This window comes from Amblyomma americanum, chromosome 4 (assembly GCF_052857255.1).
Source record: "Amblyomma americanum isolate KBUSLIRL-KWMA chromosome 4, ASM5285725v1, whole genome shotgun sequence".
In the NCBI taxonomy this organism is placed as follows: domain Eukaryota; kingdom Metazoa; phylum Arthropoda; class Arachnida; order Ixodida; family Ixodidae; genus Amblyomma; species Amblyomma americanum.
In genome coordinates, this window is record NC_135500.1 from 109,918,184 (window position 1) to 110,174,700 (window position 256,517).

General features: G+C 46.5%; 2 protein-coding genes and 1 pseudogene across 2 annotated transcripts; 1 reads left to right on the top strand and 2 right to left on the bottom strand.

The window, feature by feature from the left end:
* Positions 1 to 5,580: 5,580 nt before the first annotated feature.
* On the bottom strand, positions 5,581 to 10,474 carry LOC144129754 (uncharacterized). The gene is made up of 2 exons (XM_077663833.1): positions 10,283 to 10,474; positions 5,581 to 6,043 (listed from the first exon to the last, which is right to left on the bottom strand). Exons 1-2 carry the CDS (start codon positions 10,472 to 10,474, stop codon positions 5,630 to 5,632), a joined length of 606 nt encoding a protein of 201 aa, XP_077519959.1. The 3' UTR covers positions 5,581 to 5,629.
* A 12,828-nt stretch (positions 10,475 to 23,302) lies between these two features.
* On the bottom strand, positions 23,303 to 181,607 carry LOC144130299 (neprilysin-1-like). The gene is made up of 15 exons (XM_077664246.1): positions 181,542 to 181,607; positions 162,293 to 162,346; positions 161,940 to 161,993; positions 160,683 to 160,736; positions 152,856 to 153,044; positions 144,844 to 144,999; positions 131,913 to 132,050; positions 124,031 to 124,210; positions 98,253 to 98,400; positions 94,757 to 94,852; positions 53,396 to 53,680; positions 52,950 to 53,147; positions 48,143 to 48,372; positions 30,509 to 30,652; positions 23,303 to 23,772 (listed from the first exon to the last, which is right to left on the bottom strand). The coding sequence occupies exons 1-15, from the start codon at positions 181,605 to 181,607 to the stop codon at positions 23,425 to 23,427; spliced, it is 2,340 nt and encodes a 779-aa protein (XP_077520372.1). The 3' UTR covers positions 23,303 to 23,424.
* Positions 181,608 to 202,234: 20,627 nt separating this feature from the next.
* On the top strand, positions 202,235 to 202,297 carry LOC144130762 (U6 spliceosomal RNA; annotated as a pseudogene).
* Positions 202,298 to 256,517: the final 54,220 nt, after the last annotated feature.

Sequence of the window (256,517 nt, forward strand, 5' to 3'; positions counted from 1 at the left end):
TAGTGAACAGCGTCCTCTCCGAACGACTCCTCGTAATTGCTCAAGCAGGGCGACGAGCTTCGCCACTAACTTGTGTGCGCGTGCTTCGCCCGCACGTGAAGAAAACTAGATTTGCGCGCGCGCGCTCGCTCGCGCTCGTTCTTTCTGGCTCGCGCTTCGGCGCCGTTGTGAGAAAAGTCTGCTTCGCTATGCTCTCTTCGCTCCTGCATGGACGCCGTTGTGAGCGAAGAGCACGCCCGCTCGAAGGTTCTCCTCGCGCTTTGACGCTGTTGCGAAAATATTACGCGCGCTGTCGTGCTTTAGAGAGGGAGCAGCTCGTGCGCACGGCGTCCAGAAAACAGCCCGAAGGAGCGCTGTTTTCATCACGCCTACTTTTGTGGCCAGAGTGCACAACCAGGTGCAAACCAGAGTGCAAAACTGAAATTAAGGTCTACCTTCGAATGAAACTGCGGCACAAATGTGTTTCGCGTTTTTTTTTTCTTCGTCAGCTCGATCTGCTTGCTTGCGCCGTGCGTGCAGGTAACACGTTTCTGCTACCTTTTTCTTTTCCCTTTCCGCGGTGTTTCAATGGATTTGGCGCTAGGCGGCTCACGCCAGTGTCACAGGTCGAATCGAGCCGGGTTTAGATTTGTGCGATATACTAAAGCGCATTTCGCGATGTCGGTGCACATTAATGAATCCCATTCTGTTGAGGTCTGAGGGTTTCAGCATGGGCGTGCGGCTGATACGACCAGTATGGCAACGCATTGCCGTTCCTACCGGTGTCGCGCTTGCCTAGCCGCTGCTGCCCTATGGTCGTATTTACAGAAGATGGCGTATTTACCATACATATCTAAAAATGCTATGTGTTAAACCGGAGGCCTTCAAAAACAGTTTTGCGCATAATCAACGTACAGCATTGGGATGTTAAACTCACAAGCCACTGGCACGACTCAGTTCTGATGCGCATCGACGCGGCATGTTACTCTGTTGCACGACCTCGTGAGGTCTACAGTCCATGGTTTGTGATGTGCAGAGCCACACTGCTACCGCTTGTGTACGACTGAGACACAAGGTTAGTTCACATGTGGAATCGTGTCTGCCATCTTCGCCTTCGCAGTTGTATGCGCTGCCACTTTACATGGTGTCGGCCGAGGAAGTGGGTATATATTAAGGGCCCGCGAGCGCTCTCTCCTTTTGCCGCAGGTGATGGATTATTAGTACTATTTTTTAATCAATACTGCAGAGCCGGATACTCCACCGGTACTTCGCATTGAAAGATTCCTGCCACCTCCGTAATTTCTATTGACAGCACACTCGGCAGTAAGCAAATGGGTCATTTCAGGGACGGCAACCACGGTGTCATGTGCCACTTCGATCACAACGTAAAAACTGCCCACCGATGGACATAATCGGAGCACTGTGCAGTCGTCAGGCTATGCTCGTATCCGCCGCGCCCGCGAAGAGACGGGCGAGAGTAACGCGCGAACACGACCAGTCAGGACGCCGCGGCGCCGTCGCGCCCGATCGACGCTTCAGAATTCCGCCGCCACGGGAGGAGCCCGGCGCTGTCGTCGCACAGAAAACTTTAGGTTGGGGTCCCTATTGTCTCGGTACCGGCACACACTGGGAGCCACGGGAACGAGACGGCACGCATGAATCGTCATGATGTTAATTAAACATGATTGATTGATTGATTGATTGATTGATTGATTGATTGATTGAATGCTCGAGGTTTCGTCAGCCGAGCAGGTGAGCCGGACGTTCAGGGAAGGTCTACGAGAGATGGGCTGGTGTCCTTTCACGACAATACTAACCGTTACAAACTAGAGCGAATATTTTACGCGCTCCCGGACAAGAAATTGGTAAAGGCGCAGGAATGCGTCTGGCGAAGATTATAGACGAGATCGTTCTTCAACCCATACGTGTTAAGCAAAATCTACCCAGACATTCAGCCGGAATGCAGATGGTGTCAGGAGCTGGCAACCTATGACCACATATTATAGATCTGTAGCATAGTGCCGCCACCGGCGGATATTATACGTGACCTTTCTATAAAGCAATGGGTGGCCGTGTTGGCCAGCTCAGACCTGGTTGACCAGACCAGGTCCATGGAGTGGGCAACCCAGGTCCCCATCAACCAAGGGTTGATTGCCATCTAACGCGGAATCGTCCGCACATGCGTTCTGATGAAAATTATGTTTTTCCATCCATCCATCCATCCATCCATCCATCCATCCATCCATCCATCCATCCATCCATCCATCCATCCATCCATCCATCCATCCATCCATCCATCCATCCATCCATCCATCCATCCATCCATCTGTCCGTCCGTCCGTCCGTCCGTTTGTCCATGCATCCATCCATCTATCCCTCCCTCCCTCCCTTCCCAGCGCTACTTGCGCTTTTCTTCCTTCTACTCACACCCCCAAGTATTCCCTCTGTGGGGCTCTGAGTGCCATATTCGACCATATTATGTTCATCTGCCGACAACTGCAACTACCGGCCCAATGGGCTCTCGCGGACTCGGAGGGGTGGGAGGTCATGGTGTCTAGCGGCGACCCGGCCTCGCAAGTGAGGCTAGTGCAGTGGGCGGAGAAGGTCGCCGTCAGACACGGGCTGCCGGCCAACACCCACGACGAGGAGCCAGCCCACCGCTGAAATTATGAACTATAAGGGCTCCGCCAATTATAAAGTTTTTCACCACCACCACCAGGAGAGTTAAGAAATGTGAGAGAAAAGACTTAAGGACAAGACGCGCGTTGCAACAACCGCGTCATCCGAAACGATGACGACGGTTTAGCATCAGATACACCCAGTTATTGATTAAATAGTAAAATTTCTGAATAAATAAAATAATAAATAAATTACATTCATTTCCGTCACCAAAATGATTAAATAATTGGTTTACCGGAATAGTAGTTAGCTCAATTAGTGATTTAGTTTACATATTCATTGGTAATTTAAAAGATTTTTTAATTACCTATTTACTGAATTAGTGAATCATTACTTTGGCGTGCTTACTAGACGCTCTAGAAACGGTACCGAAGTCTTCGGGTGTGGTAGAACCGAAGTTACAGCGAAAAGACGGCTTAGAAACGGCAAAGGCATAAAAAAAAAACGAACACGCAACAAAATAACCCGCAGCAGTAAGAGAAATGCTTTCATATTACTGCACCTAAGAAGACTGAAGTGAACACCTGGAATTTTTCTACTTAGTGCCGCAATCCTGTCAGGAACTATAGTCCTTGAGGTGCGACTGCTCTGAAGTCTTTTGCAATCAGGATGGCAACTAAGGCGGCAGACTTAAAAAAAAAATATGATGATGTTAAAGCTTTATCGCAGCGCAAGTCACAGGGGCAAAGCAGGCCTTTAGAATTATTCAGTGATAAGAAGCACTGCTACCAATACAATGCCTGGCAGTGACGGCTAGAGTCATTATATTTAATTCTCAGGCGTTAGATAATTGGGTTTACTGAGACTGATAATTACCATGCGCAGGTGATGCAGCCACCTTATGGAAACGACCCCGGCAGCGATTGCAGACAAGCGGGCAGTTTCACTGGTGAACCCGCATTTAATCCGAGTACCGAAAGCTTGCTCAATCATAAATTACTGCTGTTTTGAGCAGGCGCAGCTCCGACATAGTGAACTAATGATAAGAAGGAAATTATTATTTGAATGCGTGAAAACATCGAATTTTCGTGGCTTGTTTCCTTCTCTGCAATGATGCTGAAGGCACTACTATGCAAGCATCACCACGTGGTAATCGCCTACAATCGCTAAATGCTTTTATAATCCGATTTTTTTTTCTCAGGCCGTTTCGGTTTCGATTTCAACAACCGATTGATGCCTGCCGTCAACGTTTTCTAATAGGTGACGTGAGGCATGAAAAAACCGCAGAATAATCGGTGCTTCTACATTAGTAGTCATTACCTCTCTTGAGTCGAGCTGGCTTTAGCACTGTAGTGAATTAAAACGAGGAAGCAGAGAATACATTGCAGTTTTTATGCCTCGTGACCTGTATGCACATGTTGACGTCACAGTCGATCCGGTGTTGAAACCGAAATCGAAACAGCAAGAGAAAAATTCAATTAAAATTATAAATTAATTACAAAGAAGAAAATACGCACCCAAAAGTCAGGTATCTAAACACTTTTCTTGCTAGACGAGAAAAAACAATACATAATTCGCTATTAGGTTCGACATGCGAACCTCAAGAATCGCGCGCGGACCTGGTTCCAAAAGCGTACTTTATCAAGAACAGTACAAGCGTCAATCACATGCCGAAAACTGAGCGCGAGCTGTAGAACATCGCCATACATAACACGGCTTCCCTTCTAGCCCATGGGGATAAGGTAAGGTAAGCAAACTTTATTGGATCATTTAAGGAATTCCCAGCTGCAGGACTCGCGTCGTCCTCGTCTCAGGCTGTCCCGGGTCCTGTCCTCGCAAGGTCGGGCCCCTATTCCAGGGCTCCGCTGAGCCGCGCTGCCTCACAAGCGTGCTGCACCAGGGTCCTTTGGACTGTGAGCTCGCTGCTGACGAGCCGGCTCTCCCATTGCTCCGCACTCGGGTGTTCGTGTTGGTGAAATGTTCTGTTTCGCTCACACTCCCACGTGATGTGTTAGAGTGTCGGCACCGCCCCGCACCAAGGGCATGTGGCTCCTCTGTACTGTGTTGGAAACATCTTGTTCAGTAGGTGTAGGTTGGGAAAAACACCCGTCTGCAGCCTGCGCCACCCGGTCGCCTCCTCCTTTGTTAGGGCCCTGTGTGGCGGTGGGTACCTATATCTCATGCCCCTGTATAGGCCCAGGTGCTCCGCGTACCCCCCCCCCCCTCCACCCCCCCCCCCCCCCCCCCCCCTCGCAGGCCTGGGTGTAGAAGTCGTCCGGTTGCCCCGCTCGGAAACTCAACTCGCGAGCGAGGCCGTCCGCCTTCTCATTCCCCTTAATGCCTGCGTGCCCGGGTATCCATATCAGGCTGTGTATGTGTTTTCTATCCAAGCATTTTAACTTTCTGAGTATGTTTAGGGCCACGCTACCTATTCTCCCTCTAGTGTAGTTTCTGCATGCCTCCTTCGAGTCAGTAGGTATATTTAGGGATTTGTTTTCCCTGGACCCATTAGCTACCGCCAAAAAAACTCGCGCTGCGAAAACAGCCTGCTTGTGCTCCCGGTGAGAGCACAGCAAAAGCACCGCTTTCCATTCACTGCACTTGCCGACAAGCGCTCCTAATCGCTTCCGAATCAAGCATTGCTTGTATGTTTATAAGACCTTTAGGGATGCGTCCGTACCTTTCCTGAACAAGCATTTATGTTTTGATGAAAGCTGGCAAGATTATTCATTATTAGCGATTGTGCAACTGCTTATATAGAATTACGGCGCCGATGATCACAGTTAAAGAGCTGTTAAAATTGGGGATGTGGATGCCCGCTGTATTGCCACTTATCAGGGGTTATGGCGTGCCTTGAAATTCCGAATCCCAGGGTATCAGGGGTTGCAAGTGGGTCTCCGATTACGTTCGCCACTGACACTGAGAAACAAAAAAAAAGTTCCTCACGGTACGTGACACAGTTCATCGCGATTAGTGCTCTGTGCATTGTCTCGGCCACCTTCCATTCGCACTGGGCGCTAATTATTCGCGGCTAGTGAAGGCCGTGCTCACCGTTCAGGCTCATTATGATGTCGTAGCTCTCCGGCTTTACGTCATCCGGCAGCTCGCCCACATGTGTGTCCCGACCGACGCGCTGCATGATGGGCTCCTCGAAGCAAGTGTACACTATGCCCTCCTCGAACGGAAAAACCGCGACTGGGGTAGTCGGCACGCTTCCGTCCGTTCCCGAATCGGTTCCAGCGCCTCCTGGAGATATAGTAGCCACCATGATGACAAAACTTCCCAAAAATAAAATAAGTATGATGATGAGCAGAAGGAGCAAGGCAGTTCGATGGCTCAGAGGCCTCTTGCGACGAGCTGCCTTCTTGGGCAGTGGTGGGGGCGATTTTGCGGGCGGCGACTGGCTCAGCTTCCGCACCACCTGTATTTTAGTCACCTTGGGAGCCTGCAGAGAGAGACGGTATAAATGCTTGTTATGCCTGAAAATTAAACAGGGCATTTCAAGCAGAGACAAGCACTAAAAATCCACCTTTTACACACGCAGTGAGTCGCGTTTGGCAGGCGGTTTTAGAAAAAAAAATTCATCGTCAGTTTTTTGCATGCCTCCTTTAACAGATGCATGCAGCCTATTAGTGATTGCGGATCTCACACAATGTGTTAATAAATCAGAAGCAATGCGCTTTAAGTATGAAAAAAATAAAATTTTTGGACAGTGTCTTCTGCCGTCAACTTTTGACGGTGGGCCCAGATTCAGCAGCCTATTTATGGAACGATATACGCGGTGTCCTGTACGCACAGCCCCGACGAGATTTGGGGCCACAATTGAGCGCAATTAATTAAAACGATAGCGTTAATGGCTCACTTCAGCGGTTTGAGGGCTCATGGTATCACTTCTCAGGCCAGTATACTGTCGGAGAACACATACCACAAAAAGCCTGCCTTTCACCAGCTCGAAAGACCGTGCCTCGATGTCCTAGGTGTTGTGTCTAACCTTGGATCCAAAGGGCATGGGCTCGATCCCATCTCATCGTAATTTTCTTTTCGCTGAAATTAATTTACTTCTCATTTCTACATTTCACTGAATTTATATTTTTAATTGTCATAATCGCATTTGAGTCATGTTGCGACGTTCGTTCGCAATTAAGCGATGTTGTAGTAACTGTTCAAATGCGCCGCTGCACTTGTCAACGTTGCTACATTTTCGATCAATCCGCATTTTTCTCATGCTGCCGACATCAGCGACTTCGCTGTACGGAGACAATCGATTTCTTATCAGGAAAATAAACGCGCCTTAACTGTCACTGTTCGGTGGACACTTCAAGCGCGCCATGAAGAAAGGTGGTAAGTGGTAGGGACTGATAAGGATCATTAGCAGTAACAACGGTATAAGCCGCTGGTGCATTAGATCTGATGATCGGTGGCTTATTAAAATCCGAGCAGCGGGAACCACATTTCGATGGAGGCGGAATACAACCTTTGTGCGTAAAGTTTCGAGACTGATTTATTTTCTTCTCTAGAAATTATTCCCAAAACAAATGTTGGTGCGTATGTGTAGCGCCATCTTTTCTGGAAAACCTGAGCTATTCATGTTAAAAGCTGTGGCAGCCGCTAGATGGCACTACATGTCAAAATATACGTTGTCACTAGTCGTCTGCGTATTCTAATGTGAGTGAATGTGGAGCAATGAACGTCCGTCTCGAACAGCGTGTAAGCATAAAATTCTGTGTGAAGCTTGGCAAGACAGACGCACAGACGTATGAGCTCCTTTGCGATGCTTACGGCAGCGAGACATTATCGCGGGCGTGAGTTTTCGAGTGGCAGAAGAGGTTCGTTTCGGGAAGAACGTCGGTGGAAGACGACACAAGGCAGGGCCGCCTATCAACACGTGCTCGGATCACGGAAATCGTATTACATGACCACACCATTACAGTCCGCATGTTATCAGATGCTCTCGACATTAGTAAGTCAACATGCCACCAAATTTTGCGTGAGAACTTGGGGAAACGAGAGCTGAACGCCATACTTGTGCCGCACTCCCTCACACAGGACCAGAAAGACACGCGGGAATCAGTGGGCGCTGATTTGCTCTCCGAGGCAGAGAAGGATGCTGCATTCGTCGACAGCATTATTGCTGAAGACGAAACATGGTGTTTTCAATACGATCCTCAAAGAAAGAGGCAGAGCGCCGAATGGCGGTCCACAAGCTCTCCGGCGTCGAGAACGGTGCGGCGACAGAAGACCAAAAGAAAGACGATGCTGATAGTTTTTTTTTTGATGCCAGAGGTGTCATACAACACGAGTTTTTCCCTGAAGGGCAGACGGTGAATCGGAAGTTTTACATCCGCGTGTTCCAACACATGCGTGATGCACTGCGACGCCGTCGCCCTGACTTTTGGGCATCTGGGCAATGGAGCCTTCTCCACAAAAATGCAAGGCCGCACACTGCTCTCGGCGTGACAAAATTGCTTGCCAAGAACAGCATTACTGTACTTCTCCATCCGCCATACTCGCCTGACCTCTCCCCATGCGATTTTTTCTGTTTCCTTGTGTGAAGAGAGCCCTAAAAGGTCACGGGATGGAGAGCGTAGAGGCCATTCAGGACGCCACGACAAAGGAGCTGACAGCCCTGCCAAAAGAAGCGTGTTCCACCTGTTTCCAAGACCTCAAGAAGCGTGGGAAGCTGTGTATAGAATGCAAGGGAGACTATTTCGAGGGGGTGCTGCACAAACGATTTCAATGTTAAATGCATTTTGTTTAGTGGACTCAGTCTTGGAACATTACGGACAAAGGTTGACGAAAGGCGCTCCTGTTCTGTGGGCTGTCAGCATACGTTTGCAGAACCCGATGCGGTCGAAATTAAACCGAAGCCTTCCACTACGTCGCCCTTCATAACCAACGTATCGCTTTGGAACGTTAGACGCTTCATACTACATGCCTGACATTTTTGCAAGGCCACTGCTGACAAGACTTTAAGGCTTCAAGTCTCACACTGACGCGCGGCACTGCAAAATTTGCTTTGCTTGTCCATGCAGAGAAAATGATTGTAATTTAGAGAAGTTACAATATTTTCGCTGACTGCCTTGCATGTTGTCCGCAGGTGAGCAAGAAAATTGTCGGCTAAGCTCAGCTTGGTATGCATAGCTTGGTTCAGACAGAACAGGTGCCCAACCGGCCAGTCCCCTGTGAGACAAAATAACAGGAAGTCGCCTGTGAGACGGTCTAGTGTCCTGTAAGACGTAACTACTGACTCGACCGCTGATACGCTCAGCCCAACCGCAGAGAGTTGCAGCTGCTGAGGACGAAGGAAGAAAGTGCACCGGCCTGTCGCGAGGGGGGGGGGGGGATGTCGCCGACTGGTCCGCTATCACCGCCGCATGCAGACATAAGCCAGTTGGTAGAAACATATGCGAAAGAAAAGATTCACAGAAAAAAACACGCCTGGCAGCAACCGCGTCCGCCAAACCCACGACACCGGCTACTTAAGCAGCAGATACAACTGCAGAATTATTCATAGCCGAATCTGAGTCTGCTCAGCAAAATTGATCCGACAACATATCAGAGCTAATGCCCACTATGCGGGGAACACCTAAAGCTTTACGACGTTACAAGGACGCGTTAAAAGTACAGGCAGCGTCAATAAATAACGTACCAACGTCAAAGCAGTGGGTGACTCCGCTGTCCTGCTTGAAGCCTAAAGAACCGCTCCAGCTGATCGACAAAGCTCGCAGGACTGCAAAGGCCATTGGGGCCCTGGACTGGGGGCCCGACCTTCACCGGCACAGTTCCTTTTCGCTCAATAACTCACCGTACAACACGAGACTACTTTACCCTCCCATATCACTCGAAAGAACGCTGAAAGGCGCAGTAGTCTAGCGCAAGTCGCTCTTAAATATTAAACCCATTTCGAGAGAACAGCGGCAAAATTGTTTCTCGTACGGTAACTTTGCAATCAGGAGGGGATCTTCATTTGGCTTTTTATGAGTAAGGAACCGAAAGGAAAAACACCAGGCTGCGCGCTCAGGCCACCGGCGCTGGATGTGTAGCGTGACGGTCGGGTGAAGCCCTCAAGCCAAAGTTCATCACCCAGTCCCTCAAGTGAGCGTCGAATACAAGCGTAACGACTCTGGCTGCAATATTCCAGGTTACGATCGCCTCTACAGAGGCCGCGATTATGATCCGAAGTGTGCTACGTGACCGATAGAAAGCCATAAAACCAACTGACGTCTCAATAAACATGTGGTTAAGGTTCCGTTGGTACTCTTCCAGGCGCAGCGATATCTAACTGTGGCGAACAGGCGGCCTTAAGGCTGCTGAGCATGGAGGCGCGATTTTCTAACCGGACATTGATGCACCTCTCCGGCGGCGGGGGAATGCCAAAACTCTTGCGCGCTGAAGAGTTAAGCACGCGTCGGTGGCGGCTACTAAGTTAGCGTCACTGCAGAGCTCTAATCCTCGGCATGGGAAACTGCCCACTGCTGTGGGTACCTAGCTCGGAACTCGAAAACAAGGTAATTCTGTCCTGTCTATCAAGCAGCAGACAAAAAGAAGAGCCAAAGCACCTGGTCGAAGAATTCAACCCAACCGTTAACTTGCCCACACTCTGAGCCTAACTGAAAGCCGTATCATGCCTACACCGAGGATTAAAGGGCCTCGGACTAAACTAATCGTTCCGTACAGTACTCACCGGTATCATCGGGTTCACCGGGTTCGCCAGGCTCACCGGTTTCTTCGGGTTGAGCGGTTTCTCCGGGTTCACCGGTTTCTTCAGGTTGAGCGGTTTCTCCGGGTTCACCGGTTTCTCCGGGTTCACCGGTTTCTTCGGGTTCATTGGGTTCACCGAGAGCGCCGGTCTCGGCGGATTCTGCCGTGCGTGCATGACGGTCTTCTTAAAAGACGCTTACTTGCAAAGGATCACCCGGAGGAGGCTCGCAGACGGCTGTTCTTGGCTGTTGCTCTTCACGAGGGCGCGAGACGGAGGAATTCCATCTGCTTCTTCTTCCTCTTAAAACACGGAACATACCTGAATGGGGGATTGGCAAAGGTGTAGCGGGATAAACAAGAAAATTTCCACAGGAGATTACGACAAAAATTTAGCACCAAGTGTGAGTTTTGAAAAATGTATCAATAAAAACGACAGAAGAATAAGGCGCCAATACAAGAAGGAAGAAAGAGAGCAGATAAAGCTTTTGTGCCGCTTCTGTGTCTTGCGGCTTGTTCAAGATAATCCAAGGACACTATAAATGAGAGGGAGGGCAGAAGTTATATGAGGTATACGATTTAAAAGCAAAATTGGAAAGAAAACTAATTCAAGAAAAAGAGTAAGAAAGTTTCCTGGTCGCGTGTAGGGTACGCTGGAACTAAAAGTACTTTCAGGCGTCCCATTTTTACGTTTCCGATAAAATAGGCCTCCAGGCTAGTGTGTCCTTGATGGCATTTCCTTGCTAACTGGCACAATGTTGCAAGTGCTGTTACTCCCAGCAATTGTGTAGACCACAGCGTGAAAAATAACCGCCATTTTGGGGAGCAGAGTGATGACAGTCAGTCTTAATTTGTAGGAATCTGCAGCTCTCCCCCTGCTTTTTCTGCCAGTACACTCCGGGCTGTGGCCCCAGGGGTGGGGAATGAAAAACGCAGAACAAAGCGGACTCGTTCCTAAAAAATAAAAAGTTCATAACCGGTACACTACAAAGTGCTTAAAGCAGCAACCTCTCTCTGGTGGCAAACAGTGCGACTTAAGGGGGTAGTGTGAGCAGGCTGAACGGAACTGCGATATGAATATAAGTTTCTGTTGTGCGGCTTCACAAATACGACAGGCCTGAAGCGAGCCTAATGCGTCCAAGGTCACAAACTTTCTATGGGAAGAAAGAAACTCAGCAGCAAATATTTGCAGCCCATATTATGCACACAAATTCGACATTAACATTCGCTTACGAAAAACCGCTTCGTATTGATGCTTTTCAGAATTAGTGTAATGCGCCGTGTATAGCAGTGGAAGGCAGAAAGCGCACATCGAAGCGGCATCAAAAGCTTCTAACAGGCCGGCGCTAGGCAAGATAAGAACATTTGGCGTCACTTAAAATTTACACCAGCTGGGTGATCAGATTTCTGACCGCGCAGAACACAAATTTTGAATTTTGCTTTGTTTATTAAAATATCTCCCTGGGTTACAGCCTGCTACTTGTTGCCAAGTTGAGTAAATGGCACATAAAAGCGGCTGAAATATGAGTCACAACTGTGGCTTCTACTGGCCTGCAGGTCCGTACATAACAGTCAAATAAAGCACCAAGAAAACGGTGGAGTCTTCAGAAGTAATGCTTTCATACCTTTACAGTACCTAATTTAAAAAAAGCTACTTAGCTTTCGCTACTAAACGCCTCGTGAGATGGTGGTTAATCCAGGCAAGTACGCGTTCGAAAGCAAGTTAACGCTAAGTATTGCAAAAAAATAGGAGACATGGGGCCAGCCGTCTGACCTTTTCTACTCTTCGCAGCCAACTAGCTGGATCCCGTGGGCGTTCGAGCTAGCTTGAGGCAAAGCGGAACTTCAATTTCTAACACTGTAATCTGGAAACCGGATGGAGAACAGAAGTACACAAAGAGAAAAATTAATATACGCACCGCGAAAAATAAGTTTTGTTCATTAAGTTTTGTAAAAAGGAAGGCTTAATTATGGCATGAAACTCTTCGCGCGGAATGCGGTCGTGGATGGCTATTGCTCTCGGTCTCCGCTGCGTCCGAACGTCAATAATGGCTCTACCCGCCATACTAGATCATTTAGGGTTTTCTTTTTCTTGTTCGTTGGTATTACACGTGCGCTCAGCTCGAAGTACTTAAAGATGTGAGTGATCGCTTTATCTTTTGGTTGTCAGTTCCACGTTCCTCGCGTCTCCGGAACATCTGTGCGCTGCATCGTGCCAGCTGTATTATTTATATATCTCGTTTGTTGTTGCTTTTTATTTGGCTTGGCTTTTGATTTGTAAAGTTATGCAAGATGACTGGAAATAATAAGTGATGCCGGCAGTATTGCGGAGAAACCTTTCCGCCAGTTTGAAAACTACTTTACATATTAATTCATTTTTTAAGCGCTACGAATTTCTTTAAAACTTCTTTCATCGTCATTTACATCCTTCGCGAATGATAATTTTTTTACTGTCTAGCAATGAAAGAGAACAAGTCATAGTCAATGCATTGAATACTATTCAATTTTAAGGATATTAAATCTTCCACTGTGAGAGGGGTGCAAGCCGCCGTCTCCATCCACTTCGTAATAGTCGTTCCGTTCATTCTGCGCTTCCAAATGCTCGATGCTAATGCTGCCGCCGTGTGGCTTTCCAGTTGAGTCGGTTGAGTCAAGTGATGGGAGGGGTCACCTATTATACTAACGGCAGCTGTGTGTTGCCACACACTATGGTGAGAGCCCAGCAAAGTCGCCGGAATGCGACACTAAGGCAAAATACGAGCACTGTTGCGCTAAAGTGCGTAAAAGAGCGAAAGCCACGAGGGTCGCTGGGCGCGCTTCCCAGCATAAAAATAAGACGCCGCTGAGCGCTACGAAGCATGAAGCTCCCAAAGTGTACTCCAACAGTACGAAGTAGTGTTGTGGCTTTGTGGCTGGCATCGCTGCCGGCCACAGAGCAATGCCAGTCATATATACTGGGTGTTTCATCTAAGACTTTACACAATTTTTAAAAATAGGATTTTTGAGTTAGAATGGCGCTTTTAAGTATACACACCTAAATTTTGGGTGCGTGTTTTCTGGTTTATAACGATGCTTAAGGCATTATTATACATAGATTGCCACTTGGCATTCCCCTACGATCGCTAAATAACTTATAGTGGCATTTCTTTCTCGTGCAGTTTCGGTTCCGGTTTCAACAGCCGAATGGGCACTGTGACGTCAACGTGTACCCACAGGTCATGTGAGATATGAAAAAAAAACGTCATATGATCGCTGTTTCCACATACTTTGCCATTCTGGTTCTTGAGGAAGGCTGGCTTCAGCACTGCAGTAAACTAGTACGACGAAGCAGCGATTATATGGACGTTTTTCCATGCCTCACGTGACACAAAAGCACTGTTTGACGTCACAGCCATCGTTCGGCTGTTGAAGCGGAAACCAAAAAAGCACGACATGAAAAATGCGATTATAAATTATTTAGCGATTGCACGCGAATTCAAAATGGTGGTTCATGCGTATTAGTGTCTTCTGCATCACTGTAGAGAAGAAAACGTGCCACCAAAATTAGGCGTCTATACTCCTTTAAGATTGGCTGCGCTAACATAAATAACCTTCAGGAAGTGCTCAATGATAATCGCACTGTTCATTATGGAGACTTTGAGAACTGGTGCCATCTGCAAACACTCCACACAGACGCTGTAGAGCGTGCGCATTCTTGGCAATTTAGGCTTTTCAGCTCGCGCTGCGGGATGCCAGTCTGCAAAAGCTAGCTTGAAACTTTTTTTGCTTTCGCTTCGATGAATATTTGCCCATCATCGTAAAAAGTTTCGGGCGAGATGTTTTAATTTTTTTTATACATGTACAGTTTTAGTAATTCGTCCACAACACCTGTGCATACGCAAGTAGAGAACGGGGATTATAGGATGCACGTGCACTAATTAACCTAAGGAAGACTGCCTCCCTTACGTAGGTATAAGCTATCCCGAACATTTTGAGGTGGCTTCTTTGAGTGCTGCATGTGGCATGCATGCTCGCGTTGATAGAGGATAGCGTAGACTTCAGTAGAGAAATCTTTGTTGCTCGCTTCGGACTACATAAAATGTAGTCATAATAATAATAATAGTAATAATTGGTTTTTTGGGGAAAGGAAATAGCGCAGTATCTGTCTCATATACCTTTGGATACCTGAACCGCGCCGTAAGGGAAGGGATAAAGGAGGGAGTGAAAGAAGAAAGGAAGAATAGGTGCCGTAGTGGAGGGCTCCGGAATAATTTCGACCACCTGGGGATCTTTAACGTGCACTGACATCGCACAGCACACGGGCGCCTTAGCGTTCACTGCATTCTTCGGTTTTGTGCCTTGATCTAAATGGTTGCTATCCCCTTCATTCTGCGCCTTCTCAGCCATATACCAAGATACATGAAACTGGTCAGCCCTAAATATACTGAGTTTCATAACTTCTTTAGTGTCACTGCATAAAGTTTACGCTGACGTAGCCATGATGCTGGGTGATCTGGTTCTCTAGCCTTCTGCAGAATTTCACAATTTTCCTAATTTTTGTTTTGTTTTCGTTAAAAAAAGAGCGAAGTCATGCACTTGCGGCTCTGCAAAATTATTGCGCAAAGTGTTTTCAGTTAATGGTTGAAGCTTTTTGAATTGTGGTTACAAGACTTAGCACAGAAATGTCATGCTTTTCGGGCGGTGCTCTTGCCCCTGCCACCGGAAGCTGTCATCGAAAAAGACGTGCGCCAGTGCGTGGTAACGTGCGCCGTTGTTTACGATGCCCTAAATATCTACTCTTTCATGAAGCTTTATTCGCAGCAAAATCAAAAAGTAAGCTAAGAGTTCTAAAAGAAACTTCTGTTTGAGTTTCCTTCGCCAGGCGATATAGCTCCTTTCTCCTGACTCCATAGCTTTATAGCAAAAGTTCCACGCCCTCTTCAGTACACTGAGACACAGACCCCCCTACGTGCAAGTTCGGCGCTAGCCAGGTCAGCGGATTAAAGCGAGAGCCCAAGAAAGGCCCCAGAGTTGAAAGACTGCGTCCTGGCAGGGCATGCCGGGCGACACAGCGCATTTTCTGGCTGGTTGTAGTCTTTGGAGTAGGCTTGAGCGCATGGTGTGGTACACTTTCGAATGAACACATGTGCAGCCCTTCGAAAGGCTGGGAGTTGCACGATCCACGATGCTTAAGACTGGGCTCACCTTTCATTTCACAGGACTGTCGTCTCTCCGCCAGCGACATTCGTACGTAATTCTTCGTCAATTGGGGTGGTGTGCCAAATGATTTGACCGATGCCTTAGTATTTTGGCGTGAATTATTCGGTGTGCGCTGCAGCAATTTTTTTTAACCTATGCCAGCCTTGAGAGCCTTTGACACTAAGGCATCATTCTTCTTGTAGCCAAGAAAACGTTTTCACGTCTCGTCTCGTGGTAAACTCGCTGCTCAAATTACAGCTTCGACCCAGACTGCTCCCACCAGCAGTGACATGCTGGAAGTATTGAGATACCGATAACAGAGTTGTGAGATTCTGGTACACGTAAGAATTTTATATCGTACCATGGGGCAACTAAACTCGTGAATTGCCTTTTTCCTCAATCACTTTCCTTTATTTTGTGTATTGCATTTGAGTGGCCAGAGAGGACCAAGTGAACGTGGCCTGTGTCAATTAAAGGGCTAATTTAATTAAATAGAATATAAGAAACTTTCACTGAAAGTGGAGGATTTGTGATCTAGAAAAACGTCTAAAACTGAAATATGGAACTTGAATCACTTGCACATTTTAGCATTCGAATTTTATTGACTTCACAAAAGATTTATAAACGGATCCCTGAGACTATAGGCTACACGCCACTAACTACCACGGAATCATTGTTGGTGTTCACGCCACTAATATGAACCTAGTGCTGTGAATAAATGTGCCAGCTCAAATCCAGTTTATTATAATACGGGTGCCTTTTCCTCCCACCCGAGCACAAGCTGTGCGGACAAAGGCGTCTTTTAGCAAATCAAACTTCATGCTCTTACGCGCGCTCTTTTCCCGCCTCTGTTAAAGATTAAATACGGTCAAAATATTATAGGTTCATTCCAACCATATTTGGGACAATTCTTTTCTGGGACGGAATTTTCTTGAGCTCTGAGAATGCCGCAGTTATTCCTTGCAGTCTGCAATAAAAAGGGATGAATAAGAAATCAACAATACCTTGAATATTTATTTTTATTAATTGTTTTGCAGCATTCGTGCAGCTGTAGGCACATCAGAATTAGTAATGGCAGGCGTGTACCTAGGCATAAACCACGGACCGGAAGTTGAAAAAGCTTCCTCAACTTAAACCTTTATATTCCACAGCCGTGGCAAGTGATAAAGATTGTCGAAACTGACATTTTAAGACAGTTATTGATCACATGAAGAGCCACGAAAAAACGCAGGACGATATCTGACCTTTTCATAAGAATTGTTATGGTGGCACAAACGTTGCAAATAGGAATTGATGTGGGGTGGAAATGCGATCAAAAATTACAAATCATGATTTTTTGAAGCAATTCATTTTCTCTCTATCAAAACACATATACACGAAATACTTTGCGAAATAACCTTTTGCAAAGAACCACAAGAACCCAATGCCCAATTTTTTGCTTCTTGTTTTGGGTGGACGTCATCACCGCATACTGCTCACTGTTTGTAGAACCTTCGCTCTCACCATGCGTTATCTCCTCCTGCAGCATCTAGTCATCGTCCCAATCCGCCCCATCCAAGCTCTCATCCTCACTTTCACTCGGGTAATCGAAAAGAATTGCTTGGATTCCTTTGTGGGTCGGGCGCTGCCTGCTATAAAAAAAGTTCGAAATCAACTCAGCTCACTGCTAGACAATGCCTATGAAGGTTAACTTCAAAAAAATTTAGGTGCTGCATTCTCTGCAAGATGATGTATTTCTCTGCAAGGATGGATGCCATATTCCTGGCTGCCACAAACGTGCATGTAAGCTGAACGAAGTGAAATGCTCTACGAGGAGCAGTCATAAAAGCCTTAAACTGCGCAAGTAGTATATTCGCTAGACTTCCGCAAAACAGCTAACAATGTGTTGAACAACAAATTGGTGGTGTACATGTCACCGAAGCAGCAAAACAACGCGCACTTACTGCCTTGGCCGGCTGCACGTGGAGTCTATGTTTTCGATTCTCAAAATGCTGCTCTACTGTACCCGCCACGGTATGTATTGAGCGCGAGGGCGAACACCAGCTGTCACATTTGTGGCAGCTAGGGATAAGGGGTTCCGAGAGCAGTGGGTTAACAAGGCGCATATAGGCGGGTAGAGGGGTCAGTTTTCTCCGGTGTCATGTACCAAGTGGCAAAATAATATGTTGTTTAAACTAGGTGCGGTCGTGGGTGAATATGTCCTGTGATTACAAACCACATCAGCAAGAAGAGGACGTTCAAGCAAAGTTAAACCCTCCTAAAGTGTATCGGTAAAAAAATGTCCTGAAAAAAAAACGATCAAACACCGCCAAGGCTAGATTTCTAGATTCTTTTTGATCGAAATAAAGAACTCCTGCGTTTTTCCCCGGCTAGGCTTCGTCCCTCGTTTTAACACGTGCACAGGGTTGTCATCTGTGACCACTACCTTGGAGGCTACTCCTGCTTGCGAGATTTCTCTCTGCACGGGATCCCCTCGATAGGCGAACGGCGAGGACAGTGATACAATTGACATATTTCGGTGCTGCGATGGGGTTGCTTTTGTCCCGTTCGAGTAGCAGTCTTGCTGCTGGCGAGTCCAACAGCCACATTTGGACACAGCCACAGCCACACAGTTACAACCACATGACCGTGGAAGCGACCCATAAACTCTATCTCTGCGAGCAATCCAGATTTTCCAAACTCCGGTGCCTGTTTCCTTGCGGTGTTCAAAATCAGAAACTACAGTAAACGCGGAATGAACAAAGTTCAAAAGACAAAAATAATGAAGTTCAAGCGTTAGGTGCACGACGTTATAAAAGTATTTTATTTTATTGTGGATAGTATGCATGCTACACATGCTCTAGCTTTTTGATTGCGTTGCTATTGACGGTTGTCAAGTGGTATTTACCCTTGTGTGCGCGGGGTTATTGTCTGCGCTCGGCGGTTTTGTCTGCACGGCAGGTCCAAATGCTACACATCGCCATGGCTTCCGCTTTGCACGCGCCCTCATTGGCGACAGCCGGGTGAAATTCCTGAACCAGAGAAGATTGTACGTACCGTCAAACGTGCATATGTAAAAACGGATGCTTGGGCGAGTTGGTAAGTCAGTTTAAACAGAACAGCGCGCAGTTTAACCGGGACAACGAGAGAGACACGACACAGACGAGCAGTGCTCGTTTGTTTCGTGTCTCCCTCGTTGTCCCTGTAAAACTTCGCGCTGTTTTGTTTAAAGTGCATATGTACATTCAGCTACGGTGGCGCCGACGCACGGCGCCTCCTATATATAATCAGGAGGATGCCCTTGAAGCCGTCAGATTTCGTAGGAATTTACGTCGGCGGCAACGACCTCTTCACTGAGTGGTCGCCGGAAGACATAGCCGATGACATAAAGGTATGTGATCGTGAGGGGCTGCGACTCTTGCGTGGGGCGGCTATGTGTGCGAAATGAGGGTTTCGCTGCAGGGTGCATGTGCTTTGTGCAAAACAAACTGCGCGTCAGATGTCACGATTATGTAGCTCTTTTTCCTTGCTTTTTTTTCATGTGTTGATATTAGAAAAGCCACTACCACAAAAAGTGTCCGCCATTGGCGTGCGAAGCCACGGTTGGCAGGAGACAAAGTGGACAAAGAAAACTTGCCCCTCCACTTTCAGGGGAGGAGAGAGAAATGAAGAGAAAGAAAGGGTAAGTGACAGGTGGCGAAAGGAACACCGCGTTCGCCAAGCAGAATCGAGGGCTGCATGTGACATTTCCTCAACGTGCAGATACAAAGTGTGCCAAATTACATGTAAGCTACAAGACTTCTTGTTTCATCGTCCAATACGGGCAGAGATGTTCGATGGATATAATGCTCTCATGTCCACGGCAGTCGCGTGCTTTGCCACTTTCCTCTCACATTTCAGTTTTTACGCCTCATGAATTAATGCTGCCTGTTTCTTCCAAGCAGGAGCTGGTGCAGCAGGCAGCCTCCGTGGCCAGGAAGGTATTTCTGTTTCGAGCACCACCAAGGCTTTCGGAGACACAGGCACAGAAGAACAGGAAGAGAATGCTCGGCGCAGTTATCAAAAACCTCGCAGCCTCGCCAGAGACACTCGTTCACTCTGTGATGCTCTGTGCCCGCATCCTCGCATCGCATCGTATGGCTCGCCAGCCATAGAGACGACCGCTTTTCCACTTCAGAAATCAATAATTCTTTGTTCAGCAATGCTCCATCTCCGCTAAACTACACTGGCGAACAACATGCCGAATGAGTGGGCAGGTTGCCAGAACACTGTACTTGGTCTCGCACTGGAACTCGGACGATCAGTCGGAAATCGTGTCACTGTCAAGTCGCACACACTGCAGTTATCTACGTAGCAGAAACAATGTCGTGTGCTTGCCTCGGTCGCGATCACTGCAACCATCGCAACCACTGCAACGGACGCAACCAGCTCCAAAGCATCAAGTTCATTTCAGCATTAAAAATACATGGCGTTCTTTGTGAGTTTTTTGCAGTGAACATAACGCGTATTTGATTTGACAAGCACTCGCACCGACCACAATCGCTTTACTACGCGGACACTTCAGGCTATTTTGTGAAACTTGTGCACGCACAGGAACATAACTCGCCGCTATCCATGATGATCATAGCAGGAATTAGAAACGCTTGCAAAAACCACAAAAAGCTTCAAACATGCACTTCGTGACGCTGCGACTGCACAGGTCTTGCGTCCATTTGAAGATGGGCTGTGTGAACTCCATAACCGTAGCTTACCTCGGCACCATGTGAGGTGGCTCAATAACACTCACACTCACAGCTACCCGCGCTCACATCACTCACACTCGCAGTCATGGCCACTCACTCGCCGCCGCGGTGGCTCAGTGGTTATGGCAGTCGGATGCTGACCCGAAAGGCGGGTTCGATCCCGGCCGCAGCAGTCGAATTTCGGTGGAGGCGAAATTATAGAGGCCCGTGTGCTGTGCGATGCCAGTGCACGTTAAAGAAACCCAGATGGTCGAACTTTCCGGAGTAAATTTCCTTCACAACGGCGTCTCTCATAGGCTGAGTCGTTTTGGGACGTTAAACTCCCATAAACCATAAACCGTGATGTCCACTCGCACTCACACTCACTCACTCTCACACATGGCCACTCATTCGCACTCATAGCCGCTCGCACACATGGCCACTCCCACTGATGGCCACTCGCACTCATAGCCACTTGCACTCACAACCTTCTCTCTCGCACACATGGCTACTCGCACTCAGAACCATTCTCTCACATTCGCACTCATGGCCACTCGCGCTCACAACCACTCACTCACACTCGCACTAACATCTACTCACTCAAATCTAAGCACTCACACTCGCACTCATGTCCACTCATACTTGCAACCACTCACTCACACATGAGCCTCACTCGCACTCAAAACCACTCACTCGCACTCTCGCTCAAACTCACGAGTCACAAGCATTCACTCGTGCCCATGTCCACTTACCCACATACACTCACTGTTTGCTTGTTTGTTGACAACGGAGGGGACGAGACCTTTACTGGCGCGGCAGACATCACTTGTGGGTTCCCTGGCAAAGCCTTCGCCGCACCCAAGAGGTGGGGAGCTGCAAGGTGCTCTGTTGGGCTCTTTAGCCAATTTTCATAGTTCTGATGCTGTAAGTGGTAACCTATCACGCATCTTTCATGTCCCGAACAAATGTTACGCACGTATGCTTGATGCTGAGACGATTAGCTCCTTTTAGCTTCAGCCAAGATGCTTAGACACGTTTTTCAACGGTCTGTATTGAAGTTAAAATAGTGGTTTGGCAAAGGACAGTGTATGATTATTGCAACCCATGCGTGTTTGTTGCTGTAATGGCTTGTTGCGTACCTGACACTTGTTATGCGTGTCGTGATGATTTTCCTACAGTCACAGATTTCAATACATGTTGCGAGTACCATACATGTTAACATGTCGATAAATCTTCAGCAATAAGAGAACCTGTATTTAAGAAAACACATGAGGCCAAAAAAGCTCTGCGGTGCCTGGCGTGCCACTTCTGTGCATACAAAAGCTCCGGAGAGAAAACCGTGACTCTGCCTGGACCCTGGAAGAAACAGCTTGTCCACATGGGTGATAATCCGACACTGCTAACTACCGAAATTGCCGAAAAGATATTAACTCATATACGTGGAAACGCCAGAAATTTGAAGAGAATGAAATATGTTTTTTAATTTGACATGTTTATTTAACTACAGAATTCAGAGTCATCCTTTTATTTGTAGAATATTTTTCTTAAGGCCGACTTTTGGGCTCTCCTGCAATGAAGGATACTAGTCACATATGCTACCTCTTACGTGTAATAAAGCTTCGAACATTTAAAATCAACTTTAAAATCCCATTTGTCATCGTGCGCCGTGGTTTTCTTGTTAACCTACTAATACCGAGTAGACAGCGGAAGCATGTGCTTATCCACGTTGGTGCATGGTTTTGCTTTGCTGGGTTGTCAGCACGTCTGGCGACAATTTTAGTTTGGTAGTGTCACAGGTATTAGTTGAAGACGAGATGTGCAAAGCACAGCACAGGGGTGTGTAGTAGTTTAGCACGTGGCGTGATATGCCGCGGTGATAGCATACTTGCAATAAAGAAAAAAAAAGCGGTGATAGCATACTTCTCTCGTACAGTGGCCAGCGAAGTTGAGTAGTTCGCGCCGCCTCGGCTACGGAACCCACTCGCGGCAGTATTAATTTTATTTGTGCATGGGCTGTTGTATACTAAGGTCGACCGCCATCCTCAAGGTCAAGCATCAAACAGAGCCAGTTAGACCTCGCGAAGTAGTGCTTTCGCAGTAAAATTATTTGTTTTTCTAGCAGAATTGCAGATCTAGCCGATTGTGTCGCCACTGAAAATGGCCCCCAGAGAAAATTGGCTTATCTTTCTGGACGAACACAACACATAAAAGCAAATGCACGTACCACAACCATTGCACAGTGAAAGTTTACAGCCACTTGAACTAACGCCAGCGGGTGCAAGCTTCCGCATGATGTAGTTTAACTGTGCGAATAAGTCCTACAAGTGGGACGCTATAGTTACCCTAGAAGGATGATTGTTCCGGCTAGTGGTTAATGCGCATGAGGTTTCATGGCGCAAAAAGCAGGGACAAGGAATAACAAAAACGCGTGTGTTCTGTCTTGTCCCTGCTTTTGTCGCTATGGAAGCTTTAGCGCCCTCCTTTAGTTTAGCGATCTCCGCAATGTAGCATTGACGCATTACTACCACTTGTTGAGTGATTTCAGCACTTATGTGCTCGGAACAACTGGTGAGCTATATTTTTGGGTAACTGAAACATTGATATTTCCACAAACAATCGCTTACAAACTTCTAGATGTTTTGCCCTTCTATGTTCACGAAAGCATGAAAAACCTATCCACTCGTATAGGCAAATTTTCAGACACATCATTCGATATTTGTTTCACAAACGTCAGCCCAGATGCAACTGCATCAAGTTTATAATAGTAATTAAAAGATCTTTTTGGCGAGTTGGTGCATATCAGGTGGTCTCCAATGAGCAACGTATGGGGCAAGTTGGTCACCTAGGTGACATGACCTGGCGGCGTCCTCGCGACCTGCCCACCGGAGAGTGAGAAAACTGCCCACAGTGGTAGGTGGCAGTTAAAATAAAAAAATATTGTCGGGCAGGAATAGCAAGCTGGGCCCTACATGACCCACCACTGGGAGCGTCTGCCATCACAGGGCCATAGCTTAATCGCTGCACCACTGGACCCGGAGCTGTATGAGGACTCCCAAGTATCTTTGAATGTAAAGTCGAGAATCATAATTTACGCAAATATGGGCGTTAACCCTCTAAAGCGTCTCCGTCAATGTTTTTAATGCTGCCTGTAAAGAGGAAAACAATAATTTATTTGTGTGGCTCTGCAACGCGCAAATAAGTTCAGAGCAGATCTAAGACCTGAAGCGGGCCCCACATGAAGCCGAAGAGGTCACCAGTATGAACATTTCTGAGGTGGGTTCATGAAGGCAGTGTCCCCACACCCGAATGCCTTCGCGAACCGGGGGTTGTTCATGAGAGGCACCATGCAGCGGCCCGGACCGATCGCGTACCGCCCAGTTTGAGCCTTGTTCTGGATGTCGCAGAGCGAAGCACAGAAGGACACAAAGAACGCCTGCTCAGGACTGAGCATGGCGTTATCATTCGAGACGCCCATGTTCCGTTCGGCTGGAGGTAGTGCGTCGAAGGCGTCATTCGCTATGATCACTCCGACCAGGTCTGCCATGTTCTCAGAGTCCAAGAAGTCGTCCAGAACGGCTTGTCGCCTTGGCGGGTCTATCTGCGGAAGCCACAGACACCATGGTGCTTTATTAGAACAAGCATCTTCGGCGAGCGTCGGCGTGAATAAACAGGATTGCGAGCCTTACAAAGCGTATATCGCATAACAATCGTTTTAGGGTGCTCGAGAAGTACACCGGACGAGTTCTTCAACAGCATCGCGCGACCATTAGCCCGCGTGCTTGGCAGCGCCTTATCAGGACGCGGAGCTGCGAAGCAAGCGCGAACAGCTCATCTAAAAGACAAGCGCTTATTTCCGCTTGATTCGCCGCTCTGCGCTATGGCAAGTAGGGGAATTGATGGCCGCGCGATACTGTTAAAGAATTGTCCTGGTGTACATTACGTAGTGGAGAGCTACGGATAGGTCATAAAAAGCTATAGGACCGGATTAGGTGTACTTGCACTATATATTTGCTGGCCGTGGGAAAACGACCAATGGGAATTAATATTGCCCAAATGTTTAGGGGAACCCCCAAGGTTGGAATGAATATTCAGCTATAACGCCCTGGAAAAACATAGCAGGTGAAGTGTACATGGCTACTGGTTTTAAGGCTTTGTGCGAATGAGGACTAAGAAAAGCTCAAGGTAAAACACCCTAGGGAAAGTTCATGGCGCACTAAACGCGTCGTTTCAGAACATAGCGAAACGTAAAACTTCTACAACCAGTTCCGGTTGATCATATTGAATTTCTGCACATGATAAGTTGTTAAGGGTACAATAAAAATCCACTTTACGCAGTGCACACTATCTCAATTTTCTCCTTCACAATAAAAGCCGGTACAACTAATCCAGGGCAAAATAGTGAATAGTGTGGCATTTTGGCCGGTTTGTACAAAATTTGAGGGAAAAGAATGGCACGGAAAACCCGAACAAACACACGCGCTCATATATGCGTCTTTCCGGTCCTTTTTAATCGGGCAATTTCTTTTGACTAATTAGGCCACGGAAAAATGCCCATTCTGTGAAATTAGTTTCACAGTACTGCGAAATTAGTCTGTCACAAAGCGGACGTTCTTGTGACGAAACGGAATGACAGGAGTCGAGGGATGCGAGTTCTCCCGCCTTACGAACCGGCATAATGAACTACTCAGCTTGCTAAGCTGACAATCCGCACTTCCATGGCATATTTCTTCTCTTAAAGGCTGTAGTAACGCATCTAAAGCAAGTTTAATACAGGGCTGAATGCGACTTGCGAAAAAATGACCGCGGACATATGAGAAATTTCTATGCGAGTAATGCGAAAGTATATCAATGTTAATGGCATACAGACAGTGGAAACTCGAAAAAAGCTTTTGCGACTAAAATTTCTCTTTTTGTTGAAAAATAAGTTAGCAATGAGCCCGGACCCTTACTTAAAACTACTAGTGACCCGATTAACGAGACATCATCACGCCCAGTCCTTAACACCTTATCGTTCCAAAACTAACTTGTATAAAAATACTTATTTCCCAGAACAACAACGGAGTGAAACCAGTTGCCTTTGAGTACACCATTAAGCACTGAGAGCACTGCCAATTTTTTATAAAGACTTTTTAATGTTGTATGTACAGTTCTGGCAAAAATTGTGTTTAATTTACCTATTTTTTGTTCCAATCATGCATGTGCTATCATTGGTTTGTTTATATTTTAATTTGTGGGCTAAATGCTACCATGCGTTGTATCTCATTGTATTGTCCCTAATGTCCGGGCCTACCAAGGCTGGAAGTATTCAATAAATGAAATAAATGAAATTAAATTAAATTCTATAATAATTCTATTCAAATTCTATTCTAATTCAATTCTAATTCTATTATGACTCTATTATTCATTCCTGTGTAGTTGGCAAAATCATTAGTAGTACTGATTATAATTGACTAATATGTTCTATCTTCCCGCCTTTTATGATCTCACGCCATTTCGAACAATTGAGTATTGTAACGTCACCTCTTTTTGTGTGAAGCCTGGATTTCGTTTGAATGAGCAATCGATTATTTTCGCTTTAATAACAACACTGCCGGCAAGAAAGGTTGCGGAGTGGCGCTCGTGCTAACTAGGCCGAGATTTCATGCTTCTGCTTTCTTCAAGTTGGGACAGGTCTGCTGCTCCTTCTCTGTCCCATGTGGCACAGAAACCGCCCGCCGGTGCTTCAGGTTGTATCCGACAGTTTCCTGGCTTTATCATTCGCGGAGCGTCCCTGGCTACTCTCGGGGTGTCCGTACGCACCGCCCTCAAGCGAGACGACCGCGCTGATTTCTAGACCCTGCTTCAGAGAGATTATGTGCAGCGCAGACAACGTACACCACGGCTCGTATGTCCGCACATCGGTCACGCATACCTGCTCTGGCTAGACCAAGCCAGCCCTGATCTATAAGCAGGGCTTAAAGCAGGACCAACCCTACTCAAGGCCTAGAGTCTATTGTAAAGGATTTGAAAATGGCCACTTGGGACCTCTTTTCCGCAAGTCAGATATGTACCAGGGCACATTGAAGTCGTTTCCCTTTTCGTGAGGAAATCCCTCGATCTTTTCAAAAATACTCTCATTTTCTCACACCGCGAAGTGTTTATATTCGCTACTTGCCTCGAACGTCTTCATGCAGACTCACGGACACGTTATCGTCAAGGCAAAACAACACTGGTACTTAGACGCGGTCCAAGACCATTGTCAAAGAAAACTCATCATTGTTACTCAGACACCGTCGAAGGCGTGCGCACAGGGGAGGAAGGGGTGCGGGCGGTCCCCCTGCCAGCGAGTGAGTGGTTGTGAGAGTAAGTGTTCATGAGTGCGCATTCAGTGAGTGGCTTTGAGCGCGAGTAGATATAAGTGGTAGTATGTCAATGTATGTGTGGTTGTGAGTGCAAGTGGTCATGAGTGCGAGTGTGTGTGAGTTGTGAGCGCGAGTGGTCATCAGTGTGTATTCAGTGTGTCTACTTTCGCCGACATTTACTTTCATTTTAAAGAATTGTGTCGGCACTTATTTAAGAGGAAGTACTGCTGCAAACACTTTTAATGTTTATTTGTTCATACTGACACTGTTAATACTGTTCATACGTGCAGCCTCCGCGCTTACAGGGAACGACGAGGCGGGCCGTTGGCTCGTGGGGAGTGGTGGGGCTAGATCTGGCTCGGTGACTAAAAAACCGACCTCATTCTCATGGCACTGGTGGAGGTGCGATCAATGCTGCCTTCTCCTGTGGTCGAGTCGACGCGCCCGCCTCCCGTGGCCGCTTGTGTTCTTCGTGCAAGCAGGAGGCTCCGAGGCGTGTCCACCGAGAACACGGACGGAGTGCCCCTGGATTCCACTGCACTCATGGCAACGACACCGGTCACCCCGACTGTAACTCTAATTTCCGCAGCTTCATCCTACGTCGCCCTTTTGACCCCTCGGACACTAGAAATTTCGCAGTGATCAGTCCGAGGATGCCCAGGACTGACTGGCTCTCTTAGAACGAGTGGCGTCGTGCAACAGCTAGGACCACGCTGCGAAAATGCGGAACATGTACTTCATCGTTGAAGACGCTGCCTCGACGTGGTTTGAGAATCGCGAGGCCACACTGTCTACGTGGCTGGCCTTCCGACGTCAGTGTTTCAGTACGTACGCCAACAGTGACAGCCGAGAGAGAGAGAGAGCGGAGCGCTCCCTGACATCTCGCATCCAACTTCCGAACGAGGGTGTCGCAATAGATATTGAGAATGTGACGCAATGAATATTGAGGTTGTGACGCGTCTTTGCCGTCGCGTAGACCCGCCCATGATTGAAGACAACAAGCTGCGGCACCTGATTCGCGTAAAAGATTAGTTCTTTTCTGGCCTCGTTGGTAATTCGCCGAACACCACCGCGCAGTTTCGATTCGGCGCTGTGATTATGTAGAAAATGCTGTAGCGGCGGTCCTGAACATAAACATGGCAACGACATCCCGTGATCAAGGTGTCCTTGATGGAGCCTGTTGACTGCGACACACGACCAAATTCGAGCTCCTTTCGTGAACTCATCCACTCTGTGGTCCAAAAGGAGCTGCAGAAACTTCACGAAACATTTGCCCCTGGCGCCGATTCTCTGACTGACGAGCCGGCGCGGTGGCTGAGTGGTTATGGCACTCGGCTGCTGGCCCGAAAGACGCGGGTTCGATCCCGGCCGCGGCGGTAGAATTTCGGTGGAGGCGAAATTCTAGAGGCCCGTGTGCTGTGCGATGTCAGTGCACGTTAAAGAATACGAGGTGGTCGAAATTTCCGGAGCCCTTCACTACGCGTCTCTCATAACCTGAGTCGCTTTGGGACGTTAAACCCCTATAAACCGATTCTCTGACTAACGTAATCCGCAAGATGTCCAGTACACCCTAAAAGCGGGCCACTGCTGTAGTCTCAGTGCCGCACCTGGCCCCTATCCACCCAGCCCATCCAGATGTATTATGTATGAGGATGTCGTGCGACGCCCAGACCAGTAACCTGGCCCCCCGATTTACGCTCTTGCGGTGGTCGCCGTGCACGCTGTCCGACCGCTTTCTTACTATAGGGATCAACGCCAGGCACCGCCGAAGACTGATCTCTAGCGCACTCCAGTTCAACGACCGCTCTGCTACCCCTATGGCGAGGCCGGTCATCTCTACCGGTGGTCCCGTTGCCGCCAACTGGGACTGCGATGATTTTCCCCCGACAGCCTTCGTCCACGATCTGGTGAGCGGCCTCGGGATATAGCAGAGTAGGCCACCCGCCAGCGTAGTTCTGCGGGCCGTCAGTCGCAATCGCCTTCGCCACGCCGCGCTTCGCCTTCAAGGTCCCGTTATGCCGCAGTACAACGTGGTTACTCCAGCTCTCGTCGGGAAAACTAGATCCGGCGACGTTCGGAGGCTAGGCCGCCGAGCGCAGATACGCCGAAAAGCTTCCACTGCCACATAAATGGAGTGGCCCCGACGACGAACGCCGAATCGCTCAACAGTCTTCAGCGACACGCCGTTTGAATCGCCTTGGCACCGAACCCTGAATCGCCGACTAGCTAGAATGGCGCCTAGAATGGCGCCATTCGACAATATTCAATGGCGCTAACACGCGGCTTTATCACTTCGTGAGATGCGACCATACTTATATCGAATGGTCGCAGCCACGTGGAAGCGATCCTATGTTGGCGGAATCGATTATACGTTCTTAGTATCTGTTATGGTTACTTCTTCCGAAAGACTGGACAAGCTATTGCTTTTTGAACACTGCGCTTCAATGTCATGCAAATCTTGCGTACCGCAGTTAATTCACTGGGTGACCTCCCGGTATAAATGTCGTTCTGTCGGTCGTCAGCCTCGTTAAGGCGCTTCCTGCCACAACATGTTATATAGGTGGCGCTTGTTTTCAATTTGTACTTTTTTGGAGTAGAGGGAGGGAGTGTGACTTTTTATCTCAAATTTGAAGTTAAATCGGCATATTGAGCAGAACATTTTACAGCGAGTTTTTTTCGCGCTTTTATGGCGCAAAAAGCAATTAGCAATCAGCGCCTTTTTTTCGGCAGAAAAATATGTCTTTTTACTCATTAATTTCACAAGCACAAGAAAGTGCAACGGACACTGAAGAAAGTCCAACTACCATCTCAGATTTTATTCTCTCTTCTTATAGCCACGTATATTACAGGACTCCCGGTTATCTGAAGGCCTGCCTGCCTTTGTTTTTAAACTGTGGAAAACATTCGTTCAACACTGTGGCGAGACATAAACAAAAATAGCCTAGGATCAGGATTTTGTTAGCGTGTGTAGTGTTTGATAGAGTGACGCCAATAAGACGTCTGCTCTGTAGCCGTATTGTGACCTGTCACTCCTAAAATGCACTGTTATAAGTCATCTTCTAGCGTGATTAACCGCAATTCCTAAAAAGAATTTTGCAATCATCAGTCAAGCAAAAAACCTCCCTTGAAGTCATCACATGATAAAGGCTAATTCTTTTTGTGTCTTCAGCAATGTGCGCTAAGAACAAGATTCTAGGGAAGGCACACTTCTGAGCGAAATTGAGTTTCTCTCGGTTATTTAGAAATCTGTTCGAGGTGCTAAAATTCGATCACACTGTGCCTTAACGAAACCCAAACAGCCTTTATTATTAAATAGTGATCCCTTCATTGCAACCGTCACGTAACTGTTTGTGTTTCATTACCGGCTCTAAAAAGCCTGCTGCATTTCTGAATGCACAATGCGCCTACACTTGCACAAATTTCACTTGCCAGAGTGGCTCGGAGGGACTTCAGAGTGCAATGTACCGTAATAAAATCGTGGCCGTGTTCGTCCACTTTCCATGCAGGCAACTTGTGAAAACACTCCTTTTTCGTGGAGTCTTACTGAACGTTAAAAACACCCCTATAGTCAGAAGTATTCAGGCACCTCCCACTAAGGCTATACAGTTTCAACCCTGGCATTTATCCCTCCTTAACAATGCCGTGCAGGCATGTAGTGTGATGAATAGTTACTGTGAGATGTATTTTCACATAACCCACCTCACTTCTACGTCATCCCTACCCGTAGAAAAGGTCTGAAGCACTTTTACGTGCATGCCTTGACACCGAGCGCCACGACGGTTTCGCTCAAGTTTCTGAACCATCAACATAGGGCTTTACAAGCACTCGTGCATCATTAAGTACGTAGAAGGTAAAAACATATGGCACTGAGAATTTCCAGTGAGCCCTTGTAAATATCCTGGCAACATGAGGATTCCGAGAATTGGGTGCGAAGCCGTAGAACATAGTTGAACACCCTTATACCATCGGCAGTCAACAACTAAATGCACTAACCTGGTAGTGTTGCTTCCGCACGCACAGTGCTTTCTGGAGGAAAACCTCGTCCGTGGAGTTAGGACCCCAGGTCTCAACACGGCCTTCGTCGTCCACGTTGAATCCTCTGACATCAAAGGCGTGTGTGATTTCGTGACCAATTGTCTGCGCGCGAGAAAAAGCACTGTGAATCAATGCAAAGGTCTATCCTTAAGTTCAATTACATTAAATTGTTTAATTTTCTAACAAAAAATTTTTTTCAGGCGTTAAAATCCAGTGCTCTATTGAAACTCTTATTTAGGCTTGTTTTATTGTCTGATGTGATACAGTGCTCTGTTTTTCTTTTCTCTTTGCAACAAAAAAAATGTGACTGTCTACTGCCCCACTCTGCTGCTGTATACACTATAAGGAGGCGGAAAATTTTTCAAGCCGCAAATGTACGGCTTTTCCCTCCACCTCCTTCCACTACATTGTGGAGAATAAAACTTGTATGTAGTATGTATGCATGCATGCATGTATGTATGTATGTATGTATGTATGTATGTATGTATGTATGTATGTATGTATGTATGTATGTATGTATGTATGTATGTATGTATGTATGTATGTATGTATGTATGTATGTATGTATGTATGTATGTATGTATGTATGTATGTATGTATGTATGTATGTATGTATGTATGTATGTATGTATGTATGTATGTATGTATGTATGTATGTATGTATGTATGTATGTATGTATGTATGTATGTATGTATGTATGTATGTATGTATGTATGTATGTATGTATGTATGATTGTATGTATGTATGTATGTATGTATGTATGTATGTATGTATGTATGTATGTATGTATGTATGTATGTATGTATTAGTCAGATGCGCAGATTTCTCATTTTAATGTGAAAGGTAAAGAACAGCTTCTGGGATTTGTTCAATGCTAAGCCCAACCTCATGCCAAAAATGCATTGCGCTACAAGTGTGGCTTGATTCCTGCATTGCAGGAAGTCATGAGCTCTGGATAAATAGCGAGTGAAATGCATGCACCTGCCTTGCTGGTCACACGAGACACTCAGCAGTCAGTCAAAACTAGAAAGGTTCCTGTAGAACTATAACAATCCTTTCTCACTACTTCTGCCTAAAACATGGAGAACGGGGAAGCATAGTAAGTTTCTATGGTAGGTCTCCACTTCATATGTTTCTTCTGAAACCACCCAAGAACGACTAGGTACCTTGGAGTTTAAGTGCGTTAACAATTATCTATAGCGATGTTTCACGCAACCTGACTTTTTCAGCGGTTAGTGATTTTTGTTAACTCTCTTCATAATGACAATGCCTGTGAGAAATATATTTCTTGAAACAGAATTAGGTCCGTCGCGTTTGTCGCAGGAGTGAACAAAGCACACTGTCAACCTCATTATTAGCCTAATCACGTTGACAACAAATGCCTATCTCATATCCTTCCAATTAAACTAGTCCTATAGGAGCTCCAGCCATCTTATCCCCGGAAACATTTTAATTTTATCCACCCAACGGATTGTCTGCCGCCCTCTACTACACTGCATTTGTCTTGAAACCACTCCGTTACCTTTAAAGGGACACTGAGGACAATTAAATGTTGGCATGTATCGCTGGGTACCGCGTTCCAATCACAAACATCCCTAATCGAAAACACAGTTTTTGGAAACTAGAAGTCCCCTAAAACCGAAATACAAGTGTCGCCACCACCCACCGACTTGGAAAGAGAAATGCGCGCGTCGAACGTTTTTTGGCGGATCCAAGAGGCTGCACTACTATGCGATTCACTTCAATGTGCTAGCAGCCCGTTTTTTTCGCTACGGATGTCCAGAGTTTGAATTCACGGGCGGGACGTCTTTTAAAACTAAAATTCTTGTCTATAACTGCATTTTTTCATCGTGTTCGAGAAACGTCAACTTAGCCAGATAGAGGCAAAGAATCAAAAAGAACAATTTTATGGAGTTTTTCTCAATGTCCCTTTTTCGGCGATCGGCGAACATCTGTCAGCATTAATAGCACTTTCCATGCGAATCTCAATTTTATTACGACTACGATGTCATTACTCGGGTTTGTTCATTGTGCCACTCTGTCGTCTTCTTGTCTCTTCGCGCTACAGCTATCATTTTCCTTTCCATATCTCCTGCATTGTCCTCAATTCCAGTTTAACCCTTTTTGTTAGGCTCCATGTTTAAGCTCCATAGGTAAGTACCGAATGTATATAATAGTTACATAGATTCCTCTTGAGAGATACTGGTAAACTGGGATTAACCAGCTCAAAGCGCCTGTCACATGCATATCAGCATCTTTATATTCGCCTAGTTATTTCAGTTTCGTGGTCAGAACCTGCGCCGACTACCTGCCCTAAGTAGCTGTCTTCTCTTACCACTTCCGACACCTCGCTCTCGATGGTAAAAACAGTTGTTCCCGTCTAACACTGCTGACAATTATTTCAATTTCTGCACATAGATTTTTGGACCTGGCTTTGTCCTTTGCCCTCACGATTTGCCACCCGTATCTTGAGTTATAGAGCAGGGCGATATAACCAGCCAAGAGTACGTTACTAAGGCGTAATTCTCAAATAAATTCGGAGCGCAGCTCTTAGGCGCTGGTTCCTCCATTCCCCGTCGTCGCCGTCGGCGTTGTCGGAGATAGGTCACCATCTCACCTTACAGGTTCCAGGTAGTAAAAGCTGGAAATTCCATCTGCCAGAGCGGAGGAATAGACAACCGGAAGGTGACTGCAACGGGAAGATCCCGGTGGGTAGATAGCAGCGTAACGCGCCTTCTTCCAGCTGTGGTGTGAAAAACTTCAACAGCTGCGCTCAAATTTCGCACTAGCGGCTATCACAGTCATCAATTTTTTTTCCTTTGTTCTTTCCAATGCAGTTTTAAAAATACCTGTTGGAAACGCGAGATGAGCAGTAACCGAGAGGTATTGTCTCCTTGTCGGACAGGCTTCTTAAATGGTATTTTATAACTTTCGTTGTGCAGGATTATGATCGCTGTGCAAACACTGTACACAATTTCCAGAACCCTTATGAACAGTTCTTCTACACCGTGGTTACGCAGTGGCTCCAAGGCTGCTGTAGTTTTCATCGTGTCAGCTGCTGTCTCGCAATCTATGAGGGCTACATACAGAGGGAGGTTTTATGCCCCGGTCTTTGCTATCACCTGCTTGATATTGGATATACAGTCCACTGTCGAGAAGCTCTTCCTGGCCATTTGTGTCTCCCATATCGAATGTTGATCTATTTTTCTTAGCGATTACCTTGTTAATACGTTCGGAGAGTCAGCTCATCGGTCTGTAACTTTTGAAATACTCGATGTCGCCTTTATTATGGATTCAGAGGATAACATTCTTTCAAGATTTCGTTACACTCGAGTTCATACGATATGCGTGAGCAGTGTGGCAAGCATTTGCAGCCCAAAGTCTCGACCGTTCTTCACCAGATCTGCTGCATGATTCTCACCAGCCGCGCTTGCCCTTTGTATTCAATGTGAGGCTTTTCTTAATTCCTCTTTCGCTACGGACGGGACCCCCAATCATCACACGCCGCTGGCTTCACTTCAGCACCCTGATTTTTAGGCTTCTGTAAATATCTGTTTAGCATCCTTTTGCTAGTTGAACTTTCTTCTCTATATGGCTACTGAAATCTCTGTTTTTTTTCCTAAAAGATCTCATTTTCACAATAACTAATTTCTCCACCATTTTGGGCTCCTTTTCTTCTTTAGAGCCTGCCCGATACCCTCCATTTTGTGCTACCTAAAGTGGCGATGCAGCCAGGCCACTGTTGTGAAAGGAATGTGACGACGTAAAGGCGTGAAGCTCGCTCGAAGCCCGAACGACTGGCTTGAACCCTTCTTACGCTTCCCAAAGCGACGTTGTTTCAGCTCGGCCGGAGCCCCTTCTTACAATCGGTACCGTTATACCTGTGTCTCTCTCTCATCCGGGAGGTGCGTAGCCCCACCTTAGCTTCAACGTCCGTTGTGCCCGAAAGCCACAAGACAGACGGCCCACATCCCTTCTCCTACCATTCTCTGTTCCGTTCCCACGGGCTCTGGCAGCGCTAGCCCAGAGTCTTCAACGGCGCCGACGACCACGGTGTCGACGACTGGTTGCCGTTGTTCGAGCGAGTCAGCGCCTTCAAGTGGGACGATGCTACCAAGCTCGGTAACGTTTAGTTATATCTGATCGACTTGGCTCACTTGTGGTTCCGAAATGGTTTATGGTTTATGGGGCTTAACGTCCCAAAGCGACTCAGGTTCCGAAATGATCAGGCCAACTTGGCGACCTATTTTTTCTTGAAGACCAGCTTCTTGGAGGTATTTGGCCGGCCGCCCAGGTGTACGCAAACTGCATGCCAAACAACGTTTCCGCACTTGTCCTCAGCAACCGAACTAAATTTTCACGAGTTATACCGGAAATGTTTCGACCTGTGCAAGCGCATGAACCCGTCGATGCCTGAGGCTGATAGAATTAACATTCCAAAGGATTTCTCTGACGACGGCTTCCAGATATTGCTCGGCAAGAATCCGCACACGGTCATCGATGCTATCCAACTCTGCCAAAGCTATGAAGTTCTGAGGAAGCAGAGAGGGTTCTACTCGCCGTTTCACCTGCACGGCGCGTCATTTTCTGCGCCGATGGATTATAGTCTCGCTTCTGACCCGACCTCATTGCTTCCTGACATCGAGGCTTGTATACGGAGAAGAGGTGGCCCGCAGAGTATCATTACTGCTGGTGTGTGGAGAACCTGCGCCATCTCTTGATCTCACGCTTCGACGTGCCATCTAGGAGCAGGCCGCCGACGTTTTGCCCTCCATCCCCCGGCTTCCGCCTGTGACTCCACCACTCACTTACGCTGCTGTTGCCGCCAGGCCACGGTGCCAGGACGCCTATGTCGCCCACCCATCCGTCGCCCCGCTGCCATCAACGCTGGCACCTACCTGTCGTTACGCGCCGCATCGCCGCACCGCCATGAACTCATGCCGCACCCAGGACAACCGCCCGACCTTTTATGCCGATTGCTTTCCGGGCCACGTTGTACAGCTTTGACGCAAACACCCGGCCAGTTTCTGGGACGTACGGTGCACTTCGGCCCCGCTAAGGCCCTGCGCCTCCTTCTCGACCCATTTCCTCCAGCCCATCTTCGGAATCCTTCCATGCTGGTTGTTCCTCCTACTCTTCCCGCCGGGCGCGTTCTCCCCGTCGCCGATCTCCACCTTCCATGCGCCGGCGCTCTCTTTCGCGACAGTAGAAAAACTAAAAGCCGAAGACACACAGACAAGAACTGCGCTTCTCTTGAAGAGTCCAGTCCTCTATGTTCCCTCGCTAATGTTGTCGAGGTGTTTTTCGATGGCATCACCGTTCTCGCTCTTGTGGAACACGGGCGCTGCTTTCGCTGCTATTAGCAGCTGAACACTTTTAGAAGACTACGTAAAGTGTCGACACCTGTGTCGAACTTTTGCCTCCGCATTGCAAGCCCTTTACAGAACCACTACGTAAAGTGACGACACCTGTGTCGAACTTTTGCCTCCGCAATGCAAGCGCGGATCGCTCTGAACCTCTGGCGGCGCGCAGGGCTTGCCTTGTTATCGTGGACGTTTTGTATACCGCCGAGTTTTTGTGCTGTCCCGCGGTTCTAAAGATATCATTCTGTGCTGTGACTTTTCACCCTTTATCATGCGGTCCTCGACTGAGCCAGCATTGAACTCTCTCCATTTTGGTCCGCCCTGCCGTTCGACACCTTTCCCTATGCCGATAAAATGCTAGCCGCCGAAGATACGGGCATCCCTGCGTTCTCAAGGTCCCTGATGGCCCTCTGATGCGCCTATTTTCCTGATTAGACTGTTCTATTCAATCCGACTGACACTACTGCCCGTTTCTAGTGTTTCCTCCTTCCTTTCGCTCTCTTGACTATCTGGGGTGGCCACAGCGCGATCACCGTCACAAACGCTTTTCCTTTCCGGGTTCGAACCCGTCCACGGCGGCTGCGTTTTTATGGAGGAAAAACGCCAAGGCGCCCCTGTGCTGTGCGATGTCAGTGCCCGTTAATGATCCCCAGGTGGTCGAAATTATTCCGGAGCCCTCCACTACGGCACTTCTTTTTTCCTTTCTTCTTTCACTCCCTCCTTTATTCCTTCCCTTAAGGCGCAGTTCAGGTGTCTAACGATATATGAGACATATAATACTACATTTCCTTTCCCGAAAAAACCAATTATTATTATTTTTATTATTTTCCTTGCCCGTCGACGCTTCTCCGTGCCGAATGCCTGGGGAAATGTCGAACTACTTTATGACGTTCTCGCATACTCCGTCTCAGACGATCCTGCACCTTTTCCGACAGAAGGCGTCGATTCCACTGCTTTTGCGCCAAACCAATTCTCCGTTCCTGTTTTGTGTTCTGTTGATATATGGCCGCGCATTCTCTTTCCTTACCGATCACCATGTCTTCCACTGGCTGTCCTCCCTCATAAATGCCTCTTGCCGTCGTGTTTCTTTGTAGCTACTTTTACAAGAATACGATATTAGATGTTATTAGCATACCAGAGAAGTAAGAACGGAGACGTATATCGCGGTTTATCTAACCACTCCGACGCACGCGCCGTAGTATTGTTGCGTCAGCTGGGGCCACTGCGCGTGCGCAGCTGCCGTCCGGTAAGCCGGAATACGTCTACTTTAATCCGTCTAAGACGCCTATCGAAATAGATCATCTATCGATCTGCCTGTGAGCAGTCTGATTCCGAAACACACTATCCAGCTGACCTTACCTGTGACTTCGAATCATTATGTGTCGCCATCAGTGATTCCTCTTCCCTTGACATTGCCGGCGTATCAATTGAACAACGCCAGGACCCCTGGACCGCTTCCCTCCTCACTCACCTGTCTACACCATAATAAACTTTACACGCCTCCAACCAAACACTTTAATTTCAAACCCGATGTTTCGGAGCCCACTCGGCTCCTTCTTCAGGGGTGAGGGGGGGGGGGGGGCACTAGCTTGCGTCTTAATGTATCCATAGAAAGGAGTAGGAGGTCAAAAGAACGAAAGTTGTGATGCGAAAAGCGCGGCGAAGGGAGATGGGGGGGTTAAGGCTATGAGCCACGCTGTCGGTCTGTGGGCAGGCGGTCAATGGCGACTTTTCTTCTTTGAGCAGCAGGGCGTACTCCCTGTGTATATATTGCAGGTATATCTGCGGTTGATGTTGTTCAGGGTAGTTTGAAAGTGCCAAAATTCGATTAAGAGCCATTTTTGGTAATTTGTTTCGGTTCCGAGATTGCTGGTTTCGTCGAAGTTGATTCTGTGGTCTGAGTGTTCGGAATGTTAGGCTGCAGGATTGCGCTCTCTTGCGAAGTTGCGGACGTCGTTTTTATGTTACCGAATTCTGTTTTATATTTTTGGTTTCGCCAATGTAGCGTGCGTCGTTATCGGCGCAAGGAATGTTGTAGATAATGCCTTAGGCTCTCTCTCTCCATGGCCGGTCTTCGGGAACCGGTAAAGAAAGCGCAACAGCGTTTGTTTGCTTGCCTACAAGCTTGGTTTTTTTTGTCTACACCATCTGCGCGTCGTGAGGCCCGGGCTCTCCGCGGTCAAACCCGGCACTTAGCAATACGGAACGGCCTGTTTTACCGCCGCAACTACCTTGCTGACGGGCGCAAATCGCTCCTTGCCCTTTCTCGTTTCGTCCGTTCCGATATATGCACCTGTTTCCACGCCGACCCCCAGTGTGCGCATGCCGGTGTGGTGAACACTTATATCCGCCTTCGACTCCGCTTCTACAGGATGGGGATATACAGTGTTATCCTCCAGTACGTTCGCAGATAGCCGGGATTCCAACGTCACAAAATCCCTTCTATCCGTTCCACCGCTCCGATGCAGTCATTGCCTTGCCCCGCATGAGGAAATAAGTCCTTCATTAATGCCACATTCTTCGCCGCTCTACAACGGCTTACTACCCCGACAAATGGCATGACTGAACGCCTCAACCAGATGATGCGCGACATGCTGGTCCTGCATGTTGCACCTGACCACAAAATTTTGGACCGCATTCTCTGATTTGTACATACGCTTACAACATTGCCACACGAAGCACACTGGCTTCTCTCCCTTCTTAATTCTCTACGGCCGCGAGCACACCTGCACCATGGGTACTGGGCTCTACTGTCGCCATCTTGTGTCCGAGTCCCTGACCTTTTGTCAATCATTGATGTATGCTGATGAATGCCGCCAGTTTGCCCGCTCTCTTGCAACGCAGGACCTCGTATACAACAATTCTGGAGAAAAGCATTTTTGAACGAGGATTTTTATGAACCCATTTTTTATATATATCATACGATTTCACTACAACAATCAATATAACCGTGGATCCCTCGATGGCAGGTTTCCACTCATTTGCTAATAATATTTTTCCTTTCCTCAAAAGCGTTCCCCATTGCTTTTCTATGGCACTCCTAACTGATCAACACGAGCGATGGAAACACTATAAAAGAAAGGTTTTGCTGCATACCAGAAGAAGAAATCATTAAATTCAATATTTTATACCAGTACTTTACAATTAGAATATTCGAAATTTTTGTACAACCATGTTGGACATGAAAATACCAGAGGCACCTTCGCGCTCCTACCAGTGCTCTTCCATCCTAGCCCAGACTAACTCGTGTCGTTTTGGGTTCCGTCCACCGGTTCTGGTCTCTCTACTAAACTCCTTTAAAAGTACCAAAGCCTATACCGTGTTATCTGTTAGACCTCTCCGGTGAACCATATTACAGAACCTCTTTCTCCGCCCTCAGATGCACGCCATCGCGGCCGTGAAACGGTGCACGTCGACAGCCTCATGTTATGCTGTGGTCCGCCTAACGTACGTATTCCCTAGGTCGGCAGAATTCCTTCTTTATCGCCGGAAGGTAATTGTAGCGTCGCATGCAGGCCCACGAAACGAGGACCAACCCAGTGGTGTGAAGCTCGCTCACAGCATGAAGGCTTAGAATGAACCCTTGTTGGGCATCGTAAAGCGAACTAGTTTCAGCTGAGCCCCAACCCCCTTGTTACTCTCGTCTTGACGGTCCACTAAACAACGATAGCGTTGGAGGTGCGGCGAGTATAAAACCAACCCAGACCGTGTTAAGTTTCGAACTGATATTAGGTGCCTCGGTGCAGAGTTTTACAGCGATAGCTACATTACGCTAGCATTTAGAGTCTTCAGCGTGGCCATCCCGTGACCATCTTGTGGCTACCGTGGCGGCGCGTGTGGCTGGTAACGTGGTTGGTCACGTGGTGCGGAGCAGTTGCCGGAGGCGCGGCGCGCCGGCGAAAACGAGTGTGGGGGAGTGAAGAGGGGGAGAGGGGGAGAATGAATCCACGTCCAGGGACGATGTTGAAGAAGGAACGCCCAGCGAGACGGAGCGACGAAAGACTGACTTTGAAATTCGACTGAGCGAGTTCCACTCGATACGTTGTAGCAATCGCGTCACTCCCGGTTTAGCCAGAGCTTAACCACAGCAATTTTTTTAGTAAGATGCTGACAGCTCTGCCATTTGTTAGCCCGGGCTCATTCGGCCGCACCAAAATCTTTTGGGGAAATCTGAGTTTTCACGTCTTTGACACATTAGAGCGTCGAGTACTGCTTGCAGACATAGAAGTTTCGTTCCAGACTCAGTTTAGGAGGTTTTTCTTTATTGCAAGGTAAAGCGCAATCCTTGAGATTAATAAAGCGCCCCATGGTGACACCATGAAAAGGAACAGAGCATCGAGGTGGTTAAACTGGCGTGGTCTACCGCGCCGTAGACGGGCATCGTCCTCAGAGCGGCGCGAAGGGCTCTGCATGGCTCGTCCCATAGAGCGAGAGCCGCACGAGCAGTGGCGGCTGCACTTGGATTGTACGGGCACAAAGCCCCCAAAAGATGTCGAGAAGTGAAATGTCAGTGATTGCGGGAGGCTTGCGATGACGCAGTCAAACATCCGTTTTTTTACCAAGGCTTAAATCTGGAGGAAGAGTTGGGGTCGTGAGCCAGTAGGCAATTGAGCCCGCAGCCCGTGCAGGCGCAGACTTAAGTCATGCTCGGATGAGGAGACATGTTTCGCTATCAGGAGTATCGACCACGGTTTCCAAATAACAGGTTGATGGAAGAGCAACGGTGCTTTATCACATGTTGGGATGTTCCCTGGTGCATCGGCGACGCTAGCACGTCGAATGGTGGTACATGAGGAAGTGTACGCACTTAAAGAACATTAAGTGAAGGTGTAGAGGTGGCGCGGCTCTGAGTTCTCGAAGCGTAACATGAGGACAAATCAAAGCCAGCTAATGCGAGACTTGGGACTGTGATTATGAATGAGGTCACTGGGGTTTCGGCTCAGCCGGTGAGGCAGGCTGCCTAGCGAGTCTCCGGCATGGGGCATTGCTTAATAGTAGACAGCTGCAATAGCATCCGGACAACATGACCTTGCGGTCAGCTTGCTGGAGGTCGCAATGGCACGGGACAACTTTGTTATACTTGTGAAGCCTTGCCCTGATGAAGTAGTGGACAGTTGCAGGCTTCATCCGGCGAGGTTGCTTGCTGCGAAGCAAACTTGGAGTTTCACTGTTTTGCCAAGAAAGGTGCTTCCGAGAAGAAAGCCTGCGCTGCCACTGGTGAGGGCAAGCAGGGCGGAGGAGCGGGAATCGCTAAGGGGGCGGGAGGGGGCTCTATATGAAGCAGCTAGGAGATAGGTCTCGGTGTCAGCCTCAGTATTGAAAAGGGGATTGTACATGGCCATGTAGTGGCTAAGTAGTGCTGGGGTTCTAATTGTAGTGCCGCTAAATTCTTCACCGGAGTACTATAAAAATCTCCGCCAGTCAATATAATTGCATAATCGGGCCTCGGTGCAGCCTGATCTTGGTGACCGGAACAGACTTGAACAACATCGCCAGAAGCGGATTTGTCCACCCTGGTGTAGTATTTGGCCACAACCTTCTATATGAATAAGCCAACCCACCCTCGGCCCTCATTCCGCAGTCGCAGCGAAGCAACTGACCAAGGCGGCGGTCACACCCGTGAGACAGCGGAGGATACTAATATTCCTTGGCTCGGGACAGGCTGCATTTGGAAACTCAACCTGGCTAAGTTTAAGGCTACAACCGTGTGTAGTGAGGCTAGTCTAGCAGTGCTGTTGGAGGGACTGGAAGATAATAAATAGGATTCAATAGGGCTTAGTGTGGTTAGGACAGACGAGTAGGGCGGTCGCTTAAAATGAACTGTGTTCTCCAGCCGCGGGGAATCTGGACCTCACAAAGGTTGAAAGAATAAAACATGCAAATATATTTAAACCTAGGGAGCCTAGCACTTCAGAGCTCATTAGGAATGGTGTCAGGCCCGAGTGGTTTTCAGCACCTAGTTTGAGAAGCAGTTTTAGCATGCATAGTTTGGTGACGACAATGTACTGTAACGGAAGGTGCTATAAAGATCTCACGGCTCTTGTTCACAACAGCTCGCTACCTTCGAGGGTCTGGTTTATTTGGCGTTGGACTCGTAGCGAGCAGCCAGACGATAGGCGGACGATAACACACGGATGAAGAGAGAAATAGGGCTTTTATAAAACTTCAAAAACAGTACAGAAAGAAACACACACAGAAGAGAAAGGAGTTTTGCACTCAGCTACCAAAGCCGACACAAAAGTTGCACTTGAGCTCAACGCTCGCTACTCACGACTTTCCGAAAGCCGGGGCCTGTTTACATCGCTACGAGAAGACTGACCAAGAAGCCCGTAACAACATGCAACACGCTCTTTAAATAATCAACTCCGAAACTTTTAGCAGCGCGCAGCGGCGCTTAGATAAGGAGGAGGCGCAGCAGCAGGCGTTAAGATGCGTCTCCCTCTCCCTGCCTTCTCGAGAGGTCTCGAACTCTCTGGAACATCTGTCCACGCGCGCCACACTTCGGCAACGTCACGTGGAGTGGGCTTCGGGGCTCTGCGCTGGGACACGCCTAGAGGTATGCGCACCTTCGAGAGCAATCGAGAAAGTTATTCGGCGCCCGCCGCAACCGCCAATAACCAGCAGTAGCGGCCTTACAGGTACGATGCATAGATGTTTGATAGAATCTATTGTCATTTGTGGACACTGGCTTAAACAAAAATTAAAAGTACTTGCAATTTGATTACTATCTTCAAATTTATTTAATTATTTATTTATTTATTTATTTATTTATTTATTTTTTTATTTATTTATTTATCACATTACCCACAGCGCCTGTTTGGCATTACAGTGCGGCGGGGGAGAGAGAGATGTTACAAAATAATCATACGACATAGTGGCAGGAAACGTAGAAAAATATATGCGCAGAAGATATAAAATACATTGCAGCATAATTTGGTACAAACGAAAACCTGCATAAAATTGCAGCAACGCGGCAAACGATTCATTAAATTTTGTTGAAACGGCATTCTGGGGCAACTTATTTCATTGTTTTTTTTTGTTTTGGGGAAAAAATTCCATTTTAGCAAATGAGCTTTGCATTTAATTTTTTACTTTGAAAGTGTGGTCATTCTTTCAGACATATAGTCTGGCGGAAATAAATAATTGGTCATGGAAAACACCTGTTTTATAATGGTATATAATATGGAGAATTATATCCCAAGAACGTATTTGCGGCTCTGCAGTGAAACCCATAATAACGACTTCTGCGCTGCGGACGCGCTGAAATTTCCTCTGTAAGTATTTAAAACAAAACGAACAGCTAGGTTCTGGACCTTTTCTAATTTAACAGTATCATTTTTACTTTTAGGGTTCTATACTGTGCACGCATACTCCAGTATAGGTCTTACGTTAGTTTTTTATAGCAATTCTTTAGTTTGTAAAGGGAAACGCTTGGCATTCCTGCGTAAGAAACTCAAAATTTGACCGGCTTTTGTAGTTATGTAATTAATGTGTAATTAGTGTAACACAAATATTTGTATTCGATGGCGTACAAAAAATTCACAGAGTCCATACTGTAAAGAAAATTACAAGGTGAGCTTTCCTTAGTAAAACATATATGGGCACTTTTCGGGAGATTGATAGTCCTGCCCATTTTTCTCACCATTTAGAAATTCTGTGAAGGTCCGATATTTCACCACTAACCAGCACTCTTAGTTTCCCTAAATGAGCGTATCTGTTGATGCGTGTTATTTCATTACTGTTAATATTATACAATGATACTTTTTTATAGTAATAAAGTGTAGGGTACAACGTCAAGCGCTTTAATCAAGTCGAGAAACAACCAGTGAATTGAAACTTCTTTATCTAAACAATTAGCTATATCATGGACGAGTTCAGTCATGAGTTCAGTCTGATTGCTTGCCGTCTTGTTTCACACTGCATTACATGTTGCTTTGTGATGCTTTTTGCATTTCTTGTGTATGACTGGCCGTCATCTTGCTGTCATGCCAACTTGCAAGGGGTCGGGACCTCGTCAAGCTGTCCGAGCTTTTAGTCCCGTACACCTCCTTTTCTAAGGAAATAAAATGATTGATTGATTGAACTAGCCATGACACGTGGAAATCTTCTACGAAACCCATGATGGTTAATGTTTTTGAGGCGAAACTTATTAGGATGGCGTACAATATTCGTCAAAAATACAATCAACGAAACCTTGCAAACTCAAACACTCAGACAGTTTCCTTTATCGAGATTATCACTTACTTCAGCACTATCAGTTTGAAGCAGTGAGATAGACAGATCATACTTTTTGTTTATCATTTTGTTTATAAAACTGCTAAAACTTTTTCAGGCATTTTTGACTGCGCGAGTGGAAAAACCTAAAAAGTACACCCTTTGCGTCATTGACCACCGTACTCAGATTTTTCGTCAACTGCACAAGCTTATCTTTATGCATGTGTGATGAATTCTTTTTGAAAACTGCATAAGCTTGTTTTATTTTATTGGCAGCGACACGCACCTTTCTCCTGCACTAGGGTTTACTTCTGCAGCGGCATAGCAAATGCCACTGTTTTGAAACAGTTGGTTCCTTCGAATAATGGGTGTAATCAGCCTACAGATCTCGGGGGATGATGGTGTGAAGTTTGGTAGATTTTCACGATACTTTCTTGCTGCTTCTCAGCAGCTACTTGAGCCCTTACCTTAGATAAAACTTTTTTTTTCTAGTTGCGCAGGCGTATCTTTAGCAGCTCGTTTTCAGTGCGAAAAAAGTAGTTCACTAGCAATCCTGGAAAAGCCGATGTCTCTCTGGAGCCTCTCAGATACCTGCAGAAATACAAAGAAAATTACCGCTACTGGGTTTCGAACCCACGGTGGGGCGAAGAAATCGGCTTTGCTGGACACTGAACGAGAGCACTGTGCCTTTGCCGCAACCGACCACGCCTGATGCTAAACTGCAACACTCTCACACTGTGCATTGCACGTCGCCTTCATCAAATTATACCTGTGCGCAGAGGACACTAAACGAAAGCACACGTACATAACCGATAAAATGGTTTAGCGGGAACCTCACCCGCACTTTGAGCTGCGTGGCGGTAGTGACAGAGGGATGTGGGCTGCTTGCGTTTGCTTTGAAAGCGCTTGGGCAGAAACTCTGAACTGAACCCGAGCGCGGGAGCCGCGTTTCGATGGAGGCGAAACGCAAAAGACACCCGTGTGCTGTGCGAACTCAGGGCACGTTAAGAGGTTCCCAAGTGGTTGAAATTACTCCGGAGGCCTTCACTGCGGCAAATATTTTTCTGTTTCTTCTTTCAAGCCCACCTTTACCCTTACCTAAAGGCGCGGTCCGGTACTCCATCCAGATGTGAGATCCTCAAAAACCAATTTTAAAAATTTTCCAATAGGCCGCCTGCGTTCACTGGGTTCACTGGCTTTGAAGTTGACAACGCTGCAGACTCCGTTCATTTTGAGGAAAGCAAAAGCGCATAACTGGCTCCTGAGTCAGTCTACATTTAATCGCGCTTTCATGTACGTGAAAAGCTGCTTTCGCACATTATTCCATGCTTAGGAATGATAAAACGATAGCAATTTTTGTGTGAACATTTCAGTTGCGGTTTGAGTTGCAGAGTCCGTTTAGAAATCCAAGAGCTCCGAATTTTGACCATTACCACTCGAGGAAAAAAACGGTAATCAGTGCAGTGGTTTGTGAGTGAGTTCCTATCGAAAATGAATATCCTCAGTGCTGCTAGAAACGAATCGAAGTCAAAAGAGACAATATCCAATATCGAAAAATCGTCTGCTGGTCAGAAGCTCGACGCAGATATTTTCTTCGACTGCACATGTAGCCGACACCGAAAATTATCAAAATACAGTTTGAATTTCATGGAGAACTTTGGAGTTGCTGTGTGTTGCCATTTATCGATTTAAAAAAAAAATAATCTAGAACAGGTCTTAAATTAACCACAATCTGGCTATGTTTTCAGTAACCTTAAGTAGATTACATTCAAAAGCTATATATAATATTATTTCTCCAGACCTATCTCCTCGCACATTTAGCTCAAAAGAATGCTAATCTAGACGTCATAAAGAAAACCTGCAGCCAGAATAATCTGATGGCCAGACTCCACTTGATGAACCAAGTAAATTTTGATGGCGTCAAAGACTTCACAGGAAGAAGTAGATGGCTGAATAATGGTTCCTATTAGACACCCAATGATATCATGACAAACGTTACAAAATATACCCTCGACATCAGGTACCTCAGGCATGCTTATCATTGCTAGGGAAGGTTTGAAAGCGACACTCACACCAGCGTCTTTGCTACCACTACATTTTATGGATAGGGTAGCCATCTGCATATCTTGAAATGTGTGGCTTAACTATTTCTCTATTAGTTTAGCAATATTCGGGTTAGAGGCTGCGCAAGATTCCTTCAGATTTTGTGCGTTTTTTAACTACTCTCCTGCAGTTCATATTCAGACTCTTATGTATGTGTGTGTCGAGCACATCTCGCAAACCACCGATCTTGTTTATTTCGCATGCCCTTTTTGTTCGCTTGCCTTTAACAGCCACAATCCTCACTGATCTTGTCATAAAATAGCTTTACTTTTTATTTTCCTTCTCTTTTTGAGAGCTCTGCCAGAGTCTTTAGCTTTTTTTCGCGATACCTAAACAAGAAATCTTAAGCTGACACATTAGAGCTTTTGTTCAGCAGCAAAAAAGGACACCTATTCGCCGTGATCAGGAAATTTAAGATTGACGGGTGAGCTTCTGTCTTCGTTTTTTTTCTTCCTTTTTTCACCCAAGCTTATTATACCTTTCATTCTTTGCTGCTCTTATTTTTAGCGTAGGTTAAAAAAATCGTATTTGCTATTTTCAGGTGTTTTGGGGACATTCACATTGTCTTTTACCCCAGTAAATTCATAATTATTTTCGCGACAAAACTTTTCTACCCCTTTTTGCCTGCCAGGGAGACTAGTGCGGATATAATGCAATTTATATTTTCTTCCTTGTATGAGCTGACTAGTTACCAGGCTAAATGTATTAAAACGGCGCTTCACAATATAGTCACTTTCGGCTAGGGAGGATTTTGTATTTACGATGTCTGTCTAAGTGGCTTGCACCATCCTCACATTCCGCTTTCATTTCGTTCTGACCAGCGAGCATCAGTTCCAGCTTTGTGTTTTAAAAACGCCTGGATTATATTCTATCCACCCACAAGATAGTAGATCAATAGGAGCGAAACGAACACATATGCCAGGTATTTCACGCAGAGTGGGCAAGGCTGCAGTAACCATCATCTGCTGCGATAACATTTTGCGGGTAAAGATTCAATGGCCCGGACCACCCAGGAAAGAGAGTTGCACAGTATGCCGCCAGTGCAGCCACTGCCGTCCAGCCCACTGATTCGAAGCGGTATCAGCGGGTCTGTTCTACTCTTCGGTGAGGTGACGTAAGCTGTCGTCACTTTAGGTTGGTCGCAGTGCGGCGAAGCAGTGACTAGCTCTTCATTCACTGTCTAGACTTGGCTGTCTATTAATGTTGCAGCAGTTGCCGGGAAATGAATAAGACACACCGGGCGGGCTAGCCTGCTCGACGCAGATTGCCGCTGGGTAGCAGATACATGCAGGACAATTCCCATATCAGAACAGACCCGACCTGGATCATCAAGCAAAAAAGGTTGCGGAGCATGTTGCCATTCCTGCCCCTGCAATGTCTATTGGTTCGAACGGCATCACTGCGTCTACTATACTGTTTGGTGACGGGACGTAACGTAACGTCAATTCAGATTAGTTCGGAGCGCCGAAATGGTGATCAAAGTTGGCGGTTTATTGATGATGCAGGGAAATGACGATGACGCTTACAGCGGGCTTAGCTGCGCAGTGCAGATTGCCGCTTGAGAGCAGCCAAATGTAGAAGACGATTCCAGAGATCAGCCCCGACCTCGATCATGAAGCAAAAAGGGTTGCTCAGCATGTTGTAACTGTGCCAATTCGATCACGCTCTACCGGTCTATCACAAAAGAACACTATAACAAATAAAGCCGAGATTCTTCGCCATTATTTGCGTTTAGTACGGTTTATTCCTCAGTATATGGCCTGCGAAGTTAGTCACTAGACTGGGCACTCAGTGTTTATGGTGTGCAGTGCCGTCTCAACTTCGTGTTTTCCCTTGGTTGAGCTGAGCTGAGCTACCGGCGTTTCACGATGAAAGCCTCCGGTAGACTTTCCCTCTACGAGCGCACTTACCGCACCAAGCGAACCGTAGTTGACAGACGCCGGGCCCCGCGGGAAGTACAGCGTACGTTGCAGGGTAGCGGAGGGGATGACCACCACATTCTTGAAAGTCAGGTAGTAGGCGTTCACTTCGGCCAAGGCCGTGATCAAGCTCTGCTGGTCGCGCACCAGGCGCCTGATCTCCGCTCTCTGTACCTGCAACCAGCTCGCGAAGAATCTCCCTTCGGTGTCGCCCACGTCGGCTGCGACGTGAACAGATGCAGTGCATGGTGTGACATGAAAATGGACCGCAGAGTGCACGACATACATACTATGCATACGTGGCATGCATACTATGTGAAAAGCAAAATGCAGATATGCCAGTCATCATCAGCGTGAATACACCCAGTGCAGGGCAAAATCCTCTCCCATGTCTCTATAATTAACCCTGCCCTTTTCCAGCTGGGCCGCCCTACGTCTGCAAACTTCTTAAACTCATCTGCCCACCTAACCTTCTTCCGTCCCCTGCTACGCTTGCCTTCTCTTGGAATCCATCCGTTACACTTAAGGAGCAGGGGTTATCTTGCCTTCGCACTACATACCCTGCCCAAGCCCATTTCTTCCTCTTGATTTCATTAACCCGCGTTTGTTCCCTCACCCACTCTGCCCGCTTCCGGTCTCTTAACGTTACACCTATCATTTTCATTTCCATGGCTCGTTGGGTTGTCGTTAACTTAAGCTGAACCCTTTTCGTTAGCCTCCACGTTTCTGCCTTGTAGGTGACTACCGGTAAGATACAGATGTTGTGTACTTTCTTGAGGGAGATTGGTAACCTGCCATACGTGCTCCACCCCAATCTTATCTTTCTAGTTATTTCCCTCTCATGCTCCGCATCCGCTGTCACTACCTGCCCAAAGTAGACGTATTCCTTTTCCACTGACAGGACTTCGGCACCAATTGTGAACTGGTGTTCCCTTCATAGACTGTTGAACATTATTTTGGTTTTCTGCATGATAATTTTACGACCTACCGTTCAGCTCCGCCTGTCTAACTCATTTAATATGTTTTGAAGCTCATCTCCTGAGTGACTTAACAAGGCAATGTTATCAGCGAATCGCATATTATTTAGGTATTCCCCATTAGCACTTGTCAACTGTTCCCAATCCAGGCCCCGGTACACCTCCTTTAAAGAGGCGGTGAATAGCATTGGCGAGATCATGCTTCGCTGCCCTGACGCCCTTCCTTATTGGAATTTTATTGCTGACTCTTGGAGAACTATGGTAGCTGTGGAGTTGCTATATATACCTTCCAGTATTTTGACATAAGGTTCCTCTACACCCTGATTCAGCACTTCCTGTATGACTGCTCAGGTTGACACTGAGTCATATGCTTTCTCGTAATCAATGCAGGCTGTATATAGGGGTTTGTTATATTCTGCGCAGTTTTATATCACGTTATTTATAGTGCGAATATCATCTACTGTGGGATAGCCTTTACGAAAGCCGACCTGATCATTTGGTTGATTAAAGTCTAATATTGCCCGGACTGTATTAGCGATTACCTTACTAAATACATGGTAGGAAACAGACAGCAAGCTGATCGGCCTGTAATTTTTCAAGTCCTTGGCGTCTCCTAGATTAAGAAAATATTTGCATTCTTCCAAGCTTCTGGTACAGTCGAGGCCACAAGGAATTGCGTAGAGAGGGTCGCTACTTTTTCTTGCACGATCTCCCCTCCGTCCTTCAATTGATCTGCTGTTACCTGATCCTCACCAGCTGCTTTTCCCCTTTGCATTGATCCTAAAGCTTTCTTTACTTTCTCTTTCGTTACTGGCGGGATAACGCACTAGTCTGCCCAACTGCCTGTCTCATAAACGTTCTGATTACATTGGCTACTGTACAGGTCTGTGTAGAACTATTCGGCTACTTTCACTATCTTATCCATATTGCTAACGACATTGCCCTCCTTGTCTCTTAACGCATATATCTGGTTTTTGCCGATGCCCAGTTTCCTCTTCACCGCTTCTAGGCAATCTCTGTTCTTTAGACCATGCTCTATTCTCTCCATATTAAACTTCCTTAAGTCGGCTACCCCCCCCCCCCCCCCCCCTTACGCTTATTTATTAATTCCGATAACTCTGCTAGTTCTATTCTGCGTGTAGGGTTGGACGCCCTCATGCTTGGCGTTTCTTAATCAGATCTTTCGTCTCCTGATATAGCTTGACGGTATCCTGTCGACCCATCCTACCGCCTACTTCTACTGCGGACTCCGTAATGATGGCCGTCAGACTATCGTTCATGGTATGAACATTAAGATCGTCTTCCTCACTTAAACCTGAATATCTGTTCTGCAGAGATATCCTGAACTCCTCTATATTGAATAGGACAAGTTGTGGGGCTAGTTGGTTTTGATCCAGTCTTTTGTTTACAGCGCTAGATGTCGTCATCCATGTCTTCTGTCCTTCTTTTTTAAGCGCTGTGCAAAAAAGAATTCCTCTATTTTTCCTCTTACCGCTAACTCATTAACAGACTTCCTCTTCGCTATCTTCTTCCGCTCCATCTACAAGTGTAAGCTAATTCGAGACCTTACCATTGTGCGGTCGATACAACTCACCTTTCCGACGATCTCCACATCCTGCACAATGCCAGGGTAAGCGCGTAGTATGAAGTCCGTTTCATTTTTAGTCTCACCATTGGAGCTCTTCCAGGTCTAATTCCTGTTCTCTCGTTTGCGGAAGAAGGTATTCATGATTCGTAAATTATTTCTATCTGCAAACTCTACTAATAACTCTCCTTTGCTATTCCTAGAACCTATCCCATAGTCGCCTATAGCCTGGCCGCCAGCCTGCTTCTTCCCCACCTTCCCACTGAAGTCGCCCATCAGTACAGTTTACTCTGATTTTACTTTGTTCATTGCCCATTCAACGTCTTCATAAATAATTTACCCTTAGCGCCAGCAAAGAGAGAACGTAGAAAAAACAAATTGTATTGCCGACAGGTGCAGCTCCTGCGCGGTTGCCCCTCTATCGGGAAGTATCGAGTGGGTCTGCGGACTGCCATGTGCGCCTCTGCACGCGCTCTGTGGCTACAATGTCATCCGGGCAGTGCCATCCGAAGCACGCAAAGATACGCAGATATCAAGCCTCGTAAATGGAAGGATCAGCACGGCTAGTGCACCGCTTCTGCCTGTCTATGCCCCTTCTTAAAAGAAACCAGCAGTTGATAGGTGGGTAAAGATGTTCATAAATTAACAGTAGTTTACGGGAGGGACTAACAGACCCCTTTCTGTGCTCTTATCGCATTTTCATGGCGTAGCGAAGAAGCCGCCTGACGGTCTGACAAATGTGCAACAAACATAGAACGATTTGAAAGCGCAACTGAAGGGAGTGTTCAATTCGGTATCAAGATCCTAACACAACTTCACGGTTACGAAGACTGGCAAGACAAGCCACCAAGAAAGAAACGAGACAGACATGTCAGACAAGCAAGACTACGGTCGGCGTTTTTGTCCATCGCTCACAGGTGCCATCTGAGGGCCGCGAATAGCAAACATGGCATTGCTGACTGGGAATATTTTCAGTTGTATTTGGGAGAAAAGTGAAGTCTACTGCAAAATGGTGCACGACGATGATGACACTGATTGCTTTTTCTTGCAATGCGCTGCGCAATAAAACGTATATACAAAATTCTCTTGGTGGGTGGAACAGCGCGAAGAGACGAGAAGAGAAAGACACAGACAAGCGCTGACTCGCAACTAATGTTTTTATTGAGAAGAACATACATTTTATACCAAAAACAGGTGACATATCAGTAACATATAGCAATTGCGCTGGCACTTCCAATGATTACATCGCTACACACTTATCAGCCGCAAGGTACACTCTCATCAACAACGAGCCCCCCCCCCCCCCCCCTTATTTTCAGTTCATGAATTATCTAAAAACGAAACCTCCTTATTAACCAGAAACAAGGAAGGCTGGGTAACGCACTCTCTGTGGCGAAACAAAATCTATGTTTTGGTGACCAAGAGGCGGCATTTTTCTTTTTCGTTTCCTGTTTTCCGCACTCGCGGCAGTGATCTTTCAGATGGGAATAACTTGAATCCGAGAGTGAATTCAAGTGTTCCCGCAAACGGATATTAATGCAACGGCCGGTTTGTCCTATGTTAACGTTCTTACAAAATAGTGGAAGCTCATAAACAGCTGAGCAGGTGAAATGCAGCAGGCTCTTCTCGTCTCTCGAGCAGGCTCTTTTCGTCTCTCGTCTGTTCGCGCTGTTCCAACCACCATGAACTCTTACCAACTCGCTCAACTTTCCATCCTTCTGCAGTATAAAATGCTTTCTGCGCTAGCAGGGAAGAGTTTTACGGCCATAGTATCAATGGGGTGTACCAAGATTTGAATGCTCCCGCAGCAGGTTTTGATGCTCAAGCCCATGCAATACATAGCAGCAGCCGGAAACACTACAAGCGCTTGACCAAATTTCCTCGGCTTGGTTATAACAGCGGCGATATTGCGTGCGCCGACACTGCCATTACTGCACTGGACACAGATCAGGTGCCATCGAAGATGTGTCCGAGACGAGGGCAGCCGAGAGCACCTAGTTACTTCAGTGCATGAAGCGACTGCTTGAAAGGGTGGACATGATTATGCAAGCCAGGGCTAACACGATCCATCACAGCGAAGCATTGCTGGTTCCTTTGCTCTTTAGGTGTTTCCTTGAAAGCCAGCAACACGCGGTTTAACCACTTTGCTAGGCACGACGTGACCACAGCCCTCTGAAAATCTTATGCGTCACGCGTTGGTAGCGGGAGAGACAGCAGACGGCACGTTGTCACTGACCGTATAATGCCTCCACCGACGACGCATTCGGGAATTCTGTCGAATGGCCAATCCTGATGACCATATTCCTGAACTTGCGCAGAGCAATCGCGAGAGTGTCTCCAGTAAGCCACTTGGTCGCCCGCATCGCCGCTTCGTAGGCAGCCCTTACTCTGCTGGCCATGTTCTGTATATTTTCCATGGTGCTACCAGAGGCCACTGCAAAGTGGAGTAACGAAGATATCCGTGAACTATTATTGGTTAATCAAATATAAAGTGGCGAGTGCGCGTACAGTCAGCATCGTATGAAACGGCAGTGATCTTGCACTCTATTGAGGCAACACCCGATACCAGATGATCATTGAGGGATTACCGTTATGCTGCGGTACCAGCGCAATCTCTGAAGCCTGTCAACTACCAACTATCAGACATTCATTGTCAAGAAAAGTTTTTCAAGCAAAGCTTACGAATATCATTGTAGTGGCTTATAATGGCCACTTGCATCGGCGGCACAACCCTGGAGGCGCAGAGCCTCTCGCACCAGCTTCCACACGTCGCGTCCTTTCCGCTCGCATAACTGGTCAGCCTTCTCAAAAGACTCCACGCCATGACATGCCGTAAGCCTTGCAGTCCAATTCTATCGGGATGAACCAATGCGATGGCAGTCGTCAAGGCCTGCTTCATTGCCCACACTCGGTCCGTTGCGCCGTAGATATTGTCAGTATGGTTTTCGAAAGCTTCAGTCCACTTCTCTGTGAAAAAGTAAAAATAGGAAATGAGTCCTGGAAAAACTCTGCTGTGCTCTGAAGTCTTCAATTTCAAGCTCCAATTTTTTTAGTAAGCTAGCACTAATAGGCGCATTTTCTAATATCGGGCATAGGTATGCGTACGTAGAGGCGTGAGCAAAAGTAGAGAGACCACGGCTCTGGCGGCAGGAGCAGTTGCGTGGCCGCAGAGCGGCGATAGTGCTCTGTGTGAGAAGTTTTGCTCTCGATCTCGCGCCTGTGCTTATTTATTTATTTACAATACCCTCAATCCGCCGAAGCATTACAGACGTAAGTGGGGTTGGAATGGGGTAGCATGCAAGCACAATTAACGCGCGGTGACATTTGCCACAGTATAGAACATTTGCGAGGCATCTTGGTCAGAGTAGCAGGTTGTATGCAGAATACTTTAGGACAAACAGTATTAATAACCAAACTACAATAACATTAAAGTAAACGAAACCAAACCATTTAAAAACACAGCATAATATCAGCAACAAATTCCTAAGCATAAATAAATTTAGATAGCAAAATAGACTGTTCAAATTTGTTTTTTCACAACTACGAAATTATAAGGACGCATCCAAAGAAAAAGAGGAAAAAATGCAAAACCAACAAGTTAAGCATATAATTTTTGTCATAGGAGGATTGTAAACGAGATCTAAATGGCATGACCGTGTGTGCAATATAAACAAAAAGTCGTTACAACACTTGAGCCATCTCATGAACATAAAAGCGGATAAAGCTTTTTCAAAAAACTATCATTTTCACACGCGATATCAGCCGGTAGGTGGTTCCAGTCGCCGCATGTATGTACGTGGTAAAGATAGGTAAAAGAATATGTTTGTGTTACAACAAATGTATCGAACCTTGTGTCTGTGGTCAACGCTTGATGAGCGATAAGAGGGTTCTAGAATGAACCCTCATGCTTGTTGTGCTTCTTGCGCGATGATAGTTAGTTAGAATGAAACAAGCTTCACTGTTCTGGACAAGTTCAAGAGAGTGACATAAGTTGGCTTGCTAGCGTCCCATGTGAAAGCGGCGTATCCTAGTTTGGATCTCGCAAGTGTACTATAAAAGGCATTTTTAATGAAACTGTGGCCTTGCTGAAACTTCGACGTAGATACCCGAGCGTGCGGTTAGCGTTGCAAATTATTGAATGATTTCGCGGTTGCCACCATAATGTTGAGGTGATAAGTGGACCCCCAATCCAATGATGTGGCTTCTAGTTCAGTGTTATTCAGGTGGCGCTTTGTGGGATCCGTGCCGCGACGTGATAACAGCATTAACTTCCATTTGTTAGTGTTAATATTCAATATCTCGAACCTATTAGCATTGCTCTCAATGTCCGACTGTAAAGTTTCGATATCATTTTCGTTGCAAACTTCCAGATAAACAACGCACTTTTCAGTGTAAAGATGCATCGAAGATGTCACATAATTAGGAGGGTCATTAACAAATATCTGGTAAAGCAACGGACGTAAAATAGAACCCTGAGGGACAGCAGATGTAACTTTAGTTAGGTTTGAATCATAGCCGTGGAGTATAACGTATTGGCAGCAGTCGGAAAGCACTCAATCAAAAAAAAAAAGAAGTTTAAGGTCTACATTCAAACGAGGCAACATAAACAGTAGTAGATCATGGCTATACCTTTATGAAATACTTTTGAGAAGTCAAGACAATGATATTCATATTAGAGTGTTTCTCAAAAATAGCATGCAAACCATGTGCGAAGACCAGCAGCTGCGTTTCACAAGAAAATGAACATCTGAAGGCGCATTGCCCACGAGTGAAAAATGAGTTCTCTTTCAAGAAGTTGAAGCTATCGGAATACAGCACGTGCTCATATATTTTGCAAGCAATGCTTGTTATTGAAATTGATCTGTTTTTAAGAGACTGGTTCTGTTACCCGGTTTGTGCAACGGGACCACCTTCCCGGTCTTCCATTACAGTGGTAGTTCACCGCGTTCAAGAGCTGCTGAAAAGTTTTTTTCCCGAAAAATAGAGCACCTCGTGCTTGTTTGCTTTAAAAAGTTTGAATTTAAGTTATCAGGACCCGAGGATGATTAGATTTTCAAGGAATCAATTACTTTTGCGGTGCCACCAGGATCAATGATCACTGGCAACACTTAGGCACGGACGAAAATGCATTCGAGAATACAGTATCCCGAACACAAAGATATTAATCAGGCGGAATTGACACTGCGCACTCAACATGAAGAGAACCTGCTCTGTAAACTTCTATGTTTACAGTGGCCAAGAAATTCATAGCATTTTTTATTAACATATCTGGCAACGTGCTGTTAAAGAAGTGATCCAATTGGCATCCAGGATTGCATCAGCGTACTCTTTTGAAGCTGAGAAGTAGGCGTCTCATCGATCATGCGTGTTTCGAGCTTTAGCAAGAGGAAAGAGCCGATTTTTTTTTTGAAATGCAGGCAAGTGTTCTATTAAACCACGGGGCTCTAGCGTTGCTCTTAATACACCTCAATGAAATGCACGTTTTGCAGAACTCAGTAACCTTCACCGCAAACAAATGCTAGTTTTGTGTGCGGAACGCATTTCAAAATCCTTTAGATACGTGACACAGTAAATGTTTAGTACGGTGTTCGGCAGCTCTCGTGCTGACAGTCACGACGTAGGGGAGCGCGCATATCAAGGTGTGCACGATATGGCGGTGTCGTGCAGTAGCGGTCCAAACGGTCGGCAGCGTGAACTCATAGCACTTAGCCCCACAGTAGAAACAGCAGGCTTCATATTAGCTTGACCGATGTTTATTATTTTGTCCAGACTGACGAAAAATCGTTCGTTTTTACTTTGAGTTCCGACCTCGCCTCCACGACAGCTTAGCCGCGTAACTCGACCAATATGATTTCCAGTCGGCGATCCCGAACAAGCTTTCTTGCTTCATGAGCCTGAAAACTTGCTTCAAAACACAAGTCGGGTTCAGATCCTGAGTTCTCCAGGCAGCACATTTCATCGGCCTGATATTGAAAACGCGCTGGCGATCCGTGGTTTTACGGTGGCCCTATCTTGCTCATGCGTAACCAATAACGGTGGAACCATTCCAGAACACATACACCACTGGCCTAGTCATGCCCTTTTCTGCCGACCGTTGACATATGGCGATGAGTGGGCACAGTGGACCGCACATAGGCATGTTGCCTTACGCTTCGTTGTTCTGCTTTGCACAGGTTTTTCTGCTCGGTCCGTCCAAACTGCTTCTTCATCAGGATACCGCTACAGTCGACACGTGCCTTCAAGATTATTTGACCACAGATGCGGGAGATTTCATTTCCTGGCGGAATGATTACCTTCTTCAAGCACCGCCCCCGTTCCATGTGACCTGCCCGGACCTTCGTTTAAAAGACCGACAGCCAGGCTTCAACTTCAGTGGGCACAGCGGACCGCACATAGGCATGTTGCCTTACGCTTCGTTGTTCTGCTTTGCACAGGTTTTTCTGCTCGGTCCGTCCAAACTGCTTCTTCATCAGGATACCGCTACAGTCGACACGTGCCTTCAAGATTATTTGACAACAGATGCGGGAGATTTCATTTCCTGGCGGAATGATTACCTTCTTCAAGCACCGCCCCCGTTCCATGTGACCTGCCCGGACCTTCGTTTAAAAGACCGACAGCCAGGCTACAACTTCAGTGGGCACAGCGGACTGCACATAGGCATGTTGCCTTACGCTTCGTTCTTCTGCTTTGCACAGGTTGGTTGTTATTCTACTACAATTAGAAGTGATTGCCGCGGTCTTTTGGTCCTGCCGTGCCCACAACGATGTGTCATCATTGCACAAGACGTGTTTTGTGTTTGCGCGCTGCTTTTATGTGGTGACATTGAATGTAACCCTGGGCCTGATAATTCAAATGAGGACAGTACAGAACTATTAAAGCAGTTGCTTACAGCTCATTCCAAATTAACAGCAGAGATTGTAGCACTCAGAACACAACAAGTAGATTTGGAAAAAAACAATATCTGACTTAAACTCTCGCTTTGCGGATTTTGAAAAACAAACAGAACGTATTGATAATATGGAACGCACAATTCACGCCTTGCAGTCGAAACTGGTCTATATGGAAGATTACAGTAGACGTTCCAATTTAGTCGTTTTTGGTGTAAACGAGGAACCAGATGAGACAGAATCTGATCTAAAACAGAAGGTTCTGACTGAAATTTTCTCGGAAACACTTGATGTCCATTGCACTTCTGTCGGTAGAATTCATCGTTTAGGAAAGAACACGGTCAACAGGCCTGTGATCATATTTTTTCAGGATTACAATGAAAAGCAAAAAGTCCTTAAAAACGCTCACAAGCTAAAAGGAAAAAGAGTATCTATTCAGAATGACTACTCAAAGGAAACCCTCAGGAAACGAAAACTATTATGGGATAGTACTAAAACTGAGAGAGACAAGAAAATGAAGGTGACCTTAATCAATGATAAATTGCTCGTTGCTGGCCAGATGTTTTCGTGGGATGATACCACTAGCGCAAGAGTGAAACTGCCATCGAGGAACACACGAAAAAGTGAATGACGTAGTGCGCGGATCCAGAAGGAATTAAGACTTATTAACATTAATGCGCGGAGTATAATCAACAAAAGCGAACAGCTTGAGGCACTCCTTCTTGGGTACAATCCACATATCGTCATCATTACGGAGACATGGCTTCGCGATGAAATAGATAACAAAGACGTTTTTCCTCCAACTTATCAAATCTATCGGCGTGACAGATTATCAAGAGGTGGTGGAGTGGCGGTTTTAGATAAAAACAATATTCATGCGACTTTAACTCGGCAAATTGATGACCATGAAAGCATTTCCCTAAAGCTATCTTTTAGGGGCCGTTCCATTTTTCTATTTGCTGTTTACCGAGCTCCAGATTCCCCTCCTCAGTTTCTACGCGATTTGTCGGAACACATGTCATCATTCAAACATAAAAACGTAGTTCTTGTCGGTGATTTTAACTTACCTAACACTAATTGAGAGTTGGCCTCATCTAATTCACGACATTGCGCAAATGCTGAGCACTTATTTGATATTATGCTGTGTCACAATTTGAAACAGGTAGTCGGACAACCTACACGTATTCATGGCTCATCTGCTTCCATTCTTGACCTGATTTTTGTGAACCGCTCTTTTGAAATGTTTTCAGTTTCGATCCATCAAGGACTATCTGATCATGAGTTGGTGTATTTCACTTGCGATTTCGTCGCTGATAAATGTGCCGTACCGTCCAAAACCGTACTTGTAAAAGATTTCTCACGTGCCAGGGATGAGAGTGTATTAGATTGTTTAGATCTGTGTTTCAGCACCTTTGTCGGAACTGACACATCTGATCTCTGGATCAAGTTTAAAGACATATGCACATATTGTATCAACCAATTTATTCCATCAAGAGCTAAAAAAAGTGGCAAATCTAATCCCTGGATTAGGCGAAATCTTGCATCTCAAAAGAAAACTTAAACGCTTAAGAAGAGCCCGTGTCCCTCACAACATCATTCAAATGAAGCAGGCTTCTTTGAACAAAGCTGTTGCGGCTGCTAAGCGACATTACTTTCAAAACATTTTGCCGAATTTCATTCGTAACGCTCCTCAGAAATTTTGGAATTTTTTAAGCAAAGAAAAAAAATCCCTGCCTGCGATGATGCATGAGGGCACGTTGCTCACCAACAAAAAAGATATTGCTGACAAGTTCAATTCATATTTTCACAGTGTGTTTTCCCAATCTGCAAATAATTTTTCAACTCGTGATTCTTGTTCCCAGCCTGTGCGCGATCTCGTATCTCAACCTGGTATTTTTGCAATGCTTTTGAATCTTAAAACAAAAGCAACTCCTGGGCCTGACGAAATACCTAATTTATTTTTACATCGTTATGCTGAGATGGTTTCGCACTTTCTTGCTATCATTTTTCGTGCTTCTCTTTTGTCTTCAAGTCTACCACCCGATTGGAGGGTGGCCCGTGTCGTTCCCATACACAAAACAGGTGATACCGCATTCTTTAATAATTACCGTCCCATATCGTTGACCTCTTCATGCTGCAAGCTTCTTGAACATATCGTAGCCAATTACATTAAAACATTTCTCGATGACAACAACAAATTATCGGCTTTCCAGCATGGTTTCCGCAAGGGCTTTTCTACGGTCACCCAACTTACATCCGTAATTCACAATTTCGCTCAAGTTCTGGACCATTCCGGCCAAATAGATGTCATATTTCTAGATTTTAAGAAAGCTTTTGATTTAGTTCCGCACAATAAGCTTATCCATAAACTAGAAACTATAGGTCTTCCTTCTTTTATTGTTAATTGGGTTGCGGCTTATTTATCTAACCAATTTCAATATGTTAGTATCGATGGTCATTGTTCTAACAAACTTCCAGTCACTTCTGGTGTCCCGCAAGGCAGTGTCCTTGGGCCATTACTGTTTCTTATCTATATTAATGACATTACAGACATCATCTCTCATCCTGTTCAAATTAGGTTGTTTGCCGACGATTGTGTTTTGTTTAATGAAGTTAAAGTTCAAGACGACCAGATTTTACTTAATCATAACCTACACAATGTTAGTGAATGGTGCGTTAAATGGGGGATGGAACTAAACGCTGACAAGACAGTATTTATGCGGATTACTAATAAAAGAAACAGTCATTTCTTTTCATATAATCTTCCAACTCGGCACCTTTCAGAAGTCAAAGAATACAAGTACCTAGGAGTAACACTAACGAATAATCTTAGTTGGAATAAACATATTGAAACCGTATGCTCTTCTTCATTTCGCAATCTCTGTTTTCTTAGGCACAAGTTAAAACTAGCTCCCCCTAACGTTAAGCAATTGGCATATTACACCATGATTAGACCAAAACTTGAGTATGCATGCACTGTTTGGGATCCTCACACAAAGACTAACATTAATGCCCTTGAAAGAATTCAGCGCAAAGCAGTTCGGTTTATATTTTCTAAATATCGCACCACTGACTCACCATCTGCTCTGTTGCTTCAACATAATATACAGTTCCTTGAAACTCGGCGTAGAATACTAAGGTTAAGATTTCTCTTTCTATTGAAAAATAACAAACTGTCAATGGCCCCCGATTTGTATCTCCAACCGATAATTCCAGGTCAACAAGAAACAGGCACACTGAATCGTTAAAACCTTACTTTGCCAGAACTAACATATTCAAATTCTCTTTTTTTCCCCGCACCATTACCGAGTGGAATCAGTTACCACCATCATCAACAGTTGACGTTGATGCCATTGAACAGGCCGTTCATTGATTTTTGTTTTGTGCTTTTTTGTATTGTGTTTATTGTGCCCCTCCTGCCAGGGCACTTCACTGGGCCTGCAGTATGTCCTAAATAAATAAATAAAATAAATAAACAACGTTAAACGGTGGCCAGCCCCAGAAAATGGTCCAAAAACATTGCATACAACTTAACATACGCTGGCGGATATTATCCGGGCAGTTTTTGTAGCTAGCCAGAGTGGCACACATCATGACATAAGTTGGCCAATGTTGCCACGCCAGTTTTACGGCCAGTGAACAAAAGATATAATTCTCTATAAGTCGGTCAATATTGCCCTGAGAGTTGGCATGGTTTCCCAACAATGTGCACGCACTAGGTAGCGCTGCACAATATAGTCCCACCGGTTGCGATGAGTAGCCAGTGTAGCACACATCTTGGTATGCGTTGGTCAATTTAGTCTCACTAGAAACGATCGCTTATACGACATCTGTATATCCTGGCATATGTTGTTCAACATTGTCCTGCCTGCTGAGATGGGCCGCCAAAATTGCACACATCTCGCAATACGTTGGTCAGCCTTGTCCCACTAATTTGGATGGCTCATCGATATTGAACATGACACTACATGGCCTGTGCGCGTGATGTCGCGGGAGCCATATATTGTGCTAATCTCCTTCATAAACTGTGCAAACTAGGTTCGGCTTAGGCCGCAGTGCCCAGAAAGAGAGAAAAAACCGCTGAAACTCCACCTCTCAGTTTTATCGTTATAGCGGTGAGAGCTATGCTTAGTGCGAGTTCACGAAGTAAACACCGCCGAGCGCGACCGAAAGGTTTGGCATGTGTGTGCGAGCGTATGTACCCGGGTATTGGATTAGGAACTTCTCTAGAGGATGGAGTCTTCATCGTTAGCCAGTCCCTCAGTTCTGCGTCATCATCGTCGGCAGTGGCAGCACCGCCGTTCGCTGGACAGAATCTTCTATTATTTCTCTCTCGCTCGTGGTACGCTTGGCTAACTTTGCTTGAGCCGTCCCCAAGCTCGGGCAGAACGAGCGCCGTGTGCGTGCGTGCGCGGCTGCGCGTGCATGCGGCCGACGACTCTACATGTCGCAGAGCCACCCCTGGTCTTCCCGCTGTCCCGAAACGCAGCCCGATGGGTTCCGGAGTGAACTCGAAGCAACACGCGCGAGTTTCCTGGAAGTTTCGAAGCTGTTGCTTCACCTGTGCCAAGCAAACATGTACAGGAGTGGCGAATGGTCTACTGGGTGAGGTGATTCCTGGGAGAGAGAAGCCAACAAGGAGACATGCTCAACGCATGTACGGCGGAGGGCAGAGAATGGATCTACATGTGCCCGTGTTGAAAAAGATCACTTTCCGCTTCAAGGCGCATTCGAATGCGCTGCCTAAAATTCTGTGCTTTGGGCGGCCATCATCCTGTACGCTCAGAAGCGGCGTCCGCCTTGTGGTCGGTTAGTGAGGCCTTTTCTGCAATCTAAGCAGTGCCCTAACAAACGAATTTAAATTTTTCGCAAGGTTTCCTACTTGAATGCCTTTGCAATTCTTCGCGCATGGATCCAAGCAGCTCAACAACTCTGAGCATGAGCTTGATTTCAGCGGGCACAGTCGATATCTTTCGTATGAGGCAATATGACAAGTATATATCTTTAACTTTCAGGTGGTGTGGGCGAAAAGATTAAATAGAATGATATGATCCATGATATTCAGCATGCAGCAACTCAGCGATCCCAAGGCTCTCATAGCTACAGTAAAAAAAATAAAACTGTCAAAATAGAACAAGTCTGAAGAATTATTTTCTAGCACTGCAGCCAACGCCCGAAAAGTCGATCTCGTTACACACGCGAAACGGTCCTGTGTATTTTTATTAACTCTATGCAAAGTTTTACGGTCTATGGTTCAAGGGGGAACGTACCAAAACAATTCAGGCTGTGAGACACGTCGTAGTGAAGGGCTTCGGAAATTTCGACCGCCTGGCGTTCTTTAACGTGCACTCACAGCGCACAGTACACGGGCCTCTAGAATTTGACCCCCATTTGAAATTCGGCCGCTGCGGCGGGGATCCAACCCACGTCTTTCGGGCCAGCAGCCGAGCGTCATAACCACTCAGCAACCACGGCTGCCCATGCAAACTTTTCTGTTACTGTATGGTACCTAAGTCATTTTGCTTTACCTCGTCGTGCGCTACACACAAGATTTATTTGCATATGACCACAGGCAGTGTTTGTGCGCCTCATCTTGCAGTGATTACATATGATATAAGCTATCCGTTTAGTTGGCAAGCCGTCTCCGGCGTCCCCGGCATGCTTCATGATCGAGGCAACTTTGTATCCTCTTACCATGACATGATAGTTACTGCGCGGTTAAGAAATGTGGATGAACGGTAGATAATTTATTACACCTCACCAAACAGAAATTTCTTAGCTATAGAAAATTTTGAAAGCCCTAGTTATGTGAAAGTGTCTCAGCTAAATGTATCCGAGTTTTAAAAAAGATGGGGCCGTTGGCAAGCGAAACCATCTTTTTACTGTTGGGAATCGTGTGGTAGAATCTGTAGTTAGTTCGTCCTGGAAGCTTCTTTAAATGATAAGTCTAAGTTCATAAATACTGGACCGGGGAAAAAAGTAAAATTTCAAGCAGTCTTAAACGTCTTCATTAAGGCACCATTTACGCAGCTTTTTTTTAACCCTGCTAAAAAAACTAGCTGATTAACGGGTTAGCAGATTGCTGCCAAACATTTGGCGGCCACTGCAAACGCAAAGCCGATAGAGTAGAGGTAGCGCTCGGTAAATTAGAGGATTGTGTTTTCAGAGAGCGTTCCTCTTTAGGCGCTAGGTACTACTATCACGCGATTTTCCCTAGGCCCATATGCATAACGTTAGCAAATAATTCTCAAAAACTAGAGAGCTTTTCAGGATGCATGTGAAGACCACACGACTCTTAACACCACCCATCTATACCGGTTTCAGACACCTTGCTACTTGCTAGGGCACTCCCTTTTTTAAGATCTTGGTGACATGCTCCTGGTTTCAAATAACTTTTACCTGACATATAGTAATAAAAATAGAAAGGTTGCTGCCTTGATTTAGGCACAAGCGCAAGAAGCGCATTTACTTTAGTAAATGCGAAAATGAGATAATTTTCACTTCCAAACGCGTCATACAAGTTTGGCAGCTGCCGCGTCGTTCACTGCCTCTGTCCGGTCTCCAAGTCCTCTGCTGTATATCTTTTCTCCTGACTGCCTGAATCATTCTGTCGTTTACCTTTGGATCTGTGATCCTGACCTTAATGTTATGTTCTTAAATATGTCTTCAGTTTTGAGCATATGATGCTTAGTGGTTATTTATATATTGTCATTTTTGCTTATGTAATCTTTAATATGATTATCGTCGCTCATTCCTACATATTCTTATTCACTGTCTGTAGGCATTTCTGGCGTGTCCAATTGGTCTGTGTTGTGTATTAGTTGCTTGTATCAGCTCCCGTTGCGAAAAGTAGCCCGCAACGTTGGCAGTACAAAAACTTGCCAAAGTTATGTGCAGGGATTCCTTAACGCGCTCACTATTCGTGTGCGCGTGGGAGGGGCTCTCGTTTAGCCCCGCCAGGTGGATCTAGGCAAGCTGGAGGGGTCGTGTTGTTCTCGTTCCTGTTCAATGTGGCGATGTCGGCAGCGTTGGGATGTCTGCCCACAGGCAACCGTCACCGCGTGTACATCTCCATATGCGCGAACGACATTGACTGTGGTGCATGGGACCTCCGGGCGAGGTTTCTCACGTGAGCGTCTCCAGGGGGCCCTTGACGCTATGGAATACCGGTGGCGGGGCCTCGGCCTGGCGCTTTGCGCGGACTAATGTGCAGCCTTGGTCTGCGGTGATAGCAGCTGCGTCCGCCTGGTGCCGCTGCCATGGAAAAGCTCCGTGCGGTGCTTAGGCCTGGACATCGACCAGAGCCTCTCCTATCGCCAAGCGGAGACCAGGGCTTGCCAGCATATGAAGAGGACTACCGCCACTGCGCACAAGCTCACCGCCCGGGGCCAGGGAATTTCCCAGCGGGCTGCGCTGCGCCTCTACAACGCCATACGTCATAGCCTTAGGCGCGATACTATACGCGCTGCCCATCGTGACTGTGCGCAAGCAACGATGGAACGTACCGGAGGTGCAGCATCGCCATGTGCTGCGCACCTACCTCGGCCTACCCGGAAACTCGCAAAGCGAGGCAACATTGGCCGAGGCGGGCGCGTGGCCACTGCAGCTACAGGCCACGCAGCGCTCGCTGCACCACATCGACCGCCTTCACCGAGCACCAGAAGGCGGGGGACTCCTGCAGCGCTTTCAGCAACTCCCGCGCTCAGGAATGGGCACGGGACATCAGGAATATATATGACCAGCTGACGTGCGCCAAGCCATCTTAGGGCCTTTGCTCCCCCTGGCCCCACACTACGGATGTACAGCTATAAATTGTCGGCATCGCGGGAAAACGCCGCACACAACTATGTGCGGTGCAGCAGCTAGCCGGAGCCGTCATCTAAGAGCAAGTGACTTACCATCTGCTTGTATACACTCACGGCTCCGTGGCGAGTGAAAGCTGCTCGCTCGTCGCAGCGGCCACCATCCCCGCCCTACAGCTGCGCCGCCACAAAAGAGTGCCTTAGATGTGCTCTTCGACCACGGCGGAGCCATTGCGTCTTCGTCTGGGCTTGGATCTGGTGATCACCCTTACTGCTCCGCCGCCCAAGTGTGCTCTGCTCTGTGACTCCCGTCGTCTCTGTGACTTAGCCGTCTGCAGACTCTGGGCCGTAGCACCCTGTTACTGTGCGCAATACGAGAGGTCATTGAGCGACTTGCGGAGCGAAGATGCAGTATTCGCGTGAAGTGGGTGCCTGGTCACTGCGGCATCCGCGGCAACGAGCGAGCCTACGAGCTCGCCGCCGCCTCACATCAGTTTTCTCCCAGCGACGAACCACTCACCCTGCAAAACGTGCGTGCCTTGATCTACAACCAGCTCCGTCAGCAACACCTGGACCCTCGCATCGCGCGAGTGGAGCGCATTTCTGTCGGCTGCGCGCGCACAATGTCGTACCTCGGGCGCGCGATGATCATCCGAGTGCGCGTCGGCTTCGTGTCACCTGGGGAAAGACGGGTGCGCCACGGACTTCTGCCGAGCGACGCGTGGGGTAGCTGGGGTTCAGTGGAGACATTGGAGCACATGCTGGTTCGGTGTACTGCTTCCGCAGTGCCGCGGCCTACAGGGCGCTCGGAATCATCCCAGACATCCTCGAGGCGCTCCTGTGGCTTAAGGGCAGTGCCCACACCCGTAACAGAACAATGGTGGGCCTCTGTGCGTTGATCGAGCAGGCTGGTTTGACTGCCCACTTGCTCTTCGCCAGGTAGCGCAAGCGTGACATGGACACTCAGTGGGTGCTACCCCGGACAGTACGCGGCCGGGCGCCTCACCCCAGCCGCTCGTGCAGTGTGCCGCGTGCGCGGCTATGTATATAGCTTATTTCTTTTCTGTAAATGATTGTGCACAGTGCTGCTCGCGTGCACTTATTTTCGAACACAGCATAGATTACTTGATTAGTTTTGTATTTTGTAAGTGGCGTAAGAAGCTTTCCCCTGTCCTTCTTGCTATCACCTATCTATATCTCTCCTCGCTATCTTCTCCCTTTCCTATTCACCTGCTCTGGCTGGAACTCCGGTGCTTAAGATATTAAATAGCAATTGCAGCGGCTGGCAACATTATTTTCATTTTATTTTTGTTAAATAAACCCCTACTATTACTACTGCTACTACGAAAAGCTCTTTTTTTTCATGTGCAAGTAAAGTTTTAAAATTCAGATATCCTACAAAACAAAGCTTGTTTCTAGCCACTGTGGCGGAGCCGCGCGCTCCAGTGCACGGTGCGTACAGAGGATCCAGTCAAGGGAGTGCCATGGACACGCGCTTTTCGTCGATCGTTTTCAATGGGCTCGCTTTTTCTTTTTCGGCGACTTCCATAGCCTGCATTGCAACCTCCTTTCACTCTTCCCACAACCCGCTACAGCTTGGCACTTAACGAGGAAACGCGCGCGTCTGAACCTCTTGCTCTTTTTTTTCCTCCTTCCTGGCACCCCCACGAAGGGCCCTTCAAATTATCTCGTCAGCCCCCTCCCCCCCCTCCCACCAAGATAAGGCTGGCAACATACAGCGGTTCTACAGTATTAATGAGATGGTTGCGCCTATTGTAATTAGGCTGAATAATAGGCACAAACTGAAGGTGTTACTGGCCTACGGTCTTAACCAGACATGATGACCAGATCGCTAAAAGTTTCTATGAAGATGTGGAAACGGCAATGCGCAAAGTAAAATCACAATACACTGTACTGATGTTACTGTACTGTACTGTAGTTATTACTAGAGTTCGCAAAAAAGAAATAATTTACCCATCATGAATACCTTCTAACGCAAACATGAGAACAAGAATTCGACGCACAAAAGCCGCATAAGTAAGAAAAAAAATGAAATAGCCTTCATACTATGTGCTCACCCCTAGTCGTGCAGAATATAGAGCTGCTCGAGAAGGTGTGTTGTAGCGACCACAGAATAGTAATGTCAGGAATTTGGTTAGAGTTCAATAGGGAAAGGAAGAAACTAGTGAAGCAGAAGTACAGTCACGAGCTAGCGGTAAGAGGGAAATCAGCGGAATTCAGGATATCGCTGCAGAACAGAAATTCGGCTTTAACTCATGAAGGTTATCTAATGTTCAAACAAAACGATAACCTGACAGCTCTCATCACATAGTGCGCCGTAAAATAGGCGGTAGGAAGGTTCGACAGGTTAGGACAAGCTATCTCAGGAGACGAAAGATATGACTATGTAACGCCAAAGCATGAAAGCATGTAACCCTACACACAGAATAGAACTGTGAGAGATATTGAAGTTAATAAATAAGCGCAAGGTTGCCGGCATAATGAACTTTAATAGAGAGACAATAGATCATGTTTTAAAGAACGGAGGTAACCTAAAACAGGTCGAGCAGAAACAAGGCGTAGGTAGAATCGGATGTGTGCGCTTAGAAACAAAGAAGGAAATGTCTTTGGCAATATGGCAAGAGAGTTAAAATAGCCCAAGGGTTGCACACGAATCTATAGAGCAGCAAATGGAAGCAAGACGTGAATGAGGTTAGCCAGTTGCACACAACAATGGAACATGCCGCCATTAACGAAGAGGGATGTAAAGCAGACGTAGGAGCAGTGCAAAGTGGGAAAGCAGCTGGTCAGGATAAGATAACAGCAGATCTGGTGGAGGACGGAGGGGAGATCGTAATAGAAAAACTAGCCACTCAGCACACGCAATGCCTTATGACCTCCACCGTACAAGAATCTTGGAAGAACGCTAACGTTTTGTTAATCCTAAGAAAGGAGACTTCGAGGAGTTTAAAACTACAGCCCGATTACCTTACTGTCCGTTGCCTACAAAGTATTTACTAAGGTAATTGCTAATAGAGTCAGTGCAATCTTCGACTTCAGTCAACGAAATAATCGGGCTCTCGTAAAGGATACTCGGTGATAGACGACATTCACGTCCTAAATTACGTGATAGAGATATAAACAGAATATAACCAGCCCCTATTTATAGTTTTCTGGAAAAGCAGCGCTGAACAGACGAGGACAGAGACGAGGCGACAAGGACGGGCGCTTAACTGACAACAAATTTTATTGAAGGGATTCACACTTATAAACGTAGTGTAGCTACCGTTCGCGCATGCTCAGAAAAGTCAGCTCTTTTGGTGAAAGGGCGATAGAGGCTGTGCTGACGCAGCCCTCTCCCAGGCTATATATCTGATTTGATTCTGCTATTTCTCTAGTCATACGTACACCACTTTCTGATTATGGAGGTGTCATCGAGTGCAGGGGTACAATCTAGGCAAGTGATACAGTGACTTGCGAGGAAGCCTTCAAAATCTTTTCCCTCGCGTGCATTTTTCACGTTCAAGGCATGCTCTCTTAACCCCTCGTTCACGCATCTCCCAGTTTGGCCAACATACGTCTTTCCACAACTTAACGGAATTTTGTAAACTACACCTTCTGTGCAATCAACGTAAGGCCGCCTATGTTTTTTGCCACAGCCACGCTGCTGGGTCGCCTCCGGATTAGTGATCCTGCAAAGCTTGGACAGCTTGTGAGGGGCAGAGAAGACCACTTTCACGTCGTAACGCTGGGCTACCTTTTTCAGATTGTGCGAAAGGGAGTGTATGTAAGGTATCACAGCTACCTTCTGCCTGCGCTGTGCGCGGCTATCGCACGTATGCACCTTGCTGCGCATGTGTTTTAGGCAGCTTTCAGCGACTGAAACCAGGAGGTGGTGCGGGTACCCAGCGCTAAGCAGTCTATCTGCTTGACGATTGAATGCTTGTGACATCAGATGCGGGCAGTATTTGCCGAGAGCGTTCTTGAGGCAAGACATGGCAATAGCTCGTTTAACGAGCTTGGAGTGGGCGGAGTTGAACGCCAGTAGTGGTTTGTTGGCGCGCGGTTCATAGCACCAGCAGACACCATCATCTTTAAAGTGGAACCGGATGTCTAGAAATCTAATTTGGCCATTTACTGGAAGTTCGTGGGTGAGGTCAAGAGGATTCTTCCCAGTACCGAATGAACCCAGTACATTCTTACTGATACGTTGATTCGCCTGCGCGTCACAGTCTAAGACAACTAAAAAATCGTCCACGTAACGAAAAACCTTGATAATATTGCTGTCCATGGGAGAAGCGAGCAGTTGACGATCGAAATGAGCGAAGAAACTTTGCGAGCGGTTGAATCTATCTGATCTTGTCAAGGCAATCGATAAGAGCAAGAAAGATTTTTTAGCTGTCTTTTTTAGCGCTAAAACCCATAAGGTAGATGTGCCACTGAGAACCATAGCCTCTGAAACTGGTACATGGCAGCACTCTGTTGCTCGTTTTTTACAGCTCCATCTTAAGCTTTTACCCGTGGACGACCCGTTTATTGTTAACAACTCCAACCAGGTTTTAGAATTTTTTAGCACTAACACTGACAAATGCTACCAGGCTTTCTCCATTGATATTAAAGATCTCTTTTATTCTTTACCTCACAAGCTCATCCTTGAGTGCGTTGAGCTTTCCATTGACAAATATGGCTCCATTGCTTTTCAAATTACTGCGGGGGTCACAGTTGGGGGTTTTTTAGAACTTTTAAAGTTTTATCTCCAATCAACCTATATCCAGTTTGAAGGGATGCCCCACCTACAAAAGCAGGGAATATGTATCGGGTCCTGCATAGCCCCGGTTCTCAGTCACCTTCTGCTGGCTCATTTCGATCTTCAACTGCTCGCTTCTCCCATGGACAGCAATATTATCAAAGTTTTTCGTTATGTGGACGATTTTTTAGTTGTCTTAGACTGTGACGCGCAGGCGATTCAACGTATCAGTAAGAATGTACTGGGTTCATTCGGTATTGTGAAGAATCCTCTTGACCTCACCCACGAACTTCCAGTAAATGGCCAAATTAGATTTCTAGACATCCGGTTCTACTTTAAAGATGATGGTGTCTGCTGGTGCTATGAACCGCGCGCCAACAAACCACTTCTGGCGTTCAACTCCGCCCACTCCAAGCTCGTTAAACGAGCTATTGCCATGTCTTGCCTCAACAATGCTCTCGGCAAATCCTGCCCGCATCTGATGTCACAAGCATTCAATCGTCAAGCAGATAGACTGCTTAGCGCTGGGTACCCGCACGACCTCCTGGTTTCAGTCGCTGAAAGCTGCCTAAAACACATGCGCAGCAAGGTGCATACGTGCGATAGCCGCGCACAGCGCAGGCAGAAGGCAGCTTTGATACCTTACATACACTCACTTTCGCACAATCTGAAAAAGGTAGCCCAGCGTTACGACGTGAAAGTGGTCTTCTCTGCCCCTCACAAGCTGTCCAAGCTTTGCAGGATCACTAATCCGGAGGCGACCCAGCAGCGTGGCTGTGGCAAAAAACATAGGCGGCCTTATGTTGATTGCACAGAAGGTGTAGTTTCCAAAATTCCGTTAAGTTGTGGAAAGACGTATGTTGGCCAAACTGGGAGATGCGTGAACGAGAGGTTAAGAGAGCATGCCTTGAACGTGAAAAATGCACGCGAGGGAAAAGATTTTGAAGGCTTCCTCGCAAGTCACTGTATCACTTGCCTAGATTGTACCCCTGCACTCGATGACACCTCCATAATCAGAAAGAGCAGTGTACGTATGACTAGAGAATTAGCAGAATCAAATCAGATATATAGCCTGGGAGAGGGCTGCGTCAGCACAGCCTCTATTGCCCTTTCACCAAAAGAGCCGACTTTTCTGAGCATGCGCGAACGGTAGCTACACTACGTTTATAAGTGTGAATCCCTTCAATAAAATTTGTTGTCAGTTCAGCACCCGTCCTTGTCGCCTTGTCTCTGTCCTCGTCTGTTCAGCGCTGCTTTTCCAGAAAATCATGTACCAACACGCCCAACTCGCCGCATTAACCCCTATTTATAGTCTTCATTGATTACCATAAATCATTTGACTCAGTGGAAACTTCAGCGCTAATGCAGGCATTGTGGAATCAGGGTGTAGAAGAGCCTTGTGTGAAAATACTGGAAGCTATCTATAGCAACCGCACAGCTACTATAATCGTCAATAAAGTCAGCAATAAAGTTCTAATAACGAAGAGCGTCATGCAGGCAGACACGATCTTGCCATTACTATTCAACGCGTGTTTACAGGAGTCATTCTGAGGCCTGAACTGGGAACAGTTGGGGATACGACGTAATGGCGAATACCTAAATAATCTGCGATTCGCTGATGACATTTCCTTGCTGAGTAACTCAGGAGATGAACTGCAACGCATGATCAATGACTTAGACATTCAGAGCAGGACGGTGGTTGAAAAAAAATTACATGCGGAAAACAAAAGTAATGTTCAACAGTGTTGCAAGCGAACAGCAGTTCACAATTGGTAGCGAGGTGCTGGAAGTGATAAAGGAATACGTCTACATAGGGCACTTAGTAACCGCTAATCCGGATCACGAGAAGGAAATGACTAGAAGAATAAGAATGGGGCGGAGCCTATATGGCAGGTTCTCTCTGATAATGAATGGAAATTTACCAATATCCCTCAAGAGGAAAGTGCACAAGAACTGTAGCTTATGGGTGCTCACCACCGGGGCAGAAACGTTTAGGCTAACGAAAATGGTTTAGCTTAAGTGAAGGACAGTGCAGCAAGCTATGGAAAGAAAATTGATAGGTTTAATGCTAAGAGACCGGAAACGGGCAGAGTAGGCGAGGGAACAAACGCGGGTTAATGACACCCTAGTCGAAATCAAGACGAAGACGTGCGCTTGGGTAGGGCACGTTATGCGAAGGCAAGACAATTGCTGCTATTTAAGGTTAACGTAGTGGATTACTAGGGAAGGCAAGTGTAGTAGCAGGGGCGGCAGAAGGTAACTTTGCGGTCCCACGGTGGGCGCAGCGGGCAAATGACTGGTGCTAATTGGGGAGACATGGGAGAGACCTTTGCCCTGCAGTGGGATTAGAAAGGCTGATGGTGATGATGATGCTTAGCATTCGTAAATACATTCATAGGTCCTCATACCACTCCTGGAGCAGTCTTGCCAAGCTTTAGCACTGCACCGCTGTCCTGCAACGGGAGGCGCCTCCACCAGTGGGGAATGTGCCAGCTACGCTGCTCTTCCCGAGCAACCTCTCGCCACCAATCATTAATTTAGCTGCCACCGGCTGCGGTGGTCAGTTTGCTGAATCAGGTGGGCAGGTTCTGCTAACACCACAAGATTGCGTGACACTGGTGGCGCGGCGCCCCCTCCCATTAAATACAGCTGTCGCGACGCTCCTCCCAACTTACCCGAGCTTACCTGAGCTACTCCAACGCTTCACATCATTTACTTGGGTGGGACCGCTTTATGTAGTGTTTTCGCTCTAAAATCAGCTGTAGATGAAACCCTCCCAATGTATGCAGTCTCTGACTGTATCTGGTGTTTGTGCCATTGTGCGCGAGCGCGCGTGTGTGTCTGTACGCGTGTGTGCGTGCGTGTGAGAGTGCATGTGGTTGTGTGGATGTTAAATAAACGACAAATTCAGTACATATATACACAGCTTTTTGGCGCGGACATTCTGGTACGGGACTATTGTAAAGGAATTACTGCTGCGGGGTTTTTGGTATGGGGCAAAAGATGCAGGGACTTTTGAGAGGGTGGTTTTGCACTCGGAGCAGGCGTGCTAAACTCGTTTTTACTTGCGTTTTGAGGTCACGCCCCGACCTGTACGCCACGTCGCAGGTGATGTGCACGTATGGCGCACGTAAATAAAAATACATCGACTTTGAAATGATGTTTTATGCTTTCAGAATCAGTTCTTGGGAGTACTCGACTTTACTTCACGAAGGACATCATAGGTGCGCTATGAAGTCTTGAAGTTACTTAGAAAGTGTTTTTGCACATGTAAGAATGTTAGAATGTAAGAATTCCGCAAATTATGCAACCGCCAATCAGCCTCAGACAACCATTGCAACGTTTAGCGTCCCAGTGAAACAGCAAACAAACCTGAAAATATCGGCGCTGGCAGTCGTGCCAATATTAAAAGTATGTATCGCATACTGGATTTTTACAAGGTGTGAAGAAGATGCTTAATATTCACTTAGAGGGAGCGAGAGCTTTGAAGAATTATAACTTTTAGTCGACCCGGCGCTGTATATCGGGCATATTTGCCAGAATTCAGCTGGATGATGGTCAACGTGCAGAATCGATGTTTCCAGGACACATTCTTCAGCGTTAGTCATTACTTTAGCTGGCAGAAAAAGAACCTATAATTTGATAGCTCGGAAAAACAGGAAAGCGACCTTTTTCCTGCTCAATATGAGCTTACCCTGTTCCTTAATGAATCAGAGAAACGAGCACTCGCTAACACCAAAAGTCGCTGCCGTTTGTGTTGTGCTTTACAGACGGCGGTTATGACTAGATTTCTGCACCCCTCCTGCAGCGCTGCCCTGTACTGCGCTGTGCTATTTTGTTCTCGCGTTGCTGTTTCTCTGTGCTCTTCTGTCGTAGCGCTGCAACTAAGAGCCTAGCAAGAGAGCACAAATATTTTTATGTTAACACGCGGTGCTTTACTCACCGCTTAACAGTATTGCAGCACTGAACTACTTCTGGAGTAGTTAGAAAACGTAAAGACCATTTCTCTGCAGCATACCCAAAGTGAATTTGTCACGAGGGTGTGCACACACTTTGGAAGAGCAATGAGATGGTGTTACATTTGGTACATATTTAATCAATTTCCTGTTGAAGTGCTTTTGTTGCTGTACTCGCAGAAAGTTGCGTTTTGCTGTGAGATCAAAAAAAATCTCGAAGACTTTGTTTTGTTTCTTTATTTGTATCAGTTCTATGAGTTTGATTTATTAGCCTTTTGATTGTATGATGGTTTTTTTATGCATTGTGTCAATACTTATAGGTTGAGCACAAATCTGCCGTTCCTTATGCCGGTCGTTACCCTACAAGTGCGGCTGTGGCTTTGGTGCGTCCATAGTTTGTAATTGTGTCTGCACTGAGTAAGTACTATTATTATTGTAATATACTTGTATATATTTTGTTGGCACTCTATTTTTTTATCTCCCAAACTTTAGAAGCTGAAAGGCGCTCGTCGTTCCTGAGCACCTTAAATAATCAAATGGCAGATAGTTATTACTACCGTGATTCTTATTATTCTTTGTAATTTGTTTTGAGCGTTCCCTCTGAGATTTTTTTATTCGTCCCTGTATGTACTATGTAACTTCAATTTTCTATTTTTCGAGTACATAATTTTGGTTTATGGTTTATGGGGGTTTAACGTCCCAAAGCGACTCCGGCTATGAGGGACGCCGTTGTGGAGGGCTATGGAAATTTCGACAGCCTGGGGTCTTTAACGTACACTGACAATGCATAGTACACGGGCCTCTAGAATTTCGCCTGCGTCGAAATTAGGCTGCCGCGGCCGGGACGAGTTCTTAATTTGTATTGTAATCCATCTGTATATATTGTATTTGCACAGCATTTCTCTTTTCCCCCTACTAAAGTGTGCCAGCAGTAAGGCTCTAGCTGTTCTTGGGCACTTTAAATAAACGATTGATTTATTGAGTGATTTGTTATAATTATGATTAACATCATCTCTCATGTATTGTTATTGACAGTGACAAAATAAAAGTATTATTATTATTATTATTATTATTATTATTATTATTATTATTATTATTATTATTATTATTATTATTATTATTATTATTATTATTATTATTATTATTATTATTATTATTGTTATTATTATTATTATTACCTTTTGAGATGCATGTCATCCTTGGTTGAAACATTTTTCATTTTGCCAACCCGCCAGTTTCGTTTCGCTCCCGGTCATGGTGCCGTAGCTGTTCTGGAAGAGTTCTCCGATGGACTTATTTTGGTTTGCGATCAAAACTTGTTCATGTTGCTTTATGTTTAGACATTTCTAAACCTTTTCAAACAGTTCATAACGACATTTTATTAGAAAAACTATACTCCATAGGTTTTAGAGGCCCATTTGACGATGCCCTCAAGAATTATCTTTCCAGTCGATCACAAGTTGTTTTAGACGGGATGACAAATGCAAGTAGTAAACATGCATTGATGGCCGGAGTTACTCTCCATATTATCACCTCTTCTGTTAAAATTATTTGTTAACGACTTATCTCAAGTAATTTCCAAAAGTCTAATATTTCAATACGTCCACGACTACTGCTTTGCTTTTCAAGCACTTTTCTTGCAACACGGCCATTAGTAATCTCCCGATGAATATACATTAAAGAATGACTTGGTTCACTAATTACTGTTTGGATGTTACCCCGGTAAAAACAAAACTCGTTTGTTTCAGATCGCCTTTAAAACTAACAGCTATTGATGCGCCGGATTTTCTACACGTTCACAACTGTTTTTCCTCTCGGTGCGTACCGGTCACCGACGTGAAATCGCTAAAATACTTGGGTGTCTAATTGGACAGTGATATGTCTTGGCAAAACAAGCTATCAAACGTCTTTGGTAAGTTAAGGAGCGCAGCGTGATTGTTTATCTAGCGTGGTCGTTTCCCCTTTACTGCACCTGATATATTCGTAACCATTGGTATTCCATGCTTCCGGACACAATTTGTAGAGACTACAAAGGTACGGCATTCTGCGATAGTGATTTCGAAATATGTCACGCAGCTTCCCGAAGCTTGCGTAGCACTGTTCGTTGTGAAGTGTCATGCTCCTCAACAAGGTATGGAGAAGCCAAGCGCTGTGCTCATGTTCCCCAAATTTTAATAATTTGCCAGATGAACTGTTTTCCGCAACATAAAAAAGCGTTAAAAATTATGGTCTGTTCTCTACAATACGGTTCCTGTATGTCTCAAAACGTTCATTATCAGGCACGGAGCGTGAATTACCATTATATTAACATTGGTTCTTTGTTGTCTATTTTCATTTCTTGTTGATGTTACCTTTCCTAATCTGTTCCACCTTGGCCGCTATTCATTTCATGTTAGTATTGTTTTGATATTATGTGTTGATATTATGTTAACATCTTTCGTTGATGTTGCAAGTCTATCTGCCTTGTTTGCCGGGAAAAGTCCCTCAAGCCAATAGTGGCTTTGACAGGCCCTTTTCATTGTAATGTACTTATGTGCAATAAAGATTAATTATTATTATTATTATCATCATCATCATTTCTCTTCTGTCAGCTGGTTTGTTTTAGCCGAAGTAAGTGATGTTGACGAACAAGTCAGTCGCTTCACTGAAATAGTTCTCAATGGTATGCGCCAGTACATACCTCTGCACACTCCTACTCGCAGCAAGTTTCCGTTCTGGTTTACCAAGGAACTTAGAACAGCGCTGAAAATTAAGGAGCGGGCCCACCATAAAGCGAAACGCACTGAGCTTGATACATGGGCATATGAGTTTCGCCATTTGCATTTTTGGAAACGCCTGTACAAGCGGGATCATGACTCCTTATCTTTAAACTTTGGAGAATAGTGCCTCTAATCCTCCTGCTGAGTTCTGGCGATACGTTCGCAAGCGTTCGAATAAATCTGATAGGCGTATTCACTTAGGTGACTCAGACGGGATTGTAATTTGGAGTGTCGCTGACAGTTTCGTTCAAAACGGTTCCTCTGTGTGCAGATCACCGCGTCGCGATTCCTTACACCTTCCAGCTGGAGCACATAATTCTGCTCTTTGAGAATTTGATAAGTGAGTATTAAACGTTTGAAACCATCTTTCTCCCCTGGACCAGATGGCATTCCAGCCGCCATAATAGATGCCTCCTGTAGTATCTTCGTCTCTACCTTAACAACGATAATTAATAACTGTTTGAAAAATTCTGCCTTTCACCGCGTGTTTTTCCTGCCTTCAAATCAGGATACAATTGGGGTGTTTCGAACTACCGCCCATTTCTCTTCTTTGTGCAACCTCTAAGCTTTTTGAATTAGCTTTGCAATATACATTCCTTCCACCAACCTTCCTTTTTTCCAAACATGTCATCATACCTAATCTGCATGGTTTCATAACGGGTCGCTCTAGTACTGCTAACCTTGTCCGGTTTATCACGTATACCACGGATGAAGTCCTTCAGAGGGGTCAGGTAGGCGCTGTCTACCTTGATTTGAGAAAAGCTTTCGACGTTGTTACTCACTCATTGCTACTGCGAAAGCTTCTGCTCTCTGACATCGAAGTTCAAATTGCAGCCCTCCTACGCAGCTATCTTCTTCATCGGTCCTGCTTCGTCAGAATCAGGAGACAGAACTCATTTGTTTACACTGCAACCAGCGGAGTTCCTCTGGGCTCAGTATTATCCCCGCTTCTCTTCTCTCTTTTTATTAATGACGCTTCCTACGTAATCAAGACCTCCACGTTTCTCCTTTATGCCGATGATATGAAAATATTGAAGGTAATACATTTTTTTGCAGATTGCTCGTCATTGAAAGAGGACATATCTGCCTTCTCTAACTGGTGCTTGAAGAATGGACTCACTCTCAATTCTTCCAAAACCAAGGTCTCATTTACGCGTAAAAGGAACACTTTCCTCTACGCTTATTCTATGAATTGTATGCCGTTGCCCAGGGTTGAAGAAATTATCATCGGCGTACTTTTCGGCCCTAGCCTCAGCTTCTCCTCTCAAACTAAGCGCTTTGTTCTACGGGCAATGCGTACACTCGGTGTCATCTGCAGGCTTTCGAGAGACTTCCGAGCCCTACTTCTTTTCTTAAAGCAGTACCTGTTCATATAATTGCCGCTTTAGGAGTATGCGTCTGCTCTTTGGAGTGGCACTTGCAAGTCGAGCTGTGACAAAACCGACAGAGTGCATCTTAAGTTTTTGCGCGTATTTCAACATCGGTTTTCTTGCGCAACTTCCAGCTCTCGTTACAGACAGAGTAACTCACCGCAGCTCCCTTTTCTTAACTGCCGTAGGGTGAGGGCCGGTATAATTTTCTTGTATAAACTTTTTTATGGTCCCGTACGTTCTATGCCCTCAGCTCCAAGCGCGTATTCTTTTGCGTGCACTGCGAAAGGGCATAACAGAATTCAGACCATTCCAAGCTTCTGCTTTTCTACACTCTCACTCCTTTCTGGACAGAATGCAGAAGTGGTTTAATTCTCTTCGTCCTCACCTTGACATATTCAAAAACTCTCTCTCTCTCTCTTCGTTTATACTTGATGTCCGTAACATTTCACTTTGAGCAGTTCTTTTTTTACATAAAACTTCCCCGTTCAAGTATTTTTGTTTTGCTTCTGTTTTTTTTCTTCGCCGCCGCGGTTGCTCAGTGATTATGGCTCTCGGCTGCTGACCCGAAAGCAGCGGGATCGATCCCGGTCCCGGCGGTCCTATTTCGATGGAAGCGAAATCCTAGAGCCTCCCATGTATTGTGCGATGTCAGTGCACGTTGAAGAACCCTAGGTGGTCGAAATTTCCGGAGGCCTTCACTACGGCGTCCCTCATAGTTTGAGACGCTTTGAGACATTAAACTCACAAGCGAAATCGTATTTTGTTTTTATTTCACCTGTGCATTTCCACCTTTATAATCTTGGATTTGTTTTTTTGCTTCTTAATTGTTTCGTCACTTGTTTTCATTAATATAAACCATGTACTGGCGTCTGATTGCCTGTAAGGCGTTCACTAATTATACTTCTTTATTGTGTTTGATCGTGTTTCTAGTTTTTAATTTAGAGATTTCATATCCGTTCATACTTGGATTGGTTTATTCTTTATTGTAATTTGATGTATGCTGTATTTTGCGTTAATATGTTGTTGTTGTTTTCATTCCATTTGTTTTTGTTTCTGTCGGTTATTTTTATGCTTTGCTTTTCCAGCTGTTTGATTTTTCAGGTGTTCTCACTTTTTTCAGATTTTCGGCTTTTGCTATGCTTTATTTTCGCTGTCAAGCCTTTTTCTAAAGCAGAGGCCTAGTTGATACGTCTTTTTTTTTTATCGCCTTGACTGCTTCATTAGCCCACTTGATTATTTTCCTTTGTGAGAAACGAATGTACATTTTTGTGTGTTTGAATAGGGTACCAGCACCAAGACCTTCGAGTTATTCCTGGGCACCGAAATACAATAGAGATTGATTGATAAAAAGATTGAGTATTATTATTAAGGAAAACAAAAAGGGTGCATGAAAAACTGTCGGCCCATTTCGAAACTGCCCATATTTTTTATATTACTGCAAAATTTATATTGAAATCAATACCATGTTTTATTAAAAAATTATCAACTTTGTCGACTCGACAGTTTGGTTTTGCTACAGGCCGCTTGGTACGATAGACCTTCTAGAGGAGTTTTCTGATGAACTGTTTTTCCTTTTTTATCAAAATTTGTTTGGCGTCTCTTCCTTTTTAGACGCATTTAAAGCTTTCGACACAGATCACAGGATTCTATTACAAAAATTATTCCAGTGGTTTCAGGGGTCCATTTTTTGACGTCCCCAAAACTATTTCGTCTAACGATCACAAGCATTTGTTTTAGACGAAATTATAAATGGTAGTGGTAAACTTCCTTTGAAGCAAGGAAATGAATTTACTCAAGCTGGATTTCCTTAGCACCTCTACACTTGAACATTTTAATGATTTAGCTCAGGTAAACTCAAAATGCGTAGCATTTCGGTACGCTGTCGACAGTGTTTTTCTCTCAAAACAGTTGCGATCTCCGATCTACAGAATACTGTGCACAAAATGATGACTTGGTTCACAGGAAACTGTTTAAAGGTTAAAGTTTTAAAAAACCCAGCTTGTTTTCTTTATGCCTCCTTTAAAATGATTAGTAATAGATAAACCCTTTTTTTTACAGAGTCTCAGTTGTCATCCCTGTCGGTGCACGCCGGTCACCTACATGAACTTGATGAAATGCCTCGGAGTGTTCTTCTACATTGATATGTTTGGCGCGGTGAAAAAGTCCACACTAATCGAAACAATCAACGCTTCTTCGCGTTTCGAAGCGCGATTTCGGAGTGCCACCTTTCGCGATATCATTTCATTGCATCGATTGCTCCGCGTCACCACAACAAGTTTGGCGAACAAAATATCAAATAAACAGCTATTCGACACATTTAAAAGCAGTCCTAGATGCATGCGTAACGTCATAACGCGAGGCATGTAGACGTCAACATGCAAGATCGAACACATCGTGCCAAAGCACATCCACCGCCACCGAGAAAAACACTCGGGCCCCTAGCTACGACGACGGTGTGCGCCATTGCTAGTGGCCCCAGTTTTCATAGCGACAACGACAACGTTGCTAGTGGACAGAATTTTTAAGCCTATATTTTCATTTGAAACATTAGAGAGCAGCGCAAAAGGACGGCACAGAAAATAGGAGAAGCAATGAAACACAGGACGGGCGCTGACAACCAACTGCTTATGGTGAAGCCACCCCGCTCATTATAAAACGATAAGACACCACGTGACAGTCAGGGAGCCAATGAATCAAGAGGCACAAAAAGCGAGAAAAAAGGGGAAGTACGGTTCGTTCAACCCCACGGCCAAAGGGATCCATGTCCTGAGCAAAAGCCACAGCAGGTGATCACGCAAGAAACACCAAACATATCGAAGCAAAAGCTGAGTCACAAGATAAAAACACATAAAGCTTATAGAATACTGAGCAGGCCTACAAGAAACGCGGCTAAACAGTAAAAAAAACAAGAAAAACCTTGATTAGGAGGCAGGCGAGCATGCACTATACAGCAAAAAACAACAAAGCAAAAAAACCGTGTCACACACTGAAAATTAGCTGCGGTTCAACTACTGCTAAACCTGGTTAGAGAGCGAAAGCTGCGGTGTGTCGGCAACTCTGCAGTTGTAGACGCGGTTTGGCGTCTGTAACGTTGAGTGCGTTCCACACACTGACTGGATAGGCAGTGCGCCCACGCTTCCACCCTCGCAAGTGGCAGTTTATGGTTGATCGCGAGAGGTTGGTCACCCAGTGAACGCTGCTGCCTATTGCTGCAGTGCCGCGTGTGTGCCAGAACGTCTTAAGCGCTAATGCATGCAGACCACATCTCTATCTCACCGCCGCCGCGTACCTCAAAGCGCGATTGAGGCCTTCAATGTGCCACGGAGCCAGTTATGTGCCTTCCTTTCCTCAACATCATCGGAGTCGTTGTCAACGCCAACGGCAATGAACAGAATAAACGCCGACGCTCTATTGCTTATGTGCCGCGTTTCTACTACAATTAAGAGGTGAATGCTAACGCATGCAGCGCTCATCGGTCGCTACCGCCACATAGGTTAAAGCGCGATTGAGGTGTCCACTGTTCCAGGACGCCAGTTATGCGCCTTTTCTTTCCTTTCGAAAAGAATTGTTGATTGGTTTTGAAAATTGGTTTTGAGGAAAGGAAATGGCGCAGTAACACTTTCACATATATAGGTGGACACTCGAGCCGCGTCGTAAGGAAGGGATAAACGTGCTTGGGCTCAAGGTCGTTAAAGGTAATTCTCCGGCCTACCCGACGACTGCTTTTCCTAGCGTAGTGAAGCTTTTCGCTTCAAAAAAAGACAAAAAGCTTATAAATTTTTGTGGCCAGCACATAACGTGGCTATAAACTAAACACCGCTGTAAGGATCCCCAGGTGGTCTAAATTATTCCGGAGCCCTCCACTACGTCACCTCTTTCTTCTTTCACTCCCTCCTTTATTCTTTCCCTTACAACGCGGTTCAAGTTTTCGCCGATATGCGAGACCGATACTGCGCCGTTTCCTTTCCCCTAAAAACAATTTTCAAAACAAATCAACAATTCAAAGAATGTAAGTGCATTGACTTACGCATGCGCAACAGAGACAAAGGAAGGTTTAGGCACGATCGTGGAAACATTTCCTTTTCCTGCTTTGAAACTGACGGTGTGCTGACACACGAGCCACCTGCCTTCGCAATGTGACGTGCCTCAATCACTTCCCTTTCAATTTTGTTCTTTGCTGTCGCCAGGAACCTCGTACTCACTAAAAAAGGCTTACAGGTGTTGTTTGGATGGTTACAGTTGTCTGAAAGATGTCCTCCGGATCTGTTTTTTACTTTGAGGAAATGCTCCTGAGCCCTCATATTAAAGCAACGTCCCGTCTGACCTATGTAGACTTTGCCACAGGTTAGCGGAATCTGATACACTACCCCGGTTCGGCAGTATGTGTACCGGTTCGCATGTCTCGTATTGCAAGCCGGCTGTCTTTGTCTGTTAACGATGGCGCATAATTTTGCCAGCTTGCATGTAGCAGGAAACGACCCCAACGTTGTACCTTCCTGCTATCTTTTTTATGTTGTGCGAGATCTTGTGCAGGTAGGGCATGACAGATATACGGCTCTTTCTCTTTCGTTTCCACCCTTCGCCTGCTTTTTGAACCTTTCGAGCAAAGTCTCGCACAGATTGGAGACCAAGTAATGTGAGTAGCCGGCAGAGTACAGGCGTTGTGGAAGAGGCCATGTGCTCGTAGCTCTTGTTTAACGCTGCCTAAAGTGCGCTTTTCTCTATCGACCGTTTAAGTAGTTTTTAGTGCGCACGGCCGAAAGGAAGCAGGCTTTTTTATGACCGGACGTTACAGCAGCAGCAAACGTGTGCGTCGCTGAACTGGAGCAGAAAATCTACGAACTAGATTTTGTTGTCAGCTGGCATTTCCAGGGTGAAGTTTAGACCCCCTGTTGACGCTTTGAACAGGTCAGCAAGGTCGTTAACTGTTTCATGTAAGCGGTCAGCTGAAATCTTATCTAAAACTACCAGGTAATCATCTACGTATCTGTAGGCCTTAACGACATGTTTGTTATGAAGACATTTTTGTATTTTTCTGTGCTTCGCTGCCAGGTAGATATCACATAAAGCCGGGGTCACCAACGAGCCGATACAGATTCTGGATTTTTGTACCAAGATTTGGTCATAGAATGACACAACGGTGGAGGTAAGGTAAAATTGAAGCAGCTCCAAAAACCTGTCAGCCCTTATGCCAGTTGAATTTTGGAAGTTAACTCCAGTGTCATCTATGCTCTGGTGAACTGCTTTAAAAAGGCCATCGTGTGGAATTGAACAAAAGAGGTCCTCCACATCAATCAAGAAGCCAGTGGCAGCCCCATTCAGGCCAACGCACAAGTCATTCACAATTTCAACCAAACTGCGAACCTGGAAAGGATGCGCTCCGGACAGGCATTTCAGGTTGTGACGCAGGTAATGCCCGACGTGCAGCTGCCATGTGCCTTTCTCTGAAACTGTGGTTCTAAGAGGGCAATTAGGTTTGTGTGGCTTTCCTTTGAAAAATATTTCTAGGCATCCAGATTTTGCCCGTTATACACTCTTAACTATAAACTATTCAAGTGGCATTGCTTTCAGAGGGCACGTGCAGCCGATGTCTTTTTAGATGCGCAGAAGTGCATGAGTTTGAAATTCTTGTTACTAGCAGCCATTTCTGTTTCATTAAAGATGACTCTTGGCATAACAACAAGTCCCCTTTTTTTCTGACTGCAAAACGGTCAGATTGTTCTCTGCTAAACACCTGGAAACGTTTACAAGTGGTGGACCTGCTTTTCGTTCACGACTCCCATTCCAAATGGCGCAGTCCACACCGTGCTTGATAAGTCGGTCCTTGTCCTTGTCACTGGATCTGTCTGCCACCTCCCTAACTATGGCCAGCATCTGCGCTGTGTTCGAGGTGGTTCATAGGCAAACTTTGGTCCTTTTTTTAGGATGTTCTGGAAGTCGCATGGCAGGGTAGCCCCTCCGAGAACAGTGACCGAGTGTTTCCCCACGTTCTTTACCGTTGCCCTCGCTGGGAGGCGAAGTCGTGCACATTGCCACAAAAACTCCATGGTTTGGGCAGCCAGCTTCTTCAGCTCTTGGTATCGTTGGTGATTCATGCAGTCAGGCTCTTCTTAATTAACTACACGTCTAAGGCAGTCTTGGTATAGCCGCACTTGTCTCTAGTATTCGATTTTAGGATGTTTCCCACGCGTCGTGTGTGCCCTTAGGAAGGCTCCAAGACCCCAAACAGGGCTTTATCCTCGGTGGGATTATCTTCTTCAAACAGAATGACAGCACCCTCGAATAACAAGTGGTTATGGTTATCAGGTTAACCAATGTAATGACAGACTTGTGCTTAGGTGGTCAACACAGAAAAGTGTCCAATTTAGAAAAAATGCTTTCGACTAAAATTTGAGTTTAGGCTAGTTGGTTTATACAACGTTGGGGTCGTGTTCTGGCGCCATGCAAGCTGGCAAAGATATGTTCCGTCGTTAACAGACAAAGACAGCCGGCTTGCACTACGAGACATGCGAACCGGCACACAAACTGGCGAACCGGGGTAGTGCATCAGATTCCGCGAACCTGTGGCAAAGTCTACATAGGCCAGACGGGACGCTGATTTAATGTGACGGCTCAGGGGCATTCCTTCAAAGTAAAAGGCAGATCCGGAGGGCATCTTTCAGACCACTGCAGCCATCCTAACCACACCTGTAAGCCTTTTTTAGTGAGTAGGAGGCTCCTGGCAACGGCGAAAAACAGAATTGAAAGCGAAGTGATTGAGGCATAACACATTGCGAAGGCAGGTGACTCGTGTGTCAGCACACCGTCAGTTTCATTGCACTAAAAGGAAATGTGTTTCCTTGATCGTGCCTTAAACCTTTAATTGTCTCTGTTGCATATGCTTAAGTCAATGAAGTTACGTTCTTTCTTGAGTTTCATCTTCATGGCCACTTCAGAGGTTTTACCTGTTTGACTCTGCCTTAGCTGTGATGCGTTCAGCGAACTATAGGGACACCCTTAACACGATGCTTCGTAAGGCACCGAAGCAAGCACTGGGCATGCCCATATACTCGTCTACGCAAAGACTGCTAGACATGGGCGCCCACAACACGGTGGAGGAGCACATCGAAGCCCACCTCTCTAATCAGAGAATCCGGCTCAGTCACACGGAATGCGGACGAGCCGTCCTACGCAAGATAGGATCCAGATCGAGCCCGTACACATCAAGGCGGCCCTTCCGGAGGACTGGAAGACGACCATTCACACCAAACCTCTTCCCCGGAACATGACGGCGGGCAAGGACGACGAGAGGAGCACCGCGCGGGTGAAAGCCATAGTCCGGAAGCTGGAAGAGAACCCCAGGGTCCTCTGCGGGAACGCTTCGCTCCGAAACCACAGTGACTGTGCAGCGGTGGTGGTTACGTCAAAAGACAGGTTGATCGTTAGCGCGTCCCTGAAGACAACAGACCTCGCAGTTGCCGAAGAAGCGGCCATGGCCCTTGCACTCGCACAGCCGATCGTGGACACCGTGGTCACTGACTCAAAGACAGCCTACGGAAGCTTCCGCAAGGGGGGGGGGGGGGGGGGGGGGGTAGTCTCCTCCGCGGCCCGAGCCATTCTATCCAAGTGCAAGCCGCCGGGAAGAGGCTAAGAGCTTGTGTGGGTCCTGGCTCACTCGCAGATAGCAGGCAACATCATCGCCGACTACCATGCCCGAGAAATGTCAATCAGGGCCGAGCACAAGCCGGAAGAGCTACCGCTCCCGGTCACCAGCTTTCGGGACATTACCGGGATGTGCCGCGAGGAAAGGTGCAGACTGCCAGAGCCGCATCCCAAACTCACCAGGCAACAACAGACGACCCTGCGTCGAGCGCAGGCGAGATTGCTTGCGCATCCCGTACTGATGAACCGCATGTACCCTGCGGAACACGATATGCTCGGTCCTTTTTGCAAGCGAGAAAAGGGCACCCTGCCGCACGTCTTAGCAGAGTGCCCAAAACTCAAGACCCCCCCCCCCTCCCCCCTTCCCGCCAACACCCCCAATCCCCAACCCGTTGAGCGATGACAGACCTTGTTATCCAACCCCGCACTACCGATTCAGCTCGCACTGACGGACAAGGGCCAGGAGCTACTGAAAACATATGGCTCCCGTAAATAGGGAACCACCCCGTCTGGTGCCTGCGTGCAGCACCATTTATTTAGGGCGTAATAAATGTGGATTCATCATCATTAGCCCTTCCTTGGTTTGCATCCTGATTACGCTGTTAAATTTTTAGCCGGGTTTTGTGTTGGCCCCAAAAATGTTTAATAAGCTTTTACCTTTTTGTAGTATGTCACACAACATTTTGCGTTGTTTTTTTACTGCTTAGTTCATGCTCGCCTGCCTCCTAATCAATGATATTGTTGTTTTTTACTGTATAGCCGCGTTTCTTGTTGGCCTGCCTAGGATTGTGTAAGATTTACTGTTTTTATCTTCCGACTGAGGTTTTGCTTCGATGTCTTTAGTGCTTCTTGCATGATCACCTGCTGCGACTTTTGTTGTGGACATCCCTGTGGCCGTGTGTATGAACGAATCGTACTTCTCCTTTTTGCCGCTTTTTTTTGCTTTGTGCTTCATTAGGTCCCTGAATGTCATGTGGTTTATTACGGCTTTATAATGCGCGGATTGGCTTCACAATAAACAGTTGGTAGTCAGCGCCCGTACTGTGTTTCTATGTTTCTGCTGTTTCCTGCGCCCTTCTTTTCCGCTGCTCTCTAACGTTTCAAGTAAGAACCAATTAGCGCAAACACAAATTTTAGTTTAAATTTTTACGTCACTTCCGCCTCACTTTCGGCATTGCATTGGGATTACGAAGGGCCTCTATAGTGTCTTCCTCCCTGCAGGCGTTTACATACGATATTAGCCCTAAAGCGATTCCAGTGTCACTGGGACGGCGTTTGAAAGGTTTGTGCCGGTGCAGACGATCCGTGCCGCGCTGGTTTTGATGAGTAAGCACGGCAAGTGAACCATTCCGTGTAGTGTTCTATATGGCGCCGGTGCACATCACGCGCTAGCTTTCGTTCAAAAGAAGAAGTGTCCTGGGTCTAAATCGCAGATTTGCAAGGACAGAAAACGTTCGACAAAACCGTGTATACAACTTTGCAGCATTATAGAGATCTGAAATCATAGATATGAGAGATTATCAAAGTAAATACCTAAGCAAATTAAAGACTTCTAAAGAAGGTACACAATCAGTTGTTCAAACACACACACACAAATGTTCATAGTAGCTAATTACAGTAGTCTGGTTAATGAATAAAAAAATCAGGTGAATGAAAGGAAAAAAATATTCGCCACAAAATCTACGAAGTCAAAAAACGGTGGCGCAGTTTGGTAAGGGTGCAGTTATTAAATTGCTGATACTTATTCAGAATTAACGGGAGCTTGTGTTTCTCGGGCTGCGGTTTCTAACAAGTGAGGAAACGGGGAATTACCCTTAAGCCAGGGCTTCTTGTAGAGATGTTACGGCTACTGTTTTGCAAGGATCCGATGGACGCAATAAAATGTCTGAAAGGTGCTGCTGATAAAGAAAATGATTGATAATAATAAATACATATGAATTCATACATATTTTGTTTCAGGATTATAGTGTAATAGTGGAAATATTGCTCTGCAGAAGAAGAGTAGCTAACGTTAGCAATGTTGCGCACAATCTTTTTAGCTAAACAATACGGCTTCCCACACCTGCGCGTTGGCTAAAAGTGACTTTTCTTTTTTGCCAGGCCCATACTTATTGCTACAGGTAAGCCTTCTCCCCACTGAATTGGCGTTTTGATTGAATGAAATCCGGGCTTGTGGCGTGTGCTACATAAGTCAGTAGTCTATGGAGGTAAATTTCCTCGTGTTATGGTTTATGGGACGAGATGGATATGTCTGGCAGTGTAATTTGAGGTGTCGTAGTACCGATTTGTACGTTGTGAGAGGATCGAACTGGTCCGATTCCGAGGTATGTCTGTTGAGGACCCGGGGGAAAAAAAGCTCGGGCTCAATTCTAAGCCAAATCGTTGATCTCCATAGCTCGGTGACCAGGTATCCACATCAAGTATTTCACGTCACTGTCTGAACGTAAGCGGGCCAATCCTTCCCTTAATGAAGATTCGGTATGCTATTTTTGAGTCTGTGAGAAAGTATTGCGATGCGAGATGTGTGGCAGCGAACGCTATAGCCAACACTTTTGCTTTTGTTAGTACGTGACTGAGTGCAGTGAGCAATATGAGAGGGAACAATGTTTTCGTATAAATTTTTCAAAATTTTGAGCATTAGGAAAGACGATAACTTTTCCATGTAAATTGCGAATTTACTGCTTCTTCACATATTTCAGATTGACTTTTGGATGTTATACGTCAAGAAGAAAACTAGCTTGAGAAAAGCAAAACTGCGCTAGTCGCAGAAAATAAGAGAGTAATTATTAAATGAACGCCCAAACTCCTTGCCCCCTCATTGCTCAGCACTGCACATGCGCACAGGAAACGCTGCCGCCGCCTTAGGTATGCGCGGAAGCGTCGTCGCCGTGCCTAGCCGAGGACGTTAATGCCATACGGCCAGAGAAAAGCACTGGTGCAACAGCGTGCCCAGCTGAGAGGGGCAGCGGGAAACAGCCGCTGCGTATGGGACAGCATGCAAAGCGAAAACACATCCTTTCGGTTAACGAGAGGAGCCGCGCGTGGCACGGCCGGTGGATCAGCTTTGGTGCACAGCGAGTCGCACGCGCCGCAGGCTTGTCAAGCAGGAACAACATGCAACTCACGACTGCCGAAGCCCGACTCAGGCGTATGGCTCTGCTAGATAGGCGAGGAACCGCTCTCCTCTTATTGACAACAAGGTATGCGATCCGGCTGCTAAGGGCCAGCAGCACTTTCGCACTCGTCAGTGCCGCGGCTAAAGTGAGAGATGACGTCTTAGAGGTGGTGCGGTGGGAGAAACGAATCTGTTGACTCAGCTTCGCTCGCCTCTCCGTCTTGTCGGTACCGTTTCTTTCTATGAAGATTGACCGATGTCTGTGCAATGAAGAAACGTTGTCCGCACCCCGACCGACTTTCTGTGGCCGAAAACACCAATGATTTTTTTTCTTGCGCCACGCAAACAAGGGAAAGAAATCGCATGCGGTAGCATGGTTGCGTTGGCAGTTACAGTAAGCACCAGTCGGCATTGTGTGCACCGATTTTCCTCTTGCGCACTTGACGCGCATTTCCTCCCGATCCCGGCCATTAGGAAACGAGTTTTTCTTCGTTAAAATAACTGAATTGCATCGTCTTGTTTGTTGCAACGAAATATCCATTATTTCTGATCGCCAGACGACGGTGATTGAATATGCAATCCATGAATTATGGTATTTGTCCGGCCAGCTTGGAACTAAAACCTAGTAAATAATTATCCCAGTTGGGCTCGATGGATGTGCCAAACGGTTAGATGGCAGTGCCATTAACCATACTCTTTATGCCATGCAAGTGACCACTGCTGCAGTCCGTTAAATGCTACAGGCTTTGCTGTCTTCGCGATAGAACGTGCCTTCGAGGCATGCGCCTTAGTGCAACGGAGAAGAAACGGATACCGGTTTTATGCGAATCAGCATGGCTGCGACAAGTGCGCGAGCACCATCCTAATTCACACCGTACTCTACATAATTTCCTATTCGGCGAGTTTAACTTTCCAAACGCTCACAGGAGTACCCAAATGGCTACTAACATTGAGGCTAAGCATTTCCTGCATCTATGCCTTAACGTTAACCTCGCGCAGCTCATTGCAGAGCCGACACGTGTCGTAGAAGATTGTAAGAGTATTTTAAAACTGATACTAACAAAACATTCAGAGCTGAGCTCACCATAATAACCCGACATTAATCAGCAACAACTGGTACAGCTTTTCTTCAGTCATATTTGGCCGTAGAATCTACATCGTCCTTCATAAGAGGAAGCCAAGCCGTGCTCATGAGAATGAGTGAAATCTGATCTGGCCACCGGCCACCTCCCACCGGTCTTTCCTCTAGCACTTCGCTTCTCTCTCGTTTGCCCTTAACGTTGAGAGGTTCCCTCCCTTCACTTTCCAACCTGCCAACTTTGGCAGGTCGGCGCCATCTAGTTTGGGACGTAGCAACTTAGCTTATTTTATTTCATTACTTTGAAGCAAGCTATATTGCATTATTAGGCTGTTGTAAGGTCTTAAGGCTGACGCTGTAGATTACAGAGTAGAATGCATGGTTATATGGCTTAACCACGCCAATAACCGCTTTCACTTTAAAATAAATGACGTACGATTTAGCATGGCGAGGCCAAACGGAAGTAGGTGAGCTAGTATTTGTGAATGCACTTCAGGTTTGGTTCGAGACTCGGCTTTCAAGGTCAAGCACGCTTTATGCAGTCTGGTGAAATCGATGATTGAGGGCGTTGGAGCTAGCCTACTAGAACTATAGGGGACACTTAACCCTTTGACACCCTATGTACACAATGGTGTACAAAGCAAGCCCGCAGCTATTCTTGAGAGTGATTGCACCTAGCAGTGATTTCTTTATTTCAGATGAATTTTTCATCTTTCACATGGTAAATTAGGCTTTTTTTAAATGCTATATTAGGGAATGCAATAAATAAAATTTCGCGAAACAGTGAGCACGATAGCACGTCATCCGCCATTTTTGTGAAGACATATTTTGCCGCCAATAGTAACATCGGTTTTTTCGCAATTTCAAGCATAATGCACACATTTTAAAAACAAATTATTGCCACTATCCTTCGGGTGTTTACTTGATAGGTCCCAGCATTTCGATGTCACTATCTTCATCAATTATGGTAGTTTGTATGAAATTTAGCACATCCCTTCAGTAAAATAATACTCGTATTTAGCGTTGGAAAACTAACAAATGGTCTTTTTTAAAGCCTGAATACGCTATTAAGGCAGGAAAATGTTTCTTTTAAATGAAACGAAAATGGCGTTTCAAAGGGTTAAAAGGAAGCTGAAACACTTTAAAAAAATGAGTTGTTTTGCCTCGTTTTATTGCTTTTAAAACGTCAAACACGAATATCCCTCACAACGAGGACGGAAATGAACAAAAACGGTTGTTTCTTACAAGAAAACGAGCACCAGCGCCTCAGGGCACCGAGCGAATGCCATTGTTGCCCGCGGTTGGACGTGGCTGTCGTGACCTCATCCAAGGGATCTGTGGCAACCGCCGACTGTGTTACTACGTACCGCGTTGCTTCAGGTGGCTTACCTACTCGGTTTAGACAATTGTGGATTATTCAAGTAGTGTCGAAGAGCTTGGAAAGTTACCGTATATATTCTAGCCAATAGTGGCCAGAGAAAACGGCGTAACTAACGACGTTGTGGAGTGCCTAGACAGCGTAAACAAAGGCAACATATTGGCGCCTGCCGCAAATCTCAGCTGATACGTACATTTTTCGTAGGTGCATGTGCAGCTCACAGGAGATAAAAAAAGGAAGTCGCTTTGAAACGCTATTTGGGCACTCGATGCTGCAAAAAGGCCGAAGCACCAACTTCTTATAACGCTTGAAACATGGTCGAATTGAAATCGCCGATATGCTTGCACGAGTCGTGCGAGGCAAAAGAATTTAACCTTTGTTGGTAGAGCACTGGACGCGAAATTCGGAGGTCAGGGGTTCAGATTCCACCGGCGGAATGTGATTGTTTTTCTTCTGCATTTATTAACATCCCATTGATGAAAAAGTACGAATTAAAAAAAAGGCAATGCCTGTGCTCCTTGCTTTCGGTGGCTGTAGGCTTCCGTCATGTTAATGATTTCTCTTCATTTATTCGTACTGAGGTGTCTGCTTAGACCCAACGGCCTTTTAGAACCACAATAGAAGGCTAAACTGAGTGAGTTGGAGAGCGTTCACAGCTGGACAACGCAGCAACAGCCATATTGCAGCGCCGTCTCACGGTGCTGACGCTACGGAAACGCATTCTAGCGCCATAACATCGAAAAAGATGCGTCCTCTGCTTGATTATGCAAGAAGGTGAGAAGTTCGCAAAGCTCAGAGCATCGAATTCTGCGAGCTTACTACATCTGGGCCGCCAGAAAGCGCAGCGGGCAACGGCTCTTTGACTCTGTGTTATTTCTTGGTCGTCGCTAGTCCTAGCCTGTTTTGCATCGAAGCAACAGCGCACGGCGCTTTACAATTGGCCAGCGCAATACTAAACGGTCGGCTCATGCATCGCCTTATTGAGAACACAATCGTCTCACACTAAAAGAATGGTGTAATAGATTTCAGCGACACCTCAGTACAGGAGCTACCGTACAAGCAACCGGGTTAGCCGCGCCGGCGGCATTCGGCGTATTTTTTTCTGTCGACGAAAGAGACGTCACGTCACGTGATCGCATTCCTGGTGTCGTCTGATCGAGTGCGCCTGCGTACACTGAAGAGTAAATACGAAACGCGGCCGCGGTGGATCAGTGGTTAGGGCGCTCGGCTACTGATCCGGAGTTCCCGGGTTCGAACCCGACCGCGGCGGCTGCGTTTTTATGCAGGAAAAACGCTAAGCCGCCCGTGTGCTGTGCGATGTCAGTGCACGTTAAAGATCCCCAGGTGGTCGAAATTATTCCGGGGCTCTCCACTACGGCACCTCTTTCTTCCTTTCTTCTTTCAGTCCCTCCTTTATCTCTTCCCTTGCGGCGCGGTTCAGGGGTCCAACGATGTATGAGACAGCTACTGTGCCATTTCCTTTCCCGTAAAACCAATTATTATTAAACGCGGCAGCCACCGTCGGGTTCGAACCAGACCGCGGCGGCCGCGTTTCGATGGAGGCGAAACGCTAAGGCTCCCGTGTGGTGACTGATGTCAGTGCACGTGATCCGCGTGATCACATCCGCGATCCAAAGTGCTTTTCTTCCACCACGATTTGTCAACATGCTACGTCAGAGGCCTAAAAATATTACATCCGCAACAGTGAAGAAATGTTGTTCTCACTAACGAATCTGATGAAATAATCTAAGGTGCTTATTGTGCTACTAAGTTGACTTGCTCGTTTTCATAAGTGTTCTACAAGGAAACCGGGACATCTTTATTTGACCATTCGCACAGACATAAATAATAACATGGCAGCCAAAACCTTTCTGTCGATCGTATCGTTTGCCAGATTGAGAACATTTATCTCTTCTTAATAGCCTGAGTTGACGAAATTAACTCTCAAGTATTAAAGAAATTCAAGTAAGTTTCTTGAAAGTTTCTATGCCTCGTATTTCTGCAGCCATTGTCTGCAAGTTATTTGCCTCACGACTGGAAGGTGGGAAAGGACATTTCTCTAAAAAAATCAGGCAATAAAACGTTCGCTTTCAACAGTCGCGCCAATTGACTGACCATCGTACTGTGCAATGTATTTATTTTTACTTCATAAATAGACGCTGTATAGAATACAGTCTCTGCAGTCTTTAAGTACCTAGGCACAACGCTATATAATGATGTGTACTGTAACGCACACATTCAAAATATTCAATCCGCTGAAAAAAGCTAGGATTTCTCCTACTCGAATAGGAACCACCCATCTGAGATCCTCGAGAAGGCAGCCTGAAGACCAACCTGCAAGGCTTCAAAATCGCGCTGCTTTGTCGATCAATTGCGCGATAGCGTTAAGCGTCTCGCTCCACGAGAAACGCGCGCGGCGCAGTGAGTCCAAATTCTCAATTCTCAAAATCTCAATTTATTTTACAAGAAAATCTGGTTTGTCAAGTGCTGGCGTCGTACCAGTCTCTTGCGTCGCGAGTCGGGTACGCCAGCAAGGAACGTTTATTTACTGAGGACAAGCTGAGGCGTTGCACTGGTACAGGCTGTGGTTTAACAGTACAGCGAAGCGCAACTATTTAGTCTCGCAAATTCCTGACACTAATTAATGCCATTATTAATGCTATTGCGTAACACTCCTGTGGGGAACCTAAGTGAATTTGCAAGTTTTTCATACGACGTCAGTTTGTCAACTTTCAAAACGCAAATCCAATTGTCCCTCATTTTCCAACGCGATGCATTGCTAGACTCTCGCTCTCTCTTTTACAACTTTTTCAATAGCTAACTGCACGAAGCACGTTACATTTGCACAACCCACACACATAATGCAGCGCACAGGTCATCCGCTTCGCGCACCCGCCAGCGCTGCCAAACGCGTACATTCTATGCCACGTTTTATACCTGTGCAGACTATGACTGGAACGGCCTTCCTCACCAAGTCCCAACCATCATCCGTCATTCAAACTTTTCGCAAGAAGTAACATCAATTTATTCTTGAATAAACCATGTATTATATCTGTAGCCCCATTAATTATGTAATTCTCCTGCGCAAAAAATTTCGGGAAAATAAACTCAAGAAAATCAACATGACTCAAAAATGACGAAAGTCAGCCACGGCTGACAGTTTGTTTTTCACCTCAACAACTTTTCTTCCTATTTTTACAGCCCAACTTTCAGGAATTTTCAGAACTTTCCCTAAAAAACCCGCTATGCTCACCTTATTGGTTTCTGCAGAGAAGAAGCCCGGATTGAGGTAAGCTGCATTACTTACCTGAAGGGGCCAGTCCTTTCATGTACTGCCCGAAGCGCCGAATCGTCAATGTTCCTTCTTGCGTTGTATCTCCTTTGGATATGAATACGTTTCGCACTGCACAGAACGAGCCAGTAGCTTTGTTGTAGCGGTACGCCAGCTCTGTGTGACGAAGACTAGGATACACGTTTAAAGTATACTTAGCAAGCCTATAGGTGTGCATTTGCCGTGGAGGCTCAGTTCCCAAGATCTGCACAATATGTTATGATTAGGCGTTGGACTTTCCAGTTTTTACTTGTAGAAAATTCGATGGACTTTGCTCAGTTTATTTCAAGACGCAACGTTCGGTCATTTTCGGCGAATACTATTTTTGACGAATGAATTAGACATTTTTTGATGACTTAACCTAACAATCCTGCGTGGTAAAAGTCATTTAAAGTTCCTCTCGGTATTTTTGACATCCTGAACAATTCATCTGCCAGTAATTAACGTATTCAGTGCGATGTCAGTGCACGTTAAAGATACCCAGGTGGCCGAAATTATTCCAGAGCACTCCACTACTGCACCTCTTTCTTCCCTTCTTCTCCCAGTCCCTCCTTTATTCCTTCCCTTACGGCGTGGTTCAGGTGCCCGCCGAGATGCGAGACAGATACTGCGCCATTTCCTGTCCCCAAAACCCAATTTTCCATTTTTCAGTACTTAAAGCGCAAATGGTTGCACTTGGAGCAGTGCTTGCAGAAAAAAATTGTCGTCCTCTTTAAATGAGGAACGCGAGTTAAATGAGATTGTCGGAAGGCAAAAAGGGGTGCGAAAATTGACTTATAAAAACTAGGTTGACATGTTATCGTTAGGTTGCCACATTGGGTTGAGCGTGAGGGCGAGGAATCACGTGGTCTGCGTGTTGATGACGGAAATGGAACTTCCACTCAATTGTCGCGGTAGCCAAAACGTGCATGTTCGTGACGCCCGTTGGTGGTTTCGCGTCAATGTCCGCCATGAATTTGGCGAATCTAATCAACCGACTTTCTGGTCTAAGCAAGTGATGATAGTGAAAAAAGCTAGAAGACGGCGAGGAGATGATGCTTCCCGGTCTGAAGAGGCGTGTAAGGTAGCTAAAGAATAGCTTCAAAAGCACAACCGGGCTACTTACTCTACAATACACTCATCGCATCATGGCCCTGGCTGCCCTACTTTGTTAATGTTTAAGTGAGTGTAACTCTCATTCGGAAGTCAGCTATACTATGGCTGCGAACCAAAAGTGCTGACCTTTTTCGGTTAAAAACAAATTTGTAAAAGTGAATTCGGCGCACTATTATCGGTTTTTGCGGTTTAAACCGAAATGTCCAACCCCTACTTAGGGTGTAGATTAAAGACAGAATCGCGCCGCTCATTTTTGCGTTTGTTTCTTGTTTTAAGACCAACATTTACAGCTTCCGTTTGGTAGTCGAGGCGCACAATATACGAAAAGGACTATTTTATATTGTGTGCGTTCCGTGTCTTCGGTCAACGACTGATCAGTTGTGACCCCTATCACAGGTCAGCGGTCCGACTCCCCCTGTTGCGTGTGTGATAGGAAATAGTTTTTCACTCCTCCCCCTCCAATGCTATAATTTGCGCATCGGTGGGCAGGTTGGCAGAATATTTACAACAGTGTCTCTTCTAATGGCATCTGAGAAAAGTTTGTGGATGAAATTCTCACGGGACAGGCCTGTGATTGGCTACTGAGGCATCGTGAAAAGTTTTCTGCGCTTTCCGAGACCCGGACTCTCCCAACACTTATCATTTTAATGCACCTGCCTGGGGAAGTAGCAGATTTACTTGGTTCTTGCCAGTGACCTGCTAAAACATGAGCGCAGTACCTCTGTTATTTCTTAGATTGTTCTTGGCTACTGAGAACTTCAGAGTGCTAAGCTTAAAGGATCCACTCTTTGCCTAAGGCGGCTCTAATGAACAGCTGTTTATCGGCAACGAGGAAGAAGTTGAATATTAAAACTCCCGATTTTGAGGATGAGGAACGACCGATGAGGTGAGGGCGAGAGCGAGCGAGGAACAGAAGATTTTGCACAATGAGGGTTAGGATGAAGGATGGTCTAGCATACATTCTTGAACGGCATTTCAACCCCCTTGACTCGAGTTGTTGCGACGAAATTAGCATGAGGCGAGGAGCATGAGCTGCCTGCTGGGGTGAGCAAGTGGTTGACGACACTGGTCGGTGACGACAATAACTACTACTATGCGAAAGCCGGGAACCTGACTTTCGCTGCCAGCTCTGAAGATTCACGTTGGTTTACAGGGAATGCTAAGCGCAATTAAAGGCCCCAATCACTGTACCTTGCAGATAAATCAGCCCATATAGTAACTGAGTGGAAGCAATTATGTTAATATCATACTACAGGACGAGTTCCAACAACGCTGGTGGCCCTGCTCATACCATCGAGCCTTCCTCCCACTTGACACCACTCCCATAGCGCTACGCGGACCCCGGGCCATGGAGGGCTTAAAGACAATGAGATGGAAGACGATCTAGCTAGCGAGCTAACAAACCGAGTGGATTCTTATACCTCACTCCTCTCCCACCATGCCGTGATGCACGGCTAGAAATACTAAGAGTGAACCAAAGGAAATATCCGATCTGGGGTTCTCACGGGAGCGCATGCATTCCTTCAGTGAACTGACGCAGGCCTGCAAAGCCGAGCGTCGGCTGTACCCCCCACCCCATCCCTCCCTCGACAATTATCATCAGATACTTTGGAGGCGGCTCCAAACACGCACCTTACCCTCCCCTTATATACGCTCGCGCTATCACCAAGTCCACACAAACCCCTCTTGTACCCTCTGCCACCACCCCAAAGCCACTCTCGATCATATCCTTTTCCTCTGCCCGGCGGATCCTACCCCGCGGGGCCTGGAGCACCTTACCACTTGGGAGGCTTGGGAGTCTCTACTGCGCTCCGAGGACCCGGCCAAACAAGCCATCGCCACAGGCCGGGCTGCCAGCGTTATGAGCCTCCGGGACATCAACGTTTGAGTGCAGTGGGGCCGTGCGGGGGCCGAAGGACCTGTGCGTCGTAAACTCCCTTGTATGTAATAACATTTACACCACCACCACCCCTCCCGATTAGAAACTCACCAGAGAAAAAGCCACATTCCGGAGGCGAATACGGACAAACATCTTCCCTAACCTGTACTTGTACAGCCTTATCCCCTCTCCTAGATACCACGCCACCTGTCCCTGGTGCCGCGGTAAGCCCATGCTATTCCAGACTTAAGGGGTTGCGTTAAAAAACCATCTCGGCTAACAATATTGCAGGCATCATACTAGCAGTTGAAGACATTCCTGACTAGGAATGGTCAAGAAGATCAATGTGAGACCATTCGACGGGTCTAGAGAGCAGCGCAAGCCGCCGGATTCCTGAGCTGAGGAGTCTGCCCACCTGACTGCGCTAAATTTAAAAAGCTTATAAAGTTTTATCTCTCTCCCTCTTTCTCTATCTTACCACGCCAGTTTGTCACATACCTTCCTCTTCGTAGGTGCGAAGATTTTGAGCAACACTGTTAGAAGTTCCATCGTCGATCCCGTAGGCGCGGAGGTATCCAACGTATTCGGCCAGCTCATAGGCTTCGGGAGAAAAATACCGAGCTCCGTCTTCAGGGTATACCTGGAACTGTAAAAGTACGGACAAGACAGAAATTGGCTTCTATAATGTTTATTACTCTCTTAGAGTATAACAAACACCACGACGTTTAAAAGTTTTTAATATGGTACCTCATCTTTGGAATGTTGTAAAGATTTCTAATCTCCTAAAAATATTTTATTCTGACCGAACAGCTTCTTTATTTGAAACGCACTGTGCCCTTGAAAACAACGGCCTTTATGGAAGCTAGCCGATATCACAGACCAAAAGAACACAGGCCTCTTGATATTCATTCCTCATTTCAAACCTTTTATTCCCATGCCGCCAGAGGCCTTGCTTATAATATCTGTACGTGTTCGAAAACTGCCTCGTAGGTGCGATAATTCTCGCCTCAGTTACTGTGGCTTGCTCTGGGGTCCTACAATTGAAGGAAACTTACGGAGGAGCCACGTAATGCAAAATAATTTTCTGTGCTTTCTTGGAAATGCCCCACGGTGTTACGAAACCACTGAGTCTTACCTGAGGTATAAAATATTTCCCCACACCAAATATGTTTCCTTATCGTCTTTGTCCACCTCTTAAACAAAATTGTCTAATTACATGTGTTTTGCTTAACACAAGCTTGATTAAAAAACGAGCACCTACATACGCAACAGGAAGCGGGAATCATTGTGAAATAAATACCAAACCGAAGTACCTATGGTCAACACGTGCTATAAAATAGGCCGTAATGAATATTTGTTCAACCTCAAGAACAAAATAGTAATCCGGATGATATCCCAAACAAGAAGTTTAGCGGAGCTGGTTCTCTCGCACACATAAGCTTTTTTGTTCGTACCCTTCGCTTTTAATTTATTTTTTCCTTAAAGTGACACTCCGCAGAAAATGAAGTTGGGAAGTTGGGTTCTGTCCATAGAATAGCAGCTCCTAAACACTAAAACGCCCCTCTTTCGGAAAACGAAACTCTTGTAAGGTAGAAAAGAGCATGAACTAAAATACAGGGATTGCCGCCACAGGCCAATCTTGCATATACAAGCGTGATGATCAAATAGGAGGCAAAAATCGCGGATCTCTGAGGCTTACAAACGTGCGTGGGTTACGTGTTTGATCGATATATAAGCTTTGTTTTGAAACCACCATGCACTTTTATCACACAAGCAAGAAAAGAAGGCAACCTGAATGTTTGAAGTCAAAGGAAGCCTACAATTAGCTGTGCAACAGGCGGCCAGCTGAGTTTCGGTATGTTTTCGGGTGCTTCGCGACTATGCGCTCTGCGTACCCGAATGGTTTTGTTATGCTCCTCGATTTACAAGGGCGGAGTAGCTGATGACCTCCAAGTGCCTAAGTGCTCCTTGGACGCAAATGTGACAAGGAAAAGAGCTGTGTATAGCCAATGTTCAATGCGCCTCCACGTTAGCAAACACACAACGCGGCGTGGGAACATATATTAAGGGACATAGGGACATATATTAAGTTGGGACAAATCTAAAGGTATTGAAAAATAATAAGCCCCGGCCTGCACCACTTACGTATAGCAGGCTTAATCCATATTGAAAATAAAAGAAAAATGCTTTTTCTTTTAAGCCGGTTATATGTCGATTTTAAGCCTACTTAAGCCTGTTATTAAGCCTGTTATACGTCAGTATTACAAAGAAATGGTAAGTTTACCACCCGTACGTGGGGAAAACGGAAAAAAATGAAAGGGGAGGAAAACTAGATAGCGACCGACAGCCGGGGGAGCGGGACCAAGGGGTCTCAACTTATCTCCCCTTGGATGCAGCGGAGAGGATGGATGAAATGGATAGGTTGTATGGTTGCCAGGAAAGGGGTTATGCGCATAGGGATGGGAATGGGGACAGCGAGTTTTTTGCTCTGATCCTTCGAATGTCTTGACTCCATTGCTAGTCTGCCTTGCCAGGGCAAGGAGGGCGTCAAGCGTCAAGATTGCCCAATGGTGCGACCCTGCTCAAGGGATGCCCGAACACCCACTAAACGAAACGGGCTCCGACCGCCGGAGTGAAGGAGAACCTAAACCGTGGTCAGCTACCTCGGGCCCCTCCGCGATTTTCATGGTTTGCTTCCAACCTGCCAGCTAGGAACCGTCGAGTGCTTTTCGCGGTTTTTCAAACACCGGAACTTTGTATGGTGTGATCCGGCCAAAAGGAACTTAAGTCGTAAGCCTATCCGCCCCCCGGCCCTCGGCAACATGACCTAACACCTCCGGGGGACCCATCTGTGCTTCGAACCAACCAACCATGCACTTATTTTCTCCCCCAGCTTGCTCCGCTCCTACTGAGGAGGGAGTGTTCAAGGCTGGGCTGACCGGGCCACAAACCAAGAACTTGGCTTAGGGTGAGATGACCCGGGCCTACTCCGCGGGCACTTCACAACATCGATGGTTTTGCACTGGTTGTACTACGCCCCCCCCTACCTCGGCGTCCCGCAATGACCACGACGGCCGGCGGTCAGCCGTGAGGCCGCTTCCCCGAGGCATCGCTTTAGAAGAGCCTGGCTGCTGTGAAACCCCGCGGACCTGGTTTCCCCGTAGCCACAAATTGGCGCGTCAGTCGCCAGACGTGCACATGCAGAAGGAAGTTGCGTGTATTTGAAAACCTTTTGAACTTTGTACATGTCTTCCGCGCCGTGTTTCCTGGGTGCAGCCTGGTGTGTCTCCAGGCCTGCCTCCGCTCAGGCATCGGACCACACGAGCGCGATGGGCCCTCACAGTCGCCCAGGAGTCGCTGCCACTCCCATGGGGTCTCGCATCCCCAAAGGATGGGCCCCGGCCGATCCACCCCCACCGCTGGCATTGCGCCGAAACAAAGCCTAGTAGCCCAAACTACACCGGCCTGTATCAGGTGACGGGTGGGGGGGAGGCACAAGCAGGCTGGACAGTCGGATTCACCGCCACCCTTATGCTAGAGAAAATTATTGTTGGACCATAAAAAGAATGAAAAATAAAGTTTCCCTGACCGTGCCACCCTTACGTTGGACAGAGTATAGATGATTCTAAACAGAGTGAACTCCCCGCATTACTAAAGTTACGCTAGAAAAGGAGAACTACATATTCCTTGGGAAGAAGTAGCGCAGTCGTTACTACGCTCGGGTGCGGAGCGGAAGGATGGAGGTTCGAACCACGCCGCGCACAAGGATGATTTTTCGCATCGAGTTGACGTCATATCATTGACAGCTTGGTGTGACAAATTTCGTGCACAGACAGATGGACGGACAACGATGAGCCATTACAGGCTATCGCTTTAAAAATGGTTGGTGTAACGTTAAGCGACCGGAAGCGGGCAGAATGGGTGAGGGAACAGACGCGTGTTATTGACATCCTAGTCGAAATCAAGAAGAAGAAATGGGCTTGGGTAGGGCATGTAATGTGAGGGCAAGACAACCGTTGGTTATTAAGGGTAACAGAGGGTATTCCAAGAGAAGGCAAGCGTAGCATTGGGCGATGGAGTTAGATGGGCAGGTGATAAGAGACATGGGAGAAGCCTTTGCTCTGCAGTGGGCGCAGTCAGGCTGGTGATGATGACGCACTGGTCTCCTGTTTTGGCAATCAGCGCGCCTCGATGATTTCCCTTTCAAAATCAGTCCTCGCACATGCTTTGACAACCGTGCTCTTGTAGAATTTCCAGACTCTTGGCAGATCTTCGAATGGCCATCGAAACGCCCGCGGATTCTATTACGCACCGCCTGGCGGCGTTCGAGCAGTCTCTCATTGAGGCACATACCGCTTTGGCCAATATACCCTACCCCGCACTTCAAAAGAATCTCATTTATTACATATGCAGCATATTGCGTGAAAGAATCTACATGTTTTCTTTGGCGAGCCTTTTTATTTTGCTTCGCCAGCAGGGAGCAGACTTTTGCTAGTCTGCACGGCGCTGAAAAAAGAATATTGACGTTCGTTTCGCGACTTTAAGTTGTATGGGAACTTGTATATGTACACGATTACGGCTAGAGGAGGCTTTATAGCTTCCTCTACCTTGCCTGAGTCTTTGATAATCGCTTTTAACTTCTAGAGGAGGCTCTCTGAAACGCGACACGCCAGTACTGAGGCGTAGTCACCGCTGTAGAGACGCTGTACTTGTTTCGCAACGCTGCTCTGCTTAGTATGTGGACACAAGTTCAAAAACTGTACATCTTTGCTTCACGGAATCTCGCACTTGAAGTTGAGCCCCCCGGATCGGGATGTGAAAAGAGCAACAATCTCAGATACTAAACAGTCTAACGAATCAAGTGAGCAACTTTTGAGGAATACCACGAAGTCGTCCATGTACCGGATGACCAAATTGACCACTTAATTAGGGGGTTCCTGCCTAATACGCTTAAGTATGGCAGCCATGTATAGGTCGCACAAGTGTGGTGTGATTGACGACCCAGTGCTTATGCAATTCTTTTGGACGCAGTACTGACGGCTGGACTGGACAACTGTTGATTCAAAATAGAAGTCAAGAATACGAAGGAAGTTCTCACCGTCCACACCCGAGCTGTTCTGAAAAATTCAGTGGGCACTTTGGCAATGTGAAGTGCGCGAGGTGAAAGCTTTTCTGCACCGTCTATGGCTGCTTCTTTTAATTGTTAAAAAATATTCATATAGTTTTTCACTTTTCTTAGATGTTTTATTTCTCTTGCATTTTATTTTTATTTTCTTAATTTTAATTTTTCTAATATTTATTCTTTATTTTGTAGGGCGGTTTAGTGGCATGTTGAAAGCGCCGGCAACGAAGACCCTAGCACAAGCAATCTACGAGCCAGCGAGGCAAGATCACGGGACAGAAGCAGCAGCGTTCTAGCACGAGCATCCGATGGGCGGCGCAAGCACTTCGTCGTCGTTGGCGTCGGTGCTGGACCATCTTCTTCATTAAAACTGCCCCGGCAGAAAGAGGGAGCCATCCAGGCGACTCAAGGTGAGGGGACAACGAGGGGGCTGTAATAAGGCTTCAAGCGGCTTACGTGAACGACGTTGCGGCCACGGCGGCGATGGTCCGAAGAAGGGGTCACCGGTTCGATAATGTAGTTGACAGGCGACGTGCGCTCAAAGATGCGGTAAGGGCCGATGTGCTTGGCCGAAATTTTGGACGCAGCTGGAAAAGAGAGCCAGACCAATGAGCCAGTGGAGAAGTGAACAGCGGGCGTGTCTTGATCGGAATCATGGTGGCGGAGGCCTTGACGTTCGGCGGTGAAGGAGCGAGCCAACTGGCGGCACCGCTCACCATGGCGCGCAATGTGAGAAAGGGAAGTATATTCCGAGCTGTCGGGATTGTAGGGAAGGATTGTATATAACATACAAGAAGGTTCGTGCCCGAATAAAAGAAAGAACGGGGAAAAGCCGGTGGTTGCTTGAGGTGCGGTGTTATATGCATAGGTTACGAACGGAAGAACCTGATCCCAATTAGAGTTGTCGGAGCGAATGTACATGGCGATCATGTCCCCAAGAGTTCGGTTGAAGCGTTCGATGAGGCCGTTGGTTTGAGGGGGGTAAGCGGTAGTGGTGAGGTGGACTGTGTGGCACACAGCGAGAAGCTCGCGAAGAACTTCAGACAAGAAAACACGGCCGCGGTCACTGAGAAGTTCTCGAGGAGCGCCGTGACGCAGGACAAATTGATGCAGAAGGAAGAAGGCTACATCGCGAGCAGTAGCCGCAGATAGGGCAGCGGTCTCAGCATACCGAGTGAGGTGGTCCACGGCGACTATGATCCATCGATTCCCAGAGGTCGTGAACGGGGAAGAGCCTGTGGTTGCTTGAGGTGCGGTGTTATATGCATTGTTTACGAACGAAAGAACCTGATCCTAATTAGAGTCGTCGGAGCGAATGTACATGGTGATCATGTCCCCAAGAGTCTGGTTGAAGCGTTCGGTGAGGCCGTTGGTTTGAGGGTGGTAAGCGGTAGTGGTGCGGTGGACTGTGTGGCACACAGCGAGAAGCTCGTGAAGAACTTCAGACAAGAAAACACGGCCGCGCTCACTGAGAAGTTCTCGAGAAGCGCCGTGACGCAGGACAAAGTGATGCAGAAGGAAGAAGGCTACATCGCGAGCAGTAGCCGCAGGTAGGGCAGCAGTCTCAACATACCGAGTGAGGTGGTCCACGGCGACTATGATCCATCGATTCCCAGAGGTCGTGAAGACAAGTGGCCCACATAGGTCGATGCCCACACGATCGAAAAGGCGAGTAGGACACGGTATTGGCTGTAACGGGGCAGTCGAAGGGCGAGGTATCGAATTTCGCTGATGGCAGGCAGTGCAGGAGCGAACGTAGCGACGAACGAAGTTGTACATGCCCCGCCAATAGTACCTCTGGCGTAGTCGCTCGTACATTTTCAGCAAGCCAGCGGGAGCGCTCTGAGGGTCGGCATGGTAGTGTTCACAAGCCTCAGATCAGAGATGTCGGGGAATCACGAGAAGCCACTTTCGGCCGTCTGGATGATAGTTACGGCGGTACAGAAGATCGTCGCGGAGGGCAAAATGGGAAGCTTGGAGTCAAAGGGCCCGAGGGAAGGAGACCGTAGAGTTTGCACGAAGTACGTCGAGCAAGGATGAAATCCATGGATCTTGGCGTTGTTGAAGGGGAATGTCCACTGTAGTGAGCGCAGCGAGTAGGGAATCAGAAAGGGGCGAAGAGGGCGCAGGAGAGGGCAATGGCAAGCTTGACAAGGCGTCGGCGTCGAAGTGCTTGCGGCCCGACCGGTAAACTACGGTAATATCGAATTCCTGAAGACGGAGGGTCCAGCGGCCAAGGCGCCCCGAGGGATCTTTGAGTGAGGCCAACCAGCACAAGGCGTGGTGATCAGTGACGACGGTGAACGGGCGGCCATGTAAGTATGGGCGGAATTTTGTGAGAGCCCACACTACGGCGAGACACTCGTTTTCTGTCACGGTGTAGTTCGACTCAGCTTTGGTGAGGGCATGGCTGGCGTACGCAACGATGTATTCAGCAAATTCGGGCTTGCGCTGGACAAGGACAGCACCGAGTCCGATTCCGATTGCGTCGGTGTGCACCTCAGTAGGAGCACTTGGGTCGAAGTGTCGAAAGATAAGTGAAGAAGTTAGAGAACGACGGAGTGCAGCAAACGCGTCGGCGCAAGCCGAGTCCCACGTAGACAGGTCGGCGGGACCATTAAGGAGTTTCGTAAGGGGCGCGACGATAGAGGCGAAATTAGGGACAAATCGCCGAAAATAGGAGCAGAGACCCACAAATCAGCGCACCTGTTTTGCAGAAGTTGGTTTAGGGAAGTCAGCCACAGCACGGAGTTTGTCAGGATCTGGCAGGACGCCGTCTTTGGAGAAGAGGTGGCCGAGTATTATCACCTGCCGGGCGCCAAAGAAACGTTTTTTGAGATTACGTTGAAGGCTAGCACTGGTGAGGCAACTCAGTATCTGGCGCAAGCGCTTGAGATGCGTCGGAAAATCAGGCGAGAAAACGACATCATCTAAATAGCACAGACAAGCGTTCCACTTGAAGCCGCGCAAGATATTATCCATCATTCGTTGAAACGTTGCAGGAGCATTACAGAGGCCGAATGGGATCACGTTGAACCCATAGAGTCTGTCAGGGTTGACAAACGCCGTTTTAGGACGGTCGGAATCAGCCATCGGGACTTGCCAATAGCCGGAAAGGGAGATACAGGGAGAACTCGGCGCCTTGCATGCAGACAAGGGCGTCGTCAGTACGTGGTAGCGGGCAGACGTTTTTGCACGTAATTTTGTTAAGTCGGCGATAGTCAACGCAAAATCAGTTATGACCAGTTATGACGCAGCGCTCGGGAGGCGACACACAGTAGGGACGCTGACGGAGAGGAGCATGGCTGCCTGTGTTAATGTGGTACTTGACAGTTGTCGCACGGCCCAAAGTATACTGGTGGTCCAACGATGACCGAAACTGGTTGTGCAAGGCAAGGAGCTGCGCGCGGTGAGCCGTGTCGAGAGCGCGGTCAATGGAGCAGTCTAAAATGTCCGAAAACAGCGGATGATCTAAAGCAGCGCCTAGTGGAGCGAGCGCTGCGACGCGGGCACTGGAGGAGGTCACATCAGTGTCTTCGGAACAGATCAAGTCAGCGGTTTCAAAATGGCCGAGGCACTCGTCACGGAGCAGGGAGAGCGCGGAGAATTAGGTGTTAGAGACGAGGATGGCGGCTGCACTGTGGTGAATGTCGATGACAGAGAAGGGAAGAGAGAGGTGTCAGCGAGAAGCAAGGACGGGGGAAGGCGTGAAGAGAGCGGTGGCGCCAGAAAAAGAGGCGGCGCAAACAGGGACGAGCACGGCACTGTCAGGGGGAATGTCAGTGTCCTCGGCGAAAACAAGCTTAGCAGCACGGCGAATCGGAGGCTCGTGGAAGGGCGGATCGCAGAGCGGAGAGGAGACAACGTGCGCACGGGCACTGTCAATAACGGCAATGTGGATGGATAGAAAATCTCATCCAAAGGTGACGTCATGGGAGCTTGCACGGAGGACTAAAAATTCGGCAACATATAAAACATCGGCGATGACGATGCGTACTGTGCAAGCAGGCAGAAAGATAAACGGGCTCGGCACTGGCTGTACGAAGTGAGAGTCCAGAAGATGGGGCTGTAACTTTTCTCGAGGCGAGCGGCAGTTTTCCTTAATTACAGAAACGGTGACTCTAGTGTCCACAAGCACAAGGGTATTGACGCCGTCTAAAAACACATCAAGATTCGGCGGAGAAAGGCTAGGACTTAAGCAGGGCGATGAGTGCGCAGTTCGTGCCCCAGGAACTGCGACTGCTAGTTTTTAGAATCGGTGTGGACGTTGCGACGCCTCATGGACGACAAGGAACGGCGGCGAGGCGATGGTGAGCGGTGGGAAACGTACGGCTGGTGACCGAGCGCACGGTCAGGAGAGGTCCACTGATGAGGTAGTGGTCCGAAACGTGGGCGAAAGGTGCGGTGTGTATCAGGGTAGTCCGGCAGAGGGTGGACAGGCGCATGCAGAGTACGTCAACAGAGGCGCGCGACGTGGCCGCAGGCGAATATCGGTCTATTGTCAACTGTGCGCCAAGGGTTGTAGGTAGCGGGCGGGAAGCGGTTTCGTGGAGCAACCGGCGCAGGCACCGCTGGAGGAACGTACGCATAAGCCTACGGTCAAAACAAAAATCTTCCCGTTTGAAGTGCAAACTATGTTCGGCCTTGTGGAACCATCTTGATGACATACTGGACGTGTGTGCAAGATTTTGAAGTCAGAAATATTGTGGCAAGTGTACCTTTACCAAGCTCGGAGTGCGCATGCTTTAGAGGCCAGATTCACTCGGCAGGTACCGCACGTATGATTAGCGCAAAAAGTTAGCAGCACAATCGAATGAATTCCTTTGGCACCGTTCTCATTTGAACCTTCCGGAAAGGGCAAAGGAAAAGAAGTCACCTATGGCCAACGTCACCATTCTCGGCGGCTCTAGCGTACCGTCGGATGACTTGAAGATCCTACAGAAATGGCCGAAATTCAGTTTCCAACCGCCATCAAATAAGTAGCAGCTCCTGGCAATGGTGCGCCAGGCGGCACAAAGAGCTCCAGATCAAGGCAAGGCGCGTGTTATTGGAGACGGCGTCAAGGTTTAGGCCTCTGTGAGGCTTCTGCCGCGCAGGCTTAGCACCGTATCATGTCCATGTCCAAACACCTCAAAGAGGAAAACCTGATTGCACTGGAAAGCGACAAAGAAAGCGGATTTGTCATCCTCCGTGACGTCGAGTACCAGCAGATGGTCGCGGTAGCGCTCGAACCGAATTACAAAAAGGTTCAGTTTCGTCTCAGTAGACAGAAATGAACTCCTCTGAGACTACTGACGGGTTTTCATCTCGATAGAACATGAATTTTCACTAAGAAGGCATAAAGCTGTTTCTTTGAAGTCTTCTTCTAGGGCATAACCCTTAAGTCTGGATGCCCTCTGAGGACCATCGTCTCAGAAAAAGGTACGCGGTAAGCTGAAGCCGGTGCCTATCTACAGCGCCACTTAGATTTACCCTTTCGATAGACGACCTTTTTCTTGTAAGGGGCTCGCTAGTGGTAATACGGCAAGTAAAGGACAGGAAGGATGCAATCACAGGCTGCACAATCGACGTAGAAGATTTGTTTTATTCCGTCCCGCACAAGGACCTGTACACAGCGGTTCGTGAAGCGATTCAACACTCGGTTGAAGTGCGTTTTCAGAACAGCACGGGTATGAACAGTGAAAGCTTCCTTCATTTTCTGGAATTCTATTTAGAATCAACAGTTGTCCAGTTCAGTGGTTGGCCAAAAGAACGGCATATGCATTGGGTCGCGAATCGCACCAGTCCCGTGAGATATCTACTTGGCTGCTTCGATAAGCGTATTAGCCAGGAACTCCCGAGTGAAGTGACCCATTCGATCTCCTGGTACACGAACGACTTGCTGATTGTCCTCAAAGGTTGCTTTTTTTATTATTTTTACTGTGTATTATCAGGTATTGTCGCTGTTTTCACATCCTGATCCGGAGGGGCTCAACTTCACGTGCGAACCTCCGATAGGCAAAGATGTACAGTTTTGGACTTCCTATTTAGTTAAAAAAAACTACATGTGTTTCAAGTGTAACCCTCGCTCTAAGAATAGCCTTCTCCCGTTCGATAGCGCTGACTGGGAAATGATCATGCGAGGTTTTGTGTCATCTCCATCCTGGCAGCGCTCACAAAAGCTGCCCCCACACTCTGAAGAGCAGGGTTGTAAAACAAGTACAAAGTCTCTACAGACAGTGCTGGCTACACCTCAGAACTGGTGTGTAGCGTTTCAGATAGCCTCCTTCAGAAGTTATCAGCAAAAAGGAAAGACGCAGGCAAGCTAGAGCAAGCTAAAAGGTTTCCCCTAGCCCTAATCACGTACATGCACTAGTTGCCTCAACTTAAAGAAGGTCACGAAACGAAACTATGTCAATGACTGTTTTTTCAGCCCCGTGCAGACAAGCACAAGTCTGTACCTTTCTAGCAAGAAAAAGCTTGAACAATAACACATGTAGATCGCTTCATGCAATGTGCTACGTGTGTAACGTACGAAATCCCATTTTAGTGTGGAAGAATGTATATTGGGAAAAGCGGTATTTGCCTCAAATATAGACTGCTCGAATACCGCCGGCTGGTCGGTATTAAAAGCGGCGGCCAGTTGGACGACTTTGGCTTTGGAGGCCAGCAAAATCTATTTTAATGCTAATGTTCTTTGTCTTTGAGCACTTTACGTACTACACGCGAATAAATTTCCAACCTTAAGTGCGAAAGCATTACTTGACATGGTCCCAACCAAGACTCTTGTCTGAAGCCGCAGAGTAACTGGGGTAAGCGCAGGGTTAGATCGGAATAGCGTTGCGCAAGCTGGAGCCAATGGGAGGGGGACGTCGATGGTGACATTCCGCCAAACCCAGCATGAATATTTGCCAGTAGGTGCTGGGATGTGCGCTCACCTGAGTGTACATCAGGTGTGGAGGACACACACACACACACACACACACACACACACACACACACACACACACACACACACACACACACACACACACACACACACACACACACACACACACACACACACACACACACACACACACACACACACACACACACACACACACACACACACACACACACACACACACACACACACACACACACACACACACACACACACACACACACACACACACACACACACACACACACACACACACACACACACACACACACACACACACACACACACACACACACACACACACACACACACACACACACACACACACACACACACACACACACACACACACACACACACACACACACACACACACACACACACACACACACACACACACACACACACACACACACACACACACACACACACACACACACACACACACACACACACACACACACACACACACACACACACACACACACACACACACACACACACACACACACACACACACACACACACACACACACACACACACACACACACACACACACACACACAGTTTTTTTTGGAAAGAAGGGTATTAGATGAATACCATAACGACAGCGGCTGCTGCGTTTTTATGGAGGAAAAACGCTAAGGCGCCAGGGTGCTGTGCGCTGTCAATGCACGTTAACGATCCCCAGGTGGTCGAAATTATTCCGGAGCCCTCCACTATGGCGCCTCTTCCTTTCTTCTTTCACTCCCTCCTTATCCCTTCTCTTACGGCGTGGTTCAGGTGTCCAACAATATATGAGACAGATACTGCGCCATTTTCCTTTCCCCAAAAATTAATTAATATAATCATATTCTAACCCCGAGTGGAATTCGTAGCAGTAGCGGCGCAGCAGAGAAGATTCGTTTACTGATCCGTTAGGCTACTCGGTCAGCTACGTAGCTCCTTTTTAATGTTTCTGCATGCATTACAAGAAGTCTCTTTGGCCGTCCTCTTGTCATAATTTATCGCGTCTAATTCAGCGATCTCGGCATAAGTCTTAACGCCTTTACTCCTACCATAGAGCAAAATTCCGAAAGCCGCACACGTCATGCAAAGGAATGCTCTAGGAATAGCAGGGGGTTATTAGTAGAGTTTGCCGAGAGAAATAATTTGCGGATCATGAATACCTTCTTCTGCAAACGACAGAACAGAGGGTGGACATGGAGCAGCGCCATGGTGAGGCTAAAAATGAAACAGACTTTATACTATGATGTCATCTAGCCCTCGTGCAGGACGTAGAGGTCCTCAGAAAGGTGGGCTGTATCGACAACAGAATAGAAAGGTCTCGAACTACCTTGCACGTAAAGAGGGAACGGAAGTAAATGGGGAAGCGGAAGCACATTAACATGTTAACCGTAAGAGGAAAAATAGGGAATTTCAGAATATCTTTGGAGAAGAGATATTTATTTATTTATTTATTTATTTATTTATTTATTTATTTATTTATTTATTTATTTATTTATTTATTACAATACCTTCAGGGCCCCAGTGGGGCGTTACAGAAGGGAGTGGATAAAAAAGTAAAAACAATGCAGCAAAATGAAATCAAAAGTAAATGGAAAGTGCAATGTAATACAGCAAGGAATGAAAAAACGTAAGCTTGAACAAAATACAAATCAGATTCCGTAAGAAAACAGCCTAGTGAAACACATAGTTTTCCGCGGCATTTTTGAATAAACAGGTGTCAGAAATGACGGCAACCAAGGTGGGCTTTAACTGAGGAAGACGACCTTAATGTTCAAGCAATGAGTAATAATTTCACAGCATTCATAACGGAGTGTGCAACAGAAGTAGGCGAAAGGATGGCTCGACAGGATACCGGCGAGATATCTCAGGAGAGGAAAGATCTGACTTAGAAACGCAAGAAAATAAAGCGTCTATTCCTAAAGGCCGATTAAAACTGACAGTGCCATAAAAGTCAGTAACTAAGGGCAATGCAGCAGATATAAGGAAGTTTAGCATTTAGAGAATCGAGCGTGCTCTGAACAACGAAGATAGCCTAAAAGTCGTGAAGAGGAAACTAGGCATATGTAAAGATCATATGTATGCATTAAGAGACAAAGAGAGAAATGTGATTAGCAATATTGATAAGATAGTAAAAGGAGCCAAAGAGTTTCACACACATCTTTACAGCAGATACTGTAATCAGAACGTTAATAAGACGGGGAGCAGCGCACAGCAATGGAACATTACGCCAGTAACCAAAGAGGAAATAAAGAAAGCTTTAGGAGCAATGCAAAGGGGAAAAGTGGCTGCTGAGGATTAGGTAATAGGAGATCTGTTGAAGGACGGAGGGATTGCGCTAGCAAAACTAGCCACCCTGCATATGCAAAGTCCTATGACCTCGAGCGCACCAGAAGCTTGGAAGAACGCAACATTACCATAATTCAGGAGAAAAGAGACGTCAAGGACTTGAAAAAGTACGACCGATCAGCTTACTGTCCATTGCCTACGGTAGTTACTACGGTAATCGCAAATAGAATCAGGACAACATTAGACTTAAATCAATCAGATTATCTGGCAGGCTTTTGTAAAGGACACACGACAATTGACTATATTCACACTATCAATCACCTAATAGAGAAGTGTGCAGAATATAACAAACCCATATATATAGCGTTCGTTGATTACGAGAAAGTGCTTCACTCAGTAGAAACCTCAGCAGTCATGTAGGCATCGCAGAATCAGAGTGTAGAGCAGTCTTATGTGAAAATACCGGAAAATATCTATAACGACTCCACAGCTACTGTACTCATCTTTAGAATCAGCAATAAAATTCCAAAGAGGAAGGATGTCTGGCGACACGATCTCACCAAAGCCCTTCACAACGTGTTTACAGGCTGCAATCCGAGGCCTGGATTGGGACAGTTAGGGATAAGAGTGGAAGGAGAATACCTAAGTAATCTGCGATTTCCTGGTGATATTGCCTTGCTAAGCCACTCAGGAGATGAAATGCAAAGCATGATCAATGAGTTGGACAGAAAGAGCAGAACGGTGGGTCTAAAAAATTAACATGAAGAAAACCAAAGTAATCTTCAACAGGCTCGCAAAGTAACAGCAGTTCACAGTTCGTAGCGAGGTGCTGGAGGAGTTAAGAGAATGTGCCTACTAAGGGTAGACAGTAACCGCTAATCTAAAGCATGAGAGAGAAATAACTAGAACAATCAATAAGAATGGGGTGGAGAACATATGGGAGGTTCTCACTGATCATGAATGACAGTTGACTAACATATTCCTCAAGAGAACAGTTACAACAGCTGTATCTTACCGATACTCACCTTCGGGGAAGAAACGTGGACGTCAGCGAAAAACGTCCAGCTTAACTTAAGGAAAAAGCAGCGAGCTATGGAAAGAAGAATGATAGGTGTTAACACTAATAACCTGGAATCGGGCAGTGTGGGTGAGTAAACATACGTCGGTTAATGACACCCTAATTGAAATCAAGAGGAATAAATATGCTTGGGCAGAGCATGTAATGTGAAGGCAAGGTAACCGCAGGTCCTTACCAGTGAAGAGATTTCAAGAGAACGGGGAGACAGAAATTTAGGTAGGCGCATGAGATTAAGAAGTTTTGCGCGGATAGGCTGGGCGCAGCTGGCAAAGGACATGGTTAATTGAAGAGACATGGGAGAGACCTTTGCCCTGCAATGGGTGTAGTCCGGCTGGTGGTGGTGATGATGATGGATTTCGTTCCAGTTGAAACGCACCACAAAATTTTTCATGGCTTGGCAATCAGTTCGTGTGAAACAAAATTAACGGTGGATGACAGAGGAACCCTTCGGCTAGCTAATCTCATCTATACCCTGAAGCGTTCTTGAAAAATAAAACGCGTTAGAGCAATTTAACACGAACAGGTTATTCATGTAGTGATGACCTTCAAATGGCATTAGATTGTATCTCATCGGATATATCGCAGCGTGTACATAGCTCATTCGCATTAATTTTGAGATCATTTGGTTTCGCGGCTATGCTGTAAACTCCCATCTTGCCACAGAGAGTAAGTTAGAGTGTGTAAAGTGCAAACACCTCGCATTAAAAAAAATTCTTTGTTGATGTCACAGAGGAAAGTAAACAAGTTAAAGAGCTTGTTTAAAACCAATCTATGTTCAGAAATTTCTTTGGTCCTCAACAAGTTTGAACCGGTTCGTTCCGGTCGCAACCACCATGGAGTGTCGCCGAACTCGGAACTGTACGTGAAAAGCGTGAACCTGAAGTCTAACTAAACCAGAAAAATGCCGGTTCGACACCGTGCATGTAACTATGCCCTCTTAAAGACGAGGCTCCGCGGGAACGAGCACCGTGGGCTCGTTTCGACCTAATGTCACTGGAAGAAGAAAATATAGCAAGGCCGCCATATTTGCTCAGCGCAGATAGTCCATCGGCCGGTCAAGTAGCTTAATCTGGAATTTGGAAGGAATAACGGACGTTGAACGATTTTGGTGCCCTGTGAGGGCAGGTGTTACGGAAGTTAACTTAAACCCAAGAAGCGCTGTTAATAAGTTAGGTGACCTAGAAGCCTTCCTGCTTGATCCCGCACCTGACATTACCTCTATCACCGAAACTTGGTCCCCCCATCTTATATCTAGGAGCAGTATTTTTCCACCAGGATACACTGTTCTGCGAAAAGATAGATGTTCTCGTGGTGGTGGTGTAGAAATTCTTTTCAAGGATGGGTGTCACGTTGTGCCGATGCCAGATGTGGCCGTCTCTGAAGCACTGTGCTACAACACTCTCATAGGCAATGTGGTTTACTAAATAGGAACAATTTACCGGCCTCCGAACTCTAGCCCTGACATGGCACTTGATTAACCTAAATACATGCAACGTCATTTTAAACGCTCACAAAGGATCATACTAAGTGGTGATTTCAACCTTCCCGGTGTATCGTGAGAAACCCTCTAAAGCGGAAACGTGAAAATTGCCTGTGCGGACGCGCTCCACGACATTGTTTATTACATTGATGTAAAACACATTGTTGTTTAACCTGCACGTGTCACTGACAAAAACCAAGCCATTCTGAACTTCACGTTTGTTAATGATCGAATTATAATGAATACTCTATCTTTGAAACAGTGGATGGCTTGTCGGATCACAAAACAACCAAAATTATTTAGATGTGTCGGCGGAAGCCTGTCAAAAGGTGCCCAACGTCAGTGTACTATTGGGAGCACTAAATTGAGTTTAGAATTCTTGAACATATGAAATGTTCTTACACCGAATTTGAAGTCAGTTTAGATAATTGAATTTTTCAGCCAACACGCTATGGTTAGTTTTCAAGAATAAGTTGGAGCACTGCTTCTCAAAATACGCACCAATCAGAGTCAAAACCGTGAGAAAAGTTAGTCCGTGGATAACCCGACAGATCAAACAACTAAAAAAATTGCCAGAACTCAGAAACAAATCAAATTTTATCTAGATAGAGCGCTAAGATCCGTGAAAAATCTGGAGCATTAAAGCTAGTCATTAAGTTAGCGAAATATGAATGCCATAATGATACACCAAGTATCTTTATCAAATCTTTTCAAAAATTCTGGCGATACCTTAATTCCAGGCCGTATATGAATTGTAGTCTGCCACCGGGTGAAGCTCAATATAGGATGGAGATTTTAACGACTACTATAAATCCGTCTTCACAATTGATAACGGCGGGATACCAGGCACAGGCTCTTATGTCTGCTATAGCACTAGTAAACTCAATGAAATAATAATAACGGTATCCGGAATATCGTCTTTATTGCTAGCCTTTCACATTAAAAAAGCAAGTGGCCATGATAAGATGTTTTACTCTTTCTTAAAAAGTTATGCCGCATGGGTAAGCAAATACTTTAGGCTCCATCTATATGAACTCTTTTCTAACCACTGAAGTACCAAACGAATAGAAAATAGGTAAAATATTTCCTATTTATAAATCAGGTGATTACGCTAACCCTTCAAATTATCGCCCCATTTCAATCACTCCTACAGCTTTTAACTTTCTCGGACAGATTCTCAAACATAATGTAACACTCGTGGACGAAAGAAATTTCATCACCAGCGGGCACCATGGATTCCTAAAAGGTTTCTCAACTACCACGCAATTAATTGAAACTATACATGACCTCGCGGTAACTACTAATAATCGTGAGTAAATTGACATCATATTTCTTGATTTGTCCAAAACCTTTTAGCGTGCCTTACACCCTGAATGATTTTACAAACTCCAGTTTATTTTAGGCTCTGGGAGCATCACAAATTGGTTACATGCATATCTGTAAAATCGGCAGCAGTTTGTAGAATCGGAAGGGCAACGTTCGTTCTTCGCTGAAGTAGTAGCATCTGGTGTGCCGAAAGGCACAGTTTTAGCTGCTATTCTTTTTGTTATATATATATATATATATATATATATATGTGTATATATATATATATATATATATATATATATATATATATATATATATATATATATATATATATATAATGTAACGTGAAGATGTGCACACCAAAAGGGAAAAATATATTTACAGGGAAACAGCTTACAGCCACGCAGCCGAACAACCGGGCACGCGAAGCCCAGCAGCAGAAACGCACTTCGTCCTCTTCGCGTTCCAAGCGCGAGCGCACCAAGCACGAGCGTTCCAAGCACAAGCACAACCGTAGCATAACTCCCGGCCGCAAAAGCACCGTCCCGGTGCTAAGTGGATGATGTAGCAGGCGTGTGGTACGGTTTGAGACGGACTACATGAACGACGTCAGTCAAAGGGCTAGTGGACGACGTCGGAGCATGAAGAGGTGTAATCTCGTAGGTCACGTCGGTCACCTGACGGAGAACTCGATAAGGGCCACTGTACAGACGTAGAAGTTTCTCAGAGAGACCGACATGGCGAGAAGGAGACCAAAGGAGGACGAGTGAGCCCGGCGGATAGAGTACTGGGCGATGCCGGCGGTCGTAAACTGACTTCTGGTAGGTCTGAGATGCGGTGAGCCGGTCTCGGGCGATTTCACGGGCCATAGTTGCTCGGGAGATGGCGTCACGTGCATACTCTGTGGTCGAGGCAGTAGAACTCGGTAGTAATGTATCCAATGGCAGCGCAGGATGCCGACCAAACAGAAGGTAGAAAGGAGAATAGCCGGTGGTATCATGCCGCGACGAATTATAAGCAAATGTTACATAAGGCAAGGCAACGTCCCAATCGCGGTGGTCGGGCGAGACATACATGGATAGCATATCGGTCAGAGTCCTGTTGAGGCGCTCGGTAAGCCCGTTCGTCTGGGGATGGTAAGCTGTAGTGAGCTTATGCTGCGTGCCACAGGACCGGAGGATATCGTCAACTACTCGGGACAAAAAGTAGCGGCCGCGGTCCGTCAGCAATTGGTGTGGAGCGCCGTGGTGAAGGATTACGTTCTGCAATAGGAAGTCGGCGACATCGGTTGCGCAACTTGTTGGTAACGCACGCGTGATAGCGTACCGGGTCGCATAGTCGGTCGCGACAGCAATCCAACGGTTGCCGGAGCAGGACGTCGGGAAAGGTCCGAGAAGGTCGAGTCCAACACGGTAGAATGGTTCGAGAGGTACGTCAATAGGCTGTAGAAGGCCAGCAGGCAACGTTGATGGTCTCTTCCTGCGTTGACAGAGGTCGCAGGAGGCAACGTAACGCCGAACAGAGCGGTACAGACCAGGCCAAAAGAAGCGGCGTCGGACCCGATCGTATGTGCGGGAGACGCCGAGGTGGCCTGCGGTCGGTAGGTCGTGTAGTTCCGCTAGGACAGATGAACGGAGACGCTGGGGAACGACTAGCAGGAGCGGAGGTCCGTCAGGACGAAGGTTGCGGCGGTATAGGACGCCATCCTGAATGACGAACAGTTGCAATGAAGGATCTCGGCTGGCACAGTTGAGGCGATCAATGAGAATACGCAAGGAAGAGTCTTGTCGCTGCTCGTCCGCGATGTTAACCAGATCGGAGATAGCGAAGAGGCACGGGCAGAGGTCGTTGTCGCCAGGATCAGGCGGCGGTGAGTTGGCGGCGACCGAATTGACATTTCGACGAATTGAGCTGTAGCCCGGCTCGACGGAAGACAGAAAGAATGCTCGCCAGTCTTTCGAGGTGCGTGGTAAACGTGGGCGAAAAAACCACAACATCGTCGAGGTAACATAGACATGTGGACCATTTAAAGCCGCGAAGCAAGGAGTCCATCATTCTTTCGAAGGTAGCTGGCGCATTACAGAGACCGAATGGCATAACTTTAAACTGATATAAGCCGTCCGGTGTGACGAATGCCGTCTTTTCGCGGTCATTGTCATCAACAGAGATTTGCCAATACCCGGACCGAAGGTCAATTGAAGAGAAAAATTTGGCTCCGTGAAGGTAGTCCAAAGCATCGTCTATTCTTGGGAGTGGATAGACGTCTTTTTTTGTTATGTTGTTTAGGTGCCGGTAATCAACGCAAAAGCGCCAGCTGCCGTCCTTCTTTTTAACGAGCACAACTGGTGAGGCCCAAGGGCTCGACGAGGGCTCTATGATGTCTTTACTGAGCATCTTGTCCACCTCTTGCTGTATGATGGTGCGTTCTGTACTGGACACTCTGTAGGGTCGTCTGTGAATAGGAGCTGCGTCACCGGTGTTGATGCGATGCGTGACCACAGATATTCGAGCCAAAGGGCGGTCATCGAAGTCAAAGATGTCGCGAAAAGACGACAGAAGATACCGAAGGTCGTGAGCTTGCCCTGGTAAGAGGTCAGCAGCAATCATTTTTGTATATTCATCAGGTGGTGGGACGTCAGAGTCGCGGCAGTTCGACGAGGGTGGGACGCTTCTCACCGCCGATACGACGCATTCGGCAGCAGGGCACAGCGTGGCGAGCGACATACCTTGTGGGAGCGGCTGAACGTAAGAGGCAAAGTTGAGAACCGGAAGGGACGCTTGATTTGCCGACATGGTGACAACTGTATGCGCAAGGGCAACACTGCGTGTAAAGGGCACATCAGGAACCGGAGTAATGATGTAGTCACCATCGGGAACTGGCGGGACCGAGGAGAAACGGACATAAGTGGCGGCATCGGGGTCCAGGCGGACAAAGTCGGCGGTGCACAGTCGGTGAACAATTGGATCCGGTGGCTCTGAAGGAACAGGTAGAGCGAGTTGAACGATGCTTGTGGCGCAATCTATAAGGGCGGAATGGTCGGTGAGAAAGTCAAGGCCGAGAATGATGTCATGAGGGCAGTGTTCGAGGACAGTGAAGAGCACAGAAGTATGGCGGCCGGCTATTGAAACACGAGCAGTACACATTCCGACGACAATAGACATACCGCCATCTGCAACACGGACCACAGTTGAGGGGGCAGGAGTGAGCACTTTCCTTAGGCGACGGCGAAGACGAGCATTCATGACTGAGACGTGCGCTCCAGTGTCGATCAGAGCGGTAACAGGGACCCCGTCCACGTCGACGTTAAGGATGTTCCGATGAGCATGAAGAGTTAAAGGAGGGTTTTCTGGTCGGGTCGTCAGAGCAGCATCACCCCCAGACGCTGCAGCCATCAGTTTTCCGACCGGGAGCGGGCATATGGGGCCGGCGACGAAGGGCGGCGAGGTCGGGGCGATGGAGATCGACGGCGCTGAGGTGACGACGAACGGTTGGTAAGCGGGGTCTGAGCGTTGTGGCCAGAAGAGGTCGTTTCCGAGGGCGAGGGAGAGCGGCGGGAATATGCAGAACCCGGCGGGTAGCGGCTGTAGGTCGAGGACGGACGGCTTCGGCAGTGTCGAGATATGTGGCCAACTCGGGAGCAGTTAAAGCAGATGGGCCTGTCATCAGGTGTTCTCCATTCATCTGGATTGCGGCTGCGTCGAGGGTAGTATGCACGTTCAGAACCGAGCTCCGGGGACATGCGGCGAGCATATGGGGCACTAACTGAGCAAACAGGTTGAATCCCAAGATTGGCAAATTCTTTGCGAACGACAGCCTGTATAAGGGATACTGCTGGAGTACTGTCTGTTGCGGGTGGATGAAACGCAACGGGGGACATTGCCTCTACTTCTTGGCGCACAAGTCGTGTCAGGCTCTCAGATGTCGGCAGACGGCTCGGTGGAGTCGAGTCTACACAGGACGACGTCGCAGTCGTATTCGGCAACCGCGTGAACTGCGGAGAAATTCGGCGGCTCTTCGCTTGTTCGAACCGGCGGCATTCCTTGATGATTGCGTCAACCGTTCCGCAGTCCTTGTATACAAGAAGGTTAAAGGCGTCATCTGCGATGCCTTTGAGCACGTGACCTACTTTGTCGCACTCTGACATAGTGGCGTCGACTTTCATGCAGAGAGCTAATATGTCCTGAATGTATGATACATAGGACTCTGTGGACGTTTGTGCACGGCATGCGAGCTCCTTCTTCGCAGCGAGCTGACGCCCGAATGGCTTACCAAACAGGTCACAAAGCTTGCGCTTGCAGACATCCCAGCTGGTGAGTTCATCCTCGTGGGTCTCGAATCATACCCTGGCAGTGCCCGTCAGGTAGAAGATGACGTTGGCCAACTTTAGGGTCGGGTGTCACCTGTTGTGTGTGCTCACGCGCTCGTACATTGCGAGCCAGTCCTCCACGTCGACGCCGTCCGTTCCGTTGAAGGTCCCAGGATCTCTCGGATGGGCAATGATGAACGCCGGGTTGGCGGACGCCGACGGAGCGGCCCCTTCGCTGGTCATGGTTGAAGAGCCGGCGAGCTGACGACCGCTGCGAAGTTCCGTGCTTGCTGTGGCTGTACCCAGCACCTCCACCAATAATGTAACGTGAAGATGTGCACACCAAAAGGGAAAAATATATTTACAGGGAAACAGCTTACAGCCACGCAGCCGAACAACCGGGCACGCGAAGCCCAGCAGCAGAAACGCACTTCGTCCTCTTCGCGTTCCAAGCGCGAGCGCACCAAGCACGAGCGTTCCAAGCACAAGCACAACCGTAGCAATATATATATATATATATATATATATATATATATATATATATACATATATATATATATATATATATATATATATATATATATATATATATATATATATATATATATATGCCATTACAGATAACATAAACTGCAAAGTCCGTTTGTTCGCAGATGACTGCATTATTATTTACAAACGTACTTGTACAACAGACATAAAAAGAGTAGACGAGCACAGACAATTGGATAGTGTAATTTAAGTTTTTGTTTGTCATATTATTTTTTCCCTTCACATTTATAAAGATAAACAAATGCCTAAGCATTATGACTGTACCAATCAATTACACAATCTTTCATGTTCTGTTGATAATGCGTTGCTTGTGTTTGCTATAAAAAGGCAAGTAAGATATTTTAGAATTCGATCAGCTTAAAGGGGTCGCATTTGTGAAACGTGCAAGTAAAGGATGTGAGCCTTTTCGTGCTAGCATTTTAAATGGTGGCGTAATCGCGGTATACATCCACGACCTTCAGGCTTCTCCGCAGCGCACAGCGCTGGGTTGGGGGGACATGATGATGTCAACTAGGGTACCGGTACATTTATAACGCTGTCTTTGAAGGAAGAAAACCAAGATCACCGAAGGCAAAACCCACCGGGAGTTATTTGGCGGCTTTCGACGGGGACGACCGGGTGTGGGCAAAGGTTGCGGAGGTTTAAAACCTCACCGTCAGTGGCGTCACACCGAGCTTCTCTACACGTCGCTGAAGCAGCGAGGAGAATATGCTTAAATCATAGAGTGTCTTGAGGGTCTGATACCTGTTTAATATCTGCAGTGGGCCCTTGGACATAAGATATTAAACTTATTTTTGGATAATGGCGGTGTGCTTGGCTTGAAGCACTCTGGCGCGGGTCGGCCCGGTATTGCACTGCCTGTGGGATCGGCCCGGGATTAGCGCGGCGCGTCTTTTGTTTCACTCTTTACTCTCCTATCCTTTAACCCCTCCTACATTCTGCACGCGGCAGCAAGCGTGGCTCGGCCTGAGCCAGTAGGCAGGCCCGTGCACTTTCTTTTCCTTTCTTCCTCTCGACAATATCAGTGAGTCAGCCATGCTTAAATCACAAGTTACGTAATTATTTAAAAGACTATGTTGGCTGTACTGTACTGCACTGTACTGTACTGCATGTGTACTGTACAAAGAAAAGTAATAAGAAAGATATTGTAAATTACCGTCACATATCAATATTTTCTACGTTTTCGAAAGGTTTAGAAAAGGCTATTTTAAAGTGAATGACAACTTTTGAAGGAAAACATAAGCTGCTGGCCAACTCCTAGTTCGGTTTTCGCAAAGGATTCAGCACAGAACTTGCACCTGTGACCCAAAAGGAACACATCTTAAGCAGGCTGGAAGAAGGAAAGCTAGGTTTGGGCTTGTATGTCGACTTCTCTAAAGTTTTCGACACTATCAATCTTGCAGTGCTGATAAGGAAGCTGGAACATTGTGGCTTTCGCGGAAAAACCAGTGCCTTTATCGATTCCTACCTAAAACACCGTACCCAAATAGCAGCCATAGATGATTCTTTGTCCGACCCACTTCTTGTTTTCTACGGCGGAACAGAAGGAAGTATCCTGGGCCCCTTTCTTTTCAACCTGTATGTGATCGATGTGTACAGCATAGCTCCATACGCTGTATTTATAAACTATGCAGACGACACAAGTATATTCTTTACAAGAGAATCAAGCGATCAGATAATAGCGACAGCCAATGTAGCACTATTGAATCCTGATGAATGGACAAAAAGAAATATCCTGAGAATAAACGCTCATAAAACAAAAGCGGTTCTGTTTCACTGTAGAAACAATAACATCGATACACAAAATAAAATTTTACTACGTTCAACTGTCATAGAGATTGTGCCTAGGTTTAAGAGTTTGGCGTCATTTTTCAGGACACAATTTCCTGGGGTGTCCACGTCGATTCTATTGCAAAAAGTTGTAACATATAGTCGGCATAGTTTCTCGAAATCGTCATGTATTCCCTCGCCACATTTTGATGTTCATTTACAATAGCCTTTTCTCCTCTAGACTGAACTATTGTCATGTGGTGTCTGCATCAACAACGAAATCCAACATTGAAAGGCTGCTCATTCTGCAGAAAAAAGTATTTAAGAGCTGTAGAAAATGTTCCAGTGCACTTTCATACGCGTGCATTATTCACAAAGTACAACGTTATTAAAGCCACAAACTATTACGAATACCGGCTTTGTAAAGTCTTCAAACAAGATGCTATATATAATAATGAATTTATTCAGTCAATAGCTAAACTATAAAGAAATATAGAGTATTACACGCCATTTCGAGCCATGGAAGGTTAAAACAAGCAGAACAACATACGGCCTTCAAATGTTGCAGAACAAACTGCCAAAGGTACTAAACAGTTTAGAAGCTCGAAATATTCAAATTGAAAACATTGCATTCAAGACATTGCGCGAGTTTTTCAAATTGTAGTACACAACTTTGTTTTTTTTATTTTAAAATTTCTACTTTTTTTAATGGCATGTGAAATGCATGTAATGCCCCTCTTACCATGTATGCACCTCGTATTATTGCATGCACTGTAGCCTCGATTTCTTTCGTTGTGACTTAGGTGTCATCTCCACTGAGTACTGCCAATGCAGTGGTCCTGCGGCCATTTCAAGCTGGCTTCTGGCAGTTTTTTCTGCAGGTCTCCTACATCATGTACCATGCTGTAAATAAAGTTCTATCATAATTTATATCGATCCAGTTTATATAGATTTTGTTGCAAGAATATAGTGGAATTCTGGAAAAGTGGTTCACCTGCACCTTATTTGCGCCTGTTAATGATAGTGCACTTTTTCTCTCTATTTAGTCGCAGTGGAAGAGGCGTTCATGGTTTTTCGTTAATGATAGGTGCCTTTCTGTATTAAAACGCTCCTGATCCCGTGGAGAGAGGATGAAGACCAGTGAAGTTCCATAAAAGCAGATTTTCTTCGCACCTCCTCTCGGACGACAAACGGAAATAAATTTAAATTCAAACATGCGCATAGTGCATCCATGCATCAACATGAGAAGCAAGTGTTCAGACTTATATCCTGGATAGTCCTATCTTTATCCTTTTATCTTACTGAACGTTATCATTTTACATTTACAATGTTAAACAGCGAAACTGAAAAGCCAAGATGTCCGTAAAGCTGTCCGTAACGCCGCAGAAATTTTCAAGTGATCCTAAATATTATACTGCAGTGCTGCAGCCGGCCAACTTACCCTAATAGAACGCTTTTCATTCAGGAATTCCACCCCTGATGCCTCGAACTGGTAGACAGGTGGCACGTTGTATTCTAAGGATGCTCGTACAAGCGTGTCGGCCGCATCGAAACCATCGCCGTCCGCCATGGCCGCCAAGTCAAGCTTGAGAGACTCCAACCACTTCTTGAGATCAGGCATCTGCAAATAAGAGCGGCCCGTTTCCAGGCTGACTGTACCGGAAAGGCCAAGTAGTCACACGAAGAGGGCTCGCTTTTTTTACTGGGGCGATAATATCAGAGAAAAAAATGCTTATTTTTTACTCCTACGACCTGCCCCATTTGCACTATTTATTTATTTTTCTTTATTCGATGCTGCCAACCTAGGTAGGCTCAAGAAGCGCAAGCAGTGCAAAATGCAGTATGCCAGAGTCATGCGATCTAACAGTAACTAGTTATAGTAACATTTCCAACAGCAACTAGAAATTATAAAAAATAAAGAAGAACAACACATGTATGAATAACAACACGAAGTAGGGAAACAAAATGCAGTAAAAGAACAGCGTCTATAGTGCCATCCGATGGTGCTTTTATTCTTAAAAAAGTTTTGTTCGTCTTTGTAATCTCCGAATGCCATACTAACAGTGACACTTCATGAAAATTACAAATGGAGTATTCTTCATCAAATGCCAAGTATACGAGTATATATATGTACACACGATTTGACAAAGGAGCACATACTTCGTCAAGCTGTGTCTTCACAATTTTGTCCGTTGTCCTGACCTATGGAATGATGTCAAATAAATTGAATTTAACCTCGTACATCCCAGGCATTCAGAAAATGGCTGCCCAACTACCGTATACATCAATTACTTATCCATACATAACGGAAGCTAACAGCCACCGCAGCTAAGAAGCATCAAGGAGGATTTTTTTAAATTGTGGTGTCGGTTACTTAGAAATAATAGTGTAAATATGTTATGGCTTAAATATAATTGATAAAAAACCGAAGGAAAAACCACCACGTGGCGCTTGATGAGATCCGAACCCACGGCCTCGAAATTTCGCGCCCGGTTATCTAACGACTGACCTGCGACGACGGATTTCTAATCTGCTTTCGGGGATATTTATGTGAAGTGTAACGGAAACTTGACATTGTCTGCAAAGCTCGGAGGTCATGGGGTAGTATCCCTCCGGCGGCATGTGCTTGATTTTTCTTGTTTTCTTATAAATCATTTTAGGCCGTTAAATAATTAATTTATTAATTTCCAAGTAATCAACACAAATATTTGAAGAAAAAAACATCCCCTATGCTCCTTGGTTCCGGTGCATGTTGGCTTCTGCCATTTATGTAATAACGAGAACCTCTGTTCTTTTTCCTGGTCTGCTCAGATACTTATCCAGACATTGGTACACGAATAGAGCGAATCAGTAGAAATAAATCAATGCAACCTTTAACCGGCAAATAACTTCCAAAAATGTACCAAAATCGGCAATTTTTTGGCGAATGTTACCGAAAATTATTGTTCTCAGGCTTAAAATACGCGCTGAAGGCGCCAAGCGCTTTTCATTGACAACTACAGGCTCCTAGCGTTGATGATTGCAACCAATGTAATTGCCGACTGTAACTCGTCAATGGCGGTGGGCAGGGCAAGTGCCACTCGTCATTGGCAATATTGGTAGAATCTCCCATGACGAGTACAACTCGTGTTTGGTGTTTAAAACGTTAAAAAGTGGGCGCATGAAATGCTCCTCCGGTAATTCTTAGGGTTGCTGATTATAACTTCTTCGGGTCGTTAAAGTTATTCAATACAGGCTCTGCTTTTAAAAGTCCTTGAAGCACCCGTTGCGGTCTTCGCGCGTGGATTCCAAAGCATGGCCAACGTCTTTGATGCGATACGACGCAATCGCAAGGTCGTTAGTTTAATAAAGAAAACTAACTGTTCATTTTTTTAAAAGCGGTACTTGAAAGAGGGTCCTGAAACATGCCTACAGGCGTTGCAATTATCAAAATGAGGTGGAAACACCGGTTCTCACTGTTAATAACTAATTACAAACGATTTCATACCGCCAGTTTCGGTCTCGCTTGGCACCAGCGGTGAAGTAAACCTTTAAGGAACCTTCTGCAAGCACATGTTGTTCACGAGAACAACCATGCGTTTGGTGACATCAAAATAATTGACCCAAGTTCATCGTGACGTCACTCGACATGGGTGTAATGCCGAACCCCTCAACGGACAACATTAAAAAAATATATAAATTATGTTCCTCTTGACGCCTGCAACTGGAACTTGCTAGAATGCAACTTTTACGCTCAATAAGGAAATCATATCGCTTGTTTGGTTTCGAAATTCGGTATCTGTGCCGCTTTTAAGACAAAAGTTCATAATGCGAAATTGAAAGCCGGTTTGGGATAAAGAACGTCCCAAAGATGTTGAATAAGTTGTTTTTCTCACGTTGGTTCCTCAATAACTGCTCGTGATCACGAGATGTCATGAAAAAATTAGGATGATGTTCAAGCTCATTACTGGAGGATATGCGTAGGTATTATCTGCCAGCCTAACGAGTTTCGTAAACAGTTTTCACGCTCGACATCTTGAAGCCCAATGCCGATTAAGACATCTTCACAACTAAGCTTGCCTTTGATGCTGACAGCCTTCACTTTATAAATTAAGTCTTGCGCACTAAAGCAAAATATTTATTTATTTATTTATTTATTTAGTTATTTATTTTTCATACTGCAGCCCCTATTGCGGCTATTGCAGGAATGGGGTTAACAATTCGTGTAAAAATGGCAACGTTCAACATACATACACAAAAAGATTACATCTAACATGTTTGAGCACATAGCGCGAACAGTGTAATGGGCTGTAACTAATGAACTGAAGCAATGCACACTGAACACAGAGCAAAAGAAAACATCATGTGGCATCGATAGCTGGTAAAAATGATTTGACAGCGGCATGTCAGGAATTAAGCTCCAATGTTCAATAGTACGAGGAAAAAAGGTGTGTTTGGAACTATCAGTACGGGCGAAATATGGCTTAGTATTAAGGCTTTGGTGACTCTTGGTTGATCGGAGGATATCAGAGGTAAATATAGACATCAGGTTTCACGTGATAAATTGAATGGACGATGCAGCGCAAGAATTTCAGTGAATTCACGTGAGGCGCACGGACAAGGGTGTTAGAATCAAAGCGAACAAGGCACAAGAAGGTGAAAAATGGCGATTATATCGAGGAGATAGAAACCTTATGGCATTCCTTTGGACGCTCTTGCTTTGATCAATTTCGCATTGTTTATTAGGATTCGAGAGGGAAGATGCGTATTCAATTGCGGGACGGATTAAGGATGTGTACAATAATAGCTTAGTTTCTTTCGATGCATTAGCTGCCGTGGTGGCTCAGTGGTTATGGCGCTCGGCTGTTGACTCTAAAGACGCACCCGGCAGCGGCAGTCGAATATCGATGGAGGCGACATTCTACAGGTCCGTGTACTGTGCGATGTCGGTGCACGTTAAAGAACCCCACGTGGTTGAAATTTCCAGAGCACTTTACTACAGCCTCCCTCATAGCCTGAGTCGCATTTGAGCGTTAAACTTCATAAACCACAATAAACCATATTTTGACGCGTTAAAGTTCTGCGCAAATACCCAAGTGTTTTGGGGCTTTAGAACAAAAAAATTAATATGTTTCGCCCATGACATGTTAATTGTGAATATAACACCGAGATAACTATATTCGAAGTTCCTGTGCAATGGAGAATTATTGAATTCATAATTAAGCAGTGAAGGGGACGTGTAGTTAGTGAAAGGCATCACTACAGTTTATGTAAAATTTATTTTAATTTGCCATCTGTTACACCAGGTGCAAATACTAGTAATTGATGCGTTTCATTGCAAGTGATAAACTGGTGTGTTAATTACTTGATATAATACACAATCAGCCGCATAGAGGCGTATTTGTGAATATGGCGACGTAAGTCGTTGATGTATATTAGGAATAATAAAGGGTCAAGCACTGATCCTTGAGGAACGCCACGTAATACATCTACAGGACAGTAGTTAGTAGAATTTCAGGAAGCAAACTGTGAGCGTTGGGAAAGAAAACTAGCAATCCAATTAACCAAGGAAGGATTTTTTTAAAAAGCGTTTAGTTTGCACAGGAGGTTAGAATGTAGTACAATGCCAAAAGCTTAAGAGAAATCTATAAATATGGCGTCCGCCTGGGCTCCAGTATCAAGGATGGAGGAAATGTGTACAAATTCAGTTATTTCTGTTACGGTGCTGGAACACAGTAGAAATCCACGCTTAAAATTTGAGAGCAGTTTGTTAGATTCCAGAAATTCTACTATATTTTTGTGTATTATGTGTCCCAATATTTTACACGAATACGATGTTAATCATATTGGTCTGTAATCGGATAGAAGCTGTTTGTTACCGGATTTAAAGAGTGGAAACAGTCTCGCTATCTTCCAGGACGATGGTACTACACCAGAGGTTAGCGAAACACGGAAGATGATGGTTAGATACCGAGCAGTCTATAATGAATAGCGAACAAAGATTGAGCTGGGTATACCATCAGGCCCAGTAAATATTTCTGTGTCGAATTTCAGTATCAGGCTAAGCACACCCTCTTCACTAATTGTGATATCACCAATTCAGTTTGACATGTCAGAAGGAACAAAGGCTGGAACTTCGTCAGTGTCAGATAAAAACAAAGTTTGGAAGTAGGCACTGAATGCGTTAGATATTTTTACAAGATCATTAGTGACTTCGTTACGGATGATGAAAGACGAAGATGCTAACCGTTTCGGTAAAACTGATTGCCAGAATTTCTGGCAATTGCTTTTAAGAAGATTACCAAGCTGGCAGTTGAAAAAACGATCTATCGCTAGAGTAGTTATTACTCGAAGTTCGTCCTTTGCTCACTTGAACCTGACAACGCTGACAGGATCATGTAAGTGCCTCAGGCGGCGGGCGAGGCGTGATGCATCGAGAATGTCACAAGACATCCAAGGGGCCTTGGGATTTTTCTTTTTGTTTTGAAAGGAACAAAACGCTGTACGCAGTTTCTAACGATGTTTTCAAAGTAGCGCACTAAAGCGTCGATGTCACCCCTGCGGCTAAGCGTGAGCAACGATTAGAAGGCATCAACAAGACTGTCAGTGATAGCAACGTCGTCGGCACGATTGAAGTCAGGAAATGTAGTGAAAGTGTAACATGGCACTGAAACGGAACAGTTTGACGAAGCAACCACTGCCTTATGGTCTGAAATGCCTTCGATGACGTCGCAATCGCAACCTGTTCCACAAAAATTGGATGCTACAAAATTCAAATCAAGAAGCGAATCATCCATTGTAGCTTCGTCAAATATTTGTTTAAGGCCAAATAACAGGGAAAGGCTTATCAGCTCACGGCAGATACTGCCTTTTCGAGCAGAGATAGAAAGTATGGGCCAATGGATACCTGGAGCATTGAAATCACCCGTTAAAATTAGACTAGAGAATTTTGAGTGCCTAAATAATCGTTAATTGTGCGCAATATTTGCACAGAAGAACCAGTGGCACGGTAAAAAATACCAACTACAATGGACGGCTTGCTAAGAAATAGCTTGCACCAAATAGATTCGACTTTCAGAGTGGCCGGTAAGACTGTGAACTTGTGTTCAGAGCGAAAGAGAAGCGCAGCACCACCCCTTCGCCATATTGCCTGTACGCCCGCACCGCCACGGAGCCAGAAGGCGTAAATTCGGAATCAAGAATGCCATCGTGCAGGTACATTTCCGTGATTCCCATAACGCCAGGGGAATAAGAAAGGGTAAGGGACATAAAATCAGCATATTTATTTGTTACACTTCTAACGTTGATGTCCAAAGCAGGTAACTTTTCATGTGCGTATTTGGGCAGTCAAGGGGCAGCAGCCGGCGATGGCGGTTGTGATGGCGATGGTGAGATGGTAGATGGCGAGCCTGTGGGTCTAGGGGAGAAGCTACAAGACTTTTCAAGGGCATCCGAAGAAGTTTCCAAACATAACAAACTTTGTCGATGAAAACGTGACCGAAACGCAACTTCACCACAGAATCGCCGTCAAGAAATGGCTTTCACGCTTCCAAAAGCTTTTTGCGAAGTAAGCGAATAATAAGAGAGTAATCTTAGGTTACATGATAATCACTGTTTTTAAAGTGATAAGCATTTTTTAGTATAGTGATTTTCGCAGAGTAATCCAGTATTTTCAGAATAACAAGACGCGCACGGTGATCACGTGGCTTACCGATCTTATGACACCGCTCAATTCCCGGGCATTCAATCTTCATCTTCTCGGAAATCAGAATTACAACTTTCATCAAAAGGCCCTCGCCGCCTTCATCTGATTCTTCTGGGAACCTATGATGGATGATGTTATTTCGCCGAGATCGGTTTTCCAGATCATCGTTCTTCTTGCTTAGCTGTCCACGGCATCATTGAAACGATCAATCTCAGAATGTATTTGCCGCACAGTTGGGCCGGTGAGGACTCAAGCGCAGGCACACGAAATTCACTACCTTCGAAACGATCATCCACAGATTTCTGCAATATTTTTATGACTGCAACATCACGCGCTAACTGTTTCTGACCCTCTAGTATTCGGAGAGCATTTGAGCAATTCTGCAGTTCTGGGAAGTATCAGCTGCAAGAGCGCCTGTCTGAGAGCGCGTCCGAGTGCATAACGACCGACAACCCGGGCTCTGTTGAGTTTTGAAAGATGGCGTATGTGCAGGTACTTTCTTGGGCGGACCGCGGTTCAGTTCCACGTCACCGCTTAGAAGAAGCCGACTTAAGTGATACGCCATGCGCGATGAACAAGAAACAGCAATATGTGGGCACAAGAGCAGCAGTAAAAACCAATCATCTGATCTAATACAGCGAGCACCTTTGTGGTAACATACCTGCACTAAGAAAAATGACAGGTAAGCATGCTTTTGGTACTGCTGCTCTCTAGCTCACTTGAAGAAGAGTTCCGGGAACAGCGCTTTTCTATCCTTAACAGTTGAATGGTTATATTGCTAAGGAAAGGTAACCGATTGTCTTTAAAGGTAACGGAGTGGATTCCAAGAGAAGAAAAGCGTAGCAGGGGCGGCAGAAAGTTGGGGAGGGGATGAGAATAAGACGTTTTTTGGGTACGGCAGCCACAGCTGGAACAGGAAAGGTTTAAGTGGACAGACATGGGAGGGGCATTTGCCCTGTGGTTGGCGTAGTCAGGCTGATGATGATGGAAATTTCTTTTAGGTTAAACTTTTTTAAATTTCTATGCAAATAATATCCGCTTTGCCGCACTCCGTAGCTTCCAGAGAACCGCGAAATTGTTTTCATGGCATATAAATAAAATATCTGCGTTGCAAGCATTGAGCAAACTAGTCGAAACTAATTGCCTGCCTTTCTTGTGGTTTTATTGGTCATTTTTGCGTAATATCCCGCTATTTTTAGTCCGAGTTTTTTTCCACTTCTTGTGTCCTTTTCTGTGCATTATGTTTTCTTGAATGGGTAACAAAGTTCTCTCCATCTTTGTTTTTTTTTTTAAGTTGATTTTCTCTCCCTATTTTTTCTGATAGGATGGGCTTAATTCAGGTGTGTGAGGTTCCTTCTGCCTATCTTACCCAAGTTTATTCACATCCCTGAAATGATGTAATCGAGCTTCACTCCATAGTGCGTATTACAAAGTCACTGGGAGGAAGTGATGATCAACGCAACCACCCTTTCATATTGTCTGCAACACTGACTGTCTTGTGTAAGACGTAAAATGTTCATTTACAACGTGACGCTATTCGTCATCAAGCATAGTTTTTTTATGCGTACCATATCACGTACTCTGCGTCTTGGCGTCCATTCACAATAAATGCTTCTCGGCGATGTGCACAACAACGTACCTCGTCTCTCCCCTGATCGATGAGAGATGTGCACGCCTGGAACAACCCTGCGGCTTTCTGCCACGCTGTCTGTCCCTTACTCGGAACGATGGTTGCAGCCAGGCCACCCCGTATATAGCTTAGTGCGGTTGTTTGGACCTGCGAAAGCAAGACGATAACGCACCAAGCGCTTTATTGAGATCTGTCAAGCCAAGCAGCGCACAGTTTTCAGCATGGCTGAAAGTTATCTCGACCAACCATTGTCATCCTGTGTGGCAATTTATAACAATGCTTATTTGGTGAAATTTGAAGTGGTCGGCGGATTTACCGATCATTGTCGTGAATATGCAGACGCTGCAGCCTGCCTGAAATTTGTAACCATAGTATGCAAGCACACAAAAAGTGAGAATTTTTTTGAAGAACATTGTCTTAGGTCTCAGAAGACTCACTAGTGCCGGATACAAAAATATAGCGATGCCACACTGCTCTTCAAAGCCCTCACAACGAACAGAGTTGGTAGAGCGTTTTCATCCAGTTTCAAAAAATATTCTTTGAGAGCATTCTTAGTATGCTTCACAGATATCCTGCCGTCCGCAAAAAGCATCAGCAAATCGAAAATCATCGCTTCAATCAATGATCGTCACTCGCCTTCAATTGGCTGAATATTAAATCCATAATTATACACTGAAGCCGAGGCACGGACATGACGGAAAGGGCTCCAAGGCGGCTGTGTGACCCATCAGTGTGCGTGTAAGAAAAAAATAACCTGGGCTTGCTTTGGTCCACGCATTTCTAATTTGGCCTTGCTTATGAAAGCTTACCAAGAGAGAGAAAAAAATTACTATAAAGGAACGCATATGTAATCTAAATTTATTACTCAGGGAGCTGGGAAGGCATATACGGCTGGGCCGCCGCGGTGGCTGAGTGGTTATGGCGCTCGGCTGCCGGCCGAAAGACGCGGGCTCGATCCCGACCGCGCAGGCCGAATTTCGATGGAGGCGAAATTCTAGAGGCCCGTGTGCTGTGCGACGTCAGTGCACGTAAAAGAACCCCAGGCGGTCCAAATTTTCGGAGCCCTTCACTACGGCGTCCCTAATAGCCTGAGTCGCTTTGGGACGTTAAACCCCTATAAATCAAACCAAACCAAACCATACACGGCAGTTTTTCCGGAGGCAGAAGTACTATAAAGGAGAAAAATCACGCAAAGTGAACGTCCATCTATGATGCCACTGCCCAATTCGGTATCTCAAGTACATATTCATGTGGCTGAAAATCGCCACAGCTGCGTTCGCTAGGCCAGCTCTTCACTTCCGTAAAAAAAACTTCCACCTTCAGCTATAAACAAGGCAATTCGCTCAGCAAAACAATATTATCACGGTAAATAAAAGCCTCAGCAATGCAGAAGAAATACGAGGCATAACATATCATAAATGAATGTAAGAAAAGGCAGGCGTGGAAGTAATTGCGCACAGGTGAGATATTTCGGCAGTAACCTTGTCGCTTGGCATGGATAATTCAGCGAGAAGCTGACGCCGTGCGGTTTGGCCACATGTCCATCACGTTTGCGCTCTGCATAACGCATGGCAGCGTCTTGTCGCCGCTTAGTTTTTCGCTACCAGTTACAAGTGCATTTGCGAGTGGCCGGTTACGGATGCTCGGAAGGTACCGCCTCCTCAAGGCAAAACTCTCCGCTAGTTGCTCGTCGTGTCTATACAGTATATCTATATGGATGATCGTATAGCCCCACCGCACGGATAATCCCCTGAGTTAGCCGCGACGAAGAGTTGGTTGCAGGCGGCTGCGCGAGGAATGGCGAAGAGGGGGTGGGGGTTGTCGTGTGACCGCTCAGAGGAGCGATGTACCACGTGACGTCCGTTCCATGGTACGGCTCTTTAACTGCTCTCCGCTTTAATACACACGCTCAAAGTTACTGTCAGGTACTTGTTGCAGAGGGATGCTTTAATAATACCGGCAGGCAAGAGGAGGCAACAATGCCGGCCGATATGCGATAGTGCGAGTGCTACATCATCTTCCACATGAGCTTTGCGCCATTTAATAATACCGGGTGCATGACCGTGGTTATTTGTCATGCCGACAGAATCGCATCCAAGGGGTGCTTACAGCAGAAAATAAACAATGGGGGGAAACAACGAGCAATGCTTTAGAATTGAAGTGCGCGAAGACTCGAACACGCTTGCCGTTACTTAAGCCGTATAACGTTCACAATTTCAGAGCTGGGCTGTCGACGTTGCGGCTGCGGGGAACCGTCTGGAAGTTGGCATCAGTGGCACACCGTTGCTTTTTTAGGGCAAAAATAGCGATGAAGCAGCATCACGGGAAAGCATTAGCGACAGACAGGTGTCCACACCGAGGCTTCGGCATCGTGATTGCAGTCAACTGCGGAGGTGAAGGCTACAGCTGCCACATCATAGCCCTGCTTCTGCCCGATGTGCACGCGGGCCAGCTGAAGGTTTTTTTGGACGGTTTTTGGAAACTCGCAGGGCTTCCAGTGAGAGCTCGTCATCGCCTTGGCACGGCAGCATGGCATCGAGGTTGATGTGGGCTTCACGTCCGTACACAAATACAAATAGCGTGAAATGCTTAGTTTCCTGCAGGGCAGTGTTGTACGCAACGGCAATATATGGTAGAACCTTATCCCAAGTTGTGTGCTGGATATTGCATACGTTGACAGCATGTCCGCAATGGTGCTGTTTGATCGTTTGGTTTGTTGGTTGCTCTGCGGAAGGTACTCTGCGGTCCCGTGTCAGCTAAATTGAAAAAATATGTAGTTAATTAGCGTTTCTGCAAACTCCATTGCTCTCTCGCTAATGACGCACGAAGGGGTACCATGCCGCCAATTGATGTTGTGCATTAAAAAAGTCAGCGACATCGAAAGGTGTGCCACGGTGAATATCCTTGGCATCGGTATTGCCAGCCAAATAGCTAGCACCAATTACTATACAATTTTTGCAGCTAGCTACAAAGAGGAAGGCCTAAGGAGGTCCAAGAGTGAGCGATGAGGGGCTAGTAGGTATGACATGAGTACAAAACATAAAACTGAGCAGAGGACAAGACACAGGAAAGAAGCAAATCGATAGCCTAGAAATGGTAGCTAACGTTGTGTTAGCTTCTTTTAAATCCACTGCTACTAATTTGAATTCTACCGTCGAACTCCCTGAAAACTCGGCTTTACAGTTTGTAGAATTACAATTGTGTTTTAACAAAGGGGGTCACCTGTGTTGGGCCTACGCACCAAGATCAAAGAAGGCTCTTTTGCCGTTCGATTCTTGTCACTTCAAGCTAGTCAAGCGGGGAACTGCATTTCATGTCTCAGATCCTCAATCGTTAAGTCTAGTCAGCACTTGTTGCAGTGCAGTTTTACCGGTCAAGTAGATCGGCTTCGCTCTGCTGGGTTTCCTCCGGCTCTTCTCATGGCTGTTGCGGAATCATTGTTGAAGACTTGATGGTCCAATTTAAAGAAACATGAGCTCGCTGAAAGCGAGCGGCGGAAGTTCGAAGTTATTCCTTATGTGCACAAGATATCGCATACGATAGTGACATCCGATTCCTGAAGCAGCAAACTCCAACGTGCCAGTCGTCTGAATGAATCTCGATAATTTTCCAGCCAGCATAGAAATTGATGGTTGGTTACGACTTTGAATGAGCTGTCGTATGGACAAGGGCGAAATATTACGGTGGCCCACATGAACGCAACACGTTGTTTTTTTGTAGCGAGAGCTACGCTGGGCTATCAGTCGGGCATTTCGTGGTGGCTGGGAGAGGCCAGTTGTGCGCATGCGCCGTTACTATGGAAACCTGAGAGGAGCAGCAGATGCGGCGGGCGCTTCGCCGTCGCCGCGCGCCCGCTCAACCGTCGGAACGAAGCGCGCCCCGTTCTTCGTCGCCGTCTCTTCGTCGCCGCTACGTATATCCTGGCATAGCCGAGCTATAGAGCCACTGCCATTTTTTCTCATGTAGAGGAACTGCTTTCTGCATAGTAGAGAGCGCCGCTACCTTTGTGTACTAGCCTCCCGAGGCCCTCGTTGTGTTGGACAAGGACGGCGCAGAGACCAATGTTGCTGCCGCCGGTGTCGACCTCGGTGTCAGCCTGTTCTTCGAAGTACGCAGGAACACGAGATGTTTTAATGCACTTGCGGAGCATAGAGAATGCCGTATGTTGCTCACTTGTCCACACGGAGGCGGTTTTTTCACCTCGTGAGATGCGACAATGGCTCCGAAATCTTGGCGAACAAAAGCAATAAACGGCAGATAATACACGCAGAGACCCAGAAAGCGCAAGGGCGCTTTCTTGTCTGCGGGAAGGGGATAACGTGCGACGGCACAATTTTATCGGGATCCAGCCGTACTTTTTTAGTCCTCACAGCATAACCGAAATATTTGAGCAGTTTACCCGAATTGGCTTTCTGTGGCTTTAGTGCAAGGTTAGCCGAATCAAGGGTTTCGACGACAGCCTGCAGTCACTGGATATGCTGGTGACGTATCCAAAGAAAAAAAATCACGGTGTCGTCCAGGTATACAAAACAGATTGCCATTTGGAGCCTTGTGAATACAGTTTCCATCATTCGTTGAAACGTAGCCGGTGCGGCGCACAGGCAGAATATATGCACTTTTAAGTTCTTAGAGGCCACCTGGAGTTACAACAGTGGTTTTTTTAGTGGTCCTGTTCGTTGACTTCGCTTTACTAATACTTGCTCTTTAACTCCATGGATGAGAAGTATTTAGGGCGCCGTAATCTGGCCAGTGAGTCGTCAATACGCGTGAGGGGGCGGATGCCTTCTTTAACTACAATTTTCAATCTGAAATAGCCTACGAAGAAATTGAGCGTGTCGTTCTTCTTAAAGAGGACGACAGGCAAAAACCACAGGCTATGGGAAGGTTGAACAACACCATCCTCCGCATACCTTAAACATTCTTAAGAATCATCACTCGTTCTTTTGTGTAAAAACGATAAGGCTACTGAAGTATAGTGAGAACGTCGTCATATAAGTTATGATGAAGTGTTGAATGATAGGTGTTTTACGAACCTTCGAGGTAAATGGGGCATGGACTGAATTCTAAAAACCGTAGCGCTCAAGCCCGCAGTATCCTATAACATGTGGTAACATGTAAACGTTTTTGAGAGAGGGTTGGTCACTGTCCGCTGCTCCGGACGAAAAACAGACTGCAAAATCGACACCACGGTCGTCAGAAGTGATAGCAGTTCCTCAGAGAAGTTGCCGGTGCTCATTCGAAAATTAGTGACAAGGATCGCAAATCAGCCATTACGAAGCGTCTGAGATATGCGAGCCGAGCAGATGCCTTGAGTAAGCAAGAGTGAATGGTTAGCCTCTGCGACTGCTTCACCTCCGTGCAAGTCGTCACTGGCGACCTCAACCAAAACACTGCTCCGTGTTGGCAACGTGAGACTGCATGCACAAAGTGCGGCACTGTGCTATGTAGCTATGGAGACAATTATTTTCTGGAGGTTGATGATTGAATCGCATACTGTCCCAGAAAAACGAAGCCGAAAAAGAGATCTCAGGAACAATCACACAAAGCTACTCAACTGACGGTGGACGTAAATTCGTTAATTGGAACGCGAGCCGTGCAGACACATTTCGGGTAAAGAGATCACCACCGGCAGTACGAAGTTGCACCAGACACCAAGGCGTAATCACTTTTTCTGAAAAGTTGTCAATTTACCACTCAAAATCAAATAGTCAGCCCTGCTGACCACAAATACAACTACGGCCGCCGCGGTGGCTTAGTGGTTATGGCGCTCGGCTGCTGACCCATAAGACGCGGGTTCGATCCCGGCCGCGGCGGCCGAATTTCGATGGAGGCGAAATTCTATAGGCCCGTGTACTGTGCGATGTCAGTGCACGTTAAAGAACCCCAGGTTGTCGAATTTTCCGGAGCCCTTCACTACTGTGTCCCTCATAGCCTGAGTTGCTTTGGGGCATTAAACCTTCATAAAACAAACCAAACAAATACACCTACGCTGTGACCGCGGAGAATAACCGATATGTCAAAAGCAATGCATTTGTCTAACTCGGATAAAGGCGCTGCCAGTTCTCTATAGGAGATCTTCAGCGCAGCGACTCTAAGCGTTATCGACCTTTTAGGTTGCTGTTGCTCATTTCAGTTTCTTGGCGAAGGCTTGGTGATCGGTCCTGTTCTGTTCGCGAGGAGCTGAGGAGAGGGACGTCCGGAAAAGATGGCTTTGGGGAAGAGAAGCATGTCTCACGTTGAGCACTGGATAGAATTCTCTGTTCGTTCCGCAAGAGAGCTCCTAAATTCACGGGGTCGTTGACCAAACCCGCGTCTCGGCGAATCGGCGTGAGAGCCCTGTCGGTCGAGGTGTCGATAACGACAATGACGTATGGCCTTATTCTGCGCAGTGAAAGCAGAGAGGAAGCGAGAGGGGCAGAGGGGCGCAGTGAGGGCAGAGGGGCCAAACGTTGGTCTTCCGTAGGAGCGCTTCGGCCATCGCAAAAATACTTCAGGGGTTCTACTGAGGACAGCGAAGATAGAGACGTTGCATGTATTGGGTGTGGCTAAGCGGGATGATCATGCCTCCCAATTTCGGCATACGCTTCAGCTAGACAGTGGTAGTCTTCCAGCAGAGGTAGTGTTTAGACAATAGGAAAAGAGCCCCGGAACGCCTGCTGCGCCTCCTTGCTAACGAAGGCTGAAGTCGAACCCACAGCAAGCCGCAATGTGCTCCAAGATTTGGAAGCTCTTCACGCATGATGGTGGGAAAAAGGTGACGCAAATCTTCAAGGTGCATCCCGACGACCGAACACAATACAGCCCACAGTGCAGCAGCATGCACTGGCCGGTCGTGAGTCGCAGTAAGCGGTTGGATGATTTTTTCAATTGTTCTGGCCTGCGCAAAAAATACCGCGGCGGTCGATATTGGGCTGGGCTCGAAGCGGGCGAACAGCTGCTCTTTGACTCCACGCATTAAGAGCCGAAGTTTCTTTTTTCGCAATGGCCAGATCAGCTGTCCTGAGTAAGCGCGTTATTTCTGCGGACTTCATCTGGACGCTTTCATTCGGCAGCTGGATTGCGTCTGGAGTGCACGCTCAGTTATCCGCGGTGATACAATTTGGTGTAAGGCGCCAGCAGCCGACGACAGAACTGTCGCCACGAGTTTTAAACGTCCTCTATTTTTAAGCACAATGCAAGTACCATCTCTGCAGCTAGAGTGAACTTTGCGGAGTAGTTCTCCGTTGCCGCGATGGTAGAAAGCGGCTGAAGGAGCCAGTCTTCCACATTCTCGAAAAGGCCTCCACGGAACGTCTTGGGGAGCCGTGGGGTATGCAAGATGTACTAAGCTGGCGTTCCAATGGTCATTTGCAGAGTATTTGGAGCGGCTGTCGCCGTGGCGATCTTCAATGTTCTAAGCTTCGGAGACAGTCCCGGATCATCCGACGGAAGTGATACATCGGGTTGTGAAGTGGTACTGAGCTGACGTGGCTGCTGCTCAGAGGTGTTTCTTCAATAGGCTAACGTCTACCCCGGCCCTCCACCAGACTGTCATGCACAATCGGGCACAAAAGTTTGCGGGAGGCAAGTTCTTGGGAATGCGCATTTTGGAACTGCACCTCGCTACCTAGTCACCTGATATTGTATGAAGGTATTAAAAGCATAAATTTTCCTTCCTCTAGTAACAATGCCAGGCGACTGGGTAGCGAGGTGGAGCTACAATAAACGTTTTTTCAAGAACTCGCGTCCCATAAACTTTTGTCCTCGATAGTACGTAATTGTGGGAGAGGGGCGCTTTAATGCCTGCAGCAAGGCAGAGGAGCTGGCAATGGTGGCTGACACGCAATAGCGTGACCGCTATCTCTTTGTCTTCCCGCACAGCTATGCGCCCCCTGATGATAGTAGGCGGCAATTTGGTAACATCTTTACAGCTTCATTCGTCTTTATTATCCTATGCAAACGACACAGGCTTCTTATTTCACAACGGTAATTTTAATGCCTTAGAGGCTTACATCGACAAAGCCTTCCAAAATCAATACCAAAGATGTGTGAACCGATGATTAACCATATTAAAATGCAGCTGTAATTTTTCCCCTTGCGAAAGACAAAATACGACAGAATATATAAGCACGGTAAATTTCAAAAGTACGGTGCTTATGGAACTAAGATACTTGGCGAATATGTGCCCAAAAACATAATGGTACGTGCATTTTAATGCTGGCTGAACGGGGCTCTCGCCCAGCTTACTTTTCAAGCTCTCTCCCCTTCTAACGCGTTCGCCTGGCTTCCTGATGTACGATTTACTCAACGAATCTCCTTCGAGGTCCATACTTTTTGCTCGTACAAGCTCTACATCACATGGTCGAGTAAGGACTGTCAATGTTCTATCGTGCGACCAATTAGCCGAGAGGAAGCACTAGGTAACAGTTGCAAATTTAAGATGTTCATATTGTCAGTCAAAGAAAACTGTGCAAGTGATGCCTCCTTGTATTTAACCAACAGGGAACGAACATACCTGGCGGGTAGATAAAAACAAAACATGATCAAGCTGAAATTAATCAATGGATCGTAATTTCAACATTTTACATGTCATAGGACGCGCATGCGTCGAATGTTTTGTGCGGAAATGTATGTTCTAATAGAGCACAGTTGAAGCTACAGCATCTGTCCCTGTCTACCATTTCTGTCTTATGTATGCGTCTTTGCGTTTACACTGGGACCCTCTTATTCAAAGTCAATTAGTAATAGTCATATCAGCTTTTAGAATTTCTAAAGCGCGCTTATTCTCGCGCTGTCCAGCGTCCATCAAATCGTGCAACTTTGTGGCACACGCGCCGCGTGACAATCTCTGCCCGCCCAGGCTGTGGTGCTCCCCGTTCATCGCCATTTTGCTGCTGTAGAACGGGCGGGGTAGGGAACGTCACGTGCCATGCAAAACTTAAAATTTAATTACTGCTACCCACGCCCGCAGCTCGAGAAGGCTGTGGCCGTGGCCGAGTTGTCTGAGCGGCTTGTATACGAAGCTCCTCTTTATTCAGCGGCGGATTTTCGAAACCCACTTAGCATTATGCTGTTCTTTTCTTCTGCATGTTGTTGCCATGACGACGATACACCGCTCTCGTTTGCTTCCCTGCGGCCGCTATGGAAGGAATTGGCGCTGACGTCTGTATTTGCTGGAATGTTCCAGAAGACTGCGCGTGTCTTGGGCGCGAAAAGCCTGTTGCAAGTTGCGCTTCATTCAATCATCTGCCTTCTTGTTCTGTCTTGTTTTTCTGTTGGCGCCTTTAAAATCAGTCACGAATAGAACGTTCAGTTACTGAGCCAAATTCGGTTGAAGCCGCCGCGGTGGCTGATTGGTTATGGCGCTCGGCTACCGGCCCGAAAGACGCGGGTTCGATCCCGGCCGGGGTGGTCGAATTTCGATGGAGGCGAAATTCTAGAAGCTTGTGTGCTGTGCGATGTCAGTGCATGTAAAAGAACCCCAGGTAGACGAAATTTCCAGAGCCCTTCACTACGGCGTCCCTCATAGCCTGAGTCGCTTTGGGGAGTTAAACCCCCATAAATCAAACCAAACCAAATTCGGTTGATAATAAAATATGCTCAAAAAAAGAAACAAAAACGCCCGCCAAGCCTGTGACGGTTCATCTTTGGTCTTGCCTTAAGTTTAACGATTATAAGCTTTAAAAAGTTCTTGAACACGAGCGTTTGATCAAAAGTGCTGCACGAAACTCACTCAAAATCATAGAAATCTTTGTACATTGATTTGCTCTGGGCGCTCATTTTAAATCGATCCAAGAAACGCAGCTCAGCGCATAGGCTATCAGATTCAACATCTAAATTTCACTATGTACACTTCCTTGCAAAAAGCTTCACAAGTTACAGATAGCACAAGTGAAGCCAACAGCTCTCTGTGCGAATCACTCTTTCCTTTCTTGAACGACGTCAGTCACAGGGTAGTAAACCGTGACGCAAAGCTTGTCCTCCTTTGCCATAGGGCACACTGCGTCAGCGAAGACTGGCAGAGACCGCTTAATCGCTTTCTCGTAGCGCTCAGACAAGGCCCCTAGTAGCTTCAACATCTGTGCTGTATGCCAGAGGGGCGCCTTGGATCCCCCACGCCGCCGGGTACCTACCGACCTTTCAATGCGTGCAAACATTCATTTGGCCTGGTACTAAGCACTCTACGGGGAAGCGTGCTTGGGAAAAAGGGCCAAGGCATAACTTTTATCAGTCACAACACGTTAGCCAGAGCGCTCTACACTCCAGGCAGCCTTGCAATTCATATTCGTTTGTGTAGCTACGTTCATCGTGCATGGCAGAATTCAGGAAAAAACAGACGGGCAATATCTGATTCCAGTTTCTAAGCAAACCGCATCAATGATTAAAATTTTCATTCTCGTTGCATTGACGTGTTAGGAACAAGTCTCGCAACGCGTAAAGTTGACTATTGGTGCATTTAAGCTAGGCACAGCTTAAACAGAAAAAAAGAAACCCGCACGAGAGAACGCGCAACTGGATAACAATGATAATTCTGGTTCTTCTTTTTTTTTTGCTATGAAGTACAAACTCAACAGTTATGCTTTTCTGTTGCAGCCCAAATAGGTGACAACGAACTGTATTTTGTCGTCTCTAGTCTTAAAAAAATGAAAACTGAAATTAATTATCTTGAAATATACGGGTAGTTTTCGAAGAAACATTTAATAAACATTTCATCAGTATCTATAAAGCTTTTCTTGTTAATGACGAAGTAACGGTGATTGGTTTAAGAATTTCTTATTCTTTAAACCTACGTATAAAGCTCAGGTATTGACGCTTTTCGTGCAATAAACTGGAATACGACATATGACATTGACGGGGACAAATGAAGCCGAATCAAATCATTTTTGCCATAATGTTACCCTACGTTACGCATAAACCGTGAATGTCTGTTTTTATATTACTGTTTTTCTTAGTGGAGTGCAGTCTAGACTGCCCTTTGCAAAAAAAAAAAGGTGCAGAATACGCGTGAACAATTGCAGACAAATACCAATACTTGAAGTATTTAAAATTTATTGAAAAAAATTACATATAAGCAAGTTCATTCTTTTGAACCTGAAAACCGTATATTTACGAGCTTACAAGATCGTTGTAGAAAATACATATCCACTTAATCTGCTCTCTGCACCAGAAAGAACACATATTGGAAAAGCATGGGCGAACTATAGTAGCTGCTGATGTTGTTATTGATGTTACGAAAGCGTTTGATCTTACAAATTACAATTTGAATCGTGATCAGTAAAAAGCATCCAATATACTATCTACGATTTCGCAAGAGCCGGTAACTTTCCGAGGTTCGCATATCATATGAAATTTGTCCGCTGGCTCTTTCGACACCTATAGTAATGACATTGCCCGTACTGTACGACTTTTAAAATTCATTACTTTTGCAGATGACACTAGTGTTTTTATATCTGGGATAAGTTGGTAGAGAAAGTATACTGCGTTTGAGAAGAACTAGATCAAGGGAGCATGAAAAAAAAACGTTCAAAATAAATACCTCAAAAACTCAACAATTCATCTTGTGTTCTAAAAATTATTAGCTCATTTAAGTAAAATCATCCTTCAGATCCGGTCCTGAAGATGTAGTACCCACGTTCGAAACATTAGGAGTCACATTTCTTCAAAATATGTCTTGGAGACACCACATATTTGACGTAGGTAAAAAGTATCTAATTTTTGGTCTACACTACCAAATAGGCTCGTACTTCTACGGAGTGCAATGCTCGTAATTTGTCCTCTACATTTAAGTGTCCCATTTCTTACTAAGGTTTCGTGTAGATTGCTATATTTTAGGGAGACATACATAGGGTACATTTATTTACGAAGAATTTTGTGCGCCTTTTCTAATACGTCCTGCAGTCAAACCGTCATGCAGCCCAGATCAAAAATGCGTCGTTATCATCCATCGCCAGCTCTTAAACAAGAATTGTCTAATCAATACCTATTTTGTTCAAGTCCTAGCCATATCAGAAAATCAAACTCTGACATGAAGAATATGAACCGAGAACCCATGAAACATGAAAGCTCATCGAACTGCCTATGGTCTGCAGACTAGAAAATAAGCTGGCACAAACACTCATGAGTTTCTGGGTGAAAATGTTAAATTCGAGGATATCTCATCAGCTTCTAATCAGAGCGGTTCCTCGTGTGCTTACTTCTGATCCTGAGGGTCGGGCTGTCTTTTTTAAATTCCCGTTTGCTGACCTCGCGTTCCGCCTGCTCACCTGTCGGTGCACGGAAGGCCTAAGGAACCCAGCTCTCGGAGGCATATCCCGCTCCCTGCTGGAGTAGCGTTTAACCCAGGTCCAAAAGCAGGAATTCAATGTAAGCGCAGCACAACGTTTTCGCATGGAATACTGCGGGTTTGGGGCACCCTTTTTTTGTTTTATGTTTAGCTTTATTTGCACGTTCTCTTTCCGAGCTCTCTCGCCTTTCACTCTGGCACTCTGGATAGCCGATTTCCGAGAAATGCGTATGAGAATCTTTGGGTGTTCAATCTGTAAGATCACACCAATTTTGTGTTTTGGGGCTGTATGTGTTCAGAGGAATGCGACAACGCCTGATCAGGCCTTTTCAGTTGAACGCAAGCGCGGCAGAGTAGATATGACGAATCTGCCCAACACACGTCATTCAATATCCATGCTAGCTGCCGCAGTGGCTCAGTGACTATTGCGCTCTGCTGTTGACTCAAAATACGTGTGTTTGATCCCTGCCACGGGGGGTCGCATTTCGATGGAGGGAAAATGCTAGAGGTTTGTGTACTGTACGATGTCAGTGCACTTAAAGAACCCCAGATGGTCGAAATTATCCGGAGCCTTCCTTACGGCGTCCCTCATAGCTTGAGCCGCTTTGGGACGTTAAACACAGAATACAAAACTTAAAACATATGTTGCCTTCGCAGAGGTCTCTATGGGGTGCTTACCGAAAAGAAGATGTCCTGAGGCCCGGGATGCCGGCCACACACGAAGTCATAGAAATTGTCGCAGGGGTCCACGCTGCGGTTGAGAATCACGCCGAACCAGTCGGCGATGAAGCGGCAGTCGTCCGTGCGGCACAAGAGGCCATCAGCCGTCGGAGGCTGCTTGGCACAAAGCACAAGGGTGATACATACGTCACCAAAGCTCTGTTCTGGGCTTGACTGCGGATGCTGTAAAGCTGCTACCGAACCAGTGCGAAAATGGGCAAAGGTGACAAGCATGCGTGCGCGTGCCATATTTTTTCGTTCCTCGATAGAGTACATATATGGAACACTATTTCTAAAATTGTGCAACTCTAGCTCAGGAAGCCTGGAGGAGTAAAAAATTGGAGGTGACAGGCTCTGCCTTAAGGCTATACATATGCGTGCATGGGCTTAATGGCCCATACATTCACATTTGCTCATTCTCTACTTAACCTTCATATATCCCTGGGAGTCCTCACAACACGCCTGGCGCAGTGGCGCAGCGGTTAATCCATCAGCCACGGTCCTGATATGTAAGGGTTTGATAAAATATTCATTTATCAAAGCACTTAGCGTGAGACGCGCTACACGCAGAGCCTAACCTACTTATCACTTGCCCTATGTGTGCTCTTTTTTAGGAGGGATATGAATTTCAGAGCTAGTGCAACACATTTGCGGAGACTCACTTTTGCAAACACAGCAGTGGCCTAGTCTTTTGACTATCCGCCTCACATGCGGGAGGATCGTGGTTCGATCCCCAGTGCCACTGTGTGTCCACCGGTGATACAGTGTGCACAAGCTGTCTCCTGCCTGGTCCTCTGCTTCTTTAGGGTGAAATTCTTAGGAAATGATTGTTTGACTCCACCTTGAGTAGAAGGAAAACCTAGTGCCTTGACGTTCTTTTGCACAGGTACCCTTACGCCAAAAAAAGTATCATCCCTTTTTCACTCGCTCAGCACAGTCGCCTGGAGATGCACCCTAGGGTACCTGTGTCTATGCGTGTGCTCCATAGATGACCGAAAGACGACAGGTGACGAATGTTTTCCTACGAAATCATCGGGGACACAATTATTTCTTGGGCATTTGCACCTATGTTTTAACAGCAAGAGCTCCTAAGGCCTCATTTCCGGCTGATGCGCCGTCGATGTAAAATGGTAAATGGTGTAAGCCGGGTACATATATGCATCTTGTACCCCACAGGGTTAAAGGGTTGGAGACACCAAGTTTCTCGTTTGTGCGTTTTTTCTTTAAAACGTTCCGCATCACTTCTGGAAACATACGCACTGTAGTAATAATATATGTCGTGTGAATAACTTTCTAATGCGTCATTAAGCTTAGCTATCTTGATTTAGATTTCTGGGATCCAGTCTGCGCTGCAGCATCATGTTCAGGAAATTTCATAGCCCAGCTTGGTCCCGTGATTGTCAAAAGTAATGACGCAGACTGTGCTGCATTGTCTGCTCTCGCATACACGTGCTGTGCCAGCGCAATCAGACAAGCGACCACTGACAAATTCACATCGCCATGACCAGTGAGACAGATTTCGACGAAGGCGCGCCCTCTTCGGATTATGTCGAGGATATCGACTTTTTTTTTCACTGTCGCAGCGAGAACGACGGGCAAAAAGACTCGGTTCAGAATCCGGAAAATCTTTCAGATCTGACCAGCTTGCCAGCGATGAAGAGAGCCAGGCAAATGCCGTGCCTTTAGTAGTTCACCCGTAACAAGCAAGTTGAGCGGAGTCGCAACGTTAACTTCTAAGACACGATCATCGACGTTTCTTAAGACTGTGTTATATTTTCGAAGTAGGTGGCGTGTACCGTATGAGGTTTTCTACCGGAACGCCACATTATCATTTCCCCCTTTTTCTCGTCGCGCTTTGAACTCCGCTTTGCTCAAGACCGCTAATGCTCGGCAAATGCTCTTTTGAATATGTGTTTCTTGCGCGCTACCATACAGCCAGTAGATACGTAGCTCGAACTATACTGTGTTTCTTCCGTGGCTATCCACTGCAGTACAGACAAAGTGAAAAATAAAGTGGGGAGCCTTAGGGTGCTGAGCCAAAGTTGCGACAAGAGGACTTCTGTCGATCTTCCTGCCCTTTCTCTACCACAGCTGTATAGTTTGTCGTTGCAGTTGCCGCGAGGGATTAAAGTGCTTTAAGGTTTGTCGCTTTGCGGTCTTATTTATTTGGGAAAATGAAGACAATCAAGTGATAGCATGCCGCGTAAATTTATTGTGAAGTTTTCTCTCTGTGTGATATATGGCAGAGTATGAGATGCGATAAAAATTTATATTTATTATGGATGCACCTGTGCCGCTGTCAGCCGATGGGAAAAAAAACAGGTTCCGTGTAGCCGCGAAACTACGAAAGTGGTCGCCCTAGTGCTGGAAGGGGCCGAGAAATGACCAGCCCATTTTCGTGCACGCATGGCTTAACATGCATGCTTTAGAACTCGCATAGAGAGGACAGACCTTTCCTTGTCGACGCAGCTTATATCCGCACGTAGAGCGCATCCGCTTGCTTACGATCATGAGCGTGTGAAGAGTTGACGTACAGCAAAAGCTATCACGGACGCCAACCTAAATTTTCCACGATCTCTAACTATACAGAAGCATGATTTTGGATGTAAATTATCCGTTTTCTTTTATTTTCACGCAGCGCGAAAAGTGAAACAAGCGTGATTCACTCAATACGTGGAATCAAAGCATACAATTCATTCATACGCCGGGTTTTGTGAGCAAATCTGAATTTTTACATGTACACTGAGCATAGGCAAGGAAAACACGATGATTTCATCGTTATTTTTTGATAACTACTGTTCCCAACAAATCTTCTATAAAGGCCTGCCATGCCAAGCTGTTAACGCTTGGAAATGTCCATGGTAATGCATTGTGAGCTAAGTTGTGGATTTTTGTTAATCTGTATTTTTTTACTTTTTAGGAAATACAGCTGCACTGTCTACCGGCAGTTTGCCCGATGGATAAGGGTTTCGCTCGGCTGTAAAGATCGCATTGTATTTACAAGCTCCGTGGTCAGGAAAATAAGGATTGCATTTCCATCAACCCAGTATGCGGGATTCAAATATCTCGAGTAACAGCCCACTCATTTTAAATGCCAGAAATATATTCCAGAACACCAATAGTTCTTTGTTTAACGTATGCATTCATGATGAACACAGCTAACGTCCAGCTGAATATGCATAAAAAAGGCAGCAGTATTGCAGCCTAAAAACAGTCAGAATGATTGTGGAAACAATTACCGCGGGTAATTCAGGCGACCTCATTCTTGCAGTAGTCATAGATCGAGCTGTAGTGAAGAAAGAAATGGAGGTATGGAATCGGCGCTTTCGTTCTGCTCTGCCGTTTGAATTGGACGTGTACTTGTAAGCAGTCGAAACAATTCACGAATATGTTATGCCTTTAGAGTTGCTGCTGTGAGTGAACGCACTGCCAAGCGTTGGCTGCAGAAGTTTGGTTTGAGAAATCTGCTCTCCTTTCTTGCACACCCCACTCTGTCTGGGCACATGAACTAGATTCAGAAGGCGGCAGAAGAGAACAGCAGCCAAACTGGCAGTGAGCTTCTTGCACAGTTCCAGGTTTTTGGTGTAACCATTACACTTCGCGTACACATATTGAGCAGGCGCTGAAACAGGGAACCCCGCACTTTTGCAACCTAGCTAGGAACAATGGGTGACGCTAGCCCATTTGTCACTGTTCTTGAAGCACTGCAATGCATCTACATTTCATGGAGTGCTCACCACTGGCAAAAGTGGGTCCCGCATGACGCTCTCAAGTGTACACTACATTGGTCGTGTACACAGGACCTTGTGCCTCACACCGCTAGATCTCTGCACCCTACAAAGGGCTCAGTTTCTTTGCACCCCACTGCTGTGACTGCTGTGTCGGTGCATCACAGATGTGTTGGTCATGGTTAACGTTCAGCAAACCCGAACTTCTTCTGATGCACGTAAAGCAGTAATCCGCACGGCTGTGTTCAATTCTGCAATTTCACAGCAAGAAATTCTTTGGTTACTTTGGTTACAGAGAGGGCACTGTGACATTATATTATTTATACAATACTGCTGGTCTCAAGGTGAGGCTGTAAGCAGCAGTAGGAGGCATGAAGTACAGAGAGAAGTAATACATGTGAAAAACAAACCAAAGCACAGCAGGACTGCCTCCACAAATCGACACAACAACCAAGGAAATGAAGGCGCAAACGTAAAAAAAACAGTATAACATTATAGTGTAACAAGTAAGTTACACGTGGCTGAGTTCAAAGCGCTTATAAATACAACGGAATGCTTTCAACAATTCAGTAGTCCTACAAATAATTCAGTAGTTCGGCTTTGCACAGCACTGGCTGGCAGCAGATTCAACTCACGTATCGTCTTCGGAGAGAATGTGGTTGCAAATGTGTTTGTATGGCAGGAATGAAGATTAAAAAAAAAACAAAGTACTAAGAACTGATCCCTGTGGGATGCCAGACTTCAGAGGTGCAGGATGAGAGCACACGTCATCAATACAATCACTGGTTGCTGCTTGAAGCCTAAAGTGCCGTGTGAAGTACCACCAATCATTTTTTATGCAAGCTAATAACAATGGGCGTCTCAGATAACACTTTGGTGCAGAGTAACACTACGCATAGAAACTGATTTTTATAGGTTTTAGAAATTGCCAAGAAATGTTGCTTTTCTGCTACTTTTCCTTCTTAAAACTGAATGAGCTGTTCTTTGGATCATAATATTGTAATGACCCATGCATATAATAATAAGCTGGAGCACTGATTATGCAGGTGTCATTAAGAACAAATGTGGTGAAAAGTTTTTGTGTGGTATACGCAAGAAGTTGATACGTTGCGATGCATCGAGTACCAAGCTATGAAATTGCTTCTGCAGCTTTCACAGGACTAGCCGCATTCTGTGCAGATTAAACATATGAGCAACACACAGTAACATGTTGTTCTATGATGTAAGCAGATATCTGTAACAATATTTGCTTATTGGGAGCACGAAACATCATTGTGAGAATGTACGAAGCAGAAAATGAGAAAGCAAAGATATATGGATCAAAGATATATGGCAAAATAAACAGTAACAAATGCTTTGCCATGTGTCAAAATTCTTCACTTCGTGTTTCCAAGGCTTCAGCAAGGGGCCCCGACTATCACACAGCTGATGGGCAGTGTATCCAGTATATCAGACTTCAGCCATATCAAATGCAAGGTGACTGTGCACACTTAAACATGCTTTCTCACTGCACTCTCAATGAAGCACAAAGGTACTTTTCAGAACAGAGTACGAGAATACTCTGTAGCGGAGAAGTGCGCTGATCTGCAAAGGCTCTCTGCACTCAGGGTTCAGCCACGGGAAAAAAAAACAAGACCACCGCTTTTCAGTCTACGGTTTTAACTCTATATTGAAAGTGCTTTCATCTTTTCTACAAAACAGCGTTTGTAGTCTCCTTCGGTCAAACAGTATTGTTTAATGTGTTTTGTGCACAACGCCTCGCCACACTCAGCCAACAGCGTGCTGCGGCTACATCCCTTCTACAATTCCGAAGCAGCACTAAGCCATTTCCACCTCTTCAGACAACAGAAGAAGCTTATAGGTAATGGACGTTTTTGAAATGGTACAAACCTCTGTCTGTTATCACGACATGGCTTCAGGTATAAGACGCAGGTTTCTTCTATGCCAGCGTCTACATTTTCATACAACATACCGAATTTCGAAAGCGCCGATAAAACCCAGGACGACAACTGACAATCACGCTGTGCAATTCGATGACGACTGCGACTGCACAGGCGGGCTCTTGACACACACAAAAAAATGTTTCTGAATAAACTTATTTCTGGCTAGCGCGTCTACCTTGCAGTTCTGTCATTCTTTGTTTTCAGCTGCGCTTTCTAAATTCGGTATGCTATACCAGCAATCCCAAAAGGCAACGTAGTGAAGTATTATTACAGCACTGAAACTACAAATTTGTGGAGTCACAGTGGCTATGTGGAGAACTAATGTGTGCCCGTTACATATTCTTTAGTGTAATTACATATATCTGTACGACATAGTGTGCATGAAAGTTTTTGTTAACGAACTTTTTGTATCAACGTCACTGCAATATGGTTCCCGCATCAGAGATTCTGAACTTCTTTGAAGTCCCTGCAGAGCAGGACATCACCTGGAATGACTGGACATGAAGGGCAGCCGTAAAGTGACGACTGTGCTAGTCTTGGCCGGTGTCCAATAGTGCCGCCCGGTGGCACGAACAAAGTCCATCCACGCGTATCTTTGCGAGTCGTCCTGATGGAACTTATGCAATGGAGCACCGTCTTCAGTTTTGCTTGGGCAGAAGTCCACCACGCATTAGGTGAAAGGCATGGCGGTCGCTGCGTTCCAAAGCTGGCAGCCTCGATCACACACGCTTACAATTTGAACGTCGCTGTCGCATGTTCGCGAGACGATGCCAAGCAGCGCGCAAAATGCCAACTATTTTGGCTGTACAACACGCACAGAAAAGTAAAGTTGGAGAGACGGCACCGAGCAACCGTGCCGTCAGTCCAAGCAATCCTAGTGGCACAAAATCGCCGCTTATCGTACGTTACATTGCTGTGCTACGAAGTATTAAAGTGATTCCCTCCAGTTAAGGTCAATAATTTCCGTGTTAGCGATGGGTCTAGATCACGAGAAAGAGCATTTTGAAATTTTTGAGCCGAACTAAAATTATTTGCAAATATCTGTGGCATCTAATAATTTCCTTCGGGTGTCCTTGCCTATAGGAGGAGCATGCAGCCGGCTCTTGATAGCCTTGGTGATAGACTTGGTGTCTCAACCTCTTTAAGGCATGCTCACATATTAGCCCGAGATTTCCAGAAGCCTCCTTGCTGCTAAACCAGCCCGGGCAAAGGCGACCAAACTGAACCTAATGTTCAAGAATTATAAGCGCACCAAAAAAGCAAACACGCTGATACATCAAGGTCAAAAGGAATACAAGTCGAAAAGTGTGGTTTGGGATGTCCACTGTTTGCTGACCTTAATGAACTTTTCTTTCATGTTCCTTGCTGCTCTGTGTTTTTTTTAAGTGTGACTTCAAGGGCGCATTTTATTCCAAGCCGCTCCTTTTTACCGTATGGGTTTCTTTCTTATTTTATTTTTTAGTTTTTGCTGAATACGGCTGTCTGGTGTATCCTATTTTATTTTTATAACTAGCCGCACGGCTATCTTGTCCAAATAATTTTATGTAATGTCTTGTATTTTAAAATAAAGAAATCTTTGGCTTTGACTTTGAACCCATCATAACAATCAGCGACAAAGGCTTTATTTAGCAAGGACGGAAAAGAACATATGGAGGATCAGTTATCTTCCGCCCTCGCTATCTAAAGCAGTTGCGTAAAGATTTTTGAACGGCTTATAAATATAGGCTGCATATCTGGAACACAAACTATGTTTCAGGCCCATTATCCCTCCAACTACGATTTCTGCTTGTGTTCGTCTGCCTATGTCTGTTCTTTAATATGCAATTCCAACAATTGACGGCCTATTCTTTCTTTGCTCCTGTACAAATTTCTCTTAATTTCACAATATTATCTATTGGATGTGATTCTTCTATTTCCTCAGCTCCTGCCACTTCATGTTCCTTTCCTACTTGTATCATTGGGATATTTATCGCATCCATTCCTTCCTTTTTATATTCACATCGAAATTGCATTGCCACACATGGTCTAGTTGTTCCTGAGCGCATTCTTGACTGAATACGTATCATTCCACGACTTCACTTCATAAGAACATGACCTCCAATGCAAAGCCTGTATTTAGTATGAGCGTGTCGTTCATTAATTTTTGGCTATAGCATGGACATAAACGGGACTGACACGTGCTTATATGTCCCTCCATTCCGAGAGGTTAAGTTCGCTCACCTTCAGATAAACATATTGAACACGGGAAGAAGACAGGAGCACTTTCTGAAGGAATAGCTGGCTTACTGCGTGGTAGTACCTTTGTAGTAGGTGCCTCCGACGAATCTCCACCGCGGTACAGCCACACGATGCAGGCTACGACCGTGGCGACGACGATGCCCGAGGCGACTCCAAAAACACAGATAGTCGCTGGTGTCTTGCGGCGGCGGCTGTCGGCGCCATCGCGTATCACGATGCGCGGTTCGTCGGCTGGTTGGATCGCAACGCTCTGCGTATTAAAACAGAAATGACGTTTATGCCTGTTTCGCAAGGACCACCTCCTGACCGTTTACACAGTAGAGGAAACTTGCATGTATTATCCATGTGACGTAGCAGCTGCTCAAGTTTATTACTCGAAACTGCTGCCTTCAGCCACTTGGGTCGCGATAAAAGCGAAGCCGCATCGCAAGAGATTAATTTTTCCTTCTGGTAAGCCGTAAGATTTTCAGAAGAGGCAGGCAGTGCGTCTTCAGCAAAGCCCGGATGCTCTTGCAATGAATTCACAGAGGTGAAAAGTCTCGAACGCACTGGCGTGCTGCCGAAAGTGGATTTTAGACGCCAGCCTGTGGGTCAGAATGCTGCGATCGGGACCGGAAAGCTCACTGCACATTGCCTATACGAAACTAGGCTCCTCGCCTGAAAGCCAAGTTAGGCAAGAAAGCTGTTTGCCTGCGTTGCGTGGTACATACTTAAAGCGTTCCAGCGTGTATGTTAAAAAAGCACCATGTGAAAAGTACGCATTGAGAAAACAATAAACTTAGAGCGCACCCACGAAGTCAGCGGATAAGCCAAATAAATTGCGATGAAAGCACATGCAAACAGTGAAAAATAGTTGACTACGAAACTTTTTATGAAATATTATTTCTACTTAATTCTGTTTTTACTGGCTACTACTTTAAGGTAATTTACTGAGCTCGCACGCACGTGTCTGTCTCGCTCAGCGTGGTCTTTTTGAGCTATACTTGGAGCTTTAGGCAAGTTTGTACGCCTTTGTGGCCGCGTGGCGACGCTCATTTCCGGCAGAGGGCAAGACTGCGATCTCTACGCCAGGGTGATAAGCGGGTAGCAGCCGGGGCATTCCCAGGGAGGAAAATGGACGCAGCACGGAGAGAGACAAAAAGCGAACTTTCGAAGAACGTTGCTGAGCGCAATTTGGTAGTGGTAGCGGCGGGGCTAAATGATGTCCTTAATGGTGAAGCCGCAAAAGTGGAAAGATTAGCGGAGGGAGTTGACGACTTAAGGGCGATAGCACAGCAAGTGCATATCGTGATGGGCACAGTGCCGGAGGTGCAAGGACGGAACGGAGAAGTTGCCAAGGACGTTGTGGCTGTTAGTCGAGAAACAAGGAAGTTACGCCAGGAGAAAGGGGTTGAAGTGTCAGACATAAACATGAAAGTGCATAGAGCAGGATTTGGCAAAGGCTTTACACGAGATGGTATCCATTTTAATTGAAAGCTAGTAGCAGATTCCGGCTGGCGCCTGGCAGGCCGGGCAGTTGCTTTTTTAGGGGTTAACTGCGGCTCAAGACGTGGGGGTACGTAGATGCGAAGTAGAAAATGTAATAATGGTGGCTTACCCCAACAAAATGGCTACTAGGAGGTCCAAGAAGTAAACTACAAAACAGAAATTTAACACCAGGATCAGGTACATAAACATGCAAGGCAGTAGAAAGAGAGCGAAGTGGTTAGAAATAGAACACCAGTTAAAGGACGAAGTAGGTGTATACGTGCTATGTGAGACAAATCTCAGGGATCTAGAAGATCCACCATTTATTGATGGCTATGTCTGGGAAGGGAGCAACAGAAAAACAACGGAGAGGAAAGGAGGACGAGCAGTAGGTATGCTGATACATCAAGGAGCAAAATGGCAAAGAACAAAGTCAATTTGCAAAGAACATGTCTCGGCATCGGGTACAATTGCCGGTAAAAAAACATGGCTAGGAGTAGTTTAGGGACAGGAGACAAATGCAGACAAACGAACACGGATCTATAGTTAACTGTCTCAATTACGATATAAAGCAGTTCGGAGAAGGCGCCGATATTATTCTGCTGGGTGACATATGAATGGCCATATCAAGGATCTGGATGGATGCACAGATTGTAACGGGAAGTTGATGCTAGACTTCCGTGAGCGACACAACCTAGTTATTTTAAATAGAGAAACTAAGTGTGAGGGGCAAATCACGTGTGAATCCTGTAACAGACAAACGACCTGACTACTGCTTAATGTAGGAGGGAATGTATAGCAAGCTCGAAATAATAGAAATAGACGAAGGGGGGAAGTACAGCCTCGGAAGCAATCATAAGCGTAATAGTATACAGTTGGAAGCCCTGGTCAAAAGAAAAAAGGCAAGGAAGTAAAAAAGAGTACGCAAGGTTAAATGACCAACGAATAGCGCAAATAGCGGCCGGCATAGAGGAGGCAATAGAGAAACTTCCCATAGAAAAGTGGGATTATAATGAGTTAAAACTACTCATGAGTACAAAAATAAAAGCAGTAAAAGAAGTAAACCGCTGGAGAGGAAAGAGGAAGCCACGAAGTTGGTCGAATAAGAAAATTAGGGAGGCCATCGAACAACGACGGTTGGCATCACGGGAACACAGAAAAGCAAAGAAGGCGCAGTTGCCTGAAGAGGAAGTAGGCCGAAAATGGGAATCTTATCGATGAAAGAAACAGCAAGTGCAGGTCCTCGTCCAAGCTAAAATAAAGAAGTCCTCTGATCAACGATGCAACTAAAGGGCGGTCAATAAAATTCTCGAACCATATAAGCTGGCTGGGTAAAGCGAATCACAAACAGGAACAGATTCACGATGCCGAGGGAGAGTGTTCAGAGGGAGATGACGCTGTGAACGACATTGCGTCAGTTATAGCTGAGTCAGTTAGGAAAGACGATATTGTAATCGCCCGAAATGAGGGAGCAATACAGGACAGCACAATAGAAAATAGCTTAGAACTGAGCAATCTTAATTAGAAAAAGGCGGAAGCAAATATTCCAAAATGCACGTCTGCAGGGATAGGCGAAATTCCAGTCAAGTTAATTAATGAACTTAGCCCAAGAGGCACGGAAACGCTGATAAAAAAATTGGAGGCAGTCATAAATAACAACCTAATTTCGTGCATCTAGAAACAGAGTAAAATGTTTTTAATTTATAAAGGGAAAGGCGATAATACGAACATAAAATCCTTCCAACTGATTACGATAACATCATTTATATACAGGCTGGCGATGCAGGCGGTGAAATTAAAAATTCAGTCATGGGTAGAAAGTAACAGAACAGTCGGAAAACATCAGAACTGGTTCAGAAGATAACCTGTTCGTGCTTACTCAGTGCATAGAAATAGATAAGGCGGAAAACAAATCTCTGTATTTAGCCTTCCTGGACATAAGCGGTGCATACGACAACGTGAACAGGGACCTCCTGCGGGACATATTAAAAGATGAAGTTTTTCTCATTAGGTAATTGATTTTCTACAGGAAATGTATCGAGAAAATAAAGTTGAAATCACATGAAAAGGAACTAAGAGTACAACTGTCGAGGTACACAGGATTTAGGCAGGATTTTACTCTATCACCGCTGCTGTTCATGCTTTACATGATAAGTACGGAAAGAAGACTACAAGGAAGCAAATCTAGGTTATAATATGTCATACAGATTAGGCGGAAAGGCTGTTGAGCGACGACTACCAGTTTTAATGTATGCGGACGATACTGTACTGTTAGCAGATAGCCAGGACGATTTCAAAACCGTGGTTAATTGCTGTGGAAACGAAAGAGACAGTCTAGGTATCAGTTTTAGCGCAACTAAGTCAGGTGTGATGATTTTCAACGATCCAGCTGATCAGCAGCTTACAATAAAAGTCCATGAAATACCCCGAGTGGCCGAATACAAATATCTCGGGGTATTGGTAAACGAAAGGCAGATGTACAGTACTCACGGATTGAAATAGGACATTCGGAGCGCTAGCCTTGCAGTGCCACGCAGGCATGTGGTAAACCACAGGCCGGCTGATTGGCTACTGGAAGGAACAATTCTGCTTTGTAGATGTTCTCCCTCTCACGCCATACCACAATGCACCACCTTGGTTCCATGAGCGTCTACGGGCGGCGCTCCATGAAGCGACGGCCACGCGCTCCGAATGTCCTATTTCAATCCGTGAGTACTGTACACGGAAATTAACGAAGTCTCTCATAGTAAAAGGGCGACGAGATGCCGGGATAATGAAACATAGGGCATTGCGGGGTTCAACAGGTATGAAGTTCTGAGGGGTATTTGGAATGGAATAATGGTGCCGGTGCTTACTTTCGGGAAAGCGGTTCTGTGCTTAAGGGCTGAGGCTTAGTCGTGATTAGAAGTAAATCAGAGAGCTGTTGGAAGATTAGCGCTAGGCGCCCACGGAAAAACCACAAACGAGGTAGTACAGGGGGATATGGGTTGGGCATCGTTCGAATCACGGGAAGTTCAGAGTAAAATACTATATGAAGAACGCCTGAGGAAATTGGATGATAACATGTGGGCAGCTAAGGTATTTCAATACGTATACAGAAAGAGCGTTGACTCACACTGGCGGAAAAGAACTAGGAAGCTAATCAGTAAGTATGCGAGGCACGAGGACGGAGAAAGAAAGAGCATTAAACGACAGGTTAAAAACGCGGAAGGTAATAATTGGATAGACTCAATGGAAAAGAAGCATAATGTAGAACTATAAGATACTGGAAAAGGCAGATCAGGAAGGAAGCCTCCTATGATAACTCAAGAGGCAGTGCCCTGCTCTTTGAAGCTTGGTCAGGATGTCTTAGAACGCGCAGCTACAAAAAAAATTAACGAAGAAGATGACACATGTGATGTGTGTGGTAAATCTGTAGAAACAGTAGAACACTTCATACTAAAATGTGATGGTATCTATCACGATGTCGAAGCAGGCGCAGTCACTCTTCCTGAGGCCCTAGGGTTTAGAGATAAGAATAGTCATGTAAATAAATCTGCTGCGAAAATCAGAAAACAGCGATTGGAAGATTGGTGGCTCAAAAGCAGAGAGATGACATAAGGTTAAAAGTGTAGGAAGGTGTGTTTGAGAAAAGGGCGAATTTTAATAGCTTAAGACACACTTAAACAAAAACAAACAAAAGAAAGCTGAGCATTGTGGCAACTGCCATCACCCCATTTCAAAGGGGAAGATCCTACCCTCCATCCATCCATTCATCCACTTGAGGAGAGCAGTTGTGTTTGCCCCATTACTGAACTGTAACCCATAGCTCACACTCAAACTATTTTCAAACTTTTCGAGCTTTTTCCTGAACTGTGTAAAAGCATTGTACGTTAATATAAGTCAGCGCTAAATATATATATATATATACTATAGAAAGATAAACATATTTGGGTGCTAGAGGCAAAATGCAAAGTTGTGAAACGCTTCGGTTAGCCATAGATTTAATTTGAGTCTACGTTTCGGACAGAGCCTGCTCTGTCCGAAACGTGGCATGCGCAATAACTCTGTACTCAACGGCAAAGTTTCGTGCCTGCCTAGAGATCTGAGCGCGTAAAAAAAAAATCTCAGCGAAAAATTGCTTTTCCGAGATGACGAAAAACATTCGCAAATTTTCCAGATTTTTCTGCACAGCACCATTTCACTATGCACTGTATTAATGGGGCTAAATTAGCCACTTGGGAGTCTGCGTAGCAGCTTGAGCCATCCACATAATGCCAAAGAGTGTAGGAACGAGCTGCCAGCATGAGCCGTATAATGGCTACCGTGAATTCTTCCGCCGTCTGCGTTGCGTGAAAAAATAATTGTCGCAGTTTCATAAAATTCACGATAAGATGTATAACAGGCTTGAGGGATAGCGCGTGAACTATATACGTGAACTAGAACTTTAACTTGGGAAGAGGAAAACAAAAGCATTGTGTTCCAATGAGTCTGACTGACACAATTTTCTGTCAGTAGTAATGAATGCAATATGTCACCATATTCTTCTGAAAAGCCTGTTCAATATGAATGTTTCGCGAAAATGTACAGTTGCTAGCTTATTTTTGACTTACGAAGTAAATGTGCTTAATGACACGGTGCATTCTCATTTCTTCTTCACAATGCTTCATGTTAAAAAAAACACAAATAACGGGTTCTTTTTCCGCACTTTCAAAGTTCCATAAAAGTTTACATCTCTACGCCTGCCCACGCGTGTCAAACGTTTACATGAATGCATCGATCCCGGTGCATCTTTCATTCCCTCTCAAGAACATCATCTAAGCTGCATGTGGACATCATTACGATTTAACTACCGTGTTGCTCAATCGCGCTAAACCTGTGCGCGAGTTTTTGTGCGATACCTTTAGCTCAGAAAATCTCATGAGTTTTTCGGAATTGCTCGACCTCAGATTCACCCGGGTTTTATGGCGAAGGACATGGGACTTTTTCGGAGATTGAGGACGAAAAGCAGTTTACTCCTAAAACGAAATGAGGGGTTCCTGTGCGAAAAAGCATCGCATGGTGAGTAAGGTTCAACAAAGAATCGGGTGCCTATTTGTTTACGGCTGCGTCAATATGCGACCGCCACATTCGAGAGCCGATCACTCGTCCTTCAGCTGAGCAGCTGATCATCAGAGTCCATGAGTGATGCACGAAAGAAAAGACAGAGCAACTACCTACCCCTAGCTCGGCACCTGTAACCTGCTATGAAAGTCCACAAAAGACGGGCGAAAAAACTACTGAGCACTTAAGTCTGCTTACATTCTACGAATGGCCGGGACGAATTAATGGCAGCGATGTCGAAACGCACATTCTCAGTTATCCACTGCCGTTAAGTGGACACTTAGCGAGAGCGCGTTTCTCGGGACCCGGACCGGAAGCAGTCAGCAGAAAATTTTGAAATTTAAATTTAATGTGGCGCAAGCAGCACCACTTCTTGAATTTCAAATGGCAAGCGAGGATCTCTCGAAGACCGTAGAAGTACCTTCTCTAGCGCATGCTTTCTGCATGCGGCAGAGTTTTTTCTTGGGCACAGATAACGTCATCTACCAATTAGCGCTCGGGCCTTTTCTGTAACCAAAGCAAAAGAATGGTATAAGGTGCGATTGAGTAGCGTTTTGTGGATGCAATGTTTTCGGTCTGCCCTTTTATCTCGTTTCATTCCGGCACTAGCGCCTTTTTGAAGCTGATTTTTTACACCGAGAGAAGGCTAGGATGAAGGGAGTGGCACGACTCTTAGTTTCTTTGACGCCGCTATAGGGTGTATCACTATATACCGCGATTTTAAATTGTTGCATGAACCTGTAGTGGTTTCATGAAATGAAAATAGTTTTGCTAGGCACTGCATATATTTAATGACTTAATACGTAGTGGGTGCGTTGTAGTCCTTAAGTATGCACTGTAAATGCCTCGCTCAGTATCTGAATGATTTATCTTTCATGACGAAAACGCAAGAAGTGAAAAGTAAAAGTTTATTCGGAATGTGAAATTAACCATGAGAACCATGGTTGATCAGCGATAAACCATATTTGGTAAGAAAGAAAACATTGCATGCCCCTGCACTGAAATTCGCTCACGGAGATCCCCAGGTGGTCGAAATTATTCCGGAGCCCTCCACTACGGCACCTCTTCTTCCTTTCTTCTTTCACTCCCTCCTTTATCCCTTCCCTTACGGCGCGGTTCAGGTGTCCAATGATATTTGAGACAGATACTGCGCATTTCCTTTGCCCAAAAACCAATTATTATTATTATTGTAATTGCGTTTTATGCCAAATGTCCACTTGCCCACCTGCGAATGGATTGAATATCGTTTATGCAATAATATTCCCGCAGTTTTCTGCAGTAATCAATATAGGAAAGGGCATTTTTAGAGAAGACTGAATATGTTTTTTAAATGGCTTACCCCTGCACTTTCCTTTCGTTCCACAGGTTGCTCCTCGTCCGGAACGTCCGGGGCCTGTAGCGAACCAAAGCTTTCAGCCACGTTTGCACAAGGAGAAAGCACATCTTAGATACCCGAACCACACAATATTTTAATTACACCTCATTCGGAGCCACCTCACATCAAATCAGAGCAACACTGGAGCGTAAAAAGATATAGTTCTTTGACTATTCGTGTCCGGGTGTGGGTAAGTATTTTCGGCCATATAAAAGCGCATGGGACTAGATGGCCTAGTCCGCATACGTCATGCCTATATAACATCAATAAGTTCCTTATTTCGCTGGAATAATCTTGCGTGCATTTCATTCGCATGATTGGTTAACGCTCAGTAATGCCAAGCTAAGGAGTAAAAACTATAGCGGAGCTTTATTACATTCGAATCAAGCGAAAACACATATTTGCGCTACGTAGAAGACAATTAGCTGGCAGTGCCGCCGGACGAACCGCTCGCGCTAGGCCAGCTGCGAACAGAAAAGGGAGCAAGCAAACAATCAGAGATTTCGGTCGTGACTGGTGCCCATCGGGTTAGCGCCACGCAGAAGAATGCGATCAGCGGGTGGTACCGTGAAGCGCCGCACTAGTGCTAGACAAGCTGCACAAAAGACAAAGGAACAGATAACTGTTGTTTTTGCTCGGGGTTGGTATCTATCGGATTAGTGCTGAAGAACTCAAAGTAACCCGTTTTTAACCAGTAATAGCCTCTAGTTTTTAGTGCGTAAGGACTAATCCGATGGGTTCAAACCCCGAGGAAAGTCGTCCGTCGTCTGTTCGCAGATGGCCCAGCGTGAGCGCACCGTCCACCGCCACTGTCCATTCTTCTTCGTCTTCTAGTGGCACTAATCAGCGGCGTGACACCTGTCCGTTTTCTCGTAACCATGAGAGAACCCTCTTCGCCGAGTTCCTCAGGGAAGGCGACGGCTAGATGCTGCTTAGAAGCCTGAAATATAGGCGGAGATTTAAATGGGCCATCGTGTGCGTGCCTGAATTAATATAAAACGTGTGAAAATTAGAGGCATAGTTTCAAGTGGAAAATAAAAGCATTACAAAGCTGCGCTTTCGCACTGTATTGGAATGTTGTGAGCATTTCCTGGAATTATTTCGGAATATTTTCCTCGCAGCCTGCTCTGAGAATTGATGCATCTACAAGCGTTCTCGGCGCAAGCAGGCTGTGCGGTACCAGTGTTCATGGACGAGAAGTGGCTTTTGAGGATGCCTCACCTCCAGGCTTTCGCCGGTGCTCGAAGATGTCTTATGCGACTTGGCCTCGTGCACCTGGTAGAAGATAACAAAATTATCACATCAATTCAACCAGCCAGAAAAACGTAATAACCATTTTAAAACGCAGTCTGGAGGCTAGTAAGAACGAAAATGTGTTCGCCCTTACATTACGCACTGCAATGAAGGCTAAAAAAGCACCTATGTCTCCGCTGTCGTTGCGTTGTACGCCAAATGACCACCTGAGAATCGTTTGAGTACCGTTTTACCAGTAGTGTAGCCACAGTTTTCTGTGGTATTCAATACACGAAAGGGTCGTTTTAGAAAAGAATGAATATTTTTAATAGATGGCTTACGTCAGCACTTTCCTTTCGTTCCACAGATTGCTCCTCGTCCGGAGAGTCTGGGGGCTGCAGGGGACCGAAGCATTCAGCCGCGTTTGCAAAAGGAGAGAGCACAGCTTAGTGACATAGAGCATAAAATATACTATTCTACCTCACGCTTAAGAAATTTTATCAGCATAAAAATATAATTAAAATAAAAGCGCTTTCAGTCATTACCTGTAACTGAATCAGGTGGCCTGCCTCAATAAAACCAGCACCATCACAGAAATATCGGAAGCGAGAAAAGGATATAGCTTTCTCACTATTTGCGTCGTGTTTGCAGGTATTTTTTACGCCATGAAAGGCCATTGGTGACCAATTTTTACAGCTAATTTGCGTCTCGCTGGTGAAGTGCGCATAAGCTTTGGCTGTATACTTTAACGAGCTAATTTTGTTATGATAAGGAATGCACTGGCTATATTCATTCAGTGCCAATCATAGTATACGAACCTTTAGTAGCGTGCCATTTTGCTGGAATAAACACTGCGTGCATGTCACGCACACGAAGAGTAAACGCTCAGTGAGCCCAACCTTAGGAGCATGCAAAAACAAAAATTACCAGGTGAGAATCAGGTAACAACAGAGCTGTTGAAGGACGGATGAAAGATTGTGCCAAAAAAACTGGCCACCCAGTACACGCAGTACCTTATGACCTCGAGCGAACCAGTACATCGGAAGAAAGTTAAAGTTATCTAAATTCACAAGAAAGGAGACCTCAAGAACTTAAAACATCAAAGACCATGAGCTTACTTACCTCTCCCTATTAGGCATTCATTAAAGAAATCGCTAATCGAGTTAGGACAACCTTAGATTTTAAGCAACCAAATGATCAGGCTAGCCTTCGTAAAACATACTCGACAATAGACCCTATACACACTATCAATCAGAGGATAGAGCCATACGCATAATATAACCAACCCCCAATATACCCTTCATTGGCTACAAGAAAGCATTTGAGTCAGTGGAAACATGAACAGTCATGCAGGCATTGTGGAATTAGAGTTCATAAGAGTCTTAGGTGAAAATACTGGAAGATATCAATAAGAACTGCACAACTACCATAGTACTCCATAAAGTAAGCAATAAAATTCCAACAAAGAAGAGTGTAACGTAGGGAGGCACGATCTTGCCAATGCTATTCACTGCCTTGTTACATGAGGTGGTCCGAGGCCTGGACTGGAAACAGCTGTGGATAAGAGTTAATCAAGACTGCTTTAGTAATCTGAGATTTGCTGATAACATTGCCTTAGTAAGTAACTCACGAGTTCAGCTGTAATGTATGACTAATGAATTCGACAGGCAGAGCCGAACGGTTGGTCTAAAAATTAAGATCCAGAAAACCAAAGTAATGTTTAAATGTCTCGCCAGGCAACAGTAGTTCAGAATTCATAGCGAGGTGCTGGAAGTGGTAAGGGAATACGTCTAATTTAGGGCAGGTGGTGGCCGCTGATCCAGATCATGAGAAAGAAATAACTATAAGAATAAGAATTGGGAGGAGCGCATATGGTAGGTTCTCTCAGATCATGAATGTCAGTTGACCAATAATCAAGTGTACAACAGCTGTGCCTCATTGGTACTCACCTATGAGGCAGAAACGTTAACGCTAATGAAAATAACTAAGCTTAAGTTAAGGACAATGCAGCGGGGTGTGGAAAGAAAAATGTAGGTGCCACATTACCAGGCATGAGGATTGATTTGGTCAGAGATCGAACAGGCGTTAATGACATCCTAGTCGAGATAAAGAGGAAGACATACGAATCGCGGGGCATTTAATGGCAAGGCAAAATAACCGCTATTCGTTAATTGTAACGGAGTGGATCCCCAGAGAAGGCAAGCGTAGCAGGTGGTAGCAGAAAGTTACGTGGGCGGATGAGATCAAGAAGTTTGCGGGAATACGGGGATCAAGAAGTTTGCGGAGCTAGGGCCGCAGCTGGCATAGGACAGGTTTGATTGGAGAGACATGGAAGAGGACTTCGCCCTGCAATGGGCGTAGTCAGGCTGCTGCTGATGATGATGAAACGCAAACGTAGGAGTAAAAAGTACAGGAAATGCTTACTGCATAATAATCAGTGAAAAAATCACGGATTAGTGCTACGTAGAAGACGATGATGAGCGGGCAGTGCCAGGGGAAGAAGCGGTCGCGCTAGGCCAGCTGCGAGCAGAGGAGGAGAGAGACAACGGACAATTCTGCTCCGTGTTGGTACCTAACGGATTAGTGCTTACGAAACCTGTAATAAGCAGTAATAGCTGCACTTTCTATTGCATAAGCACTAATCCGATGGGTAACAACCCCAAGCAAAATCGTCCACTGCCCGTTCGCTGCTGGCCTAGCGCAAGCGCTCCATCCTGCGACACTGCCCTTTCTTCGTCGTCTTCTTCGTCGAATTAATCAGCTGCGTGCCACCTGTCCATTCCCTCTTAGCCATGAAAGATCCCTCCCCGTCTTCCTCCGGGAAGGCGACACCTAGACGCTGCTTAAAAGCCTGAAAATATCGATGCAGGAAAAAACCAGCCATCATGTGTGCACCTCAATTATGTCACAATGGATGCAAATTACAGGCCAAGTGTGAATTAGAAAATCACATCCGCAAAAAGGTGTGCTTTCGTACTCTATTCAAATGTTGTAAACATTTTCTGGGAGTTTTTGGTACAATTTCCTCGTAGCATGCTTTGAGAATCGACGGATTTACAAGAACTTGCAGTGCAAGCAGGCTGTGCTGCACCGTTGTTAATGCATGAGAGGCAGCTTTTCCGGACGCCTCACCTCCAGTCTCGCGAAGGTGCTCGATGAAGTCCTCCACGATTTGACCTCGTGCACATGACACAAGGTAAGAAAATTATCACATTAATTTGGGCAGCCATAAAAACATATTTAGCATTTCAAAACGCAGTCTGGAGGACCGTGAGACCAAAAATGTGTTCACCCCCGGATCACCCAATCCACTCAAGTGTAAAAAGTACCACAAACTACGTCCACTTCTGCTTTATCCCTCTAGTCCTGTGCTTTTACCCACCTAGTGCAGCGTAAGAGAAGTACAGCTGAGCTGAAGAGCTAAAACAGAGTGTTAAGACCACTGAATTTGGATCTGGGAAGGATTCCAAGAAAATCAACGTGAAGGCGGATGAGTCATCGGCAAGACACGCAGCTAAGGGGACAGGCGCTCGCGGAAGCAGCGGCGACAATGGCGGCCTCAGGTGCCCTAGTGTTGCCTCGGGTTGCTGAACGGAGTGGTGCTTTCAACGGTCTCGCTGGCGATGCCGATTGAAAGACGGCTGAGACCACGCCAGAGTTCCCGCGTTTCAGACAACAGGCGGGGGAGTACAAGGTCGTTAATCCACATGCTGAGAGACAGCTTGACATTCCTTTCCCACGGTGGTGCCCAACGCGCCACAATTGTGAAGATGGCCAGCCGTTGTTCGAGGCGTCTTTATCCCTGTCCACGTGCTGGAATCGGTGTGCCCTTCCTTTCTCACGAAGGCATCGAACTGGTCGCCGTGACGTCATCGAGGCAACAGTGTTCGAGCGCTGTCTTTTCCCCTTTCCATCGACCGAGCTAAGAGAGAGTGTCAGCACCGACACCTGCCGTGGGCGGTACCACCAGTGCCTTCATCTGCTCGCTTGATTGGACATTATTCTCCGAATCATATTCCTCAGTCAGGGATCTAGGGAATACGAAGGGTATTTAACGGGATGCTGGTTTGTTACCAAAACACTCCTATCTGAACTGTAAACATGTAAAATTAAACCTACAGTACGGTTTCCTTCTTAACGCAGTCCGACACCGTCCTTTGGAGCTGGGACCTGCGGTTCTCAACTAGTCAGACAACTCAAGGGCCCCCCGTCTGGAATACAGGTGGCAGCGGTGGGAATGAAGAGCAGTTCCTAACACTGTGGCAGTGGGTACGTGGCGGTCGTGAGAGAGATCTACGGACGGAATGTATTAGCGCTGATAACGTTGAGGTAGACACGCGGCACGGCAGCAAAGAGCCGCAGCGCTCATTGGGCGACCAACCTCTCGCGATCAACCATTAACTGGCACCTGCCGTGGTGACAGTGTGGGTGTGCTGTCTATCCTGTGTGCGGAACGCATTCAACGTTACAGACGCCAAGCCGTGTCTGGTTGCTCGATACATCGCAGCTTTCGCTCTCTAACCAGGTTCCGCGGTAGTAAAACGGCAGTTGATTTTTTCTTTACTTACTAGGTATGTGTGAAAGGCGTATTGCTTTACGCTTATAGACGTATGGCTACTCTTCTGTGGATGCTAACGAGTAATTAGTCCCTTATTACAAATCTCGCAAACCTTGGCGAATTCTCGTATATATTGGTCTCATCTCTAAGAAAGCTTTCCTAAAAAATCATAAATAGCCTATCTCAGTGTCGAGATCACAAGCCACTACAAATTGGAAAGGCACAAATTTCCGCAACCTGACAAGACGTCGGATATGACGCAAGAGAGTACCTGGAGGAGACTCCAAATGAGGTCCTTTCTTAGCCCTTATCTATTGGCAAAACTGAACACGGATGACTTTAACCCTTAGTGAAGGTTCTGTGGCGAAACAGCCACATATGATCACATATCATGAGAATGTAATGAAGAGCCTCCACCAGAGGATCTAGTACTAATTCCTTCCTTTGAGCAATGGGAAGCCGTTCTGGCCATCTCAAACCCTGGCATTGAGGACTTGGTCACCGAGTGGGCCGCTAAGGCACCGCTAGGCTCGCGGTCATCTAGCGCGGACCGTCTGCATCTGCATTTTAACGAAATAAACGTTTTCCACTCCACTGCACTGTCGATAATAGATGTAAGTATGGAATGTATTGCCAGAAGGGCGTTCCTCATCTAAGGCGACTCATTAGTAGCAGAATCCGCGAAATTTGATTTGATTTGAACTGTATTAGCCAGATCCTTGGGCTCCTCAGCATGACCTTCCTCACTCGCTTCTATTCTGCAACCTAAGCAGCGTGCGTGGTTTTGCCGCGTACTTTCGAGGCTTCGGAAGCTTCCACATTTTTGTTTTATGTAGACAGCCGTACTGGCTTCCTTCGCTGCATTTGATGCTTATCATGCCGGAGGAGGGAGCCGAATTTGTTTGTTTTAGTGCCTGAGAATGCTTTTAGGATCTCTCGCTGCATTAGCATTTTAACTCAGTACAGGGTACGTGTGCTCTCCAGTGGCCTTACTTTCGCGTCGCATAAAGAAGTGATGAGTGTTCAAGAAGACGTAGATTTAGAATCCATAGAGCGAAAGGCAACCAGTTTGAACATATAACGGTAGGCGCTGTGAAGATAGCCCGGTTGTTCATTGGGAAATGAAGGCGCTGCGTTTGTGCCGCCGATGGTCCGAATCCTAATTGGGATTATAGTATAATAATTCCTTATTGTGCAAGCTCTTACACAGAGCCCACAACAATATACTCACACCTCAGCTGTCAACATCCGTTCATGTGAACATGCAAGGTCACAGATCACCACATGACTAGTGCCGGCCGCGCGACGAGCGTCAAGAACGTTAACGCCCGTCCGTTGCGATCCTTGTGGTGGCCTAGGTTCTCACAAGGTATGCATGTCTTATCATTAGCAAACAAAAGGCAGCAGCACAGCGACAGATTTTGCATTCTTTACCGAGTTAGCTAGAAGAGCGTATATTTGCCTTTTTTTCTGTTTGTACTATTGGAAGGAAAGTTTCGGATACGTTCTTCATGCCCCGCTTAGATAATGTTCGCTTTGCTTTGCCCAAATTAGGAGCTCAAGGCATTTCATGCCTAAAAATATTTCATCCAATAAAAACATCAACCATCACGCAAGCATTGCGTAATCATGGTGTGGAAGATACACTTTTAAAGCTGCTAAACAATTACGGAGAGCACTTAGGACTACTTACGTTCCGTGAATACGAAAGCATGCATGCATGCGATGTGCTTGTTTGCGCTGATAGCCAGCCAACCTGTTCGGCTCGAGCCGTCCGAAAACGACACCGAAACCAAGCGTGATAGACTGACAGTTTAGCACATGGGGTGTCACGCTGCCGAGATGGCACCGTGCTGTAATGAAGTCGCCAGTAAAGCTGGCCTGCTCCCGTCGACCTGGAAACAAAGCCTACTTCGAGAGAAATCTTACACTTTTTTTTTTTCCTGGTGAAGTAGGCACCGACGAAAACGCCATGATGACGCGTGGATTTTTGGACCGTCTGGAGTGGACAACTACAACAACGCCGGATATTCCCACCTCCATGTTTTCGAATTAAATATGTACTATACCAAAATTTTTTCGTGCTTTCTGTACGCATAAGGCTCATTAATTATAATGAATCTCCATCATTGTTTTAATAATGAATCAATTATAATAATCCACAATTATTAATAATGAATCACAAACTCGCCCAACGTTCTGTATAAGGGACTCACGGCGCGGTAAGAGTCCTGCACACAGTGGCACAGATGCTGAGGCAGTGGAGCCAGAGTGCAACATTAAATTAATCCTGATACATGCTGCTATGAAGAGGTCATATTTGATGATATTGGGTCAGTGCTGAGCCAAAATACTATTTCAGAAACCAACAGCGGCGGAAAACGTGAGCTCGCAGTGTGCTGATGAAAATGTTAGCACATGGTGCACGCGCTATGCACACGTGCCTCGACGGCGCTGATATTCTTCTGCGAAAAGCGAATATCACGTGTGCCCACGAAAACAGAAAATTATATAAAGGTACCTAAAAATTACGGTTTTTCACTGGAAGGTATATCGGGCTTTTGCGTAGCACTGCCGGATGGTTACTAAGAATTGGGACGCCCTACAGCTTTACATGGGCACCCTAACGAAGGTAGGCCCTCTTGAGGGCGCCTTCACCCTCACCTTAATTATGAGGACTTCATATGTGAGAAAAATTGCAGGTGCCAACATGCCACCAAGGTCCGTGACTTAGGTGACGTCGTCAAAATTTGGCCCATGTGGCAGCTGGCACCCTGTCCATCGCAAACTGTGAGGAAACTACCCACAGTGGCATGCTTTGGCCCTCGCTCTACGAAATAATTCAGATCACTGCTGCACCGGCATTAGATGAATGTGTCAGCATTGACGCCTCAAAGGGCTATACATAACTTCACTGGAGACACGGCCAAACTGGCCGATGCGCTCCGCGACCAATATTTGAGTATACACCAGGATCCCCGTGGTCAGGCGTACTCGTATGCAGGTTCCGAGAACGTGGATTTGGATCAACCGTTCCAGCTCCATGACCTAAAAGCGGCCCTGGCTAAAATGAAGCGAGGTACAGCACCAGGCCGGGACAAGGTGACGGTAAAGCTTATTGCCAACCTCCCAGATCCCGCCTACGAAACTCTCCTCGATTACTTCAACACTATCTGGATTGGAGGCACACCACTCCCCATAGATTGGAAAGCGGCACTAGTAACTTTCATTCCCAAGCCAGGTAAAGCCATTAACACCGACAACCTCCGGCCCATCTCCCTCACTTCGTGTGTGGGGAAGCTGATGGAGACTATGGTCCGCGACAGATTGTCGGCTTTCCTGGAACAACAAAACATTTTCGCAGACACCATGTACGGTTTCCGCCTACACCGGTCCGCACAAGATGTCCTGTTGCAACTTCACAAGGAGATTCTCGACCCCGTCGAGCACCCCAGCAATGATAAAGTAGTCGTCGCACTTGACCTGCGGGGGGCTTTCGACAATGTGACCCACGAGATCATCCTATCCCACTTGTCGCAAACACATTGTGGGCGCAATACTTTCAATTATATCAAACAATTCCTTACAGATCGCCAATCCTATATCCGGCTACAAGACACAGAATATGGCCCATATCAACTTGGTACACGAGGGACCCCACAGGCAGCTGTCCTCTCGCCATTACTATTTAATCTGGCCATGATGAAGCTCCCTACCCAGCTGGCGGAGGTCGCCGGTGTGCAGCACGCTCTGTATGCGGACGACATCACCCTCTGGGCAACACAACAATCGGTTGGAGACATCGAGACCAACCTGCAACAAGCGGCAGCTATAGTGGACGAATACGCTCGTCGCTGTGGTCTTGAATGCTCCCCGAGCAAATCTGAATTTGTGCACATACGCCCCAACTCAAAGTGCACAACCAAAATTGCCCTTTCCCTACTTAGCGGACCGATAGCTGAACACGCGGAGATCCGGGTACTGGGGCTTTTCATTCATCATAGGCGCAAGATAGACACTACCCTAAACAAGTTACGTAAGGTGGGGGCCAGGTGGGTCGGATGCTCCGCCGGGTGTCCAATAAAAGGGGGGGACTACGATGCAAAGATGCCCTGCGGCTGGCCAATGCATTCGTGACCAGCCGGATTTTATATTCGGCTCCCTACCTCCACCTACGCAAATGCGATGAGAATGCCTTAGAGGTAGTTCTCCGCAAGATTTATAAGAGAGCGCTCGACCTCCCCATAACGACGTCCAACAAGCGTCTCCTCGGTCTGGGGATGACCAACACCTTTGGGGAGTTACGAGAAGCTCATCTTAACAATCAATACTTGCGCCTAAGCAAAACACCTGCGGGGAGCCGCCTTCTAACCCGCTTACACATTTCCTACGCAACACATACAGAAGAACGGGTCCGCATCCCTGAAGCCTGGCGCTTTGCACTCCAGGTGCGACCCCTTCCGAAGAACATGACTGCAGACACCCATGATGGTCGCCGTCTCGCGCGGGCGGAGGCTATTTCTCAACAATATGGCCACAAGCCAGGTGTCTTCTATGTGGATGCGGCCGGCCCGCACCATGGGGGTTGGTACACGGCGGCCGTCATCCACCAAAATACTACAGTTCAGGGCCTTACTTTCCGTGCCCCAAACATTACATTTGCGGAAGAGATCGCCATTGCACTGGCCGCCGCAGATCCAGAGTCCCGAGTCATTATTACGGACTCCAGGGGCGCCTGCCGCAATATTGAGCAAGGGTACATTCCAGACCGTGCTTTCAAAATTCTCCACGCATGCGATTACACAGGGTTTCCGACCCATCGTACCATCGTGTGGGCTCCGGCTCATGCGGGTCTTGAGGGGAACGAGGCAGCCGACGCTGCCGCCCGCGCGCTTACTCACCGGGCGTCGCCTCATCCGCAGCCTGATCCGGAATTCAATTTCAATCCGGCCATCACCTTTAAAGAGATCACCTCTCTTTATCAAAATTTTCATGGTCTCTATCCCCCTCCCTGTAAAGGCCTCACCAGGGTGGAGGAGCGCTGGCTTCTCCGCCTCTATACCAATACTGTACTGTGCCCGGCAGTACTTAAGCACTTCAATTCTTCTTTTTCGGGCGCGTGCCCACACTGTGAGGAGGAGTTTTCGGACACCTACCACATGGTGTGGGCATGCCCTTCCAATCCTGCCTACCCACCCCACCTCCACCCCACTCGAGAGGCCTGGGAAGCTGCCCTGCGCGGCTGCTCCGAACTCCATGCCCAACAGGCATTGGTAGCTAGAGCCCGAGCCGCTGCGGAAGCTACAGGGATCCCGGACTAGGGCTCCCTTCTAGTGTTTGTAAGAGACTGGCCCTTCCGGCTCGCCCCATCGACCTCTCACTGTAAATAGAAATAAAAGTTTTCCTCCTCCTCCTCCTCCTCGCCCCTCTTTGCCTAAATTATTCAAGTTTCATCAGTGCCCATTTTTGGTTTGAAACTTTGCGCCACGCTTCGTTTTCACATTTGGCGCCACGCTTCACACCATCCACACTTCCGGTTTTTCAAATTTGGCGCCACGCTTTAGCTCCGCCCATTTTTACTATTTTCAAATTTGGCGCCAGTATTTCTCCAGTCCCGCCCACTTTTTTATCTTTATTGGCTATAATTTATTAACTAATTATCGCCCATGCACCTCAAATTTCCCCTACGAGATTTCTTGATGCTCTAATGCAGCCATTTGTTTTCTTATAACTGAATTGGTCCGAACGTTATCGTGATGACAAGCTCGTGATGACACAAAACCGCAAACATAGACAAACAATGCTTACGCATTAATGAATGCTCAGTTGAAAGCCAACGCTTCACCTTTTACTTTAGCTCCCGCGATGCATCTCGTCACGTTCCTTTGAGATCTAGCTTTAGTGTTTGCCCAAGGGTCCTTTAGATCACCCTTCTTCGCAGCGGCAGGAAAAATGCGAGTCGAGCAGATTGCGTGTATAGGCAGTCAGTGCGTGCAAAGGATGTGAGTGCAGCGAAGTCTGTGGCCGCGGTCCCAACTAATGAGTGCAATGACGGCACCCCATAGGTGCGTGGCACAAACCCAGACGCATTAGTGCCACCATATCGGTTGTTGTGACTTAGTTCGACAGATATAGAAGCCTCATCACTTAAAAAGGCCGTCGCGGTGGCTCAGTGGTTATGGTGCTCGGCTACGGTGGCTAGAGTAGCTCGGCTGCTGACCCATAAGACGCGGATGCGACGCCGACCGCGGCGGTTGATTTTCGATGGACGCAAAGTACTTTTGACCTTTGTACTATGTGACGTTACAGCACGTTAAAGAACCCCACGTGGTAAAAATTTAACATTCCCTCCAACAGGACGCCCTTTATAGCCTGTGTCGCTTTGAGACGTTAAACTTCATAAAGCCACCAAACCGAACAATTATAGCGGAAGAAACTCGGCGCTGCGGACAGTGAGCAAATGCGGAAAACGCCCGACATTTCGGTCAGTAATAAGACCCATCGACTAGTTCAGACAGTTATGACGTCATCACGATACGTGACGTGCCATTTCTTACCTCTCCCTATGTCCTCTTTTCACCCGCATCGCAGCAAACAGAAACCTGATCATAGAAACACCCAATGGTCTGCCATAAAATTCGCAGGTAACTCAATTCGGCATTGAGGTCAGTCATAAAAGTCGCTGATTTAAGACAGTTATGAAGTCATCAGGTTAGGTGACGCGCCACTTTCCATCTCTCTTCTTCCACTATCCTCGACCACACCTGGGGGTGTAGCCTGTCCTCAAATTCGCTTCTTATGCTTTCGCATTCCCCACGCGTAAAGAAATTAGGTGTCGCCACAGTTTCTTTTTTTAATTATTATGGACAACTTCTGCTTCCCATAATCTGGGTGAGTACTGTAGGTATGCGGGGACGGGGTGGGGATAGGGGGTAGCGGTTGGGGGGTACAGTCAGTTCGAGGCCTGGAGCTTTGCTGACCAGGCTGGCTCACAAAATTAGCAAACCGAGGAGCCAAAAAGCTGGAGAGTGGTTGCGGCTGGGGTGGTTCGCATTCCATACTACTAAGGTTCGGAGGTTCGCTTCGGAGGTTCGCGTAAGGTTCGCATTCCATACTGACGGAACAATGCATCTTTTAGGTCATTTATGCCAAAGACGGCCAGCGATTGGAACCACCTGCCCACTTAAGTTGCCGATGTTTCTGACAGACGTTTGTTAAAAAGAGCCGCTGAAAACAGTGTTTGGCTAATCTGTATTGTTACCTAATCCGATCTTATATCTGGAGTAAGGTTTCGCTTTTCTTTGCAGCGCTACATTTTGTTTTTGTTTAGTTACATTATGACTTTTTTATTTGTTTATTCCACTCCCTTCTGTAACACCTCCTTGGGTCTTGAAGGTATAATAAATAAATAATAAATTTGCCCATTTCTGGTAGAGATGGCACCTCAATTTTACGGACCTTTTGTTGTAAAAGGGCAGTGAGTGTCCGAGCTTTGGGTTTGTGCACTATTCGTTTAATTCTAACTTCCGAGCATAATTGTGATTTGATCTGATTTATGGGCTTTAAGGTGTCAAAGTGACTCAGTCAATGAGAGACGCCGTCTATTTCGTCTAACTAAGGGGTCCGGATCATTTCTATAAAGTGGGGTTCTATAACGTACACTGATATCATACAGTACACGTGAGACCAGCATTTTGCCTCTATCTAAAAGCGACCACTGTGACCGAGCACTATAACCTTTCAGTAACTGTGGCGGCAGTGAGCATAAACATTGTTTTAAATCAATTATTCTAAATGAATTGCAGCATATTCAATGAACGTCCGTGGTTAGGCATTCTGTGAACACATTTTGCGCGCGTGGTCTTGAGCTTGTGTCGCTGCCAGACGCCTGCCACGTGGGAAGTAGTTTTAAAATCGCAGTAGTGTGATCTCATCATCCAGAGCATGTTCCTTCGCGACTACGCTTAAGGCGAAACATCGAGGCATGTGGAATGCACACGGGAGAACCTGGCATTATGAGCAGAAGAAAACCGCAGTGCTTCTTCCGGCAAGAACAGTGATTGCGTGACAAAACGCACGGCAATTGTAGTCTGTAATAATAAAGTTCACGGGCGATTAGTGCGATTAATGCCGAGCATAATAGTTTTCTCCATGGCATTGAGTCGTGGCGCCCTCTGCGTGGTGAAAAAAAAAATTGGTTTTTGAGACAGTGAAATAGGGCAGTGATTGTCTCACACCTCGGTGGACACCCGAACCGTGCCGTAAAAGAAGGGAAGAGAGGAAGGTAGGACTGAAAGAAGAAATGAATAAAGAGGTGCCGTAGGGGAGTGTTGCGGCATAATTTTAACTACCTGGGTACTGACATCACTTTAGCACACGGGCGTCTTTGCGCTTTGCCTTCATCGAAACGAGGCTGGCGCGGCCTGGTTCGAACCCGGGTACTCCGGCTCAGTAGCCGAGCACCCTACCACTGAACCACCGCGGCGGGTGCGTCGTGACGCAGAGTAGTGCATGCGCCATGGCTCTGTAGTGCTCTTTGTGCGCAGCCGCTCAAACGTATGCCACAGCGCGAGTGGATGGCAGAACGCCCATGGAGGAAGGCTGCTTGTCATATTTTCCAGTTCGTTCAGATTATTAGGGGAATTGTGCAATTTGTATAAATGAGACGCCCATTTTGATCAAGCGTTTGATCCTGTGCCGCGAAGCGTGGCCTTCAAACCGGCCAAGCGTTACAATTCTGTCTCCTGCATGCAGGCGCTTTGGTGTTTGCAGGCAGACGCACAAAACCGGCCACGCTTTCGAACATGGTCTGGCACGTGCAAGTGCTCGCGTGCTCTTTCATTTGGACTGTATGGCGCACGGGTGAAAGCTGATGAATGAATGAATGAATGAATGAATGAATGAATGAATGAATGAATGAATGAATGAATGAATGAATGAATGAATGAATGAATGAAAAACTTTATTGTATAAGGGTTATTTCTCGCAGCGTAGGTGGAGCCCTCAGTCCAGGGCCCCAGCGGCATTTGCAGTCTTGCGAGCCCTGTCGATCAGCTTGAGCTGCTCTTCAGGCTTCGAGCTGGACAGCGCAGCCTCCCACTGCTCCGGTGTAGGTGTGTTGTTTATCGGCGCTGCCTGCATTTTCTGACAGGCCCATGTAACGTGGTAAAGCATTGCGTGTTCACCGCAGAGCGGGCATGTGTTTTCATAAGTGGATGGATAGATTTTGCTGAGTAAACTCAGATTGGGGTATGTATTAGTCTGTAGTTGTCTCCAGGCAACCGACTGCTGTTTACTAAGGTCTTTGTGGGGAGGCGGGTAGGTCCTCCGGAGGGCTCGTTGGTGTTCTAAGATGGTTCCATACCGTCTAGTGACTGCGTCCAGTTCCCCTTCGGTGCGCGCCTCCCGGTTGGCGTATGCTCGGGCATTGGCGTCCGCACATTGGCTCCCTTTGACAGCCTCATGGCCTGGTGTCCACGTGATGAAGCATCTCGTAAAAGTGATTGTCCTCGCCTTGAGTATGTGAATGGCTGCAGTGGATATGCGTCCACTGCTGTATCTTCTGCACGCCTCTTGCGAGTCTGTAATGATGTGTGCATGGGGCTCGTCACTCTGCTGGGTGATGGCGAGTGCAATTGCTGCTTCCTCAGCCTCGAGTATGCTGTTGGTTTTTATCGAAGCGCAGATGATTTCCCTGAGCTGGTGATCCACCACGCTGGCTACCGAGCCATATCGGTGTCTGTATGTTGTTGTGTCAACATATAATACGTCTTTTGCCCCGGCGAAGCTTCTTTCATGGAATTCAGATCTTGCCTTTCTTCTCGCCATATGTATATCTGGATGCATGTTTTTTGGAATCGGACTGATCTCAATGATCCTCCTGATTTCATTTGGAACGCTCGCTGTGCTGTTGATTTCTTTCAAAGCGTCCCTCATGCCCAGCAACCGCAGCGTGTTTCTGCCTGTTGCGGACAGCATCAGTCTTGTTTTCTGCGCGATAAGGTGGGCCTCGATATGTTCTTGTACTGTGTTGTTTATGCCCAGTTTAAGGAATTTCTCCGTCGAAGTGCTGACCGGCAGTCCGAGAGCGCATTTGTATGCTTTTCTAAGAATTGCCTCCAACTGCTCCTTTTCTTGCTCGAGCGGTTTTTCGTAGGGGACGCCGTATAAGATCCTACTGACCACGAGGGCCTGTACTAACCTACATGTGTCTTCCTCCTTCATACCTCTTCTTCTGTTGGAAATTCTTGCAATCTTCCTGGTGATCTGTGCTGTGGTATTTGCTAGCTGTCTGATCGTGTGATCAATACGACGGTTGCTTTGGACCCACATGCCGAGGATCCTAACTTTCGATACTTCTGGAACCTTCATTTCCCCTATGTAGATATCTATGGAGTTTTGAAGATCATACCCTGGTCTGTAGACTCTGAGCACCTCGGATTTTTCAGGGGAGCATGCAAGTCCACAGTGTCGGGCGTATGCGTTGACCGTGTCTGCCGCTCGCTGAAGAAGCTCTTGTTTTTCGCCTAAGGATCCCCTTGTCACCCAGATTGTGATATCATCTGCGTAGATGGCATGCCTGATTCCTTCAAGTTCTTCGAGCGCCCTTGCTAAACCAATCATTGCATTATTAAAAAGCATAGGTGATAGCACAGAGCCTTGTGGTGTTCCTTTTTCTGGGGTGTTGAAGGTGTCAGTCCTGATGCCTCCTATTCCAATGGTAGCGGTTCGGTTAGTCAGAAAGGCTTTCACATAGTTGAATATTCTCTGCCCACAACCCAGTTTGCTGAGCCCCTCCAGCACAGCCCTGTGACTGACGTTGTCGAAGGCCGCTTGAAGATCGAGAGCGAGCAAGATGTTTTCTCCATATTTTGGAACGGAAGTAAGCACCTCCTCCTTGATCTGCAGGAGATCGTCCTGTGTCGATAGGTATTTTCGAAATCCAAACATAGTGTGCGGCATGAGTTCTTTGTCCTCAAGGTGGGTCTGCAACCTGTGATGCACAACTCTCTCGTAAACATTTCCCAAGCATGATGTTAAGGAAATGGGTCTAAGATTGTCCAGGTTTGGAGTCTCTCCGGACTTCGGAATCATTACTATTTCCGCATGTCTCCAGTCGTCCGGGAGGGTCCCCTGTTCGCAGTGTTTATTGATGAACTCCGTGAATCTTTTGATTGAATTGTCATCCAGATTCCTTATCATGGCATTGGTGATGCCATCCTTCCCTGGTGTTGTGTTCTTTGTGGCGGACATCACAGCGTGTCTGACTTCTTCTATGGTAAGGGGTTCGTCCAGAGCGGGATTCGTTTCGCCCGTGTATGCCAAGCTGCTGTCGGCGTATGTTGCATTGCCGATGTAACGCTGCTTGATGTTCTGTAGCATTTCCTCGTCAGTTCGAAAGCTGATGAAGCAGCGGTGGCTCAGTGGTATGGCGCTCGGCTGCTGACGCGAAAGATGCGGCTTCGATCCTGGCCGCGGCGGTCGCATTTTGATGCAGGCTGAATGTTGACAATATTCTTGTTCAGCTTTGGTTCCTTGATTTTGGTAACCTTTATTTGCACGAATAAAGGTTAGGTTCACATTGGAATACCTAAGTTATGTGACCTGAAAACAACCTAGGAAAGACTTGCTTGAAGCTATGTTATCCGGTTCCTATTTATCGTTCGTTGACTGCGGAGGGAAAGGTAAGGACGCCTTTAAAATTTCACGATTTAACCCTGTTTAGAATAAAAACTGGTTTTGGGGGGAAGGAAATGGCGCAGTATCTGTCTCACATATCGGCGGACACCTGAACAGCGCTGCAAGGTAAGGGATAAATGAAGGAGTGACAGAAGAAAGGAAGAAAGACATGCCATAGTGGAGGGCTCCGGAATAATTTCGACTACCTTGGGATCTTTAACGTGCACTGACATCGCACAGCACACGGGCGCCTTAGCGTTTCGCCTCCATCGGAACGCAGCCGCCGCGGTCGGGAACTCCGGATCAGTTAAAGGTGCGTTAGCACTTTTCTGCCCCTGTGAAGCCTCGTCCGTCTATGCAGAACTCTGTTTCGAAGTTTCGCTGAACGTATAGTATCGACATCGTATAACAAAACTTTTCCAGTCCTGCGACTTGGACTGGGAACGACTTTAATGATGTCCGAAGACCATGCAGCTCCCCATTATTTTTTCAAAGTCTAGCTGTGGTTGAAAATGCTAATGTTTGAAACGTAGAAACAATCTTTACTGATCGGTAAAGTAATTTGACAAACAGGAATGGCCTTGTTCTGAAAGATTAAATGGACTAGATCTATATACGTATTTTCCTATCATTGATAAATATATGTTTATCGGTGTTACCAAATAGAAGCCATACTCAGTTTCCAACCGTAATTTGCAGTGTCCTCTTCTCGCAACATCGCAGTCACCCCCCCCCCCTCCCCTCACCTAAAACCCCAGACCATGCGCCATTGCTTCCCTTCTCCGCTGCCACCGCTTCGTCGTTATATCCGACTCTTTAATCTGCACAGCCAACGAATGGCCCTCCGTATCGTTCAAGCTCCCGCCTTTCAACGGGCTCCTTGGCTAGACGAGAGCCTGTGTAGCAATATCGATCGCCGGTGGCGAAGCAGTGCAAGACAATACAGAGCAGCAGCAAAACTGGTTGTATCTTAGCTCGTTCGTACATAGCGTCAGTGCCGTCAGCACGGCAATATATACAAAAACACATGAACACATGAAGTCAGCGTTGTGCTTCGTCCGTCATGTGTTTGTGTCTATTGCCGCGCTGACGCCACTCAAGCAGAGCTGCTTGCCGCCGTTTGTGTACCGTCACCCTATCCGCCTCCGCCAATCAGCGTGCTCGCGCGCCTCTCCTCCCCTTCCGCTCCTCTCCCACCCCACACGAGTTACTTATTATGCTTCATCCCGACAAGCAAGCATTTTTCGAAATCAGCCCATTTAGTGCTGTCGCCATAAAACAATTCAATGTATGACACTCCAAAGTCCGCAAAAAGTTCCTTCTTTTACATACAAGTACAAATGGCGGCCTGGGGGGTGCGGACCCAGAAATTCTTATCATCTCCGCTCCGACCCCGCCTTGGTCAGTTGCTTCGCAGCCGCCGAGGACTGAAGACTGAGGGTTAATTGGTGTATTCATACAGGTTTTCACCCAGAACTACGCCAGGGTTGTCAGATCCTCTTTTGGTGAGGGAGCGCATTGTCAGTTCTGGTCACTTTGATGTACATAGCGGTACCTTGCCTATTAACCATGGTTAAAAAAAAGGCCTGTTTGCCCCATGGTCGGTTAAATGCCTAATAGGTCTCAAACCGGAAGGCATAGACCGCATTTTTCTTGACTGCAGGCACACAGTATGTTTTTTGGAAATCTTGCAGCGGACGTTAGAAATGGGCATGCCAGTCGCGCCATATGGTATAATCTTTCTACCTGTCGAAAAAGAATGGGGTCAGCCATAGGCGCTGTTATGCGAAAGCATTATGGGGCTCGTGAGGTGGAAAACCCGGCATTGTTGTTGTCCGCTCCAGATCGTCTGAAAACTTCTTTACATCGTCCTGAAAGAATGAAAAATTTTCTGAATAAAATTCATCCGAAGTGTGTTTCGAATCCTGGCAGGCACTAACAGATGAGGTTCGCTGGCCTGCGCATTGCAGGACTGCGCCATGACCGCAGCCAAACACTCCGCCTGGATGATTTAGCAATGAGAGCAAACAAGTAGTTTTAAGAGCCCTCCGTAATTTTTGAAGAGAATGCTTTACTACGCCAGGTTTCCAAGAGGGTACCGTCACTGCATCCTTGAACAAATTGGTTTGCACAGTCCCTATGGGTGGCTGTGATAGAAGCGGCCATCTGCCAGTGAAGTGGCGCATTACTTAACCGCTGCCCCACTGCGCTGGTAGTGGTACCAGGACTCGCCGCCATTCATAAATGTTAAATAGAGAATGAACAATTCGGCATATATAAACATAAAACCACAAAATAGATCGCGTCATGCCCTTAAGGAGGCGGAGCTAAGTGCCTCCTGCAATTGAAGAATCACCACCTGGTTTCGCACGTCTGCTCGGCTTAACTAAGTTATACCCCTACCATTTTTTTCTGCTTTTGTTCGCCTCCCATGGTTATGGTGTGCCCACGCAGATTTGGTGTCGGTCTCCGGCCTGAGCCGTCGTCACCCTTGTCCAAGACTGTACGCTGTGTTTGCATTAAAGGCTCAAAACTTCATCTCGCCTCCCCCTCACGTTCATCCCTGAGCGCTGAGGACTGCTTCTTCGTCCAATTTGAAGATTCGCACTCCTGCGTTGTGAAGGGGGGTTGCCGACACGAGTGTGAACGCTAGCTTTAATTTGTGAAGGTGGAGAGTATTTAGCAGCCTACAAAGGCTTACCTGAAACAGCATTCCCGCTCTCGCTGAAGCCCCCAAGACTTTTGCTTACACCCAGTGTTTATAAAGAGACGAGTTACCGTTTCCCGCCTCCCCACTCCGACGTGTACCGAGCGCAAGCCATCCTGCTCTGCAAATTGCGGACGCACTCAATTCCTAGCAACTCCAGGCTATCACTAATCCACTACAGGAAATATGACCCCACATGGCCAAATTGCGAACACAGAGAACCCGCCACTCAGGCGCACATCCTGTGGGGATGCCAAAATAACCCGCCCGCACGGGCCCTCCTGCGAGCTCACTCTGGAGAAAGCTGGAACTAACTCCCCACCCTGCCAGTCAGACAAGACCACTCAACCGTGACTCACTTCGTGGGCCCAGGATGTCGCCCTCACCTGTGGGCCAAACAGCACCCCCTGCCCTAATTCCCGGCACTTTTGGCAAATATATTTTCTCTCTCTCTCTCCGTCGAAACAGTTTAGCAGCGGCAAACTGCAGAAATTTGAGCTGTGAAAGAAAAACTGCATATTTGTAACTGTGCGTTGAAAGCCACACAGGAAATGAAAATCCAGGTGAGCGGTCACGGAGGAGCATCATCTTAGGAAGACGCCCTAGCGACACCCTGTTGTTTCTAACATTCGAAATGCCTTCTTACCTTGTCGGCGCTGAGGGAGAACTCCTTCGGCGAAACATGATCGGACACGACCTGCTCAGATGCCATCTTTCTTTATCTTCTTCAACTACAGCTTACCTATGCTTTTACCATCAAAGGTGACAGTGCGTCATGCAGCGAACAAAATTATTTGAAACAATGTGAGAAGTTTCAATGGCGATTCTTCCACGCTTTTCTCTCTGTTTCTTCAGTGCCTCTGTCATTTAAGTTCCACGAGTCCATCTTAGGCGACGCGCATCTAAGCGCTCCAAAGAAGTAAAAGAAAGCAGACTTTGATCGATACAAGCAGAGGCCTGCAACGACCTTTTTTTTCTTCTAGGGCATCACATATTCAAGATCTGGCCAGTTTGATGTTCCCATCGGACGGCTGTATTGTCGCCTTTTGTAGATAACAACCTAGAAAAAACCCAGTGTAAATAAAAACCTTTTGCACCCGTTATGTGTTAAACGGGGCTAAATTATTTCTGCTGTCTGCAGAGATGACAACGGGACAGGTACATTCTAGCCAGGCGAATATCGGCACGAGACAGGTGCCAGCCGCCTCGAGCCTAGCGCGAGCGCGCAGCAGCGTTGCCAAGCTAACCGGCCTAGCCACTGCATGTGGCTACTACCTACATCTCCCCTGACTAAAAGCAAACTATTGGGAGGAATGACAAAACGTCCACACCTGGTGTGCCGGTGGGAGGCGTCAGCGCAGGTTGTTTGTGAACCTTCTGATGAAACTGTCGTCTTCATGTATGTCACCATGCAGGGACTCCTCGTATAGGACGTCTTGGTTGTCTCTCTCCTCTTTCGCATGCTTGAGAAAAGGGATAAGATGGGTTCGATTTCGCCGTATAGTGCCGATCCCAGTGTCCAATATATATGTTCTGCGCTCGCTTGCAGGCGCCACCACGTTCCCTTTTCTTCCCACAGATCCGTTCCTGCCCCATGTTTTCGATTCCGAAGTTCTGCGCCAGAGAACACGCGCTCTAATTCCTCAGTGTTCGTACCCTCTCCCTCGTAGTCTTACTCGGCCAGGAGGAGGCATACGTGCACCGGATTCGGGCAGGGGCGGCTCTGACACCATCTGTCCGTCATCGTTGGCGTGCAAAAGATCTGCCAGCAACTGTCAGGTGCCCTCATTGTAGCGCTGCACCGGACATTTGTGATGTGCAGCACTTGTTGTGGACGTGCCCAGCGACGGCTGCTATTAGAAAACGGCTCCTCACTGAGGAGGGCCTGCGGTGGAACCGCGAACGTGACTATGTGCAGTGGACTGTGAACAATCGTTTCATCAGCAACCTCTGGGACTACCTCAGCGCAACGGGTCTTCACTCTCTCTTTTAACTTTAAATTTCCCGCATTCCTTCCTCTTTTTTCACCTTATGCCTCATGGCGCAATTTTGGAATATAAAAAAGTGTCTAACCTAGACTTCATGTCCTTCCATAAGGGTCGGAAGTTGCCGTACGCCGTGTCATCTCTCGTAGTTTCTTCGCTGCTGCTCGCGGCATTAGGTTTCAAGATTCCGAAGTTTAGTGGCGTCTGGAAAACGGGTAACAAGCCTTCCGGGGGGGGGGGGGGGGTGTTGTCAGAGGAATCTTTGTCCGCAACCGCCCCACCACCCCCCCAATCAACAGTTAAGAATACGCAGCCCAGGCTGGGCTTACTGCGGGAATTGCGTTACTCCTGAAACCATGTTGAGATGCCAACAGGACAGGCTTATTTCAGCCATGCGAATAATGGCACAAGCCCGAGACACGTGCCAGCCGCCGCGAGCCTCACGCGAGCGCGCAGCAGCGCAGCCAAGCTAACCGGCCTAGCCACTGCACGTGGCTACTGCCTACAACGCTGTCCAGTCGCCGCTCCTTCTTTTTGTGCACACGGAGTCTATAGTCGGGTGCAACTCAAGAAGGAAGCGGCAGATGCCCCTTAAAGGAGCCCCTCCAGCTCATGCCGTCGACCAATTAATTCTCCCTGTTACATATCCTTTCGATATACTAGCCTGAAATAGCGGGGGGTACGTGGCAGAGGATTGCACAATAACTCTGACTTAATCGGATTAGTTGGTCGACGCCATTTGCCGGAGGGCGTCATCTGCATCTGCAGCTTCATTCTTGTCTTGTACCTTACTACAGCTATCCCGCTTCAGTAACTCGGCCTGGGTCTGTCTTCATTAGATTTTCTTTCCCCTGAAGCTTCTATGCCTTAGACACAGAAAAAAGTATGAATTCACTGTCATGCATGGCTTTCTTCTACAGCAGAGAAAGCGGCTTGGCTTAAGATAATGGCTTTTTTATTTTTTCTTCCACATCTAACATTCTCATCATTCATTCGTATTGAAACCATACAATGCCCGTAAAATTTTCTCCCTCTTTAAATTGGTCATCTACCCCACAGGAAACTATTGCATTGATAGTACAAAATTACGGAGGGTTCTTTAGTCTACTTACGTGCTGTGAATACGTAAACATGCACACGGCGTTTTTTCAGCTGCGGTGATGGCGTACAACTGTAATGCAGTGGCCAGCGAAGCTGATCTGTTCGCGTCGCCCTACTGGAAGTTAATGAAGACGATGATACCAAAACCCAGTGCGAGAGACTGGCAGTTTAGCACGTGGCGTGTTGGGCTGGGCGATGGCGTAATGCTTTAATGAAATGGCCAGTGAAACTGACCTCTTCGCGCATGCCTGGGTGTGCGACACCCACTTCGAAAAAAATTTCATTTTAACGCGATAGCATTAAGGCACACGTTGTGCAGAAAATTAGGCGTCGTCCTCGTTGTCGATATAGGCGTTGTGAGCGAAAAATCCTCGGAAAGGCAAAAAGGGAGAGCAACATAGGTCATGTGACCTTGTGACATGATCACAATCTGCCCACCGGGTTGTGATAAAACTGACCACCGTGCAGATGGTAACTAAAATTAATGATTGGTCGCGAGAAATTGCCCAGCTGTAACTGCGTGCGTCGCACATGCCCAAGCGATGGCAGAACCTGCCGTCGAGGGCCTTCGCTAAACCGCAGCACCACTGCGTCAACAGTGGTATGAGGACTCCCACGGGTCTACGAATGCAAACTCGAGAATTAACAATGCCGCATAAATGGGCGTTAGCGCACTAAAGCCATCGCACCGTACGCTTCAGGTGGAGCTAGTGTTCCGCCCATTTTTTTGAATGCGAAAGCACTACTGAACGGGGTCCCAACCAAGAATCTTGAGTGAAGAATCGGAGTAACTCGGATTTTCTCGGGTTACTTCGAAGCAGCGTCGTGCCCACTGTAGCACATTGGAGGGTGACCTTGGCCAACTTAGCATAGCAACAGCCCATGCAGAAATAAAGTAAATATTTCCGCGACTGGGTTACGACCCCGCGGCGGAACGAACCGATAGGTTTCTGTGGCTAGTGCACAAGAGCACTATGCTTTCGCCGCAGCCGATCACACCTTGTTTTAAACTGCAGAACACTCTCGTGCTCTGCGTTGCACGTGGTCCTCTTCATCAGCTTCCATCTGTGGCGCGAACAGATCAGATCAGTTTAACCTGGATGAGAGCTTAACCTGAGCGTATTAACGTCGCCAGACGCGCTGATGGGCCAGCAAAGCTAAACACTTGCTTTAGCATGCCTTCTTTGTTTAACTTCACTAAAACTCTACCCCTTTTTTTTACTGCCTTAAGAAGTAGCACTTCCCTTAACGTCATGAAGCCACGTGGGGGTCTCGGCTTGTTTCTCGTGGACGTTCTGTCAACGCAGAATTTTCTGACTTATGAGCAATTTATTGCTCTCGCACCACTAAGTAAGTATTCTTGTGCTCTCAATAACTTCAACGTATTTTTTATTAGCGTCAAGGCAATGGCATCCGAGACTTGGCCAACCTCCCGCACTGCAGGGGCCTTTTTCTTGTTAAAGTCAACATCAAGGATGTATCATGAAGAAAAATATTCAACCCAGTGGGCCGTCGATACCTCCATTGAGCCCCGCCGAGCAAAGTTACGCGTTCGTGGCGGCCACAAAACGACACCACCGAGAGCAAGCAAGTTTGCCGCAGTCGAGTGCGATCACAGCTCCGGCACACGTTGCATCGCTGAGCTAAACATGTCGCTGCTACTCGCTCGCCAAGGCTGTGTATCTAGTGGACTTGTCGAACTTTCCAGTTCGTTGACCGAAACCTTAGCGACAAATGTTAGCCGCCTGCCCGAACGTTTGACGAAGAAATCGGGGAACTTGGCCAGTGCGAAGCAAAATGCTCCTTATCAAACGCATCGTACCTCAACAAGACGACGACTATTAAAACCGACGTGAACGCGCTCCTCTTGGCCAGCCAGAACACTACGTTGTTAATATCGCGCACAGTTCAGGGCAGAAAAACAAAGGTTCTTTTTGCCCCGCGCTTGTATTCCCTGCCACACAGACGAGCATGAAGACGATTCTGCTTTCTCCGGTGCAATCGCCATGTCTCCCCGCGCCCGCCAACAAAGAGCCGACTCCTAATTCCCCTCATCGAATACCGCTCAGGAACTGTTCTATCTCCGCCCCGAGCCTTCATTCACGGATTTCCTTCTTTTCGCTTGCGAGACGATGTCCTCTGCAAGAACGACGGCCCGACGGAAACTGTCTGCTTGCTCCAGTACCTACAACGTTCCATAACGAATTTCTGCGTGCGTGCCTCAACGACCTTTTTTCCGGCCACCTTGGGTTTTCCTGCACGTTCACACGGATACACCAAAAGTAGTATTGGCCCAGGCTTGCTGCACTTGGTCAACGCTACGCATAAACATGCCGTGAGCTTCAGCAACGGAAGACTCCGTTGACTTAACCAGCCTGGCTCCTTCAGCCTGTCGATATCCCGATCCCGTTTCAATAGCTTGACAAGGACTTGCTCGGTCCATTTTCTATGTTCTGAATGGGTAACGGTATATTGCGGTTGGCACTGACTGTCTCGGCCGCTACTGTCACACCAAAGCCCTTTCCCGTAGTACGCTGCCGAAATTGCACACTTCTTCATGCACAAAATTGAGCTTCATTGCGCTGCCCCGACCATCCTATTAACTGACAGGGAAACCGTGCCTACGTTGGCTCTCCTTGCACACGGGGTACTTTGACTCAGTCGCAAACCATCAAAAAAATTAACTGTGGCTGAACCTTGTAAGGCAAGCGAAAGCAGTTAAACATGGTTGTACATGGTTTTTGCTTTGATCAAACTTTATTGCTTATCAGTGCTTTGGCTAGAACGGCGACTATATATCGTCAAAGCATTAGTTCCGGAACGTTGCTCATCTAAGGATTTGTTTGAAAGTAAGCACACGCCACACGCTTTTATATAGAGAACGGCCTGTCACATGATTTCTGGCAGTGTGGATAGTGGTGCCAGCTACGCATACGCAGCTGTGGCGAGGTGCACTGAGTCACGTGATTCGATTGTTGCGCTGCGAGCGAGCGCCGTTGGCACAAAGCGCGCAGCTGTGGCGAGACGTGCCGAGTTACGTGGCAAGACGTCAGAGCCAAGCCTGCGCTCCTTCTTCTTTGAAGGTAAAAATTTCATATCCACGTGACCTTCAGCTTTCTACGGGAGGACTAGAGCTTCCGCTCTAAAACAACAATTGCGGCACACCCGTTTGGCGAAGAGGGACCGGAGGAATGGTAAACAAAGCGGTGCGATTCGGCGCACAAAGTGGTTAATAATAATAATAATTGGTTTTTGGGGGAAAGGAAATGGCGCAGTATATGTCTCATATATCGTTGGACACCTGAACCGCGCCGTAAGGGAAGGGATAAAAGTGGTTTGTCAAGTTGAAACCTGGTATGCGTGAGGGATTCGTACCGACGATCCCTGCTCCTCGAAACCGTAATTGGGGCGACCTTTGGAGGGCCGTGGCGGGCGAACCAATGGTCGCCGAATGATGCGGGCGATGCCAAACGAACCGTCGTTCGTGGTGTACACGTTGGTATCCGAATTTGTCGAAAGCACAGGTGAAAACAACTTTGCCAACGCTCTTCATTTGATTTCGCATTCGCGAATCATTCGTTTAATTTTTGTAGCGAAAGCTACATTTGTCACGAGCTCGCAGTGTCGCCGTGCTCGCATTCCCACCGTGGTCGCACCGCACCACGTGACCAACCACGTGACTGGTCATGTGACCAACCGCGTGATGAACCACGTGACAACAACTAACCAGACAACCAGACTAACCTGGGCTTACAATCAAGATTAACCAGGGCTTTCGCTACGTATACCCTGGAATAGCCGAGCTGAGCCACTGTCTATTTGCATTCAGTTTGATCGAGCCTCCTTAGCGTGTCATACTTTGACAAAGCATTACAAGAACTACAGGGTCATTTCTGCGCTTGCCCGCCTCGCATTTTGAAACACCTGGGTTTAATTCCCCTATCACAAGAATTTAAGGTGAAAGAATTACTTTCCTCACGAGTCCGCCGGAAGGGTCCGTTTAGCAGGAAGTGTCTGCCTGACCTGTCAATGAAATCACGTCTTCAAAAATAAAATAAATCAAAGAAAAATGAAACAGAATGAAATGCAGTAAACATTAAATAAATAAATAATTGGTTTTTGGGGAAAGGAAATGGCGCAGTATCTGTCTCATACATCGTTGGACACCTGAACCGCGCCGTAAGGGAAGGGATAAAGGAGGGAATAAAGAAGAAAGGAAGGAAGAGGTGTCGTAGTGGAGGGCTCTGGAATAATTTCGACCACCTGGAGATCTTTAACGTGCAGACATCGCACAGTACACGGGCGCCTTAGCGTTTTTCCTCCATAAAAACGCAGCCGCCGCGGTCGGGTTCGAACCCGGGAACTCCGACTACGCGGCGGCTGCGTTTTTATGGAGGAAAAGGATTCAAATTGAAAATGAAAATGGAAATAGAAAGTAACAATAAAATAAAAACAAAAATAAAAACTACACAAAACAAACAACGGGTGCTGGCATCGTGGAGAGGAGGAGGAGGAGAGAACTTCATTCTACTCTCCTAGTCCCCGGGGGTATGTGATGCTAAAACGTCGGCGTCGTCGCTTCAGATGACGAGGTGGTAGCTACGCGCATCCTTTGTTTCAATTTTTCTTCTCTTTTAACTATCATACTGCCTTCACGTGGCAGCGATTGTGGCTCAGCTTGAGCCAGTGGGCAGGCCCGCGCACTTTCCTTTTCATTGTTGCTTCAGTCAAAACAAAGCAGAGGTTCGGAGCGTCTGCAGAAGGAAGGAAGGAAGGAAAACGTTTATTGAGCTCTAGAGAGTAGGTGAGCAATTTGGCGGAGTCAGGTGTGTCGTCCGTCTTCTTAGCAATGGTCGTCTGCCCCTAGTCTAGGGCTCCGCTGGATGCCGCGGCCAGCTGTGCTCGCCGGATCAGCCCAAGTTGGACGTCCTGACGATCGCTGGAGAGCATTCCTTCCCATTGCTCCGCACTCGGGTTTGGTATTTTTGGTGCCACCTCTATTTTCTGGCAGACCCACGTTATGTGATAGAGCGTGGGTGTTTCATGGCACCATGGGCATTTGTCTGTGTATTGTGTGGGTTGTATTTTTTTTAGCGTATTTAGATTCGCGTATGAGCCCGTCTGTAGCAGCCTCCAGGCGACGGCGTCTTCCTTGGAGAGAGATTTATGTGGTGGGGGGTACCGTTTCCTGCAGCCCTTGCATTGGTTTAAGATTGCCGAGTAATCTCTAGGGACAGGTTCGGCTTCCTCGAGGTCGCTTGTGGAGGGAGCTCGGTAGAATGTGTACCCTCGAGCTACCCCGTCGACCGCTTGGTTGCCTTCCACTCCCACGTGTCCCGGCCTCCATACTATCGTATGTTTTATTGGTTCTTCTTCTTCTGTGCTTTGTTTGGGTCGATCCTGAGAGCAGAGTATGCGGAGTGCTCTGTGACCTATTCTGCCTAACATGAAGTTTCGGCATGCCGTTTGACAGTCGGTTAGTATTGTTAAGGATCGCTTAGTCCGGTAGCCCTTCGCTGCCGCTAGAGCGACGACCACTTCTTCAGCCTCGACTACCGTGCAGTCCCGTAGCGACGCGCTGATGATTTCCCGCATGTGCCAGTTTATCACAGCCGCTACCGCGTTGGGGTTGTTTTGTCCCGTCCTTCTGGAGTATGTGGCTGCGTCCACATACACCGTTGTTCACTAGGGGGCTAGTGATTTTTGGATGTACTCGGCTCTCGTCCTTCTGTGTTCTTCGTGTAGATTGGGGCCCATGTTCTCGGGGAGGGGGGTCACTCTAATTGTGCCCCGTATGCCGTACAGGATAGTCACGGTTCGCTGGATTTCTTGTATTTCTTCGTTGCATCCCAACTTCCGCAGAAGCTCCCTGCCAGACGGAGTCAGCTGTAGTCTCTGCAACTGGGCGACGTGTTGTGCCTCTCTCAGTTCTTCAAAGTTGTTATGAAGTCCTAGTGCTAAAAGCTTTCTCTGTGGATGTGCATTGTGGTAGATGGAGTGCTGTTTTGTCTGCTTTGCGTATAATCGCATCAATCTGTTGGATTTTGCTTTTGATTGGGTTGTAGTATGGGAGACTGTAGGAGACTCGTCTGATCACCAGGCTTTTGACCAGCCTTAGCGTGTCTTCTTCTCGCATGCCCGAGCGTTTATGGGAGACGCGCGTGATCATGCGGGCAACTTGTAGGGTGGAAGCTTTAAGTAGAGCAAGTGCATGTGTACACCGCTAGTTTGATTGTATCCATATGCCCAAGCTTCTTATGAGTGTTTTCTCTTGTATGGGTTTTCCCTCTAGTTAGACGTTGAGCCTAAGCTCGTCGCTGTTCGGGACTGTGCGGTTTTGTTGGCCTCTGCAGACTTTGAGCAGTTCTGATTTTTTGGTGGAGCATGCTAGCCCTCTCGCATTTACGTAGTTCTCTACGCAAGTCGCGGCCTTCTGTAGTCTTTCTTCCTTTTCTTTTACTGAGCCCGTATTTGTCCAGATGGTGATGTCGTCGGCTATATACGACATGGTGTATTCCTTCGACTTCCTTAAGTTGTTTTGCAAGGATGATCATTGCAACATTAAAAAGCGTAGGTGAGATGACCGAGCCCTGGGGAGTTCTTTTGTTAGGGGTGTAGAGCTTCTCCGAACGGAGTTCTCCCAGCCCTATCCTCGCTGTTCTATCTGAGAAGAAAGCTTTGACGTAACCGAAGACCCTTCTGCCGCAGTTCAGGTCGTCCAGGCCTGTCAGGATGGCTTCGTGGCTTACGTTGTCAAAAGCTCCTTTGATATCCAATGTCATTATTACGTTCTCTCCGTCCCTAAGGACGTTACTTAGAACTCCTTCTTTGATTTGTAGAAGTATGTCTTGGGTCGACAGTTTCGCCCTGAATCCGAACATACTGTGGGGATAGAGTTCGTGATCCTCCATGTATTGTTGTAGCCGTAATTTTACCACTCTCTCGTACAGCTTACCGAGGCACGATGTGAGGGAGATGGGTCTTAGGTTTTCGATTTGTAGCTTTTTACCAGGTTTTGGAATCATAACCACCTCCGCATGTTTCCAATCCTCGGGAACGGTCTCCGCTGCGCAGTGCTTTTTGAGGAAATCGGTTAAATCTGTGACTAGCTCGTCACTGAGGTTGCGGATGAGTGCGTTGTTGATTTTGTCCGCACCCGCTGCCGTATTCCTAGTTGTGCTTCGAATTGCTGCCTAGACTTCTTCTTGTGTGATGGCTCTATCTAGGTTTGGATTTTTTTTCCCTCGATATTCTCTTGCATAGGTTCTCGGGTTTGTGTCCCCGAAGCACTTGATGCGCACTTTGTCCAGGAGTTCCTCATCGGTTCCTCCGAACTGGTGGATTAATCGCTATATTGCTTTATTGTTTTCTGCTTTGGTTTTGGCCGGATCGATGAGCGCTTTCAGGATATGCTATGTCCTCGCTGTGCTCAGAGTTCCGTTGAGGGAGTCATTGAATAGCTGCCAGTTCGTTTTCGCCAACTGTACTGCGTACTCCTCCGCTTTCGTTGTAATTTCTGCTATTTTAAGTTTGAGCCTCCTGTTGTGTTTCTGTTTCTTCCACCTCTTGATTAGACCACGTCCGGCTTCCCATAGCTTCAGGAGCCTGACGTCTACTTCGGGTGTCTGGGTTGTTCTCTTGATCTCTTTGGTGTGCTCATTTTGCCTTTGCGTGAGTATGTTTCCCCATTCTTCAATCCACTGAATCCCTCCTCTGATCAGGTGTTCGTCGCATGCTTCTCTAAAGGCGTTCCAGTCAGAGATTTTAACAGCAATTAAATATTTCGTAAACATTGTACACACGCAATTACTAATTGAACGGTTACCATATTGCACCACAAGACGAATCTAGGTCCACCTTGACCCCCACAAACGAAGCAAGTTCCTTTTGGGACGTATCCTTAAGGTGCGCAACGTGGCGACGACCCTCGACAACGGGTAGACGTGCATCGTAATTTCTTTGATAGATGGCGGTAGGCGTAGATCGCCCAGCTAGGTGGAAATGTTGGTTTACTTTTCCGAACCGTTCAGGGTTTTCTTCACTGGACCGCAAGATGCGGAAAGACTTTCGTTTTACGCACGGCCAACAAAGCTATCACTCGTTACTTCAACGTCTTCCAGACGGTGGCGGCCTTTTTTTTTCTTGGGGGGGGGGGGAGGGAAAGGAAATGGCCCAGGCAATGACAGGTCTCATATCTCGGTGGACATCTGAACCGCGCCATAAGGGAAGAAGTCAAGGAGGGAACAAAGAGGAAAGGAAGGGAGAGGTGCCCTAGTGGAGGGCTCCGCCATAATTTCGACCACCTGGGGATATTTAAAGAGCACTGACATCGCAAAGCTCTCGGGCGCCTTTGCGTTTCGGCCTCCACCGAAATGCGGCCGCCGCGGCCGGGTTCAAACCCGGGTACATCGGATCAGTAGTCGAGCGCCCTAACCCCCCGCGTTGGCTCAGTGGTTAGGGCGCTCGGCTACTGATCCGGTGTTCCCGGGTTCAAACCCGACCGCGGCGGCCGCGTTTTTATAGAGGCAAAACGCTAAGGCACCCGTGTGCTGTGCAATGACAGTGCACGTTAAAGATCCACAGGGGGTCGAAATTATTCCGGAGTCCTCCACTACGGCACCTCTTTCTTCTTTCAGTCCCTCTTTTATCCCTTCCTTTACGGCGCAGTTCAGGTATCTAATAATATATGAGGCAGATACTGCGCCATTTCCTCTCTCCAAAAACCAATTATTATTTATTTACGCAGGACCCACTTTCATGATCTGCGGTTTTCCGCTTGAACGACGGTCATGGTCAAAATTGAGATAGGTGGTGTAACAGCCGCTGGGGTCGCTGGTGCAGCTGACGTCACATGTCGAAATTGACTACATGCTCATGGTTTGACCTCAAGCCACATTCAAGGTCAAACATGTGGTACCGCTTACGGTTCGAAAAGCTGGCGTAGTTAAGCTTTTCGGTTCAAAACCAATCTTCAATTTTCTTCTAAAGCAAAGGAAATGCGCATAACTGGCCCCGCGGGCGCATAACTGGTCCCTTGGGACAGTGGACGTCTCAGTCAAGCTTTAAAGGGACACTGAGGAGAAATTGAAGTTGGCTTGTATCGATAGAATAACAGCTCCTGATCACAAAAACGCCACTCTTACTGAAAACAAAGCTCTTGTAATGTAGAAAATAGCAAGAACCAAAATACAGGTGGCGCCGCCACAGGCCTATCTCGCAAGTACAAGCGTGATGACTTCCTAGGACAAGAGGCGCCACCTTGAAGGAATTTTCCTTACTTCATCGAAACCACGAATCTCTGAGGCTGGCAAAGGAAGGTTGCGCACCGCACCGCTAGCCTTCAGAAATCACGGAGTCTGCGTTTACGTCACTTATCACGTCACTCCGTTCTGAGACGTCATAAGAGTTGCCGTGGTGTCATACGAGTTCCCTGAGTTTGAATCAGAGCGGCGGGAAAAGCTTTTTCATCTTCGAATCCAAATTGCTTTGAAATGAATGCATCTTTCGCGCCCGGACAAGCGGCAACAAAAGCCATGAAATGCCGAACTATCAGATTTTGCTAACAAAAAAAATGATAGAGTTCCCTTCAGTGTCCCTTTAAGCTACTTAGCGGTAGACAGATGTGCGCTGCATGCGTTGGCATTCACTACGCTGTGGTAGACACGCAGCTCTGAAGCTATAGCTTGAAGGCATTAGTATTGACATAGCTCAAGACTCAGATGATTTTCAGAAAAGGAAGCCGCATATCTGGCTCCATGGGGCCGTGGAGCCTCAATCGCGCTTTGAGGTACGTTACGGGGGGGAGGGGGGGGAGGGAGATATGGGGTTCATGCATTAGCGCTGACAACGTTGTGGCAGCCACGAGCCACTGCAGCAATAAGCCGCAGCGTTCATTTGGTGGCCGACCTCTCGTAATCAACCATTAATTTAACCGCCACCTGAGAGGGTGGGCCCGCAGCCTATCCAGTGTGCGGAACGCACTCAACGTTAGAGGCCAAGCCGGGTCTACTTACACGACACATCACAGCTTTCGCTTGCTAACCAGGTTCAGCAGTAGTGGAAACGCAGCTAATTTTGAAGCGGAAAGCTTCGCTACGTTAGCTTTTCGAGCCATCAGCGGGGCCATAATTTTGACCTTGAATGTAGCTAGAGGTAAAATAAGGAAATGACGCCGGTCTCACATATTTCGGTGGATCCCCGAAACGCGTCCGTAACGGAAGGAAAATGAAATGAAAATTGGTTTGGAAAGAAAATTACGCTTGTCTCGCTTATCTCGGTAGACACCCGAATCGCTCCCTAAGGGAAGGAAAGTGAAATAAAGTTGGTTTTAAGGAATATAAATTACGCCTGTCTCAGATATGTCGGTGCACACCCGGACCGCGCCCTGAACGAAGGAAAATGAAAGTTGGTTTCGAAAAAGTAGACTCCTTTCATTGCGCCATTTTCTACCCCCCCCCCCCCCCCAAGAAAAAGAAAATATTTATTTACAATTTGTCTTTACCCGCCGCGGTGGCTCAGTGGTTAGGCCGCTCGGCTACTTCGAATCTGACCGCGGCGACGGCATTTTTATGGAGGCAAAACGCTAATTCGCCCATGTGCTGTGCGATATCAATGCACGGTATAGATCCCCAGGGGGTCGAAATTATTCAGGAGCCCTCCACTACGGCACCTCTTTCTTCTTTCACTCCCTCCTTTATCCATTCTCTTACGGCGCCGTTCAGGTGTCCGCCGATACATGACACCGAGGCTCCGTCATTTCCTTTCCCCCAAAACCGATTATTATTATTATTATTATCTACTTTACCTTTCTGAAATTATCTGCAGGGTTGGCGCTTCGTTTGCAGACTGATTTGGTCCCATATCTCCGTATACAACGAGCAATAATGCAGTTGTAAATATCACCGAAACTATAATAAATATATACAGTCTTTTTTGAGCGGCTTAATGTCGTTTCGAAGAAAGCATATGTAACAAAAAAAAATTCCTACTACTGTGTGTGTTCCAGTATGGGTAAGGAAACCGGCAGTCGCCCGACCAGAAACATAGCCAGAAACGTAGAAACGTAGATGCAGAAACGTAGCCAGGGAGAAGCAGCTTTTGGCTGTCGACCAGGGTTTAACTTGAGCTAAACCACAGCAATTTTTTTAGCGAGGGCTACACTAGGCTACCAGTCGAGCATTTCGCGGTGGATTGGACCGGCCAGCTGTCCCCTGCGCCATTGCCATGGCAGCCGGAAAGGAGCAAGGTGCGCCTTGCACTTCGCCGTCGCCCGCTCCACCCTCGGAGCCGAGCGTGACGTCACAGGGATGAGCAGTGTGCGCATACGCCGATACCATGGTAACCCAGAGGGACCCCACAGCTGCGCCGCGTTCTTCGTCGCCCCCTCGCCGCACGCCGTTATTTTACCCGAACCACGCGTTGCATGCGCAGCATTCCGTATAAACGGCGATGTAACGATTTAACATGGTAGGGGTCCTATTGGGACTCAAGATATTTAACATATTTTTGGCACGTGGCGGTGTGCTTCAAGCTCTGGCACGGGTTGACCCGGTATTGCGGTGCCTCCAGGATCGGCTCGGATTATAATAGCACGCGCGCGTCTTTGTATTTTTGCACTCTTATCTTTTAACTCTCCTGCTTTCAGCACGATGTAGCGATTGTGGCTCAGCTTGAGCCAGTGGGCAAGCCCGTGCTTTTTGCTTTTCATTTTGCCTGTCAGCAACAGCAGCAGCGTCCGTATCACGTTTGACATGCGTGCAGAGAAGGCGAGTCCAGCCGCTGCCAAACGGCGGTATAGACAAGAGAAGATTAACTCTTGCGATACTCAGTTGAGGCCTCGCAATTGGTTACTCAACAAAGCGAGAATGAGCGTCAGAGGGCGAAGAGAGCCGTGGAGAGAGAGAGAGAAACGCCTTGCCAAACGGAGATGCTAGAGTCCCGGGCGTAATAGACAGCGCATAGCCGCCGAGGTGGAGCCTATGGAAGGCGTCAGTCAACGGCAACCGAAAGAAGAGGATGCGAAGGCCTGTCGGGTTACTGATAACATCATTCGAGTTTCCGAAAAAAATTGCTGGTGATTTAGCCCTGGTTAAACCTAGTGGAAATCGAAATGCTGTATATCCCTGCCTACCTTTGTGGTCGAATGACTGGCGGTTTCCATATATAGCCGTACTGATATACACACAGTAGTAAGCAATTTTTTGGTTAAACGTCTTGCTTTTTCGAAGCGACATTAAAGGCGCCCACAAAAGACCATATATATTTAATATAGTTTCGGTGACATTTACAACTGTATTATGGCTCGTATGCGCAGATATGGAATATAATATATAATTGGTTTTTGGAAAAAGGAAATGGCGCAGTATCTTTCTCATATATCGTTGAGACAGTCGCCCGCCTCAGTCCCGTCCTGTTTTGCGGTTTTGCTCCTCACGATGTTAAGAGATACTACGCCATTTAATGTCCCCCAATACCAATTTTCAATTTTTTTTCAACTTTTTTTTGGGGGGGGGGGCGAAGTGGCGCAATCTGAGATGCGTCATTCCTTTGTCTTAAAACCAACTTTCATTTTCCTTCACTTACGGCGCGATTCGGGCGCCCACCGAGATATGTTAGACAGGCGTCACATTCCTTCAAACCAACTTTATTTCACTTTCCTTCCCTAACGGCGCGATTCGGGTGTCCACTGAGATAGGTGAGGCAGGCGTCATTTACATTCCTTCAAACCAACTTTATTTCACTTTCCTTCTCTAACGGCGCGATTCGGGTGTCCACTGATATAGTTGAGGCAAGCGTAATTTCCTTTTCTTAAAACCAACTCTATTTCCCTTTCCATCCCTTACAGCGCGATTTGGGTGTCAACCGAGAAATGTGAGACGAGACAGGCGTAATTTCCTTAAAACCAATTTTCACTACTGATCCGGAGTTCCCGGGTTCGGGGTTTTGGAGGCAAAACTCTAAGGCGCCCGTGTGCTGTGCGATGTCAGTGCACGTTAAATATCCCCAGGTGGTCGAAATTATTCCGGAGCCCTCCACTACACCTCTTTCTTCTTTCACTCCCTCCCTTATCCCTTCCCATACGGCGCTGTTCAGGTGTCCAACGATATATGAGACAGATACTGCGCCATTTCCTTTTCCTAAAACCAAATATTATTATTATATATTTCACTTTCCTTCCGGGCGAGGTTAGGGTGTCCACCGAGATATCTGTGACAAGCCTCATTTCTTTATTTGACCTCTAGCTACATTCAGGTCACCTTGTGGTCAACTACCTCCGCTCTCCAACGAAGGCCTCACATCGATCCCACCAAGTCACACATAGCGTTCTGCTGAACGCATCAAAGTGTATCGGCGTGTTATAAGAGAGCTCACTCTCATGACATGCGCATGCGATGCCGGCAGGCGCTTTCCTTCTTGACCGAAGGCCAGTTTTAAAGGTTAAATGTCAAGGTCAATATCGAGATAGCGGTGTAACAGCCGCTGGTGTCGCTGCTGTATCTGACGTTATGTGTCGAACCTGACTACCACCAGTTATGCTCATTGTTTGCCTCAACCTACGTTCAAGACGAAACTTGTGGCCCCGCTGACGGCTCGAAAAGCTGGTGTGGTGAAGCTTTTCGTTTCAAAAACAAGCTCAGCGAGGGGCTAGATTACGCAACTGTGACAAATTAAGTCACAAGTTATTGACAGTGACGTCAAAATGACGTCGCGATGAGACGTCACCGCGTGACGCAACGAGGAATCAGCCAATTACAGCAGGGTAGCGCCCCGAGAGCATTCGAGGGGCCGTCTGCTTAATTTTTTGTAAAAACAAATAATAAATAAGCAACGATGAAAATACCGTACATTTTATTTTGTCAAAACATTGTGTTTAAGGTTCGAAAATATTAAGCAAAACAAAAAGCGTTCGAAGTTATGCTATTAAATTGACTGGTGGGTAACTTTCGGTGCCGCGGGGGTGTGCTGACGGCAGTAAAAGGCCGCTTTGCGCAGAAGCAGCTGTTTCACGCCGTGTTGTTTTTTTGCGCGGCGTCTGGAATCGAGCTACTGTGCGGTTGACCTAAGTGCACAGAAAAATTTCAAGGAATGCAGTGAAGGCTACGTGACTACCGAGCGAACTTGGAAGAAGCGCTTGGTACGAAATCGACGATGACAACTTGTTGAAGTTTGTGTTGTTCGGCTTCTTCAATCGATGACAAAATTGTCAAACGGTGAGGTTTTTCAGTATGTGACGAGTGGTTGTTTGTCTCTTTCCGCTTGTGAAACAGAAGACGACTACGAAGTGCTATTTGCTGGGAAAAATAAAGTGCTTTGCCAGCTTATAAGCGTCTCTTATTTATATGTAGCTGTGTGTCAAAGAGGTGTCGACGGAACCCACCCCTTCTGCGCAATAACATTACAAATTGCCTCCAATACCTGCCGCACGCATTTGCTCACCGTCGGTTGTGCGATGCCGACATGCGCCTCGCTACCAACGGCAGCCTGAAAGCCGCCCGTGGCAAAGAACCGCAGTGCACACAGCACCTGCCCCCGCACCGACAGCGCACTCGCGCGCAAACCTCCCAGTTCATCGGCGAGTTCGACGCATAACCACTCCACAGTCTGCTTCTCCAGTCGAAAAAGGCGTCGAAACAGGTCGTCCGGCAAGCCAAACGCGTCTTCGTGCGCCCTCCTTCGCCGTTGATCGCGCCAGCGCATCCGCCTCACAGTCGTATCGCTGCGTACACCGCCGCCATTTTCTGTCACAAACTCAACGGTCAAATTGACAGCCTCAAAACTGTGACAAAAAACTGCCAATAAACGCCTGCATAATTAGGTGTGCAACGTCATCACTTCTGTCGTATCTGTGACGTCATCAGCAGCCACCCATGACGCAAAAAAGCAATATGGCCGCTGGCCACAACCGACCAATAGGAGCGAGGCTTATTGACACCTTTGTGACAAGTTTTTGACAATTTTCCTGATTGACAGTTACGTAATCTAGCCCCAGGTAAACGTACCTCCCGCTATGTATACCCTGGCACGGCCGCTCAATGGCAACGCACTTGGCCTTGAGCGGCCGTGACCCTGGTATAGCCGAAGCAAGCCACTGGCCATTTTTGTATATGCAGATTTTCGCGTTACAGCACCAATGCCGACGACGATTACACCAGCTTTCCTGCGACACCGGCTGATTAACGCTCCCGCGTTAAAAATGATCATCCGATCTCATATCCAAAAATCGCCACAATAAAAAACTGCAATAAAGCCAAAATCCTTCACAACTACGGTAAACACTACCGCAATAGACGCGGATATCTGTATCAAGTGAGGCACAAAAATTATAAGTAAATGCAACGCTGCTCATTTATGAATATATCTATATGTGCATGCTTCGCGCTTCATTGCGTGAATTACGTGTTCTATTTGTTCAAACTCTTTATTATGGCAGCAGGTTTGCCCAATATAATAAGAAATATTTCTAAGCCTTCGTGGCCACGAAGTCAATGTAATGTTTGCGAAATCAACACAAGGCAGGCTAAAATAAAATTGGAGGACGCTTGAGCTTGGCATCTAAGAGTGGAACACGAGAGAGGGAGAAAAAAAGGCCGCCACCGTTTGGAAGACGTTGAAGAACGAGCGTTAGCTTTGTTGGCTGTGCGTATAAACGAGTCTTTCCGCATCTAGCGGTCGATCCCGACCGCGGCAGCTGCTTTTTTATGGAAGCAAAACGTTTAGGCGCCCCTGTGCTGTGCAATGTGAGTGCAGGTTAAAGATATCCAGGTGGTCAGAATTATTCCGGAGCCCTCCACTACGGCACCTCTTTCTTCCTTTCTTCTTTCACTCCCTCCTTTATGCCTTTCCTTACGATGCGGTTCAGGTGTCCAACGACATATTGAAATATACTGCGTCATTTACTTTCGGCAAAATACGAATTATTATTATTATTACCAACCTAGCGGGGCCAGTGAAGAAAACCCTTAGCAGTTCGGAAAAGTAAACCATCTTTTCCCCATAGCAGAGCGATCGACGCCTAGCGCGATGTGTAAAAGAAATGCACGTCTACCCGTTTTCGACTTGCGCCGCCAGGTTGCGCGCCCTCAAGTTACGTGCCAAACGGAACTTGCTTTGTTTAGGAGGCCATGGCGGACCTAGCATTCAGCTTGCGGTGCAATAGGGTAACGCTTAAGTTAGTAATTGCATGTATACAATATTTACCTAATATTTATTTCTGGTTTATTTCTATACCACAACCGTCTAGGGCTTTATTTGCCTACCAAATTCGGTACTCAGTTGTCCCCGGATGGTTGCCCCTTGTTGTGAGTGTATATAAATAGCGAAACGAATGAATGCATGGACCCGCCGCGGTGGCTCAGTGGTTAGGGCGCTCGACTACTGATCCGGAGTTCCCGGGTTCGAACCCGACCGCGGCGGCTGCGTTTTTATGGAGGAAAAACGCAAAGGCGCCCTTGTGCTATGCGATGTCAGTGCACGTTAAAGATCCCCAGGTGGTCGAAATTATTCCGGAGCCCTCCACTACGGCACCTCTTTCATCCTTTCCTCCTTCACTCCCTCCTTTATCACTTCCCTTACGGCGCGGTTCAGGTGTCCAACGATATTTGAGACAGATACTGCGTCATTTCCTTTCCCCAAAAACCAATTATTAATATTATTAATGAATGCATGGTACACGGCAGTAAAGTGAGTGCGAAATGTGCTGTTTTCTAGTTTCTGTCACAGATGGCGCTGTGATCTCACAGTGGTAGTGAAACCCCACGAAATCTCGAAACGTGATGAGCAGTTGCTGCCACATACGGCGCGGTGATTTAAGGGTGGTAGCAGACCACACGAAATCTCCAAACGTGATGAGTAAGACCTAACGCTCTTAAAAACTTTATTGTCATAATGAGGATAGTCTTATTGGGATCCCTCAGCCGCTCCAGGTGGCCGGCAGTTTGTCGGCGACATCCTGCGCTCTTGCCGTGTCCCTGGACTGAACGTCTGGGCCCGGCCTGGCGAGAACTTCTTCGCATTTTTGGAGCGTAGGAGATGTGACTAGATCTACCCGAGGCACGTCCTCCCTGCAGTTCCAGGGTATTTGGTCTAATATGTCTGGCTAGCCGCGCAGCTGATAATACAAATTTACAGAATCGGGGAAAGATATTCGCTGCCAGGATTTGCACGGAACGCCATCACCGGTTCAGTGCGACGCCTTTTGCCCGTTGGAATAATTCGTCGGAGTCTCTGAGGCCTCTCTAAACAACTCATAACCCACCACGGGGGATCAGTGGTTAAGGCGCTCGTCTACTGAGCCCGAACCGGGACTCGAACCCGAACGCGACAGCTGCGTTTCGATGGAGGCAGAACGCAAAAGGCCCCCTGTGCTGTGCGGTGTCAGCGCACGTCTATGATACCCAGTTGTTCGAAATTATTCCGCAGCCCTCCACTACGCCGCCTCTCTATTCCTTTCTAATTTCACTGCCTCCTTTATATCTTCCCTTACCACGCGGTTTGGGTGTCCATCGAAATAAGTGAGACAGTTACTACGTCATTTCCTTTTCTCAAATGAATAATAACAATAATAATAATTGGTTTTGGAGGAAATAAAAAGGCGCAGTATCTGTCTCATATATCGTTGGACACCTGAACCGCGCCGTAAGGGAAGGGATAAGGAGGGAGTGAAAGAAGAAAGGAAGAAACGGGTGCCGTAGTGGAGGGCTCCGGAATAATTTCGACCACCTGGGGATATTTAGCGGCGGCTGCGTTTTTATGGAGCAAAAACGCTAAGGCGCCCGTGTGCTGTGCGATGTCAGTGCACGTCAAAGATCCCCAGGTGGTCGAAATTATTCCGGAGCCCTCTACTACGGCACCCCTTTCTTCCTTTCTTCTTTCACTCCCTCCCTTATTCCTTCCCTTACGGCGCGGTTCAGGTGTCCAACGATATATGAGACAGATACTGCGATATCTCCTTTCCCCCAAAACCAATTATTGTTATTATTATTATTATTTAACGTGCTCGGACATCGCACAGCACACGGGCGCCTTAGCGTTTTTCCTAAGGCGCCCGTGTGCTGTGCGACGTCAGTGCAAGTTCAATAATAATAATAATTGTTTTTTTTGGGGGGGGGGAAGGAAATGGTGCAGTATCTGTCTCATATATCGTTGGACACCTGAACCGCGCCGTAAGGGAAGGGATAAGGAGGGAGTGAAAGAAGAAAGGAAGAAAGAGGTGCCGTAGTGGAGGGCTCCGGAATAATTTCGACCACCTGGGATTGTACTTCCAAAGTACATATACTAAAATTGGAACGATACAGAGAAGATTAGCATGGCCCCTGCAAGTTCAAATGCAATTTACAAAACGCCGCCCTAAGAGATCACGAACGGATTGCAATGACGCTGCTCCCTGTATTCGCCGTTGAGCGTCTCCTAAGACATTTTAGAGGAAAGGCCAGGCGCAGTAACTGACACACATATCGTTGGACACCTAATCCACGCCGTGAGTGAAGGGAGGAAGGTCTGAGCTAAAGAGAAAAGACAAATATTGGTAATAATGGAGGTCGAATTCGTTGACCACAATAGCACACATGCGTGTATCACACGCACTTGTGCGGTACGGGTTCCATCACATCGCAGTGGTTGACACCCGGAAAAATTAACGCACGCAGGTCCGCTCGCTGCCGCCTGCTCATCTGAAGCCCGAAGAGATCGCGAAGGGTGGCACCTACGCTGCTGCCCTCAAGGGCGATACCGTCGTGTTATCACGGGCTCCGCGTTTGTACCAGTTGGCGTCTTCAAAGGTTTCGTCTGCGGGCCCTGCAAATTCAAATCCATAACCCCTGTGCGATGTAAGTGCACGTTAATAATATGTGACTCCAATCCAGGCTGTGAGGGTGGTTGGACAGGCAAAGCCTCCTCTATTCAACCAGAGGCCATCATCATCATCATTTTTTCCATTCCTGGTAGAAGGCTGCTGCAGCGCCGTCTGACTCCGCCGTGTTTCTCCGCGGGGTGGCGCTGCCAGCCCTGTTGTTTGAGGCCAGGACGGGAGTTTTGCGGACTAAGACATATAGAGTCAGGTACCAGGAGATAGACACGCAGTTGAGCGGGCATGAAAAAAATAGAGGAGTCTATGGGACAGGGAAGCTGCAAAACGACCCAAAGTTGCCCATTGCGATGTCACTTGAAAATTCACACACATGTCTCTACAAAGAGTGAAACCAGAGACAAGTGAAATGTACTTATTTCTTCACAACGACAATCACTGCTCCTTCATGATCACGAAGATATGCACAGAGAATTTTAGTTCTAACTGCAGAGATATTCTTTACTGAGGTTAAATAAATGCTTGAACCATGAATGGTGGCTGGTTGAGCTGCATTGGTGAACCGGTGTTCCTGTTGTTCACACGCACCTATCATCCATCGTGTGGCTTTGATGCTTTTGTGTTTTTTTCTCTAAAAAAACAAGTGCTGAGCTTTATGCTGTACGCCTGTTCTCAAAGATTTACCATTTAAAAGTGCTTTATATACTTCTGTGTGTGTATATATAATTTTGTGATTATCTTTTTTTCTTTCTTTTTAAATTTTTATTTCCATGTAGGTTTATTTTTATTCCAGCTCTTTTATGTTTTATTTTTTTTTTTCATTACGTTTCCTTTATGATCAGTATGATATAAGATTTCTATGGTGTTGAGCCCTCCACTACGGCATCTCTTCTTCCTTTCTTCTTTCACTCCCTCCTTTATCCCTTCCCTTACGGCGCGGTTCAGGTGTCCAACGATATATGAGACAGATACTGCGCCATTTCTTTTCCCCCCAAAAACCAATTATTATTATTATTATTACTTTTCCACTGGGAGTAATACTCAGTTTGTAGCCTGGCGTTTTTGTGGTGACGCCGACGACACGAAAATTTCCTTGGACGGTAGAGGTATACAGCTTCGCTGTAGAAGCAAAACCATGTAGCTGAAATTATCAAATCCCTCCTATACGGCGTCCTTCATAGCGTGAGTCGCTTTGGTACATAACACTCCCAGAAACCCTAAGTCAAAGCGAACATGGTCATAACACCACCTAGCGTCTCTCAGCACAAGCTAATCGCAATTACTTTCATTCTAGAATATAGATGGCGCTGCTCTTCTAAAGCTTTGGAAAGCTTTAGAAGAGCGCAAGGAAGGAAAGTGCAAGGAAGCATCCAGGGAACACAGATATTCCAAGAAGAGGGGGGAACCAAAACCCGAAGTAGACAGAAAATGGGATACCTCCATAAAGTGTAGAAGGGACGCATCCTATTTTATTAATGAGAAAATTAGAAGAAAGGGTGCCCAATGGATGTCAAAAGTAAATACAAAGGATAGAAAAGCAGCCCAAAAATTCTGGAAACATCTAAATGCAATGAGTAATAAAACTAGGCTAGAACAAAGGTTTATTGTTAAAGATGAGGGTATTCGACTAGAAGGGGATGAAGCAATAAAACACATAGGAACAAGGATGACGGAAACATTTTCAGCAAAGCACGTGGTACATAATTTATCGAAGGAGGATAGATCGGTTACAGCAATAGCTTCACTTGAGCAAGAAGAGTGGGAAAGGGCAGAGAAGAAGGTTCCTAGTGGCACATCAACAGGACCAGATGGTATCCCGATTATGTTGATAAAGAAGTTAGGACCAAAATCCAAGCAAACATTAATACAGGTAGTGAAGAAAATGATCGTGGATGAGAAAGTCCCCGATGAATGGCGATTAAGTAGAATGAACATGATATATAAGGGAAAGGGGGACAAAGCAGACGTAAGTAACTATCGCCCCATAACAGTGACATCTGTGGTTTACAGGGTGGTGATGCAAATTATAAAGGATAGACTGCAGGCTTGGGTGGAGAACGAGGGGGTGTTAGGGGAACTACATAATGGGCTCCGGAAACAAATGAGGTTGGAGGACAATCTTTTTTATTGACACAGTGTATAGAAATTGCGGAAAAGGAGCATAGTCCCTTATTGCTAGCATTTCTGGATATTAGGGGAGCCTATGACAACGTTACTCAGTAGCATTTATGGGACATACTGGGCCCATTGGATGTGGAAAATGGAGTAATTAATGTTTTAAAAGATATATATAGAGGTAATAGAGTGCTCATAAAATGGGAAAAAATGTATCAGGGCCTGTAGAGATACAGCGGGGGCTTAGACAAGGATGTCCTCTGTCCCCTTTGTTGTTCATGTTGTACCTGCAAGGGTTGGAGACCAAGCTAGAGGGGAGCGGACTAGGCTTCAGCCTATCTTTTTTCAAGCAAGGGGAATTGATTAAACAGACATTACGGGGACTAATATACGCGGACGATATAGTGATAATGGCTGACAACAAGGAAGACCTGCAGAAGTTGTTAGACATATGCAGTACAGAGGGAGATAGATTAGGCTTCAAGTATAGTAAGGAAAAATCTGCAGTCATGATATTTATGAAGAGGGCGGCGAGCATAGAATACAGGAGTTCGTGCTAAAAGTAGTGAATGAGTACAAGTATCTTGGGGTGTGGATAAATAACAGTGTTGAGTGTCTGACAGAGCATGAAAAATATGTAATGAATAAAGCTAGTAGGAATGCAGCTGTCATGAAAAATAGGGCACTGTGGAATTACAATAGGTATGAGGTGAAAAGAGGGATCTGGAAAGAGGTGATGGTCCCTAGCCTGACCTTCGGTAATGTGGTCCTGTGTATGAGGCCAGATGTTCAAGCAAGGCTGGAAATTAGGCAACGGGGAGTAGGGAGGTTAGCTTTGGGAGCACATGGCAATACACCAAATCAGGGGGTACAGGGTCATATGGGATGGGCGTCTTTCGACAGCAGAGAGGCTAGCAGTAAGAGCATTTGAGGAACGATTGAGAAAGATGGAGGAAAAGCGGTGGGCTAGGAAAGTTTTCAGATACCTGTATATAAAGAATGTTGACACAAAATGGAGAAAGCGAACTAGAAAATTGACAAGCACATATCTGGACAGCAGTAAGGGGGCAAATCAGCAATTATCGGTTAAGAAAAAGGTTAAAGGCATAGAGAGAGCTTTGTGGAAAACAGGGATACTGACGAAATCGGCACTGGAAACTTACCGGACCTTTAAACAGGAAATTGTCAAAGAAAATATCTATGATAATTGTAGGGGAAGTTCTTTGTTGTTTGAGGCCAGGACTGGAGTTTTGCGGACTAAGACGTATAGAGTCAGGTACCAGGAGATAGACACTTTGTGCATTGCGTGCGGAGAGGAGGAGGAAACGGCTGAACACTTGATACTTTTCTGTAAAGGGCTTCACCCTACAGTGGAAGGCAGCGGGGCTGACTTACCCAAGGCATTGGGGTTTAGGGATAGTGAAGGGAAAGTGGATTTTAAGAGGTTAGAAGTAACCAAGCGAAGGTTATCTGATTGTTGGCTAAAAGCAAGACAGGAGTAAAATTTCACAAGACATGGCTAGGTGGCTTGAGCCACCGCCCGATGTAAAGGGTTCAGCCGTATCTATCCATCCATCCATTTGTATGTCGGCAGCCTTTATTGGCTCATGAGTGGCATGGACGGAAGTTGCAGTCGGAAGCTGTAGACAGATGTTGCAGACGGGAGTTGTGCGTATAAACTGCCAGTCATCAGCTCTTTGGGAAATAAAACAAAAAGTGTACAAAGGAAAAATGTAATTAAGTGACATTTGTTAAGCAATGTATATGTAATGAAATAACACATATGGCAAATAAGAATGAAAAGAAAAGTACGTAAATAAAAATAAAAAACAAAAAGCGAAAAACAAAAAATAAAGAAAAAAGGAAGCTTAAGGTTCGTCTTTAAGAGTGGGGCGCGATAGCGCGTTGCAGCGTTGTCAAGGGGACCACGGATCCCCATCGCCTGTTCGGCGCGACCCGTTGTCCATTGGATTATTAAAGGAAAGAAAGGGTCGCCTGTCTTGCATATTTCGTTTGACACCTGAACCGTGCCGTAATTGAAGGAAAGTTAAATGGCATATTGCTTTTAAGGGAAGGAAATGACCACTGTGGCTCATATCTCAGCGGACTCCGGGACCGCGCCTTGAGGGGAGGAAAATGAAATTAAAATTAGTTTTATGGAAAGGAAGTGACGCCTGCCTCACAGATCTGGGTAGACACCCGAACCGCGCCTAAGGGAATTGAGTGAAAGACTTCATTGTCCAAGAGAAGAAGACGACCTCGTCCTACCCTCCGGCTCTACCTCGCTATCGAGAGATGAGGGCCAGGAGGAAATGGGGTTCGATATTTCCAACGCGCGGCGACGACTTTTACAACTACTACAAAAAATGAAAAAGTACAGAAAAAAAGAGAAAATAGAAATGGAGGTAGAATGAGGACAGGGAAAGGCTTTCGCATTGGCGCTCTTAAGAAAAGTGCAATGCTGTAGTTTTTTCAAGTTGGGTAGCAGCCCAGCTTCAGTAAGGAACGTGAGTACTTGCTGAATGTTTTGCAGATGTGAAGGAAGTCCTTTTGAAAAAACGACAATGTCATCCGAGTAACATATTGGCACGTTTCCCATTTGAGCGCACTGATAATACTATCTATGAGTCTCGCAAATGTGGCGGTGGCATTGCATAGGTCGCAGCCACATAAGAGAGCTCTATAATGTCACGCTGAAGCATGTCGTCGACATTGTCACGAATGACGCGGCGCTCAATTGGCGAGACGCGGTACGGTCGCTGGTGAAAGGGAGCATGCTTACCGGTGTCAATTTTGTGAGAGACGAAAAGCCGAAAGACGTGCGGAATCGTTGGAGAAGTGCCAAAATCTGGTCCCGATAAGCGGGCTGAAGGTCGGTAGCGATGGCACGATGAAAGACGTACAACTGAAGAGGATCGGGAGCAGTCGCACAACAGGCCAGCGCAGCAACCTGGGGACAGGCACGGTGATCGTAGAACACAGAAGCAAGAGCAGGGTCGATTTCGTCAGTTTAACTGACGCATTCGCCGCGAATAATAAACGACGGGCAAGTAAATGGGTTGGTGACATGATGGCACAGAGACTTTCGGAAATCGTGAGAACGGCGTAAGGGAGCAGAAGGCGATGATGGCGGGTGGTGGCTGCGGTGGGTATGAATAGAGCAGGGCTGCTGAGGGCATAGTCAAGTCGGAGTGGAACGAGGGCCGAAGAGAAGGCAGGTATGTCGGTGTCGGCAGCTGCAAGAAGCTTATCGGAGCGCACAGGCAGGTCCAATGAAGAAACATTACACGCGGAAGAGCGCGCAATTTCATTACGGGCACAATCGATCACTGCGCGGCGGGACGAGAGAAAGTCGCTGCCGCAAAGGACATCGTCAGAGCAGGCGCGCAGCACTACAAACACTATGGTATAGGCGACGTCGTAGATAGAAACTCGGACCGTGCAGGCTGACATGCTGTTGATGAGGTGAGAGTCGGTCGTGCGGAGCGAAAAGTCAGACAGCGGCGTCGTCAACTTACGAATTTGTCACTAATCACCGACACGTCAGCATCCGTGTCAACAAGTGTGACAATGGGGAAGACTTCAACACACACCTGAATCACGTTAGCGGGATGAAACGGAGGACTTAACGAGTTCGCTAAACACGCAGTGCTTGCCTCCGGAACTGTGCCGCTCATTTTTTCTCCTAAGGGCGTCCCGGGTGCCAGAGAATCGTAGAAATACAAACGACGGCGAGGTGAAGGCGAGTGCCGAGTCGGTTCACCGTGGGCGAAGCGTAGACGAGCGGGAAGGGACACTAGACAAGGGCGGGTCCTCATCTTGTCTGTAGAGTGGTGAGCAGCCTTGTTTAAAGCGCGCCGGCGGTGCTCTGCGGAGTAAGTCAGCACCATGTAGCGTTATGCTCTGGGCTAGAGATATGCGTCTTGTGCGCATGCGCGGCCAAACTAAAGCGGTGCCTGCTCGTGGGTCCTCGGCCTCATTTCCGCTAGGTGCTTGCGCTTCACGCTGCCAGGGCTGCGCTTATTCATATACTCTTATAAGAGGGGTCGGAAAACGAACGCGATTCGCGCGAATCACGAGGTGGCTAGGCAAACAAGTGGAAGTTATATGGGGGGATCGCGACTTTCAAATACGCATCAGGTTAAGAGTGCGAGAATCTGTCCTTGTTGGTCGTTCGGTATCTGTTTTCGTTTCGTCTGTATAAAGTTGGCGCGTTACCACCACACACCATGTGTTGCTGGCATATTTTAGATGTCGTGTCTTTGTGCTGTGTTATGAGCTACAAAGAACGCCGCATTTAGCATCCGTACAAATCTAGGAACTTGGATGCAGAAATCCGCGATCATCCGCTATCACTCGCGCTTGCTTGCCTGGCCGTCTCTTTACACTTGTGAAACACGGCGGCATGCGTGGCGGCACCCTAGCCAGCATCGCAAATGGAGGCAGCGTGGCACTGGCGGCCTGAAACGAATCACGTCGGCGGATGGACAAGGAAGCGATGAGCAGGCATCCCTATATTTTTGCCCCGCATGCGCAAAACCCAGAGCCTAACTTTAGAAGGCGATCACTTGCTCCTCAGGGCATCGTCGGCGCGCTCTAGACAGGGCTGCTCAGCAGTGTACGGGTGCACGTAATACCCGGAGCGAGGCGGTCGCTGACGGAAAAGGTGTGCGACATGGCCCGGTAGACCGCAAGCGTAGCCTATTGACCGGTTGTCGTCGCTACGCTAATGGTTCGTAAGATGTCGTCGGGGTCGACGAAACGAGGCTGGCGCTGGTGGCACGGACAGGGGTTTATCATAAAACGGAGGACTGAAACAGTACGCGGCAGGGGTACGCGAGCGCCGTGTACTGGTGACTGCTTCAGCATAGGTGAGCGGGGCTGCCGCAGGAGGAAGCGGAGGCCTGGATGGCCGAACTGCTGCGACCAGCTTCTGAACAGCACGGGGGATAGTCGGCGCCTCGCGACTGAGCTAAGTTGGGAGTAGGGTAGACGGTAGTTTGAACGTGATGCAGGGGAGAGACCTGGCGAGCGACTTCTTCGCGAATGAAGTTGATGTGCTGTATGAACAGGGACTACTTAGAACACGATGCACCAAGGGCGAAGCCAGCAAGACTCTCGGCAGGGGTGCCGTACTCCGGCGTAGAAGCGCGTTGATTCGCAACCCGCCGTAGCTTTGACACAGCCGGATGACGATAGTGACGGAGCTGGGGTTTTTCGCTAGGAGCATCCAGAAACCGTTATTGGCGATCCCTTTAAGGATGTGGTTGACTTCGTTAGTCGCGGCAATGGATCGGTTGACACGCTTGCATAAGTCAACGTTACCTTCAACATAGCTAGTAAAGGTCTCTGCCGGTAGCTGAGCTCGAGCACGAATACATTGCTCGGCGCTGAGTTTCCGCACGGAGGGAGGGCTGAATACCTCGGGGAAGCTCGTCTTAAAGGACGACCAGGTGGGAAGGTAGGCCTTATGATTGCGAAACCATAGGTTAGTAACGTCCGTGATGTAGAAGAGTACGTTTCTCAGTTTGACGAATCGTCCCAACGATTGTAACTGCTGACGCGCTCGTAGGAGGCTAGCCAATCGTCGACGTCCTGGCTGTCGGCGCCACCGCATAGTGAAGGTTCAAGCTGGCGTTGCACCCCTGAACACAGGATGGTGGTAGGGATGGCTAGCGATGGTTGGCATGGATCACCTGACATAATGGCCGGTGCGAGTAACGTTTGGCTTCGAAGTTCCAGGATGAGGACCAGGATGGGTACCGAGACACCTGCACTAATTATAAAGCTGTTTATTCGAAGCGCAGGTAGGTGGGCATTGGTCGGAGAGTTTAACGACGGACACAATCACAGGCGTCGTTGTTGTTATTGTTGCCTGTGAAGGATGGCACGCGCCCACGCTGGGGATTGGGCAGGGTTTGTAGCTGCTCCGAAAGAAGAGAGAAAGTCGTACGGGCTTGACTCAAGTGGCTGATATATGCAGGAATCTGAAGGAATATGAAGGAAATTTAGGAGTCTGGGAAAAGGAATATCGAATTTTGAGAAATTTTGAGAAAATTAAAACGAAAATCGAGGGAACAAGGAGGTGAGGGTTGAGATAAATGAATTAAAATGTAACATTTATGAATAAAAGCAATTGGGTTAAAAGTGAAGGGAAAGAAGATTTAACGCAAAATCCTCCTGGTCTACACAACATACCTGTGAAGAAGCTCACACATGCTTAAAGGCATGCCCTTTGAGGGTATCACCGAAGGAGAACAGGATGGGTAGAGTAAACAGCAGCCCTAATTCAGCAAGGGGAATGTTCAAATACCGAATTCTGTGCCGTCCAAACCGCCGGCAGGAGAGAATAAAATAGTGTAAGGATGACCCGCATGACCCACATCGATTCGAAAGCGTGAACACACAACGGCATAAATGAAGATTCAGAGGAGGCATCCTGCAGCGCAACAGCGTCATGGAAACCTCACATTGCCTTGAAGCACATGAACGAGCGTTTCATGGGAATTTTAATTGCTAATAGTCAGCTGTTGGAAGTACGGGCTCATGCTCAGGGTCTCGTGTATTTAGAAACGTTCATAACGCGGCGTGGTCTGCAGCATAAGGTTCGGAACGACGTGGAAACAGGCCCATTGAAGTAGCATTAGTCGCAATTTCCTCAATGCCAACGCGGCATCAAGAACCATGATACAAAAAGGTGGGCACGGCAGACCTACCAGTAAATGGTCACTTGAGCGGATGCAATATGCGAAATGTTTTCGCACCTGCACGATGAGAACAAAAGGATTGTCAGCGTGTCGCATGCTAGCAGTTTCACCGTGCCCAGTTAAGAGAAACAGTAGCGCCAGCAATGCGCGTTCCCGTCAATAACAAAAGAGGAAGTAAACAAAGCGTTAGGAGCAGTGCAAAGGGGATAAGCAGCAGGTGAGGATCAGGTAACAGCACACGTCTTGAAGGCTGGAGGGGAGACTGTGCTAGAAAAAATAACCACTGTGTATATGCAATGCCTTAGAACCTTGCCCGTACAAGAAGCTTGGAAGAACGCTAGTTTTATTTTAATTCATCAGAAAGGAGACGGCAAAAACCTGAAAAATGTCATGCCGATTAGCTTACTGTCCGTTGCCTACATATATTTACTAAGGTAATACCCAATATTGTAAGGGCAACTTTAGACTTAGATCAAACAAATTATCAGGCAGGCTTTCGTAAAAAATATTCTACAATAGACCATATTTGCACTATCATTCCGGTGGTAGAGAAATGCGCAGAATATAACCAACCCCTACATTTAGCCTTTATTGATTACGAGAAAGCATTTGACTCAGTGGAAATCTAAGCAATTATGAAGACATTGCGGAATCAAGGTGTAGAAGAGCCTTATGTGTATATACTATAAGATGTCTATAACAGCTGCACAGCTATTATAGTCCTCCTTAAAGCCAACAATAAAATTGCAATAAGGAAGGGCGCCAGCCAGGAAGATACGACCTCGCCAGTGCACTTCATCGCCTTTTTACATGAGGTATTCCGAGGCCTGAATTGGGAGCAGTTGTGGATAAAATTAATGAAGAGTACCTCAGTAATTCGAGATTCTCTGATGATATTGCCTTGCTGAGTCACTGAGGTGCTGAGCTGCAATTCGTGGTCAATCAGACAGGCAGAGCACAATGGTAGGTCTTAAAATTAACATGCAGAAAACCAAAGTAATGTTCGTCTCGCAAGGGAACAGCAGTTTACAATTTATAGCCACCTTCTGGTAATGGTGAGGGAATACATTTAGTTAGGGCAGGTGGTTTCCGCAGACCCGCATCATCAGATGGAAATAACTAAAAGAATAAGAATTAAGTGGAGCGCATGTGTAATGTTCTCTCAGATCATGAATGGCAGTTTACCAATATCCCTCAAGGGAAAAATGTACAACAGCTGTTTTTTACCGGTACTCACCTACGGGGCGGAGGCGTGGAGGTTAACGAAAAGGGTTCAGCTTAAGATAAGGACCCGCAGCGAACCATGGAAAGAAAAATGGTAGGGTTAACGTTAAGAGACCAAAATAAGGGAGATTGGGTCAGGGAACAAAGCGCGTAAAATACATCCAAATCGAAATCAAGAGGAAGAAATGCGAAGGCAAGATAACCGCTGGTCCTTAAGCGTTACGCCGTGGATACCATGGAAAGGCAAGCGTAACGGTGGGTGGCAGAAAGTAAGGTAGGCGGTTGAGATTAAGAAGTTTGCGGGCATAGGGCGGCCGCAGCTAGCAAAGGTCAGGGTTAATTGGAGAGACATGGAAGGGGCCTTTTCCCATCAGAGGCTGTAGTCAGGCTAACGATGATCATGATGGTGATGCTGGTCGAAGCAAACAGCTGGTGCAAAACCCAGCATTGGCAACGCATTGCACAGACCTAACCGAGACAGCAATTCTATACAACAGCTGCTCTGTGAACACAAATTGAGGCAGCTTGTATTTCAGCCAATGTGTATCTGGGAACAAAGCAGGGCTTTTAAAAAATGAGTGGAGCCACTCCAGGCATAGGCTAATGTCCCCGTATATAGGTGCGCACTGTGGGAAGCTTAAAGCGAGAGTTTAAGACCTGAAAGAGATGAGCAGATGATGATTGGATGAGCGCTGGTCCTGGAAGCTTGCGGGCCATAGGTCATATTGAGCCGAAGGCCAAGGCGTATGAACGCACCGAACGTCGTAGACAGGGGGCTGGGTTTGAACATGCTTGCGGCTTCTAGGGTCCGTGGGATTAAAGATTCTAGTTGCTCCATCGCGAAATGGTCGCATCCTCTTGTCGGGCTGGGGGACGAGACCGGGCTGAATGAAGAGGTCGCTCCTGGTCTGGAAGGCTGGGGCACAGCAGGGGCGTGCCGGCAAGAACACACGACCGGCGACCACGGCAGACGCAGGATGACTAAGCTTCAGGATAGCGATAATTACCCAGCACCTCACACGAAATATTCGGGGAGGCATCCACAAGCAATTGTGCAGCGCAGTGAGGTACTGTACGACCTGAGGCCATGATGCTTCATGATGAGGTGACATGATGCTCTGATGGCTGGTCATCTTGGTTAAAGAGAACGGATTGGAACGGACTCAACTTAAAGCAGCGCGATACACTGCACGCAGTGGAAGAAACAAGAGACGACACGAGCGCTGAGCCGAATCTGGGCATACAAGACAGTTGCGCCGTGTCCCTTGTTCTGAGTGGTGGAGAAAGGCACGTATCTACAAAGTTTGCCTTCGCGTCCAATGCGGACTTGCAAGGAATGAGCAACACCAACTCCTGCTTTACGTGGACTGGTCCAAGACAATGGCCCGCGTAACCGAGTTTTTATGAAATACCGTGCGGCCTACGTTACCCACTAGGAGAAAAGCTTCAGCAACGGGAGGAAAAGTTTGTCTTCTTTGCAATGGCGCGATTGAAGATCGTCAGCGATGTACTCTGAAGCTTGGTCCCAAGTTTTGCTTTGAGCCAGTCTTAAGACCTCTCGAGAAGTTAGCGCTCTCGCGGACAGTTTCGAAGGGCGCACTCGAAGGCGATAAACAGAGGTGTGTCAGTGAGCATTCAGAAATCGTCAGTAACTACAGTGGCAAAAAGACGTGATGACTTATGAAAGCATGAATTAACTACTTGGCGGCTGAAAGCTTGACACCTCTCCTTTGTGACCAATAAGGGTTATTTGTTTTTGCACCTGACGTGTTCACCAAGGAGACAGAAGAAGCTTTGGAAAGGAATTTTATACAAGTGACTTTGAGGCGTGCTGCCGTCAAGAAACACGCCTTGAATTTGTCACAAGGAATGAGTCTGTTTGGACTGTGTGCTGCCGTCCACAATAGCGAACGCACGGTGTTGGACCTGTTTTTCACGGTCAAGACTCACAAACCCGATGTCCCTTTTCCGGAAGTAGTATCCGAGCGTGACATCTAGCAGCTTGCTGTTTCAGGCTATTTGCAGCGGCATTTAGGCTCCCTTAAGTTGTCCGACCCTTTCATGGTAAATAACTCTACTGAAGTCGCTAATTTCTTGTCGCGGATGGAGGACAAGAGGCATTATGACTTTAGCATGGAGGTGGATGATCTCTTTTACCCCCTACTCCATGATAAGCTGTTAGAACATTAAGGACTGTATTGTCAAGGACATGAACGAAAGGGGGTCCATTGTCAATTGTGGCATTTCCGTGGAGAATTTTCTTTACCTTTCGTCCTTTTACTTACGTTCGACCTTCCTTAGATGGGGTGAAAAATTTTGCCCAACAGTCTGGTGCATGTATTGGGTCTCGGGTCAGTCGGTTTTGGGTGACATTTTTCTCAGCAGGATGCACATCAGACTGGATAACGATCTTAAAGACTTAGCTGCGAAAGTGTTTCGCCATGTCGATTATTTTTTGTGTTTCTGAAAGAAGGGGTCCCCAGGAGTGTTACCGATGTCATTAAGATTTTCACAAAGAGGAGCAGGGGTCTGGGTTTCACGTTTGAATTACCGGACTCTGGTTCTATTCAGTTCCTTGATGTGAAAGTCATTTACATCGACATTTATTGACACTTAAAGAACCCTTGGGGGGGGGGGGGCGTTACATCGCATGAATACAACAGGTCACAATCAGTGCCATATACATATACTGGAAGGATATAAACAGAAAATGTGCATAAACCCATAAGAGAGGAACGTGTTGGAAATATAATCCAAGAACTGCTAAGCCGCTCCTCAGTTACAATTCCGAGCGCTCTAAGGTAGTCAAGGCAGGAATTGCGACTTCATGTCTCAAGGCTTCATTGCGGTAATTGTGCTTCCATAGGGTTGAGACCAGCTTCCAGGTGCAAGAGGCTAAGGGACACTGGTTTTGTGGATGTTGCTCTTGCTCGAATATCGTAGAGGCTACTGATGACGGGCGACAGTCTCACGAACTAAAAAGAAAAAGATGGTGAGCTAACAAGAGCAGTGGAGATTCCGCACTTACACGGAATGTCACACTGGTTAGAAGAGGTAGGGGCGAGATACGAGGTGAGAGTAGTTTTCACAGCTAAAAATAAGCTGAGCAGAGAATGCAATGCAGTAAGGAAGATAGAGTGCCGGGTTGACCAACTGAGGAATACATGCAAGCTTCACACAAAAACCGCTCTTCGACTGCGAAACCGGAGTAGCTTAATCGATCCCGCTTTCCAGCGGTAATACGTGCATTGGCCAAACAGACCGCTGTATAAAGGAGCGGCTGTTTCAACAGCGCAGATCAGTGAAAGCGGCAGATTCGTCTAACATTGCTGTGCATTGCTGGAAGTGTAAAGATTGTTTCCCCCATTTGGAGAGAACAAATATCTCCTTCAGTCCTCCAGATCGGACCTGCACTGAATTGGTGAGACAGATGTGAGACAAAGGAGTGAGACACATGTGTCGCTTCACCTTCTATCAGTCTCGTGGAAAAAGAGATTCGCGCTCTCGGGGAATGCGTGGCGACAGGGTGATAGTAGGTGCTTGTGGCGTGTTAAGATTGCTGGTTGGCTTTCTTGAAATGATGCGATTAACCTCCCGCCGCACGCGCGTAGGGCTTTTAGTGGCTATCGCAGTTTTATGGTGTGTGTTTTGCTTTTGTGTCTTTTTGGGTCAGTTGTCGTGTTTGGAGCTTATAACTAACCTTCTAGAAATAAAAAATAAGTTGTTAAAACAAAGGTCGTTTCGGCTCTTCCTTTTTTTATTATGTCCTGTGTATCCCTCTGCATCAAGATGCGTCATCTTGGTGTCGCTCGCACGCACACCCGCGTTCGTCGGCGTTTCTTCTGATCTCACCTCTACCGCTCCGTCCAACTCTATGTGGCAGTTTGCGAGCGCTGTCAAAGAAGCCCTCGGTTTTGCCTCCCGGACGCTTGCAAACAATAGCCATCCCGGCCGGGCCGTTTTCTCGCGTTTGCCTTGACTTGCATGGGCCCTTACCGATGTCCACTTTGGGGAACAAATGGGTCGCCGTCGCCATCGACTATGCCACGCGGTACGCGATCCCGCGCGCCCTACCGACCAGCGGCACTAGTGACGTTGCGGACTTCATTCTGCACGACATCTTACTCCAACATGGCGCCTCCCGACAAATGCTCACCTACCGTGGGCGCTCCTTCCTCTCCCGAATGGCTTAACGAATACTTCGTTCATGGTCCCTTCGACAGCAATTCAACACGGCTTATCACCGTCAGACGAACGTACTTACCGAATGTCTCAACCACATGCTCACTCACATGCTCTTTATCCTTCTGATTACCATCGCGATTAGGACGTTACCCACCATTTGTGACATGCGCTTACAACTCTCCGCGTCATGATACCACTGTGTACTCGCCCTTTTATCCTCTTTTTGGACGAGACACATTAGTGGACTTCGATACGTTACTGCCCGACACTGCCGAAACCGTCACCATTTAAGCTCATGACGGCATTGCCCGAGCCGACGCCGCCCGTCAGGTTGCTCGTCACTGACTGTTTATCTCCTAAAGGTCACAAGAACGACGCTACGACAGTACCCGTCGGGACGTGCACTATCCTCCTGGCTCCCACGTCCTCCCCGGTCTCCCGTCCCGTCGTATGAGCTTGTGCGAATAACTTCTGCCTCATTGCACGAACCCTTGCGTGTTTTACGCCAATGGCAGACGTGACCTACGTGGCCTTAAGCCATACCGTTCCTTCCGATTTTTGGTTATATTGGTTGCACAACTTTTGGTTACATTTACCGGTGCTGTGAGGAAATAAAGAGCTGAACGACTGCTGGAGTGCAAGATCCAGCTTCCGAACGAGCCAGTACGAGGTTACCTCGAAGAAACGAAGCACCTTTATCGGTCATATGAGTCAAGAAAAAGAAAGTTGGGTTATTAATGCGCAGCGGTAAAGAACTACTATTTTCCAGCCTCGTCCATCACCCGCCGAAAACAGTCGATGAATTCATGCAAGAAGCCACCACGATCGAGAAGACCCTCGACATCCAGACTCGGCAGTACAACCGGCCTGTTTATGTCTGTGCAATTCTTATGAACACGATGACCGCCACCAGCGACAGCTTACGGGAAGTTATCCGCGAAATCGTCCGCGAGGAGCTACGCCGAGTGCTGCCCTTTTCCCCTAAGCCGCAAACTGCGACTCTCGTGGATTTGGTACTGGAAGCAGTGCATGAGGCACTGGGCACCCCGACGGCCACAGAACCCCAGACCATGACCTACGCCCCAGCGACCCCCCATACGTCCTCTCCGACATGAACCACCTGTTTCAAAACGCCACCTCGCTGCTCCTGACCTTCGAGCGGCGCTCAAAACCCAGGAAATGCGTTGCCTGGAGGACTTTCGACAACCGGCGGTTGTGCTTCGATTGCGGTGAGGTCGTCACTGCCCATACCGACGTTTCGGTTTTCGTGGATCTGCCATTGACGCACCACGACCGCGCTTCAGCCAGCGTTCCATTATTTTGTTCTATTCCCTTAAGACTTTAGAGCTGTGAATTTCTTTTAGTGTCTTGAAATCTTGAACATGACTGACAGTTGGCGCAACGAAAGCAAACTAGGAAGAAGGCGTGCCAAATAGGTCACGGGACCTTTCGTCGTCATCACAACCTGCCCATTGGATAGTGAGCGAACTGCCACCATGGCAGGTTGAAGTTAAAAAAATTGCTGGTGGTTTAACTCTGGTTAACCCTGGTCGAAGGTGAAAACCTGCATCTCCCTGGCTACGTTTGTGGTCGAGCGACTGGCGGTCTCCACGGCAGGCGTTGCATCGAACGCACCTAGCGTCAGGCTTAACGCATCAAAGTGCACCGGAGTTTATGCGGAACCCATTTTGATGCCCTGCGCATGCGATTCCAGCAGACACTTTGCCGCTTCGCTCGGTCAAGGTGTGTGACGTCACGGAGGAAGCAGGTGGCACACCTGGGATGCCTGCTTTCCTCCTCTCCGCAACGCCGTGACGAAGCGCACGGCAGGCGTTCCATGTATCATCACACCTAGAGTTCCGTGGAATGCATTAATGTGCACCGGCGTTTTATGCAGAACCCACTTTCATGACCTGTATATGCGATGCCGGCAGACGCTTTCCCGCTTGACCGAAGGTGAAAGTCAAAGGTGAAGGTCAAAGGTCAACGTCGAGATAGTTGGTGTAACAGTCGCTGGTGTCGCTGCTGTAACTGACGTCAAGCGTCCAACCTGACTACCAGCAGTTATGCTCACGGTTTGACCTCTAGCTACATTCAAGGTAAAACTTGCGGCCAAGCTGACGGCTCGAAAAGCTGGCGTAGTGAAGCTTCTCGCTTCAAAGGCAATAGATTGCTCGGGAAGAGCAGGCGCATTCCTGGTCGCACCTGCCATCGCAGAGTTGTGGAACATCGCTTAACCGCGCTGTCAGTGAGCCAGGAGCGGTATGGAACTCCCAGGGATCTACGAATGCAAATTAGAGAGTCACCTTCTGGATATATAGGAATTCAACCCTTATACTATAGTCATTATCCTCCAACTTTTTATTAGCTCTGCTGCAATATATTTACTTTTGATGCTGTTCCTTGATATATAAATGTAATGCACTTCTGCTTTTTGCCGTGCAAATGCTTACTTACAAATAACAGGAGGTCCCGATAGAGTGACTGACTCTCAGATCTCTGGGTCAATATTGCGTTTAGTGTAACCATCTATGGAAATTTTAAAGTCGGAGGGAATTTCACCTTAGGCTTTTTTACCCTGCGGTATTGCCGTGTATTTCATTTCCTGGGCCTTGTGAAGCTTTTGACCCACGAAGCCATTCCATTTTCTTGAAAAGAGGTTGGTACGAATGCACTTACGTAGGCATGTATGCACGTAGGCATACATGCGTGTATGTGTGCATCTATATCCGAGGGATCTGATTCAATGCAAACGTTGTTTAATATGAGTAGAAACGAGAATTTTCCGAATCCAAAATAAATTAGTTAAGATGTGTATAACATGTATATAACTTCTCTTGCGGACTACGTAGATTCAATACCAAAAAACGCATAAGTTTCACTGCTCAGTGCGTCACTGAAAACAGTTTAGAGCTGCTCAAACAACAAATATTATGCCAAGATTGGTCAACTGTAGAAACAAAAGATAACGCGAATGAAGCTTAGAATGGTTATATCAAGCTTTCCATGCTTGTCTATGAAAAACATTTCCAACTAAAAGCACTTAAACGCACAAAAAAATCGAAGAACCCATGGTTGACAAAAGAGCAGCTAAAAAAGAGAAAAAGTAAAAACCGCCTTTATCAATCATTGTTACGTACACGATTGGTTACAACTTTGAAAGAGTTTAAAACCCTTCAGAATAAACGGAATGCAGAGCTGCGGCGCGGGAAGTTTACATATTATGAACAAATTCTTGCTAATATCACTGAACAGCGCACCAACACTGCCTTGAAAGTAATGAATAATGCTCTAGGTCGTGGAAGCAAAAATTCACCGCCAGACACTCTAATAACAAATGGCCGCAAAACTTGGCAGAAAGGAAGTCGCTGACTACTTAACTCATTTCTTCGATAATATCGCGGTCTCATTTCAAACGGAAATCGAGCCCACTGAAAACAGAAATCACCGGGACACCATCATTGGCAGCAAATTCTTGTAGCTAGCAGAGGAGTCTGAAGCCTACAGTTCAGTTGTGGCTCTACCAAACAGCAAGGCGTTATACACCGATAATCTTCAGATAAAACCCGTCAAATACGTCTTCAGCGTAAGAACGTTTTTACTTGTACATATATAACTTAGTAATAGAGTCCGGAAAATTTCCAGATGCAATGAAAATAGCTAGAACGTCAGCTGTCTTTAAAGGCGGAGATCGCAACTTGCCAACAAATTATCGACCAATATCTATTCTTCCAGTCTTCTCCAAAGCACTGGAAAAAATAATCTCTGTTAGAATTACTGGGTTTTTGATAGACATAACGTTTGAGTTACGCGCAATTTGGCTTTAAGAAAAATAGGTTGACGGAAATGGCTTTATTAACAATAAAAGAACGTATTTAAAAAACAAAAAAAAACAATCTCTTCACACTTGCAGTTTTTGTTGATTTCAGCAACGCATTTCACTGCCTGAACCGCCAAATTTTAATGAGTAAATTCGAATCTCACCGAATCTGCGAAAAGTGCACAGAATTACTCAAAACGCACCTTGAAAACAGAGCTCAGTTTGCCCACTTAAACAACCGTAATTCAGTGATTGTACTTATTATATATGGAGCCCCCGAGGCAGCGTTCTTCGTCCGCTATTATTCAACGCCTATATAAATGACATTGCAGATATTTCAACAGATGTTATCATCTATGCTGACGATGGCACTCTACTTATTTCTGGAAGAAACATAGATAATGTAATACTGAAATGTAATGGTGCAGTTGAAAAACTGTCAGTTTGGTACAAAGCAAACCTACTGCGGATAAATGCTGTCAAAACAAAAGCAATGATTTTTCGCGCCAGTAATAAAGATGTCAAAACGAACCTTACAATTAAGTTCGAAACTCTAGAAACAGACGTTGACGCCCACAAAATTCTTGAAGTATACTTATCTTCGAGCTTAGGCTGGGATACTCCTATCAATTATCTATGCAGAAAACTGTTTTCATTTACGGGAGCTTTATTTATATTTATTTATTTATACAAATACCTCACAGGTTCCACACTTGGAACATTGTGTGAGGGGAGGGGTTACAATATTTAGCAGACAAAAGATGGTACAAAGTGGAAAGAACAAAAAATAAACAATATTAAATACATTGGGCCGCAAATAATGATTACACCGTACATGAAAAAAAAAACCGTAATATATTGACACAGAGGAAAAACAGCAAACAAATAGTGGCACTGCATGGATTTGACAACACATACGAAAACAATTTATGTACAATATCATGGATGCATGAAGGTGGTCAATTCGTTTTTGAAGATTAATGGGTCACGTATGAGAAGAAATAAACGCGAGTGTTCGGCCGAATAGACGTTGGAAGCTAAGATTATTATGTAGGCGACGTGAAGTGCGCATTGGGCGTGTAAGTGGCAGTGTGGACGCGTGACAACTGTATATTAGTTTCTGTAGTAAGCAAAGAAGTGCGATATCCCTACGTGTCTTTAAACTTGTTAGCGATAAAGATAACTTGATGCTTGTTACGCTTGAATGACGGTTGTAGTCGTGAGAAATAAAACGCGCTGCACGGTTCTGAATTGCTTCGAGTGAATGAATTAAATAAGCCTGATGTGGTGACCAGATGGCTGATGCATATTCGAGTTGGGGACGGACAAATGTTAAGTATGCTAGCTTGCGGGTAGAAACAGGTGCGCTATGAAGATTTCTTATCAGGTAGCCAAGCGTGCGCGATGCTTTAGCAGTTATGCATTGAATATGTTCCGCCCAAGAAAGATTTGAAGTCAGATAAACGCCAAGGTATTTATAGGAAGACGTGCGGGATAGTGTGACACTGTTAAGGGAATAAGTGAATAGCGAGTTGGAATGCTACCGGCTAACTGTCATGATTTTACATTTGTCAGTATTAAGTGTCATTTGCCATGATGTGCACCAGTTAGTTACACATTCAAGGTCCTGCTGAAGAATTGCATGGTCAGTGGTTGAGCGGATTTGGCGATAAATTATGCAGTCATCGGCGAACAGTCGGACCGATGATGTAAGATGCGATGGCAGGTCATTTATGAAAATTGAAAATAATAAGGGACCGAGAACACTTCCCTGAGGGACGCCAGAAGTGACGTCACTAAGGGGTGATGAAAAGTTGTTTGTTACCGTGAACTGCTCACGAAAAGATATGAAGTTCCGGATCCAGGAGACAGTTAGCGAGTCTAAATTAAGCGACGATATTTTAGCTATAAGGCGACAATGGGCAACACGGTCAAACGCTCTGGAAAAGTCAATGAATATGCAGTCAGTCTGGTAGTTTTCATCCATGTTCTTGAATAAATCACTGGTAAGTTCAATTAGTTGTGTATCACAGGAAAACCCTTTTCTGAATCCGTGCTGGCGTGGGAAAAAGAAATCATTGTTCTCGAGATCGCGCGCGACGTTAGATGCAACGATGTGTTCAAGTTACTTACATGGAATACTCGTTAGTGATATGGGGCGGTAGTTACTAACTGTGTTTTTGTCGCCAGATTTGTAAACAGGGATTATTTTGCCAATCTTCCAGTCATAAGGAATTTCGCCGGTTGCTAAAGATTGCCTGAAAATATGACACAGAATGATACTAGAGGGATGTATGGTGTGTTTGAGAATTTTTGTATTTATTCCGTCTACCCCTGAGGAAGTTGATACCTTAAGACTGTTAATTAGAGACGCTACGCCTTCTGCTGTTATATCTACTGTAGTCATGAATGGGTAATTGAGTTCTTGGGGTTGAGGTAGGTTGGAATAGTCTTCGGTAGTGAATACTGATGTGAAGTAGTCATTAAACGTGACTGGACAGTTCTCTTGGGGTATTGGACATTTGTTTTCATCAAGCAATGAAATGGTGTCCGACGTGCGTGACGGGGAAATTGTTGTCCAAAATTTTGCGGGGTTATTTTTTATGAGCGATTGAAGGTCCTGTGATAAAAATTTATGTTTGGCCTTCCGGATGGCATGGCAGTATGATGCTTCACACAGTCTGTGCTCAGCATGCGCAGAATCAGTGCGCAATCGTTTCGCGGCTCTGAAAAGACGTTTTTTCTTGTTTTTCAATGCTCGTAAGGAATTGTTATACCAAGGTTTAGATATGTTGACCCGTAATGTTATTCTCGGAATGTGTTTGCGCACCAGTTTCGCTATTTTTTCTTTGAACAAAGTCCAGTTTTCGTTAACAGACCGGGATGAAAAATCACGCACAAAAATTTCGGAGAAATGCTCGAGACAACGATTAATAGCGTCAAAGTCAGCCTTCCTGTAATTTAGAATCTGTTTTTTTGGGTGCGGCGTGAGTAATAAGGGGCATTAATCGATAACTGAAGAAGCTGATGATCACTGAACCCGTCATTATAAGATATATCACTAACCCTCTCGGGAGCAGATGATAAAATAAGGTCTAAAATATTAGCATCGCGTGTTGGAGCATTGACTAGTTGAACAAAAGAAAAGTCGAGTGTTAGCTGCATGAACTCATTAGAGGCAGATGAATGTGAACATAGGTTCAGCCAATCAATGTCTGGGTAATTAAAATCCCCGAACAAGAAAATGTCAGATTTAGGAAATCTGGTTTGAATAGCCGTGATATTGTCATGTAGGTCAGCGACAAACGTGGCAGGGGAGTCCGGGGGCCTGTAGCAGATGCCTAAGACAGTGTTACCGAGGCGGGATGCTATTGCTACCCATATGATTTCCAGTTCACATGGAATATCCACAAGGAAAGACAAAATGTTATTATTAACTGCAATTAATACTCCGCCGCCCCTTTTGCTTATTCTATCTTTTCGGTAAATTTGAAATCCGTTGCTATCAGGCAGAAGTTCCTCGCCAGCGATATCTGGACGCAACCACGTTTCCGTTAGAAGTAGTATATTACAGTTGCTATTATCAAGATATGAGCAGAGTTCGGTGCGTTTAGGAAGAAGGCTGCGTATGTTAGTGAATGTCAAATGGAGAGGTGGGCTTGGAATGCTATCTATAGGCGACTGGATCGGGTTTTTGGTAACACGTGCATTGCTTCGGCATCTTAGCTATCGTGAGACTTCTATTACTTGGTCAGTGTCAGAGTCGTACATGTATACTGAATCACCCATGCGCAGTTTGTCTACGCTGAGCTTGTAGGCCGTTTTTTTAGATTTGGCAAATTCCAAGAGCTTTTTCCTGGCTAGCCGCGTTTGTAGTGAAAAGTCCTCACGCACTGCATAATCGGTGTCTTTAAACTTCTTTCCGTTTTCGAGAATAAGTTGTTTATCCTTAAAATATGTAAGTTTTACTGTGATTGGCCTGCATTTCTCAGTCTGAAACTGCCCTAGACGATGCGATCTTTCAATTTGTGTAGATTGAAGATTAACCCCTAGTTTTTCAGAACAGAGGTTTATAACTTTATTTTCTGCTGTCGACCATGTTTCAGACATCTCGTCCGGAATGCCAAAAAACAGCAGATTGGATCGCCTAAGTCTGTTTTCCGCGTCTTCACATCTCGATTCGATTTTTCGAAGCTGTGCGCCAATAGTACCTGACATATTCGGTCCGGACTCGGATGCTGCTGAAACCTGCTCAATCTTACGTTCCGCCATATCAACTTCGACTGTGCGAATCCTTTCAGATAGTTGCTTCAGCTCGACGTCAACACAGGCACGCCAGTGCTTAAGCGCAGTCAATTCGCTCCGAATGTCGTTTTGACCTAATTCTATTCTTTTTTGTACCGTAGCGAGCACAGTTGACAGTACATCCTCGTTTCCGGGGTTGGGACCAGGGTTTGTCTCCACGTCGCCGCAGAGCATCAAGAGCAGGTTACTAACGCCGTGAGCGGCTTTGCCGTCAAGCAATCCTAACACATCACACAACAGCTCAAGGCACGACACCGCAAAGAAACAACGATTGCTGGATCTAACGCAACGGCAAGCGTTTAGGTAACTGACCTGGAAGAAGAGGCGAGGTGAGTGCACCATTCTGAATGCGGTGTCGTGCCCCGCAGGGGCGGCTGCTGGAGGCTGCTTATATTCCCGGTGGTCATCGCTGATAGTGGTGGAATGCGCTCGTTGTTGCAAGATTAGCCGCTGGTGATCTGTCGTAACTGGTTGCTGCGTCCAATCCTCGGGCCATTGCGTCGAAGCCAAGGCACAGGCTCGCAGGGAGGCCGTGTCAGGCGTCGCAGCAAGTATTCCGAGTACAAGGCCAGCCTGGAAGATGAGGCGAGGTGAGTGCACCATTCTGAATGCGGTGTCGTGCCCCCCTTGCCGCAGTATACTTCCTTTGAAAGCAAAACTTCAGATATATCAAGCATTCTTTAATCCTCATCTAAATTATTGTAATTTAGTATGGGGCACAACAACTAAAATAAATTCAGAAATGCTTCTAACAATACAAAAGCGAATAATTCTTCATATCGCGAATATGGAACCAATGGCCACTACAACAAGTACCTTCAGATTATTTGAAATACTTAGTATCGAGGATATTTATGAATTTCGGCTATTGAAAACATCTTACTTTTCCTCTTTTACTACAATAAACCAACTAATGTGATTAGCATCTTTGTAGCGCCGTGACACTATCGTACACACAAGAAATAGATTTGTGAGAAATCCCAAGGTTGCCAATTTTTTATAAATATCAAGCGTTATCACATAACTTTCCACTTATACTAAACAAAAATACACACACTTAAAATTGAATAGAAGAGGTTTGAGGTCTCGTTTTTTGTAATTGCTATCCTCTGGTAATACTTTGTTTTGTTATACATTGTTTTGTTACACTTTATTAGATATTTTTCTTTTTCTGTTCTTGAGTTTCATCTCAGCATATCGATTGTACAATGTTTTGCCACGTTTCTTGAAATGTGTTTTTTTTTATTTTGCATGATGTCTGACATATGTTATTTACCTGCTATAATTTAAGTGCTCCGAATATTGTATGGAACTTGTATTTACGGTTGAAAATTAGAGGTAACTTGTCTGTTATAAATGCATTATGATGCTACTTATACTGCCATGTAACAGTCTTCTTGGCATTAGTCAAGCTGGATGAGCATCTTTTAGAAAAGGAGACCCTCAAGGCACTTTCCGGAAAAAATAAACATTGAATAGAATTGAATTATTTCATAAAAAAATTCGAATGCATTAATTGTATCAAAGTAGTAAGTAAGATGTTTTTCGAGCAGGACGCGCAATTAAAGCTGTCCACGCTGGATCATAGTTTTCTCTATAAACGTAAGAAAAAAATTTGTTGACGGTTGTTAGCGTAATTGTTAAGTAGGATTGCTCTGGAATACCAGTTTTTGCAATATTTTATTCTTTATTTATAAATACTGCCAATCCCTGTTTGAGGGATTTTTACAGGAGTGGGTTCTGGCCGCAGGCAACCAGTCGACCAGGCATAAACACTATTCCCAGTATGCAAAAAGTGCAGTGAAGATTATGGGGACAAAAAGAATAGGCATTGGAAAAGGCAATACAAAGAGAACTTATAAGTAATCGTCACCATTTCCCCTTCATAAATGATCGCGAGAAATACAATATAAATACATAGAATATACAAATACATGGAAATACAAATACATGGGAAACCCCCTCAAATTTTTCAAAAAGCAAATGAAAATCAGTTTTTTTTTCTGGCAATACATTTTTGCCAGCTAGCGCCAAAACTTTCACACTAGTTGGCTTTACATTCACTGAATCATCAAGAGAGTTCCACTCACGCACAGCTCGCGGAAAAAAGGAGAGCATAAAGGCATTATTTGCGCAGAAATATTCTTGTATGGTGAGCTCATTTTTGTGACGCGTTTCACTGAAAGTGTTCAAGGTAATGTATGTAGGAGAATCAACTTTAGTTTGTAGTGTAAAATCATGTACAGAAACTTCAGACGGTGAAGCGTCGCACGACAAGCTAGCGTGTCAAGCGCAGTCGCAGATAGCATCAGCGTCGGAGAATCGGTGCGCCTATATCTGTTGCAGATAAAGCCCAGACTTTTTCGCTGGACAGCCTCAGTCGTAGCTATGTTATCTTGCGTGTACGGGAACCAGCCGACGTTTGCGTATTCTAGTATTGGGCGAATGATAGCAGCATACGCGAAAAGCTTGGCTTCTTTCGTAGAATACCGCAGTGCTCGTTTCAGAAACAAGAGCTTACGCACCGCTTTGTTTGTTACGTGATCTACGAGAGCTTTCCACATCAGACTGGCTGATATAATGATGCCTAAATATTTGTGCTCGGTGACTGTCTTGAGTGCAGAGCTGCTATAGCCGTAAGGGAAGCTAAGTTTGAATTTCTTTTTCGTTATAGTCACTGAAACTGTTTTGTCTAAGTTAAGAGCCATTTTCGACTTCAAACACCATTCTGCTATCTTGCAACAATCATTGTTTAAGCTTATTTTATCTTCTCTGCTTTTTATTTCTCTATACAGCACGCAATAATCTGGTACCGACCGCAGTTTCGCATTTACCTGGTCATCAATCTCATTTATAATAAGAAGGAAGAGAATTGGGGCTAGAACAGAGCCCTGTGGCGCACCGAAAAGAACCGGGACACTATCTGAAGTGTGGTCGCCGAGTTGCACGAACTGGCGACGGTTGGTTAAATAATTGGCGATCCATTAGACTACTGACCCAACCCCTAATATATGACAGCTTCTGCAGCAGTTCGGCGTGGTAGACCCGGCCGAAGGCCGTTGAGAAGTCTAAGGAGATTACATCTGTTTGCATTTGGTCGTTAATTGCTTTTGAGGAGTCATAAAGTCTCAACAAGTTGTGTAACAGTAGACAGACCACGCCTGAAGCCATGTTGTTGGGGATGAAGAATGTTATTTGATTGAACAAACTCTGTTTTTTATTTTAGGATAATGTGTTCTAAAACTTTACAGGAAATGCACGTAAGAGAAATAGGCCTGTAATTTGACTGGCAAGTGTTATCACCTGGTTTATGAACTGGTATTATTTTTAGAACTTTCCATTCCGCTGACAGGCAGCGCTCGCATACGGAGTTATTGAACACAAGGCATAGGCACTTACTCATGGGTTTGGCATAACGTTTCAAGAAGACATCTGGAATTTCGTCTGGACCGCTGCACATTTTATCATCTAGGTTTAACAATAATAGTACTCCTTCTTCAGTTACGACTGGGGCATCCAGTACACCATGTTGTTGTCTGTTTTCTTGCCTAAAAGAATGCGTTATACTATTGCGTGGTGTAAATACGGATCGGAAAAATGCGTTAAACGCAACAATATGCTTTTTTTCTTCGTAAAATGGCAAAGTGTTTGGAGGGATTTTTTTGTCACTAATATAGCGCCTGAATTTGACGGGCGATTCTTTGATAAAGTTGCTAAGAGTTGTTTTACAGAAGTGCTGCTTTGCTTCTTTTGTCTTTTCCTTCAGTTCTTTGTTCTTTGCATTAACGTTTTGGCAGTAGTCTGAGACTAGGCTTGATTTGTTGGATTTTCTCAACCTTTTAATTCTACGTTTTAAGTGAATTACTTCGCGAGTTATCCATGTGTTAGAAACCAGGGAATTTTTTAAGACGAAATACGGAAACGCGCTTTTGATCTTTTGAGGTAATGTAAAACGTTTCTCTTGATCACTTCCGCATGACAACTTACTGAGATGCACAAGCTACTACCTCTCTCTACTTCTTTCTGTGACTACCTTTCTGCCTACCTCGCGAGGACAATATATCGAATCCACCCATCCCTTAAGCCACAAAATATTCGGTGACAAAGCTTGGTCACAGGCAACTTAATTAACGAGCTTGCACGAAGCTTCCCAGCTTGTTTTAGCGGCAGCCACCGCAGATGACACTTTTGAAGGCGAAAGCACCTGCCGAAGCCGGGACTGCTTGCGAGGCACGAAAGTACAGGCCACCTGGTCACCCTGGTCTCAAATGCTAACGCCCAATCTGTACCAGACCACACGTTGTTGCTGGGTTTCGCCCAAGCAGCCCGCTGTGTTTCGGAACATGTCTTTCAGCCGTTTTAGGCAGGCCTTTTGCGTTCCGTACTCGGGCACCAACAGTTAATCAGGTGAGACGTGTGCTAGATAAAACATAGTTTCTTTTAAAATTTAGAATACATGCGAGCGTCGACTGTTCGTTCCAACTACGCCCCTTGGATGCAGGGATTCCGCAAACGTGCCTCCGCAAACTTAGCACCGCGCAGGGTGAACGTGGTCTCCCTAAGGTGTACCTATAGCTGCGTCCAGCCAGACATCTTCAATTATCGCATTACCTGGCATGGTCGGGGCAAGCCACGTGGCATTAACTTTCAGCACCATGATAAACGTTACAAGCGGGTCAGGCAGTAAACGTTTCACTTGCTCTTATTTCATTTCCCGACGTTTTAGAGAAGGCTTATGGCCCACGTTCGTCATAACCGGGAGAACGAAAACGCAAATAAAAAATTCTATATCGCAATGAACACAATCTCAACGGGGATGTTAGAAGCCAGGGAATTTTTAAAGGCGAAATACAGAAACGCACTTTTGATCTTTTGAGGTAATGTAAAACGTTTCTATTGGTCACTTCTGCATGACAACTTACTGAGATGCACAAGCTACTACCTCTCTCTACGGCTTTCTGTGACTACCTCTCTTCGGAACATGTCTTTCAGCCGTTTTAGGAAGGCGTGTTGCCTTCCGTACTCGTGCACCAACAGTCAATCAGGCGAGACGTGTGCTAGATAAAAAATAGCTTCTTTTAAAATTTAGAATACATGCGAGTGTCGAAAGAGAGCACTGAGCATAGCACGGATTTGCGTGCTGCGAGTAGCCTTGGAAAAGCCCAGGAGTTTACGATCGCACGTCAAAGTGTTTTTTTGCGTATTCGCTCGGTCGCACGGCGCTGACCAGGAGGACAGGGTAGTATACCAAGAGGACAGGGGTCGTATACTGCAAAGATTCATTCCGTTTGGTTGTGACGTCAATGCTACAAAAGCAACAGAAGGTAGGAAAGCGAACGGCGAATCACAGACTCTGGCCGCGGCGGCCCACATTCGTGCGGTCGGATCCAAGTCCGGCTGAGACAGGCTGACCACTCTTCTCCAGGTATTCTCACCAACGGCGCCCAGTTTATTTCGCGAGAAAGAATTAACGGCTGTGAAGCTCATCAGGCGTGTGAAACTTGGCGTCGTGCACAGTGAATGGTGAGCGCGGGCGCTGGTCGGCCAAGGCTCCACGGACTCGAGACGCGTTTATGCAAATACGTGGCACCATGGGCGTGTTTGTGTCACAACCAGCTCGAAGTGTGGTACAGCGCCCTATGGCAGTGGAGGCAGCTACAAATGGCAGGTGATAAAATCTAATGGAAACGAAATGAATCCTTAATGAATACGGCCCCAAGCGACGGTGGCGTTTTATAAATAAAGTATTGGAGTCTGTTCGTAATTTTTTCTCCCGCGCTGAGCAATCACACCCGGAGGCGAAACGATGTTCTCGCTCCTACAACCCACAACGGAAACGCCAACCAAGTGACTCTACACCTTTGGGTGTCGATGAAATCCCGGTTTGTCCGGAATGATCTTCGTTATAGACAGCCGTCGCCGCCCCACCTTGCCGATATGTTTGGCAGCGTCATTTTTCCTTCAGATAAGAGAAATGCTGGCGCTGGAAGAAAAGCACGGCTTTCCGGGGCCAGAAAATATTGCTGTCACGGAGGTAATTAACACCCACAGAGACCACACATGCACATTTTTTCCTTTTTTTCATGAAGTTTTGCCACGTCCTTAACCGGCTCGTAACTCCCCTCAGCATGTCTTCTCGATTAGTTTTAACGTCGGAATTTTGTTTGCTCTACTCTTGGCTATATGGCTCCAACTTGTCTTGGCTATGTCTTGGCTATATGGTTCCAACAAGGCTCTGTAAACTGTAGTTGTCTGTCAAGAAAACAAAATAGTAAGTTAAGCACATACGTCTCTATGCCCCACTTGTGTTTTTTTTTTTTCGTGGCTTGCGATAAGTTGCACTGTGCAGGTAGTCTGACAAATTGTCGCAAGTTCGGTGCAGCGATGTTACGAAACCGGGCGCATAACTATCTTGTTCCTTCAATCCTGTTTGTAGCAGCAACATCTAAAGGAATTTTATTCATTGTCTTCTGGGTTATTGTCTGTTGTGCATTGTCTGCTGTGAGTGTTGTGCTCTACAACATCGTATTTTCTTTGTGCGTCAGGAAATAAGTGAGAATGTGACGCCGGTAAATAAGCGGACGCAATCTACTCCGATGCAAACTTTCAGGGCACACTTACCTCATTGAGAAGCCGCCTCACGGCCTCTCGAATCTTTCTTTCTGCAGCAACTTCTTCTAAGCAGGCCATGCACTGAAATGTCGCGCTGAGCTGTGGGTGCCACGAAAACAGTTGGAAACCTATCGCTGCGCGCTTCAGGCAGGAGCCGAGAATGAAGCCGGACGCGCACTTGACCAATCCGTCATTGCGCAGGGCCTGCAGAGAACGCGTTATGAGAATCGTGCGAAGCATGTGTCAAGCGCTCACCTTGTTCTTCAAGGTCTGCCAAAGTCGACTGTCTAGTAAAATGTCGTAGCCACCCAGCGGCCTGCGAGCGTAGCTCTCGTTCAGCAATTTGGCCAGGTTCTCCACTGCAAGTTTTCTGCGTAAGACGCCAATCCACAGCCTCAGGTGGTACACGCGACGATTGCGTGCCATCCAGGCACACAATCCACAGCCTCAGGCGGTACACGCGACGACTGCGTGCCATCCAGGCACACAATCCACAGCCTCAGGCGGTACACGCGACGACAGCGTGCCATTCAGGCACAAAATCCACATCCTCAGGCGGTACACGCGACGACTGCATGCCAACCAGGCACACAACGCAGCCACATCTTCCTCATCCACGCAGAAACCTGCGGAGAAATCGAAGAGTCGTTTCTGGTTCAATTGTTGAGGCTTCCAAGGTCAGACTCCTTATTAGTGCCCTAAGGAATTATCCCCAGATGACCAACAAATACTAGGATCACACGGTGGTTCTTACATTGCACTTTGCGCATACAAAAGGCAGCGAAAATGGTCTTACGATCGCTCGTCTAGGTTGCTACCAGTCACTCAGGCATTAAAAAAGGAAAAGCATTTTTTGGACAAAAAGCACCTTAGGTGCATGCTACTCTTCTACTCAAAGTAATTTTGTGGCAATGTGGCATATAAGCAGTACCGCCAGCTGCAGGCACATCTGAAAATATATCGTAGACTAGCGAATAGCTTCAGTATTGTAAACAGTGCGCGCAGTGGTTCACTCGTTTTTTTTATGTAAACGTCATTTTTAAATCAGTTATAATTTACTACGATAATAATAACTTGAGTTACGCCGCGGCAGCTTCGTCAAACAGCGCAACGGTTAATGAATATTCTTTAGAGCAATATGGTGCCAAAAAACCCTGTATTTGATGCATTTCAGTTAATTATCCAGATGGTGTTTTGGGCACATAAGCTGCTAAAGCAGGATGCACCGGAGGTAAGGTAGAAATGTTTATTCTGCTAAATGTACTAAAATTTCTCGACTCTATGTCGAGCTTGGAATACTCCCTTTATTGAGATACCGAAAAACAAACATAACATCAGGTGAATTCAAGCACTTCAGCATGGCCGGAGCACCGCACCGAAAAAGTACAACACACGCCTTTGAAAAGAAAAAGCATGACTCAACGGTCGCTCGAAGAATAAGCTGGAACGAGAGGTAATGGTTGCATACTTGATTAAGCAACGGTGCCCGTTGTGCGTGAGCAAGCCGTCAGTGTCCCTAATAGATTAAGAGATTGCCTTTTTGAACTGTTCTATGCCCGCGGTTTAATGTGTTTGATTTCTGTTTACGTCTACTGTGTTTTTTTTGTCCTCTAAATCACATGATCATATCTAAATCATAAAATCATAACTAACAAATATATGTGTAAAGAAAATCATATCAGCTGCAGTCAGAAAAGTAGCGTTTTCTGGCACACTCAAGATAAGCAAGTTTTTCTTTTTAGATACAGGCGGCATTTGGAGAAATAGGCCGCAAACCGGAATTTGCAAATTCCCGTCAGAAGGAAGCATTCTTCTCTTTTATGTGCAACTTCGATGGCTGCACGAAAAGTACCAGCTCCTTCAGAACCTTGCTAGGTGGCCCGTAATGTCGATGTTTTGTTTAGTGGATGCAAAAGTTTAGATCTAATTAGAAAATGAAATGGAAAAGCCAAGTTTTTGTGAATGTTTTTTTTTTCTCTCAGTCAAGCACGTCTCTGCATTTCCTTTCCGGTCGCGATGGAAGTTGTGCCTCACGCCAGCTAAGATCCACATACAGGAAGAACGTTTCCTGCGTGTGTAGAACTGTTCATAACCATAGAGAAAAAATTCTGGGCATGGGCATTTTGCAAACAGTTTCTTGGCAACTCAAAGTTTTCATTTATTGTACGATTCCACGACAACAATCCTTTTATCTGCAGACCACCTGTTTGAAGTCTGCAATTCCTTGCTATTAACGTTTTTGCTATTGTTAGAACTGTGTGGGTTTTGTTTTTTATCGCAGTTTTAAGTATACGTGAAACCGATGGACAAGTTTTAAACGCAAAATTTTGCAGCGCATCGAAAGAATGGAACATTATCTTCAGTATTTCCAAAGGAGTTTGTTTATCATATTCCAGAGTTGCCTAGCAATGAAAAATGATGTCCAAAAATCCCAAACTTGCTGCACACGAAAGCAATATCCTTGCCCCAGTTGGGCTTCTACTCAGTTTACCACCTATTTTTGCCGTTCTGCTGCTAAGTTGATGATAATTATTTCCATTAGCTTTTCAAAAAGTCAGCACTCGCTGAAGTCAGCAATGGGCGAAGACAAGTGCGAAGACAAGACATGGGCGAAGACAAGACAGAGACAGAGATGTCCACTATAGACGCAATGTTTGAGAGTTTGAAACACTGGATGCTGTCGCGCAGTTCAAGAAATAAGTCACCGTTGGCCATTTTTGAGACCTTGTAGCCAGGGCCCAAGGTATCGGTTAAGCATCTTGACACAAGGAATGGGGATATTATTCTTGCTTGTTTTCCTTCACTTTCACTGTAAATTGCATAGAACATTGAAAACGCTTGTTTAATTTCTGAGAAAAAATCTGCTGCTTCGTTCCACCCTCTTTTTAGAGAACGATCAGGTTTGGAAAAGGGGGGAGCTATAAAAAATTTAGTTTTCCGGTCATGGTGCAAGCCACCTACCATGGAGCACAACTAGGGGACGGGACAGGAAATTGCTAGTAAGCCCTGCCCACGCCAGCTGTATACCCTAGCTATAACCAAATATGACACAACACAGAGCAGTTGGTCACACAAGGTTAATCCTCGTCGCCTATGAAAAGTGGAAAAAACGAGAAGGGAGGAGACAGGAAAGTTGTAAGAAATATGATAGTGAAGTGAAAGATGGAGGGGTGGATAGGAAAAGGCGACTGCCGATTTCCTCCGGTCGGGTCAGGCCGGAGGTGCCGTCTACAGGAAGCTGGGGCCAAAGTGGTGTGTTGCCTTCGCCGAGGGGCCTTAAAGGTCCAAACGCTCGGAGCCGGCTCAACCACCAGGAACCCATTTTCCCCTTACACGGCGATGCCACGCACGGCTAAGCGCGGGTGCTCATGTCCGTGGTGGTGATGCACTGTTCACCATCACCCCCTGCGGGGATGTCCCTGCGGATGCTCCGGAACCCGTGGTGTCGCCACTCACCAACGCCTGCAAGCTGCAGGCACCCCTCTGCGGGGCAGACCGTAGAAGCAGTACCTATAGAATGCAATACATGCAATCATAGTTGCGCTTAGCTGCGAATAAATTCAGTTATATATTTGTGCTTGATTTTTCTGATATAGGAAAATATATTTCTATTATTAGCCACATATCCTCGTTCCCAGACGCATATAAGTGGCTCCTCGTCGCTGTGAGCACCTCCTTACCAATGTAACGCCAAAGGACCTTTCAAAAAGAACGCCTCCCCTCACTGCTTCGTTGCATTCAGAAACCATGGAGAGATCCTCACTTGATGTAAGGAAACCACGCTATCTAAAGAGCATTATAAGATTTCGCTCTCAGCCTTACGAATTTTTCACTGCTGATAAAATAGTCGGGGTGAAAAATAAGACTGCAACAAATAACGCCTTTTCTTGTTCACCTAATCAAACGTTTGCCCTACTACATGTCTAATATAAAGTGATTTTGCGCTTACAGAAGAACTTTTAACCGAAAGACAGTTAAGAGACGACGCATAGGACGAAAATTTGTAGTAACCAAGCATATATCTTGAACAGTGCGGTGAGGGGCTAGTTGGTGCGACTTTATGAGAACAAGAACTGCGCAAAAAAAGGATGGGACAAGAGAGAAGAAGCATAAGGAACTAGCGCAGTCCCGTCGTTTGTCCCGTCTTTTGCCCAGTGCTATTTTGCGCGGTTGGTTACCTTAAAACACCAAGCAGAAACTTAGCACCATTGTTTTAAAGATATTAAATCTTTTCGAAGAAACAAGTTAAACGTGGTCCCAACACGGTGCATATGTATCTTACAATATATCTTATGTCAGTAAAACAGACGATTCCTTTTATCGCAGGTAATGCTTTCTTCAAATAGCGCTTCGAGTAATTAAAGATACTGCAAGCTTACCGTGTATTGCAACCAACTTGGCTCATTCATGTAAGGTAAAATTAAAAATAAGCGCCATGTACTGATAGTCAGGTTTTGTGTCGAGGAAATTATGTATTGACTAATGAATTGAAACTGGGCAACGCGTTTGAGTGAACGAGTGAAGATGGCAATTTGAAGAACTCGGCGTTTTTCGAAATTAGTGCACCTGTTTTGTACGAAGCCCAATCGATCTGAAACTCTAAAGTACCGCAGGACATTTCAGTAACGTCCATATCTTGCATAAAATATGAAAAACAATGCTACAATATTTTCTATGCAGAACAGCGAGAAAAGATATCACCCTTATAGTACACTAGAGTATGCAGGTCCGTAATCGGAGTGGGAGCCATTAATTAAAGCACCATGCGTACTACCCTGGACGCAGGAATAAAGTTAGTTTATTTTAGTTGAATGAAGACCAAGATAACTTTAATAATAGGAGTACACGAGCTGCACATTCGAATAGCCTCTTAAGTTCAGAAGCATAGTCTATTTGGTCGTCAAGATAATGTGACCCAAACAGGGTATTGCTAAATTCAAGCAGGTGAGTTTAATAATAAATACCAAGTTTAAGACCATGCTGGTCTCCTAGAAAACACTCATATCCTTGTGTTTTACTTTCATTTTACTTTGCAATCAGCATTCTTATACACAAAAAATAATTACGCTATTATTTTTTTCATTGGTCGGTAGAAACATTCCTGTATGTTATACTTCGTTTCTGTGAGTGTTGGCTTCCTTCATACGTTTGTCAATAAGAGCCCGTCATTTCTCTCCTCTTGCCTACTCAAAAACAGCACGGGCCTCGGTTCTGGCATTTTTGATTCCATGGTTGTCATAAGAGGGCTCTGGCAGAGCTTCCGCCCGCCTCGTTCGATCATGGCCCACGTGACACTCACGGTTATACAGGATGTACTAGCGTCGTCGCTGTAGGCAAAGGTGGCGGTGGTAAACATTCCCTAGATTAGGCTACATGCAATATTAATAGCATCGAAAGCATATGGGACAGCTGTCATTGTAGCCCAGTTGGTAGAGCACCATATACCTAAATTTCATGCTCATTGGTTCGGATCCTACCGCCGGAAAGTGGTTGTTTGTTATTCTACTTTCCAATCAATTATCTTTCGGCAATAAAATTATTGAGCCACCGCGGTGGCTCAGTGGTTATGGAGCTGGGCTGTTGGCTCGAAAGACGCAGGTTCGACCCCGGCCACGGCAGTCGAATTTTGATGGGGGTAAAATTCTACAGGTCCGTGTACTGTGCGAGGTCGGAGCACGTTAATGAACCCCAGGTGGTTGGAATTTCCGGAGCGGTTCACGAAGGCGTCCCTCATAAAAAAAAAAACGTTGTTTTAGGAAAATAAATGGCGCACTAACTGTCGCACATACCTCGGTGGACACGCGAACTACGCCGTAAGGGGAACGAATGAAGGAGAGAGTGAATGAATAAAGGAATAAAGTGGTGCCGTAGTGGATGTCTGCGGCATTATTTCGACCACCTGCGGATCCTCAACAGCACATTGGCGCCTTTTTCGTTTCGCCTCTATCGAAACGCGGCTGTCGCCGTCGGGTTCGAACCCGACTGCGGCGACCGCGTTCTGAGGCGCTTTTGGACGTTAAACCCCCCTAAACCAAAATTTTGCGCATTTGGCCTTCACCGCGCGGGGGTGAGGGGCCATGAGATGCTCCTTTTCGAAGGCCTGGAAGGGAATATGTGGTTGGCCTGCCTCCGCCTATATGATTACGCTCTGGAAATTGATGCCACGTCACAAGCCATCGCATTCATTTTGGTCTGCTGATTTTAAGCTGCTGGAACTTTCCCTGGAAAAGGAGCAGTTTGTTTTAGACCTACTTCGTTTTTCGGTTTGACAGACGGCCTGTGGCTCAAAACAAAGCTCAAAAAGCTCACAGGTTGAGGTTGAGGTGTTGAATGCTACAGGTGGGTTTAGCCTTGCTATATCTGCCGGCAATTGCTCCACCGCAGCGTCCCTTCGATATTAACAATGCCACATCTACCCCGCTAAGCGCACAATCTCTTATAATAGCGCACATTCTCTCCCGCAGTCACCATCTATGCACACAATCAATCCACACACTTCACATCACAGTCCACTCCAGAAGTCACCATCTATGCACTTATTCAGTCACAGTAGAACATAGGCCGTTGTAGTGCCACACTCCATACACACATTCACTCACAGTATAAAGTAGTCCACTCCGGAAGACACCATCTACGCACACATTCAATCACAGTAGGCAATAGTCCGTTCCTGCTGTCACCATTTAAAAACAAGATCCGTGTTCTGCAGAAATGTTGAAAGAAAGCGTGCAGCCTCCCTTCAGCATGTCTGGTTTCCACTCGGGTAGACAATGTCCTGCACTGTGCTGTGACGGGTTCCTGTCTTCTTGAAGGAAGTGAACATCACATGCCTTTCCGCGTTGTACTCTGGGCAGTACATAATATAATGTTCGATATCCCCGCACACACCACATAAAGAGCAGAGCGGAGACGATGCTATGCCGGTCTTATGCATCCATGCAGGAGTGCGAGCAGAGGCCGTGCGAATTCGACGTAGAAGGGTCGCCTGAGATCTTCTCAGTCCCTTGGTCACACATGGCTTGTGGGACGGACTCCACAGGGTACTGAAGTGATCGAGCACCGTTTTCCTGCAGAGACTTTTCCCATCTTGAGAGAGCCTTGAGAGAGCTTTATGGGCGAGACTGTCTGCGACCTCATTACCGTTGACTCCTATGTGAGAGGGCACCCACTGGAAATGTAGAGTAAAGCCTCGGCTGTGCAGATTCTGCACCAAGCGCAGAGAGCTTAGAGACAAGGCGTCAGTAGGGAATCCGTACTCTAGCCTCTGAAGGGCAGATTTTGAATCAGTTAGGATGACAACAAATTGAGCCGGACAAGACCATAACTTCCGCAAAGCCGCCTCAATAGCAACACTTTCAGCCGTTGTGGAGGATACGACAGCAGTACAGCGTACGGACCACTTGCAGTCCAAAGAAGGAATGTAAAAAGCCGCTGAGCTAGCTTGTTTGACCTTGTCCACAGAACCATCCGTGAAAATTTGAAGATGGCAGGCATACTCTGTTTCCAAGTATTCCAGTACAATCGAACGCGTTGCTGCCAAAGGAGAGCTGCGCTTCGCGCTCACATGGGGAATTGTGACCTTAAAGTCGAGGGTCGGAAAAGACTAGGGGGGTGTCAACCGTTTCCTTTGCCTTCGGACATTAATGCCTAAAGAACTAAGAGTATTGAGTGCAAGTAAGCCTTCGACTCATATCTCTTGCAGAGCCGCTGGAGAAGGGATCGCCCAGCTACCGTCTCTCCTAAGCGGTCAAGATGCATTAGTAGTCTCTGAGAAGCGATAAGGCTAAGAGGTTTCGATAGGGACTCATGAAGTACTGCCTTATTCGCAGCCGCCTGGGGAACTCCAATGGCTCTTCTTAGGCCCTTTCTGTGGACAACTTCGAGACGCTCCAGTTGTGATGCCGAGGGGGAAATTAAAGGTAATTGATACATTATCCGGCTGACCACCAGCGCTTCATGAAGTTTGACCATTGAAGAAGGATGGTTTCCCCATTGCTCACGTGCAATTCTACGCATCACATTGAGACGAGAAGATATAGATGAAACAATCGCGCCTACAGCTTTTCGCCATTGTAGACGGGAGCCAATAATGACGCCCGGGAAACGCGCGTGGTTGAATTGACGGATGCAAGAGTGACCAAGGTCTATCTTCAACCGCGCTTGACGTCTTCCTACACCTGGAAACTGAATAAAGCCGGATTTGTCCACTGACAGAGACAACCCCACACCTTGAAGGTAAGCTTGTGCCGAAGGTATGGCCCATCGAGCTATCAGGGCTAATCACTTGTGTTGGTAGCCAGTAATCCAAATACAGATGGCGTCAGCATAAAGTGACATACGCACTTGCCTGCAACTTTTTTTCAACGAATTGGGTAGGCCAGCCATTACGGCGTTAAAGAGCAAGGGGGAAGAACACTTCCTTGAGGCACACCTCGTGATAGAACCCTTTCGGTGCTTAACGTACTCCCTAACCAAACACGAACCGCGCGATCACTTATAAACTTGTAAATGAATCTCAACATATGGCCCTGTATGTGCATGCCTTGCAAACTGTTTAGAATTGAGCTCTGAAGCACGCTGTCGTACGCTTTCACAACATCAAGAAAAATGGCTAACGTGGAAAGGCCGAAAGCTCTCTGGTGTTCAAAGTGACTGATCAAGTCTAAGACGCTATCTTGGGCACTAAGACCTCGGCGGAATCCTGTCATACATGATGGCAGTGCCTTGCTGTCCTCAAGCCACCATGATAAGCGTTCATTTATCAGCTTCTCCATCAACTTAGCTGCACAGGAGGTCAATGACACAGGACGATACGAGGCAAGGTCTGTCATGTCTTTGCCAGGCTTCAGCACTGGAACTACATGTGCCACCTTCCATGACGGAGGAACATCGCCAGTCTCCCAAACTCGATTGATGAAGTTGAGGAGCTCCTTTCTGAGTTGCAAGGGCAGATTATTCAGCATTTGATTGGTGATGCCGTCAGAACCTGGTGAGCACCGGCGTCGCATTCCACTGAGCGCAGTCTGAAGCTCACGAAGCGTGAACGGGACGTCCATGATAGACCTGGAGGAAGCAGGTGGTGTATATATATCTATTCCAGAATCAGCGCGTGCGAGTGCGTCTGCAAATTCGTCTGCCAAGCACGCAATAGGTTTTTCCTTGCGTATTGCAAGAGCTTCAAAAGGCTTCGAAGGGCGAGATTCTCCAGCAAGGCTGCCAATAACTCGCCATATTCTCGTTATCGGTGAGAACACAGTCAAACTAGCACAGAATGAGGCCCATTGCGACCTGTGCAGCTTGTTCGTGTGCCGTCTAATAGCAGATTTCAGCCTATTGAAGGTCGTCTTCAGTTGCCTGTCGTCCTTCTTCCGCACGAGTTGGCGCTCCGCCCTTCTCGCTGCGCTAAGGTTCCTGAGTTTTAAATCCGGGGCCGGAAAATGATCAGATAACTTTACCGCCGTAGGTGCTGCTAGCTTACTAGAAATCATTTTGTCAACAACATCACCAGGAACACGTTCTAGGTGCTTTCTGTACTTGTCCCAGTTGACCACGTTGCTAATTTTAGGACCATGCATACGAAAGTCGGCAGCAAACACAAAAATCGGATAGTGATCACTTCCCATGCGGTCAGGCGCTGTTGACCAACTCACGCGGACGTCAGGTGAATGCAGTGTCAGGTCTATAGCTGTCGCTGAGGCTGGAGGCCGGAAAACAATGGGGCTTCCGTCATTGGCAACACACAGGTCCAAACTGTCAATAACCTCTACAAGTTTGCGTCCACGGGAATCCGTGTTCCTGTCACCCCAAACGGCATGATGGGCATTAAAATCACCGCAGATGATTCTAGGTGCTGGGCAGCGGTCGCAGAGCTGCTGTAGAAACAAATTAAATACTACCTTTTTCCGCGGAGACACGTACCCGGATGAAATAGAAAGGGTTCGAGAGCGGAGCTGTATTCTCACAGCCGCTCAAGCTCACACTCTCACACTCACACTCACACTCTTCGACGTCTAAATCAACCCCAGGTAATGTCACTGTCATCGACCATTGCTATTTATTCCCTAATCCTCCGCTACATTTATTTCCAGTATCATTAGCACTGTGATCCCAGCAAAGCTCCTGCAGAGTGAATGGCCTTGAATGGCATGGTAACTATTGCCATGTCGGCATTCTTGTCGTTGTAACACTAAAGGGTCAGATAACTGCATACCTGACTTCTAGGTGTAGTGTGTACGTGATAATAGCTATAACATAACGTCCAGCCCAGCCGTTTCGCTCATCAATAGCACACTAAAAATACGCGTGCATTGAGCAGTTGCTCCTGCCTTATTGTGGCCATCATTCACTGGTCTCCGTGGTAAGGTGGCTTAGAGTTACAGGGGACGAAAACTCTATCATTCCCAGAGGCACGACTATAGTCGTGCCTTTGTGAATGATAAAGGGCTTTTGTCCCCTGTGCCTGTAGGAAGGGCAGTAGCCTCAGCTTTTGTTGTTTACGCGCCCGAGTAGCACGTTATACCAAGTCGTATTCATTTGCAGTAAGCTTTTGCTCCCACACACTGCTTCCGCGATGCGAAAAACTAATCCTTGAAAGCCGTAGTAAAACTGCCACTTGTGATATAAAGTCGTGACCGCCATGCCGCTGCTCAATCGCTTCCTTAGAAAAAATGGCAATGCGACCTAGAGTTCTAATTCAGGCGCCAAGTGGAATCTGTGTGGCGTTAGGTTGCAGTGCTTTAGATGTAACATGCAGTTTATGGTTGCATACAATGGGCATTACGAATTTCAATTTTTATTGCGAAAGATTCTAAAGATAAGATTCCTTGTATAACCCTGTTGTGATGCTGCGCAAGATCATCATATCAATGAGCATCTGGCGGGATCGCAAATGTTTGGATTTCATTGCGGCTAGCAGCAGCCATGGCCTACAAACCTTGATTCTCGGGTTGTGTTGACGTTAGTAAACTAGACGTGCGCCCAAACAAGCGCCTGTCTCGAAGCGATACGGATACGAACACTGATGATAATGCCACGATATTTAGCAGATGACGCCTGACTCGACGCGCAAGTTCGCAAAACCAAACTGTCTATACTGGACCAATCCGACGCTTGGTAGGTGCAAAGACATGTTCGCATTTGGTAGAAAGCAATGTGCGTACGCGCCTTCAGGTATTTTTGGTGGCTCTATTATGAATTCGACTCTTCCCTTGTGTCATGGCGCTCTTTGGCCGCACATGCCCTTGCTCCATTAAAATTCACTATCATCATCATCATCATCATCATCATCGACTCTTCCCCACGTGGCCACATATTCGGCGTTTGTTAGTTGTATGTATAAAACAATTCGAGAATCCTGTATTTCTATATTTCGATGTGTGGACGAGTCGGCACATGGTAGTAGAGGGTCCTGGGCTGTTTAAACCAGCCAGCAATTCTGCGTGCAGCAAAACGTGCGTACGTTAGCGTGTTCTCGATCGACCATTACATTTTCAACCTCCAAGGCTAAATTGCGAAGACACGATATGTGCAGCATGCGTACATGGGGCGCGTGGCCGGAATAGTAACGGCAGCTCAAGGGAAGCATTAGCTATTTTGAGAACATTTTCTCTGCAACGTGCACTATTGTCAATTCAACGCCACTGCTCCCAAACTGGGGCTGTATGAATGCGATAAACTGCTGCTTATACATACCTCCAAACAGTTTACCCTTCCTCATTAGTTTGCAGAGATGCCATCTTAATGCACCATAGTTTTCAAAAGAACTTTGGTCGCCCACTTTTCCCACGCTCCACCAATTTGCTAGGGGGTGGATTTATTTACAGGATGAATGGAGAGTGGATGAAAACAGGGAACGGCCAGCATCAGGCTAGCCGCAGCCCGAATGCTTGTTCTTCGACCTCCTCCTCTATTATGTCATGCACAGTGCTGCATCGCGCAGCCTAAGCGGCGCAACGACATAATGTAAACGACCTTTTTTCTTCATCTCAGTATTGCATGAATGCAGTTATATTAGCAGCTAGAAATATCTTGCGGGCAATAAGTTTTTGTACAGCAGAAGTGGCTACAGGCCCCTCGTTTAGTGCCTCCCTTTTCCACGAGGCCATTTCACACTGAGGTATGCTGCGCGCTTTAACGGGCTCTGGAGCACGGACAATATGCAGTAGACAAAAACGCAACAGCTCTGCCGTGGGTATGTGCCTTTAATCCTAAGGTCATCATCATCATCATCAATGTCTAATGAATCCCATGCATGTGACATAGCTTGTTGAAGCGCATAGTAAACTCGAATGACATGATGATCTGCGGAATGGACACCCTCTGGTAAGTGTTGTAAATTACTAAGTATGAAATAGTGTGTAAGTACAGTATGGTAAATAAGTATTATTAAGTGTTGAGGGAACGTTAATTTAGGATTCCCAGTTCATTTCGAGCAACTTCTTTCTAAAAGCGGAAATAACCAGCGCTTGTTGTGAACACTTTGACCAACGTGTTCAGTTGAGGTCTTTTTCGCGAATTGTGCTCGAACTTTAAAAGCTGGAAAGTATAGTACCTTTCGAAATTATTTCCTTTTGAGTATGTAAATGGCTTTGGACAGCGAGTATTGTCTAATCATACCAGCCCATCCAATGTTTGTAATTTATCTGAGCGATGAACAATATTTTTGCATTGAATAACTGTCTCACGACGAGCTACGGCTACATCATAAGAACTGCTGCGTAGAGATCATTCTCACGCCGGACTGGCCGACAAGTTGCTATAAGTTTGTATAAAGTTGGTAGAAAAGTTGGTATGGTTTCGTGAACTATAACTAAATATTTGCCATTTAAAAAACAAGCGACCACAAAGAAATAGTCTATGGGTAACCAGGAATGTCATCCAAGCAAAACATGATAAAATGATACGTAATTCTGTAAAAAAAGCATGACTGATGTCGGTCTAAATGTGCGAAGCTAGCGTGCACACTCGCGAAATTTCGGGAGATAAGCAAATAGGCCAAAGAACGCTATTTTCATGTAACCCTGCCTAACTTTCTGACAAACAGCGCGCATAGATTTTGGAACTGTTTCCGCCAAGCTAGATGTGTGTCATCGGACTTCTCTCCTGAGGAAATAGCTAACAATGCTAAAGCGTACAATACCTTTTTCCACTCAAACCTTACATAAGATGATGGATTTCTCCCGGACTTTTCTTGCATTCAAGCACCAGGCATCGATTCTTTATTCATATTACACGGAGGCATTTTCAATCTACTACTCACGCTTGACCCAATAAAATAATCCGAACCAGACAATATTCCAAACAATTTCCTGAAGCCATACGCATAATGGTGCAGAATATATATGGGCTTGATATTTCGTAAATCTCTCATGACATCATCTGTACCCGAGAACTGGAAGAAGGCGAAAATGATGCCATTTCACTAAACGAGAGATGCCACATTACCATCCAATTACAGACCAATATCTCTCACCAGCATTGCTTCCAAGATGTTTGAGCATATCATTCTTGACCATCTAATAAACTTTCTTGATACTCATAAACGTTTGCCTTAAAACCAACACGGATTCCGTCATGGGCTATCAACCATCGCACAGGTTACAGAGGTTGTGCATGATCTCGCAATTGCCATAAATACCTGTAACCTGTAATATTATTGGACCTTTCTAAAGCATTTGATCGTTTCTGCTACAAAAGATTAATAGGAAAATTACGAGGTTTCTTCGGGGAAGGGGAAACCTTAGATTGGATTACAGATTATTTATCGAACCGGACGCAATTTGTACTCGTTCAGCACAAGAAATCTGCGACAGTGCCCGTCACATCAGGTGCATTTCAAGGATTCATGTTGGGGCCACTGTTAATTTCCTATTTTCATTAACGACATAACCAACGATATTGATTCTAACATCAAAGTGTTGCCGATGACTGCATTATCTGCAAAAAAATTGAGAGCTACGAGGATTATATTTCACTCAAAAATTTGCTGAACAAGCTGACTGAATGGTGCACATGGCAGATGACGATAACCACGACTAAAACAGTTTGCATGACGGTAACAAGAAAAAAGCCACCTTATGACTTTACGTACTTTGTTAATGGCAGAAGCAGAATACTGACGAACGTTCATCAACGTAAGTACTTTGGCATCACGCTAACTTCTGACCTAACATGGAACGCGCCCAGTGCTAACGTAACCTCGAAGGCATTAAGCGAACTGTTATTTGTTTGAAGATGTATGCGCCTCGCACCCGCGTCAATTGACTAAGCTCTCTGGTATATACTACTTTCGTCCTTTTGGTTTTAGAGTATGCTAACACAGTTTGGTTCCCCCATTCATTGAGTAATGTAACAAAACTAGGAAAAGTCAACGCAAAGCGCTCTACTTTATTTATATCAAATATAAGCGCACCGATTCACCTACTAACATCGCGGCTTTTTCGGGTTTAGTGACATTATCATTCAGAGCGCAACAAGAACGACTGAGATTTTTATTTCTCTTCATTCGCAACTACTGCAAGATAGACTTATCAAAATACATAACTTTTTTACAGTCACTTTCGTCGAGGCATATACACGCACGCGCTATAGCAGAATGCTCATGCTATAACGACAGGTTCAAGTACTCTTACTTTGCCCTCGTAATCAGAGAATAAAATCGCCTTGATCCCTCAGCCATTGCAGGAGGTACATCATCTCAGTTGATGTCACGAATAGAATCTATAACAATTAACCAATAACGCAAGTGTTATGAATCGTGAAAAAAGTTTTTCTTCTCTTTTTTTTCTCTCTATTCTGTGCTCCCGTTTGCTGTTATTTTGCTGAATTTCTGAATAAAATCTTGCACCTGGCTCGGTTAAGTGTAAATATTCTTTAGAATACGCGTGTGTATACTTGTGTTCGTAATCGCAGAACTTTTTTCCTAATCTTTACATTTTATTTTTTATTTTGCTTGTTCCGTTACGATCACCTTTGCTTGATTTTCTGTCATGTAACTCACTAGTGCACTGCTTGAATTTACCATGTTCCTCATTGTTGTTCGCCCGCCCGCTACGGTCTCAGGGCAGAATGTGAGAACTGAAAATAAATAAGTAAATAAATATGATGCAAAGAAGTTTTATTCTGCATCGTGTTAACAGAAGTACACTGGTGATAGCTTGCGATGGCGTCTTTTATCTACCCCTGTGACGAGCCGCGTTGCATGCGCACAACTTTGAGCGAATGCTTAGCTGCTCGTTTAGAACAAAAAGTAAGCAACAAAATACAAATGTTTGAAAAGTGACTCGCATACAGGCATGACGAAATTAGCCCCTTCTCCCCCAAAAGACAACTCTTTTGATGTCAATGTCCCCACGCTAACTACGTACAATCAATGCTAAATAAGGTCGGTTCTGTCTGAAGTGGTTTCTAAATAAGTCAATTAATGATAAGAGTAATGAAAACACATCTCCCCTGAAGCTATGCTAGAACATTTTTTCACTTAATTTTAAGTCCCTGTTAATTTCCTTTCCGTTTAGACCAAACGTCGGTCATGCAAAACATTTTTTTTTCAGGCTCCTATAATGTTTACTGCCTCCCCAGCCGCCGTCATGATAGCGCAGATTCGCGGACTAGCCGTATTTAACTAAACTTAAGAGCTCCGAGGCGAGCTAAAGTTGGGTAGCCACGCGTATTTTGACGTATTCGAACACAGAAACAAGGAACACCCCGAGCGTGAACAGTACATCCCTGCTCAAAAGTTCTCGCTGACAATTACAAAGATGAAAGTCGTTGCCAAACCACCGCACCCCCTTCGATGCTTGATCTCCTATCGCAACTACGCTACTAATTCGGTGCTCGGACACTCGCCACCGAGTGCAGCAGAAGCAGAGCAATGTTCGAGAGGCATTAAAGTTTCGCCCTCAACTCCACAAAACATTTTGTTTTTGCCCAACGTTCGGCCGATCGAGCGGCCAACGCAGTCCTGGCGTTCGTTCCGCGATTTGAGCCAGTAAAAGCCTCGGAATGGCTTTTAAGCTCTTGAACACTGACATCCAGCTTTCGAACATTCGTATCCAGCTTTCAAACACTGGTATCCTGCTTTCGATAGCTGGCCCATGCAACATGACAAACCACTGGCCAATGACTGGAACTGTGGATGTACCGTTAACCCCAACCATCCTGATAATTAATGTAAAGGAGGACCCAAGACAGCGATGGCAGAAGCTCTGGGAAAATAATTTGTTTTCAAGTTGGCTGCGTGCCGATGATTAAGGTCGGACAACGCAGCTCGGCAAGCTGATGTGGCACGCCTAAGGCATCCATAGAGTCCTTAACGGAGCTATCCTCCAGTGAACTGTTCAGTCTAATTCGATGAAATCGTTGCACTCCTCTTGCAAGAGGACTGCTGCAGTCAAACAAATTCCTCGTCCAGCTCTTGCACGATGACCTAACGATGTGTCGACCCTGCAAAGAGATAGATGATGTTATGATGAGCCTAAATATAGCTGTCACACGCCAAAAAGACAATAGATTATATAACACTGAATTTTGTTGCACTGAAATGTGCCGGAAAAGCCACATGTCTAGCCCAAAAAGCATATTTATGAAAATTACATAAAGTCTTCCTCGTAACACCTGGTATGTTCAAAACACAAATCCCACATAAGAATAGCAAAAACTCTGTGAAAACGATGCATATAAAATCTTGTGCGCTGAACAATTTTTAGTACATAATAGATTTTTGTTGCGAGAAACAGATGACAAGCGGTTGACTTGCCAAATATTGAGAGACCATGGGGAACAAAAGTCTAAGCATAGCGCCACAGAGGTGGCCCGCGGTCTTTGCAGTATTGTGCAATATGATTATAGGTACTCAAACCTACTCCAAGGTATTTGGGTGGCCTACGTCTCCATAGCATTCCAGCAAAAGGTATTTTTCGAATCCTGGCGCATCCAAACCGCCCCGAACAACACCAACCGCACAAAAGGAAACCTGCCCTCAGTATATGCCCACGGACTGCGCTCTGCAACTAGAAGAAAAAAAGTCGCCATTGACCGCCTCCCCAGAGTGCGACAGCGTGACTAACAGCCTTAAACCTCCCTCCTCCACCTCCCCTTACATTTTGCATCACAGCTTTCTTTCTTTCGACCCCCTCCTCCCCTCCATACTACGCTAGAAGCTAGCCATTGCCCTCAATCACCCCTGATGAAGGAGCCGTACCGGCTTCGAAACGTTGGGATTTAAAATAAAGTTTTTCTTTGGAGATGTGCAGCAATTTATTATGAGTTCTATTGCGGTTGCAGTCATATATTGTACCCATATCCTTTATTATACCAGTGATTCGCTTTGCTCAATCTACATTTATATATTGCATAAGATGGCCGGCGGTTCTCTGCGGATCTCACTACACTAGGATAAGGACGTAGTGCTTATTCGCGGTTGAAAATGTAGCAATGAAATAACAAGGGCAATGCCGTAATGTGTAATTGCCTGTAGTAGGAAACTCACCAGGATGGGTTATATGCAAGGGTCGAAGCGGAGCAAGGGCAATGCATTTATTTCTGCGGTAGTAACATGACGTAATGAAGATGAGCACACGTAAATCCGCCGCCGAGATGCAAGCGTAGAAAATGCGCACACTGCTTGCTTGGAATATCTGCATATGACGTGAACAGTGGGATCTAAAAATAACGGATGGTAAAAACATAATCTTCATCGCTGGGTTCACACGTTCGCGGTCACAACTGTAGGTCAAAATATTTGAATGCCGCCACGGCCCAATCTCTACATCTATCAAATTAACAGAAATGTGACGCTGTACGCGCCAAGCATCGTCGTTGTCGAGTGGAGCAATGTTACTATTTATTTGCACTATACTTCACACTGTTGGCAAGATAATCATGGAGACCGAATTGTGCCAGGACGGTCGTCGCTCAAGGGTTGTGGAAATATCGATGGATGGATGGATACGGCTGAACCCTTTAAATCGGGCTGTGGCTCAAGGCACCTAGCCATGACTTATGAAATTTTACTCATCTATTATCATCATTTTATCCATTTATTATCATTTTATCATTATCATCATTTTATCAGCTATTTGCAAAAGCGCCACCTATGGCGGTTATCGATTATTACATCCAAGTAAAACTTCCTTGTGCGATGCTCAGTACTGCTGATATGAGTTTCGAGTGTACTGATCTGCGTAGACGCTATCATCATGTAACTGTAAACTTGTCAGTACGTATCACCAGAAATATGCGATCCTTGAGTGGCCGCTGCGGCAGAATCAAATTACAAATCATCCTGGGTTCTAACGTTACCCTGCCTACTAGATAGGAGTATCCATTTTAATAGCCACACGAATCAAAGTTCATTTGATGCTCACTGAGGACGTGCTTCATTTTCCGCATGGCTGCGGGGCCGACGCTTCCTTCCTCGCACTAAAGAACACAGTGCCACCGCAACTAGCAGACAAGCGCAGCTGTAGCTGTGATTTCGACGCTTAGCCTGGATGTTTTCTGCACTAAACGGTAAGCCAAAACGCTGCTGTACTTAGATAGCCATTGTGTTGGTTCTTCTCTGGTTCGTGTGCGCTATATTTTGAAAACAGCTGCCGTGCGGCGTGGTGGTTTAAGTTTACGGTTTGGCGGTTTTACGTCCCAAAGCGACTCAGAATATGAGAGACGCCGTAATGAAGGACTAGGGCTAAATTCGACCACCTGTTCTTCTTTAATGTGGACTTACATCGCACGCTACACAGGTCTCTAGCATTGCAGCTCTAAAGAAATGCCACCGCCGCGGCCGAGACCATGCCCGCGTTTATTGGATCCGCAGCCGAGGACGACAACCACTCCGCTACCCGGCGGCAAGAACCACGCTGCCTCTTCGAATCCCGACTGCCATTATGGTTTGAGTAGTCTGTTCTAAACGTTCCGGCCCGTGCATAGGTACGCTCGAAGACAGCGTCTTTTCCAGGGCTCCAATAATGAAATTGCGCACAAGATAAATATAAATGCATTTTGGTTTATAGAGTACTCAAAAAAAAATTTGCGGCAAAACAAAATATTATTTTCATCAACTCTGGTGGTCGAAAGAAATCTGTAGGTGCTGTCAGAAATAAATAAAAGGCACAACGTGGCAAGCAGTATCGCAGGACTTCGTAACGCCGGCTTGTACCATCGCGATCAAAAGAAACGCGAACAGCGGAAAGCGAGGCTTTCCGCGCAATTAACTCCGCCTAGGATCAGCCCGCTTAGTCCGAGGATCCGTGTAAGACTCCGATATGCCTTGGTGTCGCTAGGCAAATTGGCGCTTTCAGTCGGCGCCGCCGTAGCGCTTGAATCTTCTTCCGGCCGGCGCTCTCCCCGCGTGTGTGTTCTGTCAGGCGTTACCGGCGGATGGTAAGCTTTACTTGTCATTAACCCCGGCAAGCTTTCATGCTGTGACGATGATTTGTGCATAAAAGAACTGAATCGTCAATGTCTTGCAGAGCATAGCAGATTTATTGGTCTAAGAAAGATATGGACAGCAATTCTGGCAAACGCTGAAGCTGGAACAAAATTTGAACTTATCGGAAGGAAGAACTACACAACAAACATATTTTGCATTAGGTAATATTTGGTAACGTTTCCTTCGGCAAGAATGACGGATTCCATGCGACTTAACATAGCGGCCAAGTGTTCTGTGGAAAGCTCAGTGCCGCGAAGCCTGTCCCACTCACCATGAACAGCAGCTGGAAAGGAGTTCTGGTTCATTTTATGGAGCCGCTGTCGTGAAAAGCGTGATTTTTTAATTCCCAAGGCGTTCTCAAATCGATTTATATGTGCCCCTTTTGCTGGTTACTAAACTTTACGGACGCCAATTCTCTCGAGCAAGTTTTCCACGGAACGTGAAGTATGGATAGGAGAAAGGTCGTACTTATAATAAAACAGTTTATAATTGAATGATCATCTAAAGCATAGGGCAGGGTAACCTTCTCGATTTCATTACAGTATTCTGCTGCTGTGAATCGTTCATACAGCCGTATAAGGGGATCGAAACCATCGGCTGTGATGGCTCCCCACACATTCACGGAGCAGCGCCCGCTGAGGTTTGGTCGCTTAAAGCAGGTGGGCTCAACGCTGCATAAAGAAAAGGAAAAAGTTAAGAGCCCGTTTACGCAGTTTGAAGCCGTATAATGCGCTTAACCCAATAGCTGATGCACCTAAACACTTTTTTTTGTATATTTTAGCTAAGTAGTAACCTGGCACTAACTAAAACAACTACCGCGCGGTTACAGTACCATGACTTTTATTGCTTCGCTTAGAATGCACCTCGAGCCATTAATTCATGGCATGCAGCAACCGAAAACAAGTCAAGTTAACAGGAGAACACGTTTCTGACTTTAAAACACTGAAATTATATATTACATCCCATAAACACATGAAAGTCGCGCTCTCATGCAACAATCGTCGTCGGTTTACTTTAGATAAAATTTGATACTGCTCTCACTAAAGAAGCACTAACCAAACGGATTCAGGATCACATCTTTATAAAGACCATCGCAATTCAAGAACTTTCTGTTCAAAGGCTTACCGATGGTTGCATTGACGCCACACTTTCAGTATGGCGTGTCCCTTCATGGTAAAAGTGCTCTCATCTGTTAACACCACCTGGTCTCATCCTCCACAGTCCAGTCCTTATGCGATTGTGCGAATTCTAGATGGCGGCTTTATGGTGATCTAAAATCAAAGGCTTTCTTGCGGCGGTCGTGCTTTGAAGGCCCGCTTCGAGCAGGGACTGTCGAACCACTTGAACATCAACGTTTAGCCCTAGATCGTTATTGATCTGCTCGGCTGATAAAAAAAGGGTTGTCTACGGCGGCCGCAGTTATCAGTAGGTCCTCCACGACCATGGAATGTGGCCGCGAACCGTGAGGAAGTCCCGAGAGTCTATAGCTTCAGTTGTCTAGGCTTTCAAAACTCTGTTGACTGCCGAAAGTGGTGTTCCGGTAATCTCCGCAATTATTCTAAGGAGAATTTCTCTGGAGAAATTGATGGAATTTCTTGGACACTCGTGGCATAACTTTCAAGCTACAGAGACTCAAGGCGGTGGCTTAGCTCCTGCGCCATAGAATAGAATTAGCATGCGCAGCACCACTTCTAATCAGTTTTTATTTCTTGCAGTTATTATATTTTCGATGCGGACCTAGAGACCAATAACGATCGGGCGCGTACTTTACCCTTCAGTTATCTTAAGCGGCAATCTGACTTGCTGGGCATAACGGCTAAGAAAGCTTATCGCCCTGCTAGTCAAGTCCTATACTCGGAACACGCTCGCAATGCGCTAGCACCGGCCGGCACAAGATTCTAGAGCTACGGCGGCGCCGACTGAAAGCGCCATTTACCTAGCTACATGAAGGCATATCGGAGTTGGAAACGGGTCCTCGGATTAGCGGGCCGACACTAGGCTGCGCTGATTGTGCGGGATTCCACGCTTTCCACTTTTCGAGGTTTCTTTTTATCACGATAGTGCGAGTGATTATCTCGGTGTGCCAGGAAGCGGCACAGGCTATATCAGATCGTTATTTTGCGCGTCCGGTGATCACGCACGGCGGCTCGAACGGGTGCTTGTTGATTTCTAAACTGAAGCTCGAGGAATTTATTTCGCTCTGGCTGGGATGCGTTTGAAGTGCGGTTCGCGCTATTTGAAGCGGACTGGTAGCTGGCGTGTGTGGCCTCCAGCAATGAGCACACGCCGCGACGGCCAGCCTTGATTATTTAGTTCAATCTTGATGCTGTCATGAGCAGAGTATCGTGGCGCGTTGTTTTATTATTAACGTGAAATCATTATATGGTCCTCGAGAAGCGAAAGCTCTCACCGGAAGTTGTCCGCAAATCGTGCCAACGGAAGTTGTCCGCAGATCGTGTCACCGGAAGTTGTCCGCAGATAGCGACACCAAAAGCAGCCCACACAGCTAGTAACCAAAAGCAGCCAACACAGCTTGTCACCAAAGGTTGCCCACACAACTGGTCACCAAATGTTGCCCACACAACTAGTCACCAAAGGCTGCCCACACAACTAGTCACCAAAGGCTGCCCACACAACTAGTCACCAAAGGCTGCCCACACAACTAGTCACCAAAGGCTGCCCACACAACTAGTCACCAAAGGCTGCCCACACAACTAGTCACCAAAGGCTGCCCACACAACTAGTCACCAAAGGCTGCCCACACAACTAGTCACCAAAGGCTGCCCACACAACTAGTCACCAAAGGCTGCCCACACAACAAGTCACTATAGGTTGCCCACAAAACTAGTCACCAAATGTTGCCCACACAGCTAGTCACCGGAAGCTCACACATAATGTCACCGCCGCCGTGGTGGCTCAGTGGTTATGGTGCTCGGCTATTGACCCGAAAGACGCGGGCTCGATCCCGGCCGCGGCGGTCGAATTTCGATGGCGCCGAAATTCTAGACGCCCGTGTACTGCGCGATGTCAGTGCACGTTAAAGAACCCCAGGCGGTTGAAATTTCCGGAGCCCTTCACTATGGCGTCCCTCTTAGCCTGAGTCGCTTTGTGACGTTGCGCCCACATAAACCTTAAACCATCTTGTCACCGGAAGTTGTCCTCGTATTATGCCCCCAGAACATGCCCACCCAAAGCTTTGTAATTGATTATTGTGGGTTTTTATGGCGCAAGGGCACCTACGGCCACAGAGAGCCATGGCACAAGGTATTTTCATTTCTTAAGGTGGGGTCAAAGATCCATTTCCCAAGAATTTCACCCTAAAGAAGCAAAGTACCAGACCAGGGGAAAACTTGTACCCACTATATCACCGCTTAGTACCCGGCGGGAATGGAGATCGAACCCCGCACCTCCCGCATGTAAGGCGGATGCTCAGCCTCTTGACCACCGCTGCCCAAAGTGACACCATGTCACGAGACCTCATAATCAGTAAAAATGTGTCAATGTACGCTAGGAACAGGGTAACGACCGTGTAGAATGCCATAACGAGACCCAAAAATTTGGCACGCGCAACGCACAAAATTTTACGATAGACAATTCGGACCAAAATTTATTTCTAGCACTTATTCAGTGTGCGCGACACGATGGCGGCTTTCAAGTTTGGCCCTGGTCATTTCCGAAAATTTGGTGCGAGTAACTCTCGAATTTTGACCTCGGACGATTTGTACCAAAATCGCTATCGAACCGTAATTGAGCGCGCCTGTCACGATGGCGACCTCCAAATGTGGCCCGGGTCATTACCAAAATCTAGCCCGTGTCCCAAACCCCCTAATTTTATCTTGACCGATTTAGACCAAAATCGATGTCCAGAACATGAGACGTCATACTAGTCGCGTGGCAAGGAGCAGTCCCTTCATGTACGGATGACATGCAAAAAAAAGCGAGATGGCATTATAGTCACCTGACTAAAGTTAACAGGGAGTCCAGATGTAATGCAAAAAACAATATGTATTCGCCTTCCGCCACATAAGCAGACATACGCGCTGAGGAACGGAATCGTTCATTCGATGGCGACAAAAATAACCTGAGAACCTGCTATGAGCGCTTTAACGTTTACATAGTGTGCAGACCGTTTTGTTCGTAATATTATTTGTTTCTAGAGATTGCTCGACAATTGTCAAATTTTTCTCATAACACCTACTTAGAAGAAATTTTTTTCGAGAGAATGTAAGGCCCTGTTAATATTGGCGTTTCCATTTTGCAATCAAAATTCCCACTAGGCCTCATAACTCTTGCATTCCAGAGCGCGGAAATGGCAGTCTGGCTATACATTTTATTCAGTGTCGCTTCTTTTTGCTGTAATTGTTCATAAATGCGATATTTTAGTTCAATGTACCCTGAACCCTTTATTTCAAACAAACGTCTTTTGTCTCTCTGCGACAACACTGTTGCATCTGTGAGGCTGTGAAAACTGCCAGCTAGCCTCGCTGTAGTAACGACCAAACCGTGTCAAGTCGCAATGCGGCCTGCGCATTACACAACATTTAGAGCACTCAATGCGCGTCCTCATGTTCTTTATGTCACCATCGAATGAAGGATTTCGTCTTGATCGCGGCTGCTGCCCGAGAAGCCAAAATGAAGAATTTCCACTGCAGCACAAGAAGTGGCGCCCCGAGGCAGGCTGCTTATAGCAGCATCACGAGTAAAGTATGCAAAGAAGGCAGGCCGTCGTGCCGATGCTCATTGCCGAAGGCCGCACGCGCCGGCTGCAGACCCCTTTAAACGCATCGCTGCTAAGCCCAAAGAAATATCTGGTGTTGAAATTTAAACGCAACAAGCACCCCTTTCGAACTGCCCAGAGTGATAGCCGGACAGAGGAGATAAGGGTCTGCTGATAGCACGTGGGGCCTCCAGGCGACCGAGCTAATCGGTCATGCGAGCCTGCGTTAGAAAACACTGACGCTGGAGCCCGCTGCCAAAACTTCCATTTACTCCTCTCAGCACCTGTACAGAGAAATTTAGTCTTCCAATTCTTCAGTAATATCAGGCTAGCGTCGACTGTTTGCTTGATCAGCGCTCTATGTCGGTGAGAATCGGTCAACTCACTGAGAGTTGCCGAATGGGCCCAATACGCAGGCCAGGCCGGCCAACGTTTCCTAGCCTTTTCCTAAAGCTATGCGCTGCCCGCAGATTTTTTCTTACTCTTATGACACTTTTGGGCATTCCCGCTGCCAAACTCTCGATATTATTTGAAGTTTGGTACCATTTACAAATAATTAGAAGTATTTGATATTTTTCTTTGTATTTTATCTTGCCGTTATCTCGAACTACAGCCAGGCC

Bases quoted from the DNA above. Each gene is read 5' to 3' on its own strand.
- LOC144129754 (XM_077663833.1), bottom strand. From the start codon at position 10,474: ATGCACGCACGGCAGAATCCGCCGAGACCGGCGCTCTCGGTGAACCCA. The intron at 6,044-10,282 runs GTGAGTACTGTA...CTCTCTCTGCAG, and splicing joins CGGTGAACCCGATGATACCG to GCTCCCAAGGTGACTAAAAT.
- LOC144130299 (XM_077664246.1), bottom strand. From the start codon at position 181,607: ATGGCATCTGAGCAGGTCGTGTCCGATCATGTTTCGCCGAAGGAGTTC. The intron at 161,994-162,292 runs GTAAGCCATCTA...ATCTTCTACCAG, and splicing joins AACGAAAGGAAAGTGCTGAC to GTGCACGAGGCCAAGTCGCA. The intron at 153,045-160,682 runs GTAAGCCATTTA...TTTAATACGCAG, and splicing joins AACGAAAGGAAAGTGCAGGG to AGCGTTGCGATCCAACCAGC.